The sequence below is a fragment of the Pinus tabuliformis genome, chromosome Q (genome assembly GCF_031772625.1).
Source record: "Pinus tabuliformis cultivar Carrire ecotype Pingquan chromosome Q, CPIR1, whole genome shotgun sequence".
Lineage (NCBI taxonomy): Eukaryota > Viridiplantae > Streptophyta > Pinopsida > Pinales > Pinaceae > Pinus > Pinus tabuliformis.
The window spans coordinates 730,321,084-730,609,441 of NC_142296.1; the positions used below are offsets into that span (position 1 = coordinate 730,321,084).

Here is a 288,358-nt window from a genome sequence, read left to right on the forward strand (position 1 = left end):
TTCAATTGATCAAACAAGTCATGAATTCTCGACAACAGATACTTGTTCTTGATGGTTACCTTGTTCAATTGTCTATAATCAGTGCATAACCTAAGAGTACCATCATTCTTCTTTGCAAACAATACTGGTGCACCCCAGGGTGATACACTTGGCCTGATGTATCCCTTGTCACATATTTCCTTCAACTGAAATTTCAATTCCACTAACTCTAGAGTGTTCATCCTATAAGGTGTCTTTGATGTTGGTGTTGCTCATGGTACAAACTCAATAGGAAATTCCACTTCCCTATGAGGCAACAACTCTGAAATCTTTGCGGGAAATACACCCTGAAACTGTTGTAAAATCGAGTACCTATTCAATACCTCTGCATCATCAACGTCCTTACCTTTATCACTAGAAATATGCACTGAAATAACACAAACTCTTTCTGGAAACTACGCTTTGCCTGCATAGTTGTAACCATTCTAACTGATGGAGCCTTCTTCTTACCCTACAAGATTCTTTGTTCTTCGTTGTCATCCAAGCACTCAATAGCCTTGTCATAACAATCTACTTTGGTCCTATGAAAGTACAACCAATCCATACCCAGAATCATATTGTACAATCCCAATGGAAGTACATTCGGATGCATTGATGTAGGCATACCATTCAACTCAAATTCACAAGCTCTTACTCAATGATGAACTATTTTCTTTATACCTGTAGCTAATTGCACTAACCAAGATTTTGCATGTACTTCTTTATTCAAACCACATTTATCCACCATGTCAGGACTAACATAACTATAATTAGATCCAGGGTCAATCAAAATAGAAACAACTTGATTACAAAGCTTACCATCCATCTCGATAATAGATGCATGGTGATCTACCTACCTGTTATTCAATGTTGCATAGATCTGAGGAATGCTTTGTCCAACATCCCCAACTCTTTGCACTTCCTGTGCATTGTAGATCTGAGGCCTACCACTCTTATACGACGGACAATCCCCCTTGAGATGCTCCCTGCCACATATCCAACACTGCAATTGTCCCTTACCATCACCTTTATTCTGCTTCCCTCCAAGTTGTGATCCATATCCCAGTCCAACTACACTAAACTTCTTGTAAGGAACAACATTCTTTTTCTCACTTGCATCATAAGGTCTTGTTCAATTCGGTGGCCACTTGCCGTTAGCTTTGTCTTTCCCTTTCCAACCTTGCTGAAACTTTGTCTTATGCTTCTATTGCTCATAACAGTGTTTCAACTTCCCAATGACTTCTTCCAGTGACTGGGCTCGTCATACTCAATTCGATCCTTAAATGTTAAGGGTAATCCACTGACAAATCTTTGAACTTTGATTTTTCATCCTTAAGATACAGTACATACTTCAACAACTCTAGGAACTTGGTCATAAACTCCTCATCTGTCATCGATCCCATTTTAGCTCATAGAATTCCTTGGCTTTACTTTCATAAAACCTCTCTAACAAGTACTTCTTCCTGAAAAGTCTCTTGAATTCATGCCAACTCAACTCCTTTGTCCTGATGTCCTTAACCCGCTTCACATCTTCCCACCAGATGTCTGCTTTCCCTTTGAGGTTGAAGATAGCTAGTATGGCCTTCATATTCTCTGTGTAATCATGTAGTTCAAAGAACTTGTTCATCTTGAGTAACCATGCCTCTGCATCTTCCAACTTCTTCATATCTCCATCAAATGTAGGTGGCTTTACTATATTGAACTCATTTGGAAAATATCCCCTGTCACTCCTCCTGTAAGGATGATAACAATGATGACCATGGTACCTATCTGAACCAAAACTAGAATAGAACTTATGTCTGTCACCTCTCCTATCTGGCGTATCCAAGAACCTGCCATCTCTAATCATGTCCTCCCTATTCGGCCTGTGCCCACCATGAGACCTGTTACAATATTCCCCATTCGCCCTTTCCTCCTGCTCATGGCTGATCTATGGTTGTCCATGTCTTTGCAAAAATGTCAATCTCTGAAGGATGATTGCATTAACCTTTGCTTGTTTCTCCTGTGCCCTAGCAAGTCTCTCCTGTGACTGAATGATCCTATCATAATTTTCTTTGCAACTCCTTATCTCTACCTTCAAACTTCTCAATGTGTCTACTATATTAGGGGAATACTCATCACCATGTTGCTCATATGATCTATCAGGAGAGTCTCGAGAAATGTAATCTACCATCTTGTTAGTCATCTTTGATCTTCTTTTTGCAAGTATATCATGTCAACTAAACAGAAATATAAACATAATCAACATACCTCAGTATAGTTCAGGTGAGGTTATCTCGTCTGTAAGATCAACTAAATTAGTGTGATACATGTATAATCATAATTATAACAATATGTCGACATCATGCATGACAATAAACTACATACCATGACCTCATGCATGACAACTATAACCATGACAATGCATGCATACATCCACGTAGACAACATACATATACAACAAATGCATATTCAACCGACATGCATTCATGACAACCACATTCCAACAACAACAACATCAACTTCTACACGTCAACGCAATTGTAACAATGACCACCACCATGCATACATAAGCACATATACAACCTTCATGGATACATGACAATCCACATTACACCCATCCAGTTCAAGGGTTGAACATGCTCTGATACCAATCTGTAACACCCTCCTCCCACACTTACCTAAGCTTACTGGTCCACCAGGGTAAATATGTGATGAAGAGTTACTATGATATGATTCAACCTCCTAGATCACCTTAATGAAGTGGAATCGACACAAAAAAACCTAACTAACCTAGCTCAGGTACTACAAGACCCCCAAGGGCTAAACCACCCTTCCAAGTGCTCAAACCCATAGTTAACTTTCTTTTTCAGTGCCCTGGACTCTCAGACGCTAGCACAACACTACTGGAATTCAACTGTAACCCTCCAGTCACATGCACAAGCCTTCAAGGGAGCGACTACAGTATTTTTCACCGAATTCTATGCTTGCGACTGCAAGATCTTAGGCACTTTTTCAAGGCTAGTCTCCATACCACTAAACAAAACTTAATGAAACTCTCATAAATGATAAATGACACAGGGACAAAGCTTTCCATACAAAACTTAGACAAGAACTTGACCTAACTAAGTCTAACCATGAAAAACATTTCGTCAAACACATTATGAACATGTAATGTGTAGGACATAAATACACATTTGAACATAGGGGTCTCATACTTATCTGAGAATCATCAAGGAGGTCTTATGCCTTCTCACCATAGCTGCATTATCATCTATAAGGTCATACATTCATTATTCATTCATTTACTAATCAAAACATGATGAGAGCCATGACTAAGATTTGACATAAAACCATGCTTATAGACGACATATGAGTAGAATAATAACAATGATAGAACAACCATTAAAGCCACATAATAGTAAGTATAAATATTCATTAAATGCGAGAGGAAAATAGCTCTTGTTAACATATGCAAAAGCCAACCAAGTTAGAGACTTTCACGTACGACCCGACCATAGATTAGGTTGAACCAAATCTTTCTTTCAGGCAATCACCCGCGTGCCATATTCCAAGCATGAATGTAGGACTCACATCAAAAACAACCATGGCTTCCTCAGACTTTACCATGTATCCCGCCATTACCGGTCAAGGGATTCCTAGGCCCAAAACCCTCGTCTATACAACCAAGCTTTATCGTGTATCCTATCATATATCGATCAATGGATTCCTAGGCTTAAACAATAAACATACACTACCAAGCTTTACCACAATTCCGCCATATACCGGTCAAGGGATCACTAGGCCCTAAACAAGCATGGATGCTTCCGAATCTCTCCACCTAAACTATGAGGAATTTGCCCATCTTCACCCTCTGGCTTTACCATGTATCCTGCCAGAGATTCCTAGGCCTTTGGGAATTTTCCTAAGACCACCCCACTCAGTTTCGAAATCATCCAACAATCCAGCTTAACCAAGTAAAATAACCTCATCAAAACATGGCTATCTGGAAATGGCAAGACAAGGTTGAAAACCACTATCACACCTGGAAAAACTCATGCCAATGAAAACAAAAGAACCAAATACACATGCATATCACATGCATGTCAAAACTAGCAAGGAAATCATACATGCAACTCGATACCTACAAGTAATCCCGTTGTAGCCGCTTGATCCCAACTCTTCCTTGTTTGATATTTGCTTCCCTTTGCCTCTTTGTCCTTCCTTTCTTCAAGGCTAAATGCTCCAAGAATGATATAAGTGTGTAAGAGTATGAGAGAGAAAGAGAGAATAGAGAGAGAGCTCCAAAACTAAATTGACAAAAAATGTTTTGCACTTATCCTCAGAAACCTTTTTATCATTAAGACCTCTATTTTCTTCAATTTCCATTATTTTCCTTCAATTTCCTCCTAACATGCAACCTGTGACCTTTCACCTTCCTTTTCTCCTAATTTCCTTTATTTTTATAAATTAAATGTCAATTAATGTCACTTGTCTTTCCAAAGCCTTTGTTAACACATTTGTCAATTTCCCTTAGCTATAGTAAGCCAAATGAACACCCCTCTAGGACATTTTTCTCAACATTCAGCTTGGAATACGTGTCCCATGACTTTGGTCTTATTTTGCCTTTATTAACTTTTACATGACTTTTAACTCGAGGCTATTACAATTCTAAGATCAAGGAAAAGGATGATATTGAATCTAATGAAATATCTCAAACCTTTATTACAAGAATCAAGAAGTTGAGGAAAGAGAAGTTTGGAAAGTCCAAGAATAAAACATATATGTCCAAAATTCAATGCTTTAGATGCAATGAGTATTGACACTATAAAAGGGATTGTCTGAACATTAAAGTGAAGAACAGAAGGAAGGAAAGAAGTGAAGCTCGCATAGCTAAAGAAAGGGGAGAGGCTGAGAAGAATCTAAAAGGAAAAGATCTCAAAGATCTCTATTATTGAAGGAAGCTTCATCTTTGTCAGGTTCTTTATAAATTTTGTCTTTCTTTTAAAGTAGAAAGTAGAGTAGCATCCATTATTGTATACTCTAGAATAATATTGATTGTGTATAAGCATAACATCATAAATAGAAGCACATGATAGTAGAACAATTAGAATCTACTTGTTTAATTTCCTTTGGGAAAGATCATCTAGTTTAAAGAGAATGAGAAGTTTGGAACCATGTTGCATATTATAGTTCATCCAAGCATTTTCTAACATCATGTTAGAGGTAGTCATCTTGCAAAGAAGGATCATCAAGATTCTATAAGAATCATTATTATGGATGATTCTTGGAAGCAACATTATGATTGGTAAATATTCCATCTAGTATGGAAACAATACTCTTGAAGGGTGAAGGAATGCAGATGGTCAAAGTTGCCGTATGAAAGGCATAATAAAGGTCCTTCTTGGAAAAAGAAACCTATCTTCATCAAGTACGAGAAGCAAGAAGGAATGGCCAGATCATTGTATGAAAAGCATAGGTATGCATACCTTAAGTAACTCTTCTCTAAGGTATGGTTCATATATACAAGAATCATGAAGGACGAGTTAATCAATGTGCTCGATAAGTCTTCCATATGATTGCATAATGCTCAAAAATAGAAATTTGGCACACTGTGAAATGGATGAGATCAAGACTCACAAAATTGTATTGCATATGACAATGTTGATCAACATCAAGTATAGTTATTAGAGAAATTTTGAGGTCTAAAATGGGTCTCAAAGCAAAAATGTACAACCAAAATCAACTTTATAAGAACCAACAGGATTCAATATGATGAAGTCAACCATGGGGGATGATTCATCATTTTTGGAGTAAAAACTTAAAAAACTAAAAAAAACTACTTTTCCAACTTATCTCCCTACGGGTTTACCCAAATTTGGAGCGGGAGCAGTCGTTGGATGCAAAATTTAATTCCTCATCCAAAGAATATCCATGTTGCATATTTTCGATGGACCCTGCTACACAAAAAAGGAAAAATATATGAAAAAACATGATTGCAATCACGTTTTTTCATGTATTTCTTATTTTTTGTGTAGCAGGGTCCATCAAAAGTATGAAATATGGGTACTCCTTGGATGAGGAATTAAGTTTTACATTCAACGACTGCTCCCATTTGAAATTTGAGTCAAATCACAGGAAGATAAGTTGAAAATATGAGTTGAAAAAATAGTTTTTTATTTTTTCCCTCTGAAATTTGATGGTGTAATTTAACTTTATTTTATTATTTCCCCTATTATTTTATAATATTCTTTAGGAGGCCCATTTTAGACTTCAAAATTTCTCTAATGCTCTGGAAGAAAGAAAGAGAGTTAACAATGACAACTCCAAGAAAGATATTACAACTTGGTAATCAAGCTTGATCCATGGGAACTCTGATTAAAATGACCAAATGGAACAAGATTCATATGGATCATGCAAAAGGATGTTGATCTCGAAGAACTCAAGCAAGTTGATGCTTTGATTAGAAGGGCTATCACGACAAGGTAAGTTTGATATTTAATATTTTGATATTGGTTATTTGGTTAACATATTGTTATGCTACCTCGTAGAATATTGCAGGAATGCATGATGACCACTAAGGCAAGTTCAATTGTGAGTGTTGAACTCAATTCGACAAGCATATGAATTGAGTATATGGTTTTAAGAAGTCAAGGTGTTCACATCATCACCTTGGGATTGAAACGTAGCAATGAAAGAAGATAACCTGATCACTTTCATGTTTAAGATGAAGCTATGATTATCTTGAAATTTGATAAGGCTCAATATAATGCCTTTATTGATAATTACCAGAGGAAAGTGATGTACAATATTGACGGCTTTGAACCCTGTCACAAGTTCAAAGAAAGAGGATGGCTCCATAATATCCAGGAATGAAGAAAGCTCGATATAATGAGATACGAAGGAAAGAGGGAGCCATGTAACCATCTCCATAAAGAATTAGTATTTGATACATTTATGGAGAGAAGTTATAAAGCTTGTGGTTATGACTTCAAAATTGAAAGGAAGTTAGGGATCTCCTCTATATTTGAAAGGGAGTAAAGGAGTCTCCTTAAATAGGAGCAAGGATTTATTCCCTACTCAAAAGGGAATGGGGATCTACTCTTTGGTTGAGAGGGAGTGATGATGAACATCACATTTGTGTTATCTTCTTCATGTGTCATGCACTTGACCAGGACTAACTACCATAAGTCTAAGAGTGTTGAAAATGTAACTAGTATCAGTCTTCATAATTGTTGTTTAGTTCATGATATAATGTATTTATCAAAAGAAAATAAAAAGAATAATTATTATCAAAGAATAATAATTTATAAGAATGGGTTTCATATTCAATTGATTATGTTTCTAGGTCAAAGCACCCATTGAGTGCTTCTAGGGTTGTGTCATGTGTCATAGTTCTTATCATCATGTAATAGACCCTCATTGGGCTTTTTGTATCAAAGAAGAAAAATTATTTTTATGTAATTTGATCAATTATGGCTCCTCCACAAGGTCAAACCGCCCTATATTCAAGTTGGTCTCATAAATGGAATTCTATCACACATAAAGACTATATATAGAAGTGTAATTCAACCTATTGTGGCATCCAATCATCAAGAGTTCAATCTGCAATTGAAGGAAGTGCGAAGGCAAGAAAGAAGACTTGAAAAAGAAGAAGAAAACCCTAACAAAGAAAGGAGGAACCCTAGTGAAGTATAGAAGACCATTTTCTCTTATTTTTTGGTTCACATGTACAAAATTCTAAGTTGCGGGAGGGGCCATAATTGCAAGTTTGTAGTAAGGCCAAAATTATAATGCAGTAAGGCCGAAATTTATGGTTGATGCAGTATTTAAGAAGGTTAACTATTGTTGATTAGAAATTAATTAGAAGGACTATCTTGGGAGGTCGACTTGGTGGATTGGATGCCTTTGTCTTGGTCAAGGGTCTTGGTTGTCTCATTTGATTTGGTTCTAAAGAGAGAGAAGAGAATTTTGGGTTTTCCCCTAAGAAGGGGTTTTTCCCTAGGTGAGAGCCTACATCTTGTGTCCTTATTGTTTTGATCTTCATGTAATTATATTTTGGCAGTTACTTGATGATAAGAAACTTAAAGAAGACATATAAGAAAATAAGAATTCAAAAAATTCACAAGTAATTATCAAGATAAGAAAATCTTTCTACCTTTCTGATTTTCTAACAAAGTGAAGGCCATGAAGGGAGAATGGAGTATGGAGGATTGTATAAGCATTTGTTTGAAGATAGAAAAATCCAAGATAGGAATGGACCAACACTCTTTGAGGATTGGACAGGTATCCAAGACAAGAGTGGTCGAAGAGGACCAATATTCTCTGATGATTGGGAATTCAAAATAGGAATAGTCCTAAAAGGACATACCTAGTGAACATTTGGATGGGGCATGTGCATTGTAGTAGTGTGGTATCTCACATAAAACCTCCCAGCATGATGATCTTGTATAAGAAAGAGCTTGTCAAGTTAAGGCCTTACTATGATGACATTGTTGGTCATAATGTTGATGCTTAAATATAGCTTATCAATCCAACTCTTCTTATGAGAACTCTTCAATTTGAGAATAATCTTGTACCACGTGTACAATTATGAATACCTCCCTAATTAAGAGGGAGTGTTGGAAGATGTAACTAGTTTCGATCTTCATAATTTTCAATGTACTCAAATCATTATGTATATTTTATGTTACAAGAAAAAGGAGGAAAACTATTATTTTTTAGTATGGGTTTCATGCTTCATTTTGACAGTCATCTTGGTAAAGCATGTTTTTCATGCTTCTAGGGTTTGTCATGTCAAAAGAATACTTTTCTTGAGTCAAGTCATTTGGATAAGACACTATTGGGCAAGTTGTAACATGTGAAAGAAGTTAAATTGGAGTCTAGAAAGTCCTACAAATCTCCTAGCACAAGTTGGCCTAAAGAAGGGAATTTGAACTCCTTAGATGTGTTAAAATAAAAGCAACATCAACCTCATTTGACACACTTCACTGATCAAGTTTGATCTCTCAAGAAGAAGTTCGATCTAAAGTTGGGAAGAGCAAGAAAGTTAGAGCGAAGATCAAAGAAGCAAGAAGAAGTCTGAAAGATATGTTTTTAGGCATTGTTCTCTCACACGTGCGAAGGTTAGGGTTTCTACAGCTTCAAGGAAGGCTGAAATTGCAATTTCAAATTGCAGGAAGGTCGAATACTCTAAATTGACCTAGTTGACTTTGGAGACATTAATTTACTCAAAGAAGGAACTCGTGAAGAACTATCTCATGCCATAATTAGGGTTTTTATAGTAGCTACAGGGCTGAAGTTGCAGCGTCGAAGTTGAAGCTCGATGTTGGTTGCAATAGTATTGAGGCTTGCTAATTTGATCTAGCTGAAAGGGATTCTTGGAGGGATGATGGTGTTTAGAGGACTTGGTCTAGGGTTTGGGTCTTGGTTTTCTCATTTGAAGCAAATTCTATAAGAAGAGGAGATTTTCTGGGTTTTTCCCCTTGGAGGGGTTTTGCCCTGACTTGGAGCCTAAATTATGTGTCCATTTTGTCTTTATTGCTTTTACACTTGATAATTGTTTGATGAAGAAGATCTAATAAAGAAACACAAGATAAATAAAGTTCACAAGTGATTGTTAAGATTAAGGAGAAACTGAATTAATAGCATTAATAGCTACCCTACTATATTCTCCAACAATTTTCACCCAGAACTACAAGTTTCCAGGACACTGGGAGAAATTCACACCACTTAAGAGAGACAACTATTGTGTGTGCTAAGTTCCAAGGACTTTAGGGGTGATTTGCCTTGTTTATTGCTGGAGATTTTGGGTGATTTGTAGGTCTGAGCTTGAGGGAGTATTACAAGCCGAATTTTTTCCTTTTCGGGCCTACGCTTGGGCTTTCTAGCAGATTTGCACAGGGCTAAGGGACAGGAGGAATTAAGGAGTTAAGGGTTGGAGGAGCAACGAGATTTGAGGGAGAAATTTACAAGTGAAATTGGGGAAGAGTTGGGGCTTAATTTTGGGAGCATTGTACAGAAAATTCTAGTAGTGCATACTAGAGGAGAAGTTGCGTCGTACGCTCCATTTTGTGAGTTTTCTGGGATGTTGGATTGAGGTTGATTCCCTTCTGGGCTTTGTGGAGTTGGTTGAGGAGAGGCACCAATTGTAGTTTCAAGATTTTCTTAGCACAAGTGAGGGAGATTTCGCAGTTTCTTCCCAGCAACAATAGCAGCAAAAATTCTAGGTTAGTGCAGAGCTTTAGTGGGCAAAATTTCTGACACATGAGCACTCAACTTGCAACCTAGGTTTTGCCTTGCTTGTTGTAGCAAGCCCAGGTTCCTCTTCCCTTATTCATATTGTACTCATTTTGCTCATAATTAATAAAATGACTCAGATTTTTGGTGCCATTTCATGTGCTATTTGATATTTTTGTGTGCATGCTAAATTTTAGTTGTTCATAGTATATGCTATTGTTATCCACTTAATATTTCAATTAGGAATATTACAGCATGTTCACTCCATCAAATATCCTCTACGTTGCTTTAAATGGGCGTACACATTAGAGGAAATTTTAGCTTAAAAGTGCCCACGAAATTTTCACATACATAATATGTAAACCAGTCAAAATCCTTTAAATTTAAAAAGAGGTAGATGTAAATATTTTGGAGGGAAAATAAAGAAAATTATTTTTTTAATTGTATTTTTTGCTTATCTCCTTGTAGATTTACTCAAATTTCAAACGTAGACACTCATTAAATGCAAAATTAAATTATGCATCCAATGAGTACCTATTATGCATACTTTTGAGAACACCCACATTGATAAATATTGAAGATACATTGAAAAACGCATTTTTTAATGTATCTTCAATTTTTATCAATGTGGATGTTCTCAAAAGTATGCATAATGGGTACTCGTTAGATGCAGAATTTAATTTTGCATCTAAGGAGTGTCTATACTTGAAATTTGAGTAAACCTATAAATAGATAAGCTAAAAAAATACAATACAAAAATAAATAACTAAATAGTTTTCTTCTTTTCCCTCCAAAATTCATAACTGTAATTTTATTATTTTCCTGTTATTTTATTATTTTATGATCTTGATACACCTATATCAGATTTACTTCGTGTAGTAGGGATCTTATCCTTGTAGAAAATGTAATCCCACAAACTGAATATTTGGTTAGGATTGACTTGTAATTACTTGAGCCATATATTTTCACAATTTTCCTAGCTAGTAGAAATAACTATAATGCCCATTATCACTAAAATATGCAATTTTAGAGTTACATACCACATATACCAAATAAAAGTCGTAAACCAGTTAATCAATGGTTTGATGTCATTTAATCATGTTGCTTTGGGAAACATTTGAGCTTTCTTTGTCTTTAGCTTGTTTATGCTCCATTAACGTGTGTTTTATATCGTGGCATTTATTGCTCGAATGAAAATTTCTGGTACACAACCTTTTAGATTAAAACAACCTTTTATCTAAACAGTAGACACTTTGAGGTTTAATTTCCTCTTTTGAGTCTGGATAAAGGTGGATTTAACTATGTGAAAGTCCTAGAATTATGTTGCATATCATGGAATCCAACAAAGGTATTGGCGATATTTAAGTATACCATGTCTTCCATGAGAAAATTCTAGCCATTTGAAATTTGTGTTTTCTCTTCTGGATCTCTAAAGGTCAATCAGAGGACTAATTCTCAAATCCAATCTTTGTGAAATTATCAGCCTTGTGGCATATAACCCGCCGAAAGGAAATTAGATTAAGCTATGTTCCATAGAAACCCCTAATCTTTAAAGAAATAGCCTAAGAACTTTTGGATAGATTAAATTAGAAAAGCCATTTCAGGAATCCTTTAAGTAGATCATTAATTACAGAACAATGCGCAGATTCTACTCGAACATAATTTAAATTATTCTAATAGATATGTGAAATAGGTTGTAAACCAAATAAAACTTTATCTTAATTTAACAAGCTATGGGAAATGGCCTTAAATCTAAAAACTCTCGAGGGAGAAAGTGTTGGGTCCCTATAATACTAGTGATTACCCCATTACTATTGTAATTGTACCCCTCATTAATATTGTTGTGCCCCTATTGTCCCCATATTGTTATTATTGTGCCCCATAGAATCCCTCTATTTTTATTTTTGTGGCTTTATATTATTATTGTTAGGTCGGCTGGGTTATATTGTGACTCCTTAGACTCCTATATATAGAAAGGAGGTTTTGTCATTTGAATCATCCAAGAATTGTTCATTTATGTAATGTAAAGGAGGTTGCCCCCTCGAAGAGGCTGAATTCTAAGGCGTTTATCTATCTTTTCTTGAGCTGGTTCCATAACATTTGGTATCAGAGGTTTTGGATTCTAGGGTTTCGTTGCTCCAAACAAGTCATCGTGGCATTTTCGCTATAACTGTTTTCTGCGACGTTTCAGAAGCGAAAAAAAAAACCCATTTGAGATGAAATCGCACTGAACCTTGGGTCTGAATTTCAGAGCTTTTCGCGCTATATTTGCGGAGATATGATCTGAGGAAGTTGGTCTTTTTGCAGACTCCTGAATTACATTCCAAACAGGTGACCTGGGGAAAATCATCATAACTTTCTCTCTGAGCATCAGATTATAATTTTATAAGGTACAGAAAGAGGACGGACTGTAGTTTCTTGTATGTATTTTTCAGAGCCAAAGGTCAAAATAGGGACGTGTGGCACGTCGTACAAGATCACTCTACTGAATTAGTCTATAATCAAGTCATTGTGGGAGATTTGGCATAACTCTTCATTGGAGAATCTAATTGGGGTCAGACTGGTGGCATTAGGACACAGAGGGCTACCGCAAGTCGCAATTTTAGAACTGGATGATCCGAAATTACAGAGATACATCAAAGGCAATATCGAGCTCCTACAAAGTGAAAAAAGGTGTGTAGATTTTTTAAATTTTTGCTTAAGCTTGGTTTGAAAAATTATTTTGAAGGAATTCAAAGGGCATAGTAGAGCATTAGTATCGGTAACTGATGCCCCAAGGAAAGAAAATGCAAACACCTAGTAAGCAATCTGAAAGCTCTAGCATGACTCATGAAGAAGAAGAAGAAATGCTACATGATATATCAAAATTACAAGACCAAGTGCAATAAATTTCACTCTCGTAAAAGCTAACATAAGCTAAGATAAATGGCGTGGAATCTAAGATAAAGGGTGTGGAAGCCAAGATTGACAATTTGAAGATAGATTTGAAGGCAGATTTGACAAATTTTCTACAAGAAATACTTACTAATGGTGAAAGGGGAGTAAAGAAAACTCATGATGCGAACAAAAGAAATGTTAATCATGATTTCATAGACTCTAATGTTGGATCGAAGACACACCATATTCCAAAAATCGATATGAGGAAGTTTGATGGCAAGGACCCCGCAATATGGATATTATAGATGGAGCAATTTTTCGATCTCAATAATGTGCAAAGCACACAAAAGGTACGTATTGCAACTCCATATTTGGAACCAAACCAGTTTATATGGTATCAATAGCTTTGCTCTCGTAAACAATTTATCACTTGGACAATTTTTACGGAAGAATTGATAGCACATTATGAGGATACAAAAAGAAACACTTTTTTTAGCCAATTGATAAGTCTCAAACAAAAGGGTTCAATAATGGAGCACATTGAAGAGTTCCAAAAATTGAACATAAGGGTAAAAAATATTCCATAGGAGCATAGGATTGATGTGTTCATAGGGTCTTTAAAGGATAATATCCAACATGATGTTCGTCTTTGGGAACCTGATTCATTAGAGAAGGCATTTAGGTTAGCAAGAAAAACAGAAAGCAAAATTATGGCAACCAGGAAGCATACCACTCACAACTATAAAGATGGAAGTGTTGTTGCCGCTAGTCTTCCACAACCTATAAGGTTGACACCACAACAATTGGAATAAAAAAGAGCAAAAGGGCTTGTTACAGTTGTGATAACAAATACACTAAAGGTCATAAGTGTGCTGAGAAGAAATTATTCTACATAGATTGTGAAGAGGAAGAAGAAAAGGAGCAAGAAATGTCAAAAGATGAGAATATACTCCAGGAACAAAGCCTAGAGGAAGAACAAATGAATCCGACCATATCTTGTAATGAATTGGCGGGAATTACCACTCCTCAAACCATCAAGATAGAAGGACAAATCAAGAAGAAAAAGGTAATAGTGTTGATTGATTCAGGAAGTACCCACAATTTTATTCATTGTAAGGTAGCAAAAGAATTGAATTGCTTCTTATATCCAGCACCAAAGTGTCAAGTGATGGTTGCAAATGGAGGAACAATAAATTGCTCTCGAAAGTGCCATAATATCAAGCTATCCATGGGAGAATATGTATTGACTAGCCCAATGCTTTCCATTCCAATGGGAGGCGCTGATGTTGTATTAGGAGTCCAATGGCTACAATCCTTGGGTACAATAGCTTTTAATTTTCAAGAACTTTTCATGAAATTTTCTGTGGAAGGAAAGGAAGTTGAATTAAGGGGTATTGCAGGGAAACCGGGAAAGATAATCAGCTCTAACGGTATGACAAAACTTCTAAAAAGGGAACAAAAAGGTGTAATTGCACAATTATGTTCGCTAGATGTTTCCACATTGGAATCATCTATTTCTCCAGATCTCCAAAAAGTCTTGGACAATCATTCCAAGGTATTTGACTCCCAAAGGTCTCCCACCTATTCGTGATCATGATCATGCTATTCATCTGATTCCAAGAAGTGTTCCTCCAAACATCAGGCCGTACAAATATCCCTATGCCCAAAAGAGTGAAATTGAACGTATGGTTGCAGAAATGCTAGAGGCTGGTATAATTCAACCGAGTCAAAGTTCTTTCTCTGCTCCAGTAGTATTGGTGCACAAGAAGGATGGATCATGGCGCATGTGTCCGGATTATAGGGAGCTCAACAAGCTCACTATTAAAGATAAGTTTCCCATTCCTGTCATTGATGAATTACTGGATGAATTGCATGGATCAATTTACTTCACCAAGTTGGATCTTCGTTCAGGATATCATCAAATCAGAATGAAGATTGAAGACATTCTGAAAACAGCATTTAGAACTCATGAGGGTCATTATGAATTTTTGGTCATGCCTTTTGGCCTTACAAATGCACCTTCAACATTTCAAGGTTTGATGAATTCAATTTTCAAATCATTCCTTAGAAAATTTGTGTTAGTATTTTTTGATGATATACTAATCTACAGCAAGTCTTGGAAGGATCATGTTGAACATGTTGACAAGGTGCTACAACTATTGGAGGAGAAACAATTATATGCAAAAAGATCCAAATGTTTCTTTGGAGTACAAGAGGTGGAATATCTGGGTCATATTGTATCTCATGAAGGAGTTAAGGTAGACCCTAGCAAAATTAAAGCCATTAAGGAATGGAAAATCCCCACATCCATAAAGCATCTGCGAGGATTTCTCGGGTTAAAAGGGTATTACCGCAAGTTTTTTAAGAATTATGGAAGAATAGCAGCACCTCTAACAACAATATTGAAGAAAGATGCATTTTCATGGACTCCAGAAGCAACAAAGGCCTTCGAACATCTTAAAGAGGCAATGTGCCAAGCACCTGTCTTAGCTACACCAGACTTCACAAAAACATTTATTGTGGAATGTGATGCTTCAGGAAATGGAATTGGTGTTGTTTTAATGCAAGATGAAAGACCCATTGCTTTTGAAAGTCGTCCAATCAAGGGAAAGTTTTTACAGAAAGCTATTTATGAGAAGGAAATGTTGGCAATACTCCATGCACTTAAGAAATGGCGACCCTACCTAATGGGAAGACACTTCAAGGTAAAAACGGATCATGATAGCCTTAAATACTTTTTAGAACAAAGATTATCCTCTGAAGAACAACAAAAGTGGGTCACAAAGATGTTGGGTTATGACTTTGAAATCATCTACAAAAAAGGGAAGCAAAATGTGGTGGCAGATGCACTCTCAAGAATGGATGAGGATGTGGAAGCATTGTTGTGTGCCATTTCTATTATCCAACCAGATTGGATAAACGAAGCAAGGGAGGAATGGAAGAATGACGAAGAAGTGTGGACACTTATTGGAAAGTTACAACAAGATTCCAGTATGTCGGATACATTTAGCTGGAAAAATGATTCGTTATGGTACAAAGATCGCTTATACCTCTATAAGAATTCCCAGCTAAAACAAAAGATTCTTATGGAATTGCACACTTCTCCCTTAGGAGGGCACTCGGGATTTTTAAAAACTTACCACAAGGTTAAGAAGGAATTTTTTTGGGATGGCCTTAAATCAGATATTCAAAAATTTGTGGCGGAATGTTTGGTTTGCCAACAAAATAAAGTTGAAACAATTAAGACATTGGGTCTATTACAACCTTTATCCATTCCAAGCCAATGTTGGGAGGAGGTTTCAATGGATTTTATCACAGGTTTACCCAAGTCCGAGGGAAAGAGTGCCATCATGGTGGTAGTTGACAGACTTACCAAGTATGCACACTTTGTGCATTATCACATCCATTTAAAGCCAGTACAGTTTCTACTGCATTTATGGAAACAATTCAAAAGCTACATGGAAACCCAAAGATTATTGTAAGTGACAGAGATCCCATTTTCACTGGAAATTTTTGGACAGAATTATTTTCTTGTCTTGGTACTCAGTTCGCTCATAGCTCATCTTATCATCCTCAATCTGATGGGCAAACTGAGATAGTAAACAAATGTTTGGAAGGATATCTTCGTTGCTTTGTATCTGATAAACAGACACAATGGGTCAAATGGTTGCCTCTAGCTGAATGGTGGTATAACACTTCCTTCCATACAGCGACAAAAATGACCCCATTTATGGCACTTTATGGGTATCAACCACCATCCATCACATCATATTTAAGAGAAAATTCTAAGGTTCAAGCAGTGGAACATCACATCTAACATCAACAACAAGTCCTCCACCTCTTAAAGGATAACCTCGTGTTGGCACAGAATAGAATGAAACAACAGGCAGATCAACATCGCAGCGAAAGAAGTTTTGATGTAGGTGATTGGGTATTCCTACGGCTACAACCATATAATCAAATGTCCCTCAAGCAAGCTAAGAAGGATAATAAATTATCACCAAAGTATTATGGTTCGTACAAGGTGTTGCAAAAGATTGGTACTATGGCATACAAATTGGAGCTTCCTGCAGCTTCTCGATTGGACCCAGTTTTCCATGTTTCATGTTTAAAGAAGGTTATAGGCGATAAGCTCCCAGTTCAAACAATATTGCCAGAACTTGACGACGAAGGAAAAATTATATTGGAACCAGAAGAAGTCACAGAAACAAGAACTCGACAGCTACGAAATCGATCAATTTCAGAGTATCTTATCAAGTGGAAAAACTTATCTGCTGAAGATTCCACATGGGAAGATGAGAATTTTATACAGAAGCATCCAAAACTACTCAAGCGTTGAGGACAACACTTTTTTGAAGGAGAGGGGCATGTTGGGTCCCTATAATACTAGTGATTACCTCATTACTATTGTAGTTGTACCCCTTATTAATATTGTTGTGCCCCTATTGTCCCCATATTGTTATTGCTGTGCCCCATAGAATCCCTCTATTGTTATTTTTGTGGCTTTATATTATTATTGTTAGGTCGGATGGGTTATATTGTGACTCCTTAGACTCCTATATATAGAAAGGAGGTTTTGTCATTTGAATCATCCAAGAATTGTTCATTTATGTAATGTAAAGGAAGTTGCCCCCTCGAAGAGGCTGAATCTAAGGCATTGATCTATCTTTTCTATCTTTTCTTGAGCTGGTTCCATAACAGAAAGGGAGTCAGAAATTCTATCCACATAGTGAAATGGAAGATAGTTGATGTTTCAACCAGTCTTAGGGACAAATGGTAAACACCACCTAACTCCCATGACAAATCCAACAACCTCAGATAGGACTAGACTGCTACTGTTAATATTCTCAAAAACAGAGAACAAGAATTAAGTGGTCAATCCTCCCTTGAATGGACCTTCAGTCAATATATTTTTTCAACTTGTTAGACCCAAGCACAAACTTCACAAATGTTCTTCCAATAGCTAAAGAAACCATTGAAAAATCATAAGTATCCAAAATGTTATCATAGACAAGCACTTACCATAACTTATGCTAGGCAATCACTTTGTGAATGGAAACAAATGTGTAAACCTGTATAGTACAATCACTTCCCAGAATAAAAGTCTGCCAGTTTTTCTCCATTCACAAGCAGCAAACAAGAAGGTGCAAGACAAGGCTTCCCCAAACTAGCATGATAGTTGTGCCATAATATACAAAATGTAATGCAATCAGAAAAGATAACGAGTCCCTACCAAAGCACCATTGTTGAGATTGCAAACACTAAACCTGGAAAACCAATTTGAAGAACCCTCCCTTCACCCAACAATCACAATGCTCCTCCTCAATTTGATCGCTCTTGATTGGTTTGTATTTTATTATAATCGCCTTGGCCAATTTTTTATGCATCAGTGTGAGGGGGTCTTTTACAAGTTTTCATACAACACAAATTCAGATATCTGTGTCTGAAAGTCCTTGGTATCTGACCATGTTGACATTCATGTTATGTATATAATCATGTCACTGTTAATGATAATAGTAAAATTTCTGCAAATCCCAATTCAATAGCCATATCAAATTATTCATCAGAATTTGTTTTTAGATTTTGCACTATGCAAAACATATAATAACAGTACACTGAACTCCTTCAAGTCAATGTTCATTTTATAAGCTCCAGGCCAATTCACACATTATGTTGAAACTTATTCATGTCACATGGTAATTAATCTATATATACTATTGATTCAGATCAAAATTTAAAATTGAATTCTATTAGTTTGCATGTTTAGAAACCAAAGTATCTTGTCACTCAAATCAAATAGAGAACTTGGACAAGATGCTTAAGTATCAATGTACCAGCCTTAAGACAAATGATTTTGGCATCATATGAATAGTTTACCCAAGATCAGTGATGGACAAATGGCTTGTATAATACTTAACAATGGCAACTTCAAATAAAAAAGCGAAGATAATAACAATAACAACTTCAAATCAATTAGTTGGAATATATCGACGGAAACAACAAATAAAGAGGATTGAATTAGCTGTATTGATTGCTAATAATGAACTTCATCACTTTTCCTCTTAAAATGTAATTAGTTGACACCTCCAGCTACATGACAGAATTTAGCTAGTTCAGAGGTGCATTAGTCTCTGGTAAAAATTATCTTCCATTAATCCAGTAAGGATTTTTCTCAACATTTTTGTAGCATATTAACGTATCATATAATGAAATCAAAGAGTAGAAAGTGATGCTGAGAGAAAAGGCAATAAACTGATGAAAAGTCCTTACATGAATAAAGCAACTGCAAGTTTAGATAAAGTAGACGTGACTTCGGACTCACATTTGATGTTCCCAATGATCCCATCCTTCAAATTCATTCGAGTTGGACTATTATATACTATCATAGACTGCAGAACTGAAATTAATTGCTCCACATACTTTTCAACAGCAATTTCTCCCAAAAACATAAAACAAAATCAGCCTGTATGCCTAACGTGAGGTGATATTTGACCGATATTTATCCTCACTTGCAACTAGAATGTTGCTTTCCATAGACTGTCCTGCATTTCCTACTTTCCAGCTATTGGAAGTTAATTTCAAACATGATTTAAAGTTTCAAGATGAATGCAAAGTATTAATTTTGATATCATACTTTGATAAAAAATTACACTCTTAGAGAGGAAATAAGAAAATCTCAAACCTTAAAATCCCAACCGTTAAGGCGTCAATTCAACTTCCGTGTCCAATAATTTAGAAAGCTCGAATAATGAGTTCACCTTGAAATCTGGTTGTGGGTTGAGATTTGTATCAGTACTGTTGTACTTGCCAGATTCATCAAGCAAACATGTAATTGCACCAGCACGCTTGCCACAACCAATCTGAGGTTACAAAAGCCACAAACAAGGATCCCACAGCATTAGGAGCAACTTGACTCCACCGATTGTAAGGATGGATGGCAGAGAGACAAATAAGGTTTACTACTATATAGTATCAATAAATCCTGTCTAAAAACTAACACTTGCAACTACTATTTTAAATCAAGCCAAAAAAGTTTAACCAATTTCGCAAAAGGAAGACCCCACTTTGTGAACTATCAAACACACATGAAACATAGGCATATCAGCAAATTCTTCATTCACATGACTCTCACTGGAAAGCTTTTTTTCTAAGGCTACAGAGAATTTTCAAAGAAAACCACAAACCCCACACAAAATTATTTATAACTTCTACACAGTGGGGACTAACATTGAATGTCATAATGCAATCTGCAACAGTAAGATCTATCATATGCATTATTTAGACAGGATGTTGACATGAATAATCAAACTTTGTGAACAAACTTGGAGGAATATTGCAGTCCTGTGATACCCCCACCAGTCTCAAAATCTTATGTTTTGACAGTTCAGATAGAATATTTTTATTGCGTGATAATAACTAAATATTAGCTATACCTTGAGCAAGGTTTAGTTATTGGATGGAGCACTTGGCATGCTAGTAACCCAAGTTATTCTCCCCGAAAGGGAAGAAGCAACGATCTTTGCTCCTACGCAACCTTTTCCCCATCCCAGGAAGATCATTGTCTGAAATTGTTCAGGTCTTGGTTCTCCACACTTAAAGCACAAATTCAAAGAAAGAGAAAGTTATGGGAGTTAGTCTGTAGGGTATACCTATTCAATAAACTATGGGCTTGAGATACTCAACTCATGCATTGTTTTCTAGTTGAAGATTGTGGATACTTACTATACAGAAAGTAAACAGCTCACTTGCAAGCTTCTCAATGGAGGCTTATGAAAGACAAGAATAGAGTGGTTTTTCTAAGGCTTTAATGTTATGGTTATGTATGCTTTCATTCCGTGTTGCTTTCGCCATTATGCCTTCTCCTAACAGCATAGTTTCCTTTTGGTGGCCCTTGGCATAAGCCCTATGGGTATCTTATAATGGAAACCTTGGGCCCTATTACCCACCAAAAGTGGCTAACCCCTAGGAGTGTTGATTTTTATAGTGCAATTAAGACGAGCACAAATTTTTTGCCAGATAATTACTTCCAATGATACAATTACTTCTTCAACACATTTAGATCATTAAGCAATTACACTTCAGAAAATTTCGACCATAAATGTAGTAGGGCAGTAGAGATGACAGTAAAAATAAAATGCACAAGAGACAAAAATTTACCCTGAGAAAACCCCAAACCAGGGGAAAAACCCTGCAACCTTTTCTTATGAAAAATTATCCAATTCATATCAATTTGTACATCTGAATATCAGTCAACATATCATCCCATTGACCATAACAAAATCCCAGTCAAACCAAGACAAAGGAGAGAGAAATTCAAAGTTCTGCTCACAAGTCAAATCTGGTGAAAGAAGCTGAATTTCAGCCCTGCTGTTTCTGGTCAACTGAGGTCAAAGGGGCTGAAATTCGGTACTGTAGCTGCCACAGAAAATTCGATCAAACTGTTGACTTTGACCTGTGGTCAAATTTTGGTCAACAGTCCAGCTTCTGCTCCAAAATTTGGTCAACTGTCAGTCAAAGATTCCTAGAATATTCTGTCTCCAAAACAGTCAAAGATTCAGTCAAACAGCAGCAGAATAGTCCAAGTCGACGCTGGTCAAAGCAGAGAATAGAGAGGTCAACTTTGCTGGTCAAACTTGTCTTCTCCCCTTCGCACGTGTGATCAGATACTCCTTAGAACAGATCCGAATTGGTTTTGTGATGAACCATGATGCCAAATGAGGTCAAATTGCCAATATATACATGTCCAGTCAAATGGGTTTTTGACAAAGTGTCAAACCCCTTCATGAGGGGGGGCCGACCTGTCATCTTGAGGCCCGACTTGAATAGCAATAAAATAATAATTTTAATATTGACTTTGTTGACTTTAGCAGCTACATATTTTCAACACTCCCTCTTAGCCAAGGAGGTATTTCTTCTTGACTTCCACAGATGTACATATGATGAATAAAATTTCTTCATAAGAAAAGGCTGAAAAGATAATCATCAAGCTCAATCCACTTGCCAAAATCCATGGCAATATGATACTCACAGGACCAATCTCTCCAACCATAAGCAATGGTTTCTCGATCGAACACCATGACCTAAGAGAGCATTCCAGGTCTCAATACACAGAGCCAATCTCCCAACCAAACTTCATCGCTTCTAGGTCAAACTCCATGACCAAGGGAGCAATCCCGGCTTGATTCTCATAGAGCCAATCTTCCCGACCCTGACCCCATGACCTAAGGAAGCAATCTAGGCTTCGATAAACATAGGGCCTGTTACCGCTCAAACTAGCAGGGGACCTAAGGGTAATCCCTAAAGGGCAAATGCTAGGCCAAGGGCAACAAATGGAGTCTTAGCCCACTGTCACCTCAGCTAAGGCTCCCTTCTATTTACGGATTTTCACTGATGGGAGGAGACCCAGTATGTGTGGAGTCACTAATGAACGATAAGTCAAAGGATATGAGCGACCTAAACAACCCTTTCCCAAAATTTGAAGGATAAAGATTGCTTGCTTTGTAAGCAAGGTACTAGGTAATCTAGGAAGAGAGGATTTGAGGGTTAGGCTTATTCGATAAGACGTGTGAAGGAGTTTCCCAATCCCTTAAATCCTTGTTAGAATTGGTACCCTGGATGGTTTTTGAAAAATGGTTTTTCAAAGGAGTGGGACCACACGGGGCCAAGTGGACTCAGTCTAGGGTATGAGGAAGGAATGTAGCAACCAATGATATTCTTACCCTAGACAAGGTGGAGAGAGGATCAAAGAAAATATAATTACTCAAAGATGTTGGTTTGACCCTAGGAAGTGCTAGCCTTGGGGATGGCAGGGCAAGTTTTGGTCCTGAAGCTAGGGCTTGGCTTTTCTCCCAATTCCACTATCGGAATGTCTTCAAATTTGGAGGGCTAGAGGAAAGTCCAGCGCAGGAGACCCTAGGAGATTGAATTTTTCCAGTGGCTAGCTTGTCGGGAAACTGATGTTGTAGGCACGCCAATGTGGCTAGCCTTGGGAGGAGGTGAAAGAATAAGAGTTTTGGTGACCACCCTTGGTAGATCAGTGCCTTAATCCTTGGGAGAATGAAATCTATGCTGATTATGTGTAAGATTTCTTGGTTCCCAGTCAAGGAGACCTCAAAATTACTTCACAAACCCTCTAGGTCAAGAGAAAGCAATCTCGCAGCTTTTATACTTCAAATGCACAAGAGGAATGGCTTATCAAGGTCTGATTTACCCCTAGGAGATTTCGCTCACACTACATGACCCATACCTGGAGAGAACGTTTATGATAGAGACAATCCCACAATATTAAGCAATAATTTGCATGCAACAATTAGCCCTAAAACAACGAAAATCCCAATCCATCATATATGACAAAAGTAACAAGAATAACATCAAAATTTTGTGCTTACATGCAGTAGAGTATATCCAACCATTCACAAATGACAATAGAGAAGCTCCAAGATAATATACACCAATAACCATACATCAAAATTCATCCATAAATGCTCCAATTCATCCTCCAGAAAAAAAGTGTGAAATTCGCTAAAGAAGAGAGAGATCCAATCCAAAGAGATGATGAGAAATGATCTCACCTCACTTGTATTTATACACATCTTAGGAGTTCGAATTAGCCTCCTTGGCCTACATAAGCCCCAAAAATAAAATAATGTGCTAATAATTAATCCTTTTGGTAACAAGGCCACCAAACTAGCTCATAAATGAAAAAGTAAGCCTCTCAAGAGGTCAAATAATAATATATGCATGGTGTAGAGCCCTCTAAGAGACCTCATGGCTGCCACAATGAAGAATAGGACCCTCAAAAGCAGTGGACAAGGGGTTGGGCCCTTGTAATAGCCTGTGGTGCTCCAAATGACATGTGGGGGCACACAAGTGTCCTCATGGGTCTCCAAACAAATTGAAGATGCATGTAGGTTGCCCGCAAGGGCTAGGACGATAATGTAGGTGATGCCACATCATCGTGCAGCTCTGGATCATCTGCCAAGTGTATGGTGTAGATCTGGGGTCAGTGGGGCATGGTGGATCAGGTACATCCTCCTCATCCAATAAGTGAACCACGAACAATCTCTGAATGGTTGTGGGAATCCATGAAGAGAAATCTACTACTATGGAGGCCCACAGCTCTCAAAGCTCACCCTATATGCCAATGCAGCCCTCTGGAGGATTAGGACCCCGTATAGGGAGACCAAACCCAAATGGAAATCATCTGCAATCCTGCATAAGATCCAGTGTGTCCCCTAGCCTTCCAGTACAACAAGTCATTAGAGAAATCAAGTAAATGAGCTTACCTAATTATAGACCACAGGTGGGGACTTTAATTGCCTGCCCTTCCATAATGGGGTTAACCAAGTGCCCTATTAGGTGGTTTGTACTTCTAAAGGGGATAATTTGTTCAAGGTACATCCTTCAAAAGGTGGTGACATGTGACAGATAGGTGGATGAAGTAGGAATGAGAAGGGGCAACCCTGGGTCACATACTGGGGCACAAGGGTAGCTAATAAGAGAGAAGCCCACACTTGGGTTTATATTATGTAGGAGGGAGCAATCGTGGTACATGAGGTGCCTCGGCCTTGGTTTTTCCACCCTTCTTTATATGTCTTTTGCCTTTTTATGATTTTCTTTTATGAACTGCTCGAGGCTTCAAGGGTTAGAGCATGATGTGTAAGATATAGCAGTGGTATCCCCTTTTTGAGGTGGGGCGGCTCATCGCCCAGCAGGGGTTGGGACAATCATGGGTTCCTATATGATGAAGAAGGCTCATAGAACCTGTAGGAACTAGGGTGATGGCCATGATGATGGGGTAGAGCTCATGTATTGGCTTTTGCCCACGTGCTAAATATTTTTTTTGTCCCGGCCATCTTTTGCATTCTGTGGTACTTTTCCTGTTGAATGTGGCCATATATGCTTTTAACTTTCTTTTCAGCAACATCAACCTCCGGGCTTCATTCCAGGCCATGACCCAAGGTGTGGGCAAGGGGATGGGGCAAGTTGACCCTATGTGGACCCGATGGAGGAATGTCAACCCAGGTGGGAGAAATGATGGATTAGATGATAATGAATGGAACGAGGGTAATATGAGCAGATGAGGGAGCGGGACCACGCAACCAACATCGGGGTTTCCTGTGAAATACCATCCCTGAAACCAATGGTCAGTGAAATAGATCCCAAGGGACTAGAATCCAAGGTTAATACCTAAAAGGGATCTAGGAGACAAAATCACATACCTAGTGCATCCTGTCCGCCGAATCCCCCCATTAATCCATGCCCAAAAGTGTCCATGATAAGCAAACTACAATACTCAATTTCAAAATGACAAGGCATACCTTTAGATTCGAGAGGCCCACCTTCAAACATACGATCATGGTAGATGGGCGAGGGACCACATCGCTAGCTCAAGTGGCGAAGAAATGGCACAATGAACTAGCTGATGGCTATAAGGCGCTGTTGGCTGTTGGCTGAAGACCATCTTGGAGAAAAAATTTCTCCTAGGGATATTACCCACAAACTAGTGGGTAACAAGGCCAATCTCCCCGACCATAACTATGGTCTCCTAGTCAAACCCCATGACCTAAGGAAGAAATCCAGGCCAATTTCCCCAACCATATGTTGAAGAATCTAGGGCAGTTAGAGTTAATGAGATTCTTCTAGTCACAATAACTATTTGTGAGGTGTTTCAACTTATTCTTCTTATTCAATCTTAACTTGTTATTAATAGAGTGTGTCTTCTTTAGTTCATCAAATAGCTACCAAAACAAAGAGACAAGAACACAAGATGTTGGCTTTCTGCCAGGGCCAAAACCTCTCCCTCTTGGAGAGGAAAACCCGCACAAAATTCTTCTTATAGAGATTCCAATTAACAAATACCAAGACCATGACCCTTGACCTATTAGGCCACTCCAAGACCAAGACACCAATGGTCTTCATTGTTGAGATCATCTTCATTGTTGCACCATTGAGGCCATCACTACTGCACCACTTCATTACTGTTGCAACATATTTGTTGTCCCTTCACCGAGGTCTTCATCAACTAGATCTCCAAGGTGAGATATGTTTTGGAGAGTTTCCTTTTGATCCATCGAGATCATGATTGTCTCATCATAGCCTTCACCGAGATCATAACCATGTTAGGATCATGACTGCACCTTGACCGAGAATGTAACTGTGTTCATCATGATTGCACTGAAATCTTCACCGAGAATGTGATTGTATTCACCGAGATCTTACTTGTCATGGCTATGCCAAGAATATATATCATTGTAGTATTACTGAGTTTCTTATCCGACACTGTGAGAGTATGTGAGTGTGTACCCGTGTAATCCTTATCTAAAAACCACAGGGATATTTCTCCCACCCGAAACATTGTACTACTCCTTCATCTGAGATTCCAGTAACTTGAACTTGACAGAAATTTCAGAGAGGAATGCAAAGACGTCACTGTAAAACTGCAAGGGTACAAGCTCCTTTATATAGGTGTTTGTCCCTGTATTTGAGCCGACATGTCCATTGAACTGATGTGTCACCTTTTATGAGCCGACTTGATATTAATATTCATTTTGAGGGTGACATAATTGTTCTCTTCATTGTTTTGTTGGCTGATGTCTTCAGGGTAATTGTGCTTGTCTTGAAGGGCTACTAGACCTTTCTATAGACTTGTATACATTACACATAGGCTCAAGAAGAGCATGACATTGACTCTTTAAAATAAATCCTAAGGCTCTCAATGGGAGCCACTAAATAAATAAACCTCTTGCTCATGAACCCATGCAGCAAGGAATAATAATTAAATTCATTTTCTTGTTTACAAAAATCACAATTACAATGTCATGAAGACCGAACCTAGTTACACTTTCTTCAACATTGCCTCTTAACTAGGGAGGTATTCGTGATGGCACTTGGTCATTCTCAATCTGAAGAATTTCTCATAAAAAGAATCGGATTGGTAACCCATTTGTATAGCATCATAGTAACCAACATTGTTTCCACAGCAAGGCCTTGACCGACAACTCTATCTCATCAAATCAGAGAACAATGTTGGCGAGACAAATGACTATAGACACCTTCATCATTGTCTCTCAAGGTACATACCCACCCGGGTGTTCACTGAGTATGACCTTCTAGGACTATTCTTATCTTGGGTTCCGAAGCCTCAAAGAATATCGGTCCTCTTGCCTACTCTTATCTTGGATGCCCTACACATCCTCAAAGAGCATCGGATGCCAGATGATTACCCAATCCTCCATTCTTTCTTTCCAAGGGGAGACAAGAATGTCATCCATCATGTGTCTACATTTCTCTCCATGGCCTTCACTAAGACTTACCGTAGTTGGTCCTGGTCTAGTGCATGACACATGAAATAGAAAAACACAACTGTCACTCCTTTTTAATCAGGGGTGACCCAATCCAAGCTGCCTCTTAATCAAGGACTTGTCTTTTCATCAGTAGCTTCTTCTTTGTGGGTCCTTCAGCTGCTTGATCAACTTCTTTGCTTGATGTCATGAAATTCAGTTGAGCTTCTTCCTTGTAGGGCATAGGCCATCGACCACTTTACTTCTTGGTCCGTCATCATTCTTTTCTTCATGGAAAGTGGCCTTCTTGGTATATATCTGGAACCTTTTTCATATGGCTACTTCTTTCTCATCATGCTTCTTTCAGGAATTTCCATCCACCACATGAATGCTAATTGTACTTGCACTTACAATCCTTGTTCTAGTAGCTCTACATGAACTCATCCAGATATTATTCAAGAAATCAAAACATAACATTAAATCAAATAGTACCTTTCAAGATGGCTCTTCATCATGACATCTTCCTGTAGGTATCAGCATCCTTCATACATGTTGACACATCTCCTAAAGATATCCATTGTCAAGGATCTCCATTTTTTTTCAGACTTCCATCAGAATCTTCATATCTTTCTGGGAGATTTCCTAGTCAAATCTTCTTGGTCTTTTGGATGTTGATTGCCTTCATCACGGTTGCATATCTCACATCTCTTCCTTTCTCACACATTCCATTCCCAAGAGCTTTCAATCAGAGTTTCTTAATTATAGTCAACCACCTCATACTTCATATGAGGACATATTATGTTAATTTCATCTAGTGTGACTTATGCCTTCCTGCATCCTTTCAAAGGAGGAGATCATTTTCCCTTGATCATGCTTCTCGAGGTAGAAGTAATGATCCATGTTACCTGCAACCATATGACATGACATTATAATATTAAACACAAGCATACATACCTCATTTTACCTTTAGGTCATCTAGGCTTCTTCCAGCAACTTCCTTGATTGAAAAGGTCTTCAATCCCTTGATCTACTTCATGTCATCATACCATCATCCCATGAATTCCATAAGTTGGAGTTCCTGATGAAGCACTTGCTTCCTCTCTAGATTAGTGAACCCTCCTGTGAGAATTCCTTCAAAGAACCTTGAGGATCTTGCATATCCCCGTCTGGTAAATGTTTCCTTTTTGACTTGATGTATGATGAGCCTTGTCCTGGATGACTTCTTCCTTTCCTGCAATGTCCAATGAGGTTCCCAAGAGCTACATCCTTCATGTTTGACTGCCATGGATTTTGTTTTTCATGATTCCCATGGTGATGTCACGAGCTCTTGATTCTAATGCTTTTCATGATGCCACGATGCATCTTATTATTGTTGTCATATCTATAACAAAAGCTTATGATAGGACCCTTTTGTGAGGGATACCATCTCAATCATAGTAGAGATTTGTTACTCCCTTTTTCCTTGGCCCTTTTCTTCAGCTTCCTCCATCTATCTGGTGATATGAACTTCCATAATCTTAGCTATACTATTTGAGGACCAAACTTCCCTTTCCTTTCTGCACATGTTTTAGTCCTTTAACCTTCAATACTTTTGCCATCAACTTTTCTCTATCTAGCATAGAGACCACATGTTGAATGAGGTAGCCTTTTTGTTCATGGACATTTGTTACCTTGCCTACCAGTTAGAACAATGATGATTGTCTTCATCTCCCAGTTGAGATCTTGTGAAGGTATTTCTTCATTCTTTGATACCTTCAATCAAGTCTAAGTGATATGATCTTCTTCACTGCATTTCAAAGAGTATATCTTCTAGCACTTCATATCTCTCTTTTATGTCACCTCTCCTACTACATAGGGATGAGAGGACATAGGAATCATTTCATATGACTTCTCTTCCGGGGACTATATCTATCCCCCTTTCTTATGCGAGGAGCCTTGATGACCCAACTAATTTATAGATCTCCTTGCAAACATGAAGTCATTTAACCAAAGTTGATTATAGAATGAAAAGATACCTACTTGACATGTGAAGATGAACTCTTCCACTTGATCACTTTGATGATGGTTGAAGAAGATGTATTAGGGCTTCTTTTTGGATGATCTTTCAAATGAGAGAGCCTTTCCTCAAGAAAAGGTTGCTCCTTTTGGTGAGAATGATTTGCTGCTTCTTCAGATGATCTTCTTCTAAGGCAAGGAGATGATTCTTTCTTGAAGATGACCATGCCTTATTGCCCTCAATATGATTTGCCTTCTTTTGTAGTGTAGATCAGGATTGCTTCTAGAGTTTCAACCTTCTCCAAGATGATGTAATCTTCATTTTTGAGGTCCTTTGAGCTACCTTACTTTGTAGACAACTTGATGAGGGTCTTGGTGACCTTTTGATGATGAAAAAGCTCATGTTGTTGTAGACTGTCTCCTTGATTATATAGACAAAAACCTTTTGTAAACTGTTGTTGTACACTAATCCTTCAATTTTGACAAAGCCCTTCAACTTGCTTTGATGCTCTTCTTGAAGTTGATCCTTGAATGTCTCTTTTTGCTGCCCTTCCTTTGACTTCAGCACCTTAGCTTTGATTTCATGTTGAAGAATCTAGGGCAGTTAGAGTTAATGAGATTCTTCTAGTCATGATAACTAATTGTAAGGTGTTTCAACTTATTCTTCTTATTCAGTCTTCACTTGTTATTATTAGAGTGTGTCTTCTTTAGTTCATCAAATAGCTACCAAAACAAAGAGACAAGAACACGAGATGTTGCTTTTTGCCAGGGCCAAAACCTCTCCCTCTTGGAGAGGAAAAGCCGCACAAAATTCTTCTTATAGAGATTCCAATTGACGAATACCAAGACCATGACCCTTGACCTATTAGGCCACTCCAAGACCAAGACACCAATCCTCTTCACTGTTGAGATCATCTTCATCGCTGCACCATTGAGGCCATCACTACTGCACCATTTCATTACTCCTGCAACATCTTTGTTGTCCCTTCATCGAGGTATTCATCAACTAGATCTCCAAGTTGAGATATGTTTTGGAGAGCTGCCTTTTGATCCAACGAAATCATGATTATCTCATCATAGCCTTCACCGAGATCATAACCATGTTAGGATCATGACTGCACCTTGACCGAGAATGTAACTATGTTCATCATGATTGCACTAAAATCTTCACTAAGAATGTGATTGTGTTCACCGAGATCTTACTTGTCATGGCTATGCCGAGAATATATATCACTGTAGCATTACTAAGTTTCTTATATGAGACTGTGAGAGTATGTGAGTGTGTACCCTCGTAATCCTTATCCGAAAACCGTAGGGATATTTCTCCTCACTGAAACATTGTACTACTCCTTCATCCAAGATTCCTGTAACTTGAATTTGACCGAGATTTCAAAGAGGAATGCAAAGATGTCACTGTAAAACGGCGAGGGTACAAGCTCCTTTATATAGGTGTTTGTCCCTATATTTGAGCCAACATGTCCATTGAACCGATGTGTCACCTTTTATGAGCAGACTTGATATTAATATTCATTTTGAGGAGGCCGACATAACTGTTCTCTTCATTGTTTTGTTGACTGATGTCTTTAAGAGGATTGTGCTTGTCTTGGAGGGCGGCTAGACCTTTCTATATGTAGGAATTTACAGGGTAAGTTCCTCAGAAAGAATACCAAAAGGACACCGCTCACAACCAGATCTCAAATCAATACACCAGTATTTTTGACGTGGTTAAAACCCTCAAAGTGCAAGGAGGGAAACAGTCCACGGCCTGTCCCAACGTGGGTACTACAGGCAATTTATTAATCAAAGAATGAAAATTTACATAAGCTTCTCTCATGCACGGATTACCCGAACAATGACCCTCCATGCGCTTTAAATAGAACTCATGGACCAATCGGGTGTCAAGCCACGGATCAAGTGTCGGTAATACCGAGGTGAGAGTGAACCGTCGGATCACTACATATCGTGACCGTCGGATTGTAAGTTACAAAATGTACAACGGTAAAGAAACACACTTTACCTAACTCTAACCTAACTCTATACTAGACCAAGTTGAACTTAACTATATCCTATGTGTCGGAATATCCTAACATCCCCCCTTAAGAACAACTTGGGATAGGATTGAAGGATTTACAAATATGACACAATAGGAGAAGGAAGGAGGCACTAGAGCCTATCCCCCCTTAGTGACAACTTCCTGAACTCCAAGCATATATCGAAGTTTAGTGAACTTCGTCTCTGTGAGAGCCTTTGTGAAGATGTCTGCAACTTGATCATCTGTTGGACAATATTGCACTTCAAGAACATGGTCATGAATGAGCTTTCTGATGAAGTGCATGTGTAGTTCAATGTGTTTGCTGCGCTGATGCTGGACTGGATCTTTGCATAGCTGAATGGCACTTTGATTATCACACCAAAGTGTGGTTGGATGTTGCTGCTCAAAGCCAAACTCTGATAGGATCTGACGAAGCCACAAGGCTTCCTTACTAGCTTCCACGGTACCACGATACTCTGCTTCTGCTGACGAAAGAGAAATGGCAGCCTGTTTCTTACAAGCCCATGTAATAGGTCCTGAACCAAGAGTGAAGACATAACCGGCAGTAGACTTCCGATCATCAGGGTCACCAGCCCAATCAGAATCAGTGAAACCAACTAACAGAGGAGCTGCTTTGGCACTGTAATGAATCCCAAACTGTACTGTACCTCGAACATAACGAAGTATTCTTTTAGCTGCTTTCCAATGACTTTCACGGGGGTTTTGCATAAAACGAGCAACAAGGCCAACAGCAAAGGAAAGATCAGGACGAGTATGGGTTAAATACAAGAGTTTTCCGACAAGTTGACGGTATAAGGTAGCATCAACTTCAGGAGAAGTACAAGAGACTGAAAGTTTGACTCCAGACTGAAAGGGAGAAGGGGCTGGCTTACAGTCTTCCATGTGAAAATGACGAAGAATATCACAAGCATACTTGGACTGGGAAAGGAAAATACCCTCTTGGGATTGCAAGACTTGAAGACCGAGAAAATAGTGTAAGTGTCCTAAGTCTGTCATTTCAAATTTCTTTTTAAGGCTGGACTTCACATGGTTTATAAGGTTGGGATCACTACCAGTAAGCATAAGATCATCAACATAAAGAACAAGGATGATAAGAGAGTTGCCCACTTTCTTGGTGTAGACAGTATTGTCAGAATGACATCTAGAAAAGCCAGATTCTAAAAGAAAGCTATCCATTTTGGCATACCAAGCCCGAGGAGCTTGCTTGAGGCCATAAAGGGATTTCTTAAGTCGACAAACAAGGCTGGAGTCTGTTTGTATGAAGCCAATGGGTTGTTCCATATAGATTTCTTCCTGCAAGTCCCCATGCAAGAAGGCAGATTTAACATCCATCTGATGGACTTCCCATTTTAAAGAGGCAGCAAGGGAAAGAACAAGGCGGATAGAGTTCATTTTGGCAACAGGGGAGAAGGTTTCAGTGTAGTCAATGCCTTCAACCTGTGAAAAGCCCTTAGCAACGAGACGAGCTTTATGTTTATCAACTTTCCCATCTGGTCCATACTTGGTTCTGTAAACCCATTTACATCTAACAAGTTTGCGTCCCTTTGGTAGAGGAACAAGATCCCATGTATCATTTGTCATCAATGAATGATATTCTTCATTCATAGCTGCTTCCCAATGTGGATGGCCTGAAGCTTCCGCAAAAGTGTCAGGATCATGATTTACTGGAGCTTGAGCCAGTAAAGAAGAGGCTCTTTCAAACTGAGAACGTGTACGTCGCTGATCTGTAGGATCACCGGCAAGATCACCTGCTGCATCCCGAGTAGCACGGACCCATCTTGGATGTTGAGGATCCTGAGAAGGTGGGGGAGGATTATCATCCTCGCTTTCATCATCTGAAGAAGAAATGTTTTCAAAAGTAGAAGAGATAGGAAGAGGTGGCACATCCGCCGGACTAGGCTCGCAGGCCGATTTATTTTCATCAAATTTTACATCTCTTCTAATGATAACATTTTTGGACTTAAATGGAATAAGTCTATAACCTTTTACATCTTCAGAATATCCAACAAAAGTACATTTCTCACTCTTAGGTTCTAAAGCTTTATGCTTTTCATCTGGAATATGGGCCCATGCTTCACTTCCAAACACACGAAAGTGACTTACATCTGGTTTAATGGAACTCCAAGCTTCTTCTGGAGTGATATTCTCTAGAACCTTAGTAGGAGTGCGATTGATTATATAATTTGCACAATTAATTGCTTCGGCCCAAAAACTAAGACTGAGTCCTTTAGATTGCAGCATACAATTAGCCATTTCCTTTAAGGTGCGATTTTTCCTTTCAGCTACACCATTTTGTTGTGGAGTGTATGGAACAGTATGTTGCATTTGAATTCCATTTTCGGTGCAAAAGTTGATGAATGTGTTTTTAACATATTCTCCACCATTATCAGTTCTTAGCTTAAGAATTTGATGTCCAGATTGTTTTTCAACAAAGGCTTTGAAAGCCAAAAAGGTGTTAAAGACTTCGCTCTTGAGTTTTAAGAAGTATACCCAAGTGCGTCTGGAGAAATCATCAATGAAAGTTAAGAAGTACTTGCAGCCAGATAATGAAGCAACAGGAAGAGGACCACATAAATCACTGTGCACAAGCTGTAAAGGGGCTGAGGTGTGCCAAGAGGCACGTTTGTCAAAACTGTCCCGATGATGTTTTCCGAGTACACATCCGGAACAAACACCATCTCTGCAAGATACCATAGGAAGACCTGTCACCATATTTTCTTTACATAGATGCTGAAGGGAGCGATAGTTTAAGTGACCAAATCGCTCATGCCAAAGTTTGCTCACTTCATCATTGTGAGCAACGAATACTTAGGGAAGATTTGATGACCCAAAGTTGTGAAACTTATACAACGTTTTGGAATCATCAGCAAGACCAGTAGCTAGAATCTGTTTAGGATCTTTTAGATCCTTGATTACAACATCATGAGGTGAAAATTCAACAATTTTACCTTCACCTGAATGAGTTATCTGATAGACAGATAGAAGGTTGCAGGATAAGGTTGGAACACATAATACATCATTAAACTGACCATTGTCTAGATGAACAGTTCCAGTCCCTACAACATTAAGAGATCTATCATCACCAATATATATATTTTTGGTGTTACAATCATTTAAAGAAGAAAACATGGCTTGGTCTTTGGCCATGTGACAAGAGGCTCCAGAATCAATGAGCCACTCATGAGAATGAGAAGAAGAAGAAGATACATTTAATGCATAACCAGACTGAGATGATTGACAATGACATGCAAAAAGTGCCATTCCGGAAGTTGAAGTTGAAGTAGGCTCCACATGGATGTTATGTTTCTTCATTGCGGCTTCCAAGGCTTCCATCTTCTTAAAGCATTTAGATTCTAAGTGGCCATCTCGATTACAAAAGTTACAATGTCTATCAGTCTTCTTCCATTTGTTTTTATTGGTCTTATCATTTTGCTGAAATGATCTTTCATTTTGAGGCTGAGATGGTTTAGGACCATTCTTTTGAGGATATGACTTCTTAGGATTCTTTGAATTTGGTTGCTGCTGGTCGGCTAACGCTTTCGTGGAAGAGTTTCCAAGATTAAGAAGACCAAGGTGTAAGAGTTTTTCTTGTTCTCTTATTAAGGAATCACAAAAGGAGTCAAAGGAAGGGGCCTTGTAGTCTTTTCCTTGACAAATGAAAGCTTCCCTTGTAGAATGGAAAGTGGAAACAAATACAGAGTAGGCTGGTCCCAATTTAGTAAGGATGGAATAAATAAGGTTACCATCTTCTTTCTTAACTTTAACACCTTCCAAGAGATATCTAAGGGTCTTGAATTTGGACAAGAAATCTTCAATGCAAGAAAAATTATTAGGATCCAAAGTAAGCAGCTCATTTTCAAGTTGATGGGCTCTAATTTCATTTTTAATCCCAAAAACTTTAGCGAGTTTTTCTAATGCTTCATGAGGAGTCTCAAGGTCTGCAATGTGGAATCTAAGATCAGGAGAAATAGACATCCCTATCAAACCACGTGCTTGATCTTGTCTATTTTCTTCCCATTTTGCAACCTTGTCTTCATCTTTTGGTTTCTTCTCTTGGTCTGTGGCTATTCTGAAGAGACCTTTACTTCTAAGTAAATCTTCCATGTAGGCTACCCATTGGAAGTAGTTAGTGCTGTCAAGAATGACTTGGCATGGACTTTCCATTTTAAAAAAAACTGAAGCTGAAGATGCTGAAAGTAAGTGTTCCAATGGATAGATCTCGAAAAAATAGGCGGTTTTAAAAAAAACAGCTCTGAAAAAGGCTTCCGGATGAAGAAGTTATGGCTTTTTGAAAAAAAAATTGTTGAAGTTGCCAGCAAAGTGCGCGAATGTGCAGGAATGAAAAAATCCGCCCCCACAAAATGGAGACTTGAACCCAAGACCTCTACTCTCTTAAAATAGCTTTGAACCAATTGATCTATACAAAAAATTTGAGAGAGAGAGAGAGAGAGAGAGGGGGGGGGGGGCTTGGTTTGCGTGCTTGCCTTGAGAAAGCTCTTTTTCCCTACAAAACACAAAACACAAAACCCAACACGAATATGCACAGAAAAACGAACCTTGCGGCTCGAAGTTAGCTTTAGCCAAAAAAACTAGAAATTTTAAAAAAAAATCTCAAAGTTAGCTTTAGCCGAAAAACTAAATATTTTTCTCAATGTTTCTGATTTTCCGAGATCACACTAAGGTGCAGGGAAAAGAGCATACGCATGAGAAAAATCCTTCCTTTCTGTTTCTGATTTGCCCAGATCGCACAGAGTCGCAGGGCAAAGAGCATACGCAGAAATGAAAGGTATAGATTCGGTTTGAAAAAAAAGGGCTAAATAAACCAAAACCGAAATAAGCAGAGAGAAAATAACAGTAAACTGCAAAAAAACACTGTATACCTCCCGATCTGAAAAATGACGCAGCTAGGGCTACCGGAAACCTTTTCGCGTGAAACGAAAGGGGTTCCTCACTGGAACAGATGCTCCAAACGCAACAGAGAAGTCCTCTCGGCCCGAAAGCAGTCAGAAACAGCAGATCTAGGAAACGACAGCCGCATGCAGTTCTACCGGCTTCAGATTTGGATCACCAACGGACGCGGCCCTCAAATAGCTCTGATACCATGTAGGAATTTACAGGGTAAGTTCCTCAGAAAGAATACCAAAAGGACACCGCTCACAACCAGATCTCAAATCAATACACCAGTATTTTTGACGTGGTTAAAACCCTCAAAGTGCAAGGAGGGAAACAGTCCACGGCCTGTCCCAACGTGGGTACTACAGGCAATTTATTAATCAAAGAATGAAAATTTACATAAGCTTCTCTCATGCACGGATTACCCGAATAATGACCCTCCATGCGCTTTAAATAGAACTCATGGACCAATCGGGTGTCAAGCCACGGATCAAGTGTCGGTAATACCGAGGTGAGAGTGAACCGTCGGATCACTACATATCGTGACCGTCGGATTGTAAGTTACAAAATGTACAACGGTAAAGAAACACACTTTACCTAACTCTATACTAGACCAAGTTGAACTTAACTATATCCTATGTGTCGGAATATCCTAACACTATAGACTTGTATACATTACACATAAGCTCAAGAAGAGCATGACATTGACTCTTTAAAGTAAATCCTAAGGCTCTCAATGGGAGCCACTAAATAAATAAACCTCTTGCTCATGAAACCCATGCAGCAAGGCATAATAATTAAATTCAATTTCTTGTTTACAAAAATCACAATTACAATGTCATGAAGACCGAATCTAGTTACACTTTCTTCAACACCATAAACCATGGTTTTTGATCAAGCCCCATGACCTAAGGGAGATTCGCCGCACATAGATGCTACAACATCAACACTCCCTTTAGCCAAGGGAGGGAGTCTCAACAACTCCAAGCTTATCCCTAAAGTAAATGAACTTTATTTGGGGCAAAGGCTTTGTAAGAATATTAGCAACCTATTCATCAGTAGAGATATGTTGGAGCCTCATCGCTCCCTTTTGAATAATGCTCCAGATGTAGTGATACTTAATCTTGGCATGCTTCGACCTATCATGGAAAATGGGTTCTCAGAGCTTCATACAACTTTGATGGTCACAATATCTCACAGTTGGTTCCAGCACAAGATCAAACAACCTCGCGAGTAACTTCCGAAGCCACACAGCTTCACAACTCGCCAAATAAGCAGCAATATATTCAGCTTCAGTAGTACTAATTGCAACGGATGTTTGGTTCCTACTCATCCAAGATATCATAGCGAAGCCCAAACTGAAAAAATATCCTAGAGCGCTCTTCCTATCTTCAGCGTTTCTAGCCCAATCAGAGTCAATGAATCCATGCAGTTGTAGTTCACCATTTGATACATATCTCAATCCATAATTAGTAGTTCCACATAGATATCTCAATATATGTTTCGGTACAATCCAATGTACATGCCTGGGCTCAACCAAGAACTAACTCAGCATGTTCACTGCACAAAAATATCAAGTTTGGTGTTAACCAGATAGTTTAATGAGCCAATCAGCTTGCGATACATAGATGGATTTGTTGACCACATATGTCAATAGTCTAAGAAGTAGAGTACAAAAGTGTGGACAAAAAAATTTCAGTAATATCATCATTGTAATCCCAAATTATGCAAAAAATTATTGTAAATGATTTTAGTATGACTATTAAGCCATGTAACAACACCTAGCTAAGCCTATGATTCTTCTCAAAGGGTTTCATCCTAGGGAGGTTTTTAACCTCACCAAATTATGTGTGTTTCTAAACATGGATAATTGGCAGAGTTTTTCTCCCAGATATACCCCAAAGCTAGGGTGCAACTCATTTAACGAGGTCTTAGGTGAGTCCTAGTGTTTATCGAGTCTATGTATTTTTCATGCGTCTTGTCGCAAAATTTGGTAGAGTCTCAAGAGTCTGTCTATGTGTATTTCCCCTTCCAAGGGTTGAAATTGTAATATTTGATGTAAAAGTGTCCCTAGGAATAATTTAATGCATGGTTACTCAGACACCATGGCTAAATTATTTTTTTAGATACACTTAGAGGGTGGAAAAATAATTAATCCCCTCGCGTTTTTTTAATTTTAGTTTCTAGCAAAATTAAAATTAAAAATTAAGCCAGAAATTATCCAAAAAATAAAAATGAAGGGAAAATTAATTACCCTCCAAGTAGAAAAAATATATTTGGTAGAAGAAATTCTTAGGTCCAAAAAAAAACAACTTTATGAGGTCCTCCATGTGATATTCCCACTCAGCAACATTGCTAAGTGAAATATCAATTTTGCCCAGTTTTAAAAAAATTTGCATTAGCACTTAGGAAGTGTGGGTTTCGAGGCCCCACATGTATATTTGGTCAAAAGTGAGCCCAAACGTTAGAGATGGCGGAGGAAAATCGAGCCTCTAGTGGAACGTGGGGGCCACCCATAGAGAAATGTGGCCCACAAGGGAAATACGCACCCATTAGAGCGAAGTTGGTGGGGGAAAGTCGAGTTGGGCCCACATGGGCATTTTGGAGGCTTTTGGACAAAAGGAGCAAGAGGCACTCATTTTGATTATTCATTCATTTTTGAGAAAATTGTCTTTGACAAAGCACGCTTGAGCTGAAGCCAAGTCTGCAAGTGTTGTTTAGCACATGAGTGTTTCCGAGCAAAAATCTCAACCCTTGCTTCAGTGGACTTCGAGTGCCAGCCCAAGGAGGGAGTTCCATCTATTCCATTTCGTACCAACAGTAGGGAGTGCGAGTTTGTCGAGAGGTTCAGCAACAGTAGCGCAGGGATTGAGTAGTTCTTGGAGGAGGTATGCTTGGAGGTTGAGTAGTGAAGTGATTTTGGGGCTGAGACTTGAGGTGGAGTCTGGGGAAGTATTTTGTTGGAGATTGCAGCTATTTTGGGGGCCTTTTGCAGCAGGATTGACAGGTGGGTCGAATTACCTAGCAACAGAGCCATTGAGGGAAAATAGGGCTGAAATTCCAAGGTCAACCATCGGCCAATTCCTTTGTGGGTTATTTTGGGTATTTGGTGGAGAGCCCGGGGTTAATTTCTCGAAATTTTCTAAGCAACAGAAGAGGCCCTAGCAGCGATTCTACACAACTAGCATCAGCGTAGAGCCAAGGAGAACCAGCTAGCACGCTTGGAGGAGATCTCATATTCATCACTTGGGCTTAGCTAGCTTTCCTTGGGCAAGCCCAAGTGCATACTTTCCAAGCACCTATTGTACTTCATGATTTATCAATAAAATCACTCAGCAGCGCAATTTTTGGCTTTAAATTGGTGTTCTAATGTTTGAGTAATTTTACGTGTGTTTATGTCTATGCATGCTTTGATTATTTACTGTAAAATTTCCTTAGGGATATTACAGTGGTATCAGAGCTCATAGTCTTGGCTCAATGTGTGGGGGAACAACACTAGTCTATGACACCAGAGGACCAACAAAATGTAACCTACAGGAGACAGAGGTACAAAAGCAGAGAGAGGCAGCTACAAATCACCCCAGATCCAGAGGTCACTGAACCAGAGGTTGAAAGGCCAAATATGGGGGATAACGTGGAAGACAGGGGAAGCAAAGAGGAGTTTGCCCAATCTCTTCTCAAGGTCGTACAAGATTTGTCCCAGGGTATTAGGAGCTGAGTCAACAAAACTGCAACAACAACAAAAGCAAAGGGATTCAAGGGGAATTCCATATTGGTGAGGGCTCTGGTACTTCGCATCACCAAGGGGGTCATGGCCCCAATGCACCCCTCATTCCCAACACACCACCTAGGTCCACCATTCCTACATTCATAGCATCCAGTGCTGGAGGGTCGCAAGGGCAAGAGGAGATGCCCATGGGGGACTACTTTATAGAGTATCAGTCATATGGGCCTGACTTTAGAGAGGCCATTACCTTCAGGGACTTTTGTCAGCTGAAAGGTAATAACAAGGGGAAGGGACAAGGTGGAGGAAGCTACACTCATGGCACCGATCTACAGCACACCATGGGGAGACTCTTCCTCCCAACTTTCGATGGGGCTTCCAAGAGTTCAGCAAGAGCATGGGTGGAGAAGCTGGATGTCTATTTCTAGCTCAATTAGATGATGGAAGGTGAGGCAATTAAAATTTCCACTTTACATTTGGAGGGAGAATCCCATGACTGGTGGTTCCATGTGTTAAACATGATGGGGCATGCTAGAGTGGCAACCTATGAGGAGTTCACTAGGAGGGTGTTGGAGTGTTTCGAGAGGAGAGACCCGGAGGAGCATTTTGGGGAGCTGACAAAGCTCAAATAGATGGGAAGCACTGAGACCTACATTTCAAAGTTTTTGAGGTTGTCAGTGATGGTGCCTGATCAGTCAGAGGCCAGGAGGGTATTCATGTTTATAGAGGGACTAGCAGAGCCACTGAAGGGACTGGTGAGGTCCAACAAGCCCACTACCTTGCAGGACACAGTAGGGAGGACTCAAGATTTGCAAGATGCCCTACCCAAGGTTAGAGCACCATTTCCACCTAGACAGGGATTCCAACAGAGGGGAAGAGACGAGAGGACTCCACCACTGAGAGCCAACCAGGGGCGAGGGCACCTGGATGAGGAGATCAGGAGGACCTCTAGAGGAGGAAATTGTGTTTCACATGTCAAGAACCATGGGCACTAGGCCATAGATGTACAACAAGCAAGGCCCATTACATTGAGGTTTTTTCCAACAGTGACATGGAGGATGAGCTAGAGCTAGAAGTGGGTGGAGATGACAGTGCAGTACATGTGGAGAGGGGACCACCACCACCACCACCACTAGGGGAAGCTTCTTTCGCACCTGTAGGAGGGGTCCTTGCATCTTTACGAGGGGTACCCAAGTTTTGACCTTGAGGATCAGGGGCACAGTGTCGGGGCAGCGTGTTTCAGTTTTGGTGGACAGTGGGGCTACCCACAACTTCATCGATGCACAGATGGTTCAAAGGAGGGGCATCACAAACGAGGAGTTTGAGGGCTTTTCAGTTCTTGTGTCAAGAGATAGGACCAAGCAATGCACTCACTATGTTCCCGCCTTGACAATCGCCATGGGGAACTATTCAGTGACAGACCACTTTTTTGTGGTAGATGTACCAAACACCAACGCAGTGATGGTTGTCTAATGGCTTTATTCACTTGGCAAGTCACTACAGATTGGAGGAAGCTGGAGATGGAATTCACAAGGTCGGATGGCAAATTGGTTTTGTTGAGGGGTATGCACTCTTACCCTCCACAGACTGTTTCGGCCCATAGGATGGAGACAGATATAAGGCATGGCGATATCAAGTGGGCCGTGGAATTGAGGATTTCTGGGGCTAGGGGTCAGCCCAAGCCACCACACCTAGACATACAGGATATTCTAGACAGGTACCGGGTGGTGTTTGGAGACATACCGCCCGGGCAACCTCCTGATCAAGGTTTTGAGCATACCATTGAGTTGGAGCCGAGAGTACAGGCAGTGATCACTACCCCATACAAACATCCCAAGGCATACAGGGTTGAGTTTGAGAGGTCCATCGATGAGTTGTTGGCACTTGGGCACATTAGGCTTAGCTCCAGCCCTTTTGCTTCATCAGTTGTTCTGGTGAAGAAGGTGTTGGCTCGATTTGGGCTGACCCAGGTTCAATCTATACTACGCACCAACAAAACCCTTGATCACTGGCCCTTTCGGCAACGACCTGCAAGCAGATCGCAGTCTCACCCGAAGTGACTATGGGAGGATGCAGAACCAAGTTTCTACAGCCTTGAAGGACTAGGAGATGTGGTATTATTATGTTATCTTATTCTTAGCATTTATAAATCACTTCGCTGCATTAGATTAATCTCTTAAAGATGCCATATAAAACCACAAACCATCACTATGCTGAAGTAAAATGAAATTGTAATATCTGCTACTATACAACAAATAATAAGCAAATATACACATAAAAACACCAAATTAACGTGGTTCACCCCAGTGTAGGGCTACATCCACAAGAACTGTTGCTTAATATAATGAATCTTTGGAAACCAAACAGTTCTTGGCCTACGCACTAAGCTGCAAGCTGTCTGTGCACTCAGCGGCAGACTCTTCTCCAAGCCTCTGCGCACTTAGCTGCAAAGCCTCTCCTTTGTTACCAAATTACAGATCACAATAATTCATCCATAACTCTGATTGATTCTCACCTTCTCTTCTTATTATTTTACCCTATATATACTATTACATTGTAGGGTTACATCATCAAAATACCATGGTCCAAATACCATGGACTCCCTAAAACAAGCAACTATGGCCCCAAAACCATTGATCCCTTACAAAATCACGCACTTTTACAAAAAGGAGGGGCTTCGACCCACCCCGAAGCCCTTATGACACCGCGCGGTATATTTAATTCCTCAAAATGCACTCCGCTGCTCCACTGCGCACTCTACCCCACAAAATGCAGAGTCTTTGCCAAAATCTAGGCCAAGTTGGGCTTCACCCAACAGGCCCCCAACACTCACATGTGACTCGTCCCGAGTCACTCAACCGATTTGCCTCTGATCTTCGTTGCAATGCTGTTGTAGGCATTGTTGAACTGTTGCAGAATGTTTGTGACCTGCTTCTCTTCGCTACACACTTCCTCCAGCAGTGCTTCCATCACTGGTTTCGTATCCTTCTGCATCACTGCTATCTCTCGTTGTCGAAGCTCTTGACGCTTGTCCTCCACTGCTTGGGATAGTTGGAGAGCCTCATCCTTCCATGGTTGAGTTCTCTTTGTCAGAGTCTTCTCTTCCTTCCTCAACTCCTCTATCTTCTTCTGGAAGGCATTTCCCTCATTGATCTTTGTGAGCTTCTATGAGATTGGTAAGGTCTTCAAAGTTTCCCGAATCTCCTCTAGCTATTGCTACTTTTGTTCAATATCCTCTTGTAGTTTCTGCACATTTGGATCTTCCTGCATCGAAGTCAAAATCTGTAAGCTCTCATTTCCCTCATTGATCTTTGTGAGCTTCTATGAGATTGGTAAGGTCTTCAAAGTTTCCCGAATCTCCTCTAGCTATTGCTACTTTTGTTCAATATCCTCTTGTAGTTTCTGCACATTTGGATCTTCCTGCATCGAAGTCCAAATCTGTAAGCTCTCATCTAATAGTTTCCCACAATCTACCACTACTACAGAGATGTCGGCCATTGCAGCCTTCGGGTCGACCTCCCTCTGCTCTCGAACTTCCTTTGATGTGGTTGGTTGTATCTTCATCTATAGCTCGTTGATCTTCATCTCATATGTAAATTGCATGTCCGCAATCTTATCCTTGTATCCTTTTACTGCAAGGTCGACCTTGTCCCCCACTAGTTCCTCTTCTCGGACCTCAATGTCCGAAATCTCGCGGCATGTTGCTTCGACCACCTCCTTCAGCTTCTGTTGCTGTTGTACTGCCTGATCCCTCTCCTGGATCGCCTGGTCGAGCTTCTGCTTCAGTGAAGCTCGCTCTCTCTCTACCTGAATGTTTAGCTACGAAGTGAGCTGTTCGCGCTGCTTCAACTCATCTATGATCTCTTGATGCATCTTGTGTAATCTCTGAAGTGGCATTGCTGCGATGTTCATGTTCACGTACCTCCACTTTTTGGCCTGCTGCTGTACCTCGACGGAGTCAAATTGCAGGGCTTTGGCAGGTATCGGTGCTATCCGCGCTGCAAGTGTAGGCTCTACTGGTCTTTCCTCTCCAAGCTTCTCCTCTGCCTACACTGGTTGTCTGACTGTTTGTGCCAATGTCTTCAGTTCTGCAATGCGCTCCGTGACACTTGTTAGAAGTGCGGCGTAGCGATCCTCTAGCTTGTTCCATGATTATGTCGTTGCTTCCTGAATTTTGTCCCCAATCTAGTGACAAGTACACTTCAGGTATGCATTGTAATTTTAATTTGTATTTATTCATTATTATGCACTTACATGTGTTTTGCAGACAGAGGTAAGTTGAAGGGTATTTTGTTTTGTTTTGGGATTGGTTTCGCCGGGCAAATTTTGCATGTAAGTAGAAGAAAATTCAAGTACAACTTCAAGCAAGAATTCAAGAGCAGAAGTATCAAATCAAAGGAAGCATTGTAGCGGGACATCCTTTGAAGACATGACAACCATCCGTATATTGTGAAGAAGTGTCAAGGCCAAGAGTCATCATTGTAAAGTTGTAAACGAGTCATTTGTAAAAGTGTCATCATTGGAAGAATAATTATTGTAAAAGAGTCAATCTACCTAGAGTCGAAAAGGCATTATTGGGAGGTATAGGAGTCTCTGTTGGGATGATGTCATGGTTGGGTTGCAGGTCATAGTGTGATTGGGTGTTCGGTCAAAATCATTGTAAATCATATTGTATCGTGGATCATTGTCCCTGGTACGGGAGTCCACACTTTTGTATTTAATTTTTGTCTTTATAGGGTGGTAGGGTGGTGCTAGGTAGGTGAATGAAGTCACCTATAGGTTGGGGCCTGTAAACACTTCAGGGTGGTAGGGTGGTGCTAGGGCGAGTTGAGGCTCACTAGGGTGTTGGGGCATCCATTCAGTTGATTACTGAAGAAACCAGGGCGTTGGGGCATCCTTCTAGTGGGAGCTAGAGAAGAATGTTTTTCTAGAATTCTAGAGTTACTACTTTCATTTCAGTTGGGGTTGAAGATTAAAGAATTTATTAGAAAAGCGTTCGGTGGTTTTTGACCCGGAGGGGGTTTTCCACCTAAAATTCTTGTGTCTACTGTGTTCTTTTATTTATTGTTATTACTGCATAAACATTAATAATAATTGAAGATTAACTAATGCTTTGAAAATATTTAAAAGTGATAATTGCTAAGGAATACTAATTCACCCCCCCTCTCAGTGTTTTCAACAATAACTTCCTACGTCAAAGCTCTCTCTGCAGCGTAGTTTATAGTCCAGTGCCCACTTTCAACTGCAAGTGGCACTAAGACTCTTCTCCTTTCTTCCGAACGAAGTTGTAGGGGCAGGGTTGTCCCTGTACAACTTCAACCTGTTGCCATTTACTCTTCCTTGAACTAATTCTCCATTTAACTTTGCTAATTGAATTGCGCCTCCATCAGTAATATGCTTGATAATGTATGGGCCCAACCAATGCATCTTGAATTTTCCTGGAAATTTTACAAACTTACTATCATAAAGGAGAACAAGGTCTCCTACCTGGAACTTCTTTTGCTTAATATGTCTGTCATGCCAAGCCTTTTCTCTTGCTTTCTATACCTGTTGATGGAATCCTGCTATAAATCTATCTTCCTCCAAAGCAATCAACTGCGACATTCTTTCCTCCATTATATTAGGGTCTGCCATATCTGTAAAAGTTGCAATCCTCAAGCTAGGCACGATGTACTCCATGGGCATCACAGCTTCTTGCCCATAAACTAACCTGAAGGGTGTCTGACCTGTCAAATTTTTACATGTGGTCCTATAAGCCCATAAAACTGTTGGAATTCTAAGGTCCCAGTCATCTCTATTCACATTGCATACCTTAGTGAGTGTATTCTCCAAAATCTTATTAAATGCTTCTACTATGCCATTGGCCTGAGGGTGATAAGGGGTACTCTTCTGATGATAAACTTGGAACTCTGCAAGCAATGCTTCAATAGTGTTATTTAGGAAGTGTGAACCTTGGTCACTCACCAAAATCTTCGAACAGCAAAATCTAGACAATATGTACTCAAAAATAAACTTCGCAATAGTCTTTGCGCTACAGTCCCTTACTAGTTGTGCTTCGGCCCATCTTGTCAAGTAATCAGTCACTGTAATTATGTACCTTGCACCAGTCCTCTTTCCAGGTGGGTTGATGGGTCCAACAAAATCAATGGCCCACTTATCAAAGGCCTGCAATATAACTTGTGGTACCAATGGCATCTCATCTCTTTTGGAAGGCTTCCCTGTTCTTTGACACACATCACATGCTCGACTGTACTCCTTTGCATCTTTATGTAGTGTAGGCCACCACAACACCGCTCTCAAAATCTTATGTGCAGTAGCTTGTCCTGCATAGTGTCCACCAGCTGCATGCCCATGAGCTTCTCCTTGAATCATCTGTCTTTCATGTTCAGGAACATATCTACACAGTATCTCATCTGGCCCCATCTTATATAATTGTCCTACTATTAATGAAAAGTTAGTTTCTTTAACCACTAAATCATTCTTTTGCTATGTAGTATACTCTGAAGGAGCCATTCCTGTGGTCAAAAACTGAATGATATATGTGAAATGGTCATCTGCCAATCTAATTGCAAATAACTGGGCATTAGGGAGATTATCCTCTATGCTAGTTGGTTCTTCCCTTGTTTCCAGTCTTGACAGATGGTCAGGTCCTACATTCAGTGTCTTTGGTATAACAATGATCTCAAAGCCATATTCCTGAAATAACACTAACCATCTGCAAATATTTCCTCCTAAGACAAGCTTATTAACCAAATACTTCAGTGCAAAATGATCTGTAAGCATTTTAAAGTGTCACCCCAACAAATAGTGTCTAAACTTTTGCAAAGCATATACCATGGTCAGTCCTTCGCTTTCTGTAGTGGTGTAATTCTTTTTTGCTTTAGATAACTTTCTACTTGCAAAAGCTATAGGATGATCAATCTCTCCTGTACCAGGTTGTGCCAGTACCACTCCCAAAGCTATACAAGAGGCATCCACATGGACATGGAATTCCTTATTCCAATCAGGGAACATTAGTATAGGTGCAGCTACCATTTTTTCTTTCAATACGTCGAGGCTCTTCTGACATTCTTCATTCCATTGAAAAGTTACATCCTTCTTTAGCAATTTCTCCATAGGCGTGGTGATTTGAGCATACCCCTTAATGAACTTCCTGTAATACCCAATATATCCCAACGCAGTGCGAAGCTGTCTTATTGTCTTAGGTGGAGGCAAGTTCACAATGATAGCAATCTTAGTAGGGTCCACCATTAGTCCTTGCTTACAAACAATATGTCCCAACAATATGCACTTCTTTAGGTTCAAAGAGATCTGATACTGTCTACATGTGTCGAGCATAAGTCTTAAACTTCCAACATGTTTGCTCAACAATCCAAATACTATCCAATCATCAAAATATACCTCTAAAAACTTGTGGATGTATTCCTTAAAAGCTGCGACCACCACCCTAGAAAATATAGCAGGGGCATTTTTTAATCCAAAAGGCATTACTGTGTATTGATATGAGCCCCATTTTGTAGCAAATGTGGTCTTATGCTGATCTTTAGGTGCAATCCTAATCTGATGATAACCTGAGAATCCATCTGTAAATGAGTAAGCTTCCTGACCTCCTACATTGTCTAGCACTTCATCTGTGAAAGGGGTAGGGAAGGGATCATGTAAACATGCATCATTCAACTTTCTCAGATCAACACAGATCCTAATTTCTCCTTGAGTCTTCTTCTCTTGCACCACCATAGGACTCACCCATTCTGATTCTTCTACAGGTTCAATAATTCTTGTTGCTATCATCTTATCAAGCTCTACTTTCACTTTCTCCTTATACTTCGGATTCAGTCTATAAGGTCGTTGTTTGATTGGTTTGGCATCAGGCTAAAGGGGAATCTTCATTACTCCTAGATCTCCTATTATACCCTTCAACTCTAAAAACTTGGTGGGAAACAATTCTTGATATTCATGAAGTAACTCTGTAACTTTACTGACTGTCTCCTCATCCCAGTAGTCTCCTATTGTTGCAAACTTGGGTTCCTTCTCTGATCTTATGTTCACCTTCTTGGTCTTCAGTGGCTTCATTATGTCTAGTATCTCTAGCTCAGGTCCAATTATTTTACGGTATCCTTTTGATTCTGCAATGTCGATGTTGCAAGGATTTTCTTCTTCATCTGCAGTAAGGTTATAACACTCTAGTGCATTTTCTATCTGTGCAGCCCAATCAAAATGTTGCCATGTCAGTGGGATTACATTCTCAAAGATCCTCTTCTTGACAATCTGAAGGCCCAAATCTATGTATGGGCAAATGTCCTCAAAGCTTAATGTTAATATGAAGCCATCAACCATGTTTGCCCAGTTCACAGTACCATGTTGAAGCTCCGTTTCTAGGTACCAGTTCTTAGGGATTGTCTCTAATGTATGAATGAATCCATGTACCCATTCTTGCTGTGGAATCTCCTTCCATGTTGTAGTGCATAGCTAGATATGCTTCCTAGGATTAGTTTCACCATCATATTTTATCTCCATCTCTGTATCTATCTGTCCAAACCTTATCCCCATCAGTCTTCGACATTCCTGCCAACCTCCTATATTCTTCTTGTGTGCATTCCACCATCTAGCAAGGGTAGCTTTCAAGGCTATATCCAAGGTTGAAAACCTTTGATTTTCTGGAACTTGTTCTTCATAATCATTAAGAAAAGTATTTACATCACCTAAGCCATCATAAGAAGGCAAGTTACATACCTCAGATATCATACAATGAACTGATTTGGTAATTCTTGCATAGCGCCTTGTGGATACTTCATGCAGCCTATTATGCCAGTTCTCCAACTCTTCTTTTGAGTCTGAGGTACAAGAATTATCACGCTCCCAACTCAACTTTCCCTTTGTAGTAGGGTTAACACAATCATGTTCCTTCGTTGTCACCTAATAGATATTGTCTATGTCAACTGCACAGTATTCTTCTTTGACTGATTCTGTATATCTTACTCCTGATAGATCCAAGGGAACAACTACTCTCATATTGTTTCCCTCAAATATCATCTATCTCTTCTTTAGATTAATTATGGCCATATTGTCAAATGCCCGGTCAATTCCAAGCAATGCAGGATAAGGGTTACTGTCATTGACAATCTCTATTACTTCAAAATCAGTCGTAGTGTGAACTCCTTCAATATCCACTGTGACACCTGGTAGTCTTCCCAGAGCGAAGATCTTTTCTTGATTTGCCATCCTTAGCTGAATAGGTGACCACTATAGCTTCGACTTACCCATTAATTCCCATGTATTCTTCTTTGACTGGTTCTGTATATCTTACTCCTGATAGATCCAAAGGAACAATTACTCTCATATTGTTTCCTTCAAATATCATTTGTCTCTTCTTCAGATTAATTATGGTCATATTGTCAAATGCCCAGTCAATTCCAAGCAATGTAGGATAAGGGTTACTGTCATCGACAATCTCTATTACTTCAAAATCAGTAGTAGTGCGAACTCCTTCAATATCCACTATGACACCTGGTAGTCTTCCCAGAGGGAAGATCTTTTGTTGATTTGCCATCCTTAACTGAATAGGTGACCACTGTAGCTTCAACTTACCCATTAATTCCCATGTCTGCTTCGTCAAGACATTAGCATCAGATCCCAGATCTAGAATAATTTGATCCATCTCATACTCTCCTATCTATGCACTAAGCCTCATTTCTCTTCTGGTTCTCTTTTGTCGATGCAAATTATTGACTGCGCGCATCTCACTTCGTGGTGTTTCTTTGGATGCACAGGAATCTATCAACTCCTGAAGCCCTTCTATAGCCTTTTGATCTCTTAACAATTTCATACAAGTCTGCAGAAAAGACTTTAAATACCTACTTGATTTGTTGAATCATGGTCTTGTGTCAAAGCTCAATCCTGTGTCGGAGCTTGGTTCTGTATCGAAGTTGATGACATGTCGCAATTACTTTTCTCATCAGGCTCTAGTTGTGCACTAGAGGTCGAAGCTCCAACATCCATAAAACTTCGCTTTGCTTCCATAAATACTTCTACAAGAACTTTCTCAGCAGTCTTTCTGACCCATGTACTTTCAGATTCTTTCTTTTCATCCACTTTATCACTACCGGTCGCAGCTCCACTTCTAGTGATAATACTAATTCGAGGTTCGTCGGTCCTCCTTTCAGCAGTCATCATTTGAATATTCTGTGTCGGCTGCTAATTCCTTTTTTCTTGCATCTTCGCCATAAGTACAGGACATTCTTCAATTACATGGTCAAAGGATTTACAGTACTTACATGTCGTTGTGGGGTTCTGGCAGTCTCTTGCAAAATGACTTGGCTGGCCACAGTTATAGCAAATGATCTATCCACGTCCTCGACCAACTCCACCACCTCAACCTCTTCCTTGGTAACCTCCTCGACCACCGCGCTGTCTATTGTCCTCGTGTTCGTCTCTTCTACTTGCATTCTATAAGCGTCAGCACCGCGCTCCATCATTAGTTCGTAAGCCCAACAATTATTCTCATCGTGTCCTACTGATTTACAGAATTTGCAATATAGATTCCTCGGAGTCTGTACATATTTTTGTAACAAGTAATAGTCTTTTGAACGATATTGACCTCTAGTCTTACATATTTCGCGGCTGGATCCTGCATTCAAGGTATTCAGTGCCCCACCAGCGATGTAATCCCTAAAGATAGGGCACTGTTCTTTAGAATGGCCCTTCGATCTGCACTTCATACACCATACTTCTTCTCTAACTTCTTTGTTTTTCTTGATGTCTTGTATCTGTAGGGTTAGGTTCGCCAGCTGATTCTAAATCTATTGCATGTCTGCATTAGTATCTCCTATAGGCAAAGCTTCCAATTTCATTGCAATTTGTAGAGATTCGGCTTGACTTTCTATCTTTTGTTGCATCAATGGAAATCTGATATGTGGTAGCAACACAACTATAAACCATTCTTGATGTTGTTGCGGAGCTATGTCGAAGCTTACTTGATCCAATAACACCTTAAATCTCTGATCAAACTCCCAAACAAACTCAGTAGGTTTCTGTTTGATCTCTTTCAACTCGGTGATGCACTGCAACTCAGACTTTGGCTTCTTAAACTCTCTTATCAGTGTTGTTTTAATATCTGCAAACGTTCTGTTCTGATTATTTGAATACTTCATATACCATGTCAATGCTCTATCTCGGAGCGTCGTAACAAGTTGCGCTTTCTTTATATTCTCATCGTTGATCTGCTTCGTTGTCCATACAACTTCACATAAAAACCAAAACTGTTCCAGATCCTCCAATCCAATTCCTTTGAAAATGAGTAGCTTAATATCGTCAGCCATACTTCTTCTTGGAGGGGGAGGGGGAGGGGGATGGGGGGTAGGAGGGGTAGAGGGAGGGGCAAAAATCAAAACACCTTGGCTATTACTAGATTCTGGCTTTTGCGAACTCTCAGGTTGTGAGAATGAATATTGCGAAGTTAACTGGGGGTTATCAAGGTGGCTTTCTTCTCTTTCACTTTCAGATCCACTCAAAAGAGGACTATAGTCAGTCTCTACAAAGGTCTTCGGGTCTTGTCCATGAGATCTCTTTCTAGTATCTACTCTATATCTCTTTCTGATTGGTGGAGGGGATTGGTGGTGGAAAAAGTGACATATCTCTGATTCAAAGTGAGGCAAATTCTCTTGTGGTATAACCTGCTCACCATTTTCCAACTTCTTTGGAACTTCCACGTGGTATCTTCTTTCTACTTCTTTGTATAACCTGACCATACCACCTGCTACTGCTGGAATAGTAGCATAAGACAAATCCATCTGAATGCACCCACCTAAATCAGTCGCAAACTATCGGGAGAGAACCATTCCCCACACATTTGGTGCATCAATGAATGCAATATCCATGGTGATCATCTTGTATGGATAATTTGCTAAGGCAACCTGTAAATCTTTAACCACACCAAGGACTTCAACCTTTCTAAAGTCCATCGAACAAATGTTATGATATGGTCTAGAGATACTTAAGTTTAATTGCTCCATGACCTTCTTGGTCATAACATTCTTAAATGCACCAGAATCTAGCATGCAGTTGTGAAGTAATATGTCATTGATGTCTAAAGTAAGAAAGAATGGTTCATGGTTTTCATTAGTCATATAACAGTTGATATCTTTTAATTTGATTTCTTCGTCTTGATGATTAATTCTATTATCTTCTTGTTGAAGCATACCCAAAGCCCTGAAGAAAGATGCCCTTTGAGATGGAATCTTTAAAAGTTCAAGTACAGGGACAAAGATCTTAATATTATTAATCCATGCGGCCCAATCCATGTTCAAACCAGATTTGTATCTTTCGGCGGGAACTTGCTTGTTATGACTTTGGCTTTTGCCCTTCCTTTGATATGTGTAACCCTTACTTTCTGCAAGTTCTAGAACTTGTTCCTGAGTTGGTTTATCACCATATGCTTGAGTAATGGGATCCCTTTCTTCATCGAACGTGTTTATTGCAAAAGTTGAAGAAATCGTATTGCCACACGGGCTTTCACTTAATTCGCCTTGACTTGCATTATTACTTCATTGATATCTACTTTCTTCTAAGATTCTTCTAGCCAAAGCACATGTACTCTCTTCGTGAAAACTATCACAAGACATGCAAAAAGGAACAGATTCATCAACTAGGTTGGCAAACTCAGGCGGTGTAACCGCTGGTTGTTATTGTTCCCTCTGTTGTTGTTATTGTTTCAGGGAGGCATACTTTGTGCTTGCATTCTGGCATTCCTTTCCATTTGTATTAACTGATTTTGCATGTCACTTATTTGTTTGGCATGTTTAATTTCCATATCCCTAATTTGCTTGGTTAATTCTTTGACTGCATCTGATTCTTCTTTGATTTTGACCGGAGTTCTTTCATAACTAGGGATCTCAGATTTACCTAAAGCCTTTTTATCCTTCTCTAACTCTTTAGTTGTGTTTTGGGCAGCAACTAAAGTGGTAGGGTGAGCCCGCCTTATCTCATACTAGACTTCTACATGGTAAGCCTCAAGATATGTTTCCAATACAGTTTTGTCAGGAGGCTTGTAATCCTGAGTCATGTCCCTTAGTAATTTGTTGAACCTCTAGTTAAATTCTACCACCGTTTCATTTTCTTTCTTCTTGATGGTGTTGAATTCTTTCACCAAGTATTTCCCTTCCCTCTTATCCCTGTATTTGTCACGGAAAGCATCAAGGAGGGTCCTTAGAGAATCAAAAGCATTATTAGCCTTGCCATGAAACCAGTCAATTGCACTACCTTCTAATGATAGGACAAATAGTTTCATCTTGACATCTTCATGATTATAGTTTGTAACATAAGCATATCTATGGAGGAATGAATTAAACTTCTTTATATGCTCCTTAGCAATGACAACATTAATCCCCTCAAAGATTGGCACTTTGTTCATAGTTGACTCATTTGGAAAGTCATGAGGATATCCTTGGATGTTGGTGAAATTGCAAGGACCATAGTAGTCACCCATGATGTTTTGATTCAGAGGATTGATGAAAAGCAAATGGAGATCAAGGAGAGCTTCTTGTCTGAGAAAATTTAAATGATCTCTAGAATGTAACTTGTTTAACTGAGCTCTTAGAACCTTTTCAGGATCAGGAGCAGGGTTAACCAGGCTACCAAGATTACTTCTAGAGTATGTTCTAGTGAATGGATGAATAAGTGGAGTCGCCACCCAAACCTAAAACCAACTTAAATGTCCAGGTGCTAAATGTGAAAATGAACAAGATGAGAAGATTAGTGAAAGGAAAAATGATAAGGTGATGAGAAAATGAAAACTGATAAGAAATAGGTGCAAAAAATATGGCGTTCGTTGGATAAATGAAAAGATGGAATATGATTTCAAAGATACGAGAAATTGTTGTAAACCTCGGGAATGGAAAAATTTGTCCCCGATAACGGCGCCAAAAATGTTGTGTCACTTGACGGGCTAATGAAATGATAGAGAAATGAAGGATTATAGGATAGGAAGATTTTCGTAAACTTCGACAACGAGCAAATTCGTCCCCAACAACAACGCCAAAAAATGTTGTCGCCCAAATTGTACAGGCACCGCGACAATGTTCAAGACGGGGGTTGTCACTCTGATCCCCACCCACACTGTTCTAGTTGTCTCCCAACAGCAGGCTATGGGGGGTAGTCCCGATGGAATGAAGTGATGGAAAGCAAGTTGAGAATCAACTTTCTTGGGAGACACGGATGAGTGGCCTAGCCACTTGGTTGAAATCAAGCAAGATTATGATTTAATTAGATTTTCTATTATGAGACCAGTGCCTTAATGGAGTCACAAATTCTTGCTTCTTATGAATTGGAACCAAATGACCGGATGGACACCCGCTACCTATGTGAGATGCTTATGCAAGAGATTATGAGTGAGGTTTATCTTGAGTTAAGATTCCCTTGAGTTGTTTAAGTACATTGATTAGAGACCTCTTAATGGTACTTAACAATAGCGAAATGCAAATCTTAAACAAGATACATTGCTTATGGATACAAGTGCAAATTTCACAAGATATCAAATAACCTAAGATGCCAAATGATAACAAGAGTTAATCAAGATGTTGATGACAGTTTATATCAGCACTACTACTTCAGAAAATTCAAATTTACCAATGTATAAAAGTCATGCATAAACCACTCCAAAATAATAAAAATTATTCAAAACGTTGAGGCATTAAATTTCCAGATTAACCAATGATGTAAATTAGCATCTTTAGCACACTTTACGATGGATTATTCAGCAATATTTCAGATCTGATTTTAAGATTACAGTGGTATGTAAAGACAGATCAACAAGATAAAAACTTCCCAAACTAGATATCCAATATGCCCAAAATAACAAAATGCACTAGAACTTGAAATTTCAAATTTAAGGCTCTAGATGAGTTTGACTTAGCCATTTTCAGATCTGATATGATTATTACAGCAGTGAATTAACCACAGATCAACAAATTAACCCAGTCAAAAGTAGTTGCCCAATACTTTCTAAAAATATAAACTTTTCACCAAAATTGGAAAAAAAATATTTTTTTTTGGTTTTAGTGAATATGATTCAGAAAATTCAGAACTAATAAACTAATTACAGCGGTAAGTTAGTTACAGATCAGCAAGCTAAAAACACTGAATATGCTGCCCCCAATGTCTAAAAATAGTAAGTTTTTGTCGGGGAACTGAAAATTCAAAATTTTAGTCCTAATTAAGTATATGCTTCAGAAATATTTCAGACTTGAATTTCACAGTTATGCAGTAATTTCCAGCAAGCTAAAATGTTAGATCTAGGTCAAATCAGAGATGTCCAAGAGGCAAAAAATAGTGAAAACAAAGATTTTGCAATTCTAAACAATTTTGACCATATAGAATTTGATTTTAGAGCCTAATTATTTGCGTTTTGCTTGCAGTAATAAAATTGCAGAAAAATAAGGATTTAGAGATCAAACCCTAGGCCCAAGGCCTTGAAGATCCCACAGTGGAAAATCATTGAAACTTTGGGATTACCTTGCCGCTTACTAGATATGAAGTTTGAGACCTTAATCTAGCAAAACCACCAAGTATTTAGCCTTAAATCTTCATATTAGGGTTTCAGGTCAATTTTGGGGCAAAAGAGGCCAAAATTTGGAAAAACTAAGACAAGGGAAACGAATTTGCAGGTATAAGTGGGTCAAGATGATAGATCGGGTCCACATTCACTTTGGCATTTTCTACATGAGTAATCATATAGGTTGGCATATTTATATTGATTTGATGATATGTTGGTTGCATTGGCTCTATGATTACACTTAGTATTAGTTTTGTACCATATGCATGTTAAGGTAGGATGCATTGCACGTTGATTACACTTAGTATTAGTTTTGTACCATATGCATGTTAGGGTAGGATGGATTTTCACTGATTTTCGTTGATTTTCGCATTGACCTAGCAAGTGCCACTCTAGGACCCCCTGCTGGTTTGAGCGGTAACAAGGCCGATTTTTCTACAGAACACTGCTAAAGCAAGCATATCGAACAGCCAGATTACCCAGTTAGCATATTTGAGGCAGTAATTTCATCTCCAGTTGCCAGATCTATTTTCCAGAGGAGGTTCGAATAGCTTCAGAGGTTGAAGGAGGCAGTGTATTTACCAGATCTATTTTCTGATAGCATCTCTCAATGATAAGTACGAATTGCATGATCTAGTGCAAGTTGTAGGATCCAGTGCGAGTTGTAGGCAGAGGGGTGCAAGGTTGCAGAAGAGGCTAAGCTTGTTTCTACAGAGGAAAACGATGGTTTCTAGATCGATTCGTCAGTTGGAGGAGTGAGATGAATTTCTCCAATTTTATTTGAGTATCACAGATTTCTGCAGCTTTCTAGAGATGGCCATATGAGATTGCCAAAAGAGGTCATGCGAGTTAGCCAGGATGTTGATCTGGGCAACAATTCGACTTCCAGTTGTTGGAGACAGGTGCAGAAGGAAGTGTGAGTTGTCTAGTGCGAGTTGGAAAACAAAGAAGGAGATAAACTGTCACTAGATCTAGGAGGAGGAGGAGCATGATACTCCAAATTGCCAGGATTGTGCAGGGTCCATGCGTGAGTAGCAGGAGGTCTAGATCTAGCCATGGCTAGCTTGATGAGTAGATCAGATCAAGTAGTTGTATAGACTTCACATGGATCAGTTCCTTTGCTAAGGAGCCCATTATGTTAAAGTAGCAGAAGGAACAATTGTGATACGAGAAGTACACAAGTTCAGTGTCAACAAGATACAGTGAAATAGATAGTAGCAAAGTTACTTGTACTAAGTACTCGAGAGACAGTTGCAGAACTAGTTGCAGTGACACAAGGAGTGCAAATTTTCCAGTTGCAGAAAGCAAGGCGCAGTTCCAGCCAGAGAGGTTTTCCAGTTTTCTGGAGGAGGAAAAGAGGTCGAGTTAATTCCAACAAATGAAGTTGAGGGAGGTAGTGTGAATTGTCCAGTTGGAGAGAGCAAGGTACAATTCTAGCCAAAGCTAGTCAGCGAGTCCATATTGCATAGGCTACAGATCGTGTGCCAATATCAAGAGGTGATCCGAAGGAAGACCGAGCAGCTTCAGTGAGCAGCGGGAGATAGAGTTTCTACCAAAAATGTTTCCAGAGACAATTGATTTCCCTGCAACAAAACTATTGATCCGGATTTAAACAGGAACGCAACAAATTACAGATATAACCATACATATAGAGATGCAGCAGAAATAATACTTCATTTCATTACTATAAAATACTGAAATATGCTTACAAATAGAAATGGAAATAAACTAGCTAGGGCGATGGTAGCTTATCTCTGAGAAGAGATGTGGCAGCTATATGCCTCTAAACTATGTTATAATGAGGCTCGAAGGCCTATTTATTGTTGAGAAACAATGGAAAACCTTAAACATCCAAAAACCTAACCCTAGAAGATGAAACGCCCAACCGTGGGCCCCGTTTGGGTAAATTGGTACATCAACTTCCCAGGGTTGTAACTTTGGCATACGATCTTCGTTTGACATACACAATATCTCGTTAGAAAAATCTATACGAGAACTACAACTTTGGGAAAAGCAACATCGGTCCATGGCCCCATGTTGCTCCCAATTTTCCCAAAAAAACGTCGTTTAAGACCTCAAAATGGCTCCGAAAGTTCAGGACCCAAAAAACTACTAAAAATAGTAAATTGTGCTATAATTAAAGAAACTGAAAAGCTAAAAGAAACAATGGTGGGGGTCCAAGTGGACTTGGCAGGTGGCCACCAATATTCACCTGGATCATTCCTCCCCCCTTAGGGAGCAATGGTCCCCATTGCATTGAGTTCCTCCATGAGATGAGGAAACTTCTGTTGAACTTGGTCCCTGGTGAGCCACTTGCCCTGGTGAAGGAGTTGGCCTACTTTGACAATTCGATACAATGGGATATTCTGCTGGCGAGTGTGCTTGATCTGTGTGTCCATGATCCGATCAGTTGCAGCTTGTTCCATGCAATCTAGATTTAACTCTATGGGTGTGAGTTGTTCTGCAATGTCGAATGTGTCTAGTAATGGTGGAAAGTATGGCCAAAGGCGGTCCACATTGAAAATTGGGTGCAGGCCAAGGAATGGGGGAATGCTGAGCTCAAATGCATTGTCTCCCAGAGCCTTGGTAATGGTGTAAGGACCATATCAGAGTGGTCTGAGTTTCCGATAGGCTCCGGTAAGGCGTTCTTTTTGCAAATGCAACCAGACTTTGTCGCCCACCTGAAACTTGTGTGGCACCCGATGTTGATCATGTCGCTACTTGTACTTGGCATTTGATTTCCCCAGAATGTCGTGAACCTCATGGCAAATATGTTGGATGTGCTCAATGAAACTGTTTGCCTTATCTGTTTCGGACTAAACATGAGCCGAATCTACATGAGTAGCTGCAAATGGCATGGCCACATCAATGGGACATAGTGGCTGGAATCCCAAGCCCACCTGAAAAGGATTGTGGCTAATCGAGCTGTGGAGAGCCCGGTTGTAGTTGTGCTAAACATAGGGGAGGCTCTCATCCCATGTATGTGGATGCTTTGAGTTGTACATGCGCAGAATGTGCACGATCATCCTGTTCACAACCTCTGTCTGGCCATCAGTTTGAGGATGGAAGACGGTGGACTTAGTGAGTTTGGTGTCCAACATCGACCAGAGACTGGACCAAAATGTACTGAGGAACCTGTTGTCCCGATTTGAGATGATAGACTGTGGGATCCCAAAGTGTACCCACACTTGTTCAAAGAAGAGTTTAGCAGTGGCTTCTGTTGTGATATTCTTCTTGCAGGCCGCCATAATGGCCATCTTCGAGAACCTGTCGACGACCACAAAAACACAGTCGTTTCGATGCTTAGTAGAAGGCAGGCCCAACATGTAATCCATGGAGATGGATTCCCAAGGTCGACTAGGGGTAGGCAGCAAGGTACAGAGGCCTTGCTTTTTGATGGTCAGTTTGGCAATGGCGCAGGCAGTGCATGATCTGATGTACTTCCTGACATCCTGTCGAAGATTCGGCCAATAAAAATACTTCTGCGGTACTGCCACCGTTTTCTCAACCCCGAAATGCCCAGCAGCCCGACTGTAGTGTGCTTCCCAGATCATCTTGGCACACTCGCTTGAAGGAACACAAAGGTGACCCAGGTGGCATTACAGGGCATCCTGGAGGTGAAAATCTGGAACATGCTGACCCTCCAAGAGTGTCTGGTATGTGTGGCCGAATTCTGGGTCGCTTTTGTAGAGAAGTGGCCAATCAGAAGTCTCATACCCAAAAGAGTTGAGCACAGTGGTTAACGCCATGATCGGTGGTCGACTGAGGCAATCTGCAACATTATTGGTGCTGCCTTTCTTATACTTGATATTCAAATGGAACTGTTGCAGGTATGTGGACCACTTCTGATGGCGATCATTCTGCAATTTCCCTTGGGTCTGTATGAACTGCAAGGGTCGGTTGTCTATGTGGATGACGGTTTCCTTCCCCAAAATGTAATGCTTCCATTGTCGTAGGCCTGCACAACGGAATACATCTCTTTGTCATAAGTGGGATACTTCCGGACTGTGTCTGAAAGTGTCTCACTGTGATATGCCACTGGATGCCCGTGTTGAGTAAGGACTGCCCCAATAACATAGTCAGAGGCATCTGTCTCGACCTCAAATGGTTGTTTCAAGTCTGGTAATGCGAGCACTGGTGCTGAGCAGAGGTGATCTTTCAACTCTGTGAATGCCTTCAGTTGAGATTCAGACCAAAAGAATTTTGCTTTCGCTCCTCCCCTGGTGACTTGACTCAAGGGCCAAGTGATATGAGAAAATCCCTACATGAACCTGCGGTAGAAGTTGGAAAGACCTAGAAAGTTGCGGAGCTCTGTAAGAGTGGTTGGAGATGGCCAATCCCGAATGACTTGGATCTTGGCTGGATCCACATGCACCCCCCTTCATCAATAATATGTCCTAGATACTAAAACTGGGTCATGCTAAAAGTGCATTTCTCCAAATTGGAACATAACTTGTGTTGCCGCAGTGTTTGAAGAACTTGTCGGATGTGGTGGAGGTGCTCTTCCCAACTCTGGCTGAAGATCAGGATGTCATCCAAGTATACCACTACAAATGAGTTGGTGAATGGACGCAAGATGTCATCCATTAACCTCATGAAGGTTGCGGGAGAATTCGTCAATCCGAAAGGCATAACCAACCATTCGAAAAGGCCCTCCTTGGCTTTGAAGGCAATCTTCCACACATAGGAGGGTTTGATTGGTACCTGGTGATATCCTGACTTCAAATCGATCTTGCGAAATATTTTGCCCCCTTCAGTTGGTCCAGGAGGTCATCAATCCGTGGGTTTGGGTACCTATTACGGACAGTGATCTTGTTCAACGCCCGATAGTCAATACAGAGTCTCCAAGTCCCATCTTTCTTCTATACCAACACGATCGGGCTCCCACAAGGCGATGAACTCGGACGGATGTGACCTTTCTGCAAGAGCTCCTGAATATTCCTCTTGATTACATCGTTCTCCAAAACGGAGCACCGATAGATTGGTCCATTGTGCAGCGGCACACCTGGGGTTCCAATCGATGGAGTGCTTGACCTGACAGTGTAGAGGAACCCATGCGGGGGAGGTGAAGATGTCCTCATACTCCTCCACGACCTTGTCCATCTATAGTTATCGTGCGGAGGGGCCTTGTCTAGAGGTCGTGGCCACCGTTTTCTTCTTTCCTTGAGGGCGTATCATCAGGAAAATAAATTTCTCGGTTTTGGAAATGAGCTTACTGCATTGTTTTGCAGTAACCAAAGAGATGGCCGTAGGCAGTGCTACCTCCAGTATCCTGTACAACTTATTTCCCACAGTAACAATAACAGCACGGGGCCTTGATTCATACACAGCATGTCGCTTCCACAAGTATGGTTGTCCTAATAATACATCACAAACATCAAGGGGAGCAACGTCACACAATACCTCATCCGTGAAGGGCTTGATGTTGTATGGAAGGCAACACTGCTGGCTTACATGAAGATCCCATCCTTGGTGAAGCCACCCGATGGTGTACGGTTGTGGATATGCTGTGGTTGGTCAGCCCAGCCGCTTCATGACCACTGCCAAAATGAGGTTCTTTTGGCTTCTACTGTCGACAATGAACTGTAGCGGGGAGCCCTTTACCCACATCTGGGAGTGGAAGAGATGCTCCTCCTCCTCTGGATCTTCGGGCTCCTCCTTCTGGATCTTCGTGGTGGCAACGGTGGCGTTGGGCTCCACATTGACAATCTGCTTCCCTTTGTCATTCCCCTTGTCGGGTTCTGACTCAGAGTCGGAACATGCATTTGATTCTGAAACCCTTAGCTCGGCCACCAGTGACTGCTTGGCCCGACACTCACTTGTGTTGTGAGTGGAGCTCTTATGGAAGTCACATCACTTTCCCGTGTCCTTTTTCAGCTTCGTGGCGGTGTTCTTTGCTTGCAGCTTTGGCAGGTTGTCTTGGGTCGCCCCGCCTTGGCTTTGTCCTTTACCTTTCCCTTGCTTCGAATTCGTAGATCCAAAGTCTCACTTCTTCTGTTTAAACTTTTGCTCGACCTTGACAACATATCGATATGCCGTGCCGAGCAAGGAGATGTTCAAGAATTCTATTTCTTCATGGATGTACTTGTGCAGGCAACCGCAGTATTTCAGTACCAAATGCTGCTCTGAATCCTTGATACCCAACTTTGTGCAAAGGGTATAGAAAATATTGGTAAACTCTAGCACATCATGGTCCCTTCCCTGCCACAGCATGGTCCACTTTATGTATTGATCCTCATAACTTCCGACAGGGTAGTACTGCTCCTTGATGGCAGTCCGGAATGAATTCCAAGTGGGTGCGGCTGAAAACAATGAGGCCATACTTTCATCCTTCTGCTCGCACTAGGTTTGCCACCAGTCCTTGACGTGGGGGGCGGCTTTGAGAAGAGTGAAAGTAATCTTTTCCCAATTGGAAAAATCATAAACAAAAAAATACCCTTCTAGCATATTTAATCATTTATCTATGGCGTCTGCATCTATCTGACCCTCAAATATGGGAATGTCAAAGTTAACTTGTACCTTAAAGGGTGTGGCACTTCCAGAGTAGCTGCTAGAAGTAGATGTGTCGCCCCTTGGTAGCCGCTGAAGGATCTGGGCAAAGTTGTCCATCATCGCGTTCCTTTATCGCTCGAGGGTCTCTTCGAGCAAGATTTTGATAGGATCTCCTGCCCCCTCGTATTTCTTTTCATCCACCATGGAGGCCGTCGGGATTTGCGAGGCTGGTCTTGCAATGTTCGACCAGTTCAAGCCCTAGCTCCTTATATCCCGACCTCGTTGGGGACACGCAAAGAAAAACAAAGAAAAAGCAGACCGCTCTGATACCACTGATCCGGATTTAAACAGGAACACAACAAATTACAGATATAACCATACATATAGAGATGCAGCAGAAATAATATTTCATTTCATTACTGTAAAATACTGAAATATGCTTACAAACAGAAATGGAAATAAACTAGCTAGGGCGATGGTAGCTTATCTCCGAGAAGAGATGTGGCAGCTACATGCCTCTGAACTGTGTTACAACGAGGCTCGAAGGCCTATTTATTGTTGAGAAACAATGGAAAACCCTAAACATCCAAAAACCTAACCCTAGAAGATGAAACGCCACACTGTGGGCCCCATTTGGGTAAATTGGTACATCAACTTCCCAGGGTCGTAACTTTGGCATACGATCTTCGTTTGACGCGCACAATATCTCGTTAGAAAGATCTATCTGAGAACTACAACTTTGGGAAGAGCAACATCGGTCCATCGGTTGCTCCCAATTTTCCCAAAAAACGTCGTTTAGGGCCTCAAAATGGCTCTAGAAATTCAGGACCTGAAAAACTGCTAAAAATAGTAAACTGTGCTATAATTAAGGAAACTGAAACGCTAAAAGAAACAATGGCAGGGGTCCAAGTGGACTTGGCAGGTGGCCACCAATATCCACCTGGATCAACTATGCAGTCCAATCAGCATGCAAGTAGGAGTGCGAGTTGCAGAACAAAAGCTTTGTTGGAAGAAAATAAGAAAAAAGAGATTTCCCAATGGGAGATCGAGACTCAGAGGGAGCAGCCCTATGGAAGCTCAGCACTTCAAATTCTAAGAGGTCATCAAAATACACAATTGCAGTGTTTGCAACAGCATAGTGGCAACGCAAAAGCATCAGCAGTGTGAGATGAGGTCAGTAGTTCAGTTCACAATTGCAGTGATAGCAGTAGTGCAGATACAGTACAGTGTAGTGGCAGCACAGAAGCAGCAGCAAAGAGGCTTCAACAGTGTGAGATCCAAGACATGTTCAGCCATAGTTCAGTGGCAGGTAAATCAGAGTTTTCACAGTAGCTTGGTGGACACTGAGAGCCAGTTGTATCACAAATATCAGACACCAGCAGCGCGCATTAGTCTAGCTACGGCAACAGGGGAGAAGGTTTTAGTATAGTCAATGCCTTCAACTTGTGAAAAACCCTTAGCAACAAGACGAGCTTTATGTTTATCAACTTTTCCATCTGGTCCATACTTGGTTCTGTAAACCCATTTGCATCTAACAAGTTTTCGTCCCTTTGGAAGAGGAACAGGATCCCATGTATCATTTGCCAATAATGAACGATATTCTTCATTCATAACTGCGTCCCAATCTGGATGGCCTAAAGCTTCTACAAAAGTGTCAGGATCATAATTCGCTGAAGCTTGAGCCAGTAAAGAAGAGGCTCTATCAAATTGAGAACGTGTACTTCGCTGATCTGTAGGAATTTACAAGGTAAGTTCCTCAGACAGAACACAAAAGGACACTGCTCACAAACAGATCACAGATCAATACACCAGTATTCTTGACGTGGTTAAAACACTCAAAGAGGGAAACAGTCCACAGCCTGAGCCAACGCGGCCACTTCAGGCAATTTATTAATAAAAGAATGAAAATTTACATAAGCTTCTCTCATTAATGGTTACCCTACAAATGACCCTCCATGCTCTTTAAATAGAGATCATGGACCAATCGGGTGTTAAGCCACGGATTAAGTGTCAATAATACCGAGGAGAGAATGAACCATCGGATCACTCCATGTGTAGAACATATCGTGACCGTCGGATTGTAAGTTACAAAAGTACATAGTAAAGAAACACACTTTACCTAACTCTACACTAGACCAAGTTATACTTAACTATTTCCTATGTGTTGGAATATCCTAACACTCACAGAGTTACTCAGTTTATAGATAGGTATAGTGCAAAACACCTTCCTCGCTAAGAGGGAGTGTTAGTTTGTGTAGCATCGGGCAGGTGTTCTAGTCTCAAATGATGATAAGAGGCTAAGGAACACGAGATCTCCAAAACTCAGAAAAAGTTTCACGAGATAAGCTTGGGAAACACCTTAATTAAATTAATTTCCATAATTAAACTATTTCCTAAGTTTAACTTAGGAAAAGTGGTAAATTAAAGATAATTAATTAAGGATGTTCGAGATTGCTCTAAAGACTTCTATTGATGAAGTCTAATTCATTTTATCCATCCATGGAGATTAAATCATGGTCACTGAAGTCTCAACGAAAGATTATAAGAGCAGGTCGAAGGGCTTGGAGAAATCATTAGTTGCATTCAAGAGATCAGCGTGATGAAGGCAGATCGAGCAGCCCAGTGCGCAATATTCTATGATGGTAGAGTTTGATCCAAGGAAAGAGAGCAGCAGGGGTTTGCACCAGGGAGAATTTCCGAAGAAATTCTCAAGGGGTTTTCCAATTTCCGAATCAAGAAAAGGGAGGTCGAATTATCTAGCAAGGAGGCCGAAAATCTGCAGTGTGAGCTTCCCAGTTGCCCAGAAAGTGCAAGATCACGGATCTACATCCCAGAGGCAGAGTGAATCAGATCCAGGGGTAGAGAACGACAGGACAGCTCATCTGGAAGTGATCTAGAAGCAGATCGATTTATCTCCAGCAGATAGTGCACATTTCCAGTCCAGTTGTGTGAATAGGCTAGGAAGCGTGAATTTGCTAGAGAGGGCCAGATCCAGTTTCTTTGAGGGAAAAGTATTTCCCAGATTATTTTCTAGTTGAGAAAGATTGTCGAAGGATTGTCAATTAGGCATCCAGATTGTAATTCTCCATATTTGTTGCATAATAATAAAATAAACCCTCATTTGTTGCATAGGTTTTCCCTTCGGGGTTTTTTTCAAGGACTTCTAGTCCAAAATAATTGTGTCAACTTTTATTTGTGTGCATCTATTTCTCAGTTCCTAATTTTACTTCCACAACATATTAATTTTTGTGAAGAATTGTAGTGTGATTTATTCGTTAATTGTCGTAAACAGTTAACTACTAAGAAGTTAGGAGAATAAATTAGGTCTTCAGTCTTTTTTTCTAGGGTTTTTCTTAGAGAGTGATTGCTTCTTTGAAGCCTTGTACCTTTATTGTGCTTCTCTTTGAATGAGCTTTAGTAGGGTCACTTTGTACCTTATCATTAGCATATCAATTACAAGTGATTCCTCCTTTACTAGGACTCCTCCCATAGGTGAAAATCCATAAAGAGCAGGGGATTTTGGCTAAGGTGACATTGGGCCCCTACCCCATTGTTAACACTTGTCTAGCTTTTGTTGTGTAGGGTTTCCCTCTCCAAGGCCTGCTAGATTTTGTGGTAACAATCTTCAAGAAGTAGATCCATGTCTTAAGGGAGAAATCATCATTGAATGTCACATAGTACAAGAAACCACCTAAAAATGGAACTGTCATCACTCTCCATACCTTTGAATGCACTAGATCCAAGATCCCCTTGGACCTATTGTCATTGTTTAGAAAAGATCCCTTGGCATTCTTGCCAAGTGTACAACCCATGCAAACACCATCACGCTCTACCTGAAGGTCTAGAAGACCTATAACCATCCTCCTCAATGCTAGCAAAGCCCTGTGATGCATGTGAGAAAATATTTGATGCCATAACTGTTAAGAAATTGTTGTTGTGGCTGGTATTTTCATCATCAAAATCAAGAGAAAAATTATTTATTTTCTAGCTGCCCAAGTCGACCTCAACTGGACAAGCCAACCCCACCATTTAAAGAGGGTTTGACCCAAGGTCAAAACCCACTTATTATGACTCCTATATATTGGCATTCGTTGGAGTCCATTTGGACATCAATCACATCATCATTCGAACTGTTCTAGAAAGAGATCTACACACACGTGCGAAGGAGAAGAAGAATCTAACCATCGAAGTTTGACTTTTGTCCTCTGCGTTGACCAGCATTGACTTGGCTCTTTTTCTCTACTATTTACCGAATTTTTTACTGAGGTTGGAGGCCAAGTATTCTTGGTATCTTGGACCAGTTGTTGACTAAGTTCTTGCTTTTGTTCTAGGCGTTCACTAAGGTTTGACCACAAGTCAAATTATGTGGTTTGACCGAACTCTCTTTGTGGAATTGCAAGACCGAATTTCGGCCCTTTGACCAGCAGCTACAGGCCAAAATTCGACCCCTTGACCAGAGTATGACCAGTGAGCAAATCATTGACTTTTCTCTCTCTTTTGACTGATTTTGACTTGGTAGTTATTGTGGTCAAGGGTTGACATTTTGACTAGAAAATTAGATGTACAAATTGATGAATTGAACAATCTCTCATAAGGAAAGCTTACCAGGTTTTCCCCCTTGTGGGGTTTTTACCCAAGAAAATTTTGGTGTCTCTTGTATCATTATTTCATTGTGATCTCTACTGCTCTACTAAACTTTTATGGTTGAAATTTTCTAAGTATAACTGCTTGATGGTTTGAAATCTCTAAGAAGAAGAATCGTATCATTGGAAGTAGTTATTAGTTTGAAAATTATTCTAGTCTTGTCTGGAACTAGGAAATCAACAATAACTTTACATAAATTGATATTGTCATGTACCAATGTCTGGGCTAGAGATCCTAACAATTTATACAACCCTCCCTCTTGAGCACCAATCACTCTTGTTGAGTCTATGCTTGAGCCCTTAGGCCATCCAAGAACCTGACTATCAACAAATGCAACTTTGTAACCTCTATCCTCCAACGCAGAGATAGAGAATGGGTTCTTCTTCAATCCTGGTACAAAGAATACATCTCTCATGTGTAAAGAACCTCTAGAGTCTAGACTCCAACTGAAATGATGTTGACCCAACTCCTCTCACAACACACTTGGAATTATCTCTAAGTTCCATCTGCAATGATGAATCCCTCTCTATCAAATCTGTGAGAGAATCTCATGAACCTATCATGTGCCTAGAAGCACCACTATCCACCAACCAAATATCACTACTGTTGGTAATAGTGCATGTAAGAGCAGAGACAAAGTAATATTCCTTCTGAAGATCATTTGCAATCTCATCAAGCTTAGATGCCTTTGTCTTCTTCTATCGTAGATGCTCATCATCATCATCAACATCGGTTGTTCATGCATGTTGCTTTCACTTCCTTTTCTTCTGAGGGCACTAGCAGGCATAGTGACCAAACGTATGACATTTGAAGCACTTATATTTGAAAGATCCTTCTTCTATTGATCTGGAACTAGAGTTGGTCTTCTACCTGTAGACTTTTGTGAGAATTTCTGAATCTACACATCAGGAATCCTACCACAATCACTGGTTTATCATCTCCTACTTGTTCTTTACATTGAACAAGTTATTTAAATATTTAAACAACGATGAAAAACACTATTGCAGACTACACATACATACAGATCATGAACTAAAATAAACTAAGACAATCACAAGGGACACTGTTATTTTTGGACAATCGTCCCCGGAAAAACCCAATGCGGGAAAACCGGTGCACCATATAGAGGGTTTGTATTATTAAGCAAATTTCTTAATACAACTAGGGTGCCAAATCCGGCTCACCCAACAGAGAATAAGCCTGGCAGAAGTACCTCTATCCGGAGACCAATATTTTGACAATTCCAGCAACTAGATGATCAAACCCCACAGATGACAATGTTGTTCCCAGTGTTGGGCAGCGATGGCTGCTCCAAGCTCTACACTGGAACTACGTCACCTCCTCTAGGAGTTGTGTCACCCTCCCAATGAGCCTCCCTTGCTCAGAAGTTGATATGTTGAACTGCTTCTCTCTCTGCCCCACAGAAAACCCCAGCGCTGCCTCTAAGGGTCTGCGTCAGCCCCTCTAGCTTCTGCGTCAATTTCTCTGGAGCTGCATTGTCTCTCTTGCTATTGCTCTGCCTCTCTACTATGTATCCTCAGCCTTGGACTGAAGTCCCTCTACCGAACTGCCCCTCTCACTGTAACTCAGATCACTTAGCTCGACTTTCTCAGCAAACCACGCCCTAGAAAAATTGAACTCTTTGATCTCTTGGTGTATCTCCAACTGACCCTCAAGCCACCTCTTATACTTTTCTTGTTGATGAATCAACGACCGTGATCTAATCTCTAATCAACGGCTTGATCCTCGTCATTTCGAACCTTCTCACCCATATTCTTATTAATACACATTAATATTTTTATTTTCCTAAGTTTAGACTTAGGAACCCATTAAAAATATTAATTATTTTAATAACTCCTCATCCGGGTCAAATTTCTCGAAATGATTTTTGGGTTCTAGAGATCTCATGTGTTCTAGCCCCTCCACAAAATTTCGGAGCTAGAGCACATCCGATGCTACCTAAAATCAATACTCCTTCTTAGCAACAAATGTGCTCTAGTAACACTTCTCAATAGAAGCACTACACTGATCCACTGCATCAGTCCTTTGTGTTACTAATGCTTGGCCTGCTGCCCTTCATCCACTGCACCGTTGCTTCTTGTACTACTACCCATGACTCTGCCACGGCGACTACTACATTTGTACTATAGCTCGCTCTCAAAATGTTGCATCATGCTACCCATAGCACTGCCACTGCTAACTGTTGCACTGCAACTCAGTTGTTGAGAAGTAAGCAACTGAAAACTCACCCAAACACTGACATGCTGGTCAGTATGGATGCCTCGTGATGCTGAAGCTACCTCTGCTGCCACTGCATTGCTGCAAACTGCTATGTGCCTCTCGCACTGCTACAACAACCACTGCACTGCCTCAGACTTTGGCACTCTAGCAATGCCACTGTCGCTCCATCACACCTCGCTCCAATCAACACCCCTCATTATGCTGTTGTCGTTAAGGGCTCTCGTAGCCGTATGTCATCCAATAGTTTGGGCACCTCAAGGATCCTGCCCCTCATGTAGTCCTCCCGACTACAACTCTATGTCGCCCCACCTCTTCTCCAGAGGCGATGAGCACTCATGGCACAATCGTCATCCTCGCCTTCTTTGTCAGCTTTCGCTACAACGACCTTTGAGTCAAAAGCCTCCCCCTTGCCCTTCTTCCGAGGGCACTGAGTGGCATAATGTCCCAATTCCCCACAGTTGAAGCATCTGACCTTGGTTATGTCCTTCTTCTTTCTCTTCTGCTGCCCTTGTTGTCCCGACTATGCAAGAGTTGCATCCTCCTCCTCCTTCTTGACTCGGGCTCCCTTGCCACTACTCCCTGTCTTTGTCATTCTCCTGAGCTCTTCTTGTCGAAGAGCTGCCCACATCACCTCCCAACTGGGGAGAGTCGTTCTGCCCAAGATACTTTGGACAAAAGTCTTCCAGTCCTCGATGATTGCATTTAGGGTAGTCCTGACCATGAACTTAGGATCTGGTGTAGACCCCACAGAAGGAATCGATCTCTTCTCCCTTCTGCATCTGGTACTATCTCGACTGGTTTTCTAATAGCATCTTCTGTTGGATGGAAGATCCCTGATACAAGGTGGTCAGTGCCTCTCACATCTCCCTTGTTGTGTTCTTCTCAGCAATGTGTGGTACTACATGATCTTTGACCACATCTAGGATCATGCACTTGGCCTTAGTCTGGGCCTCCTCGTACTTCTTCAACAAATCAGTGTCGACCAGCTCAGCAACTACCTTCAAGGCATAGTCCTTAATGTGATGCTTGTCTAGGATTTCCAAGATCCTGACCTTCCAGTTGACAAAATTGGATGCTCCATCCCATCTCTCCCAATCCCTCAACCCATTCATTGCCATCTCTGCTCAAAAAATAGGACTGGTTCTTTTCTCCCTCTCCTGCTGTCAATCTAGCAACACTTGGATCTGGATTTCTTTAGCGCTAGAAATCCTCTAAGGAACAAGCTCCTCTAGACTCCCTCTGAGTCCTAATTTCCTTCACGGAAATCCTCCTACCAACTGTTGAATCACTTCCTCTCCAATCCTCCTTTGCTGCTGCAACCCGGATCTAGATTTCTTTGGCTAGAAATCTGTCAAGGCAGTGACTCCCTCTACCTCAGCTCTATCTCCACAGACATTGTTCTACACAAATAGAAACAGCATCCCACCAGCTCCTCTGATCGAATCTGCACTGCTTCTCTAGCCCCGGTAACTGACAATTTTGAGCCTCTCAGGCTCTGCGCTGGCCCAGAGAGCTGACGCAGTCACTGCGTGGGCTCCTTTCTAGCTCTGCGTCACCCTCTGCAGGCTCGAAATGCTGATGTAGGCACTCCTCTCGCTCTACGTCACTCCTCGCTCTGCATGACTCCCGCAACTGATCCTCTGCCTCTGAAACAACACTATCACTCGGGACAGCTACTTCTCTTGCAGCAAATTCTCTGGATCTTCTCGATTGGTGCCTTCAATCTCCTATGATATGCAATGCTCTGATACCATGTGAGAATTTCTGAATCCACGCAACAGGAATCCTACTGCAATCACTGGTTTATCATCTCCTACTTGTTCTTTACATTCAACAAGTTATTTAAATATTTAAAAAGCGATGAAAAACACTATTGCGGACTACACATACATACAGATCATCAATTGAAATAAACTGAGACAATCACACAAGGGACACTTTTATTTTTGGACAATCGTCCCCAGAAAAACCATGCGGGAAAATCAGTGCAGCATATAGAGGGTTTGTATTATTAAGCAAATTTCTGAATACAACTAGGGTGCCAAATCCGGCTCACCCAACAGAAAATAAACCTAGCAGAAGTACCTCTATCTGGAGACAGATATTTTGACAATTCCAGTAACTGGATGATCAAACCCCAAAGATGACAATGTTGTTCCCAGTGCTGGGCAGCGATGGTTGCTCCAAGATCTGTGTTGGAACTGCGTCACCTCCTCTAGGAGCGGCGTCACCCTCCCAGTGAGCCTCCCTTGCTCAGAAGTCGACATGTTGAATTGTTGCTCTCTCTGCCCCACAAAAAACCCCAACGCTGCCTCTATGCGTCTGCGCCAGCGCGTCTAGCTTCTGCGTCACCCTCTCTGGAGTTGCGTTGTCTCTCCTGTTGGTGCTCTGCCTCTCTGCTACATATCCTCGGCGTTGGACTGAAGTTCTTCTGTTGAATTGCCTATTAATCTAGGTTGTCATTGATGTCAATATGGATGTGTTAGTGATGGAAAATTCTTTGATACATGATTGCCCATTGATGCCCATTGATCATAATGCTCATAGTGATGAAAGTTTGATATATGATGATATGATGAGATGGAGGACCCAAGTGGATTGAATATATATATATATATATATATACAGACAAAATAGAAGCAATAGATCCGTGAACCAACAAGAGCAAGAAGCCAAAGAGGAGAAGCCACCGTGAAGTCAAAGAGTAAGAGGAAGAGTTCATTGGCAGCCATCAAAGAAGCAGGTTATCGAAGCAAGAGAAGCAGGTTATCGCATATACCCAAGAGTAAGAGCCATAACGAAGGAGTTAACAGTAATAAACCGTGAAAACTCTTTAAAGATCATAGTGCATCAGAGAAATCAATATCGGCAGCTTTATCGCTTTATTATGTCACATTGAATCCCTCGACTGCGATATGTAATATGGACCCGATGGTTCCATAACAATATGTTCTATTGTTATATCACATCCGCCATACGAAACTGCCGCATCAGAAGTTATGTAATGCAAAGGAATGTCACACTCAAAATCTGCGATTGCGATATATATACGGACCCACGAGACCATTACAATTCACCTTAAAGAAACATCACATTTGGCTATCGGAATTGTCATATCGCAAAGTCTTAAAGGATGTCACGTTAAAACACTGATTGCGATATTACTGCGGACCCGACTGCACCACTATAATATGACTCAATGTAATATAGCATCCCCGTATTGGAACTTTCATATCACAAGTCTTAATGGGATGTCATGGTAAAGCAATGATTGCAATAGTATTATGGACTGTCAGTTGCGAGAGAGTGGTGGGCCCCGGACCGTCGGTTGCGATAACATTGTGGACCCGATGGATTCATTAAAAACAGTTCATTGAATATCGCATCCACTCCATTAGAACACAGAGCATGTGCACACTTTCAAAACCTCCGATGTTTATGAAGTTGTGATTGCGGGATTAAAGGAATGACTCTGATTCTCATGAAATTGTGATTGCGGGATTAAAGGTGATGATGTGGCATGTGGGACCTTCATGTGGGTATAGCAGCTCTTATATGGTTTCCGTGAATAATCAACTCTATGGATAAAAGACTCTCCGATATATATTTTTAATATACAAGTCGACCTCCCTCCAATAGACGTGTCCTTTGATCATTGGTGAAACTCGTATAAAAACAAGTTAAAACGCTTCACTTCAAGGTGTGGATCTCGGGTATTGTTTACAGAGAGAAGTAACAGTTCACAACTCGTGAACTTGAAGGAACAGAGGAAGCCAAAGATCGAGCAAGAAGGAAGGAAGCCGAAGGTCCAGCAGGAAAGAAGGAAGCCGAAGGACGAAGCAATTCTGTTGATTGGGTTAATCTTTGAAAGGCTCAGACCTGTGATAAATTAATCTATGGAAGAAGTACAGAACGCAATTTGAAGAACAGTTCTGTGAAAGGAAATAAAGTTTCATCTGTCATCATTTGAAGGGAGCAGTAGACAACACCAGCATTGAAGTGTTTGTGAGTTTGTTTCTTGGAAGTAAGATATCGCGACAGTAAGTGCAGTGAGACACAGCCACTCTTGAAACAACTACCACAACCATAAGAACAGAAGGTTGAAAACAGAGAATTGTTTTTGTGTAGACATTGAGGGCTTAGCGCAACTTATCAAAGATATCATGTTGAAAAGCATCAACAGATCTTGGAGACATTATTGGAGATCATGATGGCTATTTGAAATCATCATGAGGTAACTTTGCAGACTTTGTTTGGGAAATATGAAGAGTTGTGAAGACTCCTTCATATGAAGACAGGTTGTCATTGATGATGTAGCATGGAGACTACAGTGAAGCTTTAGATTAACAGAACATAGTGAAGAAGATTTTGAGAGCAGTGTAATACAATCAAAATAATTCTTGACAAAGCAAAACTATAGGGTCGGAGCCCTTGGGGTTGGTGCCTCAGAATTGGAAGGATTGGTGTCCTTGGAGTTGGTGCTCCTAAACACAAGTTTGGTGCCTTGAGAAGATAGGGTTGGTGCCCTAGAGGTTGGAGCCTCACAAAAGACCAAGTTGGTGCTTGGCAACAGGTTGGAGCCTGTGATATTGAAGATCAGTGTCTTTATCAGGGGTTGGAGCCCTATATATATTGTACCTGATTTATTGTAAAGATTATATTAATAAAAGCATTTATTCCTATTGTTCATTTTGTGTTCTAAATATAAATGATTTAACTGATAAAAATAACAATTGAAAAGGAATATTGATTCACCCCCCAGTATTTCCAACAATTGGTATCAGAGCCAGTGCCTTCACTCAAAGCCTAACAACTTGAAGGTTGATCAATTAGAACACAAATGGAAAATCCAAGGAAGAAAGTCTCCAATCCTCCTAAATATGTGTCTCCCTCAACCACCGAAGTTGAAATCAATCAATTTGTGAAGGCTCCATTGTTCAATGGAAACTTTGATATATGGGAAGTAAGAATAAGGAATTTCTTAAAGATTGAAGGCATTGAACTTTGGAAATCGGTGATTACTGATAGCATGATGAATGGAGTATGCAAGGAGTACAATTCAAAAGTAATGAAGGCAATCTTGAATGGGCTACCTGATTCTATGAAGGCCACTTTTGAGAATTGTTCGTTAGCAAAAGGCATATGGGATACTTCATGATTTTCACTCAAAAGGAGCATTGACCATGACCACTAATCAAGAAGATGATGGAAAACAAGAAGGAAATCCAGAACCCATCATGGAAGCTGAAAATAAGAATGATGACATCAAGGACAAAGAAGATCTAGAAGATGAAGAGAATGAAAAAGATTTCGAAGAAGATCTCCTCACTAAACTTATGGCTGCCATGGAAGAAATTATCAGTTTGAAAAAGGAAAACGAAGAACTTAAGAAGAAAGCACTAGCTGGTGACCAAGACCAAACAAGGAAGGAAGTTGACCTTGTCAAGCTTCAAGTACAAGAAAGGGATGAAGAGCTTGCCAAGCTTAAGAAGGAATTTCATCAAAGCAAAAGAAAGCATCATGAAGAAGTCATATCCATGACAAATCAATTGGATAAAGCAAAGAAACGGGAAGATAACTTGTCAAGCCACCTTGAACAAAGGCACCAGAGCTTGAACAAACTTGAAGCAGAGATTGGTCAATACAAGGAAGAGGTCTCCTCCCTTAGATCACAACTAGAAGAAGCAAGGAAACAAGCACAAGGAACTAAGAAGACAATGGAAGCATTGGTAATCATAGAAGGACAGGTTGATGAAGCAGAAAATGAGAAAAACACCATGATATGCCAACTAAAATCCGACCTCAACCTTCTCAAGGCCGAAACATGTAAAGCTACAAGGATCATGGAAGAAATGGAGAGTGATCTAGCTAAGGAAAATGAAGAAATCTTCAGAATGAAATCAGATATCATCTCCCTTAAAATAGAAGCAAATGAAGCAACTTGTATCAAGGAAGAGATTGAGAAACAACTTGCTAAGAAGAATAATGATTGCGAAAGATTGGAAGAAGAGATTGTCTCCCTCAAGAAAAAGGTAGAAGGGATGGACAAATTTTTGAAGAGCTCCCAAGCCTTGGATGACATGCCCAGCCATCAAAGATCCCCATTTGATAAATCAGGTCTTGGCTATGAAGGAGAATCCTCAAGCAAGAATGATAATGCTTCAAACAACAAGGATGTGAGAAAGCCAGAAAGAAATATTGATGCTCCCAGTTCCAGCAAAGGCAAGGATAAGAGTCAAGGCAACAATGAAGAAAGTCCTACTCCAAGAAGAAATGCAAATGGTATCAAGGATGCAAGAAGCAATGGTTATCATCAAAGGATCTCAAGGCAAAAAGACTTCAGAAGTACATCAAGGAAATCTCCATCTCTCAGGTACCAAAGTATATTTCTTGGTTATTGCTATTCTTGTACAAACTTTGGGCACATGGCAAAAGATTGTAGGGCATATCACAAAGATAATTATAATGGTCCCTGTCAATCTCCGAGAAGCAATTTTGCAAGAAATCATGAATTCTTATTCATGAACAACATAGAATGCTTCAAATGTCATAACATTGGTCATATGGCACGTGAGTGTAACTTGACTTGGGCTCCTACACAAGCTAGAACCATGCAAAAGAAGAAAGTTACACAAGTATGGAGAAGGAAGCAAATACAATCCAAAAATCTCCTGAACTCTCCAGCCAACAACACATGTTGTTGACTTGATGAAGATATCCTTGATATTCCGAGTATTTGATGATGGGATTCTGCCAAAAGGAGACCGTGCATACAGTTAGGGGGAGCTTGTTATTCTTGATCATTATTGCAGAAGCTATTCGTGGAAGGGTCCTTATGAAATCCTTGATGAGCTATATTAACAATCATTCTTTGATAAAGATCATTTCTCAGGAGCACTCCATTGAAGAACATGATCTCTTAACTATTCTTTGGACTGTTGTTGAAGATGTTTTCCACTTGATCACTAAGTAGAAATTGGAGCAGCAGAGAAGGTCATCTAATACTAGAGAAATAGGGAAAATAACTATGTTGTTGTTATTACAGAAGTTTATGTCTCAACTCAGGGATTTAATGTGAGAACAGGTAAATTATGGACACAAATAGAGGCAACCTTCAAACAAACAAATACATCTGGGAATGAAGCTTGAAGCAAGAGTAGTTGGCAGCATCAAACATAATTGAAGCTTTGCAAAAAGTTGTCAATCAGTAGAGATAACTTCCAGAAACTTTTACTAGAACACAAGGAAAAATGGCTCATCAAAAGGACTATAGAAAGAAGAATGTTGCACAATTGAATATAGCTCAGTAAGTTATGAGACAACAATCCTTCTATCTTGAGTAAAAAGAAGAGCACCACGACAGGGGGAGTAACATACCCATGAAGATCTACTATTCATAAAGAACAGAAGCAGTTTGATAGGGGGAGCAGTTCGACAAGGGGAGTCCCTGAGCACCCCGTTTGCCATTGAAGTCAAAGGGGGAGAGACTGTTGAAAGGGAAAGAATATTGCCATCAATGACAAAGGGGGAGATTGTTAATCTAGGTTGTCATTGATGTCAATATGGAAGTGTTAGTGATGGAAAATTCTTTGATACATGATTGCCCATTGATGCCCATTGATCATAATGCTCATAGTGATGAAAGTTTGATATATGATGATATGATGAGATGGACCCAAGCGGATTGAATATATATATACAGACAGAATAGAAGCAGTAGATCCGTGAAGCAATAGGAGCAAGAAGCCATCGTGAAGTCAAAGAGTAAGAGGAAGAGTTCATTGGAAGCCATCAAAGAAGCAGGTTATCAAAGCAAGAGAAGCAGGTTATCGCATATACCCAAGAGTAAGAGCCATAACGAAGGAGTTAACAGTAATAAACTGTGAAAACTCTTTAAAGATCATAGTGCATCAGAGAAATCAATATCGGCAGCTTTATCGCTTTATTATGTGTCACATTGAATCCCTCGACTGTGATATGTATTACAGACCCAATGGTTCCATAACAATATGCTCTATTGTTATTTGCATCCGCCATACCAGAACTACCGCATCAGAAGCTATGTAATGCAAAGGAATGTCACACTCAAAATCTACGATTGCGATATATATACAGACCCACGGGACCATTACAATTCACCTTAAAGAAACATCGCACCCGCCTATCGGAATTGTCGTATCACAAAGTCTTAAAGGATGTCATGTTAAAACACCAATTGCGATATTACTGCGGACCCGACTGCACCACTATAATATGACTCAATGTAATATCGCATCCGTGTATCAGAACTTTCATATCACAAGTCTTAACAGGATGTCATGGTAAAACGATGATTGCGATAGTATTATGTACCGTCAATTGCGATAGAGTGGTGGGCCTCGGATCGCCGATTGTGATAATATTGTGGACCCAATGGATTCATTAAAAACAGTTCATTGAATATCGCATCCGCTCCATCGGAAGACAGAGCATGTGCACACTTGTAAAACCTCCAATTTTTATGAAGTTACGATTGCAGGATTAAAGGAATGAATCCGATTCTCATGACATTGCGATTGCGGAATTAAAGGTGATGGCGTGGCATGCGGGACCTCCATGTGGGTATAGCAGCTCTTATATGGTTTCCGTGAATAATCATGTCTATGGATAAAAGACTCTCCGATATATATTTTTAATATACAAGTTGGCCTCCCTCCAATAGACATGTCCTTTGGTCATTGGTGAAACTCGTATAAAAACAAGTTAAAACGCTTCACTTCAAGGTGTGGATCTCGAGTATTGATTACAGAGAGAAAAAGTAACAGTTCACAATTCGTGAACTTGAAGGAACATAGGAAGCCGAAGATCGAGCGAGAAGGAAGGAAGTCGAAGGTCCAGCAAGACAGAAGGAAGCCAAAGGACGAAGCAATTATGTTGATTGGGTTCATCTTTGAAAGGCTCAGACCTATGATAAATTAATCTATGGAAGAAGTAGAGAACGCAATTTGAAGAACAGTTCTATGAAAGGAAATAAAGTTTCATCTGTCATCATTTGAACTTTGAAGGGAGCAGTAAACAGCACCAGCATTGAGGTGTTTGTGAGTTTGTTTCTTGGAAGCAAGATATCGCGATAGTAAGAGCAGTGAGAAGCAGCCACTCTTGAAACAACTACCACAACCATAAGAACAGAAGGTTGAAAACAGAGAATTGTTTTTGTGTAGGCATTGAGGGCTTAGCGCAACTTATCAAAGATATCCTGTTGAAAAGCATCCACAGATCTTGGAGACATTATTGGAGATCATGATGGCTATTTGAAATCATCATGAGATAACTTTGCAGACTCTGTTTGGGAAATATGAAGAGTTGTTAAGACTCCTTCGTATGAAGACAGGTTTTCATTGATGATGTAGCATGGAGACTACAGTGAAGCTTTAGATTAACAGAACATAGTGAAGAAGATTTTGAGAGCAGTGTAATACAATCAAAACAATTCTTGACAAAGCAAAACTATAGGGTCGGAGCCCTTGGGGTTGGTGCCTCAGAATTGGAAGGATTGGTGTCCTTGGATTTGGTGCTCCTAAACACAAAGTTGGTGCCTTGAGAAGATAGGGTTGGTGCCCTAGAGGTTGGAGCCTCACAAAAGACCAAGTTGGTGCTTGGCAACAGGTTGGAACCTGTGAGATTGAAAATCGGTGTCTTCATCAAGGGTTGGAGCCCTATATATATTGTACCTGATTTATTGTAAAGATTATATTAATAAAAGCATTTATTCCTATTGTTCATTTTGTGTTCTAAGTATAAATGATTTAATTGGTAAAAATAACAATTGAAAAGGAATATTGATTCACCCCCCCTCTCAGTATTTCCAACATTGCCCCTCACTACAACTCAAATCACTTAGCTCGACTTTCTCAGCAAACCAAACCCCAGAAAAATCAAACTCTTTGATCTCTTGCTGTATCTCCAATTGACCCTCAAGCCGCCTCTTATACTTTTCCTGTTGATGAATCAACGGTCATGATCTAATCTCTAATCAACGACTACGATTAAAATAGGCTTGATCCTCGTACTTAGAACCTTCTCACCCCTATTCATATTAATACACATTAATATTTTTATTTTCGTAAGTTTAGACTTAGGAACCCATTAAAAATATTGATTATTTTAATAACTCCTCATTTGGGTGGAATTTCTCCAAACAATTTCTGGGTTTTGGAGATCTCATGCGTTCTAGCCCCTCCACAAAATTTCGGAGCTATAGCACATCTGATGCTACCTAAAATCAACAACTTCTTATCAAACTTTCCAAAATTTCTTCTTCCTTTTCCTTTCCTTGCATGGATTGCAAGGGCTTGGGTTTCTTCATCCTGAGGTCTCTACAGTTGTTCTTAGACAACAATCTGGCCTCCTCTTGGACACAATCAGTCCAAAGTTGATCAAACTTGGGCAGCTCAACCTGTGCACAAATGCCCTATACAAATGGATCCCATGAAGAAGGAAATCCAATAAGAGTCACTGTAACGAACTTTGCATCATCAATGGTATCTTCAATGGTTGTAAGTTGATCTCTCAACTGGGAGACTATCATGAAATAAGTGGCAATTGGATCTGATCTAGACATCATGATACTACATAGCTGATGTCTCAAGGCTAACTTCCTGCTAGTGTTCTTACTCTCGAACAAACCCACCAAGGCATCATACATCTCTTTAGTAGTCTTCAACTCAACAACATGTGGAATCAAGTGGTCCTTGATGGAATCTATCAAGATCCTCTTAGCCTTTGCTTCATTCTTCTTATGCTTAGCTTTCTCCTCAGTAACTGTCGGTTCTAAGACAACTTCCTTCACATAATTCTGAATATCATTTTCTTCCAAGGCAAGGAGAATTTTGGTCTTCCAAAACCTGAAATTTATATCACCATCCAACTTGCCTTCTACTCTAAGATTGGGCACCATTTTGACAAGAGAACTTAAACCTGTACAAGCTACCTGAATACTAAAATTTGTGGCTATTCAATTGCTGATCTTTCAACAAAGCTCTGATACCATGTTGAAATTCTATGGCAAGTGTAGCAGAATACAATTTTATGCCCGATAATTACTTCCTAATGATTTTTCAAATAGCTTTTTTTATGCTACTGCTATCATTCAATAATTTTAATTAGAAAATATCAACAGTAAATGTAGCGGAAACAATAAAGATCATAGAAAGACAGCCATCCACAATAGACACAAAAATTTTCACCTGGGAAACCCAACCTTGGGAGAAGAAAACCCAGCAATGTTTTCTAGGAGAAATTTGTCTTTTCAACAAGGCTACAAATCAAAGATTTTGTCTAGAAATATCTGTCAATAATCCAAGTCAAATACAAGTCAAATCTAGTCAAATAGCAGCAAGTCAACATTGGTAAAACCAGCCAAAAGTCAAAGCTAGTCAAACCAATCAAAAGTCAATGTTGGTCAAACTATAGTCTGCAGTCAATTTCGGCCTTGCGGTCGACTCAGTCTGTGACCAGTCAAAGTTTATTGTTAGCCTGTGGTCAAATCTGCACATGTGGCCTAGAGCGGGTCAAACAACAGTCGAATCCACACGTGCAGCCTACAGCTGGTCAAACAACTGTCAAATCTGTACATTTAGCCTGCATTCAAGGTTGCGGTCAAACCTGCACGTGCATCCTCCAAAAATCAGTCAAACAACTCTGTCAAATTTAGTCAATGCAGCCTGGTCAAACAGTCCTTCCTTCTCACACATGCAGCCAGAACAAGAGAGATAGAAATGATAAATATGATGATCTCCAGCAATAGACTTCTCCTTGGACAAATTTATCCTCCACTATAAAAGATTCAATGAGCTTTCTATGTTGATGATTTCTCTCTCACATGTATGTTTATTTATATAGAGCTCTAATGTTGAGTGGAGACCCATATGGGGACATCACAAGAAACCCCCTCACTTATGGGGCCTACATGTCAACTCAACACTAGACTAGAAATGTTTACCCCATTGTTGGGTGAAAAACCCCAATCAATAAACAATTCAAACCCGCTCTATAAAAAAATCGATCACTCCATCTTAGAACACCATGTGAACATCCTAGGCCAATCTCCCCTAGCCAAATCAACATGGTTGTATGAGAGAAACACTACCCTTGGGCCATTCACCCCTAGCCAAATCAACATGGTTGTATGGGTGAATGTATCATTCCCCCACTAGTCAAATGATAAATCAACATGACCCCATGGGAGAATGTTTGTCTGATGCTGCAAAACCATCAACACCAATCAATTTGCTTGTGAAGATTAAGCACCAAATTATCCAAATCATAGAAGGAGACCTGTAGTTCTTTAATTTATTAATGACCAATTTGCAAGTGCTTTTCTCCTTTACCCATTCTTATTTTCACTGGTCATTATTGCTTCTGTCACAGTCAATTTTACGTGCTTGCTTGTTTGTTCCCAACCTTAGAGTATCAATTACTACCGATCATGCACCCCAAAGTGTGATTTTTACAACGATTTGTCTTTGATGGCAATGACCTTGTCATGTCCCCATTTTTATTCTTCTTCATAGTACAATCGGGGTGGATTTCCAGCGCAGGGGATGGCCAGGTCTGTGGAGCAGGTTATGTCATCGGGGTCCCGACGGAGTTTTGAGGAGTTTCTACGAGGGTCCAACGACATTCACTTGGTATATTCCATCATCCGCACAATTTTCCTTTCGTTCCGACGCATTACGACAACTTTCAAAAAACTAAGTTATTAGTGGGCTTGACTCAATTAATTACGCTTAAGGTGGCATTTCGGGAGGAATACGTGGCAGAACACCTTAGTGTAATAGCTCGTTGGAACTCGAACAAGAAGATCTACATGGTGGGATGGTTATATGAGAGTTTCAGTGACCTGGGGAGACATGATGGCCAATTTACCATTTTCCCACATTAAAAAGAATATTTTAATTGAAATAAAAGAGGGAAAAGGCTCCATGATTAAAATAATAATAAAATAGAAGGTTTTAGAGGAGTCCATCAAATCTACAAAAGAGGAGGAGGAGACCATTGGAGGACATCTTGGAGTTGATATTGTTTCTTATATGAGAGGTTGTGAACTAGGTTCTCTACTCCATTAGTAGCCCCATTACAAAAACCCTCGGGTGATATAGAGAGATTGGGCGAGCACCCATCTTCCCTTGGTGGATTCATTCAGAATCCACAAGAGCTCTTATTGGTTGCAGTTTCATTTTGAGAGGCCAAATCCAGTGCCATAGCAAACCCATTTTGAAGCCGGATCTAGTTTGCAATAGTTGTTTGAGCTTCTCAGCTATTTCATATTGTTATGTTTTCATGTTTTTGGTTGATATAATAAAGCTAAGATTTCCTTCTACTCATCATCGTTATTTGCATGTTCTATGTTGTAAAATTTTACATGGCAATCCTTTCTTTCTGAATAGAATTTTTATTTGAAGTGAATGATAATTTTAAGGAAAGGGGTTTGTTCCAAATTTTTTTCATTTGGGACATTACAATGGTATCAGAGCCTTGATCTTGGCTCAACCGTGGATTATCTTGCAAAGTCAAGTTGAAGTTTTCTGAATAGGGGCGCAAGATTGAATCCAATGACTTGATGCCAATACCCTGTCAAGGCCCATTGTTGTCTCAAAGGTAGTTGTGCCGATCGTTGGGGGACCAACTTATTTCATGAGCAGATCAAGCCAAGAACTGATCCATGTGAGCCAAACAAATTGTCAAGCAGAAGAATTACAGCTTATAATGCAACGAACATATCAAACGGAGGCACATTACCCTGGGTCAAAGTCAACTAAGTGACCAAATTGCATTTGCAGCGTGAGCATCATCGTTGCAGAACTAGATCAGTTGAGTACTGAAGAACCGTTGCACCCCAAACCAAGTAGATATATGGAATCAAATTACCTGCATGGTGGTCGACAGAAGTTAAGCAAACCAATCATTGGTTGAAAGGTCGGGACACAGTTGGGAGCAACAAGAATTACGATTTCCCTAGTCTCGCAGTCAATGGATGATGGGCATTTCACCTTACGGCTAAAGATGATCACCCATAATTGTGGATCGTTCCAATTCTAAGTGCAACGCATAGGACGGAGCTACAACGGAAAGCATTGAGGAAGTGTGATCGGCAAGTGTGGGCACTCTAAGCATCCATCATAATAGCCTTGTCGCAGTAAGAGCGACATCGAATAGCAACAAATTTTGATGCCAGAGCGGTTGACTGTGACACCAGAAGGACGCATTTCGATTATTTAAAATATTAAAAGGAGCAAATTTGTGGGCAAGCCGACTCGACAGTGCAAAAGAAAAAAGATCCTTGCGTTATTAGATCCGTAGCAGCTTGGAGGATCGTCCCATTTAACACAAAGACCAAGTCGAACGCATTCTCTTGAGACCAAAAATCAAGGACCCCCACGCGCCAACAATTGCTACAGTCAAGCCTCGTCTTCAAAAGTTGTCGTGTGATAAGAAGAGACCCTGAGATCTCTGACATTTGAATCATTGTCACGTAAATTATCATTGTTGAGGCCATAAGAAAATTTGAAGCGCCATTTGAAAGACATTACTTGTTCGATATGGTCATTTCAATGAAGCTGCTAGTAGGGATGTCATGACCATTACCGTGAAGCTAAAATCAATTTGGCTAAAATTAAGAGCCAAATGTTCCCTGTCTAAATTGATTGATCGGGCATTCCATTCAAAAGGAAATTATCAGCTGGTTCTCAGTGGTCACTTTCTGATCAGAGTGAAGGGCGAGATCCCATTCTTCCTGAGGGACCGACAACAAATTCCTATTCTATTTCTTGATTGAAGAGTACGAATTTCTGAAGAGTCAAGGTGCCTCGCTGAAATCGCTTGGGAATCGAGTTTCCAGTCTATTTAGAGGACGAGTTTGCAGTTTAATGTGGCTGCACCCATCGTGGCGATAGTCTGAAGATTCCAATAGTTCGATTCACCTCATTTGTGGAGCAGTTCGAATATCAGTCAGAGATATGTTGATAATTTTAATGCTGGTTGAGTTCCCTTTCCCTCTGGGCAACGTATCACACAATGGCTGTAGCGTATGGGTGAGAGGTTGCCACAGGTAGGTTGTGTTCCAAATTTGAAGGTCGTGCTTATATGCCAGTAACAGTGCATGGTGCAGAGACTGAGTGTATTATTCTTGTAGCCGTTTATTTGAGGAGCCAAGTTGATCACAAACAATTCAATATCAGTCTCAAATCCTTCATGACGCTGAACATACTGATGGTATGGGCGCTAATCTGGGCTCTGTTCCTCTAATGACAACTTGTTAACATTGTAGTCAAAATTTCTAGGTTCTTATTTCTACAAATATGTTGTGTATGAACATGTTGAAAATTAATTTCAAGTCTACTCATTTGTAGAACTATTGTCATTACCTTTGTACCAATTTGGAAGCATGCTTGCAAGTTGTATTTATGGGCTGAAGGTCTGGTTTTGATCATGTACATGGATTGGAGGTTTGATATATTGTTGAGTCAAAGTGTCTGAAGTTTTGGTAGTTTTTATAAGGCCTGTGTAAGATTTGTTATGGGTGATAGAGTATGCACAAGAAAGTTATCATTATACCTTGTAAGAGACAATCTGTCTAGTGGATTGAGTTGTGAATGATTGACAGTCAAAACATGCTTCACGTGTCAAGTCTAAAATAGAGTAAATATCAGTCTTTGAATAAGTCTAAGTGTATTGGGTCAGGTTGTAGCTGTATGCTACTATTGCCTTGAGTTGCTAATAACTTGTGGTTGTTAGGATTTAGCAACTTGAGTTGTACGTTGGTATAGCAACCCTATATTGCCACATGCACCATATTGTCTTAGAGTCTATTGTCTTTCTTGCTACATAAAGGGTCTGATATAATTGACCAGCTATTGCTAAGTTGAATGTAAGGTCTATGTATTGAGTTAGCTACTATTGGGTACTTCTATTGAGCTATCGATCAGAGTTGTGTGTGATGCACTTGACTTCATTGGACTCAAACATGGTTGAAGCTTTTGTAAACTCCCTTAATAAACCAGCAGCAACAAATAGCAAACCTTTCTCAAAGGGGGTCTATGCCATTCTTCAGAAAAAAACAGCCAAAGGATGTGCAGGAGGGGCAGGAAATAGGACCCAATATTTATGCTCTTGGGACAGATTTGAAGCACATGAGGGTCACATGGAAAGTTCTCTTCAAACTTGATGAACTAGATGCCCTCCTTTCCAATGTGAGCCAGATAGAAGGGAATAAATTAATTTGGGCTCTAAAACCAGCCATGCTTGCTCTCATACAACATAAGTTCTTGGAGGAACCTTGTGAAGGGATTAGACTTCCAATTGCATCTTGTCTTAGTAACATCATGAGACTAACCGCCCCTATAGCTCCTTACAATGATGATGTCATGAGGAAAGTCTTCAAGCTGATGGTAGATACTTTCCAGGACTTGGAAAACAGTGCAGGTTCTACCTTTGGAAAGAAGCTTGATATTCTAGAAGACATGGCCATGACTAGGACTTAAGAGATCATGTTTGATCTGAAGTGTGACGGTTTGATCCTACAGATGTTCCAATGCTTCTTCAGCATTGGGAAACATCATCCTGATAGAGTAATAACACACATGCAGTCCATCTTGTCATCATGTATGAGAGGCTATGATGCCATTTGTCGGGAGTTGTAGTCTCGATTGTTGTCTATTTGGAGGAGAAAGCAATTGGTCTCACCTACTGCTTATGAGCTAGTCGAGAGGTTGGTTGAGCAGAACAATGGGTCGTTCAGGAGGCAATTGACCAAGGAGGAGCAGCTCAAGATTGGGGGATCATGCAGCAAGAATGAGATGAGGAGGAAGGGACTTTGCTTTGTCTGCAAGGGACACTGGGGACCTAACCACTCATGCTTGAGTGACACTGAGGAGATGACAGCGATAGAGCAGGGAGATATTCTTTATGTCTGTCAGGATGAGGACTCTTCCTTGGGCGAGTCCATGGGTTCATATGATGGTACCTCTGAGGAGCACGAGCAGCCATATGGAGTTGATGATAGTAGCCTAGATATGCATCCATGTGTGGCAGAGGAGTATGATGAGTGGTTGATTGTTCCCATGAGGGAAGGAGATCCGAGAGCAGATGAGCGATGGATAATTCAGCATAGAGAGCACATAGAGGAGCATGAGACAGTCTATACACACAGTGTGCGGGATGGGCCATTTTTGGATACTCAACTAGTGGCTCACGTTGAGCCCATGGTGGAGGATGAGCAGACACCCGTGGGGCCAGACATTGGAGTGGAGCAGATAGATGTGCAGGCAGCCTCCAGGGAGGTAGTATTTTCACACATCTGCCCTCAGGCGGTGTTGGAGGTTGACGGGGTAGTTTTGCAAAAGGCTAGTAGGCGGCAGGAGTTGTTGGAGATGGTGATGCATCCATCTTTGGGTCTACCCATTGATGAGGTCACAGGTGTAAACAGATATAGTGGCAGCTAGCAAAGATGCAACATATTCAGGCAGCAACCCTCTCCAGTGTTGATTTGGGGTAGCATTGAATGTGCTCTAGCCATGAAAATTGGTGGAGAAGCTAAAGCACATGAGATATCCAAGACCCAGAAATTGTTTTAGAAAATTCCATCCGGATGAAAAATTATTAAAATAATTAATATTTTTAATGAATTCCTAAGTCTAAACTTAGGAAAATACAATTATTAATGGGTATTAATAAATATAAGGAGGAGCTTCTAAGAGACGAAGATCAAGTACATTTTAATCTGAGTAGTTGATTAGGGACTTAATCTCGGCCGTTAATTCATCAACAGGGAAAGTATAAGAGAAGGCTTGAGGGTCAGTTGGAAAAAAAAACTGAGGGAGACCATTCAATTCGATTTCTGGAGCAGGGCTTGCTGAGAAATTTGAGCTAGAAGACTAGCTTGCAGCAAGAGGTAGCGAGTACGTAACAGAGAGGTAGGGATAGTACCAGAGGACCAGTGCAGAGATCAGAGAGGCAAACGCAAAGCCACTCAGGAAGACGCAGAGACAACTGGATTGTGCAGTGACAAGAGGGCCTACGTGGGTGACGCAGAGAGGCCAAGTGCTGACACAGAGAGGCAAAGTGTTGAGGCAGAGGGTTTGGGAGTTGCACAGAGGCTAGTTGGACTGACGTTGAGCCTAAGGGAAGTGTCGAAGGATTTATCTCTATTGGGTGAGCCAGTTTGGCACCCTAGTTGTACTCAAGAAAAGTTTATTAATAAAATCCTCCTCTGTTGCACCAGTTTTCCCGCATTGGGTTTTTCCAGGGACAATTGTCCAAAAATAACTATGTCGGTGTGTTTGATTCTTGTGCATGTATTTGTTTCATATAATGCTATGATATCTACAATATAATTTATTTTAATATTCACTGAAGGGATTTCATAAATAACTTATTAGAAAACAAGTAGGTAAAATAAATCAGTTGTTGCAGTCACAGAATTTTCACATGGTATCAAAGCAAGTTATCAAAGACAGGAAGGGAAAATCAATTATGGGTTGAGATCATGATGCAAAGGCGCATCTACATCAAGAGACTCGTGCAGATTTTCAGAAAATTCCACAAGAGATAGAAATTTCGATTTCTCTATGTTGGCTTCTAGATTGGAAGAAGAAGTTGCTTGTGTAACAAGCTCTGCATCATCAGAGGTATGGTATATAGACAGTGGAGCCTCCTGGCATATGACAGGAATCCGGGAATGTTTCTCAGATTATCAGGAGGAAAGGATGAATTTTCAGATCACCATGGGGAATAAGGCAAAGTGTACTCCAGTAGGGAAGGGTACCATAGTTTTTCAAACAGAAACAGGAGAGCGGTTCCGAGCTACCAATGTGCTACATGTACCAGGACTAGGGATGAACTTACTTTTTGTATCACAACTTCAAAGCAAGGGCTATGACGTTTTCTTCATTAAGGAGAAAGTATATGTCAAACACCCGAGTTGGAAAAAGAAAGTGCAGATCGGAATCAGAAGTAACAAGTTGTACAGGTTACAACTAGAATCACCAATGGCACTGATAGGTAGTCATGAAGACAAAGATTTGAATGAACTATGGCACAGAAGAATGGGACATTTGCACCATGGGGCTCTGAGAATTCTCAGGAAAACTGTAATAGAAGTTCCAGATCTTAGTACAGAACGAGATGATGTATGCAGCGGATGTGCTCTAGGAATGTATGCCAAAGCAGCATTTCCTAAAAGTAAAAACAGGGCCAGAGTGTGCTAGGATTGATACACTCAAATATCTACGGACCAATGTCCACTAAAGCTCTTATTAGTGCCGAATACTTTGTCGCCTTCATCGATGACCACTCCAAGAAAACTTGGATTTATTTTCTGAAAACCAAGGACGAGGTTTTTTGTCCATTCAAAGAGTTCAAGGCTTTGGTGGAGAATCTGACAGGAAAGAAAATAAAAGTTTTGCACTCAGACAATGGTGGGGAATATGTCGATAAGGACTTCACCGATTTTTGCGCTAGGGAGGGCATCATAAGAGAGTGGACAACTCCTTACAATCCGGAGCAGAATGGAGTAGTAGAACGGAAGAACAGGACTATCCTGGAAGCAGCTAGGGCCATGATGTATGATCAAGATATGCCAAAATTCCTGTGGGCAGAAGCATGCAGCACGACAGTCTATGTCCAAAACAGAACTCCTCATAGGCCATTGGGCAAGATCACTCCAGAGAAAGTCTTCACCGGGAAGACACTTGAAGTCAGTCATTTCAGGATATTTGGGAGCTTAGCATATTGTTGTATTCCCGAGGAGAAGAGGAAGAAGTTGGATCAAACTGCAGAGAAAGGATATCTAGTGGGATATAGCGAGAACGCTAAGGCATATAGAATCTATCATCCAGGGAGCAGGAAGGTAGAAGTTCGATGAGATGTGAAGTTCATGGAAGATAGGACCTTCAGAAAAACTCGAGAAATGCCTTCCGAGGAGCAGTCAAAAGATGAGCCATTGGCCAAACCACTTCAACCAGCAAAAGCCAAGAATTCTCCTTTAGAACAGGAAGAATCACAGGAAGAGGAGCTAACAGATGCACCTGCCACCAGAGGAAGAACGAGTCGAGAACTCCGACAGATTCTGCGGGATGTAGAAGATTTCATCTGTACACCAAGAAACAATAAAAGGGAACAAAGATAGCCAGATAGATATCATGCCTTAGTAGCTCAGGATGGGGAGCCTTCCAGCTTTCAGGAGGCCGCTCAACATCAAGTTTGGTTGGATGCGATGGTAGAGGAGTACAGCTCTATAATGGTGAACGATGTCTGGGAAGTAATGCCTAGACCTCAGGACAGATCAGTGGTAGGTTCGAGATGGACCTACAAGATTAAATATGTTGCAGATGGCAGTGTGGAAAAATACAAAGCCAGGTTTGTGGCAAAGGGGTATGCTCAGAAGGAAGGAATAGACAACGAAGAGACCTTCACCCCAGTAGCCAAGTATACATCTATTAGAACCGTGATATCTCTTGCAGCACAGATGGGATGGGAGATTCATTAGATGGATGTCAAAACGGCATTCCTGAACGAGGTGATAGAAGAGGAAGTATACATTGAACAACCAGAAGGCTTTGAGACACGTGAGAAGAAGTCTCATGTATGCAGATTGAAGAAAGCCTTGTATGGGCTCAAAAAGGCACCTAGAGCGTGGTATGGATGAATTGATGGCTACTTGCAGAAGATGGGGTTCGTCAAGAGTGATGCAGATCCCAATCTCTACTATTTGATTGTGGAGAATGAGCCTCTAATCCTAGTATTATATGTGGATGATCTCTTCCTAACGGGATCATCCAGGCTCATCGAGGACTGCCAAAAGAACCTAGCCACAGAGTTTGACATGAAGAATTTGGGACAGATGCATTATTTCCTAGGGTTCGAAGTTTGGCAGCAGAAGGGTGACATCTTCCTTGGACAAGGGAGATATGCTACAGAGATCTTGAAGAGATTCAGGATGTAGGACTATAGGCCAATGGCTACTCCAATGATCACCAACTGGAAGAAAATTGATGGATCAGGGACAAAGATGTTGATCCCACCTTACCTAGGCAGCTCATAGGGTCCCTGATGTATCTGGTCAATACCAGACCAGACATTTGTTACGATGTCAACACCCTCAATCAGTTCATGGTGGAACCGAAGAGGGCTCATTGGGCAGCAGCCAAACATGTTCTCAAATATATACAGGGAACAGTCGATAATGGACTCTTGTACACCAGAAGTAATTATATCAGATTGAGTGGGTTTACTGATGTAGATTGGGCTGGAAGTTCAATGGATCGGAAAAGAACCTTTGGGTATTGTTTCAACATTGGATCAGGGATGACCTCCTGTTGCAATAGAAAACATTAATCCGTAACTGTGAGCTCAACCAAAGAAAAATATATGGTCGCTAACACAGCTTCGTGTGAAGCCATATGGCTTAGAAAATTGCTTGTAAACCTATTCAGAAGAAGGATGGAGGCGACCAGGATCATGTGTGATAATCAGAGTTGCATAAATCTCCCTGAGAATCTAGTATTTCATGATCGGTCAAAGCACATTGATATTCAGTGTCACTTTGTCAAAGACTGTGTCCAACGAGGAGCTGTACAGTTGAGCTACACTCCTACAGGAGAACAAGCGGCAGACATCCTTACCAAGGCCCTTAGAAGAACAAAGTTTGATTATTTCAGGGAGAAGATGGGGATGATAAAGAATCCATTTCAGTAGCAGAAATGGGTATGTGTCAGGTGTTGCAGTGTAGATGTAGTGTTGGGAGGAAGGACCAACAGCAGCACGGATGCAGAGAGAGGTGCAGTGCAGATGCAGTGTTGGGAGGAAGGACCAGCAGCAGCACAGATGCAGAAGGAGTTGCAGTACAAATGTACAGTGGCAATGGTGGAAACCATGGGCAGCAATACAGGAGGCAACAATGCAGAGGATGTTGGGTAGCAAGCCAAGCATCAGCACGAGTACTGGTGTCAGATGATTAGAGTAATGTTCAGCTGTGGAGCATTACTACAGCACATTCCTCGCTAAGAGGGAGTGTTGATTTGGGGTAGCATCGGATGTGCTCTAGCCATGAAAATTGGTGGAGAGGCTAAAGCACATGAGATCTCCAAGACCCAGAAATCGTTTTGGAAAATTCCATCCGGATGAAGAGCTATTAAAATAATTAATTGTTTTAATGAGTTCCTAAGTCTAAACTTAGGAAAATAAAAATATTAATGGGTATTAATAAAGATAAGGATGAGAAGCTTCTAAGAGACAAAGATCAAGTCTATTTTAATCTGAGCCGTTGATTAGAGACTTAATCTCGGCTGTTGATTCATCAACAGGAAAAGTATAAGAGAAGGCTTGAGGGTCAGTTGGAAAAAAAACCGAGGGAGACCAGTCAATTCGATTTCTGGAGCGGGGCTTGCTGAGAAATTCGAACTAGAAGACTGACTTGTAGCAAGAGGTAGCGAGTACGTAATTGAGAGGCAGGGACAGTACCAGAGGACCAGCGCAGAGATTAGAGAGGCAAACGTAGAGCTACTCAGGAAGACACAGAGACAGCTGGACTGCACAGTTACTGGAGGGCCTGCGTGGGTCACACAAAGAGGCCAAGTGCTAAAGCAGAGAGGCAGAGTGCTGACGCAAAGGGTCTGGGAGCTGCACAGAGGCTAACTGGACTGACACTGAGCCTAAGGGAAGTGTCGGAGGATTTATCTCTGTTGGGTGAGCCAGTTTGGCACCCTAGTTGTACTCAAGAAAAGCTGATTAATAAAATCCTCCTTTGTTGCACCAGTTTTCCCATATTGGGTTTTTCTGGGGACAATTGTCCAAAAATAATTGTGTCGATGTGTTTGATTCTTGTGCATGTATTTGTTTCTATATAATGTTGTGATATCAGCAGTAGAATTTATTTTAATATTTACTGAAGGGATTTTGTAAATAATTTATTGGAAAATAAGTAGGTAAAATAAATCAATTGTTGCAGTAACAGAATTTTCACATCCAGGAGTTCATAGATAAGGCTTGCAGCACAGTTTGCCCACTTTTTCCCATTAGAGGGAGAGGCAAGATTTCTTGGACATGTTTTGATTGTCCAGGTGGGACATCAGGAGTTGAGCATGGATCAGTCTATGTCACAGGGTTCGGCGAACCTGAAGCTTCAGGTTCGAAATTCGGCGAACCTGTAAAAAAATTTGAAGTTCGTTCAGGTTCGCCGAACCTGAAAGTCGAACCTGAAGGCGAACCTCAACGAACTCGAACCCAGTCGAACCTAAACGAACTTAAACGAACCTGAAAAATCGAACCTAAAAAATCGAACCTGAACGAATTTAACGCGAATTTCAAGGGTTTTTTTTTAGGTTCGATGGTTTTTTTGGCGGTTTTAGTTGCCTGTTTATGAGAAAACCTTGGGTCACAAACTGGTTTTCTTCATCGCTTCCCGCCAAGATTTTCTTTATAAACCACGGTGCTGGAAACATTTGGCACAAGCTGTCGAGTGGTTTCAGGTTTGATTGTCAATTTGTCATTGTTGTATGCTGTGAGCCTGTGACTGTGAGTGTGGTCTTGCTGCGGCCTGCCCAGTGCCGGGATCGCTATGAGTGTGGTGACGTGGTCTTGCAGTTGCTGCCCCAATGCCCATTGCCGACACCTTCTAGCTTTAGCCTTCGGCGTTGACACAGCCTCACACAGGTATGTACCGCATATGCTGGCCCATTGCTTTAATTAATCGATGGAACAAATGTATATAACTTGCAGTGTGTACAACCTGTTACTATATTAATATATATATGAAACCTTGTCTGAACTCGCCTAAAGTTGTATTGCCCACGTTCCTCCCTTTTTTTTGAACTCGTTTTCGGTTGTCTCGGTCACGCTTCTCCCTTTTCTGAACTCGTTTTGCCACTTTGCGTTGTCTACAGTCTAGCTCACGTTTCTACGTTTGAAGTGAATATGCTCAGAGACAATAGGTGACAGGTCAATAAATAATGAGTGTAATAGAATATATTTACGTTGACCACCGCCGATATAATCATATGACTCTCAGTGAGAAATTTATATGAGACATTCAGAAGGGTGATGGCCCTCTAACTGGTGATTAAATTGGGATCTCTGGCCTTGGGAATAAGTTCGATGATTGTCATCTCCGATAGGGATATGGTCAGCTCAGCCAATGCCAATGAATGATAGCATTCTCACTTGCACGTCACTCAATTTCTCCGGGATCATGCCCACATAAGTTCACATGGCCATCCTACATTTTTTGTTCATACCTTGTGACTGTCACTTAAATACCTTCTTATAATCATTTGACAATTTTTTTTTCAATGTCTGCCTGCTGGGTTAAGTTTCCCATTCGTATTTTAAGGGTCAAAACATTCTCCATGGCTTCCTTTGAGGCCAGTGCTTTCAAGAAATATTTTTGGGGCATATCCTCAGTTTTCAGGCTTCCAGTAGATGGAGAAATGTATTGACTGGTGGTTTGACAGGATTATCACAGCTAACACTTGAACAGGTCAAATTCTCAAGCTGTCAAAAGATAAAATATGCTGTTCTGAAAGCATAGTTCTGACTCCTGAGTCCTGACTCATAGTTCATCTATGACTATTAATATTTTTTTTTTTTTATCACGGGTCATGTGTAAATTACTAAATAGTAATATATATCTCCTCTTTACTTCAATCAGATTATTGTATTGTCAAGTTTTGCTACAGGGTGTTTACTTCTCTTTGAATCTGAACATTGCTTCCATCTCCCATGGTCCTCATCATCTCTCGTCACCTGTTAATGCATCTCCCTAAATTGAAATTATGGTCAAAGTTTCAAACAGAAAGTTTTCATTAATTGCTTTGGTTGATGCAAGCTGTTTGTAAAAAAGTTTCAACCAAAAAACTATATTGTTTGCATTTATTTTATCATTGCAAATTTTGATATGAAAGCAATCATGTCTATATTGGAGGCTAGCCATAATGGTGAAATATATACATCAGATCCGTGACAGTGCTGTGGAGTCCCTACCCACCTACCTGACCAAGATATTTGGCCTTCAGAATTGTGATCCTATATGAGGATGGCACTGCTTTGATGCCCTGATTTATAGATAGCCCATGGTGCATGCTGCAGATTCTCTATCTCCCTGCCTGCCCACCTTACAAAGAATTTTGGCCTTCAAAAATGCAACGTGGCCTGAGGATGGCATTGTTTTGATGCCCTGCTTTCTGGATGGCCCATAGAGCATGCTGCAGATGTTCCATGATGTCTGTGCTTAATTTTTCTTTCAGATGTTCAAACTTTCTCTCTAGTACTTGTATCGTCTTTCAGCCTTCAGGTGTTCAAATTTTCTCTCTGGTACTTGCATCATCTCTCTGCATCTTTTTGCAAGATTTCCAGCTTGAGGTTGATGTTTTGAAGGAATGCAAAAGATTTGTCCCATTTTCATTTATTCAGTTTCCTCTCTTAATTTCATTGTTACTGGTCTCTACACTTCCTCAACAATTGACAAGTGCAGACTGACATTGTCCAACAAAAGTCCTGTTTTTGCCCTGGATCTGTTCCAGGATAAATTCAGGGGTCTTCAGTTGATACTCTATCACTATGTATTGGGATGTACCAAATGGCCTAAAATTGGTTGTTGGTAAATCATTGACAATTAGTTATGGAAAGCTAAACTCAACCTTTTTAGTTATAAAAAACTAAATGTGACAATATTCCAACTCCCAAAATTACAGTATAAGGTTTAAGTGCATAATGCATTCCAAATGATAGTCACTCAGTTTTTAACTTTTTTCTTTGTAGACCAATATGTTAACCAAATCTTTAAGTGTGGCATTCAGTATTTTTTTTTACATTATACCAGAAACCTTTCATTTTCTAAATGTCACACAATCTGTAGTCTGTAGAGTATTTTCTTTGATTATAAATTAGTTCTATTCCCTTCAACTTTCAAGGCTTCAAGTTGAAAGTTTCAAGAACCCACTCATACAGATGGCAGGAATTAGGGCTGTGTACAAATGAGATCATACTAGGCTGTAGCCTTTGGAGAATATTAAAAAGTCCTAACCCCTTCGCTGCCTCAACACAAACAACTAGAGGTCACAGCCTTTTGACATGCATTAGAAATCATTATTTCATAATTTGTGACTCAATAGGCGTGATTCAATAGATTTTTTTTACTTCTTACTTTTTAATCAAGATATCAAGTTTTATTTATATTTGAATTTCATTATTTTATCATTTATTTAAATTCGAATCTTAATATGCCATTGCCAACAAAAATGCAGACATATTTGTCATGGCACCTCCAAAGTCAACAGCAAAAGGATGGAAATATGTGGAGAAATTGGACGGGCCTCATGGGAGGCATTTGAAATGCAAGTTATGTAATAATGAGTTTTTTGGATCTTTAACTAGAGTCATGGACCACTTACTTTCTGTCACTAATGGCAAAGGAGGTGGCGTTGAAGGTTGCAAGAATGTGTCTGCGGGGCTCAAGGAGACACTTCAGAAAGATTATGACAATATACAAAAGGTTAAGAAAGTGAATGAAAACAAAAGACAACGTGTTCAAACCAATGTTACCAGACTCGGAATCGGCAATAAATCGGCGAGGCAAAAGAGCAAAGAGTTTTAATCAGATCGTGGAAAATCGGGAAAAAAATCGGTGAATTCAATAAATAAAGATATATACATATTGAGTTAAAAAAAACATTGTTCATTGATATTCAACAAAGCCATGTCCAGACTCCAAACAATGCATAATATCAATAGATGTCCGAAATATCACGAATGAATAAGTATCTCATATATGTTATGAGTCCAAACATGATCCAAAGTACTAAGTCCTAATTCCTTACCAGTGACTACATAGAACCAGAAGCATCTGCTTCTAAAATTTTATAAAATACTGCATACGAATCAGTAAAAATGCAGTAACTGAAATCTCTTGATTGTTGCTGAAATGATACGATAATGGTTTGCTACTGAAATCTCTGACATAGCACACGTTGAAGCTACACTGGAGCACACTGCACACTATGCCTCTATTACACCACGACTCTATTACCTTCTTGATGTATGAGTTGTGGGTCTGAGAAATGAGAAGTAAGTTATAGACCAACGTTTAATTTTTAACGTAACTAAACCACACAACGAAAAATGCGGGATCCCTAAAAGTTAAAACCCGTGCTCGCTGAGTTGACGGTTGAAAATCACCTCAGTCACCTAAATTGCAATTAATCGGTGAGTCGCAAGTCAAACTCGGGTTGACCACAAGTCAAACTCAATCAACAAAGTTTGACTCGCCCAAAGTTGAATCGGATCATTTGAGGGAAGAGCAGAGTTTGACTCGTGATTAATCGGGAGTGATCAGAGATTCATGTGTCACTGGTTCAAACAGAAATTGCAATGAATTACAATTCATTATCTGCACTTTCTTCAAGCACGGTTGGTGTTGGACTTGGGAGTTCATCTCAGTCAAGGATCGGTAAATCAAGTGGGAGTGGTACAGCTACAATAAATACTCTTTGGAAGCCCATGCAGAAACAAGAAGTTGATGATGTTGTAGGTGATATGTTTTTTGAATCTGCAATTCCATTTAATGTGGCAAGAAGCCCTTACTTCATCAATGCGTGTAAGATGATGGCAGGTTTTGGTAAAGGATATGTCCCTCCTAGTTCTGAGACTATAAGGACCACTCTTTTGAAGAGGTCAAAAGAAAGAGTTACAAACAATTTGCAGAAGATCAAAGACTTTTGGAAGGAAACAGGGTGCACAATTTTATCAAATGGTTGGTCAGATATGAATCATAGACCTCTTATTAATGTGTTGGTTTCTTGCCCTAAAGGGGTACTTTTTTTGAAAGTAGTTGATGCATCAGGGAATAAGAAGACCTCTGAATTTATTTTCAAGATTTTAGAGGAAGCTATTCTTCAGGTTGGAGAAGAAAATGTGGTCCAGGTTATAACTGATAGTGCTTCAAATTGTGTCGGAGCAGGAAAAATGATCATGGATAAATACAAAAAAATATATTGGACACCTTGTGCTGCTCATTGTCTTGACTTATTGTTACATGACTTGGCAAAGTTTCCATGGATTAACGAGATAGTTCGGAGGGGGAAACAAATTTCTCACTTCATATTTAGCCATCAACTCACATTGAGCTTGTATAGGAATAATGCATCTAGAGAGTTGCTCAGGCCTTGTGACACCAAGTTTGCCACATATTATATTCCTATCAAAAGGCTAGTTGAAGAAAAAGGGAGTATAAGAGGTGTCTTTTGCAACAATGAGTGGGAAAAGTCTCATCTTTCAAAGGAAGCTAAAGGAAAGGAGTTGGAACAGGTGATTTTAGGGAATGCTTTTTGGGACAATGCTCAGAAGGTCTTAAAAGTTATGTGAACCAATTGTTGATATGCTTCGCATGGTTGATACTTGATAGTGATACCCCTTCCATGGGTTTTGTTTATGAGGGCATGGATCGTGCTAAAGAAACCATTGCAAAATCTTTTAATAATGAGGAAAATGAGTATATTGCAATATGGGAGATGATTGATGAAAGATGGAAGATGTTGCATAGTCCTTTACATGCAGCAGCTTGTTATTTGGATCCTAGACTCTTTGGGATAGAAAGAACAAATGATGCAGAAGTCATGAATGGCCTTTATGATGCAGTTGAACGGTTGGTCCCTGATCTAGAAGAATGCAGGAGAATTAGGGAGCAACTCCAAGCATACAAGATGGAAGAGGGAATATTTGCAAGGTCTAGTGCAATACAAGATAGGCCCAATATTCCTCCAGGGAGATGGTGGCAATGTTATGGATCAGAGACTCCTGAATTGCAACGTTTTGCAGTTCGTATTTTGAGCCAGGGATCAAGTGCCTCTGCTTGTGAAAGGAACTGGAGTAGCTTTAACCATATCCAGTCCAAGAAAAGAAACAAATTATTGTCTACCAGGTTGGAAGACCTTGTTTATGTTCGCAGTAATTTGAAGTTGGCCTTGAGTAGTGTGGCCAAAGATGCATCTAGTTCCTCCGAGCCATGGTTTGATGCTAATCTAGAGCCAGAAGAAGATGATATTAGCATTGATGGTGACTCACTAGATGAGCCAAATGTTGGAATTCCATCTATTGATGACTTTGATGATTACCATTCTAGTGCCTTTACCATGCCATCTGCACATGATGATTGAGAGCTTTTTGATCATACTAGTAGGCCATAAGTATAGATTATCTATGTTTTTTGAATTTCCTAGAACAATTTTATGGATTATATTAGCATTGATGATGACTCACTAGATGAGCCAAATGATGGAATTCCATGTGTTGATGACTTTGATGATATTATGACTTTGATGATATTTAAAATTTTGAAAATTGAAGATGCCCGACAATGATGTGTATGTTTAAATTTTGATCATGTTTTGAATCTTTTGATTATGTGATTTTTTAAAAGATTACTAGTATTTGACATTCATTTAAATTTTGAAGATTGAAAATTATGTCATTTTTTTTTGCAAACTACTATTGTGTATGTTTACATTTAACTAGATGTTAAAATGATTACATTATTCATGTATGTTTACTAATAAGAATTTGTATTCATGTGTTTATGGATCGATTTTGAATTTTCTATTATTTTGTCATATATAGATATATATATATATATATATATATATATATATATATATATATATATATATATATATTGAAAAATATGTATAGTCGAACCTAATGCCGAACCTCATTTGAACCTGATCAGAAAATTCGAACCTAATCGTTGTCGAACTCGAATTCGAACTCGAACCGTGTGACATAGGGATCAATATCAGCATAGCAGATGTATTCCTTGCACAGGAATCCATGCATTGGATTGGCAAGAGATCATGAGCTAGTACCCTACCGATGGAGTATCATTTTTAGTCAGAGGCATTGTATTGCAGGAGCCCTTAGAGGTGAGGGATGTTACATGCTTCAGTTGGCAGTAGGATGTAGGTTGGCCACTCATCAGTATCTCAACACAGTCAGCATGATGAGATTGACCTTGGTTTATGCCAAGAGTTGGATTGGAGAGAAGTGATGAGCTGGTACGTAGTTGGTGGGGCAGCATTCACAGTCGGACCTATAGCACAGCAAGAGCCATGGAGCACTGATGCTCCTTCTTGGTGCCATTGAGATCCAGGTGGATCTACTAGTAGCAAGTTGAGTCAGAGACGAACATGGGATCCAGGTAATGGAGGATCCAATCATGTTTCGATAGCTTGGAGGTGTGGCGTGGACCAGTGGTTCGTATGGGATCAAGGCATTGGGTCTCAGTTGCGTTGGGCCACCAGATTGGTCCACAGGTTTGGATTGCTTGATGGCAAGAAATCTTGGGGTGAAAGGACTGTCATGTCCCCATTTTTATTCTTTTTCATAGTACAGCCAGGGTGGATTTCCAGGGCAGGGGATGGCCAGCTCCGAGGAGCAGGTTATGTCATCAGGGGTCCCAATGGAGTTTTGAGGAGTTTCTACGAGGTCCAACAGCATTCACTTGGTATATTCCATCATCCACACAGTTTTCCTTTCGTTCCAGCACATTACAATAACTTTCAGAAAACTAGTAGTAGCAAGTTGAGTCAGAGATGGACATGGGATCCAGGTATTGGAGGATCCAATCATGTTTCGATAGCTTGGAGGCGTGACGTGGACCAGTGATTCGTATGGGATCCAGGCATTGGGTCTCAGTTGCGTTGGGCCACAAGATTGGTCCACAGGTTTGGATTGCTTGAGGGCAACCAATCTTGGGGCAAGAGGACTGTCATGTCCCCATTTTTATTCTTCTTCATAGTACAGCCAGTGTGGATTTCCAGGGCAGGGTATGGCCAAGTCCGAGGAGCAGGTTATGTCATCAGGGTCCCAATGGAGTTTTGAGGAGTTTCTATGAGGTCCAACGGCATTCACTTGGTATATTCCATCATCCACATAGTTTGCCTCTCATTCCGACGCATTACGACAACTTTCAGAAAACTGAGTTATTAGTGGGCTTGACTCAATTAATTACGCTTAAGGTGGCATTCTGGGAGGAATACGTGGCAGAACACCTTAGTGTAATAGCTCGTTGGAACCAGAACAAGAAGATCTACATGATGGGATGGTTAGATGAGAGTTTTAGTGACCTGGGGAGACATGATGGCCAATTTACCATTTTCCCACATTAAAAAGAATATTTTAATTGAAATAAAAGAGGGAAAAGTGCTCCATGATTAAAATAATAATTAAATAGAAGGTTCTAGAGGAGTCCATAAAATCTATAAAAGAGGAGACCATTGGAGGACATCTTGGAGTTGATATTATTTCTTGTATGAGAGGTTGAGAACTAGGTTCTCTACTCCATTAGTAGCCCCATTACGAAAACCCTCGAGTGATTTAGAGAGATTGGGTGAGCACCCATCTTCCCTTGGTGGATTCATTCAGAATTCACAAGAGCTCTTATTGGTTGCAGTTTCATTTTGAGAGGCCTGATCCAGCGCCATAGCAGACCCATTTTGAGGTCGGATCTAGTTTGTAGTAGTTGTTTAAGCTTCTTAGCTATTTCATATTGTTATGTACTCCTGTTTTTGTTTGATATAATAACGCTGAGATTTCCTTCTGCTCGTCATCGTTATTTGCATGTTCTATGTTGTAAAATGTTACATGGCAATCCTCTGTTTCTGAATGGAATTTTTATTTGAAGTGAATGATAATTTTAAGGAGCCTACATGTCAACTAAACACTAGACTAGAAATGTTTACCCCATTGTTGGGTGAAAACCCGAATCAATAAACAATTCAAGCCCGCTCTATAAAAAAATCGATCACTCCATCCCAGAGCACCATGTGAACATCTTAGGCCAATCTCCCCTAGCCAAATCAACATGGCCCACCCAAATCAACATGGTTGTATGGGAGAAACACTGCCCCTGGGCCATTCACCCCTAACCAAATCAACATGGCCCAGCCAACTCAACATGGTTGTATGGGTGAATGTATCATTCCCCCACTAATCAAATGATAAATCAGCATGACCCCATGGGAGAATGTTTGTCTGACACTGCAAAAACATCAACACCAATCAATTTGCTTGTGAAGATTAAGCACCAAATTATCCAAATCATAGGAGTCATGCAGTTCTTTAATTTATTAATGAGCAATTTGCAAGTGCTTTTCTCCTTTAACCATTCTTATTTTCATTGGTCATTATTGCTTCTGTCGCAGTCAATTGTACTTGCTTGCTTGTTTGTTACCAACCTTAGGGTATCAATTACTACCGATCATGCACCCTAAAGTGTGATTTTTACAACGATTTGTCTTTGATGGCAATGACCTCCTTATTTTAGGAAAGCCTTTTTTGACAATTTTCACAATAGATTTTTGACTTGGAAACATCTCATTGACTTTGAAAGGGTTTGCAACTCCACCCTTTGTACATTTCAATGCTTAGATTCAATGGCTCATCCTTCAATTTGTATAATTCAATGAATTAATTTATTCACTTCAATGGTTCAAAAGACTATTGACTTTGACATTTGGACAATGCTCCATGAAAATTAAACGAACAAGCGACTCTGTGTCCTCTCATTTTTGAATCATCAATAATTTTAATGCCTTGTTACTCCATGTGTATTGTGACAAATGGCAATTTCATGCAAAAACTATACACAAAATATAGTATCATGCATCCAAATCACACAATCACATAAGTACTATGTGTACCTTAGACACCCTTATTCAAATTTCAGGCTAATCTAAAATACAACCACCAAGAAAGATCCTTTTATTATAATGGATACAACTAGCTCTTTGCACTTAAAAGCATAAAAAGTAACTCTCTTTTCAATGAGAGTTCAGATTTTATCTTTAAATCAAGATACATTCATTCCATTTTTACCTTACAAATCCCACCAAGAAAGATCCTTTTATTATATTGGATACAACTAGCTCTTTGCACTTAAAAGCATAAAAAGTAACTCTCTTTTCAATGAGAGTTCAAATTTTATCTTTAAATCAAGATACATTCATTCCTTTTTTACCTTACAAATCTTTTTGTTACAAGTCAAAAGATATTATTTTAATGGAAGGATAAAACTAGCCATTAGCAATGAAAACGATAAATTGCTAGCTCCTCCTCCCTTTTGAGGTTGTTGATTGTGAGATCATTTGATGCCATAAAAATAAAGGAATCAGTTTGCAAAAAATAGTGTATTGAGCGGATTTTCTAGATTTTTCCTTCTTAGCTTTTTCCTCTAACTTAGATTATAAAAATCACATAAATTATAAAAATAAAAATAACATAACATAGATTATAAAAAAATTACCCTGGAAATTATCATTGAAAAACCTATTTGTATCACTATGAACACATTTGTGTGGACTCGGTAAAGCACAATAGAGAAAAACAAAAGAAAAATTATAATAGTGTGCACTAGCAGCCAAAGGCAGGCAGTGGAACTGTGAAGGTAGATCACAATACTTGATCTGTGTAAGCTCTCAGAGACAAGACATCATTGCCAAGAGCATCTCTTGTACATCACTTGAAATCATTCTAGAATGTTTATACCTGTAGCAATTTCTAAGAGATATTCCAGCTTCTACTCACCACAAACATGTAGGAAATTTTTCTGAGTTCAGTTCAGAATTAGCATTTTTAAAAAGAGAAAAATATATGTTACTACATGCACTAGGTAGATATTGCCTCTAGTTTGCCAAATAAAAGAAACAAACAGATGTGATGAACTTACATCATCTCTGACACTGTCACCAACCATCATGACTTCACTTGGTGAAACTGCCCATGTTGTACAGATATGAAGCAATGGAGCTGGATCAGGTTTATAAGGACGGAACTCTCTGCTTAGAGATGGACTGAACTCCTTCATCTGCAGACTTGTTAAAGATACTTCTGGTGAAAAGATATATTGAAAACATGCAACATGAAAGAAATTTACTTCCTAAGAGAACAGCATATCATGTGAAATACATTGAATAGGTGATCTGTGAAATAGGGAAAATTTATTGCTGATGAAGATGTATATACATATATATAACTTTATAAGTTTTAAATCATCAACATACAGTCAATTTCCATGCAGACTATGTGATAACTGCCTAATTACGTGAAAGCAACTATCTAGCAAGCACCCACTCTATATTAACAGTTAAGTCCATCAATGGCCCTTGATATATGCTGCTAAAGAATGATATGTTCTAACATTTCACCCCTTTCATAAAACAGTGCTATACCAGTGACTCCTTTCATACAACAGTGCTATACCAATGACCCCTTCCATGTCAACAGTGCTATATAACTTTATGATACAAATGAATTTGAAGCATCATGGTAAAGGTTATTAGGTTACAGCCTGCCTCAATGAGGGATATTTTCCCCACAAGAGACTAGTGGCATAGATATAATTGTAAGCTAGTCATATAAAATCCACATATAAGAAATTTAACCACAAATTCATAGCTGCTATAACTTTATAATGCAAGTTATAGTTGTAAATTGTACTTGACCACAAATTTATTTCCATTTTAAGTCTCTATTTTCCTCCATTTATTGACATCAGTCGCTAACTAGAAGTTGAAAAACTACTTAGATGTTACTAATTGTTACAAAGGTAAAAAGGGAGCAGTGAATAATCTTCCATCCTGTAACTCGATCAAAGTCATGGTAGTGGCTTGCTATGGATACTAGAATGGGATTAAATGTCGTAAGTAACATTTCTTATTTAAACATGAACCAAAAAGAAAAGGGCTGAAACTTACCCCAAACCGCAAATGGAACAAGTCAACGGATTCCTTGATGTTGCGAGTGATTAAACCCCTTCTGTATAAAACAGTAATTTCTTTGTTAGCAAAATAGAGCATGGTTGGTAGCATCGACATCAAAGCTATAAACATAAGATAGATGATATCCCTTAATTGAACATCTCATTTCAAAATAGTCAAAGTAACTTCAAAGTTGTTTTACGCACTTGGTAAGATAAGATAAATTTATTATGTCCCAGTGACCTCAGAAGTAGGTCAAAGGACTAAAAGATACATTCAGTGTGAGAGCAACTCCTAAGACAACGCTGAAAGAAAGGAGCTAAGGGAGGGCAAAAGAGAACTAGGTATCTAGCCAAGAGCTATAAAGTAGCAGTACAACAAAAAAGAATTCTAATGTAAATGTCATAATACAATTGAAACCCCTGCGACTGGAATCTCACAGTTGTATAAGAGAGGAAGAGATTATGTCAAACCCTGCTGACCATAATGGTCAAGGGCAAGGGAGGGCGCAAGATGCAGACTTGCTATCAGAATCATAAATCACTACAAATGGACCAATGCCATGACAGATGCTATCCCTCGGCAAGTGGTCAAGACTAAGAGGAGCCAATTGTACACTCCTAGGAGAAGCTAAAGGGCAACAAAGCCCTACTCTCCTACTATCCAAGGTAGAATGAAAGAAACTCTTGATAGAAGACAAGCTACTAAGTCGTGGCTATGAGGTACTCCAACATATAGGAGAAGCCGAACCCTAAATCCATCTAGATCTAGCCTATCTATTGGTATGGCTTGGTGATGATGATGCATGCTTTGTCCTGAGAGAAGCAACTCCTCAGAAGTCTCGAAGATGCAAGTCACCCTCTCAAGGTGGAAGATCAATATGGTCATACCTGAGAAGATACTCAAGGCCTCACCAATCTCATAATGTACAAAGTTCACATGGCTTCTTCGTGTCATTTGTTTCCCCAATCAGACAAGGCAGCCTAGAAGTAAGAAGTGACTCTCCTAAAAGGCAATGACCAAGAAAGGGCAGTCAAAGACCAAGATCTATATCTAAGCACATCTCCCATGAAGAGTGCGAGGCATCTTTTATAGGGGTTGTGGAAGAAAGTTGAGAGGGAGCCCCCAAATTCCAATAAAGGCAATAGTAAATTGTAATGGCCTCTAATTTCTTACTAAAGAGGACAACTAAATATGAGGTACATCTCCATCTTTAGTTCCTCTAATTGACAACATTGGCAAATCCATCTGTGTGTGATTTATGGTGATCAGTTGAAGTCTATGGGATCCCAAGTGAAACTGCCCTAGAAGAATCCTAAGAGTATGCATCGATTGTCTTTGTTTGTATGGGGGGGGAGGGGGTGGAAGGAAATGAAGTTGTCTTCTAACTCCAAGAAGTACTCCAAATGGGAATCCATATTTAGGTTGAGGCTCTCCAATCCCACGTTCCATGTAACCTAGATACATGTCCATAGATGTCCTCACGAATGACCTAATTTAGTACCTACCTAAATAGTATGTAATGTCCCAAACGAAGAAAATTTGGAACAAACCCTTCCCTTATAATTATCATTCACTTCAAATAAAATTCCATTCAGAAACAGAAGATTGCCATGTAAAATTTTACAACATAGAACATGCAAATAACGATGATGAGCAAAAGGAAATCTCAGCTTTATTATATCAACCAAAAACAAGAGTACATAACAATATGGAATAGCTAGAAATAGCTGAGAAGCTCAAACAACTACTGCAAACTAGATCCTGCCTCAAAAGGGGTCTGCTATGGCGCTGGATCTGCCCTCTCAAAATGAACATGCAACCAATAAGAGCTCCTGTGAATTCTGAATGAATCCACCAAGGGGAGATGGGTGCTCGCCCAATCTCTCTAAATCACCTAAGGGTTTTCGTCCTGGGGCTACCAATGGAGTAGAGAACCACGTTCTCAACCTCTCATACAAGAAACAATATCAACTCCAAGATGTCCTCCAATGGTCTCCTCCTCTTTTATAGATTTGATGGACTCCTCTAGAACCTTCTATTTTATTATTATTTTAATCATGGAGCACTTTTCCCTCTTTTATTTCAATTAAAATATTCTTTTTAATGCAGGAAAGGGGTAAATTGGCCACCACGTCTCTTCAGGTCACTGAAACTCGTATCCAACCATCCCATCCTATAGATCTTCTTGTTTTGGTTACAACGAGCTATTACACTGAGGTGTTCCATCAGTTAATCTCCCCGAAATGGACCCTTGAGCATAATTAATTAAGTTATGCCCAATGATAACGTTGACTTTTGAAAGTTGTCGGAATACAACGAAACAAAAGGCAAATTGTGCGGATGATGGAATATGCCAAGCGGATGCCATCAAATCCCATAAAAACTCCTCAAAAGTCCATCGAGACCCCTGATGACATAAACCTACTCCACTAACCTAGCCATCCCCTAACCTGGAAATCCACCCTGGTTGTATTATGAAGAAGAATAAAAACGAGGACATGACAATCCTCCTGACCCAAGATTGCTTGCCCTCAAGCAATCCAAATCTGTGGACCAATCTGGTGGCCCAACGCAACTGAAACCCAATGTCTGGATCCCAACGCAACTGAGACCCAATGCCTAGATTTTCAGAGCTTGGGAGGAGGATTTCGTTGGTGTCCCTTGCAGGTCATATTCTTAAGCAGGTTGGAGGGTGTGGGGCATATTGAAGGTTGATTTTGGAATGTCAAAATTTGTCCAAACCATTTCTGGGTTAATCTGGGTTTTGTGAGAGGAGTCTATGGTTAAAATTTCAGAATTTTCTAGGTGATATTCGGGTATATTATCCTCATTCTTATAATAGGGCGAATTGCAAGTTATTTGAGGAATTTGCACCATTTTGTGGGTTCGAATTTGGCTTGGAGATAGGCCAAAACCTTTCTGGATTTTTCTGGGTTTTGCCTAAGGAGCCTAGATATAAATTTGCAGAATTTTTTGAGCACCAAATGTTGAGTTTTTAGCCATATATTTGCAGTAGACAATGCAGAATTGTTGGGGACTACGTAGTGCAGCAGTTGGTCAGTTTATTGTAGCTCTGGGTTGTCATTGCTTCACTTGGGCTTTGCTCCGCTTGCCTTTAAGGCAAACCCAAGTGCATTACTTCCATATTTTGTACTCTTGCACCAGTTTATAATAAAATGGCTAGTTGCTTCCATATTTCTGATTGTTCTGGGTGTTTATTAAATTGTTTTAAAATTTTCAGTGGTGTAAATTTGCTATTTGTTTGCATATCATTGTTTTTCCTATTTTGGAACATTATAGCTAATCAAACCACCTAAGATTAGCCCAAAACTATCAATAGTATGGTTTTATCTCCATCTAATGAAAAAACAAACCTTACCAATATTCAGCGCAACATAGAGATGCCCGTAGTCAATACATACCACAAATCAATAAGCAAGAACACCTTGAATTGCACCCCAAAGTCTTTATCATGATTGAAAAAATAGTTCCCAGCGGGACAATTGTTACAAAGCTACCTCAGCAGAAATTTTCTAGGCAGAGATCAAGATGCTAGAAAGTCGAGACTCAAATGACTCTAATTTATAAATTTATCCTCCAAGTGGAAAAATAACGGCTAGTTTCTTTGATCCTTGTCAAAATAATCTTGGTCGTTGATAAACACTTCAAGATATTTTAATCTTGGCCCTTGATTTTTTACTTTTGAGGAATTTTCGAAGTTATCATTTAATTCCATTTTTATTAGCTCAAAATTAATAATTTTGAGTTAATTTCCTCAAAAATTGACTTTGACTTAACCACCAAGGTCCAAGGGTCGAAATTTTCTTGAAATATACAATATTGCCTTGGTGGAGGACCTTTAAAAATTGATTCCTTCAAAACCCAAGAATGTTTCCACTTGGAGAATTATTTTTCCTAAGACAACTTAATTTTGACTTTATTAATTAATTTTCTGGCTTAGGATTTAATTTTATTTGCCAGAAAAAATTAATTAATTTACACATGAGAGGATTTAATTATTTTTCCACCCTCTAATACATAAGATTTTACATTTACAACCCTCAAAGGGGGAATACACATTTGGCTTAGACCCTCAAGACACATAATCCATCTGCAACACTATGATCTAGTAGACCAAGTGATTTGTAATAAAATAATTAAGCCAACTAGTTTAAATTATTCCTGAATCTCTTTTATATTAGACTCGACTAAAAACACTAGGACTCACATAAGATTTCGACAATAAATTTCACCCTAGCTTTGGGGGTTTAAGTTGGAAGGGAAAAAACCCTTTTGATTAGTCGTGTTTAGAAACACAAATAATCAGCAAGGTTAAAAATCCTCCTAGGATGTAAATCGTCACCAAAATCATAGGCTTACCTAGGTTTTTACATATACTCAAGGTCTTACTAGGATCATTACATCATATAACTTGCAAAATGGGGTGACCATGACACATGGACTGCTGATAAGTGATTCGACCTAGTTGAAAAAAAATTGGTACTTATGCTTCCTTGGAACTCTGACAATATGAGTGCAACACCTTCGATGTGATGAAATTCCACTAAAGAGCAGGAGGTGGAATGTTGAGGTGACAGTGGCATTGTTAATTTTAAATAACAATGGTATGTTCTATGCTTAGCACAATTTACTTCAATGTTCCTTTAGCAACCCAATACAATTTCCAATTATTTCAAGTAGCAATCATATTAACCATTAATCACATTGATAGTAAATGCAGGTAGAACATAATACAAATGCAAAAGACAAACCAAGACAAGAGGACACTAAATTTGGTGGATACCAGGGGAAAACCCCAATGTGGAGAAAACCCTTTGATCAAATCTTCTTATTATTATTCAATAGTTCAGCAAAGAGAGAGAGAGTACAAAAGACAAATAGACTAGTCCAATACAAAGTTAAATCAGCCCTGTCAAATTCTGCAGTCAAACTTCAGCGCTAACAAGAAAGTCAACTTTAGTCAAAATAGTAGTAAAACACCTCCTTTGAAGCTCGGTCAAAGGCAATGCAATTTAGCCTTTAGCAATGGTCAAAGTCAACCCAAAACAGTCGCAAAAACTCTAGTCAACCTATGGTCAGCTCTACGGTCAACACAGGTCAAGCAACTCCAAAATCCTTGATTTTTGTGCCAGTCAATGTGGCCTAGAGAAATCGAAATTTTGCCCTCAAAACGACAGTCATATTCGGTCAAAATAGCCTCGATCAATGCTGGTCAAACAGTCTGAAATTCTGCAATTTTGGTTTTGTGATTTAGCCCATAAATTCGTCCTCCTAAGCGCATGTGTGAGAGAGAGAGAGAGGCTTCCCAAGCAGTACAAACCAATCTGATAAAAAGAGAGAAGAAATGTGTGAGTGAATGATGTCCAAATGAGGTGTGAAGTCTCTTCTATTTATCCACTTCGTTGTGGGTGAAGAGACACATCCATTGGGCTTCTTGAGCCTACATTAAGCTGAGGCCGACCTGAACAATTTGCACATGTGTGGACATAAATTCAAAATCACACTCCTACTTATTTGAATGAGATGATCTTTATGTCAATCTTGGACCTCTCGAAAAGAGGAATCCAATGAAATCATCATCTCCATCAAATGAGTTGTCCCAAGGTGGAATTTGGCCCTAGTTGCCAATTTTAACACTCCCTCTCAACTAGGGAGAATTCCACCTGCCAATCCATTTGTCGTCTACCATCTTTGCTCTACTAAACCGTGAAGTAATAATGAAGAAGAATTGATCGAGAGTGAGTCACAAGACCTTACCACTCTCCACTGATAAAAGTCAGACCAGAGGTAGAACCTCAAATGATCCCAGAGCAAGTTGTTGAACACTATGCATCCTAGTCATAAGGAGTACGGCAGTACATGATGCGTCCATCAGTAGTGCTATGGTCCCTAACCACTTTTCCCAATTCATTGGCCCGATGAAAGGTACTTCCCATGAGTCCCGGACTCCATGGGTAGGATGTATGTTGGGGCATTGGCAGGGGAAGGTGAACCACTCATCTTGCTCATATGCCATTGGAGAAGGTGAACCACTCATCCTATGCATATGTGTTGATTTTTAGGTAGCATCGGATGTGCTCTAGCTCCGAAATTTTGTGGAGGGGCTAGAACACATGAGATCTCCAAGACTCAAAATTTGTTTGGTAAAATTCCACCCGGATTGTATTTTATTAAAATAATTAATAATTTTAATGGGGTTCCTAAGTCTAAACTTAAGAAAATTAAAATATTAATGGGTATTAATGAAAATATGGGTGAGAAGCTTCTAAGAGACGAGGATCAAGTCTAATTTAATCTTACTCTATGATTAGAGATTAGATCACGGTCGTTGATTTCTCAATAGGAAAAGTATAAAGGAAGGCTTGGGGTCAGTTGGAGAAAACACACAAAGGGATTGAGGAAATCGATTTTCTGAGGTGAGAAGTTCTCAGGAGGGAAATCGATTGGGGAGATATTGCAGCTGAGGAGCAGTGATAGTTCGGTAATACTGACAGAGAGGCAGAGAAAAGCTTGTGGAGGCAACGCAGTAGCTAAGAGAGCTAATGTTGGGCCAGTCTAGGCCCACACAGCCTTGAGGCAGAGCCAGAAGGGCCAACACAGAGGGAGAAAGTTGCCTTCCACGCCACGCAGAGAGCCAAAACTGCCAGGAACTGTCGAAACAGTCTGGAAAGCTGACGCAGTGGGCAAAAGAACTAACGCATACCTGACGCAGAGCCTCAGAGAGCTCCAAGCAGGCCCACAGAATTTGCCAAGTGAAGTGAGGTAAAACTCACTCAGGTTTTCCGCCATTGTATTTCTCTGTCACTGGTTTGTCGGGAGGGAAATCAGTGTTTGTATTCAGAACTTCTGCTTAATAATAGAAAACCCTCAGAGCTGCTACACCAATTTTCCGGCATTGGGTTTTTCTGGGGACATTTAATCCAAAAATAAAAGTGTCCTTTGTGTGATTGTCTCATTTATTTTTCAATTCTTGATATGTATGTTGGTGTAGGCTGCAGTGTATTTGCATTTAATATTTTTTGAATATTTCTGAAAATAATTTGTTAAAATGAAGAGCATATGTAGGTAATACAAATCAGTTTACTGCAGTACGATTTCTGACTTGTTAGATTCAAAAAACTTCACATGGTATCAGAGCAATTGCAGATCAAGGAGGACTAAAAACATCGGCGAAAGAACAAAAGAAAATCTGTGTGCAAAGGCATTTGTCCCGAGAGACAGCGCAGTTTCTGGCCGAGAGAGCAGAGGAGGGGTGATGCAGTCACCAAGGGAAGCTCACGCAGAGCATGTGTCAACCTAATTGGGTGACGTTGTTGCTGCAGAAGGCAGCGTAGTGATTGTTGGGCCAGCGCAGAGACTGTTGAGTCTCGTTTTTCCGGTTGTCGTGGCTAGAGGTGCAACGCAGATTTCATCTGGAGTTGCTGGTGGGGTGTTGATTTTGTTGGTGCAGAACAATACCTAGTGGGGCAGAAGCAAAGTAGAGGGAATCAGTTCCTTAGAAGATTTCTTGCCAAGAAATCTAGATCCAGTGTTGAGCAACAACAAAGAGAGATCAGAGAGGGGTGGTTCGACAGTGGTTGGCAGAAGGATTTCCGTGAAGGAAATCGAAATTCAGAGGGAGCTTGTTCCTTAGAGGATTTCTAGCGCCAAAGAAATCCAGATCCGAGTTTTGTTGGGGCAGCAGCAAAAGAGGGAGAAGAGAACCAATTCAACATTCATTTGAGCAGAAATGGCAATTAACGAACTGAGGGATTAGGACAAGTTGGATGAAGCATCCAACTTCGTCATCTGGAATGCCAGGATCCTAGCAGTTTTGGATAAAAATTACATCAAGGATTATGCCTTGAAGACAACATTGCTCCGGTTGATGTTGATCCTCTCAAGAAGTACGAGGAGGCTCAGGGAAAAAGCAAAGTGCATGATCTTGGACGGGGTCAAGGATCATGTGATCCCACATATTGCTAAGAAAGACACAGCAAGGGAAATGTGTGAGGCCTTGACCACTTTGTACGAGGGAACTTCCGTTCAGCGAAGGATGTTGCTTGAGAGTCAGCTAAGACAATTTCAGATGCAGAAGGCAGAAGAAATCGATCCCTTCCTTCTCTAGTTGCAAGGGATCCGTGACCAACTAACTTTCATAGGGGCTACACCAGATCCTGAATCTGCCCTGAATGCAGTCACTGAAGACTGGGAAACCTTTGTCCAAAGCATCTTGGGCAGGGCTTCTCTTCCCAGTTGGGAGGAGATGTGGGCAGCTCTTCGACAAGAAGAGATTAGACGATTGACCAAGGCGAGAAGCAGCAACAAACAGATCAGAATCAAGGAGGAAGAGGAGGATGCAGCTCTCGCATCAACAGGACAACAAGGGCAGCAGAAGAGAAAGAAAAAGGACATATCCAAAGTCAGATGCTTCAGATGTGGAGAAATGGGTCATTTCGCCACACAGTGCCCTCGGAAGAAGGGCAAGGAAGAGAAGTCTGACTCAAAGGTTGCTCCAGCGAAAGCTGACAAAGAGGACGATGATGAGGATTGCGCCATGAGTGCTCATGCACCTCTAGAAAAGAGGTGGGGCGATATTGAGTTGTAGTCGGGAGGACTACAGATGGGGCAGGATCCTTGAGGTGCCCAAACTCTTGGATCACATATGGCTACGGGAGCCCTTAATGATAGTAGCAGAATGACGGGAGTCAGTGGTGCAACTGATGATGGAGCAACAATGGCAGAGCTAGAGTGTTCAAAGTCTGAAGCAGTGCAGTGGAGTGTTGCAGTAGTGCAGGAGTCATAGAGCAGATACAACAGTAGCGCAGTGGCATCAGAGGGTTAGCACAAATTAGCAGGAGAGGTAGCTTCAGTGTCAAAGGGCATCCAGACTGACTAGCATGTCAACTTTTGGGTGGCTTTTCAGTTGCTTACTTCTCAGCAACTAAGTTGCAGTGCAGCAGTTAGCAGTGTCAGTGCTATGGGCAGCATGATGTAGCATATTGAGAGGACGCTGCAGTACAAATACAGCAGTGACAGTGGCAGTGTCATGGGCAACAATACAAATTGCAACAGTGCAGTGGATGAAGGACAGCAAAGAAAGCATCAGTAGCACAGAGGAAGGATGTCAAGGATTAGTGTGATACTTCTGCTGGGAAGTATTGCTAGAACACATTCCTCACTAAGAGGGAGTGTTGATTTTTGGGTAGCATCGGATGTGCTCTAGCTCCGAAATTTTGTGGAGGGGCTAAAACACATGAGATATCCAAGACCCAAAAATTGTTTGGTGAAATTCCACCGGATTGTATTTTTTAAAATAATTAATAATTTTAGTGGGGTTCATAAGTCTAAACTTAGGAAAATTAAAATATTAATGGGTATTAATGAAAATATGGGTGAGAAGCTTCTAAGAGACGAAGATCAAGTCTAATTTAATCTTAGCCGTTGATTAGAGATTAGATCACGGCCATTGATTTCTCAACAGGAAAAGTATAAAGGAAGGCTTGGGGTCAGTTGGAGAAAACACACAGAGAGATTGAGGAAATCGATTTTCTAAGGTGAGAAGTTCTCAGGAGGGAAATCGATTGGGGAGATCTTGCAGCTGAGGGGAAGTGATAGTTCGGGAATACTGACAGAGAGGCGGAGAGAAACTTGTGGAGGTAGCGTAGTAGCTAGGAGAGCTGACGTTGGGCTAGTCTGGGCCCATGCAGCCTTGACGCAGAGCCAGAAGGGCCAGCGCAGAGGGAGAAAGTTTCCTTCCACGCAGAGAGCCGGAACTGTCAGAACTGTCGGGAAAGCTGACGCAGTGGGCAGAAGAACTGACGCAAAGCCTCAGAGATCTCCACGCAGGCCCACGAAGTTACTGTGAAGGGGCAACGCAGTTGTAGCAGGGGCCAACCAGTTTTGCTGCCGAATTAGCTGGAATCTACAGAGTGAAGTGAGGTAAAACTCACTCAGGTTTTCCACCGTTGTATTTCTCTGTCACTGGTTTGTCAGGAGGGTAACCAGCATTTGTATTCAGAACTTCTGCTTAATAAAAGAAAACCCTCAGAGCTGCTACACCGGTTTTCCCGCATTAGGTTTTTCCGGGGACATTTAGTCCAAAAATACGTGTCCTTTGTGTGATTGTCTCATTTATTTTTCAGTACTTGATTTGTATGTTGGTGTAGGCTACAGTGTATTTGCATTTAATATTTTTTGAATATTTCTGAAAATAACTTGTTAAAATGAAGAACACAAGTAGGTAATGCAAATCAGTTTACTGCAGTAGGATTTTTGACTTGTTAGATTCAGAAATTTTCACAATATGTCGATCGTAGGGGAAGGTGAACCACTCACCCTACATACATGTGTCTGCAATCGTAGGGGAAGGTGTACCACTCGCCCTACAGACATGTCAACCATCATGGGGTATCACAAGGGAAGGTGAACCTCTCACCCTGTACATAGCGCACCACTAGGGGAAGGTGAACCACTCACCCTATGGTCTCTCATAACTCAAAGAAGTACCCCAAACCCCCAAGAGCTCCCAGATCTCAGTGTCCAACTCATGTGGGACCCTCATAGGAGGGTCTTTCCACGACTCCAAGTCTCTCTTGAAAGGCCAAGAATTTGACCTTCCCCAAGGGCTTCGTCAAGGATATATGCGACCTAATCATCAGTCCTGATGTGTTGGAGCCTTATTGCTCCTCGTTGTACCATACCCCGGATAAAGTGGCACCTGTTATCAATGTGCTTGGCGCGGTCGTGGAACACGGGATTCTCGAAAAGGCAAATCCCACTTTGGTTGTCGCAAAAGATCACGGTGGTATCCAGCACGTGCTCAAATAGCTCACTGAAGAGTTTCCTCAACCAAACACCTTCACAACAGGCCATACTAACAGCAATGTATTCGGCCTCGACAGTTCTTAAAGCAACAGATTTTTGCTTCCTGCTCATCCAAGATATTGAAGCAAACCCCAAAGAGAAGCAACACCTAGACATGCTCTTACGATCTACCACACTGCCAGTCCAGTCGGCATCAGTATATCCATGTAGCCTCAAATTCTCGGCAGTGTATCTCAAACCATAGTTGATTGTGCCACAAAGATATCTCAAGATATTCTTGGTAGCAATCCAATGTATGTGATGAGGCTCGACCATAAATTGACTCAATGTATTCACAACAAAGCATATGTCCAGACGGGAATTTACCAAGAGCATCAGGGCCCCCACAAGTTGTCAATACTAGGAAGGATTTGCCAATGCGGGCCCATCAACACTTCCACATAGCTTCTTGAAGTTGAGTTCCATCGGAGTAGACACTAACCTGCATTCCACCATCCCACATCTCTCAAGTAGCTTCACAATGTATTTTCCTTAAAAAAGGAAAATCTCACCTGGATTTTGCCAGACCTCCAAGCCTAGGAAGTAGTGCATCAAACCTAGATCCTTCATCTCGAATTCGGAAGCCAACTCCCTCTTACATTGATAAATGTGAGGGTCTGCAGCTGTCAAAAAAAGATCATCCACATAAAGAACCAAAATGAGAGGCCTAACCTTTTCAACCTTGAAGTATAGGTTCGGTGAGCTTCACTCCATGTAAAACCTAGATGCATAAGATAGCTAACAATCCTCTCATACGAAGCCCTAGGGGCTTACTTCAACCCATAGAAGGCTTTCTTCACCCTACATACATGTGCCTTTCAGTGTTGAACTTCGAATCCCTCAAGTTGCTCTACATAGACTTCCTCCTTAAGCGAGCCATGCAAGAAAGCAGTTTTGACATCCATTTGGTGTAGGCTCCATCCTTGAGAGGCAGCAAGAGCAATGATGGATCAGATAGTGGTGTATCAAGCAACCGGTGCAAATATCCCTTCATAGTCCACTCCTTCCTTTTGAGAGACGCCTCGAGCAAAGAACCTAGCCTTGAACTTTTCAGCACTCTCATCAACTCCATGTTTGATTTTGTAAATCCATTTTGAAGTGACCACTGACTTGTCCTTGGTCTAAGAACCACATCCCAGACATCATTCTTCATGATTGATTCATATTCCTCATTCATTGCATCCTTCCATACTTGGTGTTTCACGGCTTCTTCGAATGTACATGGCTCAAATTGAACAATGGTACTCATAGCAGCTAAGTACCCTTGGTACCTGTTCGGCTTCTTGCTTTCACGAAATGTCCCCCTTGGTGCAACATGTCTTTCAGCATCTTCGAGAGTATCTTTGAGCCACAAAGGTCTTTTCCTTGAGGTAGAGGGCTCACCAGGAGGTGGATCAATGGGATCCATCGAGCCTTCAACATCAGGGATCAGATCATCTGTCGGAGATTCATCCTTCTTTCTTGCATCATCATCATTGTCCTTCCTAGGGATAGGAAGATCTCTGACTTTCCCAAGGGAAGAATCTTCATTGAAGGTGACATCATGACTTATTTCCACTTCTCTTTGACCAAACACATAGATTCTATATGCCTTTGAAGTTTCACTGTAGCCCACAAAAGTTCCTTTCTTCCCAGATGCATCTAGCTTGTTTCTTTTCTCTTTCGGCACATGAAAATATACGGGACAACCAAAAATTCTAAAATGAGAAACATCAGGTTTCTTATCAGTGAAAACTTCTTCGGGTGTCTTGAAGTCCAATGCTTGATGCGGGCACCTATTTTGAACATATATAGCAACGTTGGCAGCTTCTCCCCATAAGAACTTCGGTAGGCCTTGGTCATGAAGCATAACATGGGTAGCTTCTATGATTGTTCGATTCTTCCTTTCGGCAACTCCATTTTGCTCAGGAGTATATGCAGTAGTGGTCTCCCTCTTAATGCCAACTTCTCTACAATAGTCATTGAATTCATTTGACTCATATTCGATTCCATTATCGGTCTTCAATATTTTGATCTTCTTCCCTGTTTGATTCTCAACCAAGGCTTTGAAAGAGTGCAACCATTTGAACACTTTGTTCTTCTTCTTCAAGAAATAGATCCATGTTTTGCGAAAGAAGTCATCCACAAAAATTGCATAGTACAAGTATCCTCCTAAAGATGTTACAGGCAACATACCTGATAGATCAGAATGGACCAATTGAAGAATATCGATAGCATGACTTTCACTTGAAGGGAATGGTCCCCTTATATGTTTTCCAATTGCCCAACCCTGACAAACTCCTTCATGATCTATGTTGAATTCGGGCATACCTGTGACCATCTTCCTTACATCAAGTAAGGCTTTGTAATGAAGGTAAGCAAATCTCTGGTGCCATAATTCTAATTGAAGAGAAGTATCGTAAGTCATAGCTCCCAAAGGACATCCTCCAACATGATAGAAACCTTCAAACCTAAATCCAAGTGTAAACGCATCTTTCGAGCTCCTTTGCCAAACACATACCTTCCCATCAACGAATGTCACCTTGAAACCTTTATCTTCCATCACAGAAATAGATACCAGGTTCTTTTTCAAATCAGGTACATACAATACTTCTTGTAGATGAAGGGTTTGACCTTGATTTAAGTGAAGAGTGACAGTCCCTATCCCTTTCACAGGGTAGGTGGCATTGTCCCCAAGTATGATCTCCAAATTTGTCTTCTTTTCAACCAAATTTGGGAGGGCCTCTTTGTACCCAGTGAAGTGCCTTGAGGCACCACTATCAATCAACCAATGATCCAATGTATTTGGAGGAGAGGCAATGGTGAGGGAAGAAATAAGATAAAATTCATTTTGCTTATCTACAACATTAGTTTCCTCATACGTGGAGTTTCTCGATCTTTTGGGAGGATGACCATTTCCATATCAAGCAGCGGGAGCATTCCTCCTTCCTTCGTTGTTGAACTTGTTGTTCCTTTGATTTCCATTGCCTTTGTAGTTGTTGTGGTTGTTGTTGTCATCATCCCTTGGAGTATCCTTCTTGTGAGGACACTCTCTAGCAAAGTGGCCAAACCTGTTGCAATTGAAGCATCTTCCTTTTCTTCCTTCTTTGAATTCCGACTTAAACTCTTGACCTTGTCTTCTTGGACCAGCATTGTTCTTCCTTTTAGTATCAGCGGAGAAAACGGTAGGATTATTTCCATTTGAGGGCTTATCTCTTTCCATCATCCTTCTTCTTGAGTGCATCTAGCCAATAATTCATCAAAACCTGGAATCCTATCATTGTTGAGGAGCTGGTGTTAAACACATCCCATTCTCTTGTAAGACCTCCGAGTGCAATAAGGGTGAGCTCCCTGTCACCAACAACTTCTCCAACAGATAGGAGATCATTCTTGATTTCGGTAATCCTCATGAACTAGGATTGAATGGACTCTCCTATCTCCATCTTGATGTCTTTTAACTTGTCCTTGAGAAAAAGGACTTGATTTGCATTGTTTACTTTGAACATCATCCCAACCAGCTTGTCATACATCTCCTTAGATGTTTCCAAATCAGAAATATAGGCAACCAAAGGCTTGTGAATGGAATATACAATAATTTTCTTAGCTTTGACCTCACCTTTCTTGTACTTTGTTTTTGCAGCAGCGAGTGCATTTGAAGGAGGCTCCATCACTCTTCCTTTGACATAGTCCATAGCATCATTTTCTTCCAAAGTCAAATCCAAAGACATCTTCCATGCATGGTAGTCGGATTTGTCCTTAATCTTGTCCTCAGATTTGAAGTATGATGTAGTCTTCTTGAGGCTAGCTCCAAATTCTTGTCCAACAACTTTCCTTAGTGATTGCTTTTCTCACTCTTGCTTGGGCTTTGTCTTTGTGAAAATTTGGAGACCCAAACTTCTACTGCAGCAACTGATTAAGTATCTTCTATTTGTTAATTTAATGAATAAATTATTTATTGCATCCTATAGCAAATACCGAAACTAATACACTGCAGCCTTCACCAATTAAATTAAATGCGGAAACAAGAAACTGAGCAAGAAAGAAATATACAACATACGACACCGTTATTTTTGGACAAATGTCCCCAGAAAAACCCAATGCGGGAAAACAGGTGCAGCAACTGAGGGTTTGTATTATTAAGCAGCAGTTTTCTGAATACAATCTTTGGATGCCTTACTGGCTATCTAATACAGAGAATCTGACTGGCAGAAGATTAGTGAGAAATACTTCACATTATCATTGGCGATCCGATTCTGATACAAGCCCTGATGGCTGGCCCCACGCTGGCTCTGCGTAGCTACTGCATCAACCTACGCAGTTTTGCATCAACCTCTCTAGGGATCTATGTCACCTTTTCCCGGATCTCCTGTTGTCTCGAGCTTCGTTCTTCTGTCTCTCCGGTCTCACACCCCAGCTTCTGGCTCAGGAACTTGACTTCCCAACTGAATTTCAGACTCTCTTTGAAGTTGTGTGTTGCCTCTGTGTGAGCTTACGCTGCCCAACATGGCCTCTGTCCTGCCTCTTTTGGATCTCTCTCTGCCTCCTCTGCGATGTATTCCCGGATCAGGAAACTCTCCAACCAGAACTATCCCTGCCCCTCACCGCAAGAAATCACTTCGATCTTCTCTCTAGCAACTATTGTGCTTCCCTCTAGAGAAAATCGATCTTTGATCTCTCACCTGATGTGTTTTCCAAATGTCCATCGAAATCCTTCTTATAATCCTCCAGTAGAGTAATCAACGGCCTAGATTAGATTCTAATCAATGGCTCAAATCATTTGGACTCGATCTCTGTCTTCTTCTAGAAGTTTCACCCTCAGTTTGATTAATACCCTTTAATTATTTTAATTTCTTAAGTTTAGACCTTTTTTTTTTTTTTTTTTTTTTTTTTTTTCGATGTGGTTCACGGGGCACCGGAGGTGGGCCGCTACGTCCACGTAGACAAGCACGGCCATCAGGCCTACCCCCGAGGGCATCGAGGAGATTTGACCCCGTGACCTCTCAAACCGGGAGAGTACCATTCTTAAGTTTAGACTTAGGCACCCATTAAAAAATAATTAATTATTTTAAGAAAACTATCTCCGAATTGAATTTCCCAAAACGATTTCTAGGTATTTTGGAATACATGTGTCCTAGCCTCCCTACAAATTTTGAGGCTTAGAACACATCCGATGCTACCAGAAATCAACACTCCCTCTTAGCGAGGAATGTGCTCTAGTAATGCAACCTGTTGAAGCATCACTCTGACACTAAAACATTTCCCTCTGCGTTGCTGCTGTCTGACATCACTACCCATCAACTACTGCACAAATGTTGCATCTATACTGTTGCTAACCCTGCCACTACCAACACTGCATCTGTATTGTGTCCTTCTCCAATTGTTGCTACTGCATCAGCAACAGAAAAGCATCCAAAATTACTGAACAGGTGTTTAGTATGATGCATCTGTTGCCGGAGTTCTGACTGCGTCTAGTCTCTATGTTGAACCTCTAAAGCCACTGTGTTGTTGCTGACTCTGTTATGTACCAACTGCACAACTACCAACACTAGCTCTGCATTACTCAGACTTTGGCGCTTCTAGCCACTGCAACTGTCACTCTGACACTCCTTTGCACAAACTGACCCTGGTCCATCCTGCTACTTCTAATATAGGCTCCCATAGCAAGGTATTGATCCAAGAGATGGACTCCTCAAGGATCCTGCCCATTTGTCGTTCTTTAGAACTACAGTACTAGATCACCCCACCTCTCCCCGGGAGGTATCTGGGCAATCATGGCAAACTCCTGTTCCTTGATCTTTGCAAACGCAGCCTTCGGATCGTGCTTCTCGTCCTTGTCCTTCTTCTTAAGAGGACACTACGTAGCGTAGTGACCAAGTTCACTACACCAGAAGCACTTGATCTTCGAGACATCTTTCTTCTTCTTCCGTCGCTCCTGCTGCCCATTGGATGCAAGCGCTGCATTTTCTTCCTCCTCCTTGGGCTTCGTCCCACTGTTGTTGTTGCTATCAAGTTTGGACTTGACTAAGTCTCTCCTCATCTCTTCCTGCTAAAGAACGACCCACATCCCTTCCCAATCTAGCAATCTCTCTCTGCCTAGGATACTCTGGACAAACACTTGTCATTCTTCTGAAATAGAATTCAGGGCCACCCTCACCATCTCGGTAGGCTGAGGTGCTGACCCCATAGCTGCCAACGAGTCTCGAATTTCCTGAAGCTTCATTAGGAACGGATAAATGTGTTCCCCCTTCTGCATCTTCGTGGATCTCATCTTCTGCTCCAAGTACATCTTTCGTTGCTCGGAAGAACCTTCGTATAGTGTAGCCAATGCTTCCCACATCTGTCGGGCAGTATCCTTGTTGGCAATGTGACACACTATGTGATCTCTCACTTCGTTGAGGATCAATCACTTGGCCTTTGCCATCTCAGCCTTGTATTTCTTAAGCAGATCTGGATCCACAGGTACAGCTATCACACTGTCGACATAGGTTTTGAGATTGTGCTCATCCAGAAGGCATGAGATCCTTGCCTTCCAGATCACATAGTTGGATGCACCATCCGACCGATCCGGATCTCTTAACCCACTAGCTGACATCTCTGCCAACAAAATGTTGAACTGCCTCCTCTCTCCTCTATGCAGCACTAGGCTGGTCTACGCACTCCCTGCTGGAGTTAGCAGTTCTGCTCCTCTTTGTTGCTGCTCAACAATAGAGAAATGAAATTTTGTGGCTAGAAGAAATTCCCTCAACAGTGTCTCCTTCTTCCTTTTGACGCTTTTCTGCCCCAGCAACTACTGCAGAAAACTGCATCTCACCAGAAAATTGCTTTGCACTAATGCTTCTATGTTGCTCCCTCTGACACTGGCAAACTTCGATCTGGAAATCTTTCTCTCTGTCGACTCACTCAAAGAGAGATTTTCCCACGAAAATTTTGCCCTCCTGGCCTGGACTGCACAATCCCTCTGCGGATTCGATTTGCTACCTACGCAACACTTCGACTTCCCTCCTCTTTAGCACTAGGCTCTTCCGACTCTGCTCTCTTGCTTCACCTGCGCTCTGATACCATGTGAAAATTTGGAAGACACAAACTTCTACTGCAGGAACTGACTAAGTATCTTCTATTGTTAATTTACTGAACAATTTATTTACATCCTACAACAAATACCGAAACTAATACACTGCAACCTTCACCAATTAAATTAAATGCGGAATCAAGAAACTGAGCAAGAAAGAAATATACAACACAACTTATATTTTTGGACAAATGTCCCCAGAAAAAACCAATGCGGGAAAATCGGTGCAGCAACTGACGGTTTGTATTATTAAACAATAGCTTTCTGAATGCAATCTTGGATGCCTTACTAGCTATCCAATACAGAGAATCTGACTGGAAAAATATTAGTGAGAAATACCTCACACTATCACTGGCGATTCGACTATGATCCAGGCTCTGGATGGTTGTCTCCACGCTAGCTCTGCACAGCTACTGCGTCAGCCTACTCAATTCTGTGTCAACCTCTCTGGGGATCTACGTCACCTCTTCCCGGATCTCCTGTTGTCTCGACATTCATTCCTCTGTCTCTTTGGTCTTGTTGTCGCACAGAATGTCTAGGACAATGGCTCAGATCGGGGGTTGTCACCCCGATCCCCAATCTCTCTGTTTAAGTTGTCCCCCTACAGCAGGCTAAGGGGGCTACACCCTATGGAAAAGTGGAATGAAGAAGAACTAGTTGGGAACCAACCAGTTCGGGAGACACAGTGAAGTGATCAAGTACTTGATTAACATTTAGCAAGACTTATAGGATTTGATTAGATTTTAAACGATTGACACTAGTGCCTTATGGAGTCAACGATCTTGCTAGGGAAATTAAGACCAAGTAATAGATTAGCAACTACTGCTTAGATGAATGACTATTTTATATGAAATGCAGATCCTAAAACTAATGTGAGATGCAAGAATCTTGGTTAATTTTAGTTAAATGCCTATTTAAATGTGAGCCCTTCAATCCTTTCTCTGTTGAGCCTGATTTCGTAGTAATTGGCAGAGAGAATATCAAGAGAAGCACACTAAGGTGTGATTAACGATACCTCTCCTGAAATTCTAACATACCCGGTGCCTCCGGCGCTGTAGAGAACTGTGGCTCTGATGACTGCAAGGTCACTGTTTTAAGCAGTGTTGATAATATCGCCGAAATATCGGCGATATTCGTAAATATCGCGATATTTTCGGCGAGCCGAAATATCGCCAAGAAAATATCGCGATATTTTCGGGAGCCGAAAATATCGCGATATTTCTGAAATATCACCGATATTTCTGAAATATCACCGATATTTCAGCAAAATATCGCGCGACGATCCAAAATATCGCCCAGCGACAGTCAAAAATTTCCGCGCAGGTTATAAAAGTCCGATTTTGGTTTTTTTTCAATCATTTTCATTTCTGATTGTTGGAGAAGGAAGGGGAGAGCTATGTGCTTGCTGCCAAGGAGGGTTTGAGCGTTCCATAGCTATTATCGCCACCAACAACAAAGATTTCATTGATCTAAGCTTCAAGAATAGTGAGACAATTTCATTTCTTCCATTAACAAGTATGTTCAAATAAACCCCTATTTTAATGAATTTTTTGTTAGTTTTAGGATTGTTCTTGCTTGCCTATTTGCCTACAATCATTTTGCTTGATTTTTTTTCCATTTGAAAAGATTTTCATGCCCATGAGCAAATGCAAGGGTTTTAAGTTTTTAAGTTTTCAAGTTTTCTCCATATTTGGAGAGCAAACTCCATTTTTTTTGAGTTCATAGCTGCAGAGGCTATTTATTAATTTTATTATATATTAGGGGTTCATCTCTATAAAATTTCTTCACCTTAGAAATTAGTTTCTTATTGTGTAATGTGAAGTTGTGAACAGTGAGGTAGGTTTACCGTTTGCCTATTTCTAAAAGTAAATTCTATGTATGAATTTATGAAATTTCAAATGAATTTATGAATTTTCAATTCACATTGCAAAATTGCAAATTTGCAAATAATGTAGCAAAAAAACTGTTTTGTAAAATGATGTGGTTAATAGTATTATTTATTAAGTTACTAATTCCAATTTTTTTTTGGTGCCCTAGGTTTGAGTTAGCCCACTACAAAATACAAATATGCCAAAAGCCTTGGACCCATTTTGGGAGTATGGGAACCCTGATGGTGGGACAAATCGTGCATATCTTACATGGAAATTGTGTGGGACCAGAATTACAGGTGGGGTTACACGACTGAAATACCATCTTGCTAGACTCAGTGGACATGATGTTGGGGTTTGTACAGTTTCTAGTCCAGAGCTTATACAAAAAGCTCTTGAGGCAATTGATGAAAAAGACAGAAAGAAGGAAGAGGTAGAAAGAAACAAAGTTGAACGTGCAGGTAGATCTTTCGGGATATCTTCTCCTGATTTTGATGTTGAAGGTAGTGGCCCTAGTGGGAGGGGCTCCACAGCTGGCACACCATCACCTGCTACTGCTAGTGCGACTGCGAGGTCATCATTTTTTGTTCCATGAACAGGACCTGGAGCACAACCTGGCATAAAATCGCTTGTTAAAAAGAAGGAGAAGCAAGAAGCAGATAGAGTCATGGGGAGGTGTATTTTCTGGAGCGACTTACCTCTCAGCATCACCAAAACCAATCCATTTTGGCAGCCAATGTGTGATGTTATTGCTGTTGTGGGCCCAGGGTACAAAAGTGCCACATATGAGGAGTTGCGGGGGCCAATTCTTCAAGCAGAAAAGCAGGACATCAACTCTAGATTGGCGGAGTTGAAAAAGACATGGGAAGTTACTAGATGCACAGTGATGTCTAATGGTTGGACAGATAGGAAGGGTAGGACCCTTCTAAATTTCTTGGTACATTGTCCTAAAGGTACCATGTTTATTAAATCGTTGGATGCATCAGAACATATCAAAGATGCAGCAACGATATGTGAGTTGTTAGATGGGTTCATTCGGGAGATTGGTGTGCAGAATGTGGTGCAAGTCATAACAGAGAATGCAGCTAATTATGTGTCTGCCGGCAAAATGCTTATGGAGAGGCATCCCACATTGTTCTGGACTCCGTGTGCAGCACATTGTCTCGATTTGTTGCTTGAGGATATGGGGAAACTCTCCTTCATCAAGGAGGCGGTTGATATGGCTAGGAGCATCCCCAAGTTTATTTATAACCATGCTTTTGTTCTTAGCCTCATGAGGAGGTTCACTAGAAACAAGGAGTTGCGGCGTCCTGCCATCACATGTTTTGCCACAAACTTTATTACTCTTCAGTCTTTGCTTCGATGTCAGTTCGAGTTGAAGCAAATGTTTGTGTCTGATGATTGGCGTAATTGTAGATACAACAAGAGACATGACGGGAAAGCCATTGCAAAAATGGTGTACTCTGAGACATTTTGGCATGGAGTAGAAGAAGCATGTGCAGTTAGTGAACCTATAGTAAAGGTTCTTAGATTGGTGGATGGGGAGAAGCCTGCAATGGCTTATTTGTATGAGGGCATGGATAGGGCCAAGGAGGCCATTCGTTCCTATTATGCAGACAAGGGTTCTGTTGGCCTTGATAGGCAGATGATGTTATGGGATGTGATTGATAGTCGGTGGACAGGGATGCTTCATCGACCCATTCATGCAGCAGCACTCTTCCTCAACCCCGCATTTTCATACAAATGCAACTTTGATTTTGATGGCGAGGTGATGGAAGGGCTCCATTCCTGTATTCAGAGGATCGTACCTGATCCTAAGCTTCGTAACAAAATCAATTGCGAGATACAGTCTTATCATGATTGTGTTGGCCTATTTGGCTTTGATGATGCTATTAGGGAAAAGACCCTCTTCATGCCACGTAAGTGACAAGTCATCACTCATTAGAAATTAGAATTTTCAATTTAGAATTTCCTTACTTATAATTCTTTTTTTTTTAAATTCAATTATGTAACTTTTATTTGAAAGTTTAATTATGTTTTAAGTTTTTGAATTTTTTATTTCATTATTTTGTTGTAGATATTTGGTGGCGAAGCTATGGTGCAAGGGCACCAAATTTGCAGAAATTGGCCATACGAATCTTGAGTCAAACATGTAGCTCTTTAGGGTGTGAGCGCAATTGGAGTGTATTTGAAAATATACACGCCAAAAAGCGCAACAGGTATAACTTTGAGCTCAAGCCTTCAGTTGAGCAATTACACTTATTGTAATTTTTAAATTTAATTTATGACCTTCAAGTGTCAAGAATCAAGAGTCAAGACTCATTACTCTTTTTGACACTCTTATAGGTTGGAGTTCGCACGCCTCAACGATTTGGTGTATGTGCATTACAACATCCGACTTCGAGTGAGGCAAATAGAATCACCAATGGATCCAGATGCCATTTCCTTAGACAATATTGATGTATTGTCTCTGTGTAGGGTGGAGTCTGAGGAGCCCATCTTGTAGGAGTCACCTTCATGGTTAGAGCCAGTGGCAGATGATCCATTAGAACAGGGGCAGCAAGAGGAGGACTCGGAGTCAGAGGAGCAGGAGGAGGAGGAGGACACTACGGGAGCATCAGCATCAACACCATCTGCTATAGATATAGGAGAGCATAGCCCCATACCTAGCACTCATTATCTGACATTGGGTGCAGAGGCAGGGTCAGGGCCTTCTACTACTAGGGGCAGGCCTGGCAAACAGCCCATCATGTTTTCCTGTAAAAGGGGGAGAGGGCAGTGATTTCAGATAGATAGCTGCTAGTTTTATTTGTTATGCTACATATAACTCATGATGATGAGATACTTTTATATATGTGATGTTATTTTGTATTGGTTCTCCACATTTGAGTCCTTGAATGGACAATTATCAGGGATCAGCAGGATTTGGTATCGCCTTTGATGTATCATTTCTATTTGACATCATATATATTAGTGTTTTCTTCATTTTATGTGCCAATGTGTTTATCTCATGTTGTTATTGCTTTATATGTTTAAAAAAAAAAATGAATATATTATGCATTTTTTATGCTTGCCGATATTTCGCCAATATTGCCGATAAGATATTTTATGGACCCTCGCTGATATTTTCCAGATACCGATATTATCAACACTGGTTTTAAGTACTATTAAAACAGGCTTCTCAAGGAAAGACGGATGGAGATCTATCTGTCTATCGACCAAGCTTATTCTTGGAAGTAAATTTTATCTATGCAAAGTTAACTTATATCCAAATGCACTGAAAGATGAGATGAAGTTAGACTCGAGAATGGGAAAACACTTATGCCGCAAAAGCCCTCAATTACCCAAATGAAATGCTCGCCTTTTTTAAGATGAAGACTTAGAAAATAAACTCTTGAAGATACTATAGTTAAAACACCAGCTTATTTCAAATCTTCTTGATACAATTTAGCTCAAAGAGAACAAAAACAACTTTGCAATTCGATATCAATGTCAACAGATGCTCAAAAAAAATACTTAGTTTATGAAACAAAGGATATGCATTTTATCACAATTCCATGACAGAGTACTTAATTTTCAGAAATTAATTTTTAGGACAGCAATAAGAAAAACTTTATGACAGCAGCAATATGACAATGAAAACAGTAAGCTATCAATGATATCTTTATGCCAAAAATTTACCAAAATTTTTCCAAACTTGCCCACATGAATTATCAAAAAATTTCAGCCTATTGTGATGTGATTTCCGGAATTATATCAGATCTGATATACTTATTATAGCTAGCAATTAAAACATGAAATAAGCCTAATGATGAATGCCCAACTCAAGAAATTAATTCTATAATGTATTAGACAACTTAGGAACTGATTTTAGGCTAACCCACATGAAATTTTTCCACTGTTATATTTCAGACATTAGAAACAGAATTATTCAGAGATAACAGTGACCCAAAATGTAGATAGGCCAAATTCTTGATACACATCAAACATAAATGAATTATTAATGTATTTAGCAATTTTTTAGATAATTTCAAACCACTTAGATGTGTCTTTTCACCACTATTAGAAAGGTATATGACTGCTGTAGCAAACAGTGAGGAAAAAGATGGTTTAGAGATCAAACCCTTAGGCCCTAGGCCTTGAAGATCACTTGCCCAAGTTGTCAAAAAAATTTCAATACCTGAAACACAAATTTTTACCAAATTGTCTGCTAAAACCCACCAATAATTAGCTTCAGAAAATTAAATATCAGATCAGAAATGGAGCAAGGGGAATCTAGGGCCAACGAGAGCTAGCACTTGGGCTAGGAGAAGACAAAACTGGGCCTAGGAGCCCAAAAACTTGAAACACTTACTTTGGAAAAATTATTTTGCTTCAGATCTTCAGATTTATTGCAAAATCTTTAATGGTTGGCCTTGCAAAAATATTTGAGACAAGATATTTCCCACCAGGGCCTAGATCTATCTCAAGACCCCCAAATCTGCTTGAAAAAATCTCAGATCTGAAGCTTTACTTGGCTGATTTCTCATATCTATTCCTGTAAATAATCTTTGAGCCCAGATTTTGCCCTCTAAGGTCTAGATCTAGCTCAGATCTGAAGATTTACTTGACTGATTTCTCAAATCTATTTCTGCACAAGTGAAAAGAGAAAAACCCAATACCCAATATGAACAAAAATAGAGAAAATCTCAAAAACCCAAATGTTAAAATTCAAAATTATGTTACAAAATTTCAGATCTACACAAGTAAATAACATATCTATACAAATAATTTACAGATCTATTAGATCTGAGAAGTATGAGTCCAACTCCGCTCCCAAATCTGATAATCTAAGGCTCTTAATAGCCAGATTTATCAAAATTTCCACAAATTATTTAAAAGATTTTGAAATTTTTGAGAGGTACTAGCCCAAAAACACCCTGCAGAAAAAAGATTATCGTTAAATAAATCCTAAAGCTTATATGAAGTAGGCTCTTTAGAAAATATGTGTTGAGAGTTCGCTGGTCCAACCGAGAACTATCCCCAAACGCTCAATGAGAACCTGAGAGATATTCTGCAAACACTAGATCAACCATCAAATCAAGTAGAGAAATATAACAACAATAAAATTCTGAAGAAATAGAGATATCTGCTACTTCAATCAAAATTAAAAATGTTACCCTAGATCTAACAAACTGAATAAGATACTTGTATTCAGATTATTCTAAGAAAGCTATTGATTGATAGTTTTCACATAATATTAAACATAAATTAAAACAATGTTACCATAAATTCATGAAAAGGAACACTACAATGCGTTGAAACCCCAAAGACTTTTGCATTAATTCAAAAAAGTATACAAGAGAGCTTGAGAGCTTAGTACACGATCCAGAGATCAGATCTACTGACTGACAAATGACCTCCTATTTAAAGATAAATCCTCCAATGGCTAGTTCGAGTGATTCTCGTCAATGCAGTCTCGAACGTTGATGGGGATTAAAATTTCTTTTAATCTCATTCGTCGAAATTTTAAATTATTGAGGAAATTCAAATTTTTCAATTAAATGAATTTTAATTAATTCAAAAATTAGATTTTTTAAATTAATTTCCTCAAAGTTTTGACTTTGACTTAACCCCAGGGACCAAAGGCTTAAAATTTAGCAAAATAATTAATTTACCTTAGTCCTGAGAGCTTTTAAAATTTGAATTTTAAAAGACCCACGAATTTTGCCTTTAGAAAATTTAAATTTACCTAAGACCTATAATTAATTAAATTTGTGGCTTCAGATTTTAATTAAATTTTTGGCCAAAAAATTTAATTAATTAACCTATGAGGGGATAAATTATTTTTCCAACCCTCAAGACACTTTACAGCATGATTTCACATTTTTTACATCTCAAGGGGGAAAACTCATTTGCAAAAGACCCTCACAGACTACCCAATTCTGCGACTCAAATATAATCCAGCAGACCAAGCAATTTGTAATAAAATAACCTAACCAAATAGTTAGGATTATTCTCAAATCACTTTTACATAGACTCGATCTAGAACACTAGGACTCCCCTAAGATCCCAGTGACAAAATCCACTCCGGCTTTGGGGTAAGGCTGAAGGAAAACTCTGCCAACCATCTGAGAATGGATCGGTGAGACAAAAAACCTCCCGGAATGTAGATCGTCACCAAAAAGTTAGGTTTATCTAGGCAATTACATACACGACATGGATCTGTAGAGATTATTTACAATTTACACATGCAGAAAGGGTTTACAATATAACATGATGATCATGCTGATGATGATAGTTGAATGGCACGGACACGTCGATCAGGCGCTATCCCTTTTGCGAAAAAAGGGGGTGTACTGGTATAGGTCGTTGACAAATAGTGGTCAACATCTGGATCTACTTGGGGACACGTTGCTACAACGGAGGAATGTGAGAATCCAGAATCTGCATCCACACAACACACAATATAACATAAGTAGCGTCCATCCAAGAAATCATCATATAACGTTAAGCACAAGAAATATATAAGCTCTTCATTTATTAACTAATCTAATAACATGAAAAACACAAATCTAACTACAAAATGAAATACTGAAATAACAGAGCATAAGGTTAGAAATACGATACAAAGATACCCATGGCATCAGATGCGTTCAATATAGTGCACACTGAGCATTTTCCTGCTTTCATGCAAATCTGTCAGCTGTTTCTCGGATGTGCCATGTCCAATTCTGCATATGGTAGGACTTTTTCCTATCCGAAAAATCAAGTTGTTCGCGACTATCTGATGCATCAAATCGCTTTCTCATTCTCTTTCTCTTACGCTTTTTCTTTGTGGCAGGCTATATCACTGATGACGTGGAACATTCTGCTTCAAAACTCTCAGATGAAGTACGTAAGATATGCATGACATGTCTTTCTTCATTCTGCATCTGCTCTGTCAAAGATGATGGATCAGTCGTACAAGTATCATGAGTTATAACTTGACCTTTTTTAATTTCTTCTTTAATCATGTCATTCTTAGTTAAATCTTCGTTGATGGAGTTAGCCTCTTTCTTGGGATATTCACAACAAGATGGGACCTATGATTTCCTCTCTTCCAGCCTCTTATGTAATGAACCTATTTCTCTAGCATGTCTTACTATTAACTTCACTTGATTGAGTTCAGTTTTCACGAATCTTTCTTGCAGAGTGACATGATTAGCTTGCACAACCTTTATTTGATTCTAAATAATGGGCATCTTATTAGAATGATTAACTTCCATTATTTTTAATCTGTTTTCGATGATATGTATTCCCTCTGTATTTATGACACATGGTACCTATTTTTCTTCTATGGCCAATAATCTATTCTGAAGAGATATTTGACCAACTTCCATGTCCTTTATAATTTTATCATTCTTTGTTTTCATGCCCGTGAAACAATTTTGCATATAGTTTATCTCTTTCTTATGATCTGCTTGCATGGTAGCTAACTGATTATTATAATCGAATCTCATGGTGGTCATTTCTTCATCCATAGTTGACACTTTGTTCTGAATTGAACTTATTTCTTCTTGATAACTTGCTTCCATGGCAGTCACTTGATTTCAATGATTGAATTCCATGATCGTCATCTTTTCTTCTAGGACTAATAACTTGCTTTGCATAGAATTAATTTCCCTGTCATGATTAGCTTTCATGGTTTCCATTTCCTTAGCGTGCTGACTCTGCATGTCGGTTAAGTGATTAGAGTGTTTAATTTTCATGATTTCCATCTCCTTATCACGTTTTTCCAGGTGGGTGTACAAAGTCCTCGTATCATTGACGTAATCAATTACAAATTTTTCTTAATTAAGCTCCATATTTTTTACCAACTGTTTTAGTTCTTCTATAATTTGCTTATCATTTTCCTTTTCATTGTCGACACTGATTTGATAACTTGTTCCTGCACTATCATGGATTTGTCTAGCAACGGTACAAGTGGATGGCACATTCTGATATGAAGAATTGTCTTGAAATCTTTCATTGACAGTTGGATCCTTTACAAGATCACTTTTATTTTGTTGCATAATTTTAGGGGCACAAGGCGAGCTACCTTGATAACCATATATATCTATAAAAGCATTGACGATGTCTTGTAAAGAAGCAAAAGAATCTTCAGGACAATTATTAAACCAATTCAAAGCAACACCCTCTAAAGAAAAGGCAAATAGACGCATTTTGACATCTTCATGATCATACTAAGGAGAACTACAATATCTGAGTATTGTATATGTAAACCTGCATATATGCTTTCTAACAGCGACTGAATCACCACCTGAGAACAAAGGCAATTTATGAATGGTCGCTTCCGGAATATCATGGAGAACATTAGTAAAATGACATGGGGTAAACGAATCATCCATGATGAATTGCCTGAAGGAATAATGAGGGACCAAATGGATGATAGAGAGAGACCCCTGTTCAAGAAAATCAAGAGATCCACAAGAAGCGAGCTTCTAGTAGAAATTCTTGTAAGAAATGAAAGAAGTGGAGTCGCCACTTGAACATGAATCTAACTCTAGGATCCAAAAGGCAACAAACAACCGGATATAAGGGAGGGCTTCTTGTTTGAGAAATAATAAATGGAAGAAGTGGAGTCACCACCCAAACAAGAAATGAAACGAAATGTCCAAGTGCTAAAGGTGCAGATGAAATGATTAACGAGATGACGAAAGATAAGGCAATGAAAAGATCAAATGACGTCAGGAAATGTGCCGCTTGACAGGCTAATGAATGGCGGAAAAGATAAGATGATTAAAACGATGTCGAAGAAACCAAGGACATAAAAAATTCTGTCCCTGGTGGAAATGCAAAGGAGTGTTGACTTTGCTGGCTCGAATGAGAGATGAGAAAGATGAAAGATGAATGTCGTAAAGCCAAGGCCCAATAAATCGGTCCCTGGCAATGGCGCCAAAAAATGTTGTCGTTACTAGCCCAAATGAAAAGATGAGAAATGAAAAGTCGTTGAAACGCCGAGAATAAAATATCCCCGGCAACGGCGCCAAAAAATGTTGGCGTTGCCAGTAAAAATGATAAAGATGATATGAGGAGAATGAAGATAAAATGTCGTTAAAGTGCCGAGAATAAAATATCCCCGGCAACAGCGCCAAAAAATGTTGTCGCACAAAATGTCTTGACACCGCGACAACGGCTCAGATCGAGGGCTGTCACCCTGATCCCCAATCTCTCCGTTTAAGTTGTCTCCCCACAATAGGCTAGGGGGTAGACCCTATGGAAAAATGGAATGAAGAAGAACTAGTTGGGAACCAACCAGTTCGGGAGACACAGTGAAGCGATCAAGTACTTGATTAAGATTTAGCAAGACTTATAGGATTTGATTATATTTTAAACGATTGATACCAGTGCCTTATGGAGTCAACGATCTTGCCAGGGAAATTAAGACCAAGTAATCGATTAGAAACTGCTGCTTAGATGAATGACTATTTTATATGAAATGCAGATCCTAAAACTAATGTAAGATGCAAGAATCTTGGTTAATTTTAGTTAAATGCCTATTTAAATGTGAACCCTTCAATCCTTTCTCTGTTGAGCCTGATTTCGTAGTAATTGACAGAGAGAATATCGGGAGAAGCACACTAAGGTGTGATTAACGATACCTCTCCTGAAATTCTAACATACCCAATGCTTCAGGCGCTGCAGAGAACTGTGGCTCCGACGACTGCAAGGTCACCGTTTTAAGTACTCTTAAAACAAGGTTCTCAAGAAAAGACGGATGGAGATCTATCTGTCTATTGACCAAGCTTATGCTTGGAAGTAAATTTTATCTATGCAAAGTTAACTTATATGCAAATGCACCAGAAGATGAGATGAAGTTAGACTCGAGAATGGGAAAACACTTATGCCGCAAAAACACTCAATTACCCAAATGAAATGCTCGCCTTTTTTTAGATGAAGACTTAGAAAATAAACTCTTGAAGATACTATAGTTAAAACACCAGCTTATTTCAAATCTTCTTGATACAATTTAGCTCAAAAAGAACAAAAACAACTTTCCAATTTGATATCAATATCAACAGATGCTAAAAAAAATACTTAGTTTATGAAACAAATGATATGCATTTTATCACAATTCCATGACAGAGTACTTAATTTTCATAAATTAGTTTTTAGGATAGCAGTAAGAAAAACTTTATGACTGCAGCAATATGACAATGAAAACAGTGCGCTATCAATGATATCTTTATGCCAAAAATTTACCAAAATTTTTCCAAACTTGTCCACATGAATTATAAAAAAAATTCAGCCTGTTGTGATGTGATTTCTGGAATTATATCAGATCTGATATACTTATTACAGCCAACAATTAAAACATGAAATAAACCTAATGATGAATGCCCAACTCAAGAAATTAATTCCTTACTGTATTAGACAACTTAGGAACTGATTTTAAGCTAACCCACATGAAATTTTTCCACTGTTATATTTCAGACTTCAGAAACAAAATTATTCAGAGATAACAGTGACCCAAAATGTAGATCTAGGCCAAATTCTTGATACACATCAAACATAAATGACTTATGAATGTATTTAGCAATTTTTTAGTTAATTTCAAACCACTTAGATGTGTTTTTTTCACCACTATTAGAAAGGTATATGACTATTGTAGCAAACAGTGAGGAAAAAGATGGTTTAGATATCAAACCCTTAGGCCCTAGGCCTTGAAGATCACTTGCCCAAGTTGTCAAAAAAAATTCAATGCTTGAAACACAAATTTTTACCAAATATTCTGCAAAAACCCACCAATGATTAGCTTCAGAAAATTAAATATTCAAATCAGAAATGGAGCAAGGGGAATCTAGGGCCAATGAGAGCTAGCACTTGGGCTAGGAGAAGGCAAATCTGGGCCTAGGAGCCCAAAAACTTGAAACCCTTGCTCTGAAAAAATTATTTTGCTTCAGATCTTCAGATTTATTGCAAAATCTTTAATGGTTGACCTTGCAAAAATATTTGAGTTAAGATATTTCCCACCAGGGCCTAGATCTATCTCAAAACCCCCAGATCTGCTTGAAAAAATCTCAAATCTGAAAATTTACTTGGCTGATTTCTCATATCTATTCCTGCAAACAATCTTTGAGCCCAGATCTTGATAGTTGGCTGGTCCAACCGAGAACTATCCCCAAACGCTCAATGAAAACTTGAGAGATCTTTTGCAAACACTAAATCAACCATCAAATCAAGTAGAGAAATAGAACAACAATAAAATTCTGAAGAAATAGAGATACCTGCTACTTCAATCAAAATTAGAAATGTTACCCTAGATCCAACAAACTAAATAAGATACCTGTATTCAGATTATTCCAAGAGAGCTATTGATTGATAGTTTTCACATAATATTAAGCAAAAATTAAAACAATGTTACCATAAATTCATGAAGAGGAACACTACAGCACGTTGAAACCCCAAAGACTTTTGCATTAATTCAAAAAAGTATACAAGAAAGCTTGAGAGCTTAGTACACAATCCAGAGATCGGATCTACTCACTGACAAATGACCTTCTATTTAAAGATAAACCCTCCAATGGCTAGTTCAAGTGATCCTCGTCAAAGCAATCTCGACCGTTGATGAGGATTAGAAATTCTTTTAATCTCATCCGTCAAAATTTTTTGTTTTTTTGTAAGCTTGGTAGGACTCTCCGATTTTCATGTCCATTACACACCCCGCTACGGGGGAAGGGTAGCCCAAGATTTGAACCCAAGACTTCTGGTTCGGTGAGACTTCATTTCCACGGCCACTGCCACTTGAGCTACCCCATGCGAACAAACCATAGGATCTTAGTGTATCGACTTCTCATCCGTCGAAATTTTAGAAATTCGAATTTTTCAATTAAATGAATTTTAATTAATTCAAAAATTAAATTTTTTGAATTAATTTCCTCAAAATTTTGACTTGGACTTAACCCCAGGGACCAAAGGCTTAAAATTTAGCAAAATAATTAATTTACCTTAGTCCTGGGACCTTTTAAAATTTGAATTTTAAAGGACCCACGAATTTTGCCTTTGGAAAATTTAAATTTGCCTAAGACCTATAATTAATTAAATTTCTGGCTTAGGATTTTAATTAAATTTTTGGCCAAAAAAATTAATTAATTAACCTATAAGGGGATTAATTAGTTTTCCAACCCTCAAGACACTTTACATCATGATTTCACATTTTTTACATCTCAAGGGGGAAAACCCATTTGCAAAAGACTCTCACAGACTACCCAATTCTGGGACTCAAATATAATCCAGCAGAACAAGCAATTTGTAATAAAATAACATAACCAAATAGTTAGGATTATTCCCAAATCACTTTTACATAGACTCGATCTAGAACACTAGGACTCTCCTAAGATCCCAGTGACAAAATCCACTCCGGCTTTAGGGTAAGGCTGAAGGAAAACTCTGTCGGCCATCCGAAAATGGATCGATGAGACAAAAAACCTTCCGGAATGTAGATCGTCACCAGAAAATTAGGTTTACCTAGGCAATTACATACACAACACGGATCTGCAGAGATTATTTAAAATTTACACATGCAGAAAGAGTTTACAATATAACATGATGATCAAGCTGATAATGATAGTTGAACGGCACGGACACGTCAATCCGGCGCTATCCCTTTTGCGAAAAAAGGGGGTGTACTGCTATGGGTCGTTAACATGTAGTGGTCAACAGGTCTCACACCCCGGCTTTTGGCTCAAGAACTCGACTTCCTAGCTGAATTTCGGACTCTCTCTGAAGCTCTGCACTACCTCTGGGTGAGCTTGTGCTGCCCAGCGTGACGTCTGCGTTGCCTCTTCTGGATCTCTCTCTACCTCCTCTGCGATGTATTCCCGGATCAGGAAACTCTCTAACCCGAACTATCCCTGCCCGTCACTGCAAGAAATCACTTCGATCTTCTCTCTAGCAACTGCTTTGTTGCCCTCTCGAGAAAATCGATCTCTGATCTCTCATCCGATGTGTTTTACAAATGCCCATCGAAGTCCTTATAATCCTCCAATTGAGTAATCAACGGCCCAGATTAGATTCTAATCAATGGCTCGGATCATTTGGACTTGATCTCTGTCTTCTTCTAGAAGTTTCACTCTTAGTTTGATTAATACCCTTTAATTGTTTTAATTTCCTAAGTTTAGACTTAGGCAACCATTAAAAAATAATTAATTATTTTAATAAAACTGTCTCCGGGTGGAATTTCCCAAAAAGATTTATGGGTATTGTGGAATACATGTGTCCTAGTCTCCCTACAAATTTTGAGGCTTATAGCACATCTGATGCTACTAGAAATCAATAGTCTTCACCTGGGCTCTGATACCATGTTAACAATGGTATGTTCTATGCTTAGCACAATTTACTTCAATGTTCTTTTAGCAACCCAATATCAATTTTCAATTATTTCTATCACATTAACCATTAATCACATTGACAATAAATGCAAATAGAACATAATACAAATGCAGAAGACAAGCCAAGACAAGAGGACACCAGATTTGCCGAATGCCAGGGAAAAACCCCAATGTGGGGAAAACCCTTTGATCAAATCTTCTTATTATTATTCAATAGTTCAGCAGAGAGAGTACAAAATTCAAATAAACTAGTCCAATACAAACTTAAACCGGCCCTGTCAAATTCTGCAGTCAACTGCAGTCAAACTTCAGCCCTAACCAGAAAGTCAACTTTAGACAAAGCAGTGTGGAAAAAGTCGGGAAAAAATCGGGATTAAATCCCCAAAACGCGATTTTTTTGGCTGGCCAATTATATCGGCCGATTTTTTGCCGATTTTTTCCCAGTCGAAAAAATCGGGATTAAATCGAAAAAGTCGGGATTAAATCGGGACTTTTTCCAAAAAATCGTGGTAGTTTCTTTAATGATTTTTTTTTCTTTGAAAAAATCGAGATTTTATTGAAAAAATCGGGATTTTATTGAAAAAGTCGGGATTTTATTGAAAAAGTCCGAATTTTTTAAAAAATGAATATTTTTGTATTTTTTTAATTTTGCCGACTTTTTCGAAAAACTCCCGACTTTGCCGAGTTTTTCAACTTTTGGACCCTTGCCGAATTAATCCCGACTTCGACTTTTTCCACATTGAGACAAAGTAGTAGTAAAACAATTCCTTTGAAGCTCAGACAAAGGCAGTGCAATTCGGCCTTCAGCAGTGGTCAAATTCAACCCAAAACAGTCACAAAAGCTCTAGTCAAACTCGATCAACCTGCGGTCAGCTCTGTGGTCAAACAGGCCTGCGATCAATGCAAGTCAAACAGCTCCAAAATCCTCGATTTCTGTGCCAGTCAATGCGGCCTAGAGAAATCGAAATTTTGCCCTCAAAACCGCAGTCAAATTCAGTCAAAACAGCCTCAGTCAATGTTGGTCAAACAATCTGAAATTCTGCAATTTCGGTTCTGTGATTTAGCCCAGAAATTCGTCCTCCTAGCCGCACGTGTGAGAGAGAGAGATGCTTCCCAAGCTGTACGAACCAATCTGATGAAGAGAGAGAAGAAATGTGTGAGTGAATGATGTCCAAATGAGGTGTGAGGTCTCTTCTGTTTATACACTTCGTTGTGGGTGAAGAGACACATCCATTGGGCTTCTTGAGCCTACATTACACTGAGGCCGACCTGGACAATTTGCACATGTGTGGACATAAATTCAAAATCACACTCTTGCTTATCTGAATGAGATGATCTTTATATCAATCTTGGATCTCTTGAAAAGAGGAATCCAATGCAATCATCATCTCCATCAAATGAGTTGTCCCAAGGTGGAATTTAGCCCTAGTTGCCAATTTTAACAAGCATCCACCTCATTGTTGTATCTCACTCTGGCTCTCGTCTTGTGAGGCCTCTCACAAGACTTGCTAGATTTTGGGGCAACACTATGCACACAAATCGATGTCAAAATTCATCAAGTTAAGCTTGTTTCTCTAACATGGTACTAAAGGAAACAAAAGAAAATCAATTAATCGAAAATTCTATATGGTTAAGAATAAAGTGAAATTAAGTTTGTGTTTGAATGATTAAGGTAACCAAGTAAATTGTCCAGAGACTTATATGGAGTCAAAGAGGATGTAAAGATAATATAATTTATTAAAATACAACAAGCAATCGCAAAAATACATCAAAGGAACTACCAAGTACAATCCACTGTAGATACAATGTGAAAGTACAAGAGCGACTACTAAAACAACACTGAAATAAAAGGCAAAAATAAGCATCTAGCTAGGAACTAAAAAAATTTCACTGTGTTAATTTTAGGCATGTTCTATGCTTAGAGCAATTTATTTCAATTTTCATAGTTAGCTCAATATCTTTTCCAGATTAGCAATCACATGAGCATTAAAGTAAACTGCAAATAGAGCATAAACATAAATCGCAGAAGACAAGCCAAGATAAGAGGACACAAGATGTGGCGCTAGCCAAGGACAAACCCCAATGTGGGGAAACCCTTGATCAATTCTTCTTTTATGTTCTTCAATAGTTCAGCAGAGAGAGAGAGAGAGATAGTACATTTACAACAAAAGTCAACACTTTGACTTTTTTAGATAAGAGCAGATATCATCTCTAGGAAGATGATACATGAGATCAGTTGAAGACATGCTACTTCAACTGATTCTCCAAGGTGACTCCTTCACCTCTCATTGCGCTGCATCTCGTCATCATGCTACACCTCACCGTGTTGCACCATGCTACGCCCATCATCACAACACTGGACCCCATGACTGCTACACTGCTGTCCCATGAACCATGGTTGAACCATGTTGTCATACTACATGTCTCATGTGCTTGCAGCACCATGCTTGCCACTGCTATCCATGTTGTCCATGATAATCATGCTTTCTGCTGTACCATGCTTGTTGTTGTATCATGTGCTTTCTGCCATGTCACAGCTATTGTCTCACTTTGCCTTGCCATACCTTGCAGCTGTCCCATATGTCTTAGCATACCTGGCTGCTGTCCATGTGCCTTACCAGCACCATGTCACCTTGTTGTCCCATGCATGTTAGTAGCACTATGTCACCTTGTTGTCCCATGCATGTTAATAGCACTATGTCCTTTCTTGTCCTATTAGTACTGTTGTCCCAACATAGTTGCTATACCTTGCTGCTGTCCTATGTGACTTTGCAGCATTATGTAGCCTGTTGTCCATGCATCTTGCCAGCACCATGTAGCCCAGCTGTATATTTACTTTGTTGCACTAGTTTGCAGCACCATGTAACCTTGCTGCCATGTGTTGTTTCACCACGCTGCACTACTACACTGTATCACTAGATAGGGCATCACCCTATAGCCCTTATCTTCCATACAAATCAGCAAGGCAGCCTTCTAAAGACTACGATTCTCCAAGGGGATAACCCTCCATACCTACGCTATTTCTTTAGGCCTTGTTTGACTGCGGTTAAGGCCACGTTGTCCCTTTAGCTCCTTCATATTGTGGCTAAGGTCATGTTGTCCCTTCAGCCCCTTTACATTGTCTAGGACAGCCTCCACGCCGTTCCTTTAACCCCTTATATTGCGGCTATGACTCCGCTGTCCACACAGTTGTTCCTCGGCCTAATCTGCCCAGCATTATGCACATGGAACAGCCCTTACTTACCACACTATCACCTACAGCGAATCCTCACTGCGGCCCATAAACTTGACTGCGTTAGGGCTGAATTAGATCAGCGTTTAGGGTTGGATTAGACCAACATTTAGGGCAGCTTTTAGGTTTGCATTAGGGCACCCTTTAGTCTGCGTCCAGGGCTGCCTTCCATCTGCGTCTAGGGAAGCCTCTTTTCCTCCAATGTCTAGGGCTTCCACTCCTAGATTTCTCTTCCACTAAAACCCAAGACAAGTGGAGCTTGAAATCAAAATAGAAGTGTGTGTGGGAAATGACTCTCAAGTCATCTCCTTTTATAGTAAAACGTTGAGCACATGTGGGGTTTATTTGGTTGTTGGCCGACCTTGACGAATTGTCTTATAACACAAATAAATTCATAACTCCATGAATACTTATCGGAATCAGATGATCTTTAGATCAATCCTACACCTCTCAATGAGAGGGATCCAAGAAAAATATCAGTTGTCATAAATAAGATGACCCACATGGAGTTTGGCCATAGTTGCTAATTTTAACATGCTTCCTAGCAGAAAGAAAGAAATATAAGAGTATAGAGTGTGGGTATCGTAATACAAAATGCAGAATCAGCACTGAGGATATCAATATTGCATAGGAAAGGGAAAGAAAATGTCAAATTCTACAAATCTCGATGACCAATGGTGGGGGCAAGGACTTGGATATAGGCTGCTTGTTGTAGTCATCAATCACTATGAAATGGTCGATACTCCAATAAATGATATCCTTAGGAGAGTTATCAGGGCTAAAGGGGGCCTAGTATTATGATCCAAGGGGGGTAACCAAACGACGAAGCCCCACTCTACTACCATCCAAGGTCCATGGATAGAGGCCTGGCTACATGACTGACGCTGAGGGATAGTATAGCAGTGGAGTGTACTCCAATGTTACATCTATCTAGATCTAGGCCATTTCTCAGTCTAGTGATGTGTGATTTGTGATAAGAAATAGTAACTCCTCACAGGCCTCGACGATGTAGGTCGGCCACTTGGAGAGGGAGGTTGTGAAGAAACTTGAGAGGAGACACTTGGCCTCACGACTATGGGATCTGAAAAGTCGTGGACCTCTACCTATTGTTTGTTTCCCTGATTAGATGGGTCAACCTGGAAGAAGTAAGAAATGATCCTCCTAGAAGCCTTCATTCAAGGTGGGGTTTGTAAAGACTGAGATCTGTATCTGAGCACCTCTACTCGGGTTATTGAAAGAAAGTCAAGAGCGAGTTTATTTCTATCTTACTTGTTTTAAGTATTTGTCATGCCATAGCGTAGCGACTATGTAATATGAATGTAAGTTGAGCTCCTCAAAATTGCTTCTGTGATTGCACTAATTTCACTAGTACGCACATGGATAATAGATACATTGGACATCAATGGAAATATTTTGATAATTTGGTCTTCTTACTGATGTTTGTGGCATTATTCAAGCTATAATTGCAACTTTACTATTTAACAAAAAGTTGATAATTAAGCGAATAAAGCACAAAAAGTTTCACAAAAGTGCTAAATTAAAAAGTCATACTCAAAGATCTCTATCATTTTTTGACTAATTTAAGCTTCCAAAAGCCATAAAGGGCTTCAAGTATTAATGCCTTCAGATAGAGAAGTCTCCACTCTTGCTTTTTCAACCTTGGTACTTTTTTTAAGCTACTAAAATCTGAATTTTGTTTTCACAGCAGGATGCTAAGTATTAGTAAATCGATGTGCATTTCAGAAACTTTCTATCTTTTTTCTATGTTTTATTCAATAATTCCAACTCAGTTCTGGATTTACACAACAAAGATTGCAACTTTGAAGAAAACACTGTCTACATCAGACATGGGTTATTTAAAAGCACCTAATCAATCCTCAGAAAACTGTTGCTGGTATGCATAAAGGTGCTAAGATTCAAAAACTGTTCCAGCCCTGTGTTGGTAATGAAGATCTTGAAATTCCAGCTAAAGGTTTAACTCAATTACCGTCAGCTATGCAGGTTGCTGTATTAAATTTGCTTCCTTGTAAGTACATTAGTTTTCTAATAGCTTAACCATAAATAAATTAATGACAAAAAGTATCACACTTACCTTATTTGTCTTGAATCAAGAAACTCGCAAAGTTCCAGTGCTCCTGCACCGCAGTCATGGCTTCAGTTGCATTTCAATTAAACTCAAACAATTAAACATTTCAATTACAAAAAGAATGAATACTGTTTGCCCCCTTTTACCGTTGACATTTCAATTACAAAGAGAATGCATACTGTTTGCTCCCTTTTAACATTGACATTGAAACAACAACCAGTACAACCAAACATGAATTCAGCACACTGGTATTTCATATACCCCATCTCTACTAGCCCCAAAATTGCTACAAAAATTTCTACCTTAAGTTAGTTCTGCAAATAGTTAATCAGCGTTTTGGACCCTTTACAATTGGATAAGACGAAGAGTATTTGAATATAATTCATTGTCCTTCAGAGAGGCATCATACATGAACACTGTGAAAGGAAATGGAAACAAACTGAACTGGTTTTCTCCGCACATAAATTCAAATGCACAAACATAAAAGAAATGATGCTTTATAGAAGAACTAAAAACTTGCTTTGTGAAAAGGAAAGTTCAAGCCAATGGAGTTGTGGTTCAGCAATGAAGATGATAACATTTTAGGCCACCCACAAAGGCTCAATTCCCCCAAAGGAATGAATTAGCAGTTGGGGCCAAGCACAAGTCCTGATTAATTTTGATGTAATAGTAAACCCCTGTCGCAGCATCTTAGCTGAAGGAAAGTGCTTGTGATTAGTGATTCTCCCTTCAAAAACCATCATATCCATAAAGTGGGCCACTTGTCATGCCTCAGGCCTGACTCATTCAAACTACTCAGAATGCTTCCAATGTTTTAAGGAAGCGCCTAAAAAGAAAAGGAAGTTCATGGACAGGCCATCAATGAGAACCATGGAGAGAGCTTAATAGGAAATCTAAAAGACTTGAATGTAGAAATATGACAAGCCTGCTCCGCACAGGGATTCACCTCACTCCACACAGATTTTTGAGAGCTGAATTACATGTGCAAATTCAATCTTTAAAAGGGCCCCTTGAGATCATTTAATGGGTACTTCAGGTAGCAGGGGAGGAGATGGCATAAAAGAGTGCACACGAGTTTGAACTCAAGATCTTCCATGAAATGGTAAATCTGAATCCAACTGAGTTCCTTGGTTTTCAAGGTTACCTATTTTTATATTACCAATAATGAAAATGCAACAAGTGCTAGTAGGTCGTATCAAGTTTTCCCAGTTAGGTATATCCTCAAGAGAATCACCCCAAAGGTGGTCATTAGGGAGCAGTGTTATCAAAACTGGACAGGACCTGGTGGAACTGACAGGTCTGACTGGTTGCCCTGAACCAGAAAAGGCTGGTTCGATACTGAACCGGCCTTTCTTCACCAAACTGGCTGGTTTCGTGTTATGCAACTAGGGACCCTCAAAACTTAATTTGTTAAAGAGACGCACTGCTCAAGGGTCCTTAGATACAGACCATTGATGTGCCACAAACACTTGGTGGTTTTCAATTTCTCCTGATAGGAAGAACAATTTCCTACTGAAGAATCAACCAAAATCCACTGTCATGTGCAAGTCAAGTCTCCCAGCATCCCTTTGGTTGTTTTCGACAGTTTATGGATCACCTAGTGGCTCCTATAGGGAAGTTCATCTGCCACATACCCCTGAAAAGATTTCCTCCTATCCCAAGCTTCCCAACCATGTGATTTTTATAGACACCAACTTGTCACAATCCTGAAAGAATTCACTGACATTCTAGTGTGAAATGTATGGTCACCCAAACAGTGGCCATGTCAACCTTCCCAGCTAGCGTCCAAAACAAAAGCTTCGAGCATTAAACCAAAAAATGTCGATTGGTGGGCTCAAAGGCTGTTGAGCACTTATAGGTAGAACTGTCATAAATGATCCAGTCTAAAAGGAAAGATCAATGGACCAAGGTGGTTAACAAGAAGTATTTTGCCCCTTTTAAGCAAAACCACCCTCTCCTAGCTATTGTGACCTATAGTGACATAAAGCAAAAAGCAAAGCTCTACCTAAACCAAGGATAGCTCACCCCTTGTTTAAGTGGCATCAAGAAAATAGAATGTCATGCAAAGTAAGTTGTGTGGTTCTTTGCCATTGGCAAATAAGAAAGTAAATCAGTGAATCCCTCATATGAGGATGAGTAAGCCCAAATACAACAAATTACCCTCAAGGACCTTTATAAAAAGAAACTCAAATCTAGGGATCCCAAATGACTCTCCAAGCTCACAGAAGTGGAGAAGGGTAGTGAGATGTGTTGAGAATGTAACTAGTGTCAATCTTAATAATGTAATACAAATGTATCATTGTTGTACTTATTATATTCATTTATTACATCAATTATTTTTATTTTTATTCTAGTCAAAGCATGTTTTTCATGCTTATAGGGTTTATTAAGTCAAAAGAAAAAATATTACGAGTCAAAGATGTATTTGAGTCAAAGTCCTACTCGGACTCTTTGTAAGAAAAAGAAAAATTATTTTATTTGAGTCAAAAGTCAGTTTTTCACCCAAAAAACCAAGTCAACCTTGCCTAGACAAGTCAGCCTAGAAGAGGCATCTATTCGACCTCATGGACAACTATAAATAGAAGACACTTCGACCTCATTCATCCAATCATCACACACATCATTTTTGGTGCCAAATACAAGAAGAAGCATAGCGAAGTCAAAGGAGAGAGAACACAAGTAAAAAGAGAAAGAATTCGGTGATTCTTGGTCTGTTTTTGTTCACACATGCGAAGGAACTGGGGCAACTCTATAAAATTTCAGGTCTGAAGTTGCAGATCTGAATTGCAGGTCCAAAATTCTGTATTTTGACCAGATTTGGCAAGATTTTACCAACGTTGACTTTCACTGACTTTGACTTGGTTGAAGGAGATTTGAAGGAGTGTTGACTTGGGTCTTTGTGGAGGTCTGATTCTATAAGAAGATGATTGTTTGGGTTTTCCCCTTTGTGGGGTTTTGCCCTAGCTTGGAGCCTAATTTCTGGTGTTCTTTGTCTCTTTGTGATCTTTATGTTTTTGGTAATTGCTTGATGAAGAGAACATAATATTAATAAGAAGCCAACAAATATTCACAAGTAATTATCAAGTTAAGAGAAATCATCATTATCTACTTGCTTTTGGTTTCTCAACATGGAATCAGAGCTAAGGTGAAGGAACAAAGTTTAAAGATCACATCTTGTTGCCACTCTTGTTTAAAGACATCCTTGAAGCAGCTATTCTCTCTCCCTCTTCAATGGCAAGATGCATGAAGGAAGGTCTCAAGACTCTTTGGACTCTCCTTGAATCTATTAAAGGTTGCATCATCAAGTTCATCTCCAAGCAGTCAAGTCGGCCTAAATGAAGAGCCACGTCCAACTTTGAAGAAGCCTATATATAAGAGGAACTCGTCCTCCATTTGGATCACTCACTCACTCATCTCTTATGCGAAGAAGCAGAAGAAGAAGAAGTCAAGGAAGTGCAAAGAAGAGGAAGTCGAAGAAGTCAACGTTTCTAGGCCTTATCTATTCTTCTGGGAAGGTCGAAGTTAGGGTTTTTCTGCGTTGGATCTTCTAGGGATCGATTTTGAAGGAGAAGAGAAGGGAAGGCAAGCAAAGGTCTCTTAGGGCATCCTACTAGCCCTAGGACTCAATTCAAGGCAAGCGAAGTCAAGAAGAAGGCTATTAGAGGGAGATCGAAGTCTCCTATGTTAGTTTTTGGTAGCATCGGAAGTGCTCTAGCCTTGAAAATTGGTGGAGAGGCTAAGGAACATGAGTTCTAAAGAACCCAGGAACCGTTTGGTGAAATTCCACCTGGATTGTATTTTATTAAAATAATTAATATTTTTAATGGGGTTCCTAAGTCTAAACTTAGGAAAATTAAAATATTAATGGGTATTAATCAAAATATGGGTGAGAATGATCTAGAAGGCGGATCAAGTCATGTTTTAATCTTAGCCGTTGATAAGAGACTTAATCTCGATCGTTGAAGACTTAACAGGAAAAGTATAAAATGGAGGCTTGGGGTTCATTTGAAAACACACACAAAGAGATTGAGGAAATCAATTTTCTGAAGTGAGAAGTTCTCAGGAGGAAAATCGATTAGGAAGATCTTGCAGTTGAGGGGAAGAGAGAATCTGGGAGGACTTTCTGGAAAATACAGAACAAAGAGGCGGAGAGAGCTTACAGAGAGGCAGCACAGTAGTCGGGAGAGTTGACGCAGAAAAGCTACTTGTCACGCAAAATCCAGAACTGCCGAAACTGTCGGGAACAGCTGGAACTAACGGGAACTGCCGGAACAGCTGGGATAGTTGACGCAGAGGGTAGAGAAGGTGACGCAAGGCTGACCCAGAGCCAACGGAGAAATAGCTGTGGTTAGCCAGTCTTGTGTCGAATTAGCCAGAATTATGTTGGGTGAAGTGAGGTAAAACTCACTCTGATTTTCCGCCATTCTTTTCTCTGTAGAGGATTGTTAGATGAGCATCCTAGATTTGTATTCAGATATTTCTCCTGCATAATAATAAAACACTCAGAGCTGCTGCACCAGTTTTCCCGCATTGGGTTCTGCCAGAGACTATTGTGTCCAAAAATAAGTGTGTCCTATGTATCTTGTTCTTTGCTCTGTTTTCTGTTTCATAAGATCAAATATTTAATTAGTGTAGGATGCAGAAGTAATTTGCTTCAGTAATCAAAAGAATAACTTGATGAATGTAATTTAAAAATCAAGTAGGTGAAGTAGATTCAGGTTTGCTGTAGTAGGGGTTCCTTCAGAGTGTAGGAATTTTTACATGGTATTAGAGGATTGATTTTGAAACAGAAAGAGCAGATCAAGTGCTGAGCAGTGAGGTCGAAAGTTGCACTTAGCAGCAATTTGAATCCCCTTAAAGGGATTGTGCAATCCTTGCTGGGAAGCAGATCCGAGGAAATCTCTCTCTGAGTGAGATGAGAGAGAGGTATGATTTCCAGTTTGTGAGTTTGCAAAGGCAGAGGGAGTGACGCAGAGCCTCGACACAGTGCTTGAAGGGCGCAGTTTCTGTCAGGGCAAAATTCCGCTGGAAAAGAACGAAGACACGTAGAAGGGGAATTTTCTCCTCAGAGAACTTTCTGCCAGAAAGTTCGAATTTCTCACTTGCTAAGGAGCTAAGCAATGCTAAGCAGTGACTAGAGGAGTCAGTTCGACAGTTGGGTGAGATGGCATCGCATGGGCTTAGAGATCAAGATAGGTTGGAAGGTGCTTCCAACTATGTCATATGGAAGACCAGAATCTTAGCTATTATGGAGGAATATGATCTCGAGGCCTACGTCAATAGTGTTGTAGTTGTTCCTGCTGACAACGATCAAAAGAAGAAGTACAAGGTCGAGCAGGGGAAGGCAAAGAGGCTCATTCTCGATGGAGTTCGAGATCATGTGGTCTCACACTTGCAAGGCAAGGATATAGCCCAGGAGACATGGGAAGCCTTGTCATCTCTGTATGAAGGCTCTTCCGAACAGCGGAAAATGTACTTAGAGCAGAAGTTGCAGCGAACTTTGATGCAGAAAGGAGAAGGGGTGAATCTCTATCTTCAGCGTCTTCAGGACACTAGAGACCAGCTTGCTGCAGTGGGGTCCACTCCTTAGCCAACCGCGATGGTGAGGATAGCCCTGAATGGAGTCTCGGATGAATGGCAATTTTTCGTCCAAAGCATATTGGGCAGAGAAAAACTACTTTCATGGGAGGAGATGTGGGCGGCTCTTCAACAAGAGGAGTTAAGGAGGGACCTAGTGAAGGTCAACCTCAGTGACCGCAGTGGGAGTGGCACAAAGACAAAGGAGGAGGAGGAGAATGCAGCTCTAGTATCGAAGGGACAACAGAAGCCGAAGCGAAAGAAGAACATTTCGAAGGTGAAATGTTTCAGTTGTGGTGAGATGGGCCACTATGCATCCCAGTGTCCTTTGAAGAAAAATGACAAGGATGAGAAACATGATCCTAAGGCTGCAGCGAAGATTGACGAGGACGAGTTTGCCATGAGTGCCCACGCATCTCCAGGAGGGAGATGGGGCGATATTGAGTTGTAATCGAAGGACTACATGTGGCCAGGATCCTTGAGGAGTCCACCTCTTGGATCAATTCCTTGTTACGAGAACCCAAGATTCAGCAGTAGCGAGATGGAATTAGTGTCAGATGATGCAGTGGAGTGGTTGGAGGACAGATGCAGTAGTTGGGGACCAAAAATACTGATCAGCGCAGAGCAAGGTTGGCAGCAGTGCAGGAATCAGCAGTAGCACAGAAGATTCAAAGGATCAAAATCAGCAACAGTCAAATTCCAACATTCATTGTATTATGCTGAACACAGTCAAGTTCAGCTAATTTTGGATGTTTTTTAGTTGCTTCTCTCAGCAACTGAGTTGCAGTATGGATGCAGTGTTAGTAGTGGCAGTGCTAGCAGCATAGCAGATGCAGCATTTGAGAGGGAGTTGTAGTACAGATGCAACAGTGGCAGTGTCATGGGCAGCAGTACAGTGGCAGCAGCAACACAATGTTGGTGGTAGCAACAGTGCAGAAAGGTGGTGCTTCAGAAACAAAGCAACATGCAGGTGGACATTGTTGCTAGAGCACTTTCCTCGCTAAGAGGGAGTGTTAGTTTTTGATAGCATCGGAAGTGCTCTAGCCTTGAAAATTGGTGGAGAGGCTAAGGCACATGAGTTCTAAAGAACCCAGAAATCGTTTGGTGAAATTCCACCCGGATTGTATTTTATTAAAATAATTAATATTTTTAATGGGGTTCCTAAGTCTAAACTTAGGGAAATTAAAATATTAATGGGTATTAATCAAAATATGGGTGAGAATGATCTAGAAGGCGGATCAAGTCATGTTTTAATCTTAGCCGTTGATTAGAGACTTAATCTTGGCCGTTGAAGACTCAACAGGAAAAGTATAAAATGAAGGTTTGGGGTTCATTTGAAAACACACACAGAGAGATTGAGGAAATCGATTTTCTAAGGTGAGAAGTTCTCAGGAGGAAAATCGATTAGGGAGATCTTGCAGCTGAGGGGAAGAGAGAATTAGGGAGAAGGATTTTTCGAAAAATACAGAACAAAGAGGCGGAAAGAGTTTGCAGAGTGGCAGCGCAGTAGCCAGGAGAGCTGACGCATAAAAGCTGCCTGTCACGCAGAATCCAGAACTATCGGAACTGTCAGGAACAACCGGAACTGCCGGAACAGCCGAGATAGCTGATGCAGAGGGTAGAGAAGGTGACGTAGGGCTAACGCAGAGCCAACGCAGAAATAGCCGAGGTTAGCCAATCTTATGTCGAATTAGTCGAAATTCTGTCGAGTGAAGTGAAGCAAAACTCACTCAGATTTTCCGCCAGTATTTTCTCTGTAAAGGATTGCTAAATGAGCATCCTAGATTTGTATTCATATATTTCTCCTGCATAATAATAAAACCCTCAGAGTTGTTGCACCGGTTTTCCCGCATTGGGTTTTTCCGGGGACTATTGTGTCCAAAAATAGTGTGTCCTATGTATCTTGTTCTTTGCTCTGTTTTTTGTTTCATGAGATCAAATATTTAATTAGTGTAGACTGCAAAAGTAATTTGCTTCAGTATTCAAAACAATAACTTGATGAATGTAATTTAAAAAAAAAAGAGGGTGAAGTAGATTCAGATTTGTTGCAGTAGGGGTTCCTTCAGAGTGTAGGAATTTTCACATCCTAGAGGAGCAGCAGCAGTTGCTGGGAAGCAGAATTTTCGGATCTACTGGGAAGTCGAAGATATTGTCGTTGGAGAACGTGGTAGACTTGATCTAGGTCATGGTATTCGTTAATTTAAAGATCTGAAAGATAAAGAAGAGATTTACGGGTTTTCCCCTCAAGAGGAGGGGTTTTGGCCCTGGCTTGCAGCCTATATACTGTGTCATTGTTCTTACTGTTTTTAGTAGTTGTTTGATGTATTAATAACGAACAAAGCTAATAAGTAAAAAGGTAACACAAACAATTATCAAGTTAAGAGAATGAACATATTCATTGCCCTATTGAATTCTCAACATGGTTTCAGAGCTTTGGTTCTCTAAGGGCATCATAATGATCTCATCTACAATGAAGAAGTTCATCAAGAAGATTGCAAGCCATCTCAAGAAAGGTATCAAGGAAGCACGGAGTCTCTTATTCTCTTCAAAGAAGGCATCAATCAATGAAAGGGATGAAGGTCTCTTTTCGACCCTCTCTGGTACATTCCATGACGAAGACATCTAGGTAATTGATAGTGATGCATCAAGGCAGAGGACTGGTCACTCCAACCAATTGAAGACCTTATCAAAAGGAAAATCCGCTTACTCTATGGAACTTGGAGACAACAAAAGCTATCATGTAAAGGGCATTGGATCAACTTCCATAAAACTCAAGAATGGAAGCAACATCCACCTCAACAACATTTTGTTTGTTCTAGGTTTGCACAAAAATTCACTTTCTATTTCAAGTTTAGAAGATAAAGGAGATAGAGTAGCCTTCATTGATGGAAAGGTAGTTGTTTGGGGAAAGGACTCAAGCATAGATCAAGATAAAGTTATTAGTATCTGAAAAGGAAGGCTTTAAAGATTAATATCTCCTATAAACCAAGCCCTAGTTCACACTGAGATTAATCCATGTGAACTTTGGCATCGAAGGTTTGGTCATCTACATTTCAAAATTCTTCCAACTTTAAATTCCATAGTAGATGGAATCCCGAATCTAAAGGAAGATCATGAAGGTGTCTGCAAGGGATGTGCATTTGGTGAGAATACCAAGAGACCATTTGGAAGCAGTGCTTCGCAATCGAAAGAAATCTTGGATCTTATTCACTCTGATGTATTTGGCCCTATGACTCCAAAATCACTTGGAGGCCATCTATACTATGTCACTTTCATAGATGATCTTCATTCAAGAAAAACTGCGGTTTACTTAATGAAAACCAAGGATGAAGTATTTACAAAATTTCAAGAATTCAAAGTTGAAAAGGAGAACCTTACAGAAAGAAGAATCAAGATACTAAGATTTGATCATGGAGGAGAATATACATCTAAAGAGATTATAACACTCTGTAGGGAATCTTGGATTAAGAGGGGGTTGATAATCCCATACAATCCTGAACAAAATGGAGTCACAGAAAGAAAGAACAGATCCATTGAAGAAAGTGTAAAAGCAATGTTACACGATCAAGATCTACCTAAGTTTCTGTGGGGAGAGGCAACCAAGACAGTGGTCTACATTCAAAATCGATGTCCTCACAGATCTCTAGACAACAAGACTCTGGAAGAAGTGTTCACTGGAAAGAAGCCATTTGTAGATCATCTCTGAATCTTTGGGTGTCCTGTGTATATTCATATACCAAAGGACAAAAGAAAGAAGTTGGATCCTTTTGGTATGAAGGGGACTTTTGTTGGGTATAGTAACTCATCAAAGGCCTATAGAATCTATATGAGAGATGGACATCACATTGAAGTTAGTTGAGATATCATATTTGATGAGAGTATAGCATTCAAGAAGTCAAAAGAACTTTACATAGATTCTGATGAAGAAGAACTTCCAATGTTTGAGGAAGAAGTTGACAAGGAAGGAGAAAGATCGCACCATGAAGAAGAAGGGCCAAGTGAACCTATTCAACCTGTGGTCATTCCCAAAACAAGGAAAATACCTAATTGGTTGAAATCCACACTACTTTATGCAGAAAGTCATGGGGCAGCACAAGGATCATTTAGAGAAAGTAAGAGACCCAAGAAGTATTATGGTATGCTGCATACATAACAAAATTAATAGAAGCAAAACCATCCACCTTTGAAGAGGTTGTAGAACATCGAGAATGGAAGGATGCCATGAATGAAGAGTATCAATCTATAATGAAGAATGGAGTCTGGAAGATCGTACCTAGGCTCGAAGACAAATTTGCAGTTACTTCCAAGTGGCTCTATAAGATCAAGCATGCAACGGATGGAAGTATAGATAAGTATAAAGCAAGATTTGTGGCTAGAGGGTACTCTCAACTTGAAGGCATCGACCATGAAGAAACATTTTCTCCAACAGCAAGATATACAACGATTCGATCATTAGTCCCTTTGGCAGCATCGATGGGATGGAACATCCACCAAATGGATGTCAAGACTGTGTTTCCAAATGGCACTATAGATGAGGAAGTATATATAGAACAGCACTTGGGATTTGAAGTCAAAGATAGGAAGGCATATGTTTGCAGATTGAAGAAAGCATTATATGGCCTCAAGCAAGCACCAAGGGCATGGTATGCTAGAATGGATGCATACCTACAGAGAATAGGGTTCACAAAAAGTTCTACTGACTCAAACCTTTATATTGAGGTTGTAAACAATGAACCTATAATTGTTCTTTTGTATGTAAATGATCTTCTCTTGACAAATATAGAAGGTCGAATTGTAGAATGTAAGAAGCAACTGGCAGCAGAATTTGACATGAAGGACCTTGGGTCGATGCATTACTATTTGGGACTAGAAGTCTGGCAAGGACTGAATGAAGTTTATTTGGGTCGAGGAAAGTATGTGATCGAGATTCTAAAGAAGTTCGACATGATGGATTGTAAACCTATGACCACACCGATGATCACAAACTTGAAAAGACTGGGTAGTTACGAATCAAGCCCTGTGAATCCTTCGAGGTCTAGACAACTTATTGGCTCATTGATGTACTTGGTGAATACTCGACTTGCAATAAATGTACTCAGTCAATTCCAAGTGGAGCCGAAGCATGATCATTGGATAGCAGCAAAGCATATTCTGAGATATCTGCGAGGAACCATTAACTACTATCTGAAATATGATAAAAGGAATGATGTCCAATTGATTGGGTATACAGATTCCGACTAGGGAGGCAGTGAACACGATGGAAGAAGCACTACGAGAGGATGTCTCAGGATCCTCCATGGTCTCATGGATGAGCAGAAAGCAAGACACCGTTGCTTTGAGTAGTATTGAGGTTGAATATGTTGCAGCATGTGAAGTAAGCAGAGAAGCAATCTGGTTAAGGAAACTGTTATCCGACTTATTTGAAGGACGATGAACCCTACAGTGATACTTTGTGATAACACCAGTTGCATTCGTTTGTCTGAGGATCTAGTGTTTCATGGAAAGACAAAGCATATCAGCAACAAGTCTCACTATATTTGAGAGCTAGTACAAAATGGTGTGTTGCAGCTACAATATATCTCCACTGATGAGCAGGTAGCTAACATATTGACGAAATCACTCCCGAACAAGAAGCTTGTATACTTAACGAACAAGCTTAGTTTGGTGGATTTGTCCTCCCTAATTGAGAGGGAGAGATAGACACTACATTCTTGTCTTCACTTGGGAAGAAAGAATGGAGGATTGGGTAACCATCTGGCATTCGATACTCTTTGAGAATGTGGTAGGGCATTCAAGACAAGAGTAGTTGTGGACTGATATTCTTTGAGGATTAGCTACCCAAGATAAGAATAGTCCAATGGGAGGTCATACTCTATGAACACCTGGGTGGGGTATGTACCTTGGGAGACAATGATGATGGTGTCTATATATATCATTGGTCTCGCCAGCATTGTGCTCTGATCTTGTGGAGAGATAGAGTTGTTAGTCAAGGCCTTGCTATGTGACAATGTTGGTTAATATGATGCTAGACAGATGGGTTACCAATCTGACTCTTCTTATGAGATCTCTTCAGATTGAGAATGACCATGTACCTCTTATGAATACCTCCCTAGTTAAGAGGGAGTGTTGAAAAATGTGTAACTAGGTTCGGTCTTCATAAGTATGAAATGTATTCTTGTAAATATAAAATGAAAAAGAAATTATTATTATTATTATTATTGGAGCATGGGTTTCATGCTCAAGTTCTTTTATTTTATAGGTCAAGCACCCATTGAGTGCTTCTAGGGTTTGTCCTAGGTATAAGAGTCATTTTCATATATTAAAGACCCTATGGGCACATCGTAAAGTGTAAAGAAAAAATTATTTTGTCTTTAAAGTGCCAAAATACCTCCAAGATCAACCCGACCTAATGAACTGTCAAGTCAGCCTAAATGAAAAGCCATGTCCAACCTTGAAGAATCCTATATATAAGAGGAACTCGTCCTCCATTTGGATCACTCGCTCATCTCTTGTGTGAAGAAGCAGAAGAAGAAGAATTCAAGAAGGAAGTGCAAAGAAGAGGAAGTCGGAGAAGTCAAAGTTTTTGGGCCTTATCGATTCTTCTGGGAAGGTCAAAGTTATGGTTTTTCTGCATTGGATCTTCTGGGGTTCGATTTTGTAGGAGAAGAGAAGGGAAGGCAAGCGAAGGTATCTTAGGGCATCCTACTAGCCGTAAGACTCGAGTTAAGGTAAGCAAAGTCAAGAAGAAGGCTATTAGAGGGAGATCAAAGTCTCATAGAGGAGCAGCAGCAATTGCAGCAGTTGTTGGGGAGCAGAATTTTTGGATCTACTGGGAGGTCGAATAGCTTACAGTTGGAGGTCGTGGTAGACTTGATCTTGGAGGGTATTCGTCTAAGTCTATGTCATGGTATTCATCAATTGAAAAATCTGAAAGATAAAGAAGAGATTTACGGGTTTTCCCCTCAAGAGGAGGGGTTTTCGCCCTAGCTTGCAGCGTATATATTATGTCACTGTTCTTACTGTTTTTTGTAGTTGTTTGATGTATTAATAATGAACAAAGCTATAAGTAAAAAGGTAACACAAACAGTTATCAAGTTAAGAGAATTAACATATTCATTGCCCTATTGAATTCTCAACAGACACAAGATCCAAGGAAATTTTGGATCTCATACACTCCAATGTTTGTGGACCCATGGCAGAGAAGTCACTTGGTGGTCATCAATGTTATGTAAAATTTATTGATGATCACTCCAGAAAGACTTGGATATACCTCTTAAAGTCTAAAAATGCAGTATTCAACAAATTCCAAGAGTTCAAAGCAGAAGTGGAAAAGATGACAAAAAGGAAGATCAAAACTCTAAGATCAGATAATGGTGGAGAATATACTTCTAAAGGACTTGTGGTCTTTTGCAAAGAAGCAGGAATTAAGAGGGAGCTAATAGTTCTCTACAATCATCAACAAAATGGTGTGGCTGAAAGGAAGAACCAATCCATTGAAAAATGTGTTAGAGCTATGCTACATGACCAAGACCTTCCTAAGTTCTTATGGGGAGAAGCTTCTGTGATAGCAGTCTACATACAAAATAGAAGTCATCACAAAATTCTTGATGACATGAGTCTAGAAGAAGTATTTACAGGAAAGAAGTCGAATTTAGAAAAATGTCTTCAGGATCCATCACATTAATATATTAGTTGCCACGATCCATCACAATGAATATATTAGTTTCCAATATATTAGTTGTCGAATGTTGATCACCTTAGAATATTTGGATGTTCTGTTTACATTCACATTCCCAAGGATAAAAGGAAGAAGTTGGACCCAGCAGATATGAAAGGTATCTTTGTTGGATATAGCACCTCATCCAAAACATATAGAGTCTATATCAAGGAAGAACGTCGTATTGAAGTAAGCAGGGATGTTACATTCAATAAGAGCATTGCATACAAAAAGACCAAGGATATTCTTATTGACTCCAATGAAAAAGAAGATCCCATCTTTACCAATGAAGAGAATTCAAGGCAAGACAATCCTCTAGAACCTATAACCAATCATCAAGAAGAACCAGAAGGACCAAGTGAACCCATACAGCCAGTCATCATTCCAGAAACTCGAAAAAGACCAGCTTGGTTAAGATCAACTCTACAAAAAGCCGAAGGTCATACAATAGCTAAAGGAACATTCAAAGAAAGCAAGAAGCCTAAGAGATATTCAAGATATGCAACTTACATGACTAAACTTATTGAAGCAGAACCTACCACTTATGAAAAGACAGTCGAACATCAAGAATGGAAGAATGCAATGTTAGAAGAATACCAATCTATAATGAAGAATGATGTTTGGGAAATTGTTCCTAGACCTAAAGACAAATCAGTTGTGACTATCTACAAAGCAAGCATCAAGGAGCCAGTCTTGTACAACTCAAAAAGACTATCTACTATTACCATAATTGTTCTTCCTCTCACTTTTGGTTGGCTCTTCTCCAACTTAAGGGGGGCTTCCCTAAAGATAGATTGTTAAGGCTATAGAGTGGAGGCACAAGGTGATTTATTGAAGAGTAAACCTAAGCAAAATTGTAACATCCCAATTTATCTCTTTAGAAAAATTTGTAATTAAATTTGTTTTAAACTATGCATAGATATTTGTATTCTTTGTTATACTGATCATCATGAAATAGATATACCGCGGTATTATAAACATAGTAAATATTTTACTTTTTTAGTTAATAATATGATGATGACCAAGACCAACAAATCATGAGCGCTTATAGGGGCTACGATACCACAAGTGGGGAAAGGTAAGGGGGTCTAAGGGATTTCTTTATTATTCTTTTATCTATCCTGCCTTATCATCTTTACCTTAATAAAGCAATGAGTAGTGGTGAAAACTAATTCCTAGAGTTAAGCCATCACTCCTATACTTTAGCAAGATGTCTCCCTTACATACTTGTAACAAAGTAGTGGGAGAACTTCTTGTTGGGGGGGAGACATGAAAAAAATGAATAGGAGGAAACAAGTTGGAAAAGAGGGGGAAAATAAGTTTATAGAAGAGAAGAGCAAAAATCAAAGTGCTAGGACCATATAGATTAGACCAGCCATGAAAATAGGTGTGGATACCTATTGGAAGAGCTAGGAAACCAGGAAAATCTGCAAGAATTTTTTTGACATTACCTAGACCTTTCTATGTTTTCCCTAAAAAGCACAAGATGAAAAGACACTAAGGGACTAAGAAGCAGAGAAAGAAGTCCTCATGTGTTGTGAGAGGTAGGTAATGTGGGTGCCTATAGCTACTCTATCCTTTGCAAACCTTGGCAGTGGAAGTTACCTTAGTTGAACTTCTTGTACACTAAATTTAGAATCCTACTTCGCCTTAGTGGTATCATACCCTGGCTAGGGGGTGGAGTTCTATATCAGAACTACCTACAGTTGGTCAGAAATCACTGTCAGTTGGTTTTGCTAATAATCCTTGTTGTATTCAAATAAGTTCTATTTCTACCTTAGTTAATTCTTTATACTATTGTGGTTATCAATTCTGAATATGCTATGGGTAAATAAATAAAATTATTTTTGGTTATAATTAAAACTATTAAACCTCTCAAACTTGTTACATGTCAATAGAAGGAACACTTATATAACTGTGTATTTTCTTCTCTATATTCTCTATGGAATTGAAGAAATAAGAATCAAGATATTAGTATAATGTTACAAGTTTCTTATCTTTTAGGTATGATAATTCATTTATGAACTAGGTGTTTTCATTCTTAGTAGTTTCCAACAAATTTTGTTTTCCTTCCTCGTAATTTGATCAATATTATTTGAGAACTGATTTGATTGTGGCCGATGTTTTAAACAATGTTCCACCGAGTTTTCAGCACTGAGAAATGCAGGAGCGGGGATACACACAAGGGAGACGTATATAAGCAAACCCAAAATTGTAGGGAAATTTCGGGAAACAGGGGGGGCCGTCTGATGAAATATGTAACTAGGTTTGGTCTTCATAATGGCATATGTAATCGTGATTTTATGTATTTAATGAAATGAGAAAAATAAATTTATTATGTGTTCTTGAGGCATGGGTTTCATGCCCAAGAGAAATTTATTTTCAAGTCAAGCACCCATTGAGTGCTTCTAGATTTGTCATAAAGTCAATTGACTCATTGTCATGTATTGAAGACCCATTTGGACATGTTACATATTGTAAAGAAAATATTATTGAGTCAAAATAGAGTCAAAACACCCTCCAAGACCTCGTCATGGAACAAAGATCAAGTCGGCCTACATGAAGGGACAAGTCAGCCTCAAGATAGCAATTCGTACCCCTCACAAGCCTATAAATAAGAAGGAATTCGACCTCATTTACACACTCACTCAAGCAAGTTCGATCTCCTCAAGATAAAAGTTGGAAAAGGACGAAGAAGAAGAAGAAGATCAAGATCGAAGTTTTTGGGCCTCTCTCTCTCTCTCTCTCTTGTTAGGGTTTCTACAGTTTTTGGGCTAAACGAAATTCTGAAGCTACAAGGTCAAAGTTGTGAAGCTGCAAGGTCGAAACTGTGAAGTTGCAAGATAGAAGCTATGAAGTTGCCTCTAGATCGAAGTTGTGACGTTGCTAGGTCAAAATTGTTGAAGTTGCATCAAGGTCAAAGCTATGACGCTGTTAGGTTGAAATTGTTGAAGCTGCTAGGTCGAAGTTGCAAAAATTGTTGTTGGGATCGAAGTTGTTGGAGAAGTTGTTGAAAGGTCAAAGTTTGTTGTTGGAAGTTGTGTAAGGAAAGTTCATCAAGAAGGAAGGATGACTTGGTCTTGGAGGGCCTTGGTCAAGGGTCATAGGTCTTGGAATTCATCAATTAAAGTTTTATAAGAAGAGAAGGATTCTGGTGGGTTTTCCTCTCAATTGGAGAGGTTTTGGCCCTGGTTGATCGCCTAGAACTTGTGTCCTATTGTCTCATTGTTCTTTATGATTTGGCAATTGTTTAATGATAGAGAACACTAATAATAATAAAGGAAAGAAAAATTTAGTCAGGTAAAGTAAAAATACATCACAAGCAGTTATCAAAGTAAGATAAATCACCTACACTTGTTTCCCCTTAGATTTCTCGACATGGTATCAGAGCTAAGGTGACTACAGCAAGAAAGGGTAACAAGAAGAAGGATACTCTAGGGTCCTATAAAGAGATCATCTTCAAAACATCAAGAGCATCAATCATCAAGAAGGACTAAAACTCTCATCATATTGAAAGGGAATAATTAAGAGTGTCAAAGAAGACCTCAAAACCCTAGCTCATCCAAAGAAGGGTTCCACACTTGAAGCGTTCTTGGGAAACTCACATTCTACAATCATTATCACGAGGAAGGAAGAGCGAAGCAATTTTGGGTCTATTTTTCCGGGCTATATTCTCCACACATGTGAAGTATTAAGACATCCTTATGCACAGCAAGTATCGAATTGCAGCCACCATCAAGGATCAAGTTATGTGCCAAGAAAGGTCTCCTTTGCAAGTCGAAATAACAAGAAAAAGAAGTCAAGTCAAGCAAAGTAAAAAGGAGGCAAATTTGTCCATCTTCTAGCCACACGTGTGAACTAGGGTTATTGCAGAAAAGGTCGAAATTGCAGAACTACTACATCAAGCCAAAATTCTGAAGAAGGGCCGAAATTTGAGGTTGTGAAACAAGTTTAACTAGCATTGTCTTGAAGGAAGAAAAGCAGGAAAAAGTGTTGTCATCATCATCAAGGAATCAATGTGATCTCCCTTTGAGCCAAGGATCACTTTTGAAGAAAGACATCTTCACCAAGAAGACATCTTCTATTATCTACATCATCATCAAAATCAAGAAGGCATCAAGTTGAAGATTTCATCATCTAGGAGTATCGTCACTGAACAAGTAAGTATTTTTTTATCTATATTTGAATATGTCAAAATGACTTCATATTGCAAGGAGAGCAACAAATTGGTTGGGTCGTCAAACTTTCTTGCATGGAAGAAGAAGATAGATTTGATCCTCATAGAAAATGAAGTCGTTGGTCATGTTAAGGGTTTAATTGTCGAACCGTTGAAAGAAGAAGTTCAAGCTCTACAAGATGAAGATATCAAAAGAAGAAGGAATAGCCTCATACTTTATGAGGGTGTTAGAAATAAGAGACCAACTCCAAGAGCTAGGAGAAATAATGTCTAACAAGGAAATGACTACCATAGTGCTCAATGCACTACCAAAGGAATGGGGTAACTTCACATCAAGCATTTATGGGAAGAAGGAAGCTACTCCATTCAATGAACTATGGTCATTGTGCAAAATCGAAGAAACCAGGCTGAAGGAAAAAATCGATGTAGGATCAAGCGAGCAAGCTCAAGCATTTGTTGCCATGGCTAGAAGAAAAGGGAAGTTTGGGAAGCTTGGTCCTCAGAAAAAAGAAGAACATGTCGAATGTTCAACGTTATGGTTATCATGAATATAGGCACTACAAGAGAGATTGTCCAAAGCTCAAGAAGGACAACAACAAAAGAGGAAGGGAAAAAACCCATATCACTAAAGAAGTGGAAGAAGCTAAAAAAAGAAATCCAAGAAGGAGGAAGTAAAAGATCTCTACTGTGATTGACATAGTCTTCCTCACCTAATTCTTTTCAAGTTTATGTTTCAATTTTTTTGTTGTAAAGTATAACTATCATGGTAGTGTTGCACAGTTTTTGTCAAAATTCCAAGGAAGCAGAAGTACCAACTTTTTCAACAGGATCGGATCATCTATCAGCAGTTTATGTGTCATTGTAAACCCATTTAGCAAGTTATGTAATGTAAATGATACTAGTAAGGTCGTGAATGTATGTAACAACCTAGGTAAGCTTATTATTTTGGCAAGAGTTTCATCCTAAGAGGTTTTTCGTCTTACTAATTCATTTGTGTTTCTTAATGTTGATTTTCGGGTAGCATCGGATGTGCTCTAGCTCCGAAATTTTGTGGAGGGGTTAGAATACATAAGATCTCCAAGACCCAAAAATCGTTTGAAGAAATTCCACCCAGATTGTGAGTTATTAAAATAATTAATATTTTTAATGGGGTTCCTAAGTCTAAGCTTAGGAAAATAAAAATATTAATGGGTATTAATAAAATATGGGTTAGAAGCTTCTAAGAGACGTGGATCAAGTCTTTTTTAATCTTAGCCGTTAATTAGGGACTTAATCTCGGCCGTTGATTCATCAACAGGAAAAGTATAAGAGGTTTGCTGAGAAAATCAAGTTGGAGACACACCAAGTGATCAGTCAGTTCGATTTTTCTGGGGCTAGGTTTGCTGAGAAAATCAAATAGGTTATCTGAGTTGCAGTGAGAGGGGCAAAAGCAGAGATTTGGATAGGAAAGGAGTTCTGAGCCAAAGAGTACTAGGCAGAGAGGCATCAGTAGCATCAAAGAGGCAGCGCAGAGACCTACGCAACCCAGGAAGGGGCTCACGCAGAGCTGACACAGGCCAAGAGGATCTCTTGCAGTGGCAGTGCAGGATAATCGTCAGAAGTCTGAGATTTTGCCGGAGAAGCGAAATTCTGAACCTAGAGGGCTGAACAGCAGTCTTTCTCTAGCAAATCAATCCAGCAGAAGGAGTGACGCAATCTCCCAGAGGCAAGATGTTGGCCCAAGTAGAGATTGCACTGGGATTTTCGCAGTGCTTGTCGAAGTCAGGCCACTTAGTGGATCATTTGTGACTTGGAGAACGAGGTAAACCCTCGTATGTATTTCTTGCTGCTGAGTACTCAAATTCTGCTTGCTTAATAATACAAACCCTCGATATGTTGCACCAGTTTTAGCGCATTGGGTTTTTCCAGGGACGTGTTGTCCAAAAATAACGGTGTCCCTTGTGTGTTTGTCTCATATATTTTCAGTTTATGATCTGTATGTCAGTGTAGTCTGCAGTAGTGTTTTTAGTCACTGTTTATAAATTAAATTAACTTGTTGAATGTAATAACAAGTAGGAGATGATAAACCAGTGATTGTAGTAGGATTTATGATATGTACATTCAGAAATTTTCACATGGTAGCAAAGCATTGCAAATCATAGGACACTGAAGCCATCAACCGAGAGATCTAGCAAAACTACTGCAAAGAAGTAGTTGTCCCAAGTGACAGCATTGTTTCCGAGCCAGAGGAATAGCCGAAGGAGTGATGCAGAGGCTCACGCAGTGCCTGCGTCAACATTCTGAGCCAGTGGAGGGTGACACAATACCCGAGAGGAGCTCACGCAGTGATTGCGTCAGCTCTCTAGGCCAGCGCAGAGCCTGAGAGGCTCAGGTCAGTCAGTTGTCGAGGCAGGAGAAGCAGTGCAAATTCGATCTGTGGTGCTAGTGGGACGTTGTTGCTGTTGGTGCAGAACAGTGTTTAAGGAGACAAAGCCGAGGTAGAGGGAGTCACTACCTTAGCAGATTTCTTGCCAAAGAAATCTAGATCTAGGTTGCTGAGCAACAGCAAAGGAGGATTGGAGAGGAGTGATTCAACATTTGGCGGGAGGATTTCTGTGAAGGAAATCAGGACTCAGAGGGAGTCTAGAAAGAACTTGTTCCTTAGAGGATTTCTAGCGCCAAAGAAATCCAGATCCGAGTCTTGCTAGGGCAATAGTAAGAGAGGGAGAAGAGAACCTGTTCTACACTTGTTTGAGCAGAGATGGCAGTCAATGGATTGAGGGATCAGGACAGATTGGATGGAGCATCCAACTTTGTCATCTGGAAGGCCAGGATCCTGGCAGTCTTGGACAAGAATCGCATCAAGGATTATGCCTTGAAAGTGGTGGTTGTATCAGTCGATGTTGATCCTCTCAAGAAATACGAGGAGGCTCAAGCGAAGGCGAAGTGCATGATCCTGGACGAGGTCAAGGATCATGTGATCCCACATATTGCTGAAAAGGAAACAACAAGGGAAATGTGGGAGGCCTTGACCACCTTATATGAGGGAACTTCCGTCCAATGGAAGATGTTGCTTGAGAACCAGCTGAGATAGTATCAGATGCAAAAGGAAGAAGAAATCGATCCCTTCCTTCTCAGGTTACAAGGGATTCAAGACCAGCTGACTTCCGTGGGTCCTACACCAGATCTTGATTTCATGGTCAGGACTGCTCTGAATGCAATCACTGAAGAATAGGATACCTTTGTCCAGAGCATCTTGGGCAGGGCTTCTCTCCCCAGTTGGGAGGAGATGTAGGCAACTCTTTGACAAGAAGAGATCAGGCGGTTAACCAAGGCAGGAAGTAGCGGCAAAGGAGCCAGAGTCAAGAAGGACGAAGAGGGGGATGCATATCTCGCATCAACGGGACAGCCAGGGCAACAGAAGAGGGAAAAGAAAGATATAACCAAAGTCAGATGCTTCAAGTGTGAGGAACTGGGACATTTCGCCACTCAGTGCCCTCGGAAGAAGGGCAAGGAAGAGAAGTTTGACTCGAAGGCTACTCCAGCGAAAGCTGACAAGGAGGATGATGACGAGGATTGTGCCATGAGTGCCCATGCACCCCTAGAGAAGAGGTGGGGCAACATCGAGTTGTAGTCAGGAGGACTACACCAAGGGCAAGATCCTTAAGGTGCCCAAACTCTTGGATCACATACAGATACGGGAGCCCTTAATGACAGTAGCAGAATGATGAGAGTCAGTTGGTACAAGGGATGATGGAGCAATAGTGGCAGAGCTAGAGTGCCAAATCTGAAGCAGCGCAGTAGCAGCATAGGGTCAGCACAGATTAGCAGCAGAGGTAGCTTCAGCATCACAAGGCATCCAGACTGACCAGCATGTCATCTTTTTGGGTGGCTTTTCATTTGCTTACTTCTTAGCAAATGAGTTGCAATGCAGCAGTTAGCAGTGGCAATGTTATGGGCAGCATGATGCAACATTTTTGAGAGGGAGTTGTAGCACAGATGCAGTAGTGGCAATGGCAGTGTCATGGGCAGCAGTACAGGGTGTAGCAGTGCAGTGGCTGAAGGACAGCAAGCCAAACATCAACAACACAGAGGACCGATGTCGTGGATTAGTGTGATGCTTCTAGTTGAAGTATTGCTAGAGCACATTCCTCGCTAATAGGGAGTGTTGATTTTGGGGTAGCATAGGATGTGCTCTAGCTCCGAAATTTTGTGGAGGGGCTAGAATACATAAGATCTCCAAGACCCAAAAATTGTTTGGAGAAATTCCACCCGAATTGTGAGTTATTAAAATAATTAATATTTTTAATGGGGTTCCTAAGTCTAAACTTAGGAAAATAAAAATATTAATGGGTATTAATAAAATATGGGTGAGAAGCTTCTAAGAGACGAGGATCAAGTCTGTTTTAATCTTAGCCGTTGATTAGGGACTTAATCTCGGTCGTTGATTCATCAACAGGAAAAGTATAAGAGGAGGCTTGAGGGTTAGTTGAAGATACACCAAGTGATCAGTCAGTTCGATTTTTCTAGGGCGAGGTTTGCTGAGAAAATCAAATAGGTGATCTGAGTTGCAGTGAGGGGCGGAAGCAGAGATTTGGATCGAAAAGGAGTTCCGAGCCAAAGAGTACCAAGCAGCAGAAGCATCGCAGAGGCAGCGCAGAGGCCTACATGGCCCAGGAAGGGGCTCACGTAGAGCTAACGCAGGGCAAGAGGGTCTCTTGCAGTGGCAGTGCAGAATAATCGTCAGAAGTCCGAGATTTTTCCAGAGAAGTGAGGTTCTGAGCCGGGAGGGCTGAACAGCAGTCTTCCTCCAGCAAATCGATCTAGCAGAAGGAGTGACGCAGTCTCCCAGAGGCAAGACGCTGGCCCAAGCAGAGATTGCACTGGGATTTTCACAGTGCTTGCCGAGTCAGGTCACTCAGTGGATCAGTTGTGACTTGGAGAACGAGGTAAACCCTCGTATGTATTTCTTGTTGTCAAGATTTCTCTGAAAGGTTAGCCGGTGTGAGAGGCAACTTATTGTACTCAGATTTTGTTTGCTTAATAATACAAACCCTCTATATGCTGCACCGGTTTTTCCGCATTGGGTTTTTCCTGGGACGTGTTGTCCAAAAATAATGGTGTCCCTTATGTGTTTGTCTCATATATTTTCAGTTTATGATTTGTACGTCCATGTAGTCTGCAATAGTGTCTTTTGTCACTGTTTATAAATTAAATAACTTGTTGAATATAATAAAAAGAAGGAGATGATAAACCAATGATTGCAGTAGGATTTATGATGTGTAGATTCAGAAATTTTCACACTAAACACGGATGGTCGGCAAAGTTTTTCCCTCCAACCTCACTCCAAAGCTAAGGTGGAATTCTTCGTCAAAGTCTTAGGTGAGTCCTAGCGTTCTAGTCGAGTCTTACGTAAAAGTGATTTGGGAATAATTTAAGCTAGTTGACTAAATTGTTTTATTACAAATCACTTAGTCTACTAGACCATATTGTGTTGCAGATTGGGTATGTAATTTGAGAGTCTAAGCAGAATGGGTATTCCCCTTTGAGGATTGAATTGTAAAAAATATTTTCGTGTGTGGTCCCTCATACTTAGACACCATCGCTAAAATATTAGAGGGTGGAAAAAATAATTAATCCCCTCAAGTGTCAATTAACTAAATTTTCTGACAAAAATAATTAAATCTTAAGACAGAAAATTAATTAGAGCCAAATTAAAATGTCTTAGGAAAATTAAGTTATTCAACTCGAAAATTCGTGGGTATCAAAAGAAATAAATTTTAGAGGTCCTCCATCAAGGGAATATTGGATATTTCAAGAAAAATTGGACACTTGGACCTTGGTGGTTAAGTCAAAGTCAAATTTTTTAAAAAATTAGCTCAAAATAATTAATTTTGAGCTAATAAAAATGGAATTAAATGATAAATTCGAAAATTCCTCAAAAATAAAAATTCAACGACTAAGATTAAAAGATGATCAAGTATTTTTCGACAGCCGAGATTATTTTGACAAGGATCAAGCAAACTAGCCATTATTTTTCCACTTGGAGGATTTATCTATAAATTAGAGAGTCATTTGAGTCTCTAGCCATCTGATTTCTGGCTAAGAAATTGTTGTTGAAGCATTGATGTAACACTATTGTCCTGCTGGGAACTTTTATTTCTATCATAATAAAGACTTTGGGGTGCAGTTCAAGGTGTTCAGTGTTCGTTGATTTTTGGTACGGGCATTTTTATGTTGCGTTGGTAAATGATAAAATTTGTTTTTCATTAGATGGGGATAAAGTCATTCTATTGATAGTTTTGGGCTAATCTTAGATGATTTGATTCGCCATATGATTAACATATTTTCTTGAGATATATACATAGTGTTTGCAGGTACCCCAGTCCTTGGTCTCCAAGTTCACAAACTGTGGGCATGAATCGACTTTGTTTGGATCCCAAATATTTATGTGGTTGATTTAAACTTTGCTAAGGCTATAGTGTGCATTGGTTTTTAAAGTGTTTTTAGCCATTTATCAAAGAAAAAAGCTCCATAAAAAAAATTCTCAAAATTTATTTTAAAAGCCTTGTATATTTGTAAATTTTTGTAAATAGATTTGTAATTTAAATTTGTAAATTATTTTTGCTAATTGGGTTTTGGGGTTTTGAGATTTTATATATATTTGGGGTTTTGGGTATTTTATCTCCATTTTTTGCAAGTGAAATCAAGAGAAAAAGCTAGAACATAGTTAGATCTGAACCCTTGAGGGTAATATCTAGTCCCTAGAATTTTTGCAGAGCCATCCATTGGAAAATTTGTAGCAAAATTCAGATCTGAAGCAAATAAAAAAATATTGAAGTCGGGTTTTCAAGTTTAAGACCTCCCGGGCTCGGATTTAGCCCTCCTAGGGCCAGTGTCCTCCTCCTCTTGGCCTGCATCAGACTTCCAGCCCTTTTTACGGCAAGTTGTACCCTCTAGGGGCCTCGGGCCTCACCTTCGAGGCCCTGTGTTAGCGTCTTTAGCCCTTAGAAGGCCTAGCCACAGGCATAAAAGGCCTCCTTTGCCCCAAACAGCTGCCCTTTGGGCTAGTCGTGACCCTTTAAGGCCCTAAATTGCCCTCTAGGCCCCTGTGTCAAGTCCTTTAGGGCAAACTCCCTCCAGCATTGCTCTTCCTTGGTCTCTTCATTCCTCCTCTGCCCTCTCTTTGGCCTCCTAGCCCCTTTTTCCCTCAACGCTAGCCCTACTGGGCCTAGCATTGGCCCTCTTTAGCCCTAGTTTGCCCTAAATCCATCTTTGAATTTTCTGGACTGAATACTTGGTGGTTTTGCAGGTTTTTGGCCTCAAAAATTTTGATTTTCAAGTGGCAAGCTCATCCTAAAGTTTCAACAAATTTGGACCAAGGGATCTTCAAGGCCTTGGGCCTAGGGTTTGCTCTCTAAACCCTAGTTTTCTCATTGTTTTCTCACTGTTATAATTTCATCATTTTAACAGTGATACATAGGCCCTAAAATCACATTAAGTTGGTCAAAATACTCTAAAATTGCAAATTTTGAATTTTCCTAAAATTTGGCCACTTGAGCATTCATCATCTAGCCTAGATCTGAATTTTTGATTGCTTGAATTTACTGCATAACCAAGTATATCAGATCTGAAATTTTTTGAATAACATACCTAAGAAGGCTCAAAAACCTAAATTTTTTAGTTTTGGTAAATTTTTTCTAGTTTTAGGCAAATTTGGCACTTGTTGTAGCATCACTAACTCACTGATTTGTTGATTTATTTACTGCTGCAACAAGATACATCAAATCTTATCTAATTCTATAAATTGCACTGTTTCACTTTGGCAAGTTGTTGGGCATTTTAGTGATCAAATCTAGTTGCTTTAGGGTTGCCATCTCTTGGGTTTGAAGTGATTTCCTTGTTATAAGTCTCTTACAGTTGTCATATCATTCACTTGTTGTTTATTAAGAGATCGTTGGAACACAAATTGCATAAGTGCTTTCATATTAGTACATTCTATTGTTTCTTATTCCTAGCATTGATATTGTGGAGGTGGCTAACATTGTGTTTTCCTTGTGAGTTTATATGCTATAAAGTTCAATATTCACATCTAATAAGTTCACTCACTAAAAGCACTCTAATCATAACTTTCCTAAATATTAATTTTGAGCACTTAACATCTAATTGGCATTGTGATATTGGCATAAGAACATCTTGAATAATTGTTATTGGCATCTTGTGGATAGGTGCTCTAAGTTCTTTTACTTATATCATTGGTTGAAGTATCTTGTGGATTCATTTCTTATTAGCACTTGTATCCTTAAGCATTTGTCTTGTTTTAAGATTGTCTTCTAATTGTTGTTAAGTAGTATTGTCATAAAGAGTAATCATAATTTAAGTACTTAAACACTTAAACAATCTTAACTCAAGTGACTTCACTCATAATCATTTCATAAGCATTTTAGTCTTAGTTTTGCACTTAAGAACTTACCTCCATAGTCCAAACATTAGCTTGGTTGATAGACTCTTAGGGCAGCCCTCTCTCATCTAGCTTCAGGGATTCAACCCTTCTTAGTGGTTAACAAAGTGACCTTACAGTCATCAGAGCCACAATCTCTGCAGCACTGGAGGCACTGGGTGGTTGGAACACAGGAAGAGGTATCGTTAATCAGGCCATTGCCTGCTTCCTGTTGGCTTCCATCTAACAACCTACTATGAAGATTTTTTCTCAAAACAGTTAAGGGAAAGGTTCAACTTAGATTAGGCATTTAATCTAAAATTAACCAAGATCCTTGCATCACATCTAGTTCTTAGGAGTTGCATCTTCATATAGGTTAGTTCATCATATAAGCGGCAGTTGTCCATCCAGTTACTTGGCTATAATTTCTAATAAGAAAGAAGTTTTGACTCCATCAATCACTGATCTAAATATTAAATATAATCAAATCCTTAATCTTGCTAAATTCTACCAAGTAGCTAGGCCACTCAATTGTGTCTCCCGAACAAGTTGGTTCCCAACTTGTTTTCCTCCACCTCATTTCCATAGGGACTACCCCCCATAGCCTGTTGTTGGGAGACAGCTAGAACGAAGTGGGCGGGGATCAAAGTGACAGCCCCTGCCTTGAGCAATTGTCGCGGTGCGTGTACAATCTGAGCGACAACATTTTTTGGCGCCGTTGTTGGGGACAAGTTTCTTATTGTCAGGGTTTACGATAATTTCTCATAATATTCTAATCATCTTCCATCTTTCCATTAATCCCACCAACGCCACACTTTTTGGCACCCTTCTTGCATCATTCTTCATCTTCTCATCACCTTATCTTTTGTTCTCTCACTAATCTTCTCATCTTGTTCATTCACACCATTAGCACCTAGACATTTAGGTTGGTTTCCTGTTTGGGTGGCGACTCTACTTATTCAACCATTCATAAGAGCTTACTCTAGAAGGAATCTCGATAGCTTGGCTAACCCCGCTCCTGATCCTGAAAAGGTTCTAAGAGCTTGGTTAAACAAATTACATTCTAGAGAGCAACTAAATTTTCTCGGACAAGAAGCCCTCCCTGATCTCCATTTGCTTTTCATCAATCCTCTGAATCAAGACATCATGGGTGACTTTTACAGGCCTTGCAACTTCACCAACATCCAAGGGTACCCGCATGACTTACCAAATGAATCTACCATGAGCAGGCTGCCAATATTCCAAGGAAATAATGCCATCAATGTCGAAGCACACATAAAGAAATTCAACAGTTTCATCCAAATATTTGCTCATACTACCGCATACAACCATGAAGATGTCAAAATGAAGTTGTTTGTTCTATCCTTAGAAGATGATGCTCTCGATTGGTTTCATGACAAAGCTGACAATGCCTTTGATTCTTTAAGGACCCTCCTTGATTCATTCAGAGATAAATATGGGGATAGGAGAGAAGGAAAATATTTGGTCAAAGAATTCAACACTATTAAGAAAAGAGAGAATGAAACAATGGAAGAGTTTAACCAAAGATTCAATAAACTTTTAAAAGATATGACTCAGGATTACAAGCCTCCTAACAAGACAGTTTTGGAACAGTATCTTGAGGCTTTCCATATTGAAACTCAATATGAGATAAGACGTGCTCACCCAAATACTCTAGCTATTGCCCAAAGCACGGCTGAGGAATTGGAAAAGGAGGAAAGTTGAAGATTCCTGGTTTTGAAAGAGTCCAAATCAAGTCTAAGGGGAAAGAAGTTAAAGAAGAAGAATCTGAGTCAGTTAAATAATTAACCCGATTAATGAAAGAAATGAAGGTTGAGCATGCCAGATAGATAAGCGGGATGCAAAATCATTTAATACAGATGGAAAGAGTTTGAATGCAAAATATGCCTCCCAGGAATAATAATAATAATAGGGGTAACAACAACAATCCATGGCCAAGAAGAAATCCACCAAATGATCAAAGGCCTCCTACACCACTTGAGTCTACTAATATGATTGATGAGCCTGTTCCTTTCTGCAAACCTTGTGAGAGTTTCCATGAAGAGAGTACATGTGCCTTTGCTAGAAGAATCTTGGAGGAAAGTAGAAACCAGCAAGATCATAACGCAAGTCAAGATAACTCCAAGGAAAGTCGATGTGCCGACATGATATCTTCAGCTTTTGCCATCAATACCTTCAATGAAGAAAAAGACCCCATTACTCAAGCATATGGTGAGAAGCCATCTTAGGAGAAGATTCTTGAGCTTGCAAAAAGTAAAGGTTATACAAGGAGAGGTAAGGATCAGAGCCAAAATAGACAAGTTCCATCCAAAAGGTATAAGTCGGGATTAAAGGTAGATTGGGCAGCATGGATCAATAACATTAAGATGTCAGTTCCAGTCTTAGAATTGCTGAAGATTCCATCACAAAGAGCTTCATTCTTTAAAGCCTTAGGCATTGCTCAACAAGAAAGATTTGATACTCAACCTAAAGATGAAGAAATCAAGTTAAAGGACTTAAATTGCTATATGACTAATGAAGACCATCAGCCTTTCTTCCTGACATTGGACATAAATGATTGTTTGCTCCATAATTTCATGCTTGACTCTGGTGCATCTACAAATGTTATGACTAAGAAAGTTATGGAATAGTTAAACTTAAGAATCTCTAGACCTTATCATAACATTTGCTCATAAGTCCTCGGTGTGGTTAAAGATCTACAGTTCACATTAGTTGATTACCCATTCAGGATCATCACCATGGACATAGCAGTAATTGATGCGCCAGATGTGTGGGGAATGCTTCTTTCTAGGAAGTTTACAGCCAATCTTGGTGGTTCTATTCAAATGGATCTATCTTACGCCACTATTCCAGCAGCAGTAGGTGGCATGGTCAGATTATACAGAGAAGTGGAGAGAAGGTATCATGTGGAAGTTCCAAAGAGATTGGAAAATGGTGAAGAAGTCATGCCACAGGGTCATCCACCGCACTTCGAGTCAGAATTTGTCCAGTCAATCTATCACTTTTCTTCATTCCACCACCCATCCCCTCCTCTGAGTAGAAAGAGAAATAGATTTCAGTTTGACAGAGATATGCAACACAGTGATGAGTAGTTACACCGACCGAAGAGGGTCAAATTTCAGCAAGGGACATCTAATAAGCAGCCTATTGATCTACCAATCAATCAACAGATGCCCAAGATTGATCCACATCGATGACATCTGATGCCATAGGGCATCGTTTTGTATAGTATCTCTAACCCTACTCCCTTTTATTTCATGTCATTAGATAGTTTTATTTCATGCATTTATATTATGTCTTTTATGTTTCAGTTTGTTAGAGTAGAATTTTCTATTCCAACGACATTTATTTTGTATACATGATGATTTTAATTTTGAATGGATATCTATTTGATGGACTTCTGTTTTCTTGGATGCAGGATTCTGGGGTTCTCACGATACTTCTTGGAAGCAACATGTCCCCATATGGAGCCAGTTTTTGTCAAAAACTCCAAGGCAGCGGAAGTACCAAGTTTGTCAATAGGATCGGATCATCTATCAGCAGTTTATGTGTCATTGTAAACCCATTCAGCAAGTTATGTAATGTAAATGATACTAGTAAGACCGTGAATGTATGTAATAACGTAGGTAAGCCTATTATTTTGGCAAGGGTTTCATCTTAGGAGGTTTTTCGTCTCACTGATTCATTTGTGTTTCTAAGCATGAATAGTCAGCAGAGTTTTTCCCTCCAACCTCACCCCAAAGCTAGGGTGGAATTCTTCGTGAAAGTCTTAGGTGACTCCTAGCATTCTAATCGAGTCTTAAGTAAAAGTGATTTGGGAATACTTTAAGCTATTTGGCTAAATTGTTTTATTACAAATCACTTGGTCTACTAGATCATATTGTGTCGCAAATTGAGTATATAATTTAAGGGTCTAAGCCGAACAGGTATTCCCCCTTTGAGGAATGAATTGTAAAAAATCTTACGTAAAAAATATTTTAGTGCATGGTCCCTCATACTTGGACACCATAGCTAAAATATTAGAAGTGGAAAAAATAATTAATCCGCTCAAGTGTCAATTAGTTAAATTTTCTCGCAAAAATAATTAAATCCTAAGCTAGAAAATTAATTAATTAATTAGAGCCAAATTAAAATGTCTTGGGAAAATTCATGGGTATCAAAAGAATTAATTTTTGGAGGTCTTCCACCAAGAGAATATTGGATATTTCAAGAAAAATTGGACTCTTGGACCTTGGTGGTTAAATCAAAGTCAAATTTTTGAAGAAATTAACTCAAAATAATTAATTTTGAGCTAATAAAAATGGAATTAAATGATAAATTCGAAAATTCCTCAAAAACAAAAATTCAATGGCTAAGATTAAAAATGATCAAGTATTTTTTGATAGACGAGATTATTTTGACAAGGATCAAGCAAACTAACTGTTATTTTTCCACTTGGAGGATTTATCTATAAATTAGAGTCATTTGAGTCTCTAGCCATCTGATTTTTGGCTAAGAAATTGTTGTTGAAGCATTGATGTAACACTATTGTCCCACTGGGAACTTTTATTTCTATCATAATAAAGACTTTGGGATGCAGTTCAAGGTGTTCAGCGTTCGTTGATTTGTTGTATGAGTTGGCTACAGGCTTTCCTATGTTGTAACTTGTGCTGGTAAATGATAAAATTTGTTTTTCATTAGATGGGGATAAAGTAATTTTATTGATTCTTTTGGGTTAATCTTAGATGATTTGATTCGCCATATGATTAACATGTTTTCTTGAATTATATGCATAGTGTTTGCAGGTACCCCAATCCTTGGTCTCCAAGTTCACAAACTGTGAGCATGAACCAACTTTGTTTGGATCCCAAATATTTATGCGGTTGATTTAAACTTCGCTTTGGCTATAGTGTGCAGTGGGTTTCTAAAGTGTTTTTAGCCATTTATCAAAAAAAAAACTGCACCAAAAATGTTCTTAAAATCTATTTTAAAACCCTTGTATATTTCTAATTTTTTGTAAATAAATTTGTAAATTATTTTTGCTAATTGGGTTTTGGGGTTTTGGGATTTTGTATATATTTGGGGTTTTGGCTATTTTATCTCCATTTTTTGCAGGTGAAATCAAGAGAAGAAACTAGAACAGAGCTAGATCTAGGCCCTTAGGGTAAGATCTAGTCTCTAGAATATTTGCAGAGCCAGCGATTGGAAAATTTGTAGCAAAATTCAGATCTAAAGCAAATATAAAAAATTTGAAGTTGGGTTTTCAAGTTTTAGGCCTCCCTGGCCTGGATTCAGCCCTCCTATGGCCAAAGTCGTCCTCCTCTTGGCCTACGTCAGTCTTTCAACCCTTTTTATGGCAGGTCGTACCCTCCAGGGGATTCGACCTCCCTTTCTAGGCCCTACATTAGGGTCTTCAGGCCTTAGAAGGCTTAGCTGCAGACCAAAAAGGCTTTGGTTGCCCTCCTTTGCCCCAAACAGCTACCCTTTGGGCTAGTCGTGGCCCTTTAGGGCCCTAAATTGCCCTCTCGGCCCCTACGTGAAGCCCTTTAGGGCAAACTCCCTCCAGTGTTGCCCTTCCTTGGTCTACTCATTCCTCCTTTGCGCTCTCTTTGGCCTCCTAACCCCTTTTTCCCTCAACACTAGCTCTATTGGACCTAGCATTAGCCGTCTTCGGCTCTAGTTTGTCCTAAATCCATCTCTGAATTTTCTAGATTGAATACTTGGTGGTTTTGCAGGTTTTTTGCCTCAAAATAATTGATTTTCGGGTGGCAAGCTCATCCTAAAATTTCAGCAAATTTGGACCAAGGGAACTTCAAGGCCTTGGGCCTAGAGTTTGCTCTCAAAACCCTAATTTTCTCATTGTTTTTCCACTGTTGTAATTTCATCATTATAACAGTGATACATAGGCCCTAGAATCACATTAAGTTGGTCAAAATACTCTAAAATTGCAAAATTTGTATTTTCCTAAAATTTGGCCACTTGGGCATTCATCATCTAGCCTAGATCTGAATTTTTGATCGCTGGAATTTACTGCACAACTGAGTATATCAGATCTGAAATTTTCTTAATAATATACCTAAGAAGGCTCAAAAATCTAAATTTTTCTGTTTTGGCAAATTTTTCCTTGTTTTTGGCATATTTGGCACTTCTTGTAGCATCACTAACTCGCTGATTTTCTGATTTATTTATTGGTGTGACAAGATATATCATAGCTGATCTAATTCTGAAAAATTGCACTGTTTCACTTTGGCAAGTTGTTGGGCACTTTAGTTATCAAATCTAGTTGCTTTAGGCTTGTCATCTCTTGGGTTTAAAGTGATTTCCTTACTGCTGTTATAAGTTTCTCACTGTTATCATATCATTCACTTGTTGCTTATTAAGAGGTCATTGGAACACAAATTGCAAAAATTCTTTCATATTAATACATTTTATTGTTTCTTATTCCTAGCATTGATATTGTGGAGGTGTCTAACATTGTGTTTTCCTCGTGAGTTTATATGTTATAAAATTCAATATTCACATCTAATAAGCTCACTCACTAAAAGCACTCTAATCATAACTTTCCTAAATATTAATTTTGAGCACTTAATATCTAATTGGCATTGTGATATTGGCATAAGAACATCTTGAATAATTGTTATTGGCATCTTGTGGATAGGTGCTCTAAGTTCTTTTACTTATATCGTTGGTTGAAGTATCTTGTGGATTCATTTCTTATTAGCACTTGTATCCTTAAGCACTTGTCTTGTTTTAAGATTGTCTTCTAATTGTTGTTAAGTACTATTGTCATAAAGAGTAATCATAATTTAAGTACTTAAACACTTAAACAATCTTAACTCAAGTGACTTCACTCATAATCATTGCATAAGCATTCTAGTCTTAGTTTTGCACTTAATAACTTACCTCCAAGCATAAGCTTGGTTGATAGACTCCTAGGACAACCCTCTCTCATCTAGCTTGAGGGATTCATCCCTTCTTAGTGGTTAACACAGTGACCTTGTAGTCGTCAGAGCCACAATCTCTGCAACACAGGAGGCACTAGGTGGTTAGAACACAGGGGAGGTATCGTTAATCAAGCCATTCCCTGCTTGTCGTTGGCTTCCATCTCACAACCTACTCTGAAGATTGTTTCTCAAAATAGTTAAGGGAAAGGTTCAACTTAGATTAGGCATTTAATCTAAAATTAACCAAGATCCTTGCATCACATCTAGTTCTTAGGAGTTGCATCTTCATATAGGTTAGTTCATCATATAAGCGGTCTTTGTCCATCCGGTTACTTGACTACTATTTCTAATAAGCAAGAAGTTTTGACTCCATCAGGCATTGGTCTCAATATTAAATCTAATCAAATCCTTAATCTTATTAAATTCTACCAAGTAGCTAGGCCACTCAACTGTGTCTCTCGAACAAGTTGGTTCCCAACTTGTTCTTCTCCAAGTCATTTCCATAGGGACTAACCCCCATAGCATGTTGTTGGAAGACAGCTAGAACAGAGTGGTTGTGGATCAGAGTGACAGCCCTCGCCCTGAGTAGTTGTCGTGGTGTCTTTACAATTCGAGCGACAACAGGTGGGAATCATTAGAAGCATGATAGGATGCATCATGTTAGGAGATGGCATCATAGAAGCATACGATTGAAAGCAAGAGCTCGTGACATGATCATAAATAAGCATGAAAGATAGCTGAAATAGAAGTCTATGGCTGTCACCTATAGAAGGATGTAGTTCTTGGTAACCTCATTAGAAGCATAAGTAGTACTTATGGGAAAAAGAAAGTCATCTAGTATAGAGCTCATCATACATCATTCTAAAAGGAGCATTTGCAAGATGAGGATGATCAAGATCCTCTGTTGGAATCTTCATTGAAAGGTTCACCTACTGAAAGAAGCAAGTGTCTCGCCGTGAATTTCACCTTGTATGGGATTCATGGAATGATGGTATGATGTCAAAAGAAATGAAGCAGGTCAAGGTGATTGAAGTTCTTTCAATCAAGGAAATTGTTGAAGGAAGTCTGGATGACCAAAAGGAAGAGATGAGATATGTATGCTTGTATTTGATAAAATTAAGTCGTGTCATATAGTCGCAGCTAGCATGGATAAATGCCCCACCTCATGAGCATGATCAAGAGAAATGGATCTCCTCCTTTGGAAGGAGGATGCATAAAGGCATGGTTCACATATTAACTAGATGAAATCAACATAATAAGTCTTCATATGGAATATGAGGTGGTTGATAAAAAATGAAGGAACTATGAATGGAAGTTCCTGAGAAGCTATATGTGAAGAAAATAAGAAGAGATCGTGAAAGATGCAACTACTATCACATAAAAAATAAAATCAACATCTGATAACTAGAAGAATTGACCATGACATCTCCATGGAAAAGGTATGAAGACTCCGAAGAAGTCTAGAAAGGAAGATTACCCTTGACATTTAATATCTTTTTGGAATACAGAATGTTGATACAACAAGCAAATGTCATGATGTAAGGACATCACAAAGGTAATTTGATGTTCATTTCTTATTTTTGAACAATATTTGGATAGACCAATGCAAGGCTACGAAAAGAAGAGTTGTAGATGTCATCTACAACTGATACTCATGTGGTGGGATGATAAGATCCTGAAGAAAACATGATGTGGAGAAGGTAGTTGTATGAAGGAAAGCCAAATATGGATTAGTGAATCACTTTCCAATGTGAGAAAGGATGACATGATTCACATGATTCATGAATTAAAGTGATGGGTGGTCAATGCCCTACGAAGAAGTCCCAAAAGATGTAGGCTCCATAACAAAGAAGAAATTCATGACATCGAAAGAGGGAGTCCTACAAACAGTTGGTTATCCCATGTTCTCCACCTAGAGAGTTATTGGAAGCAAGTCCTTGGTTAAGAGGAAGCTAGGGTACATTCCTTTTATAGAAATGGGTGCATTCCTTCATTTGAATGGGTATATCCTCCCTAGTTGAGAGGGAGAAGTAGACACATCATTCTTATCTTCACTTGGGAAGAAAGAATGGAGGATTGGGTAAGCATCTGGCATCCAATACTCTTTGAGGATGTGGTAGGGCATCCAAGATAAGAGTAGTCGTAAAGGATCGATATTCTTTGAGGACTGGGAATCCAAGATAAGAATAGTCCTGGTGGAACATACTCTGAGAGAACCCGAGTGGGGTATGTTCTGAGAGAGACAATGATGAGGGTGTCTATAAATCATTGATCTCGCTAACATTGTGCTCTGATCTTGTGGAGAGATAGAGTTGTTAGTCAAGGCCTTACTATGTGACAACGTTGGATGATATGATACTATACAGATGGGTTACCAATCTGTCTCTTCTTATGAGAATTCTTCAGATTGAGAATGTCCAAGTACCTTGTATGGATTATGAATACCTCCCTAGTTAAGATGAAGCGTTGAAATATGTAACTAGGTGCGGTCTTCATAATGGCATATGTAATCGTGATTTTATGAATTTAATGAAAATAGAAAAATAAATTTATTATTTGTGTTCTTGAGGCATGGGTTTCATGCTCAAGAGAAATTTATTTTTAGGTCAAGCACCCATTGAGTGCTTCTAGGTTTGTCATAAAGTCAATTGAATCATTGTGATGTATTAAAGACCCATTTGGGTATGTTACATATTGTAAAGAAAAAATTATTAAGTCAAAATAGAGTCAAAAGACCCTCCAAGACCTCATCATGGCACAAAGATAAAGTCGGTCTACATGAAGGGACAAGTCAACCTCAAGATAGCAATTCGTACCTCTCACAAGCCTATAAATAAGAAGGAATTCGACCTCATTTACACACTCACTCAAGAAAGCTCGATCTCCTCAAGATAGAAGATGGAAAAGGACGAAGAAGAAAAATATCAAGATCGAAGTTTTTGGACCTCTCTCTCTCTCTCTTGTTAGGGTTTCTACAATTCCTGGGCTAGACGAAATTCTGAAGCTGCATCAAAGTTGTGAAGTTGCAAGGTCGAAGTTGTAAAGCTGCAAGATCAAAGTTGTGAAGTTGCAAGGTCGAAACTGTGACGCTACAAGATAGAAGTTGTGACGCTGCCTCTAGACCGATGTTGTGACGCTGCTAGGTCGAAATTGTTGAAGTTGCATTAAGGTCAAATCTATGAAGTTGCTAGGTCAAAGACTGAAGCTACTAGGTCGAAGACTGAAGATACTAGGTCGAAGTTGCAGAAATTGTTGTTGGGATCGAAGTTGCTGGAAGGTCAAAGTTTGTTGTTGGAAGTTGTGTAAGGAAAGCTCATCAAGAAGGAAGGATGACTTGGTCTTGGAGGGTCTTGGTCAAGGGTCATAGGTCTTGGAATTCATCAATTGAAGTTCTATAAGAAGAGAAGGATTCTAGTGGGTTTTCCTCTCAGTTGGAGAGTTTTTGGCCCTAGCTAATCTCCAATATCTTGTGTCCCATTGTCTCATTGTTCTTTATGATTTGGTAGTTGTTTGATGATAGAGAACACTAATAATAATAAAGGAAAGAATTTAATCAGGTAAAGTAAAAATACATCACAAGCAGTTATCAAAGTAAGAGAAATCACCTACACTTGTTGCCCCTTAGATTTCTCAACAACGTCAAAATCGTAAAAATTATAAAATTATTAAAAATTTATCTAGCATGGGAGTTGTTAATCAAGATTTTATTTTAATAAATCAACAAAATAAAGTCCTAAACTAGATGTGCAACTATGGCTACAAGTTTTAAAGCTTCATCAAATTCTCTTTTAGATATATTTGCTTCATGATCAAATCGATAGCATTATACATTAAGTCAGTCTTAATAATTAGCAATTAAGGATAAGACTTAAAAAAATTATTTAACAAAATTAAACACAAGCAAGATGATAAATAAAAGCTAAAGGAAAAGTTATAGTGTCTTCCCTAACGATGACTCATTTTCTACCTGAGTGTCCTGACTCCTCATAACTACATTATTGAAGTTAAAATAACAAAAACGAACTAAACTTCTCTTAAACCTATTCTACTTTAAAAGGATGACCAAAATTAAGTAAAATTAAACTTCCAATGATGTCATCCATGTAGATGTAAACCTGCAAACATATATACATATAAAATTAGAAACATAAAGCATAAAAGAGAGAGACTAAGCAAGTTCAAGCAAGCTCAAAAAGTTATTTGTTCAAAAGTGATTTAAAGTATGACCTTGAAATGTCAAAATCCCAATAAAATTAAACTACCATCATTCAAAATAGAAAGGAGAAATTAGATCATGAGGGATAAGTTGAGTTGTAAATTTGAAGTCTTTTCCCTATTAAACCTTTTAACAATTTTGCATATAAATATGTCATTTCATTAGGTTGAATTAATTTTACCATTACATAAGATGTTGGCATCCGGGGCTTTTATTCAAAGCAAATAACATTGTAACAACCCTGGTAAAAATTCCATGTAATAAAAGTTAATAAAGACAAAATAATAACCACGGTTATAGGAGACTTATTCCAAGTTGAATGGTGGGCAAAACATCCTAGTGGGTGTTCATTTCGGTTATTATGGCTAAAGGAAATTGGAAAAGGCAATGGCAAAGGCTTTGGAAAGGCATGAGGCATTAATTAGCATTTTATTTATGAAAATAAAGGAAATTAGGAGAAAAGGAAGGTGAAAGGTCACAGGTTGCATGTGAGGAGGAAAATATTGGAAAATTGAAGAAAATAGAGGTCACATTAATAAAGAGGCTTTTGAGGATCAGTTCATGGCTTTTGGTCAGTTTAGTTTTGGAGTTCTCTCTCTATTCTCTCTCTCTCTCACTCTTGGACACTTAGATTTTCTTGGAGCACTTTAGCATTGGATAAAGAAAGGCAAAGAAGGTAAGAGAAAGCAAAGATCAAGCAAGGAAGAGCAAGATCTAGTAGCTACAATGGGATTATTTGCAGGTATCGATTTGCATGTGTGATTTCCTTGCTAGATTTGGCATGTATGGTTTTGCATGTGTGTTCTTGGTTCTCTTATTGTCATGGGCATGGGGCTTGCCAGGTGTGAGAATTTTTTTCAGCCTAGCCTTGTCATTTCCGAATAGCCATGGTGTGATGGTTCTTTTGCATGTGGTTGAGTTGGATTGTCGAATGGACTCGACACTGAGTGAGTGGTCCCAGGATTATTCACAAGGCCTAGGAATCTCAGGATGGGATACACGGTAAAGCCTGAATGTGAACACCTCAATTGAGCCTGGGAATCTCTTGACCAGTAATGGAAGGATACATTGTAAAGCTCAGTCGTGAGTACCCTTGATTTTGCCTAGAAATCCCGGGATGGGATACACGGTAAAGCCCAGAGGGTGGAGACCTCGTAGGCCTAGGAATCCCTTAACTGGTAATGGCGGGATACACGGTAAAGCCGAGAGGTTGGGACAAACAAATTCCTCACGGTGTAGGTGGAGAGATCCGATGGCATCCATGCTTGTTTTGGCCTAGTGATCCGGTGAGGATTGTGGTAAAGTTTGGTATTGTATGTTTATTGTTTATGGCCTAGCGATCCGGTGGATTGCGGTAAAGCCTGGTTCTATTGTTGAGGGTGAGGTGGTGTAGCCTCAGAAAGCCCTAGTTGATTTTGGTTATAAGTCCCACATTCATGCTTGGAATATGGCACAGGGGTGATTGGCTGAAGAGAGACTTGGCTCAGCTAATCTACGGTCGGGTGGAACGTGGTAGTCCCATACCGAGTTGGCTTTTGCATTCATTAATGAGAACTATTTCTCCTTGGTATTTTATGAGCAAATGTATTGGTTCATATGAGACATTTATGGCTGATGTATCCTTGATATTTTTGTTGGTTATATGTTGGTTATGAGCATGTTTTATGACAGTGATGATGTATGGATCTCATCATGTTTTGATTTGTAAATGAATGTACAATGAATATATGACCTAATAGATGATAATGCAGCTAATGTGATAAGGCATCAATGCTTCTTAGCGATTCTCAGATAAGTATGAGACCCCTATGCTCAGATCTGTTGTTATGACCTATAGAATGCATATTTGTGACATGTTTGATGAAATGTCTGTCATGGCTAGTAGGGGTCCAGTCAAGTCTTTGTTCAAGTATTTGCATTTGTATCATTGTTTCGATGTTACTTTTCATTCCTGAAAGTTTCATGGAGTTCTAGGCAGTGGCCTAAGTCCTGGCCTTGAAAAAGTGGCATAGAATCTGGGGTCGCAGGCTCAGAACTAGCTGAAAAAGACCCCAGTCGCTTGCATGTCCATGTTGTGAGAGCGACTAGAGGGCCCCAGTCGCATGCATGCCCATGTCATGGGAGTGACTAAGGCTCTAGAGCAATGAAGTGTCAAGTTGTTGCAAGGGTTGATTGGTTCCTGTAGCTTTTGTGGTATGTGCAGAAGGTCAGATTGGTTGTGTTGTGTCAGTTCCACTTCCTTAAGGTGACCTAGGAGGTTGAATCAGATTGTAGTAGCCTCTCGTCACATGTTTACCCCAGCGGACCGGTTAACTTGGGTAAATGTGGGAGGAGGGTGTTACAAAGTGGTATCAGAGCATGGTTCACCCCTTGGACTGGATGGGCGGTGTGTGTTGGTCATGCATTCATGTCAGTTGCATATGTGTTACTTATACTTGTGGTCTATGTGCTTGTTGCATATGCATGGTGTTGGTCATGGTTGCAGTGATGTCACCATGTGAAAGTGGATGGTGTGTTGTTGGATGTGTTTATCATGAGTATAGGTCGGTTATGCATTGGTTATGCATGTCAGTGTTTGTATGTATCATGTATGCATGCATGTTGTCCATATGTTGATTATGCATACATTGACATGGGTGTAGTTGTCATGCATGAGGTCATGATGTGTGGTTGATATGGTCATGCATTGATGACTGGACTATGGTTAGGATGATATCTATATGTTCTTATTATTATGTTTATACATGTATTTTACTAATCTAGTGGATCTTGCAGACGAGATATCCTCCCCGAGCTACACTTAGGTATGTTGATTATGTTTATATTTTGGTTTAGCTGACATGGTATGTTTGGTAGAAAAGAGATCAAGATGAATAGCAAGATGGCAGACTATAGTTCACGAGATTTTCCCTATGGATCAAATGAGCAGCGTGGTGTTGGGCATTCTTCTGACTTAGCAGACACATTGAAAAGCTTAAGGTAGAATTAAGGAGTTGCAAGGCAGATAATGACATAATCATGCAGGCTAACAAGCAGAAGTCAATGCAGTAATCCTTTAGAGTTTGTCAAACTTGCAGAGACAGGGACCACTTCATATCAGCCATGGACAGGAGAATAGGACTAATGGGGCATATGGCAGTAGATCTCATGGTGGGCACAGGTCAGATAGAGATGACACGGTTAGAGATGGCAGATTCTTGGATACTTCAGATAGGAGAGGTGATGGACACAAGTACTATTCTAGTTCTGGTTCCGACAGACACTATGATCGTCATCGTTATCACCCTTACAAGAGGAGTGACAAGGGATATTTGCGGATGAGTTTAAAAAAGCTAAGCCACCTACCTTTGATGGATATTTGAAGAAGCCAGACAATATAGAGGCTTGGTTACTTGGGATGAAGAAGTTCTTTGAGTTGCATAATTACACAGATAATATGAAGACCAAAGTAGCTATCTTCAGCCTGAAAGGTAAAGCAGACATTTGGTGGGAAGATGTGAAGCGGGTCAGAGACATCAGGACATAAAAGTTGAGTTGGCATGAATTCAAGAGACTTTTTAGGAAAACGTACTTGTCGGAGAGGTACTACAGCAGCAAGGCCAAGGAATTCTATGAGCTAAAAATGGGATTGATGACAAATGAGGAGTATACGACTAAGTTCTTGGAGCTATTGAAGTATGTACCATATCTTAAAGATGAAAAGGCTAAAGTTCAAGTATTTGTCAATGGATTGCCATTAGCATTTAAGGATCGGATTGAGTATGAGAAGCCTCGATCATTGGAGGAAGTTATTGGGAAATTGAAACATTGTTATGAGTAGTCAAAACGTAAGACAGAATCTCAGCAAGGTTGGAAAGGGAAAGACAAAGCTAAAGGCAAATGGCAGTCGAAAAACAAGGCCTCAGAATGCAGAAGAGAAAGAGAATGTTGCACCATACAAGAAGTCCAACATAGCTGAACAGGGACATGGGTCACATCAACAGAATAGAGGTGACGGTACCAGACGATTGGAGTGTTGGTTATGTGGTAAAGAGCATCTCAAGAGAGATTGTTCGCAATATCAGGGTGGTAGGCCTCTGATTTACAGTGCATAGGAGGCACAGACTGTTGGGGATGTCGGGCAAAGCATTCCTTGTATCTATGCAGCGCTGGACAACAAGAAGGCAGACCACCATGCATCTATCATTGAGATGGACGATAAGCTTTGTGATCAAGTTGTTTCTATTTTGATTGACCCTAGATCTAATTATAGTTATATTAGTCTTGACTTGGTGGATAAGTGTAGTTTGAATAAAGAAGTGCATGCAGAATCTTGGTTAGTACAGTTGGCTATAGGTACAAAGAAGAGAGTTCATCATTGGGTAAAAACTTGTGCATTTGAACTGAATGGTATGCCTAAATCAACACATTTGAATGTATTGTTGTTGGGATCATACAATACGTTGGTGGGTATGGATTGGTTGTATCTGCATAGGACTAAGGTGAATTGTTATGACAAAGCTATTGAATGCTTGGATGACAATGGAGAGCAAAGAATTTTACATGGTAAGAAGAATGCAACATCAGTTAGGATGGTGACAGCTATGGAGGCAAAACGCAGTCGCAGAAAATGGTGTGTATTATTTGCAATACATATCTCTAGTGACAAAGGTAAGGAGGATGAGGATGCAGAGGTATTGAGCAGGTACCTGGTTTTACAGCAGTTACAGAGATTTCAAAGTTGTCACCTCACAGAGAAGTGGACTTTTCTATTGAGTTGGTACCAGGGGTAGCACCAGCATCAAAGGCACGTTACAGGATGAGCACACCAAAGTTAGTAGAGTTGAAGTTGCAGTTGAAGGAAATGCTTGACAAGGGATACATTAGACCAAGTGTATCGCCTTGGGGCGCACCGGTATTGTTTGTGAAGAAGGAGGATGGTACTCTCAGGTTATGCATTGATTACAGGCAGTTGAACAAGGTGACCATCGAGAACAAGTACTCGTCGCCGAGGATTGATGACTTATTTGATCAGTTAAAGGGAGCAGCAGTATTCTCAAACACTAATTTGAGATCCGAATATCATCAAGTATGCATCAAGGAAGAGGACATTTACAAGACAACTTTCCGGACCAAGTATGGGCATTATGAGTTTGTTGTAGTTCCATTTGGTTTGACTAATGCTCCAACTACGTTTATGTGTTTGACGAATAGTGTGTTGTGTCCTTATCTGGACAAGTTTGTTATTGTATTCATTGATGACATCTTGACATATTCTAAGAATGAGAAAGAGCATGCCAAGCATTTAGCAACAGCATCAACTATATGCTAAACTCATAAACGCAGTTTCTTTCAGACAAAGGTACACTACTTCGGACATGTTGTTTCCAAGAAAGGCATAGCAGTGGATCCAGAGAAGATAACAGCTGTCATGGAGTGGGCAACTGCTAGAAATGTGGAAGAGGTAAGATCATTTATGGGGCTAGCTGGTTATTATAGGAGGTTCATCAGGAACTTCTCCCGAATTGCATATCCTATTACGTCACTGCAGAGGCAAGGTAAGAAATTTGAAGGGACGGAGAAATGCGCAGCAAGTTTTGAGCAGTTAAAGCAGATATTGACAAACACTCCAGTGTTAAAGATTACAGACCCAGACAAAGAGTTTGTAGTGTGTACAAATGCTTGAAAGAGAGGACTTGGTGGAGTCCTTATGCAGGAGGGACAAGTAGTATGTTATGAGTCGTGGAAACTGAATGAGCACAGCAAAACTATTTGACACATGATCTTGAGTTAGCAGTGATCATCCATGCGTTGAATATGTGGAGGCACTATCTTCTAGGCAGGAGGTTTGTACTGATGAGTGATCACAGTGGGTTGAGATATTTGTTTGACCAACCAAATCTAGGCACTTAAGTTCTGTAGATCACTTGTCAGTCCTACATAGACCATATACCACTTAAAATATAAAAAGAAAACACAAAATGTATAGATCTTCTTACAAAAAAATGTGCCCCATGCGTTCCAGTATTACCCAGCACTGTCTTCTAACTCTTCGAGAAGTTAATGCTTCCCGCATTTGTCTTAACCCCTTGTTCAAATATTGAGAAAAAAACTTACCAAGTTCTTTTCCAATGCCTCTTTTGGATAGTAAATCAGCTGTCCAGTTCTGTTCTCTGAAAATGTGATCAATGTTGATGTGTTGGAAAGTGCTTACCATCGTCTTGATGTGCTTCATCCAGTTTTTTAAAATTGGAGGATTGAATTTATTTTGTCCCTTAGTCCAATCGATAATGCCTTTTGCATCCCCAAAGACCTGTAGGCTCTCCAATCCCAACCATTTCGCTGCTATCAACACTCCCCATAGCGCAACTATCTCTGCCTTATTGTTCGTGCCCTGGCCCCCTTCCCACCAAAAGTGATAGTAGTTTCCTGGCTCAGTGACAATGTATACCCCGCATCCACATTTCCTCCTATAGCACGCTCCATCGAAGAAACCCACTAGGAATTTATGCCATATATCTTTCCAAATGATACTTTTGTGCTTGTTTACAATATTAGTTGGACCAAGCTCCAAGAAGTAGGCAACAGTTTTGATTACGTCCTCCCTTACTATCAGATTCATGTTCTCAAAAATGAGTGCATTTCTGCTCTGCCATATGGTCCATATGAGATACAGTGGGAGAAAACGAAATCTATCATGAGTTTTGAACCACTTCCATAAGCAGCTTCTTAATGACGAGAAATGCTTAATTGGCATGATACCAAAAGTGTCCAATACCCCCTCCCAAACAGCCAGCGCGTATGGGCAATGCAGAAATAAATGAACATTATCCTCACAACTTCTCTTACAAAGGAGGCATATCCCCGGCCCTATGTGTCCTCTATTAAGTAAATTATTCCATGTCAATACTATGTCCTTTATAGCCAACTAGCTGAAACACTTGATCTTGTTGGGGATATTCCCTTTCCATATTTTCTGTATCAAGGAATTCCCCTGATGCCCCATTTCCTCCCTAGGGATTCCATTGTATATTTCTTTTACCAAAGGGTGCCCCTTTTTCATGCTACCCCCCCATGACATATGATCCTGCTGATCATTTAGAGAGATGCCTGTGTTTCTCAGGTTGGTAATATATTCTTCCCATTCACAGACATCCCCCTCCGTTAGTTGAATATCCTTGGCACTTTTCCATGATTGGTGATCAATGCACAATACATCATGCATGAAAATCTGATTTAGATAGATTAACTCTTTGTTATGCAGGAAATTAAGAATTCTAGATGATAGAGTGTGGTTTCCTCCCATACCTTTAATTGCATCCAGTCCAATCTTGATGATTGACCCATCCCCTACCTCCCACCATACCAATCCCATCATCCACTGAATGTTTTTCATCATACTCTTCCAAATGTATGATGAATTAGTCTTCCTCTTGGCCCCTCCTGAAATCCAAGCAGTGAATGACTATCCATACATGTACTTTTCAGTGATGATCTTTGACCAAATGCCTGATCCTGAAACTGCCCTCCACGTGTTCTTTATGATCAGGGCACTATTGAAGGTGGTTGGATCTATAATACCCCATCCCCCTTCCTCAATGGGTCTAGCAATTTGCGACCATTTAACAAGATGATACTTCCCCCGAGATAATTTCCCATTCCAAATGAAATGACCCATAATAGATTGGATCTTTTTTATGATCTTCCTTGGCAGTTGAAAAAGGTGCATCCAGTATACCGCAAGGTTTTGAAGAACATCTTTTAACAATATCATCCTTCCTCCCATAAACAACCATCGATTAGTCCAACCATCAAGCTTCTTTTGGAACCTAACTACTAACCACTCCCAGTCCTTGTTGCAATAATTGTTGGGCTTCAAGATGAAACCCAAATATGTGCACCCATCATCCAAATGTCTCACCCCCACACCCAAGTGCAATCTGATGTCCTCCATCACTGAATCTGCATTCCCATTGTGGATGAGAAGTGATTTAGAGCCATTCATGCACAATCCCGAAGCCCTTCCAAATGAAGAAATGATGCGATGGATAGCAGTCCATTCAGTCAAGGTAGCAGGACCACCAAATAGGAGGTCGTCGACGAACATTAAGTGTGTAATGGTAATCCTTTTTGATACTCTAATACCTGAGATTTCCCCCACCACTTTTGCATCCCTCACTTTCCTGTTGAGACTGTCGATGACCATGAGGAACAGCATAGGCGAGAGGGCACATCCCTGCCTCAAGCCCTTGTGAGCCGAGAAGAATTTGGATGGTATACCATTTATAATAACTGCAAAATTCGTAGTCTTAATGCATGCCATAATCCACCCAATGATCGGATTGGACAGTCCCACTTTGATCATAATCATTTTGAGGAATTCCCAGTCTACACAGTCATACGCCTTGGTCAAATCTACCTTAAGAATACAAGACTTCAGGTTCCTGGATTTGATGGTATGCATAACCTCCTGAGCAATACCAATAGCATCATGAATCTGTCTTCCCTCGATGAACCCGAACTGCTCCTCTGTGATAAGTTTTGACAGAATCGACTTCAATCTTCTAGCAATCACTTTAGATATCAGTTTGTACACAGTATTGCAAAGTGATATCAGACGGAAATCTGCAAATGATTGGGGGATTTTCCTCTTAGGTATGAGAGCGATAAAAGTGGCATTGATAGCCCCAGGAATGAAGCCATTTATCCTTGACTCCTCAATCGCTGCCAATAGATCGGGTATCATCAAATCTGTGAAATGGATAAACACTTCCACCCCCCAATTGTCTGGTCCTGGGCTTTTCTCCCTGGCAGATTCTTTCATAGTATCAACCAGTTCCTCCTTAGAGACCGGCCTGCACAGTATGTCATTATCCTCACCCGAGAACAACTCCGACATATGAGAGATATATTTTGTCTGCACCTGGAAGTCCAAATCCTGATCCTTATATTGATTCTGGAAATGACGCATTGCCTCCAACTCCAGCGAAGCTTGCGAGGAGATAATATTCCCATCCTCATTCCAAATGCTTTTGATGAAATTAATGCTCTTCTTGTAATTAAACTGTCTATGGAAAAATTTCGAGTTCTTATCTCCCGCTTGTACCCAAATCACCCTGCTCTTCATTCGGATGTCCTCCCCCCTTTTCAGTAGCACCGCTTGTTTAATACCCTCCATCTCAATAATCTTATTCCTATATGATGCAGAGAAGTACAGGGGGTCGGTGGGGTCATTCATCAATTGGATAGATACGTCAATGGCCCTGAGTGTCTTATCCTCTTCTCTTTTCTTGCCCGCAATCCACTCACGAGCTTCCCGTTTCAGCCGTGAGAGCTTGTTTAAAATTACAGACAAGTAGTCCATTGGCCCCGAATGCAATGGCCTCTTCCATACCAAATGAACAAGTAGTTCAAAGTCCTTCATTTGCAGCCACCTCAGATTAAATTTGAAAGGGTAAGCTCTGATATCAAAATCCCCTCTCCAGGCCAACATAATTGGTTTATGATCCAATATGTTGTCTGTGAGAATCGAAGATTCCAGTTTAGAAAGGTGGAGGAACAGTGATTGGCATATTAAGAATTGGTCAATCCTTTTTGCAATGCCTTCTCCTCCTATGTGTCCATTCCTCCATGTAGGGCCAAAGGGGTCTGGTACAACATCTACCAGAGCATGATCCCTCATCCATTCCTCAAAATAAGATGACAATCCGTCCACTCTCGCCTTGTTCCCCCATATCTCTGTCGGCCCCATGGAGAAGTTCAGATCTCCAGCAATAATGATCGAGCTCAACCCAAAAATGCCAGATTTAGTCACTCTATCCCAATATTGTTTGCATCCAGTGTACAGTGCATATATATTTGTGATCCTTATCCTCATGTTTGTCCCTTTCTTATATCCGGACATAATAATACGTGCACACAAATTGTATGCCACCAGATCAAATATGTTGGGATTCCACATTACCCCCAATCCCCCCAAATGTCCATTGGCATCAGTTGCACATGCAAACCAATGAGGACAGACAGCAAGCATGGCTTCCACTGTTTTAACCTGCTCAGACATGGTTTCTTGCAGGAGAATCAAGGAAGGGTTGTGAGACCTAACCAGACCCCTGAGAGAGCAGATTTTATGGGGCACTCCCACCCCCCCGATATTAAAGGAAATGATGGTCATGGGGGAACCCCTATGTCAGGCGTTCCCTCTCTAAGGACCCGAGAACCATGTGCATCAGAAATCGTTATACGCCCAACAGTGTATGAAGTATCAATGCCAAAAGGGACCCCGCCCGTTTCCAAATCAGAGGTAGGGGATAGTGCTCTGTGATTGCAATCAGTAATTTTTTTGTAGCGGGGAGCCCACTTTTTCTTGAGGGTGACGTTCCAGCGACTAGTCCCTTCATCAACAGGCTCTTGGGTTTGGAAAAAAGATTGCTTGATGATCAGGGGAACCAGGGAATCATTAGCAATAATGAGAGCTTCTATCTCTCGGTCTGGCGACAATGAATTTGTCGGGGAATTCCCATCTACGGGAGTCGATAAGAGAGAATGACCACCCCCACATCCTATGGAGAAATAAAAGGCACAGATATGTTCAGAGGCATAGGTATTACCCCCAGGGCATCACCCGAGTCCATAAAGTCTAAGGGGTTCATCAATCCTTCCCGAGTGTCGTCCATCCCAGCCCCCTCAGAAGGGCCAAAGTCAACATGATACAAAGGTGTTTGGAAATCCACATGATGTGCAGTAATATCATACATTTTATTAATAGGATCATTCCGAAAGGTAGAATTACCTAGACCAGTGTTGGTTTTGATAGCCTGAGCTGCCTTCGATATCCGGACGTAGCCCAGATCTGGTCCATGCGCAGCCAATGCCCCATCTCTTCAATCCGACTGCTTGTATTGTGCCAAATCGGAACCCCTCATACTTCCTCCCCTGCTAGTAAATCTCGGACAAGCAGCGATGAGGTGATTTGTCTCATGACAAAGCAGACAATGGAAAGGCACGCCCCAGTAATCGATGGCCAAGGTGAAGGAAAAGCTACTCCATTGGATCTCAAGCTCCGCCATCAACCCTCTACCCATCTCCACCTCAATAAGCACCCATGCCATCCTTTTGTCCAGCTACCCGAAAGAACCATCGTCCCAGTAGTAATAACTGCCAATCCTGTTTGCAATTTCCTTAATCGCTTCCTCATTCCAAAGCTCTAAAGGAAGCCCTGGAAGCTTAGCCCAAATGTAATGTCGGCAAGGTGTCTCAGCAAATGGGTTGAAACCCGTCTTCCATCTTTGCATAATCAGAAAGCCCCGGCCCTTCACCCATGGCTCCTTTATGAAAATTCTTGAATCTAACACATCAAAAACCCCTACTGCAATTTCTGGTTTACTATCTCCTACTCGTTCTTTACATTAAAAAGTTATTTAATTGCATAAATATCGAAGTAAACACAAATGCAACCTTCACAGATATACAGATCATGTACTAAAATAAACTAAGACAATCACACAAGGGACACCATTATTTTTAGATAATCGTCCCTGGAAAAACCCAATGCGGGAAAATCGGTGCAGCATATAGAGGGTTTGTATTATTAAGCAAATTTGTGAATACAACTAGGGTGCCAGAAATGGCTCACCCTTCAGAGAATGTCCTCGGCAGTAGTACCTCTCTCCGGAGATAGATATTCCGGCAAATCAGCGACCAGATGATCAACCCCACAGTGACTCTGACTATTCCTTGTGTTGGACAGTGAAAGCTGCTCCAAGCACTGCTCTGGAACTACGTCACCCTCTCCCAGCTGATCTGCTCTCAGTCTGCCCCACAAAATCTTCCCAGCATTGCCTCTGAAGCCCTCTGCGTCAGCCTCTACAACTCTTTGCGTCCTCTACGCTGCCTCCTTCGGCCTCTGCATCAGCCCTTCTTGGGCCTACGTTGTCTCTCCCGGCACTTCACTGCCTTTCTACTATGTATTCTTCATCTTTGGATCAAAATCCCGCGCTGAACTGCCCCTCACTGCAGCTGATCTCTAACTCGATTTCCTCAGCAAACCTAGCCCCAGAAAATCGAATTCTTGATCTCTCTTGTTGTGTCTCCAACTGACCCTCAAGCCTCCTCTTATACTTTTCCTATTGACGATTCAACAGTTGAGATTAAGTCCCTAATCAACAGCTAAGATTAGAACTGGCTTGATCCTCGTCACTTAGAACTTTCTCACCAATTTTATATTAATACACATTAATATTTTTTATTTTCCTCAGTTTCGACTTAGGAACCCATTAAAAATATTAATTATTTTAATATCTCTTCATCCGGGTGGAATTTCTCCAAACGATTTTTGGGTCTTGGAGATCTCATGTGCCTTAGCCTCTCCACCAATTTTTATGGCTGAAGCACATTTGATTCTACCAAAAATAAACACTCCCTCTTAGCGAGGAATGTGCTCTAGTAATGCTTTGCCATAAAAGCATCACATTGGTCCTCCACATCGGTCCTTTGTGCCGATGCTAGGCCTGCTACCCCACATCCATTGCACTGTTGCTTCCTATATTGTTGCCCATGACACTACCACTGTGACTGCTACATCTGTACTGCAGCGCCCTCTCAAAATGCTGCATCATGCTACCCATAGCACTGCCACTACTAACTGTTGCACTGCAACTCAGTTACCGAGAAGTAACTAGCTGACTTCAACCAAACATTGACATCCTGGTCAGTTTGGAAGCCTTGTGATGCTGAAGCTACCTCTGTTGTTATCTTGTGCTCCCTTTGCTACCACTGCGCTGTTGCAAACACCTTTGTGCCTCTCGCACTGCTGCAACCTCCATTGCGCTACTACAAACTTCTGCACTCTAGCATTGCCTTGCCGCTCCATCAGACCTTGCTCCACCCGACCCCTATCATCATGCTACTGTCGTTAAGGGCTCCCGTAGCCGTATGTGATCTAAGAGTTTGGCCACCTCAAGGATCCTACCCCTCTTCTGTAGTCCTCTCGACTACAGCTATATGTCTACCCACCTCTTCTCTAGAGGCGCATGAGCACTCATGGCACAATCGTCATCGGTCTCGACATCCTTTTCCGCCTTTGCTGGAGTAGCCTTTGAGTCGGAAGCTTCTCCCTTGCCTTTCTTCCTGGGGCACTGAGAGGCATAATGTCCCAGCTCCCCACAGTTGAAGCACTTGACCTTGGAGATATCTTTCTTCTTCCTCTTCTGAACCCCCTGTTGTCCCATAGATGCTAGAGTTGCATCCTCCTCCTCTTTCTTGATTCGAACTCCCTTACCATTACTCCCCGCCTTGGTCAACCTCCTGATCTCTTCCTGTCGAAGAGTTGCCCACATCTCCTCCCAACTGGAGAGAGTCGCTCTGCCCAAAATTCTTTGGACAAATGTCTCTCAGTCCTCGGAGACTGCATTCAGAGCAATGTTGACCATAAACTTTGGATCCAGTGTAGACCCCACGGAAGTAAGCTAGTCGCAAATTCCTTGCAACCTGAGAAGGAACGGATCTATCTCCTCTCCTTTCTGCATCTGATATGACCTCAGTTGATTCTCTAATAACATCTTCCGCTACACGGAAGAGCCCTGGTATAAGGTGGTCAGCGTTTGCCACATCTCCCTTGTTGTGTTCTTCTCAGCAATATGTGGTATGACATGATCCTTGACCCCATCTAGAATCATGCATTTCGCCTTCGCCTCAGCCTCCTCATACTTCTCATTTGCATTAGGGTCAACTGTGACAGTAACTGTTTTCAAGGCATAGCCCTTGATGCGATGTTTATCCAGGATTGCCAAGATCTTGGCCTTCTAGATGACAAAATTGGAAGCCCCATCCAATCTGTCATGATCCCTCAATCCGTTCACTGCCATCTCTGCTCCTCTTCTCTAGACTCCCTCTGAGTCTTGATTTCCCTCTCGGAAATCCTCTGGCCAATTGTCAAATCACTCCTCTCCAATCCTCCTTTGCCACTGCAACCCGGAACTAAATTTCTTGGCTAGAAATCTGTCGAGGTAGTGCTTCCCTCTACTTTGGTTCAGTCTCCTTAGACATTGTTCTGCACCGACAGAAACAGCGTCCCACCAGCTCCTCATATCAAAATATGCACAGCTCCCTTAGCCCCGGCAACTAAAGAATCTGAGCCCTTCGGCTCTGCGTAATCACAGTGAGAGTTGGATCAACTCCTCTTGGCCACTGCGTTAATCCTTCCTGGCTGAGAAAGATGACTTGGCACTGCATAGGCCTGATCTGTCCCCCTTCTGCCTCTGCGCTGGCCTGGACAGCTAATGCAGCTACTGCGTGGGCTCCTCCCAGCTACTGCTTCTTCCTCCCTTGGCTCAGAATGCTGATGCAGGCACTGCGTCAGCTTCTCTGCACCGCGTCACTCCTCCTGTGTCTCTGGATCTGAAACAACGTTGTCTCTCGAGACAGTTGCTTCTCTGCTGCAAACTCTCAGATTTCCTAGCTAATGCCTTTAATCGCCTATGCACTGCAATCGCTCTGACACCATGTGAAAATTCCTAAATCTAATGCTTCAGAAATCCCTACCGCAATTTCTGGTTTACTATCTCCTACTTGTTCTTTACATTAACAAGTTATTTAATTGCATAAATATCAAAGTAAACACAAATGCAGCCTTCACAGATATACAGATCATTTACTGAAATAAACTGAGACAATCACACAAGGGACACCGTTATTTTTGGACAATAATCCCCAGAAAAACCCAATGTAGGAAAACTGATGTAGCATATAGAGGGTTTGTATTATTAAGCAAATTCGTGAATACAACTAGGGTGCCAGAAATGGCTCACCCTTCAGAGAATGTCCTCGGCAGTAGTACCTCTCTCCAGAGACAGATATTCTGGCAAATCAGCAACCGGATGATCAACCCCACAGTGACTCTGACTGTTCCTTGTGTTGGGCAGCGAAAGCTGCCCCAAGCACTGCTCTGGAACTGCATCACCCTTTAGGAACTGCATCACCCTCTCTCGGTTGATCTGCTCTTAGTCCACCCCACAGAATCTTCCCAGTGTTGCCTTTGAAGCCCTCTGCGTCCTCTGCGTCAACCTCTACGGCTCTCTGCGTCCTTTGCGTTGCCTCCTTCGGCCTCTGCGTCAGCCCTTCTTGCGCCTGCGTTGTCTCTCCTGACACTTCACTGCCTCTCTGCTATGTATTCTTCAGCCTTGGATCGAAATCCCTTGCTAAACTGCCCCTCACTGCAGCTGATCTCTAACTTGATTTCCTCAGCAAACCCAGCCCCTGAAAATCGAATTTTTGATCTCTCTTGGTGTGTCTCCAACTGACTCTCAAGCCTGCTCTTATACTTTTCCTGTTGGCGATTCAACGGCCAAGATTAAGCCCCTAATCAACGGCTAAGATTAGAACTGGCTTGATCCTCGTCACTTAGAACTTTCTTACCCATTTTATATTAATACATATTAATATTTTTTCTTTTCCTAAGTTTAGACTTAGGAACCCATTAAAAATATTAATTATTTTAATATCTCTTCATCGGGTGGAATTTCTCCAAACGATTTCTGGGTCTTGGAGATCTCATGTGTCTTAGCCTCTCCACCAATTTTCATGGCTAGAGCACATCCGATGCTACAAAAAATCAACATCCTTCAGTATGCACTCAACATCCTCTAAATTCAAGAAGTGAAACACCACCTAACCATTGAAAAGTATGCTAATCTTCAGTTTGTATTTTAAAACCGGCAGCCAACGATCCTCTGCCCACTTTTTCATCTGTTCCCCCGTCATATGGAGATGGTGCCACCTCCCCACCAATGCCTTATGTCTCAGTCACTCAATATTATCCCAGTATGCCCCAGCTCCCAAAATTAATGGCCTCTCCCCCTTCACCACCTGCAAAGGATTTTTTTTCGGTTTCAAGACTCGCCTAGATCCAAAACTACCCTCCCTTTCTTTGATCACCATGCACATTCTCAATTCCCTGCTAAGATGATTTTTGGTGTTGTAAAAAGCTGAACATCGCTGCCCGCTCTACCTTGATGGTGGCACCTATCAACTGCTTGAGGGATGGAGACCCATTGTCCTGCATGCCTGCCATATGACAGACGAAACAACCTACGACATCACACTATAAAGTGGTCCCCCAGTGCCCGTCTCGTGGCACTCCTGAGCTACCCCAAATGTGAAGGAGACAGCCTCCCCACCCGTTATAAATGCCTATTATGTATCCTTCTACTAAATAATGTTCCACGTTGGATACTAAATTATGTGAGCGCTGACATGGATTCCCAACCCACCTCCAGACAGTAGGAAGGAGAAAAACGAAGGGACAGGCACGTTTAAGGCGAAAGTCGCAGGAGGATTGCACGTACCGATTTGCCCGGATCCCCAGTGGTCCGAACAAAATAGATTTAATGCTACGTCTCTCAGCCAGTACAACCCTGAAAATTCAAACCATCCGTGATCGATCCCTCAACACCCGATTCAGACCCAGACTCGCAAGTTCCTACCTAGTCCTGAGCCAAGGTAGCTCAGCATGCTCAGTAACTACTGCACCAGCCACAAAGGAAGGAATTGCCTGCCATTGCACTGTCTAATCGAGCCCTCATGCATAAAACACTATAATCAACATGTTACGACTTCAGCACATTGTCATCAGCTCTACAGTAAATCCATCGCTCCTCTTTCATTCGCAGCATCCTTTCTTGACTCAGATCACACCCATTCTATCACTATTTTTCTCTATCAGTGCACACAGTCTCTGATACTGTATTCTAACTACACAGCAAGCCTCACTGCAATATTAACATCCCAACAAATGCAACCCACAATTCAAGGCGTGGATACTCTGAAATCCAGCCCACACTTCGTGGGTTACCAAGTCAGATCTTTTGTACGTGAATACCTAATAAAGCACCTGGAGCATGAACTAAAGCCCCCGTTCCATTCCATTGCATTAGTGTCTATGTTGGCTTCCTTCAATGCACTGAGGCACTGTAACTATGGATGCTCCATGGTTGGTTCTTCGCCTTCCTCCTTGTTCATGTGATCCTACGTTACCTTCATAAACCAAAACTATTCAAAAAATCGATGTCTTTGCACTCCCTCGACAAACGCAGTGAGAAAGCAAGCCTATTTTTTGTTTACAAATGAGAAACCTTCATTTATATAGCAAAGTATGGAGTTAATCTCGAAAATGGAGAATAATAAAATATTATTAACCAAATTTATATCTAACTACTTGGAATACTTTATTATATTTATTGGAGAGGGAAAAGAGAATTTAAAATGGTTAAATATCTTTATTTAGAAATAATTAACAAATAAAATGATTTATTAATTATTTCGCGAGAAACAAGAAAGGTGTGAAATCAAAATAATTATTAAATAGTGATTTAATAATTATTCTAATAACAAAAATAAGGAAATTTAAATAAATAATGATTTATTTAAATATTCCTAAGGGATTTAGTCAAATGTGACAAGGAATAATTATTAAATAATGATTTAATAATCATTCATGGAGAAAATTAAATAAATAATGATTTATCTAATTATTCTCGTGAGGTTTTATATTTAAATCAAAAAATAATTTAATAAAAGTGGTTTACTAAATTATTTTCCACAGTGAAAGTGATTTTACTATGGTAAAATTAAATCTACATGGTGTATTTCGATCCACCTAGTTAGAAATGGCTAAGTGATCATTTTTTGGTGATAACACCTATGAACAAGGTATTGATTAAACCAGACATCTTAGCAAAGATGGAACAAGAAATGCAGGTAATCAAGAAGAATCTAAAGACAACACAGGACAAGCAGAAAAGTTATGCAAATCAGAACAGGTTGTTTAAGGAGTTTTAGGTTAGGGAACAGGTGTACTTGCGCATCAAACCCAAGAAGAGATCCTTGCGGATTAGATCATGTGCCAAGCTGACACCTCGGTTTTGTGGACCTTTCAAGATACTTGAAAGGATCGGACCAGTAGCCTATCGACTTGCACTGCCTCCGACAGTGAAAGTCCATGATGTTTTCCATGTGTCATTGCTTAAAAAGTATGTTAAAGATGTTGATCATGTGATTGACTGGTCTGTATTGCAGGTGGAGCTAGAAGGAGAATTCCAGCTGGAACCGCAGTGTATATTGCAGAGAAAGATGTTCATGCTCCAGAATCGAGCAATCGAGCAGGTTAAAGTGCAATGGAAGCACTTTGGGCCCGATGAAGCTACATGGGAGATGGTTGATCAGATGCGGGCTATGTATCCTTCTCTATTCGCTGGTTGAGCGAATGTTTTTGGTATATGTTTGGTATGATGTTTTTGGTATGTGTATGTATATGTATATGGATGTAAATACCGCCATGAGTTATGTTATAAAGCTCCAATAAGCGGTATGGGTGTCATGTCATTATGGTTATCATGTAGTTATGTTGTCATGTTGGTTTGCTTCTCAGCAGGTTGATCATTGTAAATATTGCATCAAGCTAAGTTATAAAGCTCCATGGGCAGTATGTTTTGCTTTCAGCAATCTTGTTGGTTGTAGGTGTCAATGAACACCGAGAACGATGTTCCCCCAAGGGGGAGGAATCTATAACAACCCTGGTGAAAATTTCATGTAATAAAAGTTAATAAAGGAAAAATAATAACCACGATTATGGGACACTTATTCCAAGCTGAATGGTGGGCAAAATATCCTAGTGGGTGTTCATTTCGGTTATTATGGCTAAAGGAAATTGGCAAAGGCAATGGCAAAGGCTTTGGAAAGGCATAAAGCATTAATTGGCATTTATTTATGAAAATAAAGGAAATTAGGAGAAAATGAAAGTGAAAGGTCACAGCTTTCATGTGAGGCGGAAAACGAAGGAAAATAATGGAAAATTGAAGAAAATAGAGGCCACATTAATAAAAAGGCTTCTGAGGATCAGTTCATGGCTTTTGGTCAGTTCAGTTTTGGAGCTCTCTCTATATTCTCTCTCTCTCACACTCTTGGACACTTGGAGTTTTCTTGGAGCATTTCAACATTCAATCAAGAAAGGCAAAGAAGGCACGAGGAAGCAAAGATCGAGCAAGGAAGAGCAGGATCTAGCAGCTACAGCAGGATTATTTGCAGGTATCGATTTACATGTGTGATTTCCTTGCTAGATTTGGCATGCATGTTTTTGCATGTGTGTTCTTGGTTTTCTTGTTGTCATGGGCTTGGGTTTTGCCAGGTGTGACAGTGTTTTTCAGCTTAGCCTTACCTTTTCCGGATAGCCATGGTGTGAAGATTGTTTTGTACGTGGTTGAGTCGGATTGTCGGATGGACTCGACGCTGAGTGGGGTGGTCCCGAGATTATTCACAAGGCCTAGGAATCCCAGGAGGGGATACACGGTAAAGCCTGAATGTGAACACCTGGATTGAGCCTAGGAATCTCTTGACCGGTAATGTTGGGATACATGGTAAAACTCAGTGGTAAGTACCCTTGATTGGACCTAGGAATCCCGAGATGGGATACACGGTAAAGCCCAGAGGGTGGAGACCTCGTAGGCCTAGGAATCACTTGAGCAGTAATGGCGGGATACACGATAAAGCCGAGAGGTTAGGACGGACAAATTCCTCACGATGTAGGTGGAGAGATCTGGTGGCATCCATGCTTGTTTTGGCCTAGTGATCCGGTGAGGATTGCGGTAAATCTTAGTATTGTATGTTTATTGTTTATGGCATAGTGATTCAATGGGGATTGCAGTAAAGCCTAGTTATATTGTTGAGGGTGAGGTGGTGTAGCCTCGGGAAGACCTAGTTGATTTTGGTTATAAGCCCCACATTCATGCACGGATGTGGTGGTCGATCTCTTGTTGCCACAAGGTCTGGATCTACCTAGTGGGGCTTTGCACTAGGCCTGCTAGATTTTGTGGGTAACAAGTCACATTATTCAACATATCATCCCATGGCAGAAAGATGTGAAGTCATTTAGACAAAAGCAGAGACATGTGAATCTAAAGTTGGCACCTATAATTAAGAAGGCATTACAAAAGATGCTTCAGGCCAAACTATAGCTCCAACAAGGCATATAATTTGGGTAGCAAAATTGGTTCGGGTAAGAAAGAATAATGGTGAGATAAGAATCCATGTTGATTTTAGAAATCTAAACCAATTGTTGTTAAAAGACAATTATCCCTTTGCCAAATATGGAACACATCTGCTATAGAGGATAATAGGATCAAAAATGATGTCTACGTTGGATGGATTCTCAAGGCATAATCAAATAAAAGTTAAGAAGGCGGATCAACATAAAATTGCTTTTACCATGCCTTGGGAAACATTTGAATATATTAGAATGCCCTTTGGTTTCATGGATGCTTGATCAACCTTTCAGAACGTGTTAATTTTAGATAACAATGGTATGTTCTATGCTTAGCACAATTTACTTCAATGTTTCTTAGCAGCCCAATAACAATATCCAGTAGCAATCACATTAACCATTAATCACATTGACAGTAAATACAAATAGAACATAAAAACAAATGCAGAAGACAAGCCAAGACAAGAGGACACCAGATTTGGCGGATGCCAGGGAAAAACCCCAATGTGGGGAAACCCTTTGATCAAATCTTCTTATTATTATTCAATAGTTCTAAAAAAAGAGAGAGAGCACAAAAGTCAAATAGACTAGCCCAATACAAAGTCAAATCAGCCCTGTCAAATTCTACAGTCAAACTGTTAGGAAACCAGCTCACAAAGAGATAGAAAAGTTAGATCAACGTCATAAAATTCAGCCTCTTCGAGGGGGCAACCTCCTTTACATTACACAAATGAACAATTCTTGGATGATACAAATGACTAAACCTCCCTTCTATATATAGGAGTCTGAGGGGTCACAATATAATCAAGCCAACATAACAGTAATAACCTAAGGGCACAAAAATAACAATAGTGGGTTTCTATGGGGCATACTAATAACAATATGGGGACAATAGGGGCACAATAATAACAATAAGGGATACAATGACAATAGTAATGGGGGAATCACTAGTATTATAGGGGCCTAACATGCCCCTCTCCTTCCGAAAAGCGTTGTCATCAACGCTTGAGTAGTTCTGGATGCTTTTGTATAAAATTCTCATCCTCCCATGTGGAATCTTCAGCAGATAAGTTCTTCCACTTGATGAGATACTCCAAAATTGATCGATTTCATAGTTGTCGAGTTCTGTGACTGCTTCTCGTTCCAATATTATTTTTCCTTCCTCATCAAGTTCTGGCAATATTGTTTTAACTGGGAGCTTGTCACCTATAACCTTCTTTAAACATGAAACATGGAAAACTGTGTGCACTCGGGAAGCTGCAGGAAGCTCCAATTTGTATGCCATAGTACCAATCTTTTGCAACACCTTGTATGGACCATAATACTTTGGTGATAATTTATTATTCTTCTTAGCTTGCTTGAGGGACATTTGTTTATATGGTTGTAGCTGTAAGAATACCCAGTCACCTACATCAAAACTTCTTTCGCTGCGATGTTGATCTGCCTGTTGTTTCATTCTATTTTGTGCCAACGTGAAGTTATCCTTTAAGAGTTGGAGAACTTGTTGTTGATGCTCGATGTGATGTTCCACTGCTTGAACCTTAGAATTTTCTCTTAAATATGATGTGATGGATGGTGGATGATATCCATAAAGTGCCATAAATGGGGTCATTTTTGCTGCAGTATGGAAGGAAGTGTTATACCACCATTCAGCCAAAGGCAACCATTTGACCCATTGTGTTTGTTTATCAGATACAAAGCAATGAAGATATCCTTCCAAACATTTGTTTACTATCTCAGTTTGCCCATCAGATTGAGGATGATAAGATGAGCTATGAGCTAACTGAGTACCGAAACAAGAAAATAATTCTGTCCAAAAATTTCTAGTGAAAATGGGATCTCTGTCGCTTCGAATAATCTTTGGGTTTCCATGTAGTTTTTGAATTGTTTCCATAAATGCAGTGGAAATTGTACTGGCTTTAAATGGATGTGATAATGCACAAAAGTGTGCATACTTGGTAAGTCTGTCAATTACCACCATGATGACATTCTTTCCTTCGGACTTGGGTAAACCTGTGATAAAATCCATTGATGATTGAAACCTCCTCCCAACGTTGGCTTGGAATGGATAAAGGTTGTAATAGACCTGGGGTCTTAATTGTTTCAACTTTATTTTGTTGGCAAACCAAACATTCCACCACAAACTTTTGAATATCTTATTTAAGGCCATCCCAAAAAAATTCCTTCTTAACCCTATGGTAAGTTTTTAAAAATCCTGAGTGCCCTCCTAAGGGAGAAGTGTGCAATTCCATAAGAATCTTTTGTTTGAGTTGGGAATTCTTACATAGGTATAAGCGATCTTTGTACCATAACGAATCATTTTTCCAGCTAAATGTATCAGATGTATTTGAATCTTGTTGTAACTTTCAAATGAGTGCCCACACTTCTTCGTCATTCTTCCATTCCTCCCTTGCTTCGTTTATCCAATCTGGTTGGATAATAAAAATGGCGCACAACAATGCTTCCACATCCTCATCCTTTCTTGAGAGTGCATCTGCCACAACATTTTGCTTCCCTTTTTTGTAGATGATTTCAAAGTCATAACCCAACATCTTTGTGACCTATTTTTGTTGCTCTTCAGAGGATAATCTTTGTACTAAAAAGTATTTAAGACTATCATGATCCGTTTTTACCTTGAAGTGTCTTCCCATTAGGTAGGGTCGCCATTTCTTAAGTGCATGTAGTATTGCCAACATTTCCTTTTCATAAATAGCTTTGTGTAAATACTTTCCCTTGATTGGACGACTTTCGAAAGCAATGGGTCTTTCATCTTGCATTAAAACAGCACCAATTCCATTCCCTGAAGCATCACATTCCACAATAAAGGTTTTTGTGAAGTCTGGCATAGCTAAGACCGGTGCTTGGCACATTGCCTCTTTAAGATGTTCGAAGGCCTTTGTTGCTTCTGGAGTCCATGAAAATGCATCTTTATTTAATAATGTTGTTAGAGGTGTTGCTATTCTCCCATAATTTTTAACAAACTTGCGATAATACCCTATCAACCCGAGAAATCCTTGCAGATGCTTTATGGATGTGGGGATTTTCCATTCCTTAATGGCTTTAATTTTGCTAGAGTCTACCTTAACACCTTCATGAGATACAATATGACCCATATATTCCACCTCTTGTACTCCAAAGAAACATTTGGAGCTTTTTGCACATAATTGTTTCTCCTCAAATAGTTTGAGCATCCTGTCAACATGTTCAACATGATCCTTCCAAGACTTGTTGTAGATTAGTATATCATCAAAAAATACTAACACAAATTTTCTAAGGAAGGGTTTGAAAATGGAATTCATCAAACCTTGAAATGTAGAAGGTGCATTGGTAAGGCCAAATGGCATGACCAAAAATTCATAATGGCCCTCATGAGTTCTAAATGTTGCTTTCAGAATGTCTTCAGTCTTCATCCTGATTTGATGATATCCTGAACGAAGATCCAACTTGGTGAAGTAAATTGATCCATGCAATTCATCCAATAATTCATCAATGACAGGAATAGAAAATTTATCTTTAATAGTGAGCTTGTTGAGCTCCCTATAATCTGGACACATGCGCCATGATCCATCCTTCTTGTGCACCAATACTACTAGTTCAGAGAAAGAACTTTGACTAGGTTGAAATATACCAGCCTCTAGCATTTCTGCAACCATACATTCAATTTCACTCTTTTGGGCATAGGGATATTTGTACGGCCTGATGTTTGGAGGAACACTTCCTGGAACCAAATGAATAGCATGATCATGATCACGAATAAGTGGGAGACCTTTGGGAGTCTCAAATACCTTGGAATGATTGTCCAAGACTTTTTGGAGATCTGGAGAAATAGATGATTTCAATGTGGGAACCTCTAGCGAACATAATTGTGCAATTACACCTCGTTGTTCCTTCTTTAGAAACTTTGTCATACCGTTAGAGCTGATTATCTTTCCCGGTTTCCCTGCAATACCCCTTAATTCAACTTCCTTTCCTTCCGCACAAAATTTCATGAAAAGTTCTTGAAAATTAAAAGCTATTGTACCCAAGGATTGTAGCCATTGGACTCCTAGTACAACATCAACACCACCCATTGGAATGGAAAGCATTGGGCTATTCAATACATATTCTCCCATGGATAGCTTGATATTATGACACTTTCCAGAGCAATTTATGGTTCTGTTAAACACACACATGGCAGCAACAACATAGGAAAGATAAACAGGAGAGTGCATCTATTATTAACAAACGATATACATTTATAGTACATTCATATGACCTTTGGTTTCATATTCCAAGGTCTCTTGGACTTCTTTAGTCTATTCGACTTCCACACCAACCCTTAGAGGTTACGTGTCCAACATTCCCCCCCTTAATCCGAAGGGTTACGTATGAGTCCAAGAAGAGAGCTGTAATACAAAACGTGCAAAAATGCATGGCAGCACTAGGCTGAATGTGCTCTTTGAAATGTTGGTATAAAGGGAGGTGGTTTAAGGATGACCACCAACACTGGAATGCTTAGTGCAGTTCCCGAAACTCTTCCAAGTCTGGCATGAAGCTCGGGTCTTCTGCTAGAGGAAGTGCTCCTGATGTTTTGAAGAGGGAAACTTTCAACCATGAAAGGGAGGTCTCACCCCGCATAAAAGGGAGAACCTCAACCTGAAAAGGGAGGTCTCAACCTATGATGGTTTAAGGATGACCAACAACTCTGGAATGCTTAATGCAATTCTTGGAACTCTTCCGAAACTAGCAAGAAGCTGAAGTCTTCTGCTAGAGGAAGTGTCCCCAATTCTTTGAAGAGGCATCACCAACTGAAGGCATGCTCAAGGGCATCTTTGTCTCTGGCTACAACTCTGAATCTGGTATGGCAGGTTGTGGCTCAGGCTCGCTTGATGTGGCTTTGAAGCTTGTAGATGACCATCATTTCCCCCCCTGTCAGATACAAGGTGAGATGATGGAGAAAACTCAACTGCAAGACTATTCAATATTCTAGAACAAGTTCTGACATGTGACTAAAATATCTTCTTGGTTGTTGATGCCCATTGCCAAGATGCGATCCATCCAAGATGAATCTTTGTTCTTGCAGTAGGCTTGTTTTTGAAGCATCTGTTTGAAGAATCACTAGTTTTATGACAGTGCTTACATGGATGAAGATCAAAACAGTGATCTTTCAGATGGCCAACTTGGTCACAGTGTTGGCATTTCACAATCTGTTGCTGTGGAAGAGTAGCAGAATCTGGAACAGCTGAAGGTGAACTATCATGAAGGAATCCAACACTCTGAAACTGGATGGGTTTTGAGTAATCTGGAATATGAAAGGACACGTCCTTGTCATATCCAAGACCAGTTCTGTGCTTGTTGTGGACAAGCTCTTCCCAAGGTCTGATGACCGACTTGGGAAGTGCAGACTGAATTTCTGCATTTGCATGTACAACTGCTGCTTTATTGGGCACTGGATCTGAATTTGCAACATTATTGACTTGCTGTTTATGGGAGTCTGTTTCATTGTTCTAAACAGAAACAAGTTCAGAATGACGACTCCATTGTTGTAATTCTGCTTGCTGTAGCTGAGATTCAAGCTGCAAAAATTCAATCTTGTCATGTACATCTTGTAAACAACTGTGAATATCAGTGAGAAAATCCTTGTTGATTTTGATTGTATTATCCATAGTAGAGAGTATTAGATTGTCCAGTAACTCTAATATTGCACCAATTGGAGCCATTTTTTAACCTCAAAAAAATAGTAAAACAATGAGGACCTCAACGCACTCCAAACTCTAATACAATGCCAAGACAAAGAAGCTCTTAATAGTCTCCAATCTCCAAATTATTTCAAATATCGAAAACCCCACATGCTATAACTCTTCTGCTAAACTAAACATGATGTCCATAAATAAGAATTTCACCACACAAGATATTGGCTGCACCAATCCTTTCCCAGTCTAGCCCAATTTTTCACAGTTATGTTGATGCAGAATGAGCAACAATCATAGGATTTTAAGAGACAAATATCTTAATATATAAAGCCTGATAAAAAGAGAAAGGGAACAATGCTTCGAACTATGGATTCAAAACCTCCATCGATGCAATGGAAATGGGCAAAGCAGCATTTGTGATTTATGTGCTCTTTATACTTTTCTGTGGCATTCCTAATAGTTTTAAGTGACAGGCTTCACTGAATTCAGTCAGAGAAGACCTTCGTCCCGACAATCACATATATTAATGGAGGACAATCTCTTTCACTAGTTGAAGATTCAGATCTCAGCAGAACTTGGTATGATGATACACCATATATTTTTGGAGTTGTTGATGGGATAACTATTTCTATTGATCCAAAGACCAGTATTGTGTACTCTAACAGTGTGCCACCATATATTGCATCGCCAGAAGTTTACAGTACTGCACGTTCCATGGGTCCAGTGAACGACGTTAACATAATACTCTAGAGTTCTCTCTATCAACTTGATTTGCATACCAATGTACCAATTTTGTCAAACCGATACTCCTCCTGTCATTGAAACTAACAATCTGGATGCGAAGCAGAATAAGCTGTAATTATTGACCATTGTCCATCGTTATGGATAAATGAGATGCAAGTGCAGAGTGGTGCAGGAAATGGAATAGAACAATAGCTATCGGCAACAACAGTGACAGGTACAGACGATTGAACAACAACAGCAAGTAAGCACAATGAATAATAGGAGGACATCGTAGGGATTTTTACGTTGGGCTTTGTGGAATACAAAGAATGTTTGCAGTTATGCGTTCCAACTCAACTCAATCGCTTCAGCGTCCATGGAGTATCTTTGTAACTGTGCGTTCCAACTCAATTCAATCGATTCCACTTCGGACGTAATGTAGAGTCTCTCTGCTCTTCACGCCGCTGCGAAGCTATTCTACTGTGCTTTTGATTCTCCAGACTCAGGCCGTTGTTTTTGTAAGGCATATATAAATGGTTTTATCTTCAAAGCGCATGTCTAAATGGTTCAACATAAGAATTGAACGTCCCTCAAAGCAGAGACACCAATATACCAATACAAGCAATCAACTCTTCAACGCAAGTGTATCACTACTCAAGCATACAATACAATACATTCAACATAATATACTAAATATTGCATATGCTCCAACGTAATACATTCAATGCACCATTCAACACACAAAGACCATCATACTTCAATGGAGACCAGGAGTTACGCATGGACTCAACGCTCCATTTAGGAATTGTAACCCAGATACAGGAATCGAATGTTGGACAGAGCTGAAGTTGTTTTCAAAAAGGAAGGGCCCGTACACGCAGTCAATTCAGAAGACTCGAATATCAGAGCGGTCACTACTGGTGACACTCCTTATACTTTAGGAAAGACGTTTGAGGAGTTGAACCTTTCACCTGAACTACTCAGAGGTCTGTACTCGGAGATGGGATTTGAGAAGTCGAGCAAGATCCAAGCAATAATTCTTCCAATGATTCTTATTCCACCTTACCAAAATCTTATTGCTCAAGCTCATAATGGGTTTGGAAAGATTATTTGTCTTTCTAGAGCTCGGAAAAGAGTGACCTGGAGCAACCTTCTTTGCAGCTGGCTTCTTTGCTGGGGCAGTTGGTTTAGCATCATTGGCTGGCTTGGCAACAGGAGCCTTCGTAGACTTGATGGACGGAGCAGCGTGAGCATTTTGGATGAATGACGACCCTCTAGTTCACCGTGGAGCAGCATTCATCATGGAAGGACAACAGAAAATCAAGCGCATATATAACATGTGAAGCTCCAGCCTTGTATATATGGAACAACAGCGTTCAACCAACAGCGTAGGAGCAGCGTTCAATGGATACCAACAGCGTATCAACCATGCCAAGGGCCGAGGTATGGAGGACGGCCGTGGAAGTATGGGAGCAGAGCAATACCACATATATATGGTAGCAGCGATATATGGTAGGGAGCAAGGATACCACGGATATATGGGAGTAGCGATGGTTAACGCAGAGTGACCAGCGGACTCTGGTATGGCAATTCAACGTATGGACAGCGAATCAGAGACCAAAAATAGAGACATGTGGATTTCAGAAGTCAGGAACAGTCATTTAAACTAAGGTAGAGGAACCGTCACACATAAATGTGTCAAGGATGGCAGGATAATGGCTAAAATTGGAGCTCAAGTGTGTAGGGAGCGTTATAACTGCACTTAATGAATATAGTCTTCAATCTCCTAGTTTCATTCTTCAACACAGAATACAACTGCAACAACCGACTACGTTTTTTTTTCACATGACTGACAGTAGAACTGGCCATAGAAAACAATGACTCAAATATGTGGAGGGCCATAATTCGCCTGCTCTAATACCATGTTAAACACACACATGGCAGCAACAACATAGGAAAGATAAATAGGAAAGTGCATCTATTATTAACAAATGATATACATTTATAGTACATTCATATGACCTTTGGTTTCGTATTCCAAGGTCTCTTGGACTTCCTTAGTCTATTCGGCTTCCACACCAACCCTTAGAGGATTAGGTGTCCAACAGGTTCCTCCACTTGCAACCATCACTTGACGTTCTGGTGCTAGGTATAGGAAGCAATTCAATTCCTTTGCTATCTTACAATGAATAAAATTATGGGTACTTCCCCAATCAATCAACACTATTACCTTTTTCTTCTTGATATGTCCTTCTATCTTGATAGTTTGAGGAGTGAAAATTCCAGCCAATGCATTACAAGATATGGTCGGATTCATTTCTTCTTTATCTAGGGTTTGTTCCTGGAGTATATCCTCTGCTTTTGACATTTCTTGTTCTTTTTCTTCCTCCTCTTCACAATCGATGTAGAATAATTTCTTCTCAGCACACTTATGACCTTTAGTGTATTTGTTATCACAATTGTAACAAAGCCCTTTTGCTCTTTTTCTTCCAATTGTTGTGGTGTCAACCTTGTAGGTTATGGAAGGCTAGGGGCAACAACACTTCCATCTTTATAGTTGTGAGTGGTAGGCTTCCTGGTTGTCATAATTTTGCTTTCCATTTTTCTTGCGAACCTGAATGCCTTCTCCAATGAATCAGGTTCCCAAAGGCAAACCTCATGTTGGATATTATCCTTTAAAGTCCCTATGAACACATCAACCCTATGCTCCTCTGAAATATCTTTTACCTTTATGTTCAATTTTTGGAAGTCCTCAATGTGCTCCATCATTGAACCCTTTTGTTTGAGATATATCAATTGGCTAAAAAAGGTGTTGCCTTTTGTATCCTCATAATGTGCTATCATTTCTTCCGTAAAAATTGCCCAAGTGACAATTTGTTTACGAGAGCAAAGCCATCGATACCATACATGTTAGGATATTCTAACACATAGGAAATAGTTAAGTATAACTTGGTCTAGTGTAGAGTTAGGTGAAGTGTGTTTCTTTACTATGTACTTTTGTAACTTACAATCCGACAGTCACGATATGTAGTGATCTGACGGTTCATTCTCTCATCGGTATTACTGACACTTGATCCGTGGCTTAACACCCGATTGGTCCATGATCTCTATTTAAAGAGCATGGAGGATCATTTGTAGGGTAACCGTTCATGAGAGAAGCTTATGTAAATTTTCATTCTTTTATTAATAAATTGCCTGAAGTCGCCGTGTTGGCTTAGGCCGTGGACTGTTTCCCTCTTTGAGGGTTTTAACCACGTCAACAATACTGGTGTATTATCTGTGATCTGTTTGTGAGCAGTGCCCTTTGGTGTTCTGTCTGAGAAACTTACCCTGTAAATTCCTACATGGTATCAGAGCTATTTGAGGGCAGCATCCGTTGGTGATCCAAATCTGAAACCAGTAGAACTGCATCTGACTGTTGTTTCCTAGATCTATTGTTTCTGATTGCTTTCGGGCCGAGAGGACTGCTCTATTGTGTTAGAAGCATCTGTTCCAGTGAGGAACCCCTTTCGTTTCATGCGAAAAGGTTTCCAGTAGCCCTAGCTATGTCATTTTTAAGATCTGGAGGTATACAGTGTTTATTTGCAGTTTCTAGTTATTTTCTCTCTGTTTATTTTGGTTTATTTATCTCTTTGTTTTTTATTACCGGATCTACACCTTTCATTTCTGCGTATGCTCTTTGCCCCGCGACTCTGTGCGATCTGGGCAAATCAGAAACAGAAAGGAAGTTTTTTTCTCATGCGTATGCTCTTTTCTGCTGCGCCTTAGTGTGATCTCGGAAAATCAGAAACATTGAGGAAAATTGTTAGTTTCTAGGTAAAGCTAACTTCAAACCATAAGGTTTGTTTTTTTTTTATATGTCCGTTTTGGGTTTTGTGGTTTTTGTTTTGCAGGCAAAAAAAAGCTTTCTCAAGTAAGCACGCACCCCAAAGCTTCGGTGACTAAAAAAAAAAAAAAAACCCTTCCTCTTTTCCAAAAATTACTAACCTTTTAAACTATCTCACTTGGTCCAAAGTTACTTTATGAGAACACAGGTCTTGAATTCAAGTCTTTCTCTTTGTTGACTAATTAGATTAAGTTTGGAAAGGGGGCGGAATTTTTTTTAAATATAACATTATCATTCATTTCGCACATTCCTGCACTTCGTCGGCATCTTCAACAACTTTTCTTCAAAAAGCCATAACTTTTTCATCCGGAAGCCATTTTCAGAGCCGTTTTTTTTAAACAGCCTAATTTTTCGAGATCTTTCCATTGGAACACTTAGTTTCAGCATCTATAGCTTCAGTTTCTGTTAAAATGGAAAGTCCATGCCAAGTTATTCTTGACAACACCAACTACTTCCAATGGTGGTCCTACATTGTGGATTTACTTAGAAGTAAAGGTCTTTACAGAATAGCCTCAGGCCAAGAAACCAAACCGAAAGATGAAGATAAGGTAGCCAAATGGGAAAATAGGCAAGATCAAGCACGTGGGTTGATAGGGATGTCTATTTCTCCAGACCTTAGATTCCATATCGCAGAACTTGATACTCCTAATGAAGCAATGAAACAAATCACTAAAGTTTTTGGAATTAAAAATGAACTTAAAGCCCATCAAATCGAAAATGAGTTGCTTACATTGGATCCCAATAATTTTTCTTCCATTGAAGATTTTTTGTCCAAGTTCAAGACCCTTAGACTTCTCTTGGAAGGTATTAAGGTTAAGAAAGAAGATGGTAACCTTATCTATTCCATTTTTACTAAGTTGGGACCAGCCTACTCTATGTTTGTTTCCACCTTCCATTCTACAAGAGAAGCCTTCATTTCTCAAGGACAAGACTACAAGTCCCCTTCCTTTGATTCCTTTTGTGATTCTTTAATAAGAGAACAAGAAAAACTCTTACACCTTGGTCTTCTTAATCTTGGAAACTCTTCTAAGAAAGCCTTAGCCACCCAGCAGCAACCAAATTCAAAGAATCCTAAGAAGTCATATCCTAAAAAGAATGGTCCTAAACCAAACAAGGGTCCTAAGCAATTTCAGCCTCAAAATGAAAAATCATTTCAACAAAATGATAAGGCAAATAAAAACAAAGGGAAGAAGACTAATAGACATTGCCACTTTTGTAATCGAGATGGCCACTTAGAATCCAAATGCTTTAAGAAGATGGAAGCCTTGGAAGCAGCAATGAAGAAGCATAACATCCATTTGGAGCACTCTTCAACTTCAACTTCATCTTCAAGAATAGCACTTTTTGCATGTGGTTGTCAAACATCTCAGTCTGGATATGCACTAAATGTATCTTCTTCTTCTAATTCTCATGAGTGGCTCATTGATTCTGGAGCTTCTTATCACATGGCCAAAACCAAAGCCATGTTTTCTTTTTTAAGTGATTGTAACACCAAAAATATATATGTTGGTGATGATAGATCTCTTAGTGTTCTAGGGACTGGAACTATTCATATAGACAATGGTCAATTTAATGATGTATTATGTGTTCCAACCTTATCCTGCAACCTTCTATCTGTATATCAGATAACTCATTCAGGTGAAGGTAAAATCTTTGAATTTTCACCTCATGATGTTGTAATTAAGGACCTAAGAGATCCTAGACAGATTTTAGCTACTGGCATTGCTGATGATTCTACAAGGTTGCATAAGTTTAACAACTTTGGGTCGTCAAATCTTCCATCGGTATTTGTTGCTCATAATGATGAAGTGAGCAAACTTTGGCATGAGCTAATTGGTCACTTAAACTATCGCTCCCTTTAGAATATATGTAAAGAAAATATGGTGACAGGTCTTCCAATGGTATCTTGCAGAGATGGTGTTTGTTCTGGATGTGTACTCGGAAAACATCATCGGGATAGTTTTGAAAAACATGCCTCTTGGCACGCCTCAGCCCCTTTACAGCTTGTGCATAGTGATTTATGTGGTCCACTTCTAGTTGTTTCATTTTCTGGCTACAAGTATTTCTTAACTTTCATTGATGATTTCTCTAGACGCACTTGGGTATACTTCTTAAAACTCAAGAGTGAAGTATTTAACATGTTCTTGGCCTTTAAGGCCTTTGTTGAAAAACAATCTGGACATCAAATTCTTAAGCTAAGATCTGATAATGGCAGAGAATATGTTAACAACAAATTCATCAACTTTTGCACTAAGAATGGAATTCCAATGCAACATACTGTTCCATATACTCCACAACAAAATGGTGTAGCTGAAAGGAAGAATCGCACCTTAAAGGAAATGGCTAATTGCATGCTTCAATCTAAAGGACTTAGTCTTAATTTTTGGGCAGAAGCAATTAACTGTGCAAATTACATAATAAATCGCACTCCTACTAAGGTTTTAAAGAATATCACTCCAGAAGAAGCATGGAGCTCAATTAAACCAGATGTAAGTCACTTTCGTGTTTTTGGAAGTGAAGCATGGGCCCATATTCCAGATGAGAAACATAAAGCTTTAGAACCTAAGAGTGAAAAATGTATTTTTGTTGGATATTCTGAAGATGTCAAAGGATATAGACTTATTCCACTTAAGTCCAAAAATGTTATCATTAGAAGAGATGTAAAGTTTGCTGAAAATATATCAGCCTATGAGCCTAGTTCAGCGGATGTGCCACCTCTCTCTATCTCTTCTACTTTTGAAAATATTTCTTCTTCCGATGATGAAAGCGAGGATGACAATCCTCCCCCACCTTCTCAGGATCCTCCTTCAGCTCCTCAGCTACCAAAATGGGTCCGTGCTACTCGGGATGCAGTAGGTTCTCTTGCCGGTGATCCTACAGATCAGCGACGTACACATTCTCAGTTCGATAGAGCCTCTTCTTTACTGGCTCAAGCTTTAGCTAATTATGATCCTGACACCTTTGCAGAAGCTTCAGGCCATCCAGATTGGGACGCAGCTATGAATGAAGAACATCATTCATTATTGGCAAATGATACATGGGATCTTGTTCCTCTACCAAAGGGACGAAAACTTGTTAGATGCAAATGGGTTCACAGAACCAAGTATGGACCAGATGGAAAAGTTGATAAACATAAAGCTCGTCCTGTTGCTAAGGGTTTTTCACAAATAGAAGGCATTGACTATACTGAAACCTTCTCCCCTGTTGCCAAATGAACTCTATCCGCCTTGTTCTTTCCCTCGCTGCCTCTTTCAAATGGGAAGTCCATCAGATGGATGTTAAATCTGCAATACAAACTGATTTGGTTCCAAATATAAAGTTGCAATACGTACCTTTTGTGTGTTTTGCACATTATGGAGATCAAAAATTGCTCCATCTGTAGTATCCATGTTCCGGGATTCTTGCCATCAAACTTCCTCATATCGATTTTTAGAACATGGTGGGTCTTCAATCCAACATTAGAGTCTATTAAATCATGATTAACATTTCTTTTGTTCTCATCATGAGTTTCCTTTACTACCCTTTCACCATTAGTGACCATTTCTTGTAGCAACTTATTCAAATTTATCTTCAATTCTTCCATCTTATCGTCCATGCCATTCATCTTAGCGTCCATGCCATTCATCTTAGCTTCCATGCCATCCATATTAGCTTCCACGCCATTCATCTTGGCTTCATTTACCTTTAGTGAGAGTGAAATTTGTTGTACTTGGTCTTGTAATTTTGATATATCATGTTGCATTTCTTCCTCTTCTTCACGAGTCATGCTAGAGCTTTCAGGTTGCTTACTAGGTGTTTCCATTTTATTTCTTCGGGGCATTAATTAATGCTAATAATTCTTCACTATTCCCTTTGAATTCCTTCAAACTAATTTTTCAAACCAATCTTATGCAAAATTTAAAAAAAAAAACTACACAACTTTTTTTTCACTTTGTAAGAGCTCGATATTGAATCGGTGGTATCTCTATAACTGCAGATCTCGAATATCTGAAATCTCGTCTTGCGGTAGCCCTTTGAGTCCTCTTTTTAACCCCGCAAGTTTGATCAAGATTGGATTCTCCAAGGAAGAGTTATGCCAAATCTCCCACGGTGACCTGATTATAGACTATTTCAGTAGAGCGAACTTGTACGACGTGCCACGTGTCACTGTTTCAACCTTAGTACCTGAAACTGATACACAAAAAACTAAAGGCCATTATCTTTCTGAAACTTCTTACGAAATTTCAATCTGATGCTCAAAGCAAAAGTTATGACGATTTTACCCAGGTCACTTGTTTGGAATGTAATTCGAGAGTCTGCAAAAACCCTAACTTCCTCAAATCATATCTCCGTAAATATAGTGAGACAAGCTCTGAAATCCGGACCCGAAGTTTAGAACGATTTCGGCTCAAATGGGTTTTTTTTTGTAGCTTCTGAAATGTCGCACCAAAAAAAAAAAAAAAAAGTTACAGCGAAAATGCCACATTGACCTGTTTGGAGCAATGAAACCCTAGAATCCAAAGCTCTGATACTAAATGTTAGGAAACCAGCTCACAAAAAGATAGAAAAGATAAATCAACATCTTAGAATTCAGCCTCTTCGAGGGGGCAACCTCCTTTACATTACACAAATGAACAATTCTTGGATGATACAAATGAATAAACCTCCCTTCTATATATAGGAGTCTAAGGGGTCACAATATAATCAAGCCAACATAACAGTAATAACATAAGGGCACAATAATAACAATAGTGGGTTTCTATGGGGCATACTAATAACAATATGGGGACAATAAAGGCATAACAATAACAATAAGGGATACAATGACAATAATAATGGGGGAATCACTAGTATTATAGGGGTCTAACACAAACTTCAGCCCTAACCAGAAAGCCAATGCTGGTCAAATCAACAACAAAACACCTCCTTTGAAGCTCGGTCAAAGGCAGTCCAATTCAGCCTCTAGCAAGGGTCAAAGTCAACCCAAAACAATCCCACAAACACTGGTCAAACTTGGTCAAAAAAGCCTATTGTCAACGCAGGGCAAATAGCCCCAAACTCCTCGATTTTCATGCCAATCAATGCAGCCTCCAAAGAGTGAAATTCTGCCTCCAAAAACATAGTCAAATTCGGTCAAAACAGCAGTGGTCAACGTTTGTCAACACTGGTCGACAATATAAAATTTCGGTTATGTTTTAGCCCAAAAAACAGTCCTCTTAGCCGCACGTGTGAGAGAGAGAGAAGAAGCCCAAGTTGTATGAACCAATCTGTTGAAGAGAGAAGAATGGTTGAGTGAATGATGTCCAAATGAGGAGTGAGGTCTCTTTTATTTATACACTTTATTGTGGGTGAAAAGACACATCTATTGGGATTCTTGAGCCTACATTAAACTGAGGCTGACCTAGACAATTTGTACATGTGAGAGAATAAATTCAAAATCACACTTTTGCTTGTCTGAATGAGATGATCTTTCTATCAAACTTGGACCTCTCGAAAAGAAAAATCCAATGCAATAATCATCTCCATCATATAAGTTGTCCCAAGGTGGAATTTGGCCCTAGTTGCCAATTTTAAAAAAAGGCAATGAACTTTGAATTTAAGGATATTATGGGTAAGATTATTAAGATTTTATCAAGATGAATTAAGAATGTTCTCAGAGGAAAGAGGCACTTATGTCCATCATCTTAGGCAAGTATTTGAGAGATGAAAAAATATGGGATATCATTGAAACCGAAGAAGTTGATATTTGGGGTGGACTGAGGAAAGCTATTGGGTCATATAGTTTTGAATGAGGGTATCAAGATTGACCCAAAAAGGATCTGTGGTATTCAGAGAGTGGCTTTGCTAGAAAGTAAACAAGCAATGCAGCCATTGTTTCAATAGAATCAATTTTATTAGCAGTTTCATTCAAAACTTTGCACAAATCACTAAGCTAATCTCAAATATGCTTACAATAGATAGTGATTCCCATTGGAATAATGAAAGGAAGAAAGCTTTCCATCAAATCAAAGAAGCTATTGGATCAACTCTAATGCTGGTAAGTCCAGATTATTGAAAGGAATTTCAAAGTTCTCATTTGCTTCAAAGAATACAATTGCCAATGTTTTGTTACAAAAAAATGAAAATGGTCATGAGTAGCCAATAGCATTCATGAGTAAAAAGTTTGAGAGAGGTAGAACTAAATTACACAACAATGGAGAAACAAGTTTATGCCCTAAATTAGTCATTAAAGCATTTTCAAGGATATGTGGGATATTCTCAAGTTATTGCTTATGTTCCTTGTTACCCCTTTTTCAAAAGGAGTACAACCATGCCATTTGTAAGCTCAAATGTATGCAATTTTTGGGCCCTATAGGCCATGTGGGATGAAGTGTAAAAGTGTATCCTAGGTCCCCTTGGGTGGACGGCCATGACCGGTCTTCTTAGTTTCATCTTCATAGTGTTCAGTCTTATGGCTTTGCTAACTTCCCCCTAGGGGGGCAATAACTCCCTGCCTTGATGGACATTCTTATGTCCTAGGTTGTTATTTACTATTCAGTCGTCATGGAGGTGGATCTATTAGGACACATGGCTTAAAGGAGCACTTGTTGTATTAGCTCTACAAAAGTGATCGCAAAATGTAAGGATGGAAGCACACATCTTATTATTTTACTAACGCAGCTATGTTTACTTCCCACATGAACCATTTTTCTAATGTATGTACACCTCTTTGGCCATGGCCATCATTTTTCATGGTAGTCTCATAAATCATGATGCATTTGCGCTCCCCAAGGAAACATCCTGCATTCTCCAAGGTTAAGAGGAGGTCCAAGGCACACGAAATCATCTACAAGTTGAAGCACTTAAAATGCCCTTCTCAAAATCCCTTTTCAAGAATGTTTTCATCACTAAACAAGGGGCCATCTTCTCTTGGGGCAGTTGTAAGGGGAAAATAAGGCAACATGGCACATCTTATGAGCAAAGCAAGGATCCCCTCAAGTGAATATCACTCATATGGACCAAGTTCGAGGTAAAAGAAAGCAAAGTCAAGCCTTAAGTCACAAAATCAAGCAAAGTGAAGGACAAAGTGAAGGACCCATCCACCTTTTCCTAGCCATTGGAGGTCATAAACTCCATGCTGAGCGCAATTGGTTGGGATCGCAAGAATACCTATAGTTTCATTCATTCTGTGAAGCACGATAGGATGAGATCACAGAAGGCTGGGGGATCTTGTATATGTGTATTCAACCTACACCTTGTATCTTGTAGGGGTGTGAAGAATACACAAGTGGACCACATAAAAATTGGGATGTGGAAGCAGAATGTCCAGACTTAGAGCTCTCTCTTGCTGCTCTTGATATCGCTGGTGATGCAAGTGGAAGTACTAGTAGAGCTACCTCTTCTTCCAATCCACACACTGCTTCTACTAAACGAGCATGTTTTTGTATTTTTGTTGATGAGGATGAGGATTGTTATGATATGTAATCAGTAATTGTCTTTAGCTCATGTTTTATTTCATTTTCAGCACATATAGCCTCATGCGTAACAGTTGAATTTGGAATCTTAAATGTACATACTACAGCCTCATCTATAAAGTCTAATTTTGAATTTTGCATCATGTGATCATCTATGAGAATTAATATAAACTTGGTTTTCCTTCTAAAATGTCATTTATGCGTCGCATTCTTTTTTTTCTTGCAAGATAATGTGTTATTAACTTATTTGTAAAAGAAAATTACATGTATACCAATGATGTTTCGCCCAACGTTTACATTTTTGGGGGGTCACATTTCCAGGCATACTTGTTTAGGAAACTCCCTGAGATTTCCTATGTTTCATGCAAATTAGATATTGATGAGCAAAGATGGAGATTGGGAACGTCACAAGTGCGAGAGAAAGACATGCAATTGGAGTTGAGTGGGCATCAAGAGAGAGAGATGTTGTCACCAAGAAGATAGTTTCAAAGAATATAAAATACACCTTAAGAAGAAGGCAGAGAAGACTGCTAGAAGCATTGCCATCTAGAAGAGAAAACGTAGACGCCAAGGACATGGAGAGGATGACAGAACCAATCAGTTGGGGAAAGAAGAAGTGGAGCTTGTGCAATTTCATGAAAGAGACCAAGGAGTACAAAGGAGGCACATTATTTGTGGGGTCGACAGATTACAGCCATGTGAGAAAAGTCCAAGAGCATAAACTATTTGCCAAGGAGTGGAACACATGGGGGTTTGGTATGTATGTGAAAGTGAGACTTGTGAAAGCCTAAGTAGTAAAGACCTATCTTTGATGTACTCTGATTGCAATCCTCAATATAATGAATGAGTGGGCCTTTGTGACTCGATTACTGTATTATTATTTCTCTCCTGTATTGCTGTATTATTCTCCTTGGCTACTCATAGCTTGTGTGGTTTAGACTAGCGTGTGTGGCCAAGAGTTGGGTCCATTGCCTGCCCCAGGTCATTAGAAGGCTGAGGCAGTTGATTTTCATGTAGAATTGGAAGCTTTGAAAGACGAATTGAAGAAACAAGAGGTAACCATTTGTATCTTAGAGAAAGCCTTGAATGAGAATCAGTTGAAAGCGAGCAAAAAGAAGTGAGTTGCAACAACAAGAGCAAGAGCATAAACAATAATTGAGCAGACAAGCAAGTGAGCATGTCAGAACAGTCCACCATTTGGAGCACACCATCTTGCACATGACAGAGAACATGGCAAGCACAGGAGTTATAGGCAGTTATTGATAAGTTGGGACAGTGAGTGTTACAATTTAAGGTAAGCCATCTGTTGGATTTAGAAATAGTCCAAGCTCAGCATAGGGCAAAAGAGGCCAATAGGCAGTGATCAGTGCCCTACTATTGCAGCATAATATTTTGAAAGACAGACCACTGAAGTTTGACTTGGGAAAAACTCGGAAGTCCCCACAAGTCTTCCCGAGTCACAGCTGAGCCAAGTACTTGGCTCATACTCGGCCTAAGACTCGAGACAGTCAAACTCAGTAGACTCACTAGACTCGGCTCAAACGTGGCTCACACCCATTTCAGAGTCAGCTCAAACTCGCCAAACTCGGTTCAAACTTGGCACAATCTCACCAAACTCGGTTCAAACTCGGCACAATCTCACCAAACTCGGCTCAGACTCAAATTTCACAAAATTAACTATATTTGAATTTCTTCTGCTCTCCGAGTCTTCAAACAAATTTTCCCAAGTCACCAAGTCTTACCAAGCCCTAGGTCAGCTGATTCTTTGCCAAGACCAAGTCTGACAACTTTGATACAGATGCAATGAAGAGGAAAAACGTAGTCTTGGAAAGCCAACTTCAGCAGCAGAAGAGCCTAGTTCCAGTACTCAGGCAGGAAATAACCATAAAGCTTTTTTGCATCTTTTTGACAGTTTTGATATATTGCAATGTTGCGAACATCTCGGTAACATCCCGATTTTATCTCAAAATCACGATTTTTTGGCCTAGAGGATGTTTACCGATTTTTACCGATATTTTGATGGTATCTTAATTTTGCCAATGTTTGCCGATTTTTACCCGTATTTTCCTGATTATTACGATTTTTTGGTTTTCTGAACCCTTGCCAATTTTATCCCGATGCCAATGTTTGCAACATTAATATTGTACAATAATGACAAGATGCAGGTCATATGGTCTAGTTTTGGTAGCTTCAATTTCCCCTCAGCAGTCTATAGATCAATCATGGTAAGTGAATCTATGAAGAGTGGATGATGGGCCACCAAAAGGTTCATACAGCAAATTCAGCATGTGTTTTGTCTGCCTTTATGTGCCTTGAGAACCATTTTCAACATGGAAAAGAATATTTTCAAAGGCAAAATATATATTTAGAGCGAATCCGCAACTTTTATGTGAGATGCAAGAGGACTAATAGCTGTCTTTGCATTTACATGTAAGGCATAGTCCTGTCTTCGTCTTTGTCTTTCCTTTCACATTTATTTCCTACCTTCGCATTCATGTGCTTCCTTTGCCTTCGGGGGAAATCAGCCTGAATGAACATTTCTATGACTTCAATATTGTAGTGGCGCTGTGATTAGGCTATTGTTAGTTGGTAAAGTTCATCAGCCCAAAGCTTGTTGTTAGCATATTGTTGGTAAAACTCATCAGCTCAAAGCTTGCTGTTAGCATATATCCATCTTAATTTTGGATATACTCGTCAACTTCTTTCAGCATTGGAACACAAAACAGGGCAAGGAATCAATGGATGCTTCAGTCTAAGTCTCCTTTTAGACTTGCGTCAAAGGGTGTTTGATAAGACTTGAGTCAATGGATGCCATAACTTGCTCCCTTTTATTCGCCATTTCTCAGTCTCCCCCATTCCCCTTGCTGATCATGCACTTCTTTCCTTCTCTCTCCGGTTTGAGCTCCCCTTCCACCCCATCCCTCTCCTTAGGGCCCACCCCGAACTACCTTCCGATTTGACGAAGGAGACCCTGACATCTTCTCCTCTACCCTACGCAAGATGCTCCCATCGAAGACCCAGTTCTCCTTGCTTGATTCTGCTTCCACTAAATACACCTGTCTTTCAACTGCCATTTGGGAAGTAGCACTCAAATCCTTCCCCCACTCCACTCGTTCCACTTCCATCTCCCCTAAAGTTGGATCTTGCCCCATGAACAAATGGTACAATGATGAATGCAAGACTCTACATCGAGAACTTCAATATGCTTTCACCCACTCTCAACCCTTCTACTCCAACCTCAAAGCTTTTTATCGTCATTTGCATCGTCACAAGAAACGACTCTTTGTCTCCCATAGAAGACGAGAACTTTCTGCTCTCCTTGCCCACTCCCCTAAACAATTCTGGTGTAACATCCTTCCCCAACGCTCCCCTATTCCAACTGACCTCGACCCTACATCCATGTTCTCTTACACTTCCAACCTTTATGATATTCTCGTGCAGGCCCAAATTCATGTTACCTCCCCACCCTCCTCCTGTTATCTATTCTTAGGCAGAGATATTAGAGAGGCCATTTGGGTGATGAACAGCAACACAGCAGCCGATGAGGAAGGCTACCAAGCAGAGTTCTTTAAGCACGGTTTCTGTGCTTTGGTTAGCTACTTGACTGATCTCTTCAACCAAGTAGTCCGTGAAGGTTTTCCACCGACATGGTCACACCACATCACCCATCCGATCCACAAATCAGGTTCTAGCTCAAATCCCAATAACTACAGAACGATCATGGTGGGTCACACATTCTCGAAGTTGTATGCCACTGTTCTACATAGGAAGCTCTCAAGTGACCTTGAGCAGAGACAACTCAGAGCTACGGGACAGGCGGGTTTTCGATCGGCTCATCAGACCATTGACCACATCTTCACCCTTCGCGCCGTGATTGAGGAGGCACGACACCGCTCTTCGAAAGTCTATTGTTGTTTCGTAGATTTTCGGAAAGCTTTTGACTCTGTTCCAAGGGAGGTCTTGCTCCAGAGACTCAGAGATATTGGCATCTCTGCAACCCTATTGACCGCTATTATGCGCCTATATGAGTCCGTTCTTGGTCGTCTTCACGCAGCCCATGGGATGTTTGATTTCATTCGAAGCACTATTGGGGTTAAACAGGGTTGTCCATTGTCCCCTACCCTATTTGGGATCTATATTGATGAGTTGGAAGCATTTCTACACGAGCATATCCAGGACACTGATGGCTGCCTTCTTCACCAGGTTCTGATATCTATTCTACTCTTTTTTGACGACGTGGTCCTCCTCTCCTCATCCCCAGAAGGATTACAGAGGCAGCTGGATGCCTTAGCTTTGTTTTGTGATCATCGATAACTGACAGTCAACCTGGGTAAAACCAAGGTTATGATCTTCAATGGGGTGAAGAAAACCTCAAACCTTCACTTTCTATTCAGAGGGGAGGAGATTGAGATCACCAGCACATATACTTACTTGGGGGTGCAATTCTCAAGTCCCCACTTCAGTTTGCGACCAGCGCTTCAGCCTCAGATCAACAAAGGATATGGATCCTTAGCCCTTCTCGAGAGACAGTGCTTTCGACATCACTTCCAGGACATCTCGTCCAAGATGAGCCTCATGGACACCTTGATCCGTCCCACTGTTCTATATGGCTCAGAGATTTGGGGACCGTCTTTACTTGAGTCAGACTGGGCTTCAGCTGAGAGAGTCCATATTCTTCTTCTCCGTCACATCATTAGGTGCAAACTGGTAGTGTCGCAGCACATCATCCTTGCAGAGTTTGGAGCTCAGCCCTTTCGGCTTGAGACAGTCTTCAGATTGGTTTCATTCTTGCATCGTGTCCAAGGCTTGGTAGACTCGATAAAGAGTAGGGACCGATATCCTTACTTGGCATATTGCTCTTCTGAGACTATTGCCCGTTCTACTCCCTCAGGGCGAGCCAGATGTTGGTTTACAGGAGTTTCAAATCTCTTAGAGTCAGTGGGAATTCAGTTGGATCGTCTCCCTCCTTTCCAATATTCCTTAAATGCTATTGGTCACCTTTTACCTACTAGACAGGAGCTAAACAAGATCATCAAGGAGGACATCTACAGGTAGTTTGTCCATGTCACTTGGGTCAATCCTCCAATAGGGTTGCGCCCAAAGATGGCCTTCTACATTGAACACTTCTTGGAGTTGAGAGACGGGCTCATTGTTCGACCCTAGTATACGTTTCACCACTAGATGCATGCTCTTTGCATTCCTCTAGGCCAGTTCAGAGTAGGTTCTCATAGACTTCGGGTAGAGACAGACCACCAGGTGGATAGACTAGACAGACTCTGCCAAGTATGTCATTTACAGGAAGTGGAGACCGAGGTGCACTTCATTCTTGGATGCCCTGTCTACTACAAGATCAGAGGAAGGTTTCATTGCTTGTTCAAAGATTCTCAGACCCTCGCCGACTTTTTCAGGTATCCTGATCAGAGATGTTTGGCCCTATATATGCAAGAGGCTCTTAGGTTCCGAACGCATATTCTTCAGCCTCCCATCAGACCAGACCCCACACGGAGGATCATGACATTTTTCAGGGTACTACCTTCAGACAGGGGCACCAAGAAATCGGTTGATATCCGTACATATGCAGACTCCAAATCAATGAGGATCCATGGGACCTCACCCTGCCACACGAGATCTCAGCAGCAGTTTCGTCTCAAATCTGTTCCTGGGAGACGGACTAGGTCCTCCAACATTCAACGGCGTGTGAACCCCCCGAGGAAACAATTTATTGGACAGTCTGAACTTGCCATCAACACTTCATCGGGCCAACAGACTTTGTTGAGTTTCTTCAGTGTTATTCATTCAGCCTCAGATGTTAGGAGAGATGGGTCTGATCCTCCGACCTATTAGCTCCTGGATCTTCTCCGCTAGGGCAGAGATGCATTGTATCTTTTATAGGAGACCGTTCGGTTCTTCCGCTTTGTATATACATCAGTGTACTCAACAATCCCTTTGACCTACTTTGTGGTCATTAGTTGGACATAAATATAAGTATCTTATCTTATCTTATCTGATAAAAGTGATTTCTTGTTGAAATTTTTGAAGCAAGTTTTCCATAAACTTACCCAACAAAAGTTTCCCACCTTGCTATAATGTATATTCTGATGGTAACAAGTTAAACCTTTACCAAATATAATGTATATTCTGATGGTAACAAGTTAAACCTTTACCAAATATGTGTGAGATTGATATAGCAGACACAATTCCAGATGATGTTGCTGAAGCTAACAGCCTACCGGAAGGAAGTTTGCCATAGACAATGGCCATTGGAGTTTTCATATGATCAAAATTAAAAGCCATGAAACCCTAATCAAACCCCATAGAAAGAAACAGCTACGAGTTCAAATACACACAGACCCGGCATTATCTGGAGTCGCTCATGGGCCTGGCGCTCGAAATCAGTGATAACGGCATAGGCCTTCTGCTGTCTATCAGGGCTCCATTGCTCAATCTGGTGAAGTATGTCGATGCTTGAAGTATTTCCAGACTTAACGTCGGTATGATCGTCTCCCAGAACCATGCGCTTCATGAGAGCAAAGTCTATAACTGGGACGGTCAGGGTGCCATCCATGTCGAACACCACTCCCCTCAATTTCTGGCTTGACCCTGCCAACGGAAGAAGTACTCATCCGAACACTTGCAGAGGGAGCATTGAATCCTGTCGCCATGGCCGGCCTGCACATAAAGCTTCTCACAATCAACATTTCAACATTTCTTTTGGTTGTTTTCTCGAACAATAACAACCCAGCTACATAATATTTAATGCGTGTACACCGTGCTTTTGTCCTTGAGTTGTGGTCTGGTCGTTTTCAATAATAATGGCTGCCAATCGCGCTATTTTTTGTTTAATCAAGTGATTCTGCCATTTTCTACTGTTTTACGCGTATAATCTTGCGTATGTGTCTGGTCAGTCTTGCATATGGTAAATCTGGTCACTCTTGTTTGCTGTTTAAAAGAGTTTTCCGGCAATCTCATGCTCTCCAGGTCAGGGGACTTTTGCAATGTGACTGTACACCTTTTTAAATATAATGAAGAGGTCGATTTTTCCTTTCTGCAAAAAACATTCTTGCATATGTGTCTGGTTTTAATATGTTAATTTTTTTAATTTAACAAGGTGATGTTGCTAAAATGATATATATATTTTAAGCGGTAAAATTGATATAATTCTCAATTGTGGCTGTAACATTCAAAGTGATGTTGTTAATGTGTTAATTGATAATAAAGATGAATGTTGATCCATTTATTATTAATTTAATTTAATTCATCGTTATATTAATACTAATTGTTAAATATGGATCATTATATAATATTTTTATTATAAAAAATAATAATATTAATATTTTTAATAATACTAAAGTCAATAGTAAATGAATTCTATACATTATTGTTAAATATGGATCATTATATAATATTTTTATTATAAAAAATAATAATATTAATATTTTTAATAATACTAAAGTCAATAGTAAATGAATTCTATATATTATTGTTAAATATGGATCATTATATAATATTTTTATTATAAAAAATAATAATATTAATATTTTTAATAATACTAAAGTCAGCAAAATCACATAACCAATCTTTTGTCGACGCGTTTCGAACCAACTAGTGTGGTTCATCGTTCCTGACAATGAACCACACTAGTTGGTTCGAAACGCGTCGACAAAAGATTGGTTATGTGATTTTGCCGAAGATTATCTAAACAATGTTATGGATCACAGAAGTCTAAACTCCTTAATACTAAAGTCAATAGTAAATGAATTCTATATATTATTTTATTTATTTATTTATTGTTATTGTTCAAAATTATATATATTTCAAATATATATATATATATATATATATATATTTGTTAATAATAACTTTTTATTATTAATATTTTGGATGGGGTGATTAGCAAAGTGGGATGTTGGTGGGTTTACCACCACCTCACCAGACTAATAGGCTAGGGGACATGGCACCACATTCTGGCAAGTGTAATATAGGTGTATATAAACATTAAATCTCTTTCGTTTTGGCAAATGAAAGGTCGGTGGAATTATGTAAGTGCTTGAACCAAGCGTGTGAAGCATAGCGCAAAAATTATGGCTCTCGTGCTTGTGTTCATTTGATTACATGGTCTAGAGCTTGGGCACGAGAGTGCGCTTGAGAGGTTTGTAGTGTGGTAGGAGGATAGCATATGCATGGAGATGAGCTCGCGGCAATCTAGTATTCAGGAGCAAGATCTCTCCAACTTGTTGTCAGCTTAGCATGGGGAGGATCGCCATGGCTCTAAACTCTCGGCAGCAATTTTGGAAATTGTCAAATCAGGGTTGTGGAGTAATTATAGGAACAACAATTATCTCTATGTAATGTGTCAATTGTCAAGCTATTGAGCGATATGGATGCAATTCAATTTTCTTTTTACCAGTCAACTTCAGTTCCTAAGGTAGCATTCATCAACTTTCTCTTCAAGTAATTATTCTCCTTTTAGTTGGATTCCCTTGTCTGACTCTGGCTACAAGAATTCTGACTTTGGCTACTACTTGTTTTTCTTAGAAGTTATTATGTGTACGTTTTCTTGTTTAAATTGGACTCTAGGGGTGAGGGGTTATGTTATTTTTGTTGCCCAGACTTAGACAACTAAAAGGAACAATAGTTGGAAAGGCCTAAGAAATTTTCAAACTTGTGCTCATTTGACAAGTAGTGTTGGGCCAAGGATTGTTTCTTGATATATTAGGCTTAAAATTTGATGCATTTTGTATCTTCTAAACGTTGGTGTTTTATAGATTGCTTTGAGAATTCTATTGTTTTTGGAGCGTTTGGCTAAGACCTCTATGGGTATCAATCTATTGGATGTGTGCCCTCTCTTGAGGCTTACTAGGTTGATGCTCGGACCTCTGCATTCTAGAGCAGACTAGGGGTGGCAATGTTGTAACCTGCAGGGTGTTGGTTTGGACCCTACTTAGCTTAAGAGGATGTGGTGTGAGATTGCAGGTCATTGGGGCCACAAAGTTGACAAGGGGTGGAATTATTTAATGTTGTTAGTGGGTCAGTGCCTTGTTGGAAAGGGTGACACATCGACAAACGCTCAGACTCCTTTCATAGTTGTTCATGGGGTAAGGTGGCCCTGGAGGGTGGAGGCCTTGACTCTCCAGTATAGTGTGTTGTATGTAGTTCAGGATTCATGTGGTGTCCCCAAAATGCCACAAATGAGAGATAAAGTAAGAAGAGGTGGCCCATTATGAGGAACATGCTCGGCGAGGAAATACCCATTTACATCAACATAGAGAGGGCTTCGCAACTAGATATAGGGAGTAGATCCCAGCTCATGTCCAAGCGAAAGTCCCTAGGTCTAAGGGGGGGCATCCTCCCAAATAGCTTCTCTCTCAAACTCTGAAGTTATGGTGAAATGGACTAATTAGATCACATACATAGGACATACTTGGGCAGACTCAACTAGTAAATGCTGACAATATACCTATATTAGTAGATTAAATTCTTGTTGGGACATACCCTACTTGATCGACATGAGTCACGAATGGACATGTTGTAACCATTGGTTCACATGCATGGGCACCTAAAGGATTATGATGGCAAATTGGAGAGAATGGAATGCAAACTCACGAGGATCGAACATCATCTAGGGATCCCTCTGGCTTGCTAACAGGCGGAAAATTCCCACATGCAATAGGGATTTACCACTTGATCAAGGTCCCAATTAGATCCCTATTTGTTTGGGTTAGCATTACTCATCGAAATATAGGCCCGGTTGCCTATATTAATCTAACCTAAAAATATATACATAAAACAAAAACACACACACACACACATATTACCGGACACTAATCTAATCTAATTATAGTAAATATTTACATGTAACTATTACTTAATCTAATCTGAACTATTGGTGTTTAATATACTTGCTATAATCAGCAGCAGGGATGAAAAGATCACTCAATTATAGACATGTAAGAGTAATGCAGTTGTTTGGGATAGTAATCTTTCTGATTGGTATGTGAGCTCAATTAATGACTTGAAAAGTGTGGGCTTTTAAAAGAGCTTCACAATATATATATGTATGTATGTATAGATCAAATCTAATCTAATTTGCATAAATTAAATTATCTCGAAAATGAGATAAGGTCTCAATACAAACAAGGTGAATATCAGGTTCAATAGATAAATATACTAGCAATTGCCCCAAAAGGTGCAAAGGTACACCGAAGGAATATAAGATTTGGGAAGATCATTTCCCCAATAATAGAACCAAAAATAAGCTCATAATTAAATTTTAGAATTCGAAATCAACTACATAATTTCAAAAAAGAACTTACAATAACACAAATAATCATAAATTTTTATTTATAAAATACAAATAACTAAATAAATTTAATTACATTCAACATAACGATGACAAACAAATATTCATTTTTTACTAAAATTTTACATGCACACAAAAATTGTAATAAAAATAACTCTAAATCTTACACCCCATTTAATTTTGAATATAGAATTTATAATGATTTTATTGTCCCAACATGATGAACAACAAATAATGTCACAATGTGACAAACAATAAATGATATGTCAATTGAAAAAAAAAAATGTCGTAATGTGACAAACAACAAATTCCATCACCCATGTGACGAACAACAAATGACTTTGCATTGTGATGAATAACAAGCAACATTGCAATATTATGACATCAAAATGGGATGAACAAATGTCATCACTATCGATAAGCAACAAGTGTTGTGACAATGTGATCAATAAGAAACAACATTGTAAAGTGACTAACAACAAAAAAATCACCATGTGACAAAATATAAACAGCGTTGCAGTATGATGAACCGCAAACGTCCTTGTAGTTAGAAAAAATTGTAAAACCCTCCTACCACATCTACCCAAGCAATCGGCTAGCCAGGGTAAACATGTGATGAGAGGTCACTATGATATGATTCTACCTCCTAAGTCACGTTAAGGAAGTGGAACCAATAGAAACACACCATACAGACATTCAACATCAGCATTAGGACCCTCATGAATCAATCAAACTGTCTGTCAACCAGCCCCTGGGTCCCACTGAGCTTTTGGACCACTTGACCTCTGGACGTTCTCACAGGCCTGTAAGCCAGCATCGAGGGACTATTTTGTACAATTTTTTTCCAACGTCCCCGAGATTTGAGCCACTTTTTTAGGCCCATAGCCCAGGTCACTACCCAGAATAAAATGGCATCTTTGACCTTCCCAGAATAGAATGGCATCTTCGGAACATTAAGATAACAGGGAAATGACAGTGCAAAAGCAATTACTTGATTAAGATCTTGACTAGACCCCTACTCGACATGAGAGGCATTTCGTCAAACATATCACGAATATGTAATCTACAGGCGTAAATAACATATTTGAGCATAGGGGTCTCATACTTAGCTGAGAATCATTGAGAGACATTGATGCCTCAACACATTGATTGTCATTTCATCCATTAGGTCACTGATACCTTGTTCATTCATTTACAAGTAAAAACATGATGAGAGCCATACATAGCTACTATCATAAAACATATACATAACCAACATAATAACAACAGAAATACCAAGGAACTCGCAACCATATAATCCACATATAAACTAGTATAGTACTCATAGAAATACAAGGATAAATAACCTCATATTGATGAAGCAAAATCCAAACCCGGAATGGGACTACCACGTTCCACCCGACCATAGAATGTTTGAGCCAAATCTTTCTTCAGTCATTCACCCTCATGCCATATTCCAAGCATGAATGTGGGATCCCATAGAACACATCAATCCAAAACCATCCAGGGCTTCCAAAGATCATCCACCTCAACCCATCAACAGCGATTCCACCTCACGGTCGGACATCACAAAAACATCATCTGATTAGTCTCCATCCAAGCCTTCCAAGGCTTCCAAAGCGTTTTTTCCAACCAAGGCTTCAAAGACTAGTAACTCAACCCACCAAGGACTTCCAGAGCATTTATCTAACCAAGGCTTCCATGATTAGTAACTCAACCCAAGTTGTTATAGGCTTCCAGAGCATTTGTCCAACCAGGGCTTCCAGGGACTAATAACTCAACCCAAGCTAAGGAAAGATGAGAACCAACCAAAACAAAACAAGGAAATAAACCCACAATCTCCATGGCTATCCATGAAATGGCAAGGCTAGGCAATCCACTGTCAATCCAGTGAATCCTCCATGTCAGTGGCAGATCATGACCAATAAACCACATGCATATGTCATGCATGCCACAACTAGTGAGGGAAACATACATGCAACATGGTACTTGCAAGCAAATCTCATTGTAGTTGTCGATCATGATGTCCTCTTGCGTATTCTTGCTCTTCCTTTGCCTTCTTACTCCAAAAATCCAAGTATGCCACACCCTCCAAGAGTGCTCCAAGAAAACTCTAAGTATCCAAGAGTATGAGAGAGAGAGAATAATGAGAGAGCTCCAAAACTGAACTGACAAAAGGTTACCAATTGATCCTCATAAGCCATTTTATGAATGAGGCCTCTATTTTCTTCATTTTCCATTATTTTCCTTCATTTTCCTCCTCACATGCAACTTGTGACCTTTCAGTTACTGTTTTTCCTAATTTCCATTATTTTCATAAATAAATGTGCTAAAAATGTCATTATGCTTTTCCAAAGCCTTATCCATTACCTTTGACAATTTCCTTAGGCATTAATCAATCACAAGTGATCCACATCACTAGGATTTTGCACAACATTCAGCTTGGAATAAGTGTCCCATCAACCATGGTTATTGTTTTTCTTTTGTTATCTTTTATTACATAGAATTTTCACCAAGGTTGTTACAAAAATGATGTCTCAACGTGATAAACAAATATTGATATCATAATGCATTGAACAAAAACCATTGTCTACCATGGTCAAGCATGTTTAACTATGTGAGTCATGATCAACCTTGGGTTGATCACAATTAGACATGATCAAGAATGATCATCCATGGTTAAGCATAGTCAACTATGGAGAACTTCGTCAACGTTGTCAATATACCCAACCATGGTCAACCGATATCAAATATGGTCATCATATTTTCAACATTGTTAATTGAGGTTAATTATGGTCAACCATTCTCAACATGATACATGGTCAACTATAGCTTGTATGTGCATCTTAGCTAGACATAGTCGATCATAACCATCTATAGGGAAATTCTAACATCCTTGGTCAACCGTGTTCACCATAGTCAACCACATGTTGACCATTGTCAATCGTGGTTGAACAAACTCAACCATGGTCAACAAGTAAAACCATGTGTAACTTTATTCATCCATCGTCAAACAAGGTCAACCATAACCAACCATGGACAACATGGTCGACCAGTCAACCTTGCCAACCCTCTTCAATCATTAATGTACATTAACACTAACATTAATGCAACATCAACAATTACATTAATGTAACATCATCCATGGTCAACCACAATTGATAAATATTATTATGACAAGGATCAACATTAATTTGACACCAATATAGATCCATGTTAACCCTAGATCTATCAAGCACTAATAGGAATCAAATCCCTTAAGGTGTAAATCTTTTTTAGATTGCAAAACTTGAAGAAAGGTTTGCACATTGAGAGATTTGATCCCTCTCGTTACTTGATAGATTCAGATTTAACATGGATCTATGTTGGTTATATATGTGTGTGTGTGTGTGTGTGTGTCATGTGTCAACTCCATGCTAAGCATGGAAGGAATTACAGATTTCCTTTCATCTTGAACAATACACTAATAAAATGTTTTAACCATAAATTATTTTATTTTATTTTGTTTCATTTGTTTTATAGAATATATATAGTCTCGCTCTTTTTATATAGATAGATAGATAGGTAGATATTTACATTGATTTTTTTTGTTATTAATAATTATTATAAATGTTACATCTCAATATCAATAGAAGGAATTACATATCTCCTTCATCTTAAGTAACACAACAATATTTAATGTTTTAACCATAAGTTTTTTTTTTTTTTTTAATATATAGAGTCTTTCTCTCTTTCTATCTCTTTATATACACACTTCTCCTTCATCTTAAGCAACACACTAACAAAGTATTTTAACCATTATAAATTTGTTATTTTCATTTACTTTTTATAATATATACAATCTCTCTCTTGCACACACTCTCTTTATAGATAAAATAATATTTGCATTGACTATTTTTTTATTATTATTAATTTTTTTAAATGTTATATCTCAATTCCATATTAAGCATTGAAGGAATTATAAATGCTCCCCCATACCCTGAATTAAAAAGTATATACTAAAATATTTTAAGCATATTGAAATATTTCATTAATAATCTACATTCAAATTTATTTGTCACTAATATTTTTAAAAACTACATATCAACTTCATATTAAGAATTGAATAAACTACACATCTAGTCACAATGGAAAGTGAAAATATAAGCAATTTTTTAATTTCCCCTCCATTAAGTTGATATATATATATATATATATATATATATATATATATATATATATATATATATATATATATATATATATATATATATATATATATATATATAATTGATTAATGTAAGTCTTTTAAATATCACATATCACCTGAACACAAAATGAAATACACATCTCCTTGACAATATTTAGTTCTCATTTTTACAATATTTGGTTACAATGCAACTTTGACTCTCTATGCATCCTCTTACATGGTTAGCCAAAAAGCAAAATGCCTTTGACAATCAAGCTACAAAAGATATAGGAATGCTAGGGGGTAATGGGAAGGTCAGGTGTCTTTGTCCTTTCATTTTCAATCACACAACCTTCTCTCATATTCTTATTTTTTCAATTCATTTCTCCTTTTCTTTTCCCTCTTTTAATTTTATATTACTTGCATTGTATTTTATTATTTCAACTTTCATTAATTGTCAAATTGCACTTGTAGGTATTGAGTCTTACAATGATTATCTTGTGTTTGGATCCATTTTGAATCATTGTTGAGCTTAGAAGTTGGAGCCTTTATTTTTCTTAACCTTTAAAAAAAATATTCCTTTACATTATGTTTACATTATTATTGATTATCACATGCCCGCCTTTGGAAATTAAATGTTATTAATTTCATTGGTTTTAAGCCTCTCCTTCAAAATCTTTCTAATATTGATTGTTATGGAGTCATCGTAGAACAATGTTAGTCCTTTGTTAGGTTGCCATAATGCAAGGCTTTAGATTCTAACCTTGAAAGACCATACCTTCACAAAACAAGAGAGAGCACCTCGTAATGAAGATTATAATTAAAATAAATGCATATCAATGTGGAATAATTAAAATGAAATGAAATTAAACAAGTATGAATTAACAAATTTCATGGCAAGCAAATGTCGTACTTGACTATATTTAAGCATAATAACATGTAATATGCAAACTATATAGATTTTCCTAATACAAAATATTAACATTAATTTTTAGTTTTTTCATTAACCATGATAGGACACTTATTTTTTAATAGAAGAAAGTATGAGAAATTAGTTGTACAAGATCAATTTCCACCTAATATTAGATACCGAGTTTAGATACCACCTTTGCATTAGGCTATGAGGTCACTAAGGTAAAGGAACTAGACAATAAGCTTGTAGATCACTCAACCCAACTCATTTGCTCCAATGCTTAGGCAATCTACTCACTAAAAACATTATAGATATCTCATCCAATCATCAAACAACTATGACAAACTCTTTTATTATCCAAAGCAAGGAAGATACTCCCATTCCCTATGCCCCAAAACTTCAAAAATAATCTCTCCTACACTTAGAAGAAAAAAAAAAAATCTAAAAACTAAATACAAAGTTACATTTTTAAAATATTGCTTGTGAAATGAAAAATATATTATTTTTACACTTTCCTATATGTCTAAACTCCCCTAACTACTTGAAAAGATTTCCCCACAAAATTCTTATAACATTCAATAAATAGTTTTAGTGGAAATAAATAATTTAGTTGAAGGTAATTGGTGAAAATTACATAATATTTCATACTTATGCTAACCAAAAATAACTTATCTTTACATAAGTTACCTCCTATATTTTTATAATCTTCTTGAATCAATATATATTATATTTCAATATTAATATTTATAAGTGTTAAAATCATCCAAATCATAAATAATTTATATTCCTATAAATCTCTTTTTATGTTATATTTTAATGTTCGTGATTAGCATTTATCTCAGCCAACCGACTTCCCAATAGCCAATGTACGCGAAAAAAATATTTACATTGTATACCTTTTTTTCAGAGAAAAAAAGCAGAAATGCATTATATTAAGACAATATAAAAGCCATCATAAGATACATAATGGTGGCATATGAAGCCACTTCCAGGATGTTTGAGAAAGCATTTGTGGGTAGATGATCAAAACAGTCTCAAAAAGCAGGCAACATGTGGACATATTCCATCACATTTGAAGCAGTATTAAAACAAGTCTCAAAAAGCAGGCAGCATGTACATATTCGGAGTGCCTTATTGAAAGACAACAACATCGATTTTCAAAAAGCAGAAACCATTGAGATGAGACTAAATGGCCAACTGTTTTGAAATTGAATCATAAATAGCAATGATGCGATGGAGGATGTAAGTATAGGGAACTTTGGAATCACGGAAAATTTTGTGGTTCCTCCATTTCCAGGCACACCATATCATGATGATGATGAGAAGACACTTTGGCTTCCGTTGGTTGCGCCACCAGTCGAAAGCTGCATGGATAGAGACAAAAACAATATGAGGAAAACCAAAAATAATGGCCAGATCATACCAGATTTGTTGAGAGGAATTGCATTGGAAGAACATGTGGAGATTTGATTCTTCGTCGGATTCGCACATCGAACACCTGCTTGGGCCGTGCCAACTTCTTTTCCTTAGGTTGTCCCACGACAGGTTCTTGTTGTAATATACCAGCCACGCAAAGAAGATCATCCTAGGGGGGCATCCCGATTTCCAAAGAGACGAAGGAAAGATAGAGTTGATTTGCAGAGCCCTTGAAGAGATAAGGTCAAGATAGATGTCTTTCACTCGAGCTGTTACCTGAGCATTTGACCATATCAGGTGATCAGTCGTGCCATATCGTTGAATCTCGCTGTCCTTGAGAGCAGATTGGACAACATTCCATGAGGAGCGTAGCTCGACAGGAAGGAAGCCTTCCATGAAGGGACAGGACCACACCATTCAGAGATGAGTTTATCCCATGTGAAAAAACCATTTCTATGGAGGGAGAATAAAAGAAATTCAGGAAATGAAATGGTTCCACGGCAGCCGGCAATGGAATCGATACCAATAAAGATGCGATGTCCAGAGTGAATCCTCCACCTTAGATTATTTAGGAAGTGTTGCTCAACCTTTCAGAGACTAAGCCAAATGGTTGATCCCTATTTGGAGCCGATTGATCCAGTTCTGTACCAGAATTCCAATTTTTTTCCCTTCATATATTTAAGTTTAATTGTGGCGCTCCATGGGCTTTCCCCAAAGATCCCTCGCCAAAGCGTTTTGCATAAGAGAGCCTTACCGAATGTTCTCAGGTCCATTAGGCCCCATCCTCCCAGGTGCTTGGGCATTGAAATTTTGTCCATTTTGGAAAGATGGAACTTTGTCTTCTCTGATTTTCCGCCCCAGATGAAATTAGTTGTGACCTTGTTCAGCTTGTGAATAATACTTGCCGGGAGAAAGAAGAGGTGAGCCCAATAAACGGCCATCTGAAGTAATACTGATTGAGAAAGGATGACCCTACCCGCCAAGGATAAGCTGTGATGTTCCCATGCGGCTATCTTTTTATAATATCTTTCTGTCAGCCATTGCCAGTCAAGTTTGGAATACCCCTTCGCTTTGAGATGGAAGCCTAAATATTTAAGGCCCTCATTGAGCAATCTTGAGTCAATACCAAATAATTCAGATATCGATTTTACCATCTCCAGGTTGGCACCATTGTGATAGAGAGAGGATTTCCCTTTGTTGATATAGAGTCTTGTAGCCTTTTGGAATCTGTCCAGAATGTCTTTCAAACAAATCCACGACAATCTACAAAGCATTGCAAATAAGAGCACATCATCAATGAAAAGGTTATGCGAGATGTAGACTTGTCTGCAGATCTTTATAGGTTTACATCTGTTGTCAGCGACCGCATTGTTGATTTAGGAAGACATTAACTTTAACGCGACACTGAAATATCCATTTAGGAAGAAATTAACTTTAACGCAACACTGAAAATTCATAATATCATATTTACATTGTTTACATGGGTGGACCCTTGTAACTAATTTTTTACGGAGTCGTCTAATGAGGTGGAGGAATTGCCTGGACGGTCAAAAGTAGCCGGAATCTGGGTAAAAAAATTTCAAAAAATCTGGTAAAAGCAATGTTTGAATCATGTTTTTGATGGTGGAAATGGATTCAACACCATCAAAAACATATAGGACACCTAAAATTTTGAAGTTTAACAACTATAACTTGGATTTACAAAAATCCTTGCCGGATTTTCTCTAAATATGACCGGAATTTCCATAACTTTCCGGGCAACTCCTCCACCTGGTTAGACTACGCGATTTTTTACCAATCTCCAAGACATTAGTGGAGTCAAAACTCAGCTGTAACAAAAACCAAATTATCGTGTGCCTTGCACTGACGCTTACGAATATGAGACCATGTCCAACAGTTTCGAGGATTTTGTGACTTCCTCAGCCTTCATCACATTGAGGCAATTGGCGAGGGTGATCCAGGATTTCCACAACTGAACCTCAGCCATATCAACAACCATCTCTGTTGTTGCTTTTCAATATTCTAATTATTTTAATATTTTCCTAATGTTTGGGCTGGAAACCAGAGGCACATTTGGGTGGCACGCCAAGGAAGTCACATACAATTCAAATGTTCTTTTTCATGTTTGTGTTGGAAACATTATGCAAGTTTTGGTTGCAAACCGGTACTCACACACGTTTCTAAAAATTTAGTGTAATTTTTTTGAACAAATGTCATTTAATGAGAAAAATAGCAGAGAGACAAATGTCGAAAGAAGATGAAAAAAATAGACAATGCCTAGGCTGACCAATTTCAAAAAGGAACACCTTCCGTCTAATTAAAGGTTCATAAATAATCTAATAAACTTTAAATAATTCAACAACTCATCTCCAAATATTATTTTAAAGAAAAGACACAATGCAGTGTAATGAAAGGTAAGGATAGACAATGCCTAGGCTGACCAATTTAAAAAAGGGACACCTTCTGTGTAAATAAGGGTTCATAAATAATCTAACAAACTTTAAATAATTCAACAACTCATCTACAAATATTATTTTAAAGAAAAGACACAATGCAATGTAATTAAAGGTTCAGAAATAATCTGACAAACTTTAAATAATTCAATAACTCATCTGCAAATATTGTTTTAAAGAAAAGACACAATGCAATCCAATATTCAGTTTTAGGGAGCAATTCAATAAATATGAACTCGTGTAGATGGAAAAAAAAATGATGTAAGAAATTATATTACGTACACTTCATAGCACGGAGAAAATTTTCCAAATGACTCTCGGGTCTTCCAAAAATTAACCTCAATTTATGATTAAAAAATATTAGTCTTAATTGGGATACAATAGCTTTCAACCCCTAATTAGTTCTACACACCTCTTATTTATAATCATAGAATGCAATTCAAAAATAGAAGTGTGTTTCATGAGAGTTTCATGAAGATTTGTTTTCTGATTTTTTAGGAGCTGAAGAATCCCCTTTTTCCATCTAAAATTCCAATACAGGAATCTTGAACTTCCCACTGGTAATTGACCTCCAAAATATCGGAGAAAATATTCACAAAGTTATCATTAAAAATATATTAAAACTTAAAGCAAAACCCACATCTAAAACATTTGAAACTAATAACTCTAAGAAAAACTCAATCCCTATAAATTAGCAACAAACTCCAAAATCTAAGCCAAAAAAATTTGTGCTTTTGCAATTCTGATAAATAGACAACATTCTATGAGATAAAAGTAGCAATTTTTTTGGCATCAAGTTTAATATCCAAAAATTAATTCAAAAAGCTTTGTTTGATCAGATTTCGTAGTTTTTTTTTTTTTTTTTTTTGGGACATTTAGTTTGTAAATTTGTTAAAATAAATATCAATTTATTGTTGAGCTTTTTGATTAGATTTCGTAGTATTTTTTTCTGTTAATTTTTTTTGTAAATTTGTTAAAATAAATATTCTTTGATTGTTCTCCTCAATCTTCTCTTTCCAAAATCTTCTCCTTCCAACAAAGTATCATAGGCTTTATTTTGTGCCATGCAGCCCGAGATATAGCCTTTGAATATCAGTGACTTAGTAACCATTTATCAATTCGTGAGTGAATTTCGTTCGTTGATTTAAATGTCTGAAAGAGTTACACCACATGCACATGGTACAAGAAATAAAGTTTTTATATAATTTTGTGAGTTTATAAAGAAAAATAGGAGGCTATATTGGATATCGTGTGTAGTGCATATTTTGGCCTACGTTAATTTAAAAATTATAATGGTGTTTAATTAAATTGCATAAAAAATTATCCTTATGAGGTGAGTGGAGTGGTATCTTAATTGATTTAAAATGAATCATACGCGGGGTTCCCTTAGGTGCGTAAAGTAAGTGGAGTGGTATTATTAATTGATTTAAAATGAATCATACGTGGGGTTCCTTAGGTGTGTAAAGTAAGTGGAGTGGTATTATTAATTGATTTAAAATGAATCATAAAAAATGAATTAAGTTAAACCTTAGGCTATGTGAGGTGAGTGGAATGGTGAGGTTTAAATTAAGATATTAAACCATAGAAACATATTTGGCATTTGGGAGTTTTAAATAATAAATTCTTGGATTTCTGAATTGGGATGGGGAGAAACAAAATAAGATGTGAATTAAATTGTTTCACATTTTTGGATTGGGATTAAAAAAAAAATAAACAAATGAGTGATCCCCAGACTTCTTGACTGAGACTGACAGAAACAAAATAATATGTGAACCAAGTTGTTCTGAATTTTCGAATTGAGATTAGAATTTAAAAATAAAATAAACTTAAAAATAAATTACTGTAACCATAAATCTGAGATCCATGAGAACCTAAGGAGCATTGTCCTAGATGTCTGGATGGTTGAACGACAACGTAGATGATCCAAATCATCAACATGTCCGTTGACACGTAGGTAGGTATAACAATGAGGTTTGCCATGTGGCATTAATGGCATGTCATATACCACATATGATGACATCGAACATCATCATGACATGTCAGCAATACCACATCAACATTCCATGTAGGTTGTCGTGTGTCATGGAACTTCATTGGACCGGTAAAAAACACAAAAAATCAAATGGCCATAACTTTTGCTCTATGAGTCTAATGAGGACAACTTTATATCGTTGGAAAGGTCTTGATGAGACAGAGACGATGGGAATATAAAAAATGGAAAATTGAGCAAACCAAAAAATCACTCAAAATAAGAAACCTAATGCAAACCAAGGCAATACTTCCAAAGTTTTATATGGGGCCCCTTTATTTTCGAGAAAAATTAAGGGGAGCTGTTGAGGCCTCAACAAATGGAAACACACTGGGACAATGCAGTTATCTTTGGTTTTTAATAAAATATGGCTTGAATTTATTAAAGAGTGAAGCATAAGTTTGACGAGATTTAAAGATTGCACCAGCTTCTATGGGTCCCACATGAAACAAGTCAAATAATATATTTTTAAATATTTGATTACTAATATCTACTCAATCTTTAATTAATGAATTAAAAAATAAGGAAATTAATTTTACATTTCTCCCATACAATTGAATAAAGAAGGTATGATTATGGAGTTTTATGATAAGTAGACATCTATGAGGTGAAGAAATTACCTCTTTTTCCTGACATTGCTCCACTACCTGTGAATGTCCTTAGTCCCAACAAAGATGTCTTGATACCGTACAAGCATAGCTCTATTGGCTTCGAGTGTCCATAGCCCCCACCGGTTTACTTGTACTTCCCACACTTTGCAGTGTTTTCAACTCACTTGTATTTAGTTCCACCTTTTAGATTTGATTGATTGAGAATTGTAGTTTAGCAACTGGGACAAGAGGGCGGGGTGGTACTAAACATGCTTTTATTGAAAGGAAATATATGTAATATTTGTTGAGTTTGACTCTAAAATCCTTTCCTTAATCTACTAATGTAGAGGATTTAAATGTGGTGGCATAAGGGGTGGGATTTAAAGAGAAAGACTAAAGTAAACTATTTCCTTCATAAAATTAGAACCATAGTATTTGAAGCATGCCTTAGTGTTCTTCCATAGTTACTAGCCAATGCAATATAATGGAAACTTGATAAAGATGTTCTTAGATAAATAAAACCCCATTCATAATGATAGAGTATAGAATCCCTAGGCTACCAATTGATTTTTCTTTAAAGATATTCCCCATATAGAATTTGAAAATGGCATGAAATCCAAATCAAAGATGAAATCAAAGTAAAGAAAGAAATTGTATAAGATTATTGATACAATCTCAAGCTATAGGAAACCTTGCAAATAAAAATCTCGAAAGAAGGGAAAAAATCAATGTAAAGGCCATGAATAAAAACAAGATTCACACAAGATAAGATGTATAAAGACGTACCTTAACATAAAAGGAAAAGAACATTATTTAGAGATTGATATTTCTTTTGATTTATGTTAATCTCATGATAATTTTATCTAGCATGGTAGTTGTTAATCAAGCTTTTATGTTAAGAAATCAACAAAATAAAGTTCTAAAATAGATATGCAACTATGGCTACAAGTTTTAAAGCATCATCGAATTCTCTTTTAGATATCTTTGCTTCATGATCAGATCGATAACGTTAAACATTAAGTAAGTCGTAATAATTAGCAATTAAGGATAAGACTTAAAAGAAATATTTAACAAAATTAAACACAAGCAAGATGATAAATAAAAGCTAAAGGAAAAGTTATAGTGTCTTCCCTGACGATGACTCATTTTCTACTTGAGTGTCCTCATAACTACATTATTGAAGTTAAAATAACAAAAATGAACTAAACTTCTCTTAAACCTATTCTACTCTACGAGGATGACCAAAATTAAGTAAAATTAAACTTCCAATGATGTCATCCATGTGGATGTAAACCTGCAAACATATATACATATAAAATTAGAAACATAAAGTATAAAAGAGAGAGACTAAGCAAGTTCAAGCAAGCTCATAAAGTTATTTGTTCAAAAGTGATTTAAAGTAGGACCTTGAAATGTCAAAATCCCAACAAATGTAAACAACCATCATTCAAAATAGAAAGGAGAAATTAGCTCGTGAGGGATAAGTTGAACTGTAAATTTGAACTCGTTCCCCTATTAAACCTTTCAATACTTTTGCATATAAATATGTCATTTCATTAGGTTAGATTAATTTTTACCATTACATTAGATGTTGGCATCTGGGGCTTTTATTCAAAGCAAATAACATAAAGGGATCTAAAATAGAAAAACACGAGTTTAAAGCTAAAAGCAGGGTTATGATATCAATGTTAAGATTTTCAACAATCTAGTTACTTCAATTTGTTCTCTTAAAATGATTCTTGCTTCACAATCTTAAAAACTAATGGCACTAAAATTTTCGTAACTAAGTCTTTATAATTTTTTTAATGATAATGAAAATTGAAAACTAAGACTTAGACAAAAAATATTTAATGAATGAAAATATGAGCAAGATAATAAATAACTAAGAGATATTAAAAGTTAAAGTTAACTTCTCTTAAAGCATCGTGATGATGTTTCATCTTCAACTTGATACATCATTATCAATAATGTCATTTGTTTATGAAATAGAAAATAAAGAATTGACACAATCACAATGTTCATTATTATCTTGCAATTGATATTCTAAATGATCAAGAGTTGAAACGATTCCAAAACCACCACTTCATCTTTCTCATTTGCAAATTGTATATCATTGATTGTTAGCTCCTCATAAGAATATCTGGTAAAATTATCTGTATATGAGAAGCATTAAACATATCAAGATATAAATATTAATGGCTATTAGAAATCAAGGAAAGATGAGTTTTTTTTACGAGGAGTCTCCTAACAAGAAATATCATTTCCTAAATATTTATTTGTTGTTAATGCATCATTGAAAAACTTCGATCTAGAAAATGCATTAACATCATCAACCTTATCAAAATCAACTTTACCTTCTCCTACGAAAGAAAGAAAGAAAGTTTAATATCATGTACATTTGAAATAAATTCTTTTGCTCACTGAATAGTGTTTGCCCTGTCCTCTTTTAATACATTGCAATTTAAAATATTATCTATGTCAAGATTCTTATTCCCGAGTATTTAAAGAGGATAGAGGCATATCATAAAAAATTTCAAAATAAGAAGGTCCGAGAAACACCTTGAAGAGAGTCATTAGAGAGGTCCATGAGTGTAACTTCACAAATTTCATCTTCACTTACTATAGTTAAAATAAGAGAAGATTATTCTAAATGACAATGTGATTATAAAGGAATGATTTTCCCACAAATGTTTCTCAAGTAACTATCAAATCTTCAAAAGAGTGACATATTTCTTGGTTCTTTAGGGAGAGATTCCTCCTCCTTCGGTTTTACCTCTGATTTATAGATAAAGGTGAATGATGAGTGCCTAACATAACCATTGGTTGAAACTAAAGTGTCTCGTTGTCAACATGGATTAATTTCCACAACTAGTTCTTCTAGAGGAATCTAAACAAACAAGTAGCTCGAACTTTATGTGTTAGAGATCTCCTATTTATTAATGGGAAACTTAGGTGGAGAAATAAGATAGGAAATCTCTTGTGAATTACATCTAACTTCATCATTAACAACAAAATATGTTATTAACTCAACAATTTCTAACCAATCTTGTTCAAAATTAAAATGTAAAAAATGTTCAATAGGTTGAATAAGAGAAAGTTTATTAATTAAAGAAAATCTATAACAAGTCGACAAAACCCCTTAGTTGATTCATCTTCTCCTTTTCAAAGATCTTGAATGTGTTCTAAAGATTTAACAAGATAGTTCATACAAAAAAAATATTAAAACATAAACATGTTGAAACTATTAAAGACAAGAGTAAATCATCTACTCATATACCTATTCTATGCTATACTTGTTGAAAATGAATTAGGTGAAATCATAGTGCCAACGTAGCCATTCAAATAATTTTGAATCTGCAATCACATGTACATCAAAGATAATAAACATAAATTCAAGTAATTTTAAACAATATGAAGAATATGAAATATGTACATCTATATCCAGCATATTCAAGAAATAAGCCTTCATATTTACATAAAACGTCACACTAAAATACTCTTCTAACTAGGTCTCTATCATATCATGATATGTACAATGGAAGAGATTGGAAGATGAAACATATGTAATTAAATTATGAAGAATCTTAGAGATCTTAGCAAAATCATGAGACCAAAGTTCCTCATTATGTTGATAAGTCTCCAAAAAACTGCACTTTAAACAACCAATTAGTGGAAAATCGATAAAATATGATAATGTAAATAAAATGTCATCTTTTATTGTACAAGCCAAATTGTTAGATATAGAATGGCAATTATTAACACCATTCAACTTAATAAAAAATCCAACTAGAAGATAACAAAAATATTCTTGATTGATTGTAAGTGTAAATGAATCAATAGAAAACATTATTTTGAAGGATTGACCAACAAATTTCCTTTTTCCAATATATAAACTTTATGACCAAACAAGAAAAGCAAGTAAAATAAGTATGGTTCTTTTTAGATTTCCTTATGTTTATCTTTTAGATTTGAAGAAATTTGGGAGGAGTTAATTTGACTCATTTTCCATGATGGATCCACTAACTTATAAAACATGTAACTAATAGTAATATAATTATCATATAAGTCTTTATTTACAAAATATACAATACCGCCAAGAAGGGAAGGAAATTGTTTCAAAAATATTAGTTCAAAACAAGTATCCAATAAAATGATAAAATGGACATTTTGAGACACTTGAAATGAATTATGAGGAGAAAAATAAAAATCGTCAAAACATAGAGTTGTAATCTTAGATTTGATCTTAAGTGAAAATGTTTCTATTAAAGAGAAATCATGAGAATCTACTACGTTTAAATATAAATGTATCTCAATTTGCATTGAAACTATTTTAATATAATCAATATCAGAATAATTATTAAAAAAAAGCATCCCTCTCTTGCAGATCATGAAAAAGGTTTGAATTAACAACATTACCAAATGAATGTGCAAGAGATTCAACATTGATATTAATAGAAAGATCATTCTCAACTTCATCATCATGAACTAATTTGAAAGAAACCTCATGATTTCGTTCATTTTCAATTAAATATGAACTAGTTGAAATATGAATTTTAACATGAAGATTAAGAGAATCATCATTGTATGAATTTAAATTGGAAAACAAATATGGATATATAAAATAATGACTTACAGAGTATAAATAATTAGATGTTTCCCTTAGTATTAAATGATTTTCATTGTCATAAAATAAAGTGTCTTTTATGAGGTTATTGGAACTTTGATTAAAAGATTGATCTTGTGTTAAAACAATGGGAACTAGTTCTAAATTAGCTTCAAAAGAAGAAACATTATTGACATGTTCACTAATTACTCTCGTCTTTGATCATCTATAAGGTTTATTTCTATCAAACTTTCTTTGTCCCAACAAACATTAAGAGGAGTTTCAAGAGCATTTTCAAGGATGAGATTTGAATCCATGGAGTCATTTTCTAATTTCTAAAAATGTGTAAAAAATATACCTAATTTTTGTGGTTGTGGAAAAGTTTCAACTTCATTCTTTGGTTCAAGATTAACTAATGACTAAATGTCTTTATTATCATGCATATTCTGAGAAATATTTATGCTACATTCATCGCTATTTCTTTCATCATGTGTATTGGTAGGATGAACATGAGCACATAACCATTCTATCAAATCTTCTTGAGAGGGTAAATCTTTGGGATGAAATCTGCAACAAAGTAAGATAAATATAGAATAAAATTCATCAACATATTCATTTTTTTGCGTACACAGATTATCCATTTCTAAGCACAATTCATCATAATTATAATTTTAATGAGCAATAAGAAATAATTCCATGAATTGGTTCAATGAATGAATAGATTTTGCCAGTAATGTTTTGAACCATCTCTCAATTCTCCTTGGAAAGTAAGAGTGAATAACCTGCATAATTCATTGTCTTTAGATATTCCAAAAGATTTACATTTACTAATAAAATGACAAAGATGATCAATAATATAAATATACTCTTATCGTCAAGTCTTAATTTTGACAAAGAGTCAACTATATTCTTGGGAATGCTTCCAGTGGGCCTGCATGAACTAAAAGCATGTTGCAAAACAAAAATTTGGATAGGAGCCATGTGTAGTTAAATGCATTCAAAATGAATAACTCCACAGAGCCAATTGTTAGTTTGAGCCTCCTTCTAACGTCAATTATTGACAGATGAAAAAGTTCCACCCACAATCAGGAGTTACCACCTAATCAAGGTCCCAATTAGACCACTATTTATTTGGGTTTGCGTTACTCATTGGAATTTAGACCCAATTGCATATACTAATCTAACATAAAAATATATACATAAATAAAACTACTCTAAAAAGGAAAATATATTACCTAACTCTAATCTAATTTAATTATCCTAAATTTTTACAAGTAACTATTACTTAATCTAAACAAAAAAAATTCAAGAAGAGCTGCGAAATGAGCCGAGGAACCCTGCTGCGCGCGCGACTGCAACCCGTGCTTTGCGCCTGCCTGAGCGCAGGCCTTTGGCCATGGCCCCCTTTGATCCGTCTCTGGAGGGGGTCGACTCTCAAAAGGCGTTTTCAGAACTGGTAAAATCCCTGCCCCCGCAGCGCCCCAGACCGGCCTTATCAAGATTTGTCAAGAAGCTAGATGTGCTTCAGGAATTTCAACTGCCTCCGGTCTTGCCGCACATGGCAGCCTTGTCTCTTGCTGAAAAAGGACTCATAGGCCAATTCACAGGCCTCTGGCCGTCTCCAAGAACGGTACAAAGATGGGTTGAAAGAAACTGGGCCGACAAGATCCAAGGGAAAATCTCCATCAGGTTCTGTGGGAAAGGGTACTTCACTTTCCACTTCGAATCTAAAGAGGATAAGGACTTAATCTTCAGAAACGGGCCCTATTTCATGGACTCCAGGGGCCTCTATCTCAACAAATGGACTCCTGATTTTGATCCTGAACTGGACGTCCCCAGCGCTGTCCCGGTCTGGGTTCGTCTCCCTCACCTTCCCCTTCATTGCTGGGGAGATGAGTCTGTTCGTGCCATCGGAAATGCTGTGGGAAAATACATCGACCGCAGTGAGCCAAAAGACAACATGTAGGCCTGCGCAAGGATTTGTGTCGAAGTGGATCTTGGCAAAGGTCTACCATAAGCAATAAAACTGAAAGTGGACGAGTGGAGCCATATCCAACAGCTGAATTATGAGCATATACCTTTTAAATGTAAGGTATGCCATGAATATGGACACTTCGCCAATAGATGTCCCAAACTCGTTGATGCAAAAAGTGAGGACCAAGAGGGCCAATGGGAACCGGTCAAAAAGAAGAAATCTGTTCCTCCTCAGAAACCCCCCCAGGAATTTGCTCCTTCAGCTCCCTCTGCCTCTCGACCATCTTCATCTTCCCCTCCATCTTCTATCCATCTCTCTTCTGATCCCCCGATCCCCCCCTCCACTAATCCCTTCCTGGTTTTATCCTCCCTTGATCCACCCTCTACGGACCCCCCTCAGCCCCCCCTGAACCCTTCCGAGCCATCTGATCCCCCCCCCTTTCTAATCACCTCTTCGCAAGTCTCTCTTGAACCCTCCTACCCTAGACACACCAGAAGCAACACTAAAGAGCATGGAACAACGAGCGATACCTACAAGAAGCCTGGACCAGGCAGGAAATCAACAAAGCAACACAGGGACGAGAATGCCCAGAAAGACATAGCCATGGGAACTCAAACACCAATAGAGTCCTTCATTCAGGGGCACCAAGAAAAAGAAACAAACCATAAAGAACAAGAGAGGCGAGCACCTCTCCGTACGCCAAGTTCCCAATGATGAAAATACTGTCTTGGAACAGTAGGGGGTTAGGGCACCCCTCCAAAATCTCTGCCCTCAGAGGTTTAATACACAGTGAAAAGCCAGAAATCGTACTGATTCAGCAAACAAAGCAGGATCAGCAAGCAATGAGAAGTATTATAGACCAGCAAAATCAATACAAAGGGTGCGTAAGCGATGCAAGAGGTGCTTCGGGAGGCATTGCCACCCTTTGGGATCACAACAAGTGGACCTGTGACTCAGTAAACCTACAGCAGCATTGGATCAAAACAACGTTTGAAAGCAGAATGAATGACCAAACAGTAATCATCTACAACGTGTATGCGCCCAATCATTACAGAGAAAAGGAGATATGCTGGGGCAATCTTCAGGCCAGTATTGATAATGAGCAAAACACAAACATCATAGTGGCTGGAGATTTCAAAAAAAGAGGCAGAACCTTCTCTCCAAATCTCTTCAGAGGTCGGCTGGAAGCTATCATGCAAGATCATGATCTAGTGGACGTGGCCCCAAAGAACTGTAGGTACACTTGGAGCAACCGCAGACTTGGCTCGGGCAACATTATGGAACGATTAGACAGGTTTCTCATCAATATCTCTTACCTTTCCTCTTTCTACGTGGGATATGCCACCGTTCTCCCCTCTTCCGCCTCTAATCATCATCCCATTACTCTCTCGCTGGAGTCCCAATGCCCCCTAGGACCCATTCCGTTTAAATATAGCCCCTTGTGGAATGAGGTGCCTGCTGTTAGAGAAATAGTCAAGAGAACGTGGAATCAACATGTAGAAGGGTCGCCCGGTTTCATATGGGAGACCAAACAAAGAAAAGTCAAGCAAGCTGTCAAAGAATGGGCAAGAGCAAGCTATAAGGAACCTGAGGAGAACAAAAAGAAAGTTAAAGGTGAACTAGAGGAAATCCAGAGGAAGATAGAAGAACAAGGACTCTCCCAACAGAGTATGGAACAAGAAAAGAACCTTTACTCTCTACTGAGTCATATAAACAGGGAGGAAGAATCCAAATGGCGGCTAAAGTCCAGGCAGCTCTGGCTCCAAGGAGGCGATAAAAACACTGCATTTTTTCATAAGCAGGCCACAGCTCGAAAAATCAGGAACACTGTCTGTTCCATCTTGGATAAGGATGGCGACCAGCGAAACACCCAAGAGGACATTAGAAATGCTGCTACAGAGTACTACAGAGATCTGCTCACTGAAACCAAAGGAGATGAGGATTACGAGGACCTTCTCCGGCACCTCCCCAAAGGTCTTACCAAGGATATGAACAATAGCCTGAATAAAGAAATCGAAGAGGAGGAAATAAGAAGTGCGATTTGGACTCTGAATCCTGACAAGGCGCCCGGGCCTGACGGATTCCCCATATGTTTTTACAGGGCATTCTGGGGTTTAATAAAAAAGGACCTAATCAAGATGATCAGGTGGATCCAGCGGAAGGGCAAGATAGGGGGTTATACTAATGCAACATTTCTTGCCCTCATCCCTAAAGAAAATCGACCTTCTTCCTTCTCCCGGTTTAGGCCCATATCTCTCTGCAACGCCTCTTATAAAATCCTGTCTAAAATCTTGGCTTCTCGTCTCAAACCTCTCCTCTCCTCTTTGATATCTGAAAATCAAGGAGGGTTCTTGCCCAACAGGCAAATAACTGACTCTATTCTGCTTGTACAGGAAGCTATTCACTCGAGTCTATCCAGGAACGAGAAAGGATTCATCCTCAAACTTGATCTGGCCAACACATTCGATAGAGTCAGACACTCTTTCCTCTTTGCTGTTTTAAGAAAGATGGGGTTTGAGTCGCCCTTCCTTAATCTCATTTCAGCTTGCATCTCAGGACCTTGGATTTCCCCTCTGGTCAATGGAAGGCCGGGTGATGCCTTTCAATCCTCCAGGGGACTCAGACAGGGCTGCCCCCTTTCCCCTTATCTCTTCATTCTTATGGCAGAATCCTTCAGTCAAGCTCTGAACCATAACAGAAGAGTGGGTCTCATTTCAGGAATAAAATTTGGAAATGGAACTATGAACATCAATCATTCTCAGTTCGCGGACGACACCTTGCTCATTGGAGGAGCCTCCATCACCATAGCACGAAGGTTCAAGTCTCTTCTTGATAGATTTATGGAGTACTTCGGAGGCCTGATCAACCAGCAAAAAAGTTGTATCTATGGATGGAACGCTTCTAATCAGGTCATTCACAACATTGCAAATATCTTTGGAGTTTCCTGCAATCTAGACTGGACTCATTTCTCTTACCTGGGCATGCCTGTGAGCCTAGGACCTTTGAAAGCAGAAACCTGGGACAGCATCATTGACAAGATGAAGAGGAAAGTTCAACAATGGGGTTCAATGTGGCTCAACCCAGCAGGCCGACTCATCCTTTTGAAATCAGGTATTTCCTCTCTTCCCCTTTATCGCTTTTCTCTCTTCCAAGCTCCTGCCTCTTTCCTTCACAAAATGGATGTTGTTCTACGAAATTTTCTCTGGCAAGGGGGGAAAAACGACAAGAAGAAATTCAACCTTGTCAGCTGGAAACAAGTCATCCAGACTCAAGAAAGAGGGGGTCTTGGTGTTAGGTCTCCCACTTTCACTAATCTTGCCTTTGGAGGAAAGATAATTTGGAGACTCACCACTGGCCCTCTGGCGTGGTGGAAACAGGTCCTGGAAAGCAAATATCTGAACTTCCCCAGGCAACAACTCCTTGACTCTGCTATACCCAATAGGGATTCCTCAAAAATTTGGCGACTGTGCAAAAAAGCTATTCCAACGATGACTCAGAATATTTCCAAAGGGAGGATCTAGCATAAACATTGGGGCTGATAAAATCTTGGGACAACAGCTAATAAACAGGTACAACGAAGCTATTCCTATCTTGACTTTCCTCAACAACAGAGGGATATTATATCTAGAACAAATCTCTAGATGGGACCTTCTGTCTCATCTTTGGCTTGGATGGACGTTCCCTACTAGCCCAAGTGAAATCAACAACAACTTAACTGCTCTTCTGTCTCTGCTTCATGGCAAAGCTCCTATCAAGAAAAACGAGAAGGACGGCTTCCAATGGGACCCCACAGGAACAGATTATTCTATTCAGGCAGGCCACCAGTATATCAACAACAGCACCCACCACATACTGTTATGGAATCAATGGAGAATTGTATGGAAATATGAGGCGTTGCCCAAAACAAATTCTTTACTTGGACCCTTCTCAAAGGGAAGATATTAACAGCAGAGAACCTGCAGAAGAGGGGCATTAATGGGCCATCTCGCTGCCCCAACTGCTGTGGCGCTGAGGAAACCATGCATCATCTATTTGTCGACTGCACCTATGCTATGGACTGTTGGAAAAACCTAGAACTTGTTGATAAGCTTCCATGGACTTCCCAACATTCAATAGTGGAAATGATCCTCGCCTGGAAAAAGAACTGCCCCTGGGGAAATAAGGGAAGCAATCTAGTGAAGAGAGTTTGGAACACCCTTCCCTACACTATGCTATGGAGTATCTGGCTAGCAAGAAACCGGCGAATTTTCAAGGACAAAAGCACAGCATCAAAAACTGTCAGCAACAAGGCAAAGAACCTTGCGCTCGAAACCATTTCAGTCAAAACTCACAGCAGCATCGATGTAACTAAATACAGTGTTGAGGAAAGAAATTTCATCAGCTACATTCTGGACAAAAACAATGGCACTCAGAAAGGTAAGACAGAGAAAGTCCAGCACAATCAGGAAATCCACCCATGGAAAATCAGGCTAAAGGAGGAGGAGTTTTCCAACTGGTTGCAGAACTGCAACAGCTATTACCTGTTTTTTGACGGAGCATCTAAGTCAAATCCAGGAATAGCTGGAGTGGGAGGCCTGATCCTTAATGCTAATGGGGAATGCATTCTCTATTACGAATGGGGTCTTGGGAACTTATCCAACAATCGGGCAGAGGCATTAGCTCTTTATCAGGGATTAACTCAGCTTAGCAGGCTTGGGATAAGAACTGCAAAGGTTTTTGGAGATTCCTCGGTGGTCATAAGCCTTATGATTCATCAAAAAAAGTCACCCAACAACCTCCTACAACAGATCATCCAGAGATGCCAGCTCCTGAATCAAACACTGGGCAACCTGCAATACCATCATATTCTCCGAAATCTCAACAAGCAAGCTGACCGGCGTGCAAACAGGGCCTGTGAAAGATCTTTGGGCAGCCTATGCTGCAACGATGTGGTAAGCCAACAATCTCTACTATGAATCAATTCTCTATCTTTTGCTTCAATCCTTCCTGGTCTAATGCCAAGAAGTGGCCTCACCCCTTCCAAACATTCAGCTACTACTTTATATCCATCAGAATTAGGTGCAGATTCGATCTTTCTAACACTCTGTCCCTAATTTGCTCTACCTTCACCTGTTCTTGTTACACCTCAGCCTTCACAATTCTCTGTAAAAGATTTCATGCCTTCTTCCGATCCCATATGGATCCCGCCTGTTCTCCCATGGCTGATTCTCGACTACCCTGCCCCACTCACCAATATCCCTCAGTGCCTTATTCAGCCCATTTAACTCATATGATGGCAACTTTACCGGACTCTGGCGACGGAGTGATGCTATTGGAACACCTCTCTGTTAATCACAATACGCTGTCAACCATAGTTTCATATCTTGGCCAGCATGGGACCTATCTTCTTCAACTCGAGATAAGAGGCAGCCAAGAGGAGGTGCTCAAAGCAGCCCAGAATCTTTTGAAGAATTTCTTCAACAGCGAAAACTTAAATTCCTCAAGTAGAAAAGCGGAAAGATTATTCAGCTCAGCATCATATTCATATTAGCATATTTCAGAAATGAACTGTCATTGTCAATTTCTGCTATTTCAATTTGTAAGAGTTTATTCTTGTCGAGAATCATTTAAAACAAGAACAAGCAGGATCAAGGAGAGCTTTCTGCTATGTAACTCCGCAGATCTTGAACTTCTACGGCATCTATTGTACTTAAGGAGTCCTGACTCCCACTTTTTTTTTCAGAGATTAATACAACAACCGAACTTGTCAAAAAAAAAAAAACTATTACTTAATCTAATCCAAACTATTAGTGTTTGATAGACTTGCTATAATCAACAACAAGGATGGAAAGATTACCCAAATGCACACCTGTAAGAGTTATGCAGTTGTTTGAGATAGTAATATTTTTGGTTGATATGTGGACTCATTAAACCACCTAAAAAGTGTGGGTTCTTGAAAGAGCTTAACAAATATATATATATATATATATATATATATATATATATATATATATATATATATATATATATATATATATATATATATATATATATATAGATATATATATATATATATGGGTTCAATATAATCTAATTTGTAGAAATTAATCTATCTAAAAAACGAGAGAAAGTATCAATACAAATAGGGTGAATAGAAGTTTTAATAGATAAATATATTAAAGGTTTAGAAACAATCTGACAATCTTTAAATAATTTAATAAATCATCTGCAAATATTGTTTTAAAGAAAAGACGATGTAGTCCAATATTCAATTTCATTGAGCAATTCAATAAATATGAACTCGTGTAGATGGAAAATAAAAATGTATATAAGAAATTATATTACATACACTCCATAGCAGAGTGAAAATTTGTCAAATGACTCCCAGGTCTTCCAAAAATTAACCTCAACCCCTGATAAAAAAATATCAATCTTAATTGGGATAGAATAATTGTTGACCCCTAATTCACTCTACAAACCTCTTATTTGTAATCATACAATTTAATTAAAAAATAGAAGTTTGTTTCATGACAACTTCATGGATTTGTTTTATGATTTTTTGCAAGTTGAAGATTTCCCTTTTTCCATCTAATATTCCAATCCACAAATCTTGAAATTCCAGTTGGTAATTGAACTCCAAAATCTCTGCAAATATATTCACAAAATTATCATTAACAATATATTAAAACTCAAAGCAACACCCAGATCAAAAATATTTGAAACTAATCACTCTAAGAAAAACTCAATTCCCGTAAATTAGCAACAAACTCCAAAATATGAGCACAAAAAAATTTGTGTTCTTGCAATTCTAATAAGTAGACAACATTCTGATGAGATAAAAGCAACAAAATGTTTTGGCATCAAGCTTTATTTCCAAAATTTACCTCAGAAATCTTAGTTTGATCAGATTTTATAGCCATTTTATGCTAAATTTTTGGGATGTTTGGCTTGTAGGTTTGTTGAAATAAATGTTGCCATGTTGTTCTCCTCGATCTCCTCTATCCAAAGAGGCATCATGGGCCTGATTTGTGCCATGTAGCCCAAGATATGGCCTCTGAAAACTAGTGACTCAGTAATTGTTGATCAATTCGTAGGAGAATTTCGTCTGCTGATTTAAATACCTAAAGAGTTGTACCAAATGCATGGGGTAGAAGAAACTTAATTTTTTTATATAATTTTATGGATTTACTCTAATGTATATTGAAATAAAAAGGTGGTTGTAGTGGATGTGTGTGCAACATGTATTTTGGCCTATGTTAATTTAAAAAATATAGTGGTGTGTAATAAAATTGCATAAAAAGCTAACATTAGGTGATGTGATATTAGGTAGAGTTAATTCATTTAGGTGAGTGGAGTGGTAAAGTTAATTGATTTAGGTGAGTGGAATGGTATAGTTAATTGATTTAAAATGAATCATAAAAAAATAATTAAGTTAAACCTTAGGCTATATGAGGTGAGTGGAGTGGTGAGGTTTAAACCAAGACATTAAACCATAGAAACATATCTGACATCAGAGAGTTATAAGTTATAATGCATATGAGTGATCTCCATACCTACAGATCAAGACCGAGAGAAACAAAACGAGGCCTGAGGGAAGTTGTTTCAGATCAAGATTAGAATGAAAAATAAATAATAAATAAGTTAATGGAACCATAGATCTGGGATTCAGAAAAACCTAAGGACCTTTGAATTGAGTTGTCCCAGACTTTTGGATGGCCAGATTGCCACGTAGATGATCCAAGTCATCACCATATCAGCTGACATGTACGCAGGTATAACGAGGTTTTCCATGTGGCATTGATGACATATCATATACCACATAGGATGACATGGCATGTCTATATGTCATGTTAGCAATGCCATGTTGGAATACCATGTAGGCTACGACGTGTCATGCCACCTCATCGAACTAGCGAAAAAAAAAAAAAAAAAAAAAAAAAAAAAAAACTGAAACCCGCCATAATTCTTGCTCTGGGAGTCGAAATGAGGCAATCTTTATATCGTTGGAAAGGTGTTGACAAGACAGAGACGATGAGAATATAAAAAAATGCAAAATTAAGCAAACTATAAACCGCTCAAAATAGGAAACCAAATCCAAACCAAGATGATGTTTCCAAAATTTTATATGGGGCCCCTTTATTTTTGAGATAAAGGGAGTTGTTCAGTGCCCTCGCCGCGACACCCCCCCCCCCCCCCCCCCAAAACTTGGCTATTTGTATTGTCTTGGTTTATGATTCCACTCTTATAGTTTTAGTTATTTGGAGCAAGCTAGGCCAATATTAGATTTAGATCATTTACTTGTAAGCTCTTTTAGTTTCCAATTGTCTCTTTCGTCTCTTCAACGAGTGGAATTTTGGTTATGGTTTGGTATCCCCTACGAGAGGTCGAATTAATTTTTGTAATCCATGATGTGTTTTTTTGTTTTCGAGTTAGTAGATTTTTACTCCACAAAAAAAAACCTTCTATTATTAATAATATAATTTATATTCCTTCTTTCCTCCAAGGAAAAAGGCGTAATTTTATCAATGAAAATGAAATTACATGTTGCATTGACAAGTAATATAACAACATCTAGTCAGGGACCGATGATAATCAGAAACAAACAGAAAAAACACAAGTAATGTACATGATGGGAAAAAAGCTAAGCTTTTCTCCCCTTCTTTTTCTCGACCCTTCAACATTCCCCTTGGGACGACGGTGAAGATACAAGTGCAAGCTAATTCCCTACATCTAATATGGCGATGTCCTTGTCTGTGTCAGAGTTATCAGATGAGTGATTACGCTTGTTCCTGCCTATGTCCCCTTCTTTAGGTATCATTTCTGATTCCAACAGGTGATTCTGAGATTCAGTTGGGTCTTGTGGGGTTCCCCCTGTGTTTCTGATTCCATTGATGTCTAGTTATTCCCTTTTGGAGCTGGGTCTTCCTCAGCTTCGCCCACCTACTCTTCAGGTTCTAGTGGGGGATATTGCTAGACTTTGGGTTGTTTCCCAAGACTCTTCTTTCTTCGAGTGTCCTTTTTAGCTTCTAGACACGAATTGTGTAGGTGCCATATTTGCCTACAATTCCTACACTTGAATGTTGTGTTCTCGTAGTCTAAAATCTGAGTCCAAATCCGCTTGTTGTGTATTAAGTGAATGTTGTCCTGTAGGCCTTTGCTGAGGTCTACTTCTACACATATTCATGCAAAAGTGTAGACCCTTTCTTCCACTCGTTGAGTATCAGTATTGATGAACTTCCCAATACTATTTCCAATGCCTGCAAGTACCCCGTTGCCCCAGAAGTGTAGGGGAAGATTGTGCATCCGAACCCAAACTGGCATGCTGGAGACAACCATGGTATTTGCATCAAATTCAGGAAACTAGGGAGTAGTGAATAGGCCAGTCTAACCCCAGAACCATGGTCCATCCTGAAGGATTGAGTCTCTCACCTCAATTATTGGGAACTTTACAATAAAGAACCCTTTTGAGCAGAGATGTATTTCGCATTCTAATGACCAATTAGTTAAAATCCAGTGGAAAAGTTCTATTGGTTTTGGCCAGAAGCAGTTAAAACGACATATAATGGCTTGGGATTCGAAAGAGGCGCAATGCTCGTCTATTCTTGGCATGTCTATGTTTAGTTCTAGGGTGTAGTTTAGTTGCTCCACTAGGTATGGGCTTGGCATGTTTCTTACCTGTTTGGTTGGTTCTGTGACTAATTTTTCCCTTGAAGAATGTTCTTGAATGGTGTTCCCCCATTTGTTTGCTTCTGTTTTGTTCCCGTGCCTTTTGCAGTGCTGCTTCCCACCCCCCCATTTGCATTTTTGGTGTAACTGGGTGCCGCCGCTCCTCCCCTGAGTCTTAGGTTAAGGATTATAGTGGAATCTGGTAGGATATGGTATTCCAGCATGGGCTGATTATCCTGTAATATTCTGCCCCCGAATACTAAATTTTGCATATTCACAGGGTATCCAGTTTTATGTGTGATGTATTGTTTCAGGAACATCACACTGTCTGTTGTGTTTACCCTAATTAATAACGAGCTCCCAATAGGGGTCTTAAGGAAGAATTGAATGCAGGGGGTACTTACGAGTTTCTTGGACTGGGTTTCTTCCTTGTTGTTGCGAGGATTTTCTGGTGTTCCCATTTTCCTCCAGCACCCTTTGCTGTAGATGCAGAGACAAGGCTGGTGTGGCTCTATTGAGCCAAAGCGCAGGGCATTTGACGGTCCCAACATGGAAGGGCACGAGATATTTCGGCTATCCCCAACCCACATCCGTTACCCCATTTTTTCCATTGAGCACAGAGTATCCCACGGTTCTGGAAACCCTTCTAGTGCAGCAACAACTGTCAATAGCGTGGAGTCCAGAAACCCTTGTGACCTAGTGAAGACTGAAAATAGAAGATGCAGCTTACCAGAGTGAAGGGGCCAGGCGATGGTTGAAACCACATCAAAAAAGAGGCTGCACTCAACGAAATGATCCAGAAAACAGGGCAAATGGTCTCCAAACCACATATGAGCGATGGTCTCTACCACCAAAAGCCAAGCCCGGCCCCGCCACTCCACGGACGCCCATCGTGAAGCCCTTCCCTGCTACCAGGAGAGAGAGAGCAGAGGACCAGATGCGGCCGCACTTGGAGTTGAAAGGCAATAACAACAAAATCGAGGGGAGGGGCGAGAGGAATCGCGTAGCGAGAGGCCGATTGATAGACTCGAGTTAAACCACTTCCAGGAAAACCATGGATCTTTGGGGGTAATGAAAGTTTTTGAAACCACCTGAGGCTAGATGCCTGAATCCCTTGACTTCCATTCGAGATCGCCGAGGAGCCAGAGCTGGTAAACTGTCCCAAAACTGCGTCTTCCCGTTGAGGAAACCTAGAGCTCACGACTGCCATTTTTCGTTCAAGTTTTTATTTATTTATATTCCTTCTATAATTATGTATTCCACTTTATTCTTTAATATTAATAATGTTTCTTTTATAATATACTTTAATACTTACTATTTTAATATATTTTGATATAATTAATATAAATTTATGTTATTTTTTGTCATGTAATGTGAGTCCTGAGATTATTGACATGCCTAACCTGTGGCTTGAGTATCTGCAACCCAAGATTATCTAAGCCATCAAAATCACCCGAGGATCGCACTCAGCTTAGCCCACACGAACCCTTAGTATGGCTGGATTTTTGCCCATAGGGTGTGACCTTTTCACCATAGAGTGCCTTTACAAAACACCCTATCACTATCTATTCTACACCTCATGGGCTAAATTATATATATATATATATATATATATATATATATATACATACATATATATATATATATAGCGAGAGAGAGAGAGAGAGAGGATCTTATTTAAGTTTAAGATGAATATACTCATTAAATAAATATGTTATCATATATATAGTTATTTATTTATTTTTGTTTTATATTGATGTGTAATATTACATAACAACATTTCCTCATACATAAAGCACTTAACAATGGAATCAACTATGAATATAGTAATATTTTATTATTATTATTAACATATGATAAAATTAATAATCTTTTCTGTTTTTTATTCTAATTCAAAAGGTTAAAATTAAATTTATTTTAAAACCTGCTTGTATTTTTTTTAATTAAAATAAATATGTGTTTATTTATTTTATTTTTATTTTTTTAATATATATTTGTTAATTTTCTTTTTTTATATTTTTAGTTCTAACTCCTCGACGGGGATGAGAGAGGAGGTGATGGATGGCTTTGGCAGTCGTGTCGGCCACATTGGAGATGATCACATTGAATTAGCGTGGCCACCCCCATGCAAGATGCCATCTGAAGGAGGTGAAGTTTGGGAAATTTCACTGGGTTTTAGAATGGGGAAAAATTTGGTGGAAAGGAATGTTTGGTCTATGTTTTTTGGGTGGTATTTAGTCCCTTTCCTCGTCAGGGACCTTAGCAGATCAGTCATGGAAGTTTGGTACAACTAACGGGGGAGGTTGGGAGACCTGGGGGCACTCCCTCGAGTGCAAGCACATTGAGGGTTATGCCAGAGCCTTGTGTACATTTAGGAAAGCACTCTCAAACTTGTGCTACACCTATAAATTTAATATATTACAGTGGGTGCCGATAGCCATCGCATGGAGGAATTCAAGCACAACGAGCTTCTGGAAACATTTCTCACCTCTATTTCAAATAATTCTACTAATATGTCAATGGTCTTTCTTTTTATGGTTTTTAGTTTACCAATCTTGTTGAAGATTATTTGCTATCATAGGGCGTGCCTTTCTAGTTTTCATATGTTGGTTATGTTGTGTTTGTTACTCCTAGGTTGTATGTGAATTAAGGCAACCATTTGTGTATGTTGGGGGGGGGGGGTTCATTTTTCATTGTTTCTCCTTTTGGGTTTGGTAAGGAGCCAGGGAGTGGGATTTTGTTTGGAGGTGGTATGCTCTTTTGTTGAGCCCGTGTGTAGTGTTGTAACGATTCCCTCGACGTCGACTATCAAGAAAATTAAGACAGCCAATGTGTTAGATAAATAAAAACCTAACAGGGATTTAAAAGGGAGTAAATTATAGTGGCCTTTATGTATTATCACAGCATTCATAGTTTATCGTTGTTGCTTTCTTGTGAAGGTACACTTTAAAATTTATGGGGTTACACTTACTGAATTTTGGCATAAGTTATTCTACCCCAGGCATATTGTTTGGGGCACTGTACACCTTCGGAACTAGCTCAAAGTTGCGGTGTCAACACGTAGAATCGGGGAATTTACATCCATTTATCCATCGAGTGCGCAAATAATTGTTAATAAATTTTTTATTGTTTATAACTCAGTTGCCTTATTCCATTGTTAGAGTAGGGACAACCCTCAATTGAGGGACACCACCAAGGCCGTGAAGCACAATTGGATTTTTATTAGGCCATAATTTCACTTCAGATGTCTAAGAATCACATAGAGATAGAAGATTAGGTCCAGGAGGGGTGGAGAGGGAGGGACCAACATGCATTATCAAATTCAAAATTACTAGAGGAATTTGGACAATTGGTTACATATTCATGTCACACTAGAGGTCGATGAAATCAATATCTCTAGGCCCTATTCCTATACTAGAAAATCAAGACCTTAATGGGTAGGATTCCCATGGAATGTTAGGCTGTCCAATATGGAACCTTTGCCCATTTGACAGATGTGCTACAAGAACATTGCAATATGTGGTTCCATATGGAGCAGATGAACTCTTGTTTGGTTAGGATTGAGTGACACATCCCATGTCTTGCATCATTGCCAGCACCACCGGGATCTAATGTATGGATCCCGAAACTGATAAACTCTTTTGACTAATCTAATTTATGGCAATGCTTAGGAATTTTTGTTATGTTGGATCTATAGATTCTCTTGTAGAACTTTTATGTTGTATATGTTTCGAAAAATGGACGTATTACTCTATAGACATGTGGCCAAAATTATTTGGTTTCCCATGGGGCAAGTTGAGGACACTTGTTGCAAAGACGCATGGCAGATAATGAAAGACTGATGTAAAAATTTTCCTTTGGTTAATAGAATGACCCACCCAAGTTATATACATGTGTGTGTGTGTATAACTGAACAAGATACATTTAAATTAAGCTGGTCCTGGAGTATACCCTAAAAATGTTTATGCTTAGCTAAAAGCTCGTCTTCCTCAAACAAAAGGAAACAAGTTAACAAACCAAGACCTAGAGGCATATGGTAGGAGTGAAACCCTGACCCCTTATGGACCACCAACAGGTGATTCCAGGTGGCGTGGTTTTCCTTAAATAAAGGGACCGCGAGGCATATGGTAGGAGTGAAACCCCGCCCCCTTATGGACCACTGGCAGGTAATTCTAAGTGGCATAGTTTTCCTTAAATAAAGGTGATGAGTCAGCCTGCATTGACATTGATGGTTGTCCCTAGTACTAGTTTGACAACTAAGTTATGCTAGGCTTTTCCATTGTGTTAAAAAAAAGAAGATATATTTAAATTTACTTTACCATAATTTTCTAATTTCAAAGTAAACTTTTTTTTCCCTTTTTTTGTTATTATTATTTACATGTGGTAAAATCAATAATCTTTTTTATCAAAGGAGAATAGCATGAGTTGTAGCTAGCATGTTTAATTCCCCCTCCATTAGTTCTATTCTCTGGAGACATGTTAGCCTTTGTGGCAAAAAATTGAAGATGTTAAAAATCGTGACCAATAATTCCCGATTCACTATTTGTAATAAACATATTTTTCTTTTTATAATTCAAGAAAATAAATTAAAAAATATTATATATATAAACATTATTTAACACTCCTTTAAATTTAGATTCACGTTAAAAAAGCCTTTTTTTTTTCCTAATTCAATAAAATAAAATAAATTTTATTATTATATATATATATATAAACATTATTTAATGCTTAATGATATCATCTCTTCTATAGTAAGTTGTAAAATATCTAGCATAATAACAATATGTAATTTTTTTTTCTCTTTGATACCTTGGTTTTTATATTTTATATTGTTTTGATGTTTAACAAAGAAAAGTTATGAAACACCCACTATGTTGGAAATTATAATCAAATTTGATTTAGGTTTAATAAGAAATTTGAGTTCTAGTGACCCTTCTGCACCAAGGACTAAGGAAATCACATATCTATTTGGCGTTTAAATTTCTACTCTGGATTAGGGGTTTAAATACCTTGGCTTTAGACTGAAGCCAAATGGATACAAGAATCTAGATTAGATTTGGCTTATTCAAAAGATCGAAAAGAGGATCCTGCAATAGTCTCACAAATGGATTTCTCTTGGTGGACATTTTATTTTGGTCCAATATGTTCTCCACAACATCTCCATTTATTGGATGCATATTTACAAGCTTCCACATGGCATCATAAAAAACTTGACTCTATCATCTCTCATTTCCTTTGGGTTGACCTTTGTTCGGTTCACAAAAATCACTTAGTCCGTCTGGATTTATCAAGTCGACTTGTTGTTTTCGGTGGATGGGGCTTTAAAGCTACATAAAATTTTAATTTTGCCTTTCTTCTCAAAAACCTTTGGTGGGATGTTAGCGACATTGGTCTCTGGAACGAGATTATTAAGCATAAATACGTCTAGGGATGCGACCTATTATGATGGATCCGATCTGGGGCTACAGTTCCTCTGCATATATCTCAAATTTGGCGTAGCCTGCTGCTAACTAAACATTGGTTTTTCTGCAACCTTAAGTGGGAAATTGGATCTGGAACAATTCTGGAAATCGGTCTCTGTTCCTTCTCGGGCTTGAAAAGTACACATATTCTCTCTCCCTAGCCTCTAAACTTCCTTCATATCTTGGGAATTCATGTCCTACAAGACGTAGCCTTTCTTGCTCTGACTTGCACTGTTTCCACGATTTGGAAATTTGCCGAGGACCTCAGATTGCCCATTCATCTTGCTCCAGAATGGGCCGCATACATCTCCAACATAAAAATGGTTGGTATTGTTCTCTCTTCAAAGGAGGACCACTTTATTTGGTATGGTGGATTCACGAAAGGTCAAATCATTGTTTGAGAGGCCTATCAACTCATTTCACAACCATATGTATCGGCCTATCATCTCCCTTGGCTCTCGCAAACTTGGAGTTAAAAATAATGGAGAAATGGTTATATGGTTGTAACGTATCTCCTTAGTTTATGATTAGTTCCTAGAGTTTAGGAGGTTGTTTACAACTACCTATTTTTCAGTGATGTATTTAATATTGTAATATTCATTTGATGTAATGTAGAGTGAACGAGAGTGAGAGTCTCCTCTTTGTTTGAGTGCAGTCTCCCAGGTGCCGTACACACCTGTGAGCTGCAACTCCTTCATTTAATTCAAAGTGTGATTTTTATCTTGGTATCAGAGCTTAGGATAGAGGTAGCCTCAAATTTTTGTTTTTTAGGGATGTATCATTAGTTACATTCCTGTAGTGGTAGGAGTGCATGTAAATGTATTTGGGTGATCAGGTGGAACTGCAGTAACACCTGGAGTGAAGGGTCTCAGATGACTGATCATCTCTGAGTCGAAGAAAGGGTTGGAGCACATTTTTTAGAAGCAACAACACCATTGCAGCAGAATCTCAAGTTAAGCAGTGATGATGGCACAAAACAGGTGGATGCCACTTTGTATAGACAACTAGTGGGGAGTTTGATATATCTCACGACAACTAGACCTGATCTGGCATATTCTGTCAGTGTGCTAAGCCAATTTATGTCCAAACCACTTGAAAGTCACTGGATTGCAGCAAAATGTGTGTTGAGATACCTTAGTGGTACTTGTAATTATGGTATTTTATACACTGACGTTTCTGATGTTACTTTAGCAGGTTATTCAGATTCTGATTGGGCAGGTGACCTAGATGATCGTAGATCCGTCACAGGTTATGCATTTAGTATTGGATCCGGGGTTATTTCGTGGAGTAGCAAAAACAAAGTACTGTAGCATTATCATCATGTGAACCTGAGTACTAGGCGTTGTGCGCAACAACATGCGAAGCCATCTGGTTGAGGAGATTGCTTAGCGATGCAGGCGAAAGTCAGAAAGAAGCAACCAGCATCAAAACTGACAACCAGAGCACAATAAAGCTTGCATACAATCCAGTTTTCCATAAAAATACTAAACATGTTGACACTCAGTTTCATTTTGTTCGAGAAAAGATACAGTCAAAAGAAATATGTGCGGAGTATTGTAATACTTGTGATAATTTAGCTGATATTTTTACTAAGCCTCTAGGGCGAGTAAAGTTTGAATTATTTAGAGGGATGTTAGGAGTGCAAGATAACCCTTTCTTCATTAAGGGGGGGAGTTAACATATCTCCTTAGTTTAGGAGTAGTTCCTAGAGTTTAGGAGGTTGTTTACAACTACCTATTTTTCAGTGATGTATTTAATATTGTAATATTCATTTGATGTAATGTAGAGTGAACGAGAGTGAGAGTCTCCTCTTTGTTTGAGTGCAGTCTCCTAGGTGTCGTACACACCTGTGAGCTGCAACTCCTTCATTTAATTCAAAGTGTGATTTTTATCTCTTGGAAGTGGAATACCCCTCTAAAAATTAAACGTTTTATTTGGTTGGTGGCACACAACCGTGTGTTGACATGGGACAATCTTTCAAAGAGGGGTTTCAAAGGGCCTAATAGGTATGCTTTGTGCTAGACACAAGCCAGAAACATCCAACATTTATTTTTACACTGCGTTTCATTCTCTTTAAATTCAAGTCGTTTGGGATCGATCTGACATTGTTACATGCCTCCAACAATGGTCCTTGTACAACAAAAATCACAAGACTCTACCTTTTTTTGTCCTTTATGGCATATGGCAAGCCAAAAACACCTTCATTTTTTAGCAGTCACTAACAGATATTTGGAGGACTAGCAGCCGGATTACTATTTTCTACTAGGAATTCTTTTCTTCCTCCCCCAGGCTCCCTCAACATATCCATCCTTTGAAAAACATATGGTCCACCTTTCTTGTGGGATATTTCAATGGAGCATCCTCTTTTGGTAACTGTGGTTACGAAATGGCTATACATTTGGGTCCAAAATTTTTCTTCAGATTTCTCTAGTCCTGTGGATCAGGCTCTAACAATCAAGCGGAACTCCTTTCTCTTTGGGGAGTCCCACACTATGCTAACTGGCTTGGCATTAGAGTTTTGGTCGCTTTTGGATACTCTAAAACTATCATCAAATGGACCAATGGAAATTGCAAATTGGAAACTCATTCACTCTCTAACCGGAAGCAGAGAGTTCATGACCTCTTTCATGTCTTCAGTTCTCTATCCATTTCTCTCATCTACATGTTTCAGAATGGCAAGGCTGATATTATTTCCATGTTTGGTTGTAGTGCTGCTCCTGGCCAAATGCTATTTCAACCCTTTGTACATGGCATTCCTATGGAATCATGGCACATCAACATTTGAGCACTTCTTCTGGATAATCCATATTTTGAGACTTTTCTCAGGATTCTCTATGATTTTTGAGAAATTCTTCGAATTTTCAAGAACAATATTGATCTTTAAACTTTGTTTATGGAACTTTTGGCTGACCTACTATGCCACTGTTTTTGCTTTTATCAACAACTCTCTATTTCCCTTCTACTTTTTTTTTGGTAAAGAAACATGCTAGCTAAAGGTGACACTGGAATGACCTCTATCATTGTATTCAAATCAGGATTGGCATGTCATGTTTGAACATTGTACTTTCTTAACTTACCTTAATGAAAGTGTTTTTTCTATTGAAAAAAACTAATTGTAATGGATTCATTAATAAAAAATGTTCCATGCTTTAGCATATGCTTTTGAAAGCAAATTATATTTTAATTAATAACATCAGATGTAGTTAATTTATTTTAGAAAAATGAAAATCCACTGGAACGTGTAACCATTAACTAGTTAATTGCATCATTATAAGAGAGATGGAGCATTAATGCATGGGGTTGTTGTATAATTATAAGCTAAAACACATGCAAGTTGAAGCATCTCTTTCAGAGCTCGATTTCTAGGTTTCAACCTTTCTCCAACTTGCGAAATGATGTCTCTCCTTTTGTCTAAATATCTTTTTTTTTAGTTTCAACTAAATCAACTTAGATTCATCTTACTTCTCTATCTACCAAGTGATGAGAGAGATCAAATCTCTTAAAGCACAAGCCTATAAAAATATATTCGATCCCTCTCAAAATTTGGTAAATCCAAAATTAAAATAAGTTAATTTAATTTTCATTAATATAATTTAAAATTTCCAATAAACTCAAATCATTAATTTGTTTCTTTATATAAAAACATATTCTTAATCGGTATTAATTTGAAATAATAAAATACTAATTTCATGTAACAATTAATTTAAACAAAATTAAAAGAAAAGTACTCACATGAATTGGATGTTAGTTTCATTTATTTCATACTATAAGCAGGTTTAGGTTTAAACGTTTTACTTTTTGTATACTATAAGCGGGTTTAATTAATTAAAAAAAAGTACTCACATGAAAAGGAAAAAGGGGCTATGATGTTAGTTTCATTGTTGTGTTTTTTTTTTTTGGTATATTATAAATAGGTTTAATGATGATAAGGACGCTGTGGAGATTCGAATTTATATTTATTTTACCCAATAACGAAATAACGAAATAATATAAATGGGATGTTAGATGAATTGAATATGAAAAAATATAATAGTTGTTATTTTATTTTTTAAAATAAATTATCCATGTGTAATTATTTATGAAAATATTGAAATGTAATGATGTTGATTAATTTCATTAAGATTTATATAATTTATTAATTTTAAGAAAGTAAGAAATCAATGATATTATTTTAATATTTTATTTTTATATTAAAAATAATTGAGAAAAGCATTCCAAAATTACCATAATTTTAGAAAGTTAAAAATTCAATAAAGATAAGTAATTTTAAATATAATTTTCAACCAACATAATTTAAAACATTGCAATTTTTTTATTATAAATTTAAATGGTTAAATTTCAAAATATTTCATTTTATTTTATTTTTTTAATTTTACATTTAAAAATACAAATTAAATTATAAAAAAAGTAAGTTTACAACATTTCAATTCATGAAAATGGTCATAGTCACTAAAATAAAATCCTTAAAATGACTCTTAAAGATAACTCCACAATTTAACTTTTTCATAATTAGGGAAACTATGTAAAAGCTCTACCCAATATGTTTCTACTTTTTCATAATATGGTAAAATTAAAAAAAAAAAACTAGTTACAAATATTTTCATTTCTCTAACACTTAAAAAAAAGGCTACCCATAAAAATTTGGTTAAACCTATATTATAACATGAAAAATATCTCCATTTAGTTAAAATTTTGTGAACGCTTAAAAAATAAATAAATAAAGAGTTAAAATTATTCCCATTTCTTCAAACTTTGGCAAAGTTTGTAGACCCAATGTTTAGTTTTTTTTTTTTTTTTTTTTTTTTTTTTTTTTTTTTTTTATGGTTATGCATCATTTTCCAAGGAAGATGAATGTAATCTCATTGGTTTTCACCTTCAATGAAATGCCAATGCCTCTCTACATGTGCAAACATAAATAAATAAAAATAAAAAATGGTCTTGAAGTTACAAAAGAAACATGAAAAGATTCAAAATGTTGTTTGTATTTCCCGATGTATTGCCATTAAGGATAAGAATAAGCATATTTAAAATTGAAGGTCGAAGAATACTATGGGAAAAACCATAAGTTGTGAAAATCCAGTCCAATAATGTATATATATATATATATATATATATATGACCTAGTCCAAGTATTTAACATGATTTTATATTAAGCTGAAAAGCACCTCTCTCCACACACTAAAAAAATATAGTTCCACTCACCCTATTCTATTTTTGAATAAGCAACTTCATCATCCAAAAAATTGATTCATGAAAATGGTCTAAATAGATGGTAATTAATATTTAGTAATTAGTTAATCTTATGGAGTGCCAATTTAAATGACACCCACCATCTCAAATTACAATGTGGCAACTCTATTCTCTTTACCAAAGTATTATATTAACAAAAGCTATGTTTGTTTTAATGATTCAAATGGTGGTAGATGTAGATGTCATTTTGTCATTGTTGCATGGTTCTACCTATAGTATTATATTGTTAGACAATCTAGACATGGCGTTGGAATTCTAAAAGTACTTGAATGTTCCCTTAGATAATATAAAAGGCAATGTAGCTAGTATCTCTCATACATGTACTTAGTCAATGAATGATTAAATGTGTTATATTATATTAAAAGAGGTTATTATTTATGTACTGTACTTAGTAAAACCAACCATGTACTGTACTTAGTAAAACCAACCATTTCTCGGTTGTATATTGGTGAGAAGTGCATTATTGGACATGAAATTGACCATATTAACTCTGATAACAAACTAGAAACTCTGATGATTGCTTCTAGCTATTGTGAGGCTCAAGCTTTGAACCGGAATGAGTTTTGGAGTGGGTCTATTATGCAATCCCTCTATGTAGGAAGGAAAGTAGGGTGGTAATTCACTACATGTAAACGAGAGAGGTCAAAGCATGTCGATGATAATTGTTTTATGAAATTTTGTGTTTTGAAAGGTCAAAGCATGTCGATGATAATTGTTTTATGAAATTTTGTGTTTTGAATAGAAAATGGTATTTATCTATGATATTCATTCCTAGTATTTATTTATGGTATTGAATGATGTAATTTAAAAAACATCAAAAACATCATAAATAATAGGTTTTCCTCTTGTCTAACTTATAACAATTTTTTTCATTTAATAAAATATTAAATTTTTCTTTTCATAGGTCAAAATGTATTCCATGCTTAATCATTTTTTGTTTTTGAAAATAGTTTAAGATAATATTAAATGTTCTCGTTCTCTTTCTGAACATTCCAGGCTCTTAAATATTGGATCCCAAGATCCTAATCAATGGTATCAAAGTGGGTTACAACTCCATGGAAATCGAGGTCTTATAAGGGTTTTCAGGGTGATCCATTGGCTTCCTGCCCTAACTGTTCCAATCTGTAGAGTTTTGGATACCATGTGTTGAGAATACCCTTTGTCGGGATATTTAGTGGAGTGACACCCGTGGATCCTTATCTTCGGGATTAACGAGAATTCCCGGAACTCATGTGCACATTTTCTATAAAAGAACTCTGCAACTATGTAAATATTCATTGAAGAGTTTTTCACATTTTGGATTGAAGAGGCCATGATGGCATCCATCATAAGCATGTTTTTCATCATTTTCTCTTACAGCTACATTCGAGGAGCTACTGCAGATACGAAAATTATGCTAACCAACAATTTCTCATACACAGTCTGCGCGGACAGTAATAATCCAAATGATGGGCACGAGCTTGAGAGCATTTAGTCATGGAATTTAAGTCTTCCTTTACTGCAACAGAACGAGAGGATCTGGGGGCGAACGAGCTACAAATTTAATTATTTGGCAGACGACAATTGCACCACCGGTGACTACCCGGGGATGTTGTAGTACCCAGTCCAGGGTGCCACCTTGGCCACATTGATCGACTACCAGATCTACGGATTACTATTATGTAAGCAGTTTTTTGTTTTTTCAACTGAATAAATTAGGTTTGGAGCAGTTTTTAAGGATAAATTAGGTTTGGAGCAGTTTTTAAGGATACATAGTCTTTTGTCTAGATTAGACCACAAGACTTGTGAGAACCACACTCCTTTTTCTAGACAAAGCATGCTACTTAAGATCAAGCCAAATCAAATCGTTCAAATCACAACAGAGATGGTGCAAAATCTTTGAGTATTAATAACAATCATTGTTTCGGTGAATATATTGAACTCCAAAATCACAGGTTCAAATCCCAGTAACGATCAACATCATCATTATCAGTTTCAACGAAAGCCCAGAGCTCAAATTCAAGTAGTTGGTCATTTACACGGCCACTATGTTGAGCTCCACCAAAGCTGCTTGTTCCAAAAATAAACTTTGGTGGCTGCATTGTATACCGTGAAACATGGTCGAAATTTGAGAAAGGTACCTTCAAACTTTTGCAAATTATAGAATCCAAGTCGTCAAATGTGACAGGAATAGTGCCTCCGGGATTTGACTAGGAATCGAGACGCTTCTTTAATAGAGTTGGTGAAATACTGAGGAAAGTAGACAAATATCGTTGTGATGTGATGCATATTATTCATTTTGGAATACCTCCACTTTTGCAGTCACTTTTGGAGGATGAAATGCGCTGGACGATTCAACATTGAAAAACCTCTTGGCCGTTGGAAATTTGACAATGTAGGATGATGGAGGATGTATATCTTTCCGGATAGAATAAGAGTAATTATGTGGCGGCTTTCAAAGTTCTCTTCAAGAACCAACTCCAGCAATAACAGGTAGAGCACCGGTTGCGAAGAGAATTTGAAATCCAGAGTCATCTTCAACATCCCAGTATACTGTGATTGTTTTGTTATTTTTATGATTAGAGTCGTGTCTATCTGATTCTTGAAAACATTACAAAAGGTGACCTACACAGACAGCTTCAACGTTGTATGTGTTTCAACGAAAAGCGGGTAACCACTTATACTGCATCATTGTCACGAGCCTTGATCTCTTGTTAGGAAAACATGTCATACACTAGGGTATCAAGCCAAAGAACTTGTTAGTTGGAATACACGAATACATGATGAAATCAAATTTTCAGATTTTGGATGGATTGTGCCAAGTGAAATTTCCCACTAGAACTTCAAAAATTAAATTGGACTCGAAATTACTTAGGCCCGATTTTTATCAAGCTTCTGGTCCAATAGGAGGGTTAAGTTCCGTGCTAGTAGCACTGTCATCCTGGGATCGCGAGCTTCAGGTGGATTTCGGGCAGGTAATGTGCTCGGGGATTAACTCACCAGGCGGACCCAAAATGACTTTTAAAGTCGGTTCAATGGTCTTCGGGTCTGAGTTAATGGTTAAGGGGTGTGCATGTTTGCCACCCGAAATGCCTCTCTACCGTTTGATCTGTGGAGGAAGATCGCAAGGTCTTCGGAGAATATTTCGTATTGTTTTGTGGGCCCTCGCCCAGGGTATGTAATTCTGGCTCGGTAACAAAGGTTGGGTTGGCTCATCATATAAGTGGGCCACACCGCCTTTGTTTTTTATGTATAGTATGTAACTTTTTAATTAATTGAATAGAAGGAACCACTCAGGCTTAAGCAAAAAAAGAAATTTCCCACTAGAAACCCTCTTTGTGGGATAGGTCATAATTGTCTTTGTGAACTTTCTTTTCACATTTACAATTGCAAATTCCTTCTTATATCTTTTATGTACATTCAAGTACTAGATTATCTTATTTTTTTGCAGACATCATATTCTTAGGTGTACTTTACTTACGAGATATGTCACCCATGCCACTTGGGTGACATCGAGGCATATTCGTCTTCCTCTATTATGGCTATTTTTGTTGACTATCTTGAAGTGTACTTCTGGCTGTGACAAAATACCCCTTCTAATGCCAAGTAATGTCATGGTGGGACTATCAAATCACAACAATAGGAATAAAAAATGTGAAACTTGAGTACTTGGAGGAAGCCTTTACAACATCTAATTGAATTGTGAGAATTTACAAAGATAAGCCATTAGATTTCTACCATACCTTGGCATATCAGCAAGTGAACTATCTCGGAGTCCATTTGCTAGGCCATACACTGTCAGTATCACAACTGGCTCACAAGCATTACAGGGTAACTCTATCCTCGATTCTTCGTTCATCATGGTTATGAGCCACCCATAAACCCACGGTTATGGGTCAACCACACAAAAACCTTGCCATTGAAGTCCATTTGCTAGGCCATACACTGTCAGTGTCACAATTGGCCCAAAAGCATTACATGGTAACTCTATCCTCATACCTTCATTCATCTTTGTTATGGGTCATCCTCAAACCCATAGTTATGGGTCAACCACACAAAACACTTGTCTTCAACAACACTTATTTTTGGGTCATCCACAAACCCACAATTATGGGTTAACCACACAAAACCTTTCTCTTCATTGGCTCATATTCAACATAAGCTTCTAAGGAGGGAACTTGACTCAGTGGGGACCATTGCTTCCTAAAGGGGGGTGATTCATCCAAATGGAAAGTGATATCTACCCATGGTCTTGAATGATGTAACTCAAGAAGGCACTGAAAATACTATAAATAACCGGCCTCACCCTGTAAAAGGACATATTCACCACCACAATGTAGTTGTAACAATTTCCCTCATTTAATAAAGAGTTTCTTTCCTTTCAAATGTTAGGATGTATTCAATGCGTATTTTTTTTTATGTATTTGAGAATAGTTTAAGGAATATTGAGTTCTCTCTCTCTCCCTCTTGGCGTTCAAGGCTCCTAGATCTTGGCCCCCAAGATCCAGATCATTCTGCTACAAAATGGGTACATTGTTTATACATAAATATTGATAGACTACTAGAAGTTTGATTGTTAGAGTAGAAATATAGTCAAGCATACAAACTGTGTTGGGTGGCTCCAAGCAAAATCAATAGAAAAATGTTTGAAACGAATGCCTTTACTAGTCCATGGAAACCATTGACAAGATTTTCTGATGATAGTAGATATTGGAACACATGTTTAAGGAACCATGAGGCCTAGAGACCAAAATTGCATTTTTACTTATTTACTTGAGTTGGCATGAACGGGTTGGGGCCCCACCTCCCCTTTTATGATGAACCACTTCCTAGGTTCACTCTTTATTGATTATCCTTTAAAACCATAAAAATTGATAAACCTAGATGTTAAGTAAACATAAGGAAACATGAGATATTGTAATCCTAACACAACATAAGTTATCAAAACTCAAGGACATGAGTAGACCTTCAAAATTTCAAGAAGTCACATGGCACGACCTTGATTAATTTTCCCTTGGCATGACATTACAATATATGTTTAAACATGCATATGAGAAGCCTTGCACAATGATATGGGTCAATCATCAAGGTTAAGGACTAATACAATGTAAGCTCTTCATTGAGTCGTCATCAAATGTCATCTTAATATCATAGTCTAAATAGGATTTGAACATTATGAGTGAATCAATGGATAAATCGAAGATGTTTGGTTAGTTTAAGTTTGGTGTTGCCAAGGGAGAACCCTAATCGTATATAACTTTCTAGTAGCAACAATGAGAGGACAAAAGGGCTGAATCGAGAGCATCATAACCATAAGTTGTGTGAGGAAGAAGACAATGGACCATTATTCTTTTGATTTGTAACAACCATGTAGGTAGTACACATATGCCTTTATGCAAGAACATAACAATATTAGAGATACATGTAAGGTTGTTTTTCAAACATTATTCCACATAGAAATTTCTTAAAGTGAGCCACTTCCTTAAAGAAAATGCATGAATATGTCTTAAGCAATTTATGGAGCTATTGATAGTGTTCATTGTTAAAATTTTCAATATTTAGTAGTTTGGTGCTAACCATAACAATAATTGACATTTTTCATTGTTTTCCTTTTATTAGTATTAGCTATGTGATCCTTCTAACTATGCTCTACCTTGGCAAGAAGTCTATTATGTCATTGATATCAACTGTACTATGACCCCAATTGAGTCCTTTTCTTTTGAGAGTCAATTCCTAAGTTTTGGATCTTATGTTGAGTTATGACTCACTAATATTAGTTGGTTGTGTAGGGTTGCTGACTATAAAAGGCCCTGCCACTTATGTTTTTCATTCAAAGTTACTTGCAATTCAAAGAGGTTTTTCTCTAGTGAACCCAATACATTTCTTGGTGTTTATGGATGCATGGAAACTATTAGCAAGATTTCCTAAGCATGGTAGACATTGTAACACATGTTTGAGGATCCATGAAGTTTGGATGCCAAAATTGCCATTATACTTATATACTTGAGTTGACATGAAGGTGTTATGTCCCCACTTTCCCTTTTATTGTGAACCACTTCCCACGTACACTCTCTATTGAATAAAGCTATATGCATGAGTATACCTAGGCGAAACATGAGATATTGTAATTGCAACTCACCATAAGTTAAAAAATTAAAGAACATGAGTAGACATTCAAAAGCTCAAGAATTTGTAACTGTCATGACAGTTCGCATGACAGTTCCTTGCACAATGATATGGGTTAGCCACTAAGGTTAAGGTCATATACAGTGAAAGCTCATGATCAGGCCATCATCACATGGCATCCTCTTATCATAGGCCAAATAATGCTTAGGAATTATGAGTAGAGAAATGAAGAAATCAAACACATTTGGCCATCTTAAATTTGGTTTTGGTAGGAGAGAACCCCAACCAGATTTGGATTTCTAACAGCAACAGTGAGAGGATGGAAGGGTTAATGTTTTGGAGAATTTGATATCTACGGATAAATACTAATTCCCTAGATAAGTAGCTATATCTAGAACAATAGTTTAAAGTGTTTTAGACTTTTCCTATAAGCAATAGATAAGATGAGAAGATAATAAGACCTACTTGTAGTTCCGCTTTCCTCTCGTCTCCCTCGTATCAATCCTGTCGCTCCTTCTTGTACTTAATACGCTTGAGAAGTACCTTGTAAACACAACTGAAAACAAAGAACCGATCAAAGCACACAATCTATTGAATATAAGTGAAAGGAATCAGATACAATTCACACATATAAGCATTATGAAACAATACAAACATATGGGAAAAAGGTTCAAACACTTTATTAGATAGAAGAAGGAATTACAACCATTGGTGTCTGATTCAAATCCATTCCTCCAGCTTGGATCCCATCCACATCACATCAAAATTATGACAAACTTGTAGCATTACAATACTTGCTTCAAAGCCAAATCTCATAATAGCATTATCTCCTTACAATTCAACATAATCCAACCCCTGATCACTTAGATGAGTGGTCAATTTATAGGAAGAAGAAGGAGGTTTTGTCATAAATGATGGAATTGAATGGCCTTCCATACTTAGAATTAGTTCCATAGAGGAAGGGATGAAAGGATTGAATGCACCTTAACTCATTCCTTATCCATTTTCGAGCTCATAGGAGTTGATAAGTGAGGGAACCTTCTAGATGACTCCAAAAGATAAGAATATTCCCCAAACCCTATGTGAATTTTGCTCATTCTCGCCCAGCACAAGTGAAAGGAAGCCTAAGTGCTCTGCAAAGCACCTTGGAAGTGGACTCAACTGCTCTGCAGCACACCTTTACAAGGGCTTACCTGTGTTGGTCCCTCTAGAGGTTATTTCTGGATGTCTTCTAGTCATGAAACTGTCTGGGAAGGAGGCATTCAAAGGGGTGAATTGTTTAGGGCATGAAGCAACTAAAATTAGGGTTTGATGAGCCCTAAAACACTGATTTGGATGTTGGTATTTGATGTGCCCAAATGGATCTATAACAGCTGCCCCCTAAAGCATGAAGTCGGAAAAATGCCAATGTCGAATGAAATGCTTTACAATGTGATGAGGAGGTATCAAAGTGGAAGGTGACCTGAATCAATTAAAATATATATATCATGATATTTGATTTTACATGAATTGCTGAGGGAAGGCATACCCTTTGTTACACAGTAATTTGTCACCATTGGTCACCGTCCCTATCGCCCTGTTTCCATACATTGGAGGACGCATTCCGGGACCTGTGAGCAGTGACATAACCCAAAAACACTTGCATTATGTTCCCCTGAGTATGTACTTCATGTTCCCTGAAGACACCTTCTGCAAATTCTCCCTGAAAAGTACTCTTTTTCCATTGGCGCAGGTCCACAGTATCTTACCCGCGCCAATCACTGAGATCCTCAAAAGAGGGCGCGACCATTGGCGCTCTGTCACAGAACAACACCCGCGCCAGCCCAGTTTGGTAATGATTTTTGACAAACGCACGCCCATCTGTTTTTTCCCTTCAGATCACGAAGTCTTTTGAGGGTAAAATCCATCTGATAGAGGTCGAGAGTCATCATCTATCCTTGACATCTATCCACAGTGGCTTTTCAGAGATAATGCCAATCCACAATGGGTGTCCTGGTTCATCGAATCTTTCTCCCTTCTCCATCTATAAATATCTGTCCTCATGCATTAGACAAGCAAGTTTTTTGGAGGAATGCTAGTTGTGATTACGCTTGTCGTGAGTGATAGTGAAGCATAGAGAGGTTATGCTGCCGGAGAGGAGGTACATTGCAAGACACATATAGTTGCTCGCCCAGCCAGAGGAGAGGTTCAACGTCAGAACCTTGGTTGTAACTTTTCCTGTCTATTATTCATTAATGAACGACTGCTATTATAGTTCCAATCTCATTGTCTATTATAGTGATGTTTGATTTATTTCCTTTCTGACTGAAATATAGTTGTGCCTTGGTGGATTTTATGCTTGTATTTGTTTCTTCCTTTGCATGTGCAGGTGTCCATTTGCAAGGATCGCAAGGATTGTGACCTGCCGAAGCGAGGGAGCGGGAATACCAACTCTGCCTCGACTATAGCGTTGGATTCCAGGTTGGTCTTCTTAATTCACCTTTAATGTACAACTAGGAACTTGCGTGGCAGCGTGAATTGATTGTGGCTAGTTCTGTTTTAGGCTAGTGGGATCGCCTCTGTCCGCAGAGGGGATTTACCTATCCAACAATTTGGCGACTCCGCTGGGGAGAAGCTATTTGGAACTTGTCTTGCATGTTCATTTTCTCTTGCTTGCTTCAGTGAATGAGCTTTCTGGGTCAGTTTTGAGATTGTTCTTTACTGTTTGATCCATCTGAACACTGTCAGCCCGACCTGGGGTCGTGTTATTTATTTTTTAAGCCGGCAAGCTTTGTTGGCGCGGTTTTTATTCTGACAGTCGCGCCAGTTGGCGCATGTTGCCCAACAGCAACCCGCACCAATCTTTTGGTAGCGCAAGTTGCAGGCTGACAGTCGTGCCAGCCCTGTGAATTTTGCCTGTGTGTTGGTTGGAAGCTCTTTCAACTCAGATTTTTATCTTTTTATATCTTTTACAGCCTCTGGAAGTGTGTTGAACCTTTGTTTGACTGGTTTTGCCTTTATCCTTCAGTTGTTTGCTTATTTCTATTGATTTTCGTCCTAGCCCTAGAACACCTAGTGGCTTCGCGTGTCTAGCCTTCTGTGGGAAGTTTCGGTCTTTTGATTTTCCAGTCAACTTGTTGGTTGTGTTCCGCACCTATCTAGTGTTGTTAAAGCTTGGTCTTCTATGCTTTGGGTGATTCACTTCTAGCTTCTCTGGATTTTGCTCGACTTCATTTGAACTTAGATTACATGGTTCATTGAAAATCTTTGTGTTTCTCCTTGCTTGGATAGTTCATCTTGGTGTTTCAGAATTGGTTCCATTTCATCGAGTGAACTTGGTTTGTTTATACTTGTGAATATCTCTTAAGATTTGTTTAAATGCATCATGCCATCTTAAAGGAAAGAAAAACAAAAGATCTTTTGCATCATATTAGTTAGCGTTTATTGTTATTTGTTGCTATTAAAAAGAAAAAGAAAAATTTTTCATTTCTTGTTATTAGCTGCATTAGGATCTTTGCTGTTTGCTGAGTGATCATTTCGTTTGTGTAAAGATCTCAACCTTCCTGTAGATAGAATTCATTGAATGAAATGATATAGTTTTGGCATGTAGTTCGCATTTAAGAAGTTTTTGAGATATCACATACGGTAGGACCAAAAAACTGAAACATAATTGAAGATAAACTTTAAAATAAACTCAATGAACATAACAACGCATTGGAATCTAACGCAAACATTCTAGAGGTCTAGGTTAGAGACGTGTTCCGGCGTCTTTAAACCTGGTAGATTATCGTCGAGTGGTTGGGTGATTCCTCCACGGTGAAACGATAGGTGCCAATACAGACTGTGCTCCCACGTACCGTCGCATATATATTGGGGGACCCCTATAGGATTAAAACCTTTTATCCATAGGAAGCCGAGTTTGCCGCCTTACAAGCCGTAATGCACTGAACACAGCATTCGGGAAGATTGACTGCAGTACGGGAAGTCCTTGGTTTTCATCTGATTGCCGAGGTGTATAAGCAGTTTTACGGATTGTTTGGTAAACCTCTTGCCTAGTTTTCCAGAGCGGTCACTTTTGATCCTTTTCAGACTCTCTAAAAGAAAAGGTGTCTGTGAGCGTCTTGTCACTTCGTGCTCATTAAACATTCGAAGGAGACTAGAGTCATCTTTTGTCCTTTTCTCGACTCTTAAAATATGAAAAGGTCAAGTTCAGTGTCTTAAAATTTATTGGCCACGATAACATTTACCCAATTAGATTTTGTTTGCGTTAGCTTGAGTAGGATTCTTTCTCGCTCAATGGCATCCTTCCCTGAGTCCACCGGCCAAGGTGTTCCCCCTGATGGAAACCCTAGTCCATTTCCTTCTGTTGGAAATGTCGGTGTTCAGTATATCGCAACTTTGTCTTTGCCTGGGTTAACCATCGGTTTGCCCGTATGGTTGTTTTCAAACTCGGTGGTCTCGAGTGTGATAACTCCTGTTCCACCACCACCTCCTCCACCCGAACAACATCATGTTGATTCCAAGGTGGACCCCTCCCCTTCTTCGCCTATTGCTGCGTCCTCATCTTCTACTTCGCCTGGTGAAACTCTGGATTTAAGTAACCAGGTGGCTAAGAAGAAGAAGAAGAAGACCCAAAAGAAGAAGTCTCCCAAGGGAAAGGTCGCATCTACCCCGAGTATACCTCAAGTAGAGCCACCTTCTGCTCCTCCGCGGAAGGCTAAGTTTCCTTGTCAATTATGCAAGGAGGACCATTTTCTTACTGATTGTCCTGGTATTCCCAGGGTCCTAGATATATGGTCCTGTGACCCGACTCGCCCCTCGTCGTCGCAGATTGACAATACCTTATCAAATGGTAAGGGAAAAGGGAAGGTTCGTTTCCCTTGTCGACTTTGTGAAGGTAATCATCTCCTTCGCCTTTGTCCACTTATGGATGAAGCCTCCCGTCTTTTGGAAAGTCTGTCAGCTCCCTTACCTCAACTACCCGCTAGATATCAGCGTCTTTTTGCAACTGCAGATCATCTCTCCGCTAACCAAGAGATCAAGCATGATTCCTCTTTGGTCCAGCCTTCTCTTCCCGAACCTGGCTATGCTCAGCCTGTTCCAGACCAGTCCCTGGTCGGAAAGAGTGTTGATTTACGTTCATCGTCTATGCACCACTTTGTTCCGGGAGTGTTTATCATCAAGGATGAACCATCTGAATCCAAACCAGATGAAAGTCCAAAGGTCCAGATGACAGTTGACCCGGTCTTTCAAGAGGTCCAGATGACAGTTGACCCGGTTTTGCCTTCAGAAGTTCCATCCTCAGATGATATTATCGCTGTAAAGAATGAAGACCACACCGTCCAAATTCTATTCATAAACACAGACTCTAATGATCAAGTGAGCATCCCTCTCATTCCTTCGCAGCAGGAAGGAAGTTCATCAGAGTCATATCCGACCGTTTATCCGGTCCCACCTCCAAGCAACCTAGTTGTTTCCTTCAATTGGGATCAACTAGGCAATCCTCGGTTACCAGCTTCCATACCATTTCGAATTATAGTCCAAGTCTACCGAATGATTATGGCCGGTACCATTATTGATGAGGGATCTCCTGTGAGCATCCTTTCTTCAACAGCTTGGGAAGCACTTGGTTCGCCACTGCTTCTGCCTGAGGTGAGAAACCTTACAGGTTTTCATCGAGAAACCAGTCGACCTTTAGGAATTCTTCCCAATCTACCTATCACATTAGAAGGGAAGACCGTTCAAATGGGTGTCATGGTAGTCCAAGGTCCGTTAGATTACAATTTACTCCTTGGGCGAGACTATATTTATCGCATACGTGCAATTGTGTCCTCACTCTTCAGAGTGATGTGTTTTCCGCACGAAGGAAGGACGATCAAGATCGTAGACCAACTTTCGTTCTCCGGTTCACACTTCACATATAGTCATTTACCATTCCTAAATGGTCTTATTTCCACAGGAAATGCCTCAACATCCAGTCCGTCATCCTGATGACGGCAGCTGACCCGGGCGCGTGACTGAAGCCCGGGGGGCATGCATCCTCCTTTTCAAAATCGAGTCTTTCCAAGTGAACCTTCATTCCATCCACTCCGTGAATGCCATGAAGCTTGGGGGGCATGTACCTCGATTTGCATTATCATGCTGGGGGCATGCAAATTTATAGCAAGCATAGTTTTTCGTTTCAAGCTTGTGTAAACATGAAACCGAATCCAAGCAAAGTTCTCCATGGTTCAAGCTTGTGTAAAAATGAACCCATACCTGATTCACATCTTGTGATTGCCGCCTATCCGCTAAATTTTGTTAGATGAGCCTTGGTTGTTTTCATTCCATCGCCACCATCTCTTTGGCCGATCATACGCTTTCACTTGGTTGTTTTTCCTTTCCTGAGGAACCGCAGCGATGAGTGGTTTTATTAGCCAGCCTCTTGACCATTACATGTTTTGAGTAGTTCCACCATTATCGGAACCAGTTGCTACCTTTTATACCACTCGTTCCCACAGGACGAGTCGCCTTTACGCTCTTTTCTGACTCGTAAAATATGAAAAGATTGCCGAGTATTTTTTCCTTTTTGACTCGTTAAAGAGAATAAAAATGAAGGTCCGCTTTTAGCTCTTTTCTGACCATTTAAAGAAGAAAAGATTGCCGAGTTGCTCCTCTTGACTCGTTAAACGTTAATAAGGGGCGGTCGTTTTAAGTTCTTTTTGTTGACCGTTAAAACATAAAAAGATTACCGAATTTTGTCGTTTCAAACTCGTTAATGGTCATGAAACGACGTGATTTTGATCACTTTTTTACTTTTTCAGGTCAAAATCACTATTTATGAAAAGTACTCCTCGATCGTAATGGTCGGGCGGTTCTTTCGGGCATTATTTTATGCTTTTTCGGGCCCGAGAGACACAACTTTACGAAAAAGGACACCCCTGGAGTTTCCTTTTCTGCTGTCTTTTCAAACTCTCTAAACATGAAAAGACGCCGAGTTCTTCCCTTGTCAGACTCGTTAAAACCTGATGACATCAGATTTTGTCGAAATGACGTACCACAAGCATATGGTATCCCCATCAAGCTTGGTAAAAATAATTGGGGTACTCGCCAGAAATGGCGGGGGAAAAAAGGAACCATAATTACCGTCGTGTCGGCAGTATGTCGCTCTTGAACATGGCACTTCTCTGCTTTCGTGTCCAGGGTGGGGATATCTCATCTCATATTTTTCACTTGCTTCCATGGACTTGGGTACCCTATTTGACCTCTCATCTACTCATTGCCTCGTCATCATGACCTTTGATCCATCGATGTCAAATACTGCCAATTCCACTATCGTGCCGCCCATATGTTCAAGAGAAGTTGACCTCTGAAAAGAAACAACCTCCATCTGATAGTTCACATGATCTTGATTCACAACATTATCTCTCTGTCTCGTGTCGATGATGTGGGAAACATTATGGCCCACCTTCGATCAAGGTCACTTCCTGTCGACTTCAGCTCATTATCCAGGAAGCTGATCTAGAGACTCCCTTCCGGTGCCTTGGAGCCTGCATGCCTCAATGGCAGGTTCTTCGTGTTCGACGTGAGGTTTTCATCATTGGCCTCCGATCGAATGATTCTATGGGTGTTCGATGCCAGCTCATTAATTCGCACGCCGTAGATTGTACCTATAGTACCTTGAGGGCCATTGTTATTATTGGTGGTACCTCTCGCGTCTGTTAACAGTTTCCACTATTGACTGGTAATCAGACGATGTTCATGCATGTTCGACTTCAGCTCATATATTCGCATGCTTGAACTTGTACTCTTGTTCGGGTCGAGATAGAGCGCAAGACCCTGGATTGTGTCTGTTGTAATCCAGGCATGATTCTTGATACATGACTCATTCACTGGATGGCTGCGACCATGCCTGAGTCGATTCATTGATCCTAACCAGATGGCTGCGTCCATACTATGGATCTAGATTATTTATGTACTCTCTTATGGATGGCTGCGACCATACCATGTACATCATGTAATTGAACTATCAGTCGTGTCTCTCAATGCAGATCCTCGGCGGAAACTATATGTGTTCTTGTGTGTTCCTATAAAGCATTTCACCCCTCTCTCTCCCTCTCGGACTTCATGCTTTAGGGGGCATCTGTTACACAGTAATTTGTCACCATTGGTCACCGTCCCTATCGCCCTGTTTCCATACATTGGAGGACGCATTCCGGGACCTGTGAGCAGTGACATAACCCAAAAACACTTGCATTATGTTCCCCTGAGTATGTACTTCATGTTCCCTGAAGACACCTTCTGCAAATTCTCCCTGAAAAGTACTCTTTTTCCATTGGCGCAGGTCCACAGTATCTTACCCGCGCTAATCACTGAGATCCTCAAAAGAGGGCGCGACCATTGGCGCTCTGTCACAGAACAACACCCGCGCCAGCCCAGTTTGGTAATGATTTTTGACAAACGCACGCCCATCTGTTTTTTCCCTTCAGATCACGAAGTCTTTTGAGGGTAAAATCCATCTGATAGAGGTCGAGAGTCATCATCTATCCTTGACATCTATCCACAGTGGCTTTTCAGAGATAATGCCAATCCACAATGGGTGTCCTGGTTCATCGAAACTTTCTCCCTTCTCCATCTATAAATATCTGTCCTCATGCATTAGACAAGCAAGTTTTTTGGAGGAATGCTAGTTGTGATTACGCTTGTCGTGAGTGATAGTGAAGCATAGAGAGGTTATGCTGCCGGAGAGGAGGTACATTGCAAGACACATATAGTTGCTCGCCCAGCCAGAGGAGAGGTTCAACGTCAGAACCTTGGTTGTAACTTTTCCTGTCTATTATTCATTAATGAACGACTGCTATTATAGTTCCAATCTCATTGTCTATTATAGTGATGTTTGATTTATTTCCTTTCTGACTGAAATATAGTTGTGCCTTGGTGGATTTTATACTTGTATTTGTTTCTTCCTTTGCATGTGCAGGTGTCCGTTTCCAAGGATCGCAAGGATTGTGACCTGCCGGAGCGAGGGAGCGGGAATACCAACTCTGCCTCGACTATAGCGTTGGATTCCAGGTTGGTCTTCTTAATTCACCTTTAATGTACAACTAGGAACTTGCGTGGCAGCGTGAATTGATTGTGGCTAGTTCTGTTTTAGGCTAGTGGGATCGCCTCTGTCCGCAGAGGGGATTTACCTATCCAACAGCCTTACCCAGCTTATAAACTTTCATTACATGTACATAAACAGTCGTCTACAGATATAGACCCATGATCAGAATGACCATCCATGTAAAGCCATTGTACATATGATTTAGTACTCTTGAAATCGCAGCCCGGATGGATGAAACTACATCCAAGGTCTTCTATATTGTTCAATCATTCACTCAAGTACGAGTCTAACCATGTGAATATGTGATCTGAAGTCGAACATGGGAAGACACCATCTGATTACCAGCGAATGATGTAAGTTGTTAACAAATGCAAGAGAAAGCACCAATAATGATAATGATCCTCAAGGTACTGCAGTACATTCTGCATGGTGTGAATGGATGATTTGATTCCGAACACCATACAAATTCTTTCGGTCAAAGACCATTGATGTATGCATATCACTGGAAGCGAGAAACCTACCATTGATGCATGCAAGCCTCAAGGTACTGGAAGGGTGTTTCTAAGTCAACTTCTTGGATAATGAGTTGATGTCGACAAGAAGCGACTTGTCGCAGGAGGGCCTTTATGTATCCCACATCAACGACACGAAACGAGTGTAGTGATTTTAGAGATGGAATTTGACTAACGAAACAAGGTTCAGGAATGGCGGTTATGAAAATGAAGGTTTATCTTATTGCAAAGGATGAATTTTGACTGAATGACTTCTCTTGAACATGTCAGTGACACTGAAATGAATTGGTAGCATTGAACCAAAACAAAGTGATGGATGGTATGATAGACCAACATTGTGATAACCATCAATCTAATAACCCAACCCAGATTGTCACAGTGATGGAGTGAAAGTGTCATGTTCAAGAGTGACCTGCTACCATAAAGTGGTTTTCCCTTTTTCCCATTTTCCCCAGTCATTGCTGACCAGTACCTCTTTATTTTTATCAAGCTTGAGGAGGATAACATATGCTTGTTGTATAATTTCACCCTTCGGGCGAATCCATCACTATTTGATGTTTTAATGAGTCTAGCGAATGTGAAACTCAGTCTTGTCTAGATGGACAAGTTTGTCGCTATTTGATGTTTTAACAAGTTTAACGACAAATATAACTCGGTCCTTTTCATGTTTAGTGAGTTTGAAAAGGGACAAAAAGAAAACTCCACAAGTTATTTTTCGTAAGTTAATCTCTCAAGCCCGAAAAATCCTAAAACAATATGAGAGAGATGTCGTTTCCAATCCGTTAATGAGTTGAAAAAGACAAGTGCTTGGCAATCTTTTCAAATTTTGAGAGTTTGAAAAGAGCTTAAAGAGGAATCCATTATGAGGAACGAGCGGTGTCTAGGATAGCAACTGGTTCTAGTGATGTTGGAACTTCTCAAAACATGTTGATTTATGTGAAGAGGCTGGCTAATAAGATCACTCATTACAATTGTTCCTCAAAAAGGGTAAAACAACCAAGTGAAAGCGTATGATAGGCCAAAGGGATGGTGGTGATGGGATGAAAACAACCAAGGCTCATCTGATGAAAGAGGCTGATATAATGGCAATAATGAGGGTTAAAAATGGAAATGGGCTCATTTTTAGACAAGCTTGAACCATAGGGAACTATGCTTGGATTCAGTTTCATGTTTACATAATCTTGAAATGAAAAACTATGCTTGAATTCAGTTTCATTTTTACACAAGCTTGAAATGAAGAACTATGCTTGAGATTGGTTTACATGCCCCCAGCATGATGAAAGGGAGAGTCTTCTGTAACCAGATGGAAGTCGTTGCGGTGAAGTAGGTCGATTATCCAACACCTTTTTGGCTTCATCCAGATAGGGACAAAGGTGAATGTGGTGATTCCCTTCACATAACCTACAAGGAAACTTAACTTTACCCTTCTTTCCATGAACTTTACTATCACTAGTTGATGGTGTGTCACCAGCATGATCTCCAGAAGTTGATGACACAGGATGTTGTGAACGAGAAGACCATTCTTCTAAGATCTGAGGAATATCAGGACAATTTTGAAGAAGATGGTCTCCCACACAAAGTTTGCATGGATATCGAACTTTGTGAGGCTTGATGGATGGTTTCTCATCAGATGTTGCATTCAAAGCAATGGTTGCTTGGTTGCCCCTCTGCTGAATTTGCTTCTTCTTCTTCTTCTTCCCTTTCTTCTTCTTCTTAGCCACCTGGTTACTAGTACCAATACTTTCACCAGGCGAAGAGGAAGAAGGGGAGGAAGAAACAACTGAGGAAGAAGGAAAAGGGTCAACTTTAGGATCAATTGGAGGTTGATTTTGTCCAGTTGGAGGAGTACTCGATTGCGAAGAAATCATGACATTTTGAAACAAGGAGGGTGAGAACAACCATACTGGCAAGCCAATGGTAAATCCTGAAAGGGATAATGTAGCCATATATGGAGCACCAATATTTTCGAAAGGAGGAAAAGGACTAGGATTCCCATTAAAAGGAATTCCTTGATCAGTGGACTCTGGATTTGTCGCCATATGTTTCAACCTAAGATCAACTAAGGAGTGAGCATGGAAGATGTTATCCACGGTCAATTAATTTCATTTTAATCAAAGTAACATAACAAAACAAAAGAGGGATAATCTAGGCAAAAGGTTTACCAAGCAACTGTGAACTGCAGAATACCTCTTGGCGAACCAAGAAGTACGGGCAGGCAATCTCCTCGAATGCTGTGTTCGGTGTATCACAGTGTATAAGGCGGCTGACTTGGTTACTTAAGGATGGATAGCAACCTATGTTGTCCTCCCATATATACCCAAAGGAACGTGGAGGCCCAGTCCGTATAAGCGTTGTCTAATGCAAAACCGCATAGTGAGAGCATTCCCATATACTTTACGTACTGTAACACCGCCCTATATACTTGAAGGTACGTGGATGAGCTACAATATACTCACGTATGTGGAATGAGGTATCACACTTAGGATGTATTACAGACAAGTTAGTGACAGCTGCTTTGTTTTACGACGTTGGAACACGTCTTTAGCCTAGACCTCTAAATGTTTTTCGTTAGGTGACAATGCTCCATTAGGTAAATTCAGATAAATTTTAAGTTGATCTTCTTTAGAATTTTCCTTTCAAGGTTCACACGTGATGTATGTGTGCAATTCCTAAAATGAAACTAATATGATAAGCATTCTTTCCATTCAATTTAACAATGAAAATACTTAGCTAGTAGGGATAAAGCAATCATATTTTTGACAAAGAGAAAAGAGCACATCTAATGCAATTTCCCTAGCTATTCCTTTCAAGCATTCACAAACTACAATATGAACGATGCAAGTTTTTCTTTTCGAATCCCTTAATGTTATGATGAACAAAAAGGAAATATGCACATACAATCAATCAATCTTTAATAAGAACGAAGACTTTTATGACAGTTTTGTTTCAAAGGAAAATAAGACTTTACAACACTTTATTTTGAACAAAGATTAGTTGACTATAATCTAAATTTGACTATAGACTGATAATGACAAAGAAAACATTAAAGAAACATTGATCAATCAAATCAAAGTAGGGCTAGACAAGGAGATAGAAACTTGTTTTCTGAGACATGACATTCATTGATCAATCAACAAGCAATCAAACAGAGAAAAGTTGGCAAAAACACTTTGCAAAGGTGGGAAACTGACCCTAGGAGGATCAGCGCAGCCCAAGTGGGAGACAGTGTGCTTCAGAATATTGTCCCTAAGCCAGGGGTGCTCTGTAGCGCACTGTGTCCCTCACAAGCCTACGCTAGTGACAGTAAGCCATTTCAAGAGGCAATTTGACACAGTTTTGACCAATTTTTCAATGTAAAGAGCTGAATTACAATCTATGAACAAAAATAAGGTCTGCAAGGATGTCCTAGGAGGTGGATAAGATACTAGGAAAGAGGATCTTTCCCCAGCAGATTCTCCAATTTGTTTTGGAGAATTTGGTGTCTACAGATAAATATTAATTCCCTAGGTAAGTATCTGTATCTAGAACAACAATTTAAAGTGTTTTAGACTTTTCCTATAAACAATAGATAATATGAGAAGATAAGAAGACCTACTTGTAGTTCTGCCTTCCTCTTTTCTCCTTCGTATCGATCCTGTTGCTCCTTCCCGTACTTAATATGCATGAGAAGTACCCTGTAAACACAACAGAAAACAAAGAACTGATCAAAGCACATGATCTATTGAATATAAGTGAAAGGAATCAGATAAAATTTACACATATAAGCATTATGAATTAATACGAACATATTGGAAAAAGGTTCAAAAACTTCATTAGATAGAAGAAGTAATTACAACCATTGGTGTCAGATTCCAAGCCATTCCTCCAGATTGGATCCCATCCACATCACATCAAAAGCACGAAAAACTTGTAGCATTACAATACTTGCTTCAAAGCCAAATCTCATAGCAGCATTATCTCCTTACAATTCAACATAATCCAGCCCCTGATCACTTAGATGAGTGGTCAATTTATAGGAAGATGAAGGAGGTTTTTTCATAAATAATGGCATTGAATGGCCTTCCATACTTAGAATTAGTTCCATGGAGTAAGGGATGAGAGGATAGGATACACCTTAACTCATTTCTCATCCATTTTCGAGCTCATAGGAGTTGATAAGTGAGGGAACCTTCTAGATGACTCCAAAAGATAAGAATATTCCCCAAATCCTATGTGAATTTCGCTCATTCTCGCCCAACATAGGGGAAAGGAAGCCTAAATGCTCTGCAGAGCACCTTGGAAGTGGACTCAACTACTCTACAGCACCTTTACAAGGGCTTACCTGCGTTGGTCCCTCTAGAGGCTATTTCTGGATGTCTTCTAGTCATGAAACTATCTGGGAAGGAGGCATTTAAAGGGGTGACTTGTTTAGGGCATGAAGCAACTGAAATTAGGGTTTAATGAGCCATAAATGTAATGCCTACTTAAGCTTATCATGAAACTTTTACTAGGGTTTAAATCACTTTAAAATATTGACTTATAATTATCAAGAAATATTGACTTATAATTTTGAGAAGACATAGTCCTCTCCAATTAATTACCAAATTATATATATTCATACCTCATTCCCAAAATGTCTTCTCATATTTACTTGGGAGAAGACATGGTCCTCTCCAATTAATTACCAATTTATATATTCATCTTTCATCCCCAAAATGTCCTCTCACATTTACTTGGGGGAAGACATGGTCCTCTCCAATTAATTACCAATTTATATATTCATCTCTCATCCCCAAAATGTCCTCTCACAATTACTTGGGAGAAGACATGGTCCTCTCCAATTAATTACCAATTTATATATTCATCTCTCATCCCCAAAATGTCCTCTCACATTTACTTGGGAGAAGACATGGTCCTCTCCAATTAATTACCAATTTATATATTCATCTCTCATCCCCAAAATGTCCTCTCACATTTACTTGGGAGAAGACATGGTTCTCTCCAATTAATTACCAATTTATATATTCATCTCTCATCCCCAAAATATTTACTTGGGAGAAGACATGGTCCTCTCCAATTAATTACTCAATTTTATATTCATATCACATCCCCAAATGTCCTCTCATGTTTACTTGGGAGAAGAGAAGTCAAATGTAAGGATGAGGGAGAAGTTATGACATTAATGAGAGGTGGTTGAGGTGGAGAAGAGAAGGGGGCATAAAAGGGGAAGGATGAGGGGAGGAGGGGGGATCCTTGGTCTTGATTTTGTTTTGGTTTGGTTGTGGTTTTGGAGGATTTGTTTGGGAGGAAGGTGGAGAAGGGAGAAGGGAGAGAAGGAGAGTATTGTTTATCTTGGACACACACTATATCTGGTTGGACTTGGGCTTGGAGGGCTAGGGAACCTGTGGAGGTTTCCTGGGCTAGGAAATATTTCCTAGTTGGCTGGGAGGTAAATCCAGTTGGTAGTCAAGAGGAGCATCTCAGCAGGATCAGGAGCTCAGGGGCATCTCAACCAGGCTATTGAGAGAGGTATTCCTCTATTCATAGATTACTCATGTAAGTGATTGGAATGAAATGCTCACTATTTAATTGTAGGAAAAAAAATTTAAATGGTAAATTAATTTTTTTGAAAAGTTGCAAATAAATTACTGCCCATTTATTGTATTTGAAATTAGAGAATTTAGTTCTGGTAGAGGACCCTAGGATGGAGTATTACACTAAAACACTGATCTGGATGTTGGGATTTGATGTGCCCAAATGGATCTGTAACAGTTAACCAAAGAGAACTACAACCATGAGTTGTGTGAAAAAGAAGACATTGGAACATTATTCTTTTAATTTGTAATAGCCATATATATAGTATGACTTTGGTAGCATGCATATGCATGTATGCAAGACAAGACAATAACAATATTAGGGGCACATATAGAGTTGTTTTTCAAACATTACTCCATATATAAATTTTTAAAGTTAGCTACTCCTGTGAGGCATATGCAATAACTGGCTGTTAACCATGACCATACTTCTAGGCATTGTTTACTATTTTCATTTTATAGTATTAGCTATGTGATCTTTGATGCAAGTGCATTAGGTCGAGCACATAAAAATGATAAGTTGTTAAAGTCAGACCAAGATCCTAGCAATGTGATAGATTGATACATGTCAAGGCTACAACATTTAAAGTTTATTTGTGAAATTTTTTTGATATTTAGTTAAGATTAGTTAGGAATATCTAGTTAAAATAAATGATTTTATAACTAATAGGTAGTTAGGGCTAAGGGAAATTGGTTCACATCCATGAACTCATTTCTTGGACAGTTGTTTTTAGTTTTTGGAGAGGGAGGAGGAACATTTTTGGGCGCTGGAAGTTTTGGTGTGAGATTGAAGTTAATTGAAAAACATTTCTTAGACCAGTGACTTTTCGTATCAGCAAATCACATTTGTAAGTGTGTTTGAGACAATTATTTGCATATGTGTTTGTGAGATTTGCGAACCATAATATTAATATCTGGAGATTGAAATTGATTTGGTCTTTAAATTGCTGTGTTGAATGAGGAATTCTTGCACTTTATTTTCTCTGTTATTTATATTTAAATGAGAACATGGAGAATCATATTTCAGTTAATCTTGTAATCTAGTACTTTTGTATCCAAGACTGTGTATTGGAAAGAGTCATTTTACTTTACAGATTCGAGAATACATAGCACTCTGTATCAAGCCAATAGAAGAAAGAAAATCCGTAAAGGAAAATAATCATCAAATTTGCGAGTCAATTTCTGATCAAAGGAAGATGAAATTTGAAATTCTCGCATCTGGGTTTTGTGCAAAATAAGGTCTATTTGGTAACTCGAGAGTGATTTTCCAAAAATATCCTTCGTTGGGGAGTTACAAAGGGATCTTTA

The 288,358-nt window shown here is 39.3% G+C and overlaps 1 protein-coding gene across 1 annotated transcript; it reads right to left on the reverse strand.

Moving 5' to 3' along the window:
- Positions 1 to 19,248: 19,248 nt before the first annotated feature.
- On the reverse strand, positions 19,249 to 223,920 carry LOC149221604 (Haloacid dehalogenase-like hydrolase (HAD) superfamily protein). Its single transcript, XM_089385152.1, is given in 6 exon segments — positions 19,249 to 19,973; positions 102,733 to 102,870; positions 103,760 to 103,820; positions 142,224 to 142,266; positions 223,344 to 223,581; positions 223,583 to 223,920. Coding segments are annotated over 6 exon segments (750 nt in total). The 5' UTR covers positions 223,691 to 223,920; the 3' UTR covers positions 19,249 to 19,811.
- Between the last annotated feature and the right edge of the window lie 64,438 nt (positions 223,921 to 288,358).